Raw genomic sequence first — 275,969 nt, forward strand, 5'->3', positions numbered from 1 at the left:
CCAACTGGGGCTGCAGTTGCTGGCAGTGGTGCTGCTGCCAGCGGTGCATGTGGCGGTGCTAGACGTGGTGCAGGTGCCGGTGCTGGCCGTGGTGCAGGTGGCGGTGCTGTCAGTGGTGATTGTAGCCTCCAGGCCTTCACCTGCAGCCTCGGACGGCTGCCCACTGGGGCTGCTGCTGCCGGCTCTGCATGTGGCAGTGCTGGACACAGTGCAGGTGGCGGTGCAGGCAGTGGTGGTGGTAGCCTCCATGCCTTCACCTGCAGCCTCGATGGCTGAAGTGCCATGGCTTGTGTTGTGTGCCCCTTCCTGCCCTTGGCAGATGGTGGTACCTCCTTTCCTCTGCCAGCTGGTGTCTTTTTCTTGCTGGATGGTGGTGCCTCCTTCCCCATGCTGCCTGGTGTCCCCTTCTTGCCCTTGCTCGGTGGTGGACCCTTCTTGGCCTTGGCAGGTGGTGCTAGCACACTGGCTGGGCTGACCGGTGACTCCTTGGAGCCTCTCACACCTGCAGTTGCTGTAGAAACCACAGTGGCAGTGGACTGGGTGGCTGAGGTGCTGGGCTGGGTTCTGGCCACCCTGTCCAGAGGTGAATTACAGGGGGTGGGGGAGAGGGGTAGGGAATAGCTCTAAGTTGGAGAGGAAAAGCTTCTTAGGGACACTGGGGCGGGAAGAGGGTGAAGGTGTGGGTGTGGAGGAAGAGGGAGTGGTTGTAGGAGGTGTCAGTCTGCTGTGTTTGGGTGCAGGTGCATGGGCTGGATGCTGTTGTGAGGTGGATGGCTGTTGGGTGTCTGAGTACTTGCGTTTGTGTACTTTGGGAGGAGGGGTCACAGACACAGTGGGAGAGGACACAGGGGACGTGTGCATGGATGTGGGGGTGGTGACTGCCAGTGAGGGGCATGTAGTGATAAGCGTGCTGGTGATGGAGGTAGTGGATGAGGACGTAGTGCATGCAGGTGTGAGTGGAGACGCTACTGGGAGGGAGATGGACGAGGAGTAGGAGGGGTACACAGTGGAGGCAGTGGATATTGGTGTGTCTGCATGTGGATGGTGCTTGTGTGAGTGCTTGTGAGATGAAGTGTGGTGCCTGTGTTTGCCTGAGCCACTTCTGCGTGTTGATTTGGGTGATTGCTGGTCTGAAGGTGTGCTTGGGATAGGCTGGGGTTGAGGGGATTGGGACTGGGTAGAGGAAGTTGGAGGCTGGAGACAGGGACAATGGCTGCCATCAGTGCATCGGCCTGAACCTGGAATGCTCTCTGTTGGGCCGCCACGCCAGAGTGAACGCCCTCCAGGTATGCATTTGTTTGTTGCAAATGCCCTGCCAGACCCCTGGATGACATTCAGTATGGCTGACTGTCCAACAGAGAGGGATCTAAGGAGGTCAACAGCCTCCTCACTGAGGGCAGCAGGGCTGACTGGGACAGGGCCTGAGGTACCTTGGGCAAAGGAGATGCCCACCCTCCTGGGTGAGCGGCACAGGAAACACGCTGAGGGGCTGCTGGGAGGGCGATGCTGGTATGGGGGGTGGTGCCTGTACCTGTGGTTGGGGTGGGCACAGAGGTGTCCGCCACCCCCAGGGAGCTTCCATTGGAGGAGGTGTCGCTGTCGGTAGTGTCCCCTCCTGTCTCTGTCGTGGTGCTCCCCTCGCCCTCCGTCCCACTGGTGCCCTCACCGTCGGTGGATTCGGCCTCCGGGCCCATGTGGGATGCAGCTCCCTCTGTCACCGGTGCCTCTGCTCCTCCGCCAGATGATGCTAATGCACAAAAGGACAGGGTGACAAAACAAAAAGGGGGTGGAGAGACAGAGGATACACGTAGTCAATGCCAGCAACACCACTACCGTTGGCGTACACAACTCACAGGGAACAGCTCTATGCACCAGGCCATGCACTACCTGTTACAATGCTAGTCACCAGCCCATGGGGTATAGTGCCTAATGCCATTAGCTGCACACCTGAAACCCACAGGACCCTGCACAGTAGTAGATGCCCACTAACATTATTGAGTTGGGAGTGCATCTGAGCTTGCCCATCATTGAACATACCCTGCACCCACAGCCCACATCCCCCACCCAGGTAACACCTTAATGCACGCAAAGTTATGATTCTGTAGTCACTCCCTTGTTGTGCTGTGATGCCTTCAAGCGCCTATTCAACTCTGGATAGGCCACCGCCAGGATGCGGAACATCAGGGAGGTCAGGGTACGACGGGCACCCCTTCTTCGTTGGGAGGCCAGCACCAGCTGGGCCTCTGCTGTCTTCCTTGCCCAGCGGTTCAGGTCCTCCCACCATTTCTGGCAGTGGGTGCTCCGCCTGTCAAAGACCCCCAGGGTCTGCACCTCCTTGGCGATGGTACCCCAAATGCCCTTTTTCTGATGGGCGCTGACCTGCAGAAAAGGTATTAGTCATGCCGTCCGGATTGCTATACTCATGGCCCAACATATCCCCCCACCCCTTATGCACATACATTGCCCACCGTACATGCAGCACTCTGCCCAGGGCCCCTCAGACCCCCCCTACACGAGGTTTACACACACAGCAATCCATACATTCATGGCCCACACATCATGCTCACAGTGTACTCACCTGTTTGTCTGGAGGACCATAGAGTAAAGTGTACTGGGGTAGGACCACATCCACCAGTCTCTCCAACTCCTCCAAAGTGAAGGCAGGGGCTCTTTCCCCAGACACTCGAGCCATTGTCACTTCCAGACACAGGTCACAGAAGCACTTGCAGTGCAGGTCCTCTCCTGTTGAAGGTCAGGTAGCAAGTGAGTGAACAGATAGAAAATGGCGGGCACGTCCGTGGCGGTGCGTACCGCCACTGCCGGCGTACATCGACATTGGCTCCTGGAACCCATAGGGCCCAATGATAACCAATGCGGTGACCGCAACGGTGCACAACGCCAGCGGAATTACCTCATTTCCACTTGTCCCTCCTCACAGGTCAGTCAGCCGCCATTCCAGGGGGGCACAGGCCATGGCACCTAACTGCGTCACAGCAGACATTGGCACATCAACTGACTTACGACTTCACATACTGTTTCTGTAAAGAAAACATTGCATATTAATGTTGGAATATGTGTGTATATGACCTTCTGCTCACCGTTTTTCACCCTAGAGTTCAACCACTGAGGATGGATAGGAGATGGAGACATCCCCCGTGTACAGACCCCTGGTGGACCTGGCAATAATGGAGGACAGGCACATTATCCTGACCTACAGTCTTGATAGAGTCACAATCCAAGAACTGTGTGCACAATTGGACCCAGACCTGATCTCAGCTATCCGCCACCCCACAGGTATCCCCCTCTATAGCAGGTCCTGTCAGTGCTCCATTTCCTGGCAAGTGGTTCCTTCCAAGCGACAGTGGCCATGGCATCAGGGATGTCACAGCCTATGTTCTTAAACGTGCTGACCAGAGTGTTGTCTGCCCTGCTGAACACATGCGCAGCTACATCATATTCCCCCAGGTGGAGGATTTGGCCACAGTGAAAGCTGACTTCTTTGCACTGGGACATATCCCCAACATCATTGGTGCCATTGATGGTACACATATTGCATTTGTCCCCCCCCCCCGGAGAAATGAACAAGTGTTCAGAAATAGAAAAAGCTTTCAGTCTATAAATGTGCAGATGGTGTGTTTGGGGGACCAGTACATATCCCATGTCAATGCAAAGTATCCTGGCTCTGTGCATGATGCCTTTATCCTGAGGAATAGCAGCATCCCATATGTAATGTCTCAACTCCAGAGGCACCGGATGTGGCTAATAGGTGAGCCCATGGTCCCCACCCAGTTGATGTAGGTATATGGGTGTGGGTTTGGCCCTAAGGGTGAGTGTATGGCAGGTATCCCTCGATATTTGCAGGTGACTCTGGTTACCCCAACCTCTCATGGCTACTGACCCTAGTGAGGAATGCCAGGACAAGGGCAGAGGAACGTTACAATGAGGCACATGGGCGAACAAGGAGGATCATTGAGCGAACCTTTGGCCTCCTGAAGGACAGATTCCGGTGCCTCCATCTGACAGGTGGATCCCTGTACTACTCACCCCTGAAGGTGTGCGAGATCATCTTTGCATGTTGCATGTTGGACAACCTGGCCTTGAGACGCCAGGTGCCTTTTCTGCAGGAGGATGAGCCTGGGGATGGTCGTTTGGCAGCGGTGGAGCCTGTGGACAGTGACGAAGAGGAGGCAGAGGAAGAAGATGTGGACAACAGAACTACACTAATTCAACAGTACTTCCAGTGACACACAGGTAGGACAATGTAACTTCACCTTCCATTGCAGTTTTGTGTTTGACATTGAACAAGGCAGCCTAAATTCCCTATTTCTATGGCCACTTACTGTACCCTTTGGCATCTCTATTTTCAGATATCTGTGCCCCACTCTGGCTCCTGGTGTGTTTACTGCTGCCCACTACAGGTCATACCTATGTAAATATTACAGTGCATTTGAATTGCAATGCTTACAGTTTGTGAAACTAATACATTTTGGTGCTAATAAGTGGAGTGGGTATTGCAATGGGCTGGGTTGTTGATGGAGGAAAGTCCAGGGTAGAGTCCAGTCTATTTGTATCACAGGTGCATTGTCCAAGGGGGTATAGGGAGGGGAGCAATGGCAGTTGAAGGTGGACAGGGTGACAGAGTGGGACAGAAGGGTGACAATCAGGAGGGTCTCATTTCCTGGCAGGGGTCTTGGCAATGTTCTCTGACTTCTGCCTGGATCGCAGGGACCGTTTGCAGGGTGGTTCTCCTTCTGCAGGGGGTAGGGTGTTGGTGGCCTGTTGGTCCTGTTGCGGGGCCTCCTGTCCACTAGCGTCGGCGGAGGTGGAGGCTGTTCTTCGGTGTGGCTAGTGTCAGGGCCCGTTGGTGTGCCACTGCCTCCCTCATGGTGTTGCCCATGTCTGCCAGCACTGCTGCAATGGTGACTAGGGTGGTGTTGATGTCCCTCAGGTCCTCCCTGATCCCCAGGTATTGTCCCTCCTGCAGCCGCTGGGTCTCCTGCAACTTGGTCAGTATCTGGCCCATGGTCTCCTGGGAATGGTGGTATGCTCCCAGGATGTTGGAGAGTGCCTTGTGGAGAGTCGGTTCCCTGGACCTCTCCTCCCCGTTGCACAGTAGTCCTCCCACCTTCCCTGTTGTCCTGTGCCTCTGTCCCCTGAACCGTGTGCCCACTGCCACTGACCCCAGGTCCCTGATCGTCCTGTGTTTGTGGGGTTGCCTGGGGTCCCTGTAGTGGTGGACACACAGCTGATCGACGTGTTCTGGGGTCAGAGGGATGGGCCCGCTGGGAGGGTGCTGTGGTGGTGTTTCTTGAGGGGGAGGCAGTGTGGTGGGTTGGTACTTTGCCTGGGTCACCTACTATCCAGAGGTCCCTGATGGGCCAGGTTGGTTGTCGTGATCCAGGCGTGCGAAGCTGCTGTCATCACTGTGGGCCTCTTCTGGGGGGGACTGGATGTGGCTGGCACCTCCTCTCCGGTGACATTGAGTGGGGTTCCTGTGGGGATGTAAATGCAGTGTAATTGTATCTGCGTGTGTCATCTTGTGCATGGATATGTTTCCCTCTATGGTTGTTATTAGCAAGGCAGCTTTGGCTTGTGTGAGTTGTGATTGATTTGGCTAAGTGATCGTCACTAGTGTGCATGCGGGGATGATGGGTGTCCATGCAGGTCTGTGATGGGGGTCCATGCATTAGTGTAGCATGCAGGGCTTGGTATTGGGATGGGTTGGTTGTGATGGTTGGGTGTATGTGAGGTGATGGAGTGATGGGGTGAAGGTAGGGGTAGGAGTTTGTGATGGCATGCAGATGGGGGGAATAAAGTAGTAAAGATTTGACTTACCAGAGTCCAGTCCTCCTGCTACTCCTGCCAGGCCCTCAGGATGCATGATCACCAAGACTTTCTCCTGCCATGTGGTTAGTTGTGGGGGAGGAGGTGAAGGTCCACCGCCAGTCCTCTGTACGGCTATCTAGTGTCTTGCAACCACAGAACGCACCTTCCCCCGTAGGTCATTCCACCTCTTCCTGATGTCATCCCTTGTTCTGTGGTGCTGTCCCACGGCGTTGACCTTGTCCACGACTCCCCGCCATATCTCCACCTTCCTAGCAATGGATGTCTGCTGCACCTGCGATCCGAATAGCTGTGGCCCTACCGGGATGATTTCCTCCACCATGACCCTTAGCTCCTCCTCTGAGAAACTGGGGTGTCTTTGTGGTGTCATGAGTGTAGTGTGAGTGGTATGTGTGAGGGTGTGTGGGGTGATGTGTTGGGGTGTGCACTGTGAGGTGCGTGGATGGTGTATGGGTGATAGTGTTTTGTGGCTCAGATTCAGTGGGTGCTCCTGGCTTGTCTCTCTCTCACTTGCCAAAATCTTTGGGCCGTAAAGGGTTTTGGGTATTGTGGGTGTGTGTTTTATAGTGTTGTGGGTGTGTGGGTGTGGTGTGTGTATGTGTATCAGGTGTGTGTATTTTGAATTGTCCAATGTGGTGTTGTTTTGTTAGTGCGTGTATATTTTGAGTGCGGCGGTGTGTACCGCCAATGGATTACCGCGGTTGAATGACCACCGCGGTGATTCGTGGGTCATGATGCTGTGGGTGTATTTCAGTTGGCATAACGGAGTGGGTTTTGGTACTGCCAGTTTATCACTGACCTTTGGTCTGGCGGACTTGTGTGTGTGTCAGTATAGTGGCGGATTTCAATGTGTGTGTCATAATACGTGTAGCGGTATACCGCCGCAGTATATTGGCGGCAGTCAGCATGGCAGTAAGCGGCACTTACCGCCAATGTTGTAATGAGGCCCTAAGTGTCCTCCATGCAAGTTGCTATACTGTCAAAAAAAAGTCCAATATTTAGGACATATCACTGAAAAAGGAAAAGATAAAAGTGGCAGGTGAAAGGGTGGAGGCCAGTCTACGGATCGGTCCTCCAGAAATACAAAGAAAAGTCAGTATGGTTTTTTGCGACTGATTGGCTACTGTAGGCATTAGATACCCATCTTTTCCTAGGTGTCAAAGCCTTTACTGAGGCTGACACACAGAGATGTGCCTGATCCATTTTCATGGCCAAAAAATGCATGAAAGTTTTCCTAGAGCTGGAAGAAAGTCTCTGTTGGGCCCTGGGCCCGGCAATGGGAATTCCTGATTATTCTCAGAACTTTACATTATTTTGTAGTGTGAGTAAGGGCTGTGTTTTCTCAGTGCGTACACAGTTGCATGTGATGCCAGAAGACATGTGGCTTGCTTCTTAATTACGTTCGACCCTAATGCCGCCACATTGCATGGTTGTCTTAAATCCATGGCTGCAGTTAGTGCTAGCCTGGAAAGATGTGAAAGCATAGTGATGGGGCATCCTTTAACTGTTATGGTCCTTCATTCTGTCGAGGTTCTAGTTACCAGAACAAAAACAGAGCATATGACAAGCACAACATTAAGTATTAGCAATAGTTTCTTGCTGCAGAGAACATTACCCTACGACTGTCAGATTTTGAATCCAAGGGGCTTATTTACAAGCCCCTTGCGCCGCTGTGGTGTTATTGTTTTTCTACACTACGACAGAGCAGAACAGTCCCCCACCCCATGCCATATTTACTAATTGGTGCAATGGGACCATTGCGCCAGTTTATAAACCCTTGTGCTACATTATACCTGCACCAGGTATAATGCATTCAAGGGAGGCATTCCCCGCTAGAAGGCTAGCAGGAATGGCTCAGTGAAATCTAAATGACTTCACTGCGTCATTCTAGCATAATTGTTTAATGCCTGCTCAAGGGCAGGTGTTAGAGTGATGCTAGGCTGTTTTGAATGGGCCTCCCTGAACTTTGCTGGACTAGCGTAAAAAATGTGACGCTAGTCCAGAAAAGCGCAACAACTCAAACAGAAATTTTGATGCAGCTGTGCTAATGAGTGCCATGGTGCGCTCTATTGTAGATACAGTGCTACCATGGTGTTGTTAGGAGGGCGCAGGGCAGGACGAGCTTCATGGCTTCAAGGGTTTTATTCAGCACAAGCTGCAGAATTGAGTGCTCTGACAGGTTCATCCCCACATGAGATTCCTATGGGGAGAGCAATGAGAGAACCTGTTATATCTGCAAATGTTCTTGTAAACATAACAGATGACATGGTACTTGATTACTTCAAGTGACTGGCTGATGTGGTAGGTTCTGTCTCTCGACAGGTTGAAAGTGTCACTGTAAATCCACATCAAGAGCAATGCCATTACTTCAGTCCAGGAGACTGGATCCTTATAAAGAAGCATGTGAGAAAGTCCTGTCTGGAGCATAGGTTGAAAGCCCCCTATTAAGTCATTTTGATCATGAATACACCTGTCAAATGTGCTGAGTACCAAACTTGAGGCATGCCTCACATACTGAGAGAAAAAGAGATCTGTATGAAGAAATGATGTAATATGAACTGGAACTGAGAATAGTGGTAAATGTATCTCCACCAGTTGTACAAGCCACTTAAGCTTGTGATTCAAGACAGCAACAAGAAGAAAGGGGTGAAGAACCACAGAGAGGTGAAGAAATCCATTTGTCCCACATCTCACAGACTGGTCTTGGAGCTCCTGGTGTTGAAGGAAGAATACAAGCTGAAGTGGCTGTTGAGACACCTTTAGGGCAAAAAGAAGACCAGACAAAGGAACAAGTACTGAATCAAGACCCAAAAGAAGAGCACACAATGTTGAGTGGCTGAAAGCTTGCAGTTGGAAATCAAATGTGTCAGTTGAAACCATCCCACCAACAATTGATGGAAAAATTCAATCATGTAGTTTAAGTGATATAGAAGGAAAGCAGAAAACACACAGAAAACCCAAAAGAATTAGAGTACCTTGTTGAAGATATTCAGGGCCATATTTATACTCTGTTTGCGCCGGAATTACGTCGTTTTTTTTTACGCAATTCCGACGCAAAACTAACTCCATATTTATACTTTGGCGTTAGACGCGTCTAGCGCCAAAGTCCACAGAGTGTGCGTCATTTTTTAGCGTGGACACCTACTTTGCGTTAATGATATGCAAGGTAGGCGTTCCCGTCTAAAAAATTTACTCCGAGGCATGTGCGCCGTATTTACACTCCCGGGCAAAACACACGCCCGGGAGTGGGCGGGTAAAAAAAAATGACGTCCAGCCGCTTTTGCGTCGTTTTTTAGCGCCTGGTCAGGGCAGGCGTTAAGGGACCTGTGGGCTCGGAAGGAGCCCAGAGGTGCCCTCACATGCCCACAGGGATCCCCCCTGTCACCCTTGCCCACCCCAGGAGGACGCCTAAGGATGGAGGGACCCATCCCAGGGAACATAAGGTCAGTTCAGGTAAGTAATATTTTTTTTTTTTTTTTGTGGCATAGGGGGGCCTGATTTGTGCCCCCCTACATGCCACTATGCCCAATGACCATGCCCAGGGGACAGAAGTCCCCTGGGCATGGCCATTGGGCAAGAGGGCATGACTCCTGTCTTTGCTAAGACAGGAGTCATTTCAATGGGGGTTGGGAGTCGGAAAAAATGGCGCAAATCGGGTTGAGGCGTAAAATTTGCCTCAGCCTGACTTGCCCCATTTTTTGGCACCCAAGCTCCATATTCCCCTACGCCGGTGCTGCCTGGTGTACGTCATTTTTTTTCACGCACCCCAGGCAGCGCCGGCGCCTAACGCCGGCTAACGTCATTGAATAAATACGGCGCCCGCATGGCGCTTCAGAATGGCGTTAGCCGGCGCTAATTTTTTTGACGCAAAACTGCGTTAGCGCAGTTTTGCGTCAAAAAGTATAAATATGGCCCTCAGTACCTGAATGACTTATTATGTGAGTGAAGTGTTAAATATTTCAATTTCAGATTTGCACGTCTGGAATAAAGAACTAACTGAACCCCTTTGAGAAGATTGCAAACAACAAATTGAGACAGATATCCACATTTTAAAAATTGAGAAAGATTCTTTACATGAATTGTGCAAATAAATATAGACTGATAAAAATTGTCAGAACATAAAGAAGATAGGAAGAGTACAAATGCCTGAGGCAGTAGAAGAGAACGGATAATATTTTAGTAGAACACTGAGTAGGTTTAAGGAAGACTATATGAAGATTGCTGTAAAGAAAATTGCAAGAAATTAACCTGATTTTTTTAAAGAAGAAGATAATCAAGAATTGTTAGCATATTAAAGTACTTACATTAACCTTGGTGTTACACACATATTGCTTTATAAGATCTGGCTTTAGACAAGCATGTGTGGTTTAAGTAGAAATCTGTGTAAGATTATTTTAGGGATTTTATTAGCTTCAGCGATATTATTAGAGATATATTTTATACCAGAGACAGAGAAATTGGTCACTATACACACTCATACAACATCTATACCAGATTGTGATGAATATGTGTTCAAATATTTGTTTGTAGCTTACTTGAAAGAAGATTACTTGTATATATATATACATATATATATATATATATATATATATATATATATATATATATATATATATATATATAATTCTTTATTCGGTCTCCATGGACCATAAAAGCAACCGCATACATTTCCATTACAATCAATATAAAATCATCTCATAATCACTCATATATAAAAAACACTATTAGGGCCCTTGATAAGTTCCCATTCAATCAATAGCTTATCTAAAATACAATTTATAAATCATAATTCATGGTTAAAAATCCATTTAAAATAGGCTTACTTATAAAACAAGATATTTCATACTACTATAAAAAGAGCTCCTCACCATTTCTAGGCCAAGACACAGTTATTTAACATTTGGTTATGCCTAAGCATAAATTATACATTACTAACATATTAATCAATTACAGAAAAACTAAAAACCTTACATTTCATATTACTGCTCTGTCCATAGACATTCTCTGAAAAATGATGGAGCTTAAAAAGTTAACTAAAATACCACATATTTCAATAGAGGGTAACATCTGGAGATATAAATAGGCGGGACGGCATTGTCGAGTGTGTAAAGATCTTAAAAAAGGAATTAAGAAACTCTTTCTCTGTTTTTTATAAAATTTACAAAAGAGAACCACATATATTGTACTTTGTGCTAACGTTAAGTCACAAGGGCAGACTCCTAATGTTGGACTCCAATCGTTCATAATAGGAAAAGCTACAAGACGATGAAACGTGTCCAGCCTCAACCGAGTAAAAAAAAACGATGTCTAGGTTTTACTACATGCATCAAATAAAGTTGCATTCGGTCCGTGGTCAAAATCAATTGATTGGCCATGACACTACTTTTTTTAAACTCTACTGACCACCTCAAATCTTCTAGATACTTCATGGACAGGGGCCTCAATTCTTTCCTATTTTTAAGGTCTCCAATAATTCTGGCTTATCATAATATTCTTTATGTCCCATATTTAAAAAAAAGAATTCCTGATATAGTTCAGCCATGGGACTCTTAAAGAATATGTCAAAGCCATAGAATCCCGTAAGACTGATCTATTTAGGCCAGCGTGTTCTGAGGTCCAGATTTTCTGCCATAACAATATGGGTTGTATCTTTATTAAATCCACCAAATAAGAAGCCCCTAGATCAGCATGACCAACATATGATGAAGTGCCCTTTGGTACCATCAATAAATATTGCAGAAAATCATTTTCCACAGTATGAATCACATTGCAATTAATAAATCCCCATACATCTGCTCCATACGTGACAGAAGGGATGCATTTAGCTCTATAAACTTTCAACATGATCTGTGATGTAATCGTCCCTAATCGCTTAGAGAAATTCTTCAGGGCCATAGTTGTCTTAATAAACTGTAATTTCTTAGCCTTTACACAAAGAGCCCATGACATATCTTTATCAAACATTATTACCAAATAGGTGAATGTTGAGGTACTGTCAATCTTCCCTCCTTGCATGGTAATATCTCTGAACTTGATGGGTTTCCTGACACATTTCATTGTAAAGGTTTTAGAACGATTAACATTTAGGCCCAATTCTGACATGTAAGTTACAAAAGTTGTTAAGAGTCTTTGTAGAGCTATCGGGGTCCGGGCCATAAGAACCACGTCATCTGCATAAAGTAAAGCTGGGATCGGGCGATGACCTATTTGCGGGAGATCTTTACATTTACTTATTCATTCTGATTCCAGTTTTTTTAATATATAATGAGAATATAAAGGGCGCTAATACGCAACCTCTATGTATACCAAATGGTCTAGTACATTCCCCCCATCCCGTATCTCACCTCGCCCTACTTCCTGAATACAATTCCCGCATAATCTAGATTTTTGCCATTTCTACACCCAGTTCATTCAGGATTTTCCATAATTTATCATGAGCTACACAGTCGAATGCTGAGGACAAATCTATGAAGGCCAAATACAAATTACCTTCTCTAGTCTTTGTGTACTTTCCAATTATAATATTTAGATTTAGTCCCTGTTCGACAGTGCCTATTCCTGAACGAAATCCATACTGTAATTCAGACAGGATGTTATTTTTTTAGGCCCACTCTTGTAGTCTATTTAAAATGATTCTCCCTGCTATTTTAGCTAATGATTCAAGAAGTGAGATGGGTCTATAACAGGCTGGGTTAAGGTGATCGCCTTTTTTAAATATGGGGACAATAATAGAGTCATGCCATGATGATAAAGGACCTAAAGTACAACAGGCCCTCAACACCTGGGTCAATAAGGGGCCCCATAATTGTACATTGGTCTTATATAAGTCTACTGGAACACTATCAGGGCCCGGAGCTTTTCCGGGTTTACTTGCATTGATGGCTTCTACTACTTCCTCTAATCCGAAGTGAGGTGCTACAATCATGGGTAAATTGTTTTGAATAAACTCGCTAGTTAAAGTATCGAATAAATCTAGCTCAGGTGCCGGGCCATATATCTCGGAAAAGTGGCCAATCCAATCCTCTTCTGCTATTGCAATCTCCATTCTGGGATCTTGTCTGACCCCTGGAGTAGGAGAATTAATTATTTTCCAGAAGAGGATATTATCTTTCATAAGACTAGCATTATGAAGGGATTCCCAAGTTTCCTCCTTCAAACTAATTTTCCTTTTCTTAATGGCCTCCTTATATTCATATCTTCGGATCCGTACCTCACTTGGGCATCTTGGTGTGGTACTTAGCGTCTTTTTTTAGTTTTTTATGTGCTTTCGTACATTCTGAATCAAACCATCCCGTTGTCCCACCTTTCCTCTTTTGTTAGTCAAAGCTTTTTTTGCACCTTTCAATATCGAAGAAAAGACAGTAATATATTTAGCTGGGTCTATGTCTTCAGTAAGGCAGTCCACAAAGTCTGACATATGTTCACAAATTAACTGTTTCTAAAGACCCTGTGGCTCTATTTTGAACCATCGCAATGAGTAGCCATTGCGCGAAGCCAATTCAATATCGTTTACCATGGCATCATTGTCCTTCTGGGGCTGTAAGATAGATGTTAATAAAATCTGTAGGCTCTGGGGAAAATGATCACTTATTGCTATATCATGAAGTGAATATTTAGAAAGATAATGTACGAAATGGGTAGACATTAAGACAATCAATCACTGTATCTGCTCCCCTACCTTTAAAGGTTGGCCCAAATTGCGGTTCATCAAAATAAATTTCATTTATAAAAGACAAATTAAATTTATGCACCAATAAATTCATAGCGTCGCCTCGAGAATTATGAGTGAAATGAACCAAGGGACCCATATCTTCTTCAGACAATCCACATATCTTAGTAGAGGGTTCCTTACAAAAATCACCACCCCATAAGATTAAGCTTTCTCTCCTGGATTCTGCACAAGCTTCCTCTAAATCCTCTCCCAATTGTAGCAGGACCTCTCCCATAGGTATGTTATTATAAAAATGGGTGACCACTAATTGGATCATCTGGTCAAGGTCACAGACAATCACTTGATAATATACATTTGAGTTTCACATCTTTAGTTTTTTCAGGGTGAGCTTATTTCAAATGTACGTGCATAGACCCCCTTTAGGGCGTCCGTGTCCTGAAGGTGCTGCTGGGGTTTGATATGTTTTATACCCGTTTATATGTATGGGGTTTAAAAGCCAAGTTTCCTGTAAACATACAAAAGAAAAATCTCCAATGAAGTTTGTCCATTCCTCATTATTAAGCTTATAACTTAGGCCAGCCACATTCTAAAAAAGTAAGGCTATTTCTAATTTCTGTTGAATCTAGGCCCGAAAATTATTTATGGTCACGGAGTTTAGACCACTATGGGCTATACGGGTTAAAACCCTGAATGTATCTTCCTGCCTTGTCTTTCCCCATTCCACGTTTATCTCTAGTAACATCTTATTAGGGATTCCTGTCTCATCCCTGCTAAATTAATCCTGGTCTTCGAGGGTCGACAAGACTTGGAACCTGTTGCTAGTAAAGGTGGGATCTACATTAATTTGATCTGTAAAATAACTTGATTGACCTCTGGTAAGGTTTTGGCCCACAGGGCTTTGATAAAAATAGCCCTGGGGTAATATTGAGATACCCTGGTCAGTGACATACCTTGCCCCAAGTTTGTAAATAACTCTCTCTACTAGATCAGGGGATTTAAATGTAAGTACCACACAATCTCCATCCAGCATTTTCTGACTAGTACCTATCCAATTAATTCTCCTCACCATTTTTATATTATCAAAGAGGGGGCCCACCATGCCAGGATCCAGACGAGTTCCTATCCAATTAACGGCCTTATTTCTCAAACTTGTCCATGTTTCCCGATACTGGTTACCCAGGGTAGGAACATTAGCCAGGATCCCTACGTATGGTGTCACTTCTGGGGGGAGATGTAAAAAATCACATTGTGTGTAAGAAGATTCCGATGTTGTCCCTCGTGTATGCTCTTCCCCATTAAAATTTGCAACAGCCCGAATCGCCCTATCTAAGGACAACTTTCTATGTAATATCTTAGCCTGTGATTGACTGGTGATCACCGATTGTATTGGGGGTTGTGTGTTACACGTAGAGCTTGAAGATTGGTGTGAAACAGTAGAAGCTTTCCTGATGTGAGTTTGAGATTGTAAGTTACTCACAGTATTTTGGAATGGGTGTGATACAGCAGGAACTTTTCTAGATGGTTGTAATTCCCCAGGTTGTATGGATTTCATCAGGACTAAACCTTCTTCAAGATTACTCTCTACTGCTCTTAATGGATCTGAAAAAGAGTCCAGTGAAGTCTGGACCAGTGATTTCAGATCATTATTGCTTCATAAATTTTAAGAAGGGAATTTGAGGTTACTTCAGCTGGTTTATTTGAAGTTTTCCTCCGGGTTACTTTTTTTGACAAATGCCTTCCCGAAGTATTTACTGAATCATGCTTCTTTGAATTGATAACAGAGCAATTATCCGCCCTTCCCATCACAGGTTTCCTTGAACGCTTAGGTGAAGGCGGAGACATTTCTTGAAATGATATTATGTCCGAATTATTTTGGACACAGCTATTTTTAACATTCTTCCTTCCCTGGTTTTCACTCATCTCTGTGGTAATACCCTTTTCGGGATCGCTAAACTCAGCCCGTTTTCCCAATTCCTTGGCGGAGGTGGAATGCAATCACCAGATGTCAACAGTTGCTCTTCAACGCTAGAAATTTGCTGATCAATCATCCCCATTGCTCCTGAAATGTATTTTGATATGGTGGATCTGTCCTCTGTATTAGAGGTAGGATTCATCGTTAAGTGCTTTCTCTTACCCATATTTGCAATAGCTAAGTATACCTTATAAAGGAAAAAGTGGGATCTGTAGATCTATATTCCTTTACTTTAGTACTAATCGGTAGGTTTATACAATGTAATTCTCTATCTCACACGTCCCCCATACAGTGATGATACTGGGCCCTCGCCCAATGTTCTGCCTAATTGCTCCAATTCTAAATAAGCAATTTTCAATAAAAGCCCATTGCTGATTCTCATCTGTGACCATGTGTTTAAAGGATATAAGACGCTGTCACATCAGGATCGCGAGCCTTCCTTCAAAGTCCCATTAACACTGGTAGTTGTTGTTAGAGGGGTGGCCCTGCCCGGACTCCTTCAGGCTACGACGGGCATGGATGGGCCTGCCCTTGGCCCGGGCTTTGCCCGGGCGTGGCCTGCGTGTGTCCTGCGATGCGGGAGACCGGCAGCGCTTTTGAAGCGCTCAGGGCAGTGTCTGGCTCCACCCCCTGGCCTCCTCATTGGTTCCTGGGACTTGGAGTCCCTCCCAGCAACAGCACAAGCGTCCTGCGATGCAGGAGACCAGCAGTGCTTTTGAAGCGCTTAGGGCAGTGTCTGGCTCCACCCCCTGGCCTCCTCGTTGGTTCCTGGGACTTAGAGTCCCCTCCAGCAGCAGCACAAGCGTCCCGCGATGCAGGAGACCGGCATCGCTTTTGAAGCGCTCAGGGCAGTGTCTGGCTCCACCCCCTGGCCTCCTCGTTAGTTCCTGGGACTTGGAGTCCCTCCCAGGAGCAGCACATGCATCCCCAGAAGATTACTTAACAAATGTTTATTCTAGGTTAGTTCAAGAGTATACATGAACTATTGATGCAAAGGATTGCTATGGTTGTGTACTTATGCCTTCTGCACTGATGAATAAGTGGCATGGCATCACATCCCCCTTACCTATGCTATAACAGGGAGCATTTTGCTTAGGTTCGTATATATACAACATCATTATGAATACTATTATTCTAACTTTGACATGGTCCTTTTGAAAGTTCCACCAATGAAAAGCATGAATCAACACCCACAGACAAAAGAAACGGAGAAGGCTTGGCATTAATTTAAACCTTTTCTTCCTGTTAGCTTTGTTAAAGCTCATGAGAATGCTTTAACATTCTTAATGAATCCATTAGAAAAGGTTTTATTTTAATTTTAGAAGAGAGACGCTCACAGTTCGCATGAAATGCACATAAAGAGTGGGATGTCCTGAAGAATGTATGGAGAAGAGAAGATAACGAGTTTAGAAAGAAAATGTATGTTCCAAGAGACACAAGGTGTATGTGTTTAAAAGAAGTATTCAAGGCAAAAAAACTCTTTTAGGAAAAAGTAATTGTAAACATTTTTTTGAGTTGTCAGGGGGAACATGACAAATTTTACTGGGAGATGATCCAGCTATACCTGAAATATATTTTTTTGTGTAAAAAGAAGGCATATTTCAGATTACTGACTGATTGGGAGGGAAATTGTTACTCAGGCTTGCTTTTTCCAAAGATGTATCATGTACAGAGTTTAGATGCTTTAACAATGCCACCTGCACACAGATACATCCAGCCTGATTTAAGAGGCCCTAGTGCCACCTTAGTGCCGCAATAGTGATATATTTACACAGTGGTGTAATGCATGCATTGCGCCACTTTGTAACCCCTTGCGCCATATTATGCCTGTGCCAGGCATAATGTATGCAAGGGGGGCATTCCCCCATTAGGGGGGCTGATAAAAATGGTACAAAGAAATTTAGGAGATTTCCTTGGGCCATTTTATTTGGCACTTTTACCACCTACTCAGAGTAGGCATCAAAAGAGGACATGCCATTGAATACAATGGACCCCAAATGTGCTCTGTAGATGTAGTGCCAGAATTTTGGAGCTACTCCTGCAGAGTACATCAATAGCAACAAGAATTCAGATGCTATTGCCCCCAACTCTGCACCATGGTGCGCCGTATTTCAAATATGGCACATACATTGTGGTGGTAGGGGGGCACTAAGGAACACAAGGAAAGTGGCACTACACTGGGTGCAGTGCCACTTTTCTTAAGTCAGCATCATAATGTGAATGAGGGACTGCAACTAGTAGGAGACATATTCAGAGCGATTATACTAGCAGTAGGGGTGATAATGATTGACGAAGAGATTAGAAAGCTTTAAACAGTAGTAGATAAGATAGCAACCAGTACCTCTGGAACATTATTAGTAGAAAACACTGAACTAGCAGCAATTAGATCAATGATTTTGCAGAATAGGTATGCATTAGACATATTACTCGCAGAAAGGTGCAGAGTCTGCAAGACGCTGAAAAATGACAATTGTTGCACATATATTCATGATTATAGTAAGAAGGTTACAGATTAAACAAAGAGCATTTCTGACTTAAACTTGACTTGGAACCTTTCAAATGAATCCTCAAAACAATACTAGTACTCTTACTAACAGTAGTTGTCTGCTTCCTGTCTACATTAGCAGTTGACAAGGTTATAAAAGCATTATTAAAAAAGACAAAAAACAGAGGAATTAATAAAAGAAGGACGAAAGATTTAGAATTAAGTGAGTGTATAAATAAAGTACACAATACACTGAAAGAAAGCAAAAACTTGAATCGAAAGAGAAAGGAATCAACAGAAGATTAGAACGAACTCTGAATACATCTGTGAATGAAAATGTTATGGTGGTTCCAGACCATCAGACAGGTGAGGTTGCTAGGGTGTTTACAGATTTAAAATATTATATTATTAAACTGCACAAGAATGTTTTGTAGGCCTCAACTAAATACTGCTTTTAAAACGTGGGTTTGCTTTTGAAACCTGTACCGCGACCATGCATTTGTTTGAACTGCTGACAAGCATATTTCATTCTTCTTTTTGTTTTTCCTTCCTCTTCCTTCTTCGCACTGTTAGTTTTGACCAGTGTCATAGTCATAAGCGTATATCTTTTCATGACGTGAATGTCCTCTGATAGCAACCACATGAACAGAGAAATTGTTGAAACTTAGGGCCACATGTAGCAAACTCCGAGATTGCGACTCGGAAATTGCGAGTCTGTCCGACTCACAATTTCCGAGTCGGAATCTTGGATGCAGAGCGGTGTCTCAGACACCGTCTGTGACTCGCTATGGGGTCGCAAAGACCCACCTCATCAATATTAATGAGGTGGGTCGCATTTTGCGACCCCATAGCGAGTCCCTGCACTCACAGGGATGGTGGCCTGCTGAAGTCAGCAGACCTCCATGTCTGTGACTGCTTTTTAAATAAAGCAGGTTTTTTTTTCATTTTGCAGCCCGTTTTCTGTAAAGGAAAACGGGTTGCAAAATGAAAAAAATACCGAAACCATTTGGTTTCGTTTTTTCAGTGTAGGCAGTGTCCATTGGACCACTGCCTGCTCTGAAAAAACATTCTGGGCAACATTCACAAAGGGGAAGGGGTCTCATGGGGACCCCTTCCCTTTTGCGAATGAGTTACCACCAGTGTGACACTGGTGGTAACTGCGAGTTGCTTTGCAACCGCATTCGCAGTCACAAAGCAATTCTGAAATGCGATGCGAGTCGCAAATAGGAAGGGAACACCCCTTTCTATTTGCGAGTCGCATTCACAAATTGCGAGTCGGTACCGACTCGCAATTTGTGAATGTGCATCGCGTTAGTCCGTTTGCATGGCGCAAACTGCGATTTTCGCAGTTTGCACCATGCAAACGGCGTCCTACATCTGGCCCTTAGCTTCCTAACCATTTGATTTATGAATGAATTACTACGTCAGATTATTCGTAAACGTTGCTTCTTTATGAATAGGTTTTCAGTAAGAGCATATGAGAAAAGGAATTATTTCATTTGAAATGTATTGTAATTACCTTCACTTGTGTTAGTTTTACAGTCTTTCTATGATGCGAGGATGTCAGGAGGTTTCAAATTGTTTTGCAGAATAGTTAAATGTATCATGTATTTAGAATTTTCTTTGTTGAAACTTGCAAAGTCAACAGAAACTGTCCTGTTCTCATGAAGACATCAACTCCTGATTAGAAGGAGCTGGAAATTACCTACCCGAGACTTGTAACATGTTGCAGTTTTTGAATGTTATAACAATTGTGTTCCCAGATTAGAGAAGAGAGATTAGAGGGGGAGATGAGACAGATTCTTTCCTTGAGAGAACACTCTGATTCTGACACATTCTGACCTAAAATCTTTGCTGTTACCTCTCAAATTCACTATGATAGCTACTTTATTTCTATTTTGTCCTAGCTAAAGAAATCCTATAGAATTGTACAAACGTCTCTTTATGAGAGGTTTTTATAAAAACTTTATATGCTTTCACATCTGAAGAAAGAGCTCTTTATGAGTTATATTGAGATTTTCTATCTAACTTGAAGTTAACGTAGAATAGGGACTAGATTCTATGGAACATGCTTCATGCTTTGTTCTTTACCTTTATCAAACTATTCTTGACTGATAAAGATTATGATGAAGTCATCAATTAATAAATTCTTGAAAATATAATCTAAACTCTAATTTTTGACTCCCATAAAATGCAGATGATATTTGAGTGTTGATAAATTGTTGATTTGCAGTTCTTGGTTACTTTTTACTGACTTCAAAGATCTCACCTCTTAGGCCCAGTGGGGTGTGGGAACTTTATGATTGTAGTGTCATGAGACTATGGCCCTCTTTACAACCCTGGCGGTTGGTGTTAAAGTGGCGGTAATACTGCCAACAGGCTGGTGGTAACCACTGCCAAATTATGACCATGGCAGAAAGATCTCTGAAAGACAGCCAATGTACCACACCGACCGCCAGGGTGGAACAACAGGCACCACAGCGGTAGCCGCCTACAGCCAGGCAGAAGTCAATGTTCTGCCCATCATATTAAGACACTGCAATCTGCCACCTTTTCCCAGCGGTACCAATGACATCAAAAGCCTGGCGGAAACAGAGCTCAGAAGGGAAAGGACTCACCATTGGAAACACAGGGAACAACCATGCTGCCATGGAGCCCGAACTGCATGTCTTCCCCATGATCTTCTACGTGCTGCTCCACCACAAACACCAACACCGGCGAAGACGACGAAGGTGAGTACAGACGCCTAGCACACAAGGGAGGGGGGAGAAAAAAGAGAGTGACACCCCCACGCACCACCACCCCCACACCATACACACAATTAGCTGCATTACTAAAACATTTTTACCCCGTAGCTCGGATGAATAATGCAAGGACAAAACAATTTTGAAAAAGTGAATGTAATGAGAGCAATACATCAAGAAAAATAAGTTAGGCAAGATAATAGATATATACATCTGTACAGAAAAACCGGCACAGCCCAGTCCACAATGTTCGTAGGCCACATGGCCACAGGTCAAAGTCCAAGGCCACACATGTGTGCTGCTTTACCCTTCAGAATATCAAAACTATGCACTTCAGGATATTTTAAGGCACAATGTAAAGCAATCACTCTCAAACACCTTCGTAAGTAGAATAATCAAGTTTATTTAAGGGGCAAGTTCTCAGCTAGCAAAACTAAACCACACTAATATATATATATATATACATCAGGAGAATAACATGAGAATAATGATAAAGATATAAGCACTCTGTGAATAATTGCAAGAGTAAGTGCATATAATACAAGCACACACAATATACCTCAATGCTCAATAGCATGAAAATGACTGCAAGAATAAGTGCATATTACGCGCGCACACACACAATATACTTCAATGCTCAATAGCATGAAAATGACTGCAAGAATAAGTACACATTACGCGCGCACACACAATACACTTAATAAATTGAAAAGCTTCACCGAAAAGAGCGTCTGCATCCCTCCGCCGTACACAAAGCTGGGGAACCCAAATCAGCTGACACAGGGAGCCTCTGTTCGGGACAATCAGTCCTCCTGGCGTTGCGTCCAACCCAGAAGAGAGTTCCTAACCCAGCCCATCCAGGCCCCCAACTTTTATAGTATTTACTAACGCCCAGGAGTCTTTTCTAGAAAAAGACCCCCTCCTTTACAAATTGTGCAATCGGCGGTACCTTGTTCACCCTTCGAGACGTCTCCTCAGAACGGGCCAAGTTCCCAGGAGAGGACTCCAAGGTGAAGCTTGCATTCCTCCTTGTGTACAGGCGCATCCCCCTGTTGTTCTAACTGATAGCTCGTGGAATGTAAATAGCGCCCTTCGTACCAGGCAGATGGAGCGAAGTTGAGCAGAAAAACACCCCACCCTTCAGCTTGCCGAAGCTTGTGGAAAAACACAGAACAGTGCCTTACGCACCGAACCAGACTCGACAAAATGGAGTCGTGAACCAAAATGGAAGCGAAGGCCAATGAAAGCAGAGGCCAATGGTCCACACTCTGCACCACTGTTTACCTTGCACGTAGTGCTGCCGCATGCACGTAGTGTATGTAGCAATACATTTACGTAGTGTATGTAGCAATACATTTCCACCCTTGGACCATTTGGCCAACTTACAACTAAGTATATCCTATAAGCTGAAATGGCAATGCTCTTGGGCGAAACTGAGATAGAAGGTTAGGCACACACTGAATACAACAACATAATGAAATTAAAATAACGGTTATGATAATGATTACACCAAAGATATAACGCAGTTGGCCTAAATTAGGCAGCCATCCAAAAGCCCAATCCCACCACCCCTTGTCAACATCCTGCCGACTACGCCAATTTGTGCTGCTTTACCCTTCAGAATATCAAAACTATGCACTTCAGGATATTTTAAGGCACAATGTAAAGCAATCACTCTCAAACACCTTCGTAAGTAGAATAATCAAGTTTATTTAAGGGGCAAGTTCTCAGCTAGCAAAACTAAACCACACTAATATATATATATATATACATCAGGAGAATAACATGAGAATAATGATAAAGATATAAGCACTCTGTGAATAATTGCAAGAGTAAGTGCATATAATACAAGCACACACAATATACCTCAATGCTCAATAGCATGAAAATGACTGCAAGAATAAGTGCATATTACGCGCGCACACACACAATATACTTCAATGCTCAATAGCATGAAAATGACTGCAAGAATAAGTACACATTACGCGCGCACACACAATACACTTAATAAATTGAAAAGCTTCACCGAAAAGAGCGTCTGCATCCCTCCGCCGTACACAAAGCTGGGGAACCCAAATCAGCTGACACAGGGAGCCTCTGTTCGGGACAATCAGTCCTCCTGGCGTTGCGTCCAACCCAGAAGAGAGTTCCTAACCCAGCCCATCCAGGCCCCCAACTTTTATAGTATTTACTAACGCCCAGGAGTCTTTTCTAGAAAAAGACCCCCTCCTTTACAAATTGTGCAATCGGCGGTACCTTGTTCACCCTTCAAGACGTCTCCTCAGAACGGGCCAAGTTCCCAGGAGAGGACTCCAAGGTGAAGCTTGCATTCCTCCTTGTGTACAGGCGCATCCCCCTGTTGTTCTAACTGATAGCTCGTGGAATGTAAATAGCGCCCTTCGTACCAGGCAGATGGAGCGAAGTTGAGCAGAAAAACACCCCACCCTTCAGCTTGCCGAAGCTTGTGGAAAAACACAGAACAGTGCCTTACGCACCGAACCAGACTCGACAAAATGGAGTCGTGAACCAAAATGGAAGCGAAGGCCAATGAAAGCAGAGGCCAATGGTCCACACTCTGCACCACTGTTTACCTTGCACGTAGTGCTGCCGCATGCACGTAGTGTATGTAGCAATACATTTACGTAGTGTATGTAGCAATACAACATGTCACCTGCATCAACACGGAGAGAACACTGCAGGGGCATCTGTTGGTAAATAGGCAGGCACCTCAGGGGGATGGTGGACAGGGGGGCAACTCAGTCAGGAGATGGAACAAGACCACTGGTTCTGGAGCGGGCAACATGCCCTGTGCTTGGTCCTGGGGAGTGCAAGGCCACATTCTCTCGAGTGGGTGTCTTCCCCACTTGCTCTGGAGGGGGCAACATGCCCTGTGCTTGGTCCTGGGGAGTGCAAGGCCATGTTCTACCGAGTGGGTGACTTGCCCACTTGCTCTGGAGGGGGCCTTGTGCCCTGTGCTCTTTATCCTGGGGAGTCTTGGCTATGAGGGTGTCTTACCCACTGGTTCTGGAGGGGGCAACATGCCCTGTGCTTGGTCCTGGGGAGTGTTGGCTATGTGGGTGTCTTACCCACTGGTTCTGGAGGGGGCCTCGTGCCCTGTGCTCTTGATCCTGGGGAGTCTTGGCTATGTGGGTGTCTTACCCACTGGTTCTGGAGGGGGCCTCGTGCCCTGTGCTCTTAATCCTGGGGAGTGCAAGGTCACAGTCTCTCAGGTGGGTGTCATACCCACTGGATGTGCAGTGGGCAGGCTGCACAGCAGCCCATGGAGGCAGGATTACATACCATCCGCTGGGGGTGACGGCTGCTCACTGGAGGTGGTGGTGCTGCTGGGGGTGGGGAGGCTCCTGCCCATCCCTTGCAACCTTGAACGGCTGCTCACTGGAAGTGGTGGTGCTGCTGGGGCGGGGGAGGCTCCTGCCCATCCCCTGCAACCTCGGATGGCTGCACAACCATGGTTGGTGGTGGGGGCTCCGTCACAGTTCCTGCCCTAGGCCCCTTGCTCTTCCTAGCAGCTGGGGCATGCTCCTTTCCCTTCTTAGCAGCTGCTGCAGGCTCCTTTGTCTTCCTGACCGCTGGGGCAGGCTCCTTTCCCTTTTTAGCAGCTGCTGCAGGCTCCTTTGTCTACCTGGCAGCTGGGGCAGGCTCCTTTTCGATCTTGCCTGCTGGGGCAGGCTCCTTGCTCTTTCTGTCAGCTGGGGCAGGCTGCTTTCCCTTGAGGCTGCCTGGTGCAGGCTCCTTCACCTTCAGGACATGTGGCCTGGATCCTTTTCCACCACGAGTGGGTGTGGTGACAACTGGGCCCATGTACTGGGTGGCTGAAGTGCTTGGCTCAGTTCTTCCTACCCTGGGCATACGTGCAGGATGGGGGAGTAGGGAAGAGGTCAATGGTGGATAGAAACAGTTTTAAGGGACTTTGGGACGGGAAGACGGAGAAGGTATGGGAATGGAGGAAGAGGGAGTGGTTGTTGGAGGTGTCTGTCTGCTGATTTTGGGTGCAGGTGCATGGGCTGGATGCTGTTGTGAGGTGGATGGCTGTTGGGTGTCTGAGTGCTTGCGTTTGTGTACCTTGGGGGGGCAGACATAGTGGGAGAGGACACAGGGGACGTCCGCATGGCTGTTGTGGAGGTGTCTGCCAGTGAGGTGTGTGTTCTGCTTGGTGTGGTGACGATGCTGGTAGTGGATGATGATGTAGTGCATGCAGGTGTGAGTGTAGATGGAATTGGGAGGGAGGTGGAGGAGGAGGAGGTGGGGGAGACAGTGTAAATAGTGGATGTTGGTGTGTCTGCATCTGGATGGTGTTTGTGTGAGTGCCTGTGGAAAGAAGTGTGGTGCTTTTGTTTGCCTGTACCACTCTTGTGTGTTGTCTTGTGTGAATGCTCGTCTGCCTGTGTGCTTGGGATGGGTTGGGATTGAGGAGAATGGGACTGGGAAGAGGAAGTTGGAGGGGGGAGGCTAGAAACAGGGACAATGGCTGCCATCAGAGAGCAGGGATCAATCTCTGTTGGGCCGCCAAGCCAGTGTGAATGCCCTCCAGGAATGCATTAGTCGGTTGCATCTGGGCTGCCAGCCCCTGGATGGCATTCACAATGGTTTACTGCCCTACAGAGATGGATCTCAGGAGGTCAATAGCCTCCTCACTCAGGGCAGCAGGGCTCACTGGGGCAGGGCCTGAGGTGCCTTGGGCAAAGGAGATGCCCACCCTCCTGGGTCAGCGGGCACGGGCAACTCGATGAGGGGCTGCTGGGAGGGCGGTGCTGGTACGGGAGTGGTGGCTATACCTGTAGCTGGGGTGGTCACAGAGGTGTCCGCCACCACCAGGGAGCTTCCATCGGAGGAGGTATCTGTCTCAGAACTGTCCCCCCCAGTCTCCGCCATGGTTCTCCCCTCGTCCTCTGTCTCACTGGTGCCCTCACGGTCGGTGGACTCTGCCTCCTGGGTCCTGTGGGATGCAGCTTCCTCTGTCGCTGGTGCCTCTGCTCCTCCACCAGATGATGTTAATGCACATAAGGACAGTAAGGGGGGGAAGAGACAAAGGATACACTTGGTCAATGGCTACACCAACACCACCGTTGGCGTACGCAGCACCCTCACACACAGGGAACAGCCCTACGCAAAATGCCGTAGCACTACCAGAGAAACAGTTAGGAGCCAAGGCATGGGGAGGGGCACACATCGCCAAATGCAGCACATCAGGGTCCCACGCAGCCCTGACCAGTAGTGGATGCCTACGAGCTAGGTTGCAAGATTTTCCCTTCTGAACCCTAGCCACCAGGGGACCTACACTGCAAAGCCAGGCCTGGTGTAGGGGCACCCACTGACACACATCCCCCACCCGGACACCACCCTACCATACGTAAGTTGTAATGATGGGCACTGTACTCACCCCCTTGTGGCTGCTGTTCTGCCCTCAAACGCCCATCCAGCTCAGGATAGGACACCGCCAGTATGGGGGTCATCAGGGGGCTCAGGGTTCGACAGGCACCCCTTCCTCATTGGGAGGCCATCCCCTGCTGGGCCTCTGCCATCTTCCGTGCCCAGTGTCTCAGGTCCACCCACCGTTTCGGACAGTGGGTGCTCTGCCTGCCGTAGACCCCCAGGGTCCAGACGTCCTTGGCGATGGCACACCATATACCCTTCTTTAGATGGGCGCTGACCTGCAGAGGCAATACACACAAGAAAATGGAATTAGTCAAACAGTCCTGCCTGTTACACTTATGGCCCACCATACCCCTTCACATCACCATTTACACACAGATGGCCCAGCACACAACAAATACGTCGCCCAGGGGACATTACACGAGGCCTTCACACACACCACTCCATGCATTTATGCCACATGCATCGTGCCCACAGTGAACTCACCTATGGGTCTGGAGGCCCAATAGTCCAGTCCATACAGGGGTAGGACCCCATCCACCAGTCTCTTCAACTCCGCCGAAGTGAAGGCTGGGGCCCTTTCCCCAGTCACACAGGCCATGGTGGGTTCCAGACACAGGTCACAGCAGCACGTGCAGTGTAGGTCCTCTCCTGTTGAAGATCAGGTAGCAAATGAGACATGAGATACAAAATGGCGGTCACATCCACGGCAGTGCACACCCTCACTGCTGGCGTAGATCACCATTGGCCACTGTAACCCATAGGGCCCAATGTTAACTAATGAGGAGTTGCATGGCGGTTCCCGACTGCCTCCCGCAACGACGCACAATGTCAGCGGAATTACCTCACTTCCACCTGTCCCTCCACACAGGACAGGCGGACGCCATTTTAGGGGGGGGGAGCAGGCCCTGGAAATTTTCTGCATCACTGGTGAAATTAGGACATACTAGACAAATCACACTTACCCATTACAAGTTAACAGCATGCAAAGTTGTGTTGTATCTCCATTGTTCAGTTTGTGACCGTCTCCTCACTCTTTTGTCCCATAGATTGCTACTACTGCGGATGAATAGGAGATGGGGACATACCCCTGTGTACAGATCCCTGGTGGACTTGGCAACAATGAAGGACAGGCACATTATCCTCACCTATAGGCTGGACAGGGCCACAATCATAGAGCTGTGTGCCCAATTGGAGACTGACCTCATATCTGCTATCCGTCACCTCACTGGGATCCCTCCTCTTGTGCAAGTTCTATCAGTGCCCCATTTCCTGGAAACTGGTTCTTTCTAAGTGACAGTGGGCCTGGCAGCAGGAATGTCACAGCCAATGTTCTCAGTAGTGCTAACAAGAGTGTTGTCTGCCCTGATTAACACACATGTGCAGCTACATTGTATTTCCCCAGGTTGAAGATTTGGCCACAGTGAAGGCCGAGTTCTATGCAATGGGACATATCACCAACATAATTGGGGCGATTGATGGAACACATATTGCATTTATCCCTCCCGTCAGAATGAACAGGTGTTCAGAAATTGTAAGAGTTTCCACTCTATGAATGTACAGATGGTGCGCTTGGTGGACAAGTACATCTCCCATGTCAATGCTAAGTATTCTGGGTCGGTGCATGATGCCTTTGTCCTAAGGAATAGCAGCATCCCAAATGTGATGGCCCAGCTACAGAGGCACAGAGTGTGGCTAATAGGTGAGCCCTGGTTCCCACTCAGCATATGTTGGTGTATGGGTATGGTGTGGGCCATATGGGATAGTGTGTGGCTAAATGTTGTCCCTCAAAATTTGCAGCTGACTCTGGTTATCCCAACCTATCATGGCTGCTGACCCATGTGAGGAATGCCAGGACAAGGGCAGAAGAACGTTATAATGAGACACATGGGTGAACCAGAAGGATAATAGAAAGGACCGTCGGCCTCCTGAAGGCCAGGTTCCGGTGCCTTCATCTAACAGGTGGATCCCTGTACTACTCACCCAAGAAGGTTTGCCAGATCATTGTGGCATGCTGCATGTTGCACAACCTTGCTCCGAGATGCCATGTGCCTTTTCTGCAGGAGGAGGAGGCTGGAGATGCCCGTGTGGCAGCAGTGGACCCTGTGGACAGTGAGGATGAGGAGGCAGAGGATGAGGATGAGGACAACAGAACATCAGTGATCAGACAATACTTCCAATGACACACAGGTAAGACAGTGTTACTTCACATTTCAACTACATTTGTTTGAATTTCTGTGGCACTGGCATGCTGTTATTTCTTACTTCTATGCCCACTTACTGTACCCTCTGGTAATTCATTTTGCAGATGTTGGTGACCTCACATATGCTCCTGGTGTGATCACTGCAGCCAGCCACAGGTCATTAATCTATGCTCATTGTCTGTACAGTTGAATTGCAATGTTTGTACCTGTTTAAATGAATACATACTTGAAAAATTTGACATACTCCAAACTTCTTTTTTTCCAAGGGTGTTTATTGAAGTGCTAAAATATTGAGGAGGAAGTGCAATGGGATTGGTGATGATGGAGGAAAGTCCAGGGTATTGTTCCAGTCTGTTTGTAGCACAGGTGCTTTGTCCAAGGGGACGTAGGTAGGGGAGCAACGACAGTTCAAAGTGGACAAGGTGACTGAGTGGGACACAAGGGGGACACTCAGGAGAGTCTCATTTATTGGTGGGGGTCTTGGCAAGTGTCTCTGGCTTCTGTCTGGGTAGCAGGGAACGTTTGCGGAGTGGTTCACCTTCTGCCGGGAGAGGGGTGCCGGTGGCCTGTGGGTCCTGTGGCGGGGCCTCCTGCCCACTAGCTGCAGCGGAAGTGGAAGGCTGGTCAATGGACTAGCTAGTGGTAGGGGCCCGCTGGTGTGCTGTTGCCTCCCTCATGATGTTGGCCATGTCTGCCACGAACCCTGCTATGGAGATCAGGGTGGTGTTAATGGCCTGCAAGTCCTCCCTGATCCCCTGATACTGTCCCTCCTGCAGCCGCCTGTTCTCCTGCATGTTGTCAAGGATCTGGCCCATCGTGTCCTGGGAATGTTGGTAGACTCCCAGGATCTCGGAGAGTGACTCCTGGACAGTCGGTTCCCTGCTCTTGTCCTCCCCCTGGCACACAGTAGGCCTCCCAGTGTCCCTGTTGGCCAGTGCCTCTGTCCCCTGAATGGTGTGCCCACTGCCACTGAACCCAGGTCCCTGATTGTCTTGGGTATGAGGTATGGCCTGGGATCCCTGTACAGGTGGGCACATTGCTGATTGACGTGTCCTGGGGACAAAGGTGTGGGTACACTGGGTGGGTGCTGTGGTGTTGGATACGGAAGGGGGAGGCTCTGTGGTGGACTATGAGTGGGCTTGGGTGACCAGCTGTCCAGTGGTCCCTGATGGGCCAGGTAGGTCGTCCAGATCCTGAAGTCCAGAGTTACTGTCATCACTGGGGGCATCTTCTGTTGTGGGACTGGGTAGTCGTGGCACCTCCTCTCCGTCGGACATTGGCTGGGGTACCTGTGGGGATGTAAGTGATATATTATGCTTCATGTTTGTGACATATTGTACATCCCTAGCTTCCACTCTATCGTTGGTGTTGCCCTGCCACCTTTTGCTTGTGTATGGTGATTTACTGTGGGATTGTTAGTTACCCTATGTTGTGCATGCTTTGGTGATGGGTGTCCATGCAGGTCTGGGAGGGCTGTCCATGCATTGGTATAGTAAGCAGGGCTTGGCATTGTGGTTAGCCATATGTGTAGGTGCATTATGTGAGATATAGTGGAGTGATGGGAGTGAGGGTGTGAGATGGAATGCAGGTCTGGGGGGTGATAAGTAGTAAATGTTGACTTACCAGTGTCCAGTCCTACGGCTACTCTAGCAAATCCCTCAGGATGCAGTATTGCCAAGACTTGCTCCTCCCATGCTGTGAGCTGTGGGGGAGAAGTCGGGAGTCCGCCGCCAGTCCTCTGCATGGCGAGCTGGTGCCTTGCTGCTATGGAACGTACCTTTCCCCGTAGTTCGTTCCACCTCTTCCAGATGTCTTCCCTTGTTCTTGTGTGCTGTCTAACAGCGTTCATCCTGTCCACGATTCTTCGGCATAGCTCCATCTTCCTCGCAATGGATATCTGCTGTACCTGTGCTGCAAACAGCTATGGCTCTACCCTGACAATTTCCTCCACCATGACCCTTAACTCCTCAACAGTGAAACTGGGGCGCCTTTATGGAGGACATGGGTGTTGTGTGGTGTGTGTTAGTGAAAGTGTGTTGAGTAATGTGTGTGATGTGGGGTGTGTGAGGGATGTATGGGTGTAGGTGGTGTGTGTCTAGTTGTCGCAGTGGTCTTGGTGTCAGTCTTGTGGCAATGATTTGTATTCGTAAAGGGTTGTGGGTAATGTGGGTGGGTGTTTTATAGTGGTATGGGAGTGTGGCTGGGGTGTGTGTATGAGTGCCAGGTATGTGTTGTTCGTATTGGCCAATGTAGTGTTGTTTTGTATGTGGGTGTCCATTCTGAGCAAGGCGGTATGTACTGCCAATGGTTTATCGCCGTTGAATGTCCGCTGTGGTGATTCGTGGGTCATAAGGTGATGGGCGTTGTTGGCGTAACAGTATGGATGTTGGTACCGCCACTTTAGCACTGACCTTTGGGCTGCCGGATTTGTATATGTGGCAGTATTCTGTTGGATTGGTGTGTGTATGTCATAATATGGTGAACGGATATTCGCCACCGCGGCGGTATGTTGGCAGCCGTCACCGTGACGGTAAGTGGCATTTCCCGCCAATGTCATAATGAGGGCCTTTATGTCCATTCTTACCAAAATGATTCAAGAAGGCAATAGTATCTTGCCAGCATGCTTCCTTTGTCTTCAAAGCAACCAAAAGGTCTTCAGTGTACTGAACTAATGCTGATTGGAAAGGCATTTCCAATGATTCCAGATTATTTTTCAACACCTGATTAAATATGGACAGGGACTCTGAAAAGCCTTGTGGGATCCTACACCAGGAATATACACGATTGCACAATTTAAAACAGAAAAGAAAATGGCTATCCTCATGAAGAGGCACTGAAGGAATGCTTGTGATAGGTCAAACACTGTGAACCATTCTGCATCACATGGGATCTGAAACAAAATCACTGCTGGATTTGGTGCTACTGGACAACATCTGACCAATATATCATTAATTTTCCTCAAATCTTGAACAATTCTAAATTTCCCACTTGGTTTTCACAAACCTATAATAGGAGAATTACATGGGCTTCTCAGTACTTTTAGAACTCCCTGTTTGACAAAATCTGCAATTACAGGAGTTACTCCTTCAATTATATCTGGTGCTATATGATACTGCAGTTTTAGGAAAAACTCAATAAGGTTTAACTGTGATTTTAACTGGTTCAACTCCTTTGATCGTACCAATGTCTTTTCCAGAAAGATGCCAAACCTTTAAGGTAACTGTACCTTGAAATGTTTCATTAACTGAATCATTTTCAGTTAGCATAGATGAATCATCATCATCATCACTATTCGTCTGAATAGCAACTCCATCATTTGTACAGGTAATCAAACATTTTGTTTTGCACAACAGATCTCTTCCCAGTAAGGAAACTGGACTTGAGTCACAGACTACAAATTTGTGCAAACCTTCAAAATTGTGAATTTTAACAGGAACAGGTTTAATAATCGGGTTTGTCAGGAACTGATTTGCAACTCCTACAATCTGCACTGTTTTCCCAGAAAGTGGCACACTAGGGACTTCTGCCGTTTTCACTGTAGAGCGTGTATCTCCTGTATCAACTAAGAATGAAACTTGATGACCCATTACTTTTCCATTTACATAAGGACCCATTTGATCCACTTCTAATGTAGCTGCTAACACACAATCTTCTTCATCTGAACTCTCACTTATAAATTCATAATTTGATTCATCCTCACTATGAAGTGTGAATTGTTGTACTGTCTGATTACTTAGATTTAACTTTTGACCTGTGTTCTGCTGAGGACGCAGACTAGCTGCTGTACCATTGGAGCTTGAGATAACTGCATTTGTGCCTTTGGGATCATTTGCATTTGGGGCTGCATTTGCTGTGAGTGTGGCACCTGAAAATGTGGCACATCTATCTGTTGCATCGGTTGGAGACTATGCATTTGCTGAGGAATCTGAAATTGATTACTATTATTCTGGACATTTAAATTAGGACCCCTTATTCTCAGTCCTCTCAAATTTGGAAAAAGATTGTTTTCATTCATCTGTGTAACAACACTTTCTGGTACCATCATTGGACACTCCTGTTTCCAATGCCCGAGGCCCTCGCAAGTGAGACAAGGTAACATCCTTTTCATTGTCTACATATCACCGGTATTAACAATAGCATTCAAATCGACGCCACGGTTTCCATTTCCAGTTCCACCACAGCCTCTTGCCTGTCCCTGATTTTGAATCACCTGCATATTTACCTACTGAGGAAAAATTCCCTGCATTCCTGATTGTGCTGCTTTAATCTGCATCACTATTGCCTTTTTCTTCAATTTCTTCTGCTTCATTTCAATCTACAGTATTTAGCAAACTGTAATACTTTATCAACCGGTTTTGCTTACCAGCAAATCAAATGACTCTTAAGCATCTAGCTAATTTCAGGTCTCAACATTTCAACAAATCTGAACACAAAATGAATCATGTATTTGGGCTCAATTGTTTTGGTACCACTGCCATGTTTAAATGCTTGCACCAATCTCTCATAATAAGCATGTGTTGTTCCTAGGCTGTCCTATCGATTCTCTGCCAATCAATACTATTAGGAGAAATTCTAATTTTCAAAAATGCAATTACTTTGTAATAGTTGTGAAGAAAAGGGGGGAAAATTATAGGGATAGGCGCTAACAGAATATCACCAAAACATTTCTTTAACAATAGATAGTAAATACGGTGCTCCCGAACGGAGGGTCCTCCCAACACCTCCAGTGTTTCTCCAATAGGAAAAACCAAACTGATTAAAAAGGCCAGGGCACTCGTATAAAATAAGATAAGAGTCTGTGCAGTTAGGTTCTTGGTCTTTGGAGCATCAATATATAATCCAAACAGAGTTAAAGTTCAATGTCTTTATTCTTGTGCGAGGTTTTCATACATGTTCATCACATCAGAAAGATTCCATATGTGGTCATCACAACAACATCCAACAGCCAACACGTGTTTTGTCTCTGAGAAATTAATCTCATTGACGTCCTCAGGGCTGTAAGAAACATAATAATGAGCTTGGTCATAATCTGTAGTTATACATGATTATGGAAAATTAATACCTGGCACTAAAATAGTGTCTTCTCCCACTGTGTGCACCCCCTCCTCCAAAAATACACCAATACACCAAGACACCCACCCATCACACATCCACCACACCTCAGCATACTGTCCAGTCACCTGCACCCACAACACGCACCCCTATACCACTTACGTCCACACCCTCTGCCTCCACTCCCATGCCTTCCTCCAGGCCCAACCCAATTGCTCCCAAAAAACGTTTCCTCTCCTGTGCTGACCTCTTCCAATCCACTGGCCCACCCCGTCTTGTCCCTAAGTGTGCGCACCTCCTTGCCCTTTCCACTCCTCTCACTTCACAGCCCGCCCTTCACATTCTCGTGCCCCTTCCCCAGAGAGGAAGAAGCCCTGTGCAGAGCCAATTCCATCTGGCTCCACCCGCTCGAAGCACACACCCCCACCTTCCAAAGCCAAACCCAAACCCCCTCCACCTTCTGAGCGCAAGTCCAAGCCCCACCCCGTCACAAATCCCCACCACCCCCTGCCCCTGTTCCCTGAGATGCCTGGATGCCCCATTGTTGCCCCATTAGGTGGAGTACCATGCACTTTTGGGAGGTTGGGGCCATTGTAGCCCACACTCGTCTGGCACTATGGACTGGCCATTGGCCTTGTTGTGAATAGTTAGCTCTGTGTGTGGCCTGTCATATTTATGTGTGGCCTGTGTTTTGATGGCACACTCTTGAACCCTGGTCTTTCGTTTCATTGTTTGTGGGTGTGGGGCATTTGTATGTACTATGGTCAGGTTGGATTTGCCTTGTGTCGGGTAAGTACCTCTTGCTGTGGGGTGTATGGCTTGGGCTGCTGTGAATGGTTGTGGGAGTGTTGCAGGGTGGGTGGAGTGGGTGGGTATGTAACTGTGCCCTTTCTTCCCTGGTTTCGTAGGTTGCGGTACTTACCGTCGTCGTCTTCGTCGGCGGTCTGGGTCGTGGAGGTATATGGCAAGGAGCAGGGCTGGCATGATCTGCAGCTCTCTATCCATGCCTGCTTCGTCGCATTGTGTGGGCCTCCGGTGAGTGTTTCCTTATATTAGGTTAATTTCCGCCTGGCTTTGCGTGGCGGTGGTTCCCGCCCCGGGACTGACGGCGGTCTAGTGGTTCATTATTTGATGGGCAGGTTGGGCCTTCCCGTCGGCCTGTGGGTGGACTCTGCCGTCATGGTCGGCACTCCTCTACTGGCGGTGGGTGGTTTTCAGGATGCCTGTGTTTCAGTTGGTTCATTATTTGGTGGTCCGGACCGCTTCTCTGTTGACGGTTTTTACCGCCAGCGGCACGGTTTGGATCGCAGTGTTCATAATGAGGGCCATAGTGGTGTCAACAGTGTTGCTATTTATCCTCATTGCCAACAATGGGAGAATGTGTGACCCAACTGTTACTGACTGTGGAACATGCCTTTAGATGAGTTTTGTCAGCTGTAGGGAAGGACCATTGAGTATGGATGTCTTGGAAATGTAGATCTGACATGGGCATATGGTTTAAGATTCCACCAGCAAAATCACACTATGGATTGTGACATTGTACTGCATGTGTGCTGAGTGGCCAACATTGACTCCTATTGTGTTAGTTGTCCCTGTTTTGGTCTATTTGCAGGGCATTTGTGTGGTGCAACTCTGGTTCCTGCCTTGCCTGGTGGCTCTCTTATGCAGAATATGTCTGCTCTACTATCAACCTTGCTGCATGTTGCCCCCCCCCCCCTTCTGTCTATCTCACAGACTTTTGCAGGACAATGGTATGACTGTAATGACATGTTATACAACAGAAAATCTTATTTTTACTATAAAGACACGTAGGCAGTAGCTGTGCTCAAAGGTGTTTAATGTTAGTCACAAGTGCAATGGTTGATGAGTGGGAAGATGGTGAGTGAAATCATCAGAGTTGTTGTCCTCTACTGTAGGTAGTCCAGGTCCAGTATCCAAGGGGCTACGGGAAAATGAAGACATGATGGTGGACAGTCAACAGGGTGTGTCAGTGGCAGACAAGGGAGAATGTTCAGGAGATGGTCACTTACTGGCAGTGTTCTTGGTCTTGGCATCAGACCCTGCAGGACCTGTAGCATGGGGGTTCCTCAGCTACAGTGGGAGGGGTGCTGGTAATCTGTGGGTCCTCTGGCAGGGCCTCCATTCTACTAGCTGCCGCAGAAGTGGAGGGCTCTGCTGGAATGTGGCTAGTGGTAGGGGCCTGCTGGTGTGTGGGGGACGCATGCAGGATGGTGGTCAGTTCCTTCAGTAACCCTGCAGTGGAGGCCATGGTGGCATTGAGGGTATGGCAGTGCTGCATGGCCTCCAGGTGGTATTCCCTACAGCAGCTTCTGGTTCTCTTGGATGGTTGAGAGGATCTTGCCCATAGTGTCCTGGGACTGGTGGTATGCTCCCAGGACTTGGCCTCCTGGCCTGTCATTTGTTGTGGGTGTCCAATCCTTTGGACCACAGGTGCCCTCCCACTGCCCTGTGCCTGTGCTCTCTCACAGTGTGCCCACTCCCAGTTCCACCAGGATCTTCATCGTCTTGGGTGTGTTGCCTTGACTCTGGGCCCTGTACTGTGGGGCACACTGCTGATCAACCTGTCCTTGGGACACAGGTTTGGGGATGAAGGGTTGGCTGTGCTGTAGAAGCCACATTGGGGGGGACTCTGATGTGTCCAGGGTGGGGATGGTGGTGGAGACTGACCAATTGTCACAGATGGGCCAGGCAAGTCGTCAATATCCAGACATCCACTGGGGCCTTCATCCTCGCGAGGGCTGTCTGTCTCTGGCATTGGCTGCCAGGTGGCAGTGGCAGCGGGACCTGTGGATGGAAAGGGTGGGATTTACATTGTGTTCGTATCATCGTCTGATGCATGGAGTAGCTTGACTTGCTTCCCAGTGATGGCAATGACAGCTGCAGCACTGCAGACGTTGCTTGCGGGTGGCATATTGTGGCATTGTTTCCATTTTCCATTGAGGTTTGTGGATTGTGGATAGCATTGCTGTCATTGCCATGTGTTGGAATGCATGGAAGCATCCAGTTAGTGTGGCATGTGCTATGGTTTTCCGTGAAGGTGTTCCACTGTGAAATGGGACTGTGATCTTTTGATGTGTAGGGATTGATGCATTGTGGGAGTTGTGTGCTTGGGACTGTGATTGGTATCCGTGCATTAGGGAGGGACTGTGTGGGGATAGTGGGAGTGGGGTGGTGTGGCATGCAAGTGGGGGCGTGGGGTGAATGGGAAGGTGCAGAAGTGTGAGATGGGGTGGGATATGGAGTGATGGGTGGTGGTGATGCATGCCGGACAGGAGTGGTTGGTGCCTGGGGAGTGTTTTGACTTACCAGAGTCGAGTCCTCCGATGAGTCCAGTCAGGCCCTCAGGATGCGTGATGTCCAAGACCTTCTTCTCCCACGATGTGAACTCAGGAGGATGAGGTGGGGGCCAACCGCCAGTCTTGTTGATGGCAATCTGGTGTCTGGATGCACGGAACGCACCTTCCCCTGTAGGTCGTTCCACAACTTTCTGATGTCCTCCCTTGTGCGTGCCCACTGAGTTGCCCCTGTCAACGATCCTCTGCTATAACTACATTTTCCTGGCTATTGAGGTTTGCTGGACCTAAGCTCCAAACAGTTGTGGCTCTACCCTGACGATTTCATCTACCATGACCCTCAACTCATCATCTGTGAAACGTGGGTGCTTCTGATGGGACATGGTTGTTGTGTTGTGGGTGTAGGGTGCTTGGTGAGGTGGAGGTGTTTGGTTGTGTGTGCTAGTGGTATCTGGGGTATGTGTGCAGTGGTGATGTGTGTATTGTGTTGGTGGTGCAGTTGTGTGGTTTGTGTTGGTGCTTATGGTATTGACGTGCAGTGTCCTCCGTTGGTGTGCTCTTCAATGTCTCTATTAGTAGTTGTGGTTGCAAAGAATTGTGGGAGTGTATGAGGGTGTGTTATATAGTGCAGTGATCAGGTGTGTGTGGTGTGTGTCGGGTTTTGGGTATTCAGACTGTCCAATGTGGTCATGGATTCTGGTGGAGGTGATTTTTAGATAGCGGCGATTCGCACCGCCAATGGTTTTCTGCCGTGCAATGACTAGCTGTGCTGATTTGTGGGTCGTAATATGGAGGGCGGGTGTTGTCGGTGTGGCGGTGCTGATGGTTGGACCGTCTCTCTTCCACCCTCGGTCAGCCTGGCTGTTTGGTATTTGTGGCTGTATTTGAGCGGTCTTCAGTTTTACACTCATAATATGGCAGTCACTGTACTGCTAACACTGGCGGTCTTTTGGCGGCCGCCAGCACAGCGGTCTTGCCAGAAGACTGCCAAACCCGTAATACAACCCTTCGGGTCAGTGATAAAGCGGCGGTAATACCACCAACAGGCCAGCGGTAACCAAAATGGAATTATGACCACAGCGGAAACCGCTCAGACAGACAGCCACTTTAACACAACGACCACCATGGCGGTATCAGCAAGCACCATGGCGGTAACGCCAACAGCCAGGCGGAAGACAATGGCCCTCATTACAACCCTGGCAGTCAGTGATAAAGCGGCGGTAATACCGCCAAGAGGCCGGCGGTAAAAAAAATAGAATTATGACCATGGCGGAAACCGGCAACACAGACAGCCACTCCAACAAGCACCTCGGCGGTAACCGCCAACAGCCAGGCGGAAGACAATGTACCGCCCACCGTATTACAACAGGCCAATCTGCCAGCTTTTCTGGGGCAGGTCGAAAACACACCGGCACCTCAGGGGGATGGGGAATGGGGGGGCACCTCAGCCGGAAGATGGTACAATGCTACTGCTCCTGGAGAGGGCTACATGCCCACTGCTTGGTCCTGGGGAGTGCAAAGCCACAGTCTCTCTAGTGGGTGGGTTGCCCACTGCTTGGTCCTGGAGAGTGCAAAGCCACAGTCTCTCTAATGGGTGGGTTGCCGACTGATTGGTCCTGGGGAGTGCAAAGCCACAGTCTCTGGAGTGGATGGCTTCTCCACTGGTTCTGGAGGGGGGATTGTGCCCAGTGTGCTTTATCCTGCCAAGGAGGGGGTGAGTGGATGCCTTCTTCCACTGGTTCTGGAGGGGGCTTGGTGCACAGTGTGCTTCATCCCACCAAGGAGGGGGTGAGTGGACACCTTCTTCCACTGGTTCTGGAGGGGGCTTTGTGCCCAGTGTGCTTCATCTTGCCAAGGAGGGGGTGAGTGGATGCCTTCTTCCACTGGTTCTGGAGGGGGCTTTGTGCCCAGTGTGCTTCATCCTGGATGGGGCAAGGTCACAGCCTCTCACCTGGGTGTCACACCTACAGGTGTTGCAGGGGCCAGGACGCACTGCAGCCCATGTAGTCACGACTACACACTGCCCCTTCTTGCCCTTGCTAGGTGGCAGCCCCTTCTTGCCTTTGGCATGTGGTGCAAGCACACTGGCTCTGCTGACGGGTGCCTCCTTGGAGTCTCTCACACCTGCAGTAGCTGCAGAACCCACAGTGGCCGTGGACTGGGTGGCTGAGGTGCTGGGCTGGGTTCTGGCCACCCTGGCCCGAAGTGAAGGACGGGGGGAGGTGGAGGGAATAGGTCAAGGGTGGAGAGGAAAAGCTTCTTAGGAACACTGGGTCAGGAAGAGGGTGAAGGTTTTGAGTGGAGGAAGAGGGAGTGGTTCTAGGAGGTGTCTGTATGCTGTGTTTGGGTGCAGGTGCATGGGCTGGATGCTGTTGTGAGGTGGATGGCTGTTGGGTGTCTGAATGCTTGCGTTTGTGTACCTTGGGAGGAGGGGTCACAGACACAGTGGGAGAGGACAGAGGGGACGTGTGCATGGATGTGGGGGTGGTGACTGCCAGTGAGGGGCGTTTAGTGATAGGTGTGCTGGTGATGGAGGTAGTGGATGAGGATGTAGTGCATGCAGGTGTGAGTGGAGACGCTACTGGGAGGGAGGTGGATGACAAGGAGGAGGGGGACACAGTGGAGGCAGTGGATGTTGGTGTGTCTGCATGTGGATGGTGCTTGTGTGAGTGCCTGTGGGATGAAGTGTGGTGCTTGTGTTTGCCTGAGCCACTTCTGTGTGTTGATGTGGGTGAATGCAGGTCTGAAGGTGTGCTTGGGATTGGGCTGGGGTTGAGGGGATTGGGACTGGGTAGAGCAAGTTGGAGGGGGGAGGCTAGAGACAGGGACAATGGCTGCCATCAGTGAGTTGGCCAGAGCCTGGAATGCTCTCTGTTGGGCAGCCACGCCAGAGTGAATGCCCTTCAGGTATGCATTTGTTTGTTGCAAATGCCCTTCTAGACCCTGGATGGCATTCAGTATGGTTGACTGCCCAACAGAGAGGGATCTCAGGAGGTCAATAACCTCCTCACTGAGGGCAGCAGGGCTGACTGGGACAGGGCCTGAGGTACCTGGGGCGAAGGAGATGCCCACCCTCCTGGGTGAGCCGGCAGGGGAAACACGCTGAGGGGCTGCTGGGAAGGCAGTACTGGTACGGGGGTGGCGGCTGTACCTGTAGTTGGGGTGGCCACAGAGGTGTCCGCCACCGCCAGGGAGCTTCCATCGGAGGAGGAGTTGCTGTTGGTACTGTCCCCTCCTGTCTCCGTCGTGGTGCTCCCCTCACCCTCCATCCCACTGTTGCCCTCACCGTCTGTGGATTCGGCCTCCAGGCCCATGTGGGATGCAGCTCCCTTCGTCGCCGGTGCCTCTGCTCCTCCGCCAGATGATGCTGATGCACACAAGGACAGGGTGGGGGAGGAAGAGACAGAGGATACACTTGGTAAGTGCCAGCAACAACACCACCGTTGGCATACACAGCTCACAGGGAACAGCCCTATGCACTAGGCCATGCACTACCAGTTACAATGCTAGTCACCAGCCCATGGGGTACAATGCCTAACACCATTAGCTGCACACCTAAAACAAACTGCTCACTAGTAGATGCCCCCTAACATTATTGGGGTTGGAGTGCATCAGAGCTTGCCCATCATGGAACCTACCCTGCCATGTTCGCCCTGGACTAGGGGCACCCACAGCCCACATCCCCCACCCAGGTAACACCTGAACGCGCGTAAAGTTATGAATCTGAATGTGTACTCACTCCCTTGTGGCTGCTGTGATGCCTTCAAGCGCCCATCCAACTCCGGATAGGCCACCGCCAGGATGCGGAACATCAGGGGGGTCAGAGTATGACGCGCACCCCTTCCTCGTTGGGAGGCCAGCCCCAGCTGGGCCACTGCCATCTTCCTTGTCCAGCGGCGCAGGTCCTCCCACCGTTTGCGACAGTGGGTGCTCCGTCTGTCAAAGACCCCCAGGGTCCGCACCTCCTTGGTGATGGCACGCCAAATACCCTTTTTCTGATGGGTGCTGACCTGCAGAAAAAAATACAGCAGAAAAGGTATTATTCATACCGTCCGGACTGTCATACTCATGGCCCAACATATCCCGCCCATCCCCTTACGCACATACATTGACCACCATACATGCAGCACTCTGTCCAGGATGCCTCAGCCCCTCCCCCACACGAGGCTTAGACACACAGCACTCCATACATTCATGCCCCATGCATCATGCTCTCAGTTTACTCACCTGTTGGTCTGGAGGATGATAAATTAGACGGTACTGAGGTAGGACCCCATCGACCTGTCTCTCCAACTCCACCAAAGTGAATGCAGGGGCCCTTTCCCCAGACACTCGAGCCATGGTCGCTTCCAGACACAGGTCACAGCAGCCCTTGCAGTGTAGGTCCTCTCCTGTTGAAGATCAGGTAGCAGGTGAGTGAACAGATAAAAAATGGCGGTCATGTCCGCAGAGGTGCGCACCGTCACTGCTGGCGTACATCACCATTGGCTCCTGGAACCCGTAGGCCCCAATGGTAACCAATGCGGTATTGCACGGCGGTCGTCGTCCGCTGCCCGCAACGGAGCACAACGCTAGCGGAATTACCTAATTTCCACTTCTCCCTCCTCACAGGTCAGGCGGCTGCCATTTCAGGGGGGGTACAGGCCATGGCACCTAACTGCGTCACAGCAGACATAGGCACATCAACTGACTTACAAGTTCACATACAGGGCCGTATTTATACTCCGTTTGCGCCGAATTTGCGTCGTTTTTTTCGACGCAAATTCGACGCAGAACTAACGCCAACTAACGCCATATTTATACTCTGGCGTTAGACGCTTCGGGCGCCAAAGTGCCCGGAGTGTACGTCATTTTTTAGCGTGAACCTCTTCCTTGCGTTAATGATATGCAAGGGAGGCGTTCCCGTCTTAAAAAATGACTCCCAGGCCTTTACGTGGTATTTATACTCCCGGGCAAAAATGACGCCCGGGAGTGGGCGTGGCCAAAAACGGCGCTTTTGCGCCGCTTTTTAACGCCTGGGTCAGGGATGGCGTTAAGGGACAAGTGGGCTCAAAATGAGCCCAGAGTGCCCTCCCCTGCCCCCAGGGACCCCCCCTGCCACCCTTGCCCACCCCAGGAGGACACCCAAGGACGGAGGGACCCATCCCATGGACATTAAGGTAAGTTCAGGTAAGTATTTTTTTTTTATTTTTTTGTGGCATAGGGGGGCCTGATTTGTGCCCCCCTACATGCCACTATGGCCAATGACCATGCCCAGGGGACAGAAGTCCCCTGGGCATGGCCATTGGGCAAGGGGGCATGACTCCTATCTTTACAATGATAGGAGTCATGTTGATGGGGGATGGGCGTCGAAAATAAATGGCGCAAGTCGGGTTACGATGATTTTTTCGACGTAACCTGACTTGCCCCATTTTAAGACGCCCATGCGCCATTTTCCCCCTACGCCGGCGCTGCCTGGTGTACGTGGTTTTTCTCGCGCACACCAGGCAGCGCCGGTCTGCTTGCGCCGGCTAACGCCATTCAATAAATACGGCGCCCGCATGGCGCTTCAGAATGGCGTTAGCCGGCGCAAAACTTTTTGACGCTAAACTGCGTTAGCACAGTTTAGCGTCAAAAAGTATAAATATGGGCCACAGTTTCTGTAAAACAAACATAGCATATTAATCTGAGTATATGTTTAAGTCTGACCTTCTGCTCACCGCTTTTCACCCTAGAGTTCAAGCGCTGAGGATGAATAGGAGATGGAGGCATACCCCTGTGTACAGGCCCCTGGTGGGCTTGGCAACAATGGAGGACAGGCATATTATCCTCACCTATAGACTGGACAGGGCCACAATCGCAGAGCTGTGTGCCCAATTGGAACCTGACCTGACCTGATAGCTGCTATCCGTCAGCCCACCGGGATCCCCCCTCTTGTGCAAGTCCTATCAGTGCTCCATTTCCTGGCAACTGGCTCCTTCCAAGTGACAGTGGGCTTGGCAGCAGGAATGTTATCAATAGTGCTGACCAAAATGTTGTCTGCCCTGATTAAACACATGTGCAGCTACATCGTTTTCCCCCAGGTGGAGGATTTGGCCACAGTGAAAGCAGATTTCTATGCAATGGGACATATCCCCAACATTATTGGGGCAATAGATGGTACACATATTGCATTTGTCCCCCTCTCTCCCCCGAGAAATAAACAGGTGTTAAGAAATTGAAAGAGCTTTCACTCCATGAATGTACAGATAGTGTGCCTGGCGGACCAGTACATCTCCCATGTCAATGCAAAGTATCCTGGGTCTGTGCATGATGCCTTTATCCTGAGGAATAGCAGCAGCCCATATGTGATGGCTCAACTCCAGAGGCACAGGGTGTGGCTAATATGTGAGCCCTGGTTCCCACCCAGTAGGTGTTGGTGTATGGGTATGGTGTGGGCCCTAAGGGTTAGTGTGTGTCTAACAGTTGTCCCTCGATATTTGCAGGTGACTCTGGTTACCCCAACCTCTCATGGCTACTGACCCCTGTAAGGAATCCCAGAAGAAGGGCAGAAAAACATTACAATGAGGCACATGGGCGAACAAGAAGAATAATAGAAAGAACATTTGGCCTCCTGAAGGCCAGGTTTTGTTGCCTCCATCTAACAGGTGGATCCCTGTACTACTCACCCAAGAAGGTGTGCCAGATCATCGTGGCATGCTCTATGTTGCACAACCTTGCCTTACGTCGCCAGGTGCCTTTTCTGCAGGAGGATGAGGCTGGAGATGGGTGTGTGGCAGCAGTGGACCCCATGGACAGTGAAGATGAGGAGGCAGAGGATGAGGACAACTGAAGTGCCATAATACATCAATATTTCCAATGACACACAAGTAAGACACTGTAATTTCACTTTACATTGGCAGTTTTGTTTGACATTGTCACTGGCAGGCTGATTTTCCCACTTTTCTGGCCACTTAGTTTACCCTTTCACATCTCTAGTTTCAGATCTTTGTGTCCCACTATCGCTCCTGGTGTGTTGACTGCAGCCAACTACAGGTAATTCCTATGTATACATTACTGTTCAGTTGTATTGCAGTGTTTAAAGCATGTTAAATGAATGCATAGTTCAATCATTTGACAGACTCCATACTTGTATTTATTCAAATGGTGTTTATTTAAGTGCTAATAAGTAGAGGGGTGTGTGCAGTGGGCTGGGGTGATGGTGGAGGAATGTCCAGGTAGGAGTCCAGTCTATTTGTATCACAGGTGCAATGTCCAAGGGGGCATAGGAAGTGGAGCAATGGCAGTTCAAGGTGGACAGGGTGACAGAGTGGGACACAAGGGTGACAATCAGGAGAGTCTTATTTCCTGGCAGGGGTCTTGGCAATAGTCTCTGGCTTCTGACTGGATCGCAGGGACCGTTTTCGGGTGGTTCTCCTTCTGCAGGGAGTGGGGTGCTGGTGGCCTGTTGTTCCTGTGGCGGGCCTCCTGTCGACTAGCGGCAGCGGAGGTGGAAGGCTGTTCATCGGTTTGGCTAGTGTCAGGGGCCTGCTGGTGTGCCACTGCCTCCCTCCTGGTGTTGGCCATGTCTGCCAGCACCCCTGCAATGGTGACCAGGTAGGTGTTGATGTCCTTCAAGTCCTCCTTGATCCCCTGGTACTGTCCCTCCTGCAGCCGCTGGGTCTCCTGCAACTTGTCCAGTATCTGGCCCATCGTCTCCTGGGAATGATGGTATGCTCCCAGGATGTTGGTGAGTGCCTCCTGGAGAGTCAGTTCCCTGGGCCTGTCCTCCCCCTGTCGCACAGCAACAGCAGTCCTCCCAGCTTCCCTGTTGTCCTGTGCCTCTGTCCCCTGAACCTTGTGCCCACTGCCCTTTACTGGTGGACACACTGCTGATTGGCGTGTCCTGGGGACAGAGGTATGGGCCCACTGGGTGGGTACTGTGCTAGTGTTTCCTGAGAGGGGAGGCTCTGTGTTGGTATGGGACTGTGCCTGGGTAATCGACTGTCCGGAGATCCCTGATGGGCCAGGTTGGTCATCCAGATCCAGGCATCCAGAGCTGCTGTCATCACAGTGGGCCTTTTCTGGGAGGGACTGGATGTTGCTGGCTCCTCGTCTTGGGTGATGTTGGGTGGGGGACCTGTGGGGATGTAAATGCAGTGTTATTGTTTCTGTGTGTGTCATCTTGTGCATGGGTGTGTTGCCCTCTATAGTTGTTATTGCACTATCAGCTTTGCCTTGTGTGAGTAGTTATTTTGTGGGCTAGGTGATTCTCTCTATTGTGCATGCTTTAGTGATGGGTGTCCACGCAAGTCTGTGAGGGGGGTCCGTGCATTGGTGTTACATGCAGGGCTTGGTATTGGGAGGGGTGGGTTGTGATTGTGGTGTGTGAAAGAGGTGGTGAAGTGATGGGAGTGAGGGTAAGGGTGAGGGTTTGTGATGGCATGCAGGTAGGGGGGTGATAGTAATAGAGAGTTGACTTACCAGAGTCCAGTCCTCCTCCTAATCCTGCCAGGCCCTCAGGATGCATGATTGCCAAGACTTGCTCCTCCCATGTTGTTAGTTGTGGGGGTGTAGGTGGGGGCCCACCGCCAGTCCTCTGTACAGCTATTTGGTGTCTTGCTGCTGTGGAACACACCTTCCCTTGTAGGTCATTCCACCTCTTCCTGATGTCATCCCTTTTTCTGGGGTGCAGTCCCACGGCGTTGACCCTGTCCACGATTCTCCGCCATAGCTCCATCTTCTTTGCAATGGATGTGTGCTGCACCTGTGATCCGAATAGCTGTGGCTCTAGCTGGATGATTTCCTCCACCATGACCCTTAGCTCCTCCTCTGAGAACCTGGGGTGTCGTTGTGGTGCCATGGGTGTAGTGTGAGTGTTGTGGGTGAGGATGTGTGGGGTGATGTGTTGGGGTGTGTGATGTAGGTGCGTGGATGGTGTATAGGTGATGGTGGTGTGTGGCTGTGGTCTTGTCTGTGGTCTTGCTATCTCTCTTGTGGCAATTGTTTTTAATCATAAAGGGTTGTGAATAATGTGGGTGTGTGTTTTGTAATGGTGTGGGTGTGTGGGGGTGGTATGTGTATGTGTGTCAGGTGTGTGTTATTCAAATTGTCCAATGTGGTGTTGTTTTGTTAGGTTGTGTGTATTTTGAGCGCAGCGGTATGTACCGCCAATGGTTTAGCGCCATTTAATGTTGTGGGTCATAATGCTGTGGGCCTTGTTCTGTTGGCATAAAGGTGTGGGTTTTGCTACCGCCAGTTTATCACTGACCTTCGGGCTGGCGGACATGTGTGTCTGGCTGTATAGTGACGGATTGCATGTGTGGGTCATTATATGGGTAGTGGTAGTCCACTGCGGCGGTGGTATGTTGATGGCAGTCAGCATGGCACTACGCGGTACTTACCACCAATGTCATAATGAGGGCCTAAATGTAGTTCAACGTGAGTCATAGGTGTCTGAGTTACAGTAATAATAGAAAGATTAGTTGCAGCTTGTCCTTGACTCTGGGTTACTACAACTGGTACTGGAGCACTTGGACCAGAGTACTAGTACCTGGACTTGTCTCTTGTGCTGCATACAGTGGAAGACGACTTCGCAGTAACTGCATTATAAATTCATCATCCAATTATCTTTTTTCTATTTTTATAAGTTCTTTTTTGTTTGTTTTTCAAACAAAAACAGGGTTCGCACTGTTGTGTACACAAATGCATAGAAGGTACATACATGAGAATACATCACGTCTTGCATCATGTCATTGAATATACCATCCAAACTGTCATGGAGCTTTTACGACCACCTTACCACTTGAGCAGCAAAACTTCCCTCCCTCCCTCCGATCCCTCCCACTGCACACTCCTGTATGTCGCCATCAATTCCCCCACCCGATGTTTCCCCAGGCTCCCCAGATCTTCCCCCATTACCTGGGGTAATCCCTGCCTTGGCATATAGCCTTCTCAGCTATCTGACACCAGTCCAGATTGTACTGCCAGTCTGTTATTCGAGGAATGACTGTGCCACTCTACGCTCTTGCAATGTTGCGTTTAGCTACCCCAGCTGCAAGCCTCAGCCACATTTTGGTGTATCTGGGCCAGGTGTGTTCTCCTGCTATTCCCAGGATAAGCCAGTTAGGGTCCAACGGAATGTCAAATGCAGTGATCCGGGACATCTCCCTAACTAAACTGGCCCAGTAATCCTGTATTTTGGGGCATTCCCATAGTTTATGTATGAATGTGCCTTCTTCGTTGCAGCCCCTCAGGCAGACTGGGTTCCCGCCCTTCACATTTTTTATAGTAATGTATGAAAATAATACACTCTATGCAGGATTTTTAGTTGAACCAGTCAGAATCTGGCTCTGATGGCTATGTCCCTACTGCTGCTGAGGGCCTACCCCCATTCATCCTCCTCTAGGTGTCCCAGGTCAGTCTCCCATGTCTCCCTCAATTTGCACAACAGGTCAGGGAAATTATTGATTATTTTTTTATAGATAATTGAGATTCCTTTCCTCGGAAGTGGTTCCAGTAGGACCCTATCTTCCAGAGGGGAGGCATCCAACAGTTGATCATCTTCCCTGATATGCCTCCTCAGAACTTGTCCCAGCTGTATGTACCAATAGAATTCAGTGGCTGCCAAGGTGTATTGCTCCCTAAGCGTCTCAAAACTGATGAATGCCGTCTCCTCCACACATCTCTCAGGCACACTATTCCTATCATCTCCCACTTCTGAAATCCCTGTAGACCTCGCACCTCGTCTAGTTTGTTGCTATGCCACAGCGGGGAGAGGTCAGTGAGTTTTCCTGTGCATCCCAAATATTTGGTTGCGTCTTTCCAGGCCCGGATCACTACCCTTGTGTGGTGCGGCAGGGTTTGCTCACATGTAGTAGGACTTCAGGTCCCCCCCTTTCCATCAGGTGTCAATCCAACCTATACGCTGGATCCTGCTAGTCCGCAAACACCCATTCGTTGACCACAAGAAGGTGGAATGCCCAGTAGTATTTCTGGTTGTCTGGAACTGCCAGTCCCCCCTCATATACCCCCTTTGGTGAGAGCAATCCTCTGCGTACCCCGCCCTCACAGCAATCTGCGTACCTCACAGTTTATCCTACTGAAAACCTCTCACGGAATGCTATAAGGTGTGACCTGCATGAAATAGAGGAGACGCGGCAAGCTCATCATTGTATAGAGAGACGCTTTCCCCCTCAGAGTCAGTGGGAGACCGTCCCAGTGAGTGACATCCCCTTTGAGTTTTTCCAGGTGGGGAGGTAAATTATTTTTCAGGATATCCCCAGGGTCCCTAGTCACGTATATTCCCAAGTAACAGAAGGCCTGTATCACTACTGAGGCCCCGCAATCCCAAGGGAGGCAAGGCCTCTCACCCGAGAAGGGAAACACCATTGATTTTGACCAATTTATGGTATATCCAGAGTGGTCTCCAAATATTTTGAATGTTTGCATGAGCCTGACGATAGTCAGGGAGGGCCTTGCCACATAAAGGAGAATGTCATCAGCATATAGTGATATTCGCTCCTCCCATCTGTCCAGAACCTGTATCCCCCTGACCAAAGGATCCATGCCATCAGCAGCTCCAATGCAAGGGCAATGAGCAGGGGGGATAGCGGACAGCCCTGACGGGTGCCCCTCCCTAACTTGAACTCCTGAGACACCACTCCATTGACCCTCACACACACCATAAGAGAGGTGTATAGTAATGTGGCCCATGTGCAGAACTGCAGCCCAAAGTCCAGTCGCAAAAGGACAATGAGATTGGCGTGTATGAACTGAAATCTTATGGGGGTTTACCCTCCTTATAGATCACTGTGATTGTCGCAGCTCTTTGGTCTGCTGGCAGGCGAACCATGTCCTTGGCTTCCTTGAACATCTCTAGCAGGGGACTGACAGTTACATTAGCCATTCCTTTGTACAGTTCAACTGGGATCCAGTTCGGGCCCGCGGCCTTTCCCGTCTGTAGGTCCTGCAAAGCAAGGGTCACCTCCTCCTTCGCCATGTAGCCTTCAGTCACCACGTAACTCCTACCGGTGAATGTCTCTGAGGAAGTCGGTACAGTCCTCAGTGGACATGACTGTCCTGGAAGAGTACAGGCTTTTGTAGTAGTCTGTGAAGGTCTCCACTATAGCGTTGCCCTTTATCTGCAGGACATTCTCTGTGTTTTCTACCTTGATTTCCCATGTGCGCTCCCAATCTCTCCCGTTACAGCCATGCTAGAAATTTGCTGACTTTATTGCCAACCTCATACAGCCAGCAGTGGACGACTACTGCGTAGTTCCTGGCGTGGTTTTCTGCCAGGGACTTCAGTTCCAGCTGTCTCAGTCACAATTTCTCTCGGTCCTCTGGGTTCCCTGAGACGAGGGCTATGTCCTCCAATCCTACTATGTCTCTCTCTATGAATGAGGACTTTAACAGCGACTCTTTCTTTGCCACCCCGCGTAAATCCAGTGCCTGTCACTGCAGCACTGCCTTGAAAGCTTTGCACAGAATTCCCGCTGATGACACCGAGCCCCAGTTTTCCTTAAAGTAGAGAGCTGCCACCTCCTATAGGTTTTCTCTGTTCTCCCTATCCTGCAGGCCCAAGGCATCCAGGCGGCCCAGTAGTGTGAAGTCTTGCAGCAGGCCCGTCATCTTGACTTCCACCGGAGAGTGGTCCAAGATCCCTCTTGTGTGAATGACCGCGTCGCTGAACCGGGAGGTATGAGCACACAATGTGAAGATGTAGTCTAGTTGGGAGAAGCTCTGATGTGTCGCAGAGAAGTATGTGTATTGTCTTGTGTGTGGACTGCCCTCCCTCCATAGGGCAGTCAAGCCCAGTGCCCTTGCAAACTGCAAAAGTATCCCCTGTCTCCACCATCCTCTGAAGCCCCTGATCTGTCTATCCCCGCATCCATAGTCAAGTTTAGATCACCCCCAAGATAAGGATCCCTGGGGGCAGGTCAAGCAGTAGGTCTCCCACCTCTGGGAACGCCGCCTCCTGCAGGCAAGGGGGGAGATATAAGGAGCATATGTTGAGTGTGGTTCCCTCCCAAGTCCCTGATAGCACCACATATCGCCCATTGTGGTTGTGACAAATCCAATGCGTGGTGAGGGGTACTGATTTCTTAATGAGTATGCACCCCCCCCTGGAGTCAGTGGTGTACCCTGCATGTGCTCTGAGCGTGTAGCCAAATCTATAAAGTGCCTGATACTAGTTCCCCTGGAGATGTGTCTCCTGGAGCAGAACAATATCTGGTGCGTGCCGCTTTATATGCTTTATCAGCTACACTGCTTCTGCCGTCATCAAAAATCAAATCCATAAAGTCCGAAATTCTCCTGATCTTACGCAGTTCTCGGTTATCCCTCAGATCTTTGGCAAGGATTGTAGGTCTGCTCTCTTCTTCAATCCAAGCGATCTTCCCTGGTCCACTGCATTACCGTGCTTTGCAAAGACAAAAAATTCGTCACCTCCAAAAAGGACTAGCTTATTTGGATTTTATCGCTCTAGACCAAGATTCGCATGCAGAATTCCAGTGGTGGATAGACCATTTAGTAACCTGGAACGGCAGGACTATCTTCGCATCAGCCCCAGATCTTGTATTAGAGTCAGATGCAAGTCTGTCGGGATGGGGAGCCCGGTGTGGTACAATCTCGACTGGAGGCTCATGGTCTCTAGAGGAGTCAAAACTGCACATATACTGTTTAGAGATGCTTGCTGGCTCCTTTGCAATCAGGAGATTTGCAAGAGACAAAATTTCTTGTTCAGTCCTGCTCAGAATGGACAACATTTCAGCGGTACGCTACATCAATCGGCTGGGCGGCACAAAATCCAAACCTTTAGCGGAATTAGCAAAAGGGTTTTGGGAGTTCTGTCTTCAATACAAAATTTATGTTCAAGCGGAGTATCTTCCAGGCAACCTCAATGTAGTAACGGATTGGTATTCCCGTTATTTCCGGGATTCCAGCGACTGGATGCTCAACTCACAGGTGTTCACAACCTGCTCCACAAGTGGGGTCCCTTCCATATAGATCTTTTTGCAACCTGTCTCAGTGCTCTACTTCCACGATTCTTCAGTTGGAATCCGGATCCCCTAGCTCTGGCCTTCGATGCGTTTTCTCAGTATTGGTCATCTTCCTTCAATTACGCCTTTCCTCCCTTTATTTTGATCCCCAGAGTATTGGCACAAGTCAGACATCAACAAGCTTCCATAGTCTTCATAGTCCCCTTCTGGCACTCCCAGGTGTGGTTTCCGTCCCTCCTGGAACTGTCAATCGAAACCCCGCTTCTGATTCCCTCCGTTCCAGATCTCCTGTCCAACCCCAAGACCTCTGTCACAGTCTCGTCCTTCAAGAGACCCTGATTTTATCGGCTTGGAAAATTTTGGGGAAACCTGATCTAGCGTTTCTATTTTGGCAGAAGCTGCAACCTTCATCGACCGGGCAACAGCTCCTGGAACAAAGAAAGCTTATAGATCAGCCTGGTCTCTCTGGCATAGCTGGTGTATGGGAAGACAGGTTGATCCCTTTACAGCGAATGTGTCTATGATCGTCAACTTTCTGGCGGCGGAAGCCAGTAAGGGTAAGTCCTTCCGTACTATTAATTTATATAGGTCAGCTATTTCTTCTGCTCACTATTACTTTCAAGGAAAGCCAGTTGGAGAACACCCTTTAGTCTGCTGTCTTTTAAAGGGAGTAAAATTTTCCAAGCCTCCGAAACCTAAATACAGTACTTTATGGGATGTTAATGCTGTGCTAAAACTGTTTATTTTTTGGCCTGACAATTCTTTGCTATCATTGAAACAGTTGTCGGCTAAGCTGGCCATGCTTTTATGTTTAGTGTCTTTCAAACGTTTATCTGATGTTAGAGCCCTAGATGTTACCGCTTGCCATTTTACTCCCTTGGGAGTTATGTTTAATGTGTTGAGACGTACAAAAACTAACCTCTCTTCAGTTTTTTATCCCTTTTTTCCCGATCATCCCAAACTTTGTGTGGGTCAATGTTTAAAAGTTTACGAACAACTGACAGCCGGTCTGAGAAAATCCTCCTCTACCCAATTACTAATTTCCTTCAGAAAACCTTAAAATCCTGTGTCCTCTCCTACCTTGGCTCGCTGGGTCCGTTGGATTACGTCTTTGGCTGGTATTGATACCTCTGCCTTCAGGCGCATTCGGCTAGAGGAGCCATGGCGTCCAAAGCTTTTTGAGCCGGTTCTCGTTTGGAGGATATTCTCAGGTCGGCTGACTGGTCTAATGATAATGTTTTTAAAGTTTTTTATTGTAAACCGATTCAACATGCCTCTCTAAATGTAATTGATACGCTTTAAAATAGCATAATAGGAGCCTCCGATCTTGCCACAAAATGTAGATGTTCCTAGTAATTTATGAAGGAAAGTCTTAATTTTATTAAAGACACGGAGGTGAGTATATCCTGCTGCTACAAATCTAACTCTGTGATTTTGTTACTCTTTCTTTTAGCTTCTACATCAACACAGCAGACTTCTTCTTAGAGACCCTTCATGTACGGTATCTTCTACAGCATTCCCTTTCAAGGACTTTCAAGGGATGGATCATCACAACCTACTGGCTTTCCTCCAGAGACTTTTGTTCTACTTACAAGAAATGTTATCGCTCTGTTTGGCATTTTGTATTTGCTGTTCTATTATTCCGTTGTTTACTTCTCATTGAGTTTCGCACAAGAAAAGAGGGCTGTTCTCAGTCAAGATAGGTATTATTACAGGGGATTGTCAGTGATTGGTGCATTTCTGGAAACTACTTTTGCTTTCCTATTAGCTGTTCCTTGTTTGCCTTATGGGATTTGTAGTTATTCTTGACTGGAGCTGCTATTAAAAATAAAGAAAAGACTACTGCATAATACTCGCCTCCGTGTCTTTAATAAAATTAAGACTTTCCTTCATAAATTACTAGGAAAATCTACATTTCTCTTTTTGTCTGACCACTAATTCGCAAATGGCTAAAGCTTCAAATTGTGCTGGTCAAGGAGGAGGTTTTAATTCATACAGCACTCTCCTCAAATTCTCTAAAATGTTCATGTTAAAAGTTCCATAGGCAGGAAACACTAAGCTCCTTTCCTTCTCTGTCATTTTGCATCACTGTTTCAACCAAATACATGCTGCAGTACCTTTCTCTTCAATTACAATATATGCAGGTGTAACTTCTGGCGGGGAAATCTCTCCTACTCTAAATGGAATGAAAGCATCTCCCTTTAGCACACTGTTAACACTTTGAAAATTTAAATTTTTACTTTAATCAGGCTTAAAACTACAATTTAAATTCCTAAAGGAAGTAATTCAATCCCAAATCCTTTTTACTTGCCTCTCTCAACCAATAACGCTTCAGGGTTGCCACCAATCCGTTCGCGGCTGCCTTTCACCAACTGACCTATCCCGGCACGACCTAGTGACATCACACTCACATGCACAGCGGCTGGCAAAGTCTTGCTGACTCGCCTTCCAAAACTTGATTCACATGAAAACTAATGCAAAATATTGTGAGCACCAAAGAAAAATCAACACACCAATTTGTCTGCTTACTACCGGTAGGGAACACAAGCACTTTGGAAGCTTCACAAATTTTTCAATTGCGGCTTTTAGCTTTGACAACTACTCATTAGATCTTTGCTTTCTCTAATTTGCAAGTAAAATTGAACCAACAAATTCTACCCTTGACTAATACTAGATCCTCCTTGTGCACTCAGGAATCACCAATACCTGTCAAACTAGCACTCCCTTTAACACACACTCTCTAGGAATACTATTTGTCAACCACATCCGATTGACCAACTTAGCAGACAAGTTACAACAACAACAACCAAGTGTGTCCTACACTTGTACAATACTCCGAAGTCTTAGACCACGCAGGGTACATATATTAACAACCACGTTGTCAATTTTTTAGCACAAAGTGCCACTCTCAATTGAAGTACAATGAATTCCCTACAAACACAATTTGGAGTGCGCACACTCCCTAACAAACTACATTGGAGTACACAAACTCCCTATTTCTCTCAAACATCACAATTCTCCTGCGATTTGCTAAAGCACTGCAAGTGCAAACCCTACCTAAATCACAAGTCACACCAGATACACTGGGAACTTCTCTAAACAAGCCTTGGAAAAATTAGTTTTCATCCCAACAAGCATTGGAATAACCAAATGTCATAATTTTCAACAAGCACTGATAAAAACCAAATCACCCAATTCTTTCTGAATGACATATAACTATTAAAAACAGGACGATACTGTCCTATTGAGATGTAACCATCCTCTGCTGCTACCAAAACTGTAGGCGTGTCCAGCCTTATTTTTCTTTTGATAATTTTTTTATTTTAAGTGACATGTATAGGGTAACCATCAATTACCCTCAGAGGTCGACATGAATCTTTGGACTCAGATAGGAGTGAGATACCATCCTAACTGTTAACATCAATCAGATCAAATCAATAAATATCAATTTCAATTTTAGAGTCAATAATTTATACATACCATGACCTATGTGGCCATGAATCACCACACCAGTGTAATAAAGCTCAAACATTTATTGCTCTTTAGATTAACAGTTCTTAGATCACATAAATCAAACGCAAGACCAAATTATAAAAATACAAGAATAATATAGGCTGACCAAGTCTTCCAAAGAATCTTAACCTAGGCAGAATATGTATTATTAAACATTCAAGAACCACCATGCAGAATAATAACCATAGCAGATGAATGATAGACACAGGATATATTCAGTTATCGCAGATGAATTGCTTTTTACCAATTTATATGAAACAGTTGAATTTAACATTTGGCTTCTTAACTATTTCTCTAATTCGATAAGCATGTTTGGACTTCATGCAAAAAGAATAGAAGACAAACATTAATTTGGAAAACATCTCACTATGGCGTTAACCAAAAATAGCGGTTGGGTTTTCTAGAGAGAGAAAACATAGACATTTGCAAGAAAAATAAATGCACATTTGGTTATACCTCTCCTAAATGGATCGTTAAGCAGCAATGTCTTCATCAGTGGAGCATATTCTGGTCTTCTTTGTTGGGCAATGTCATAATAGGGAACAGTTCAATAATGTTTGGCCTTAATGCATCTGAACTGTCAACAACAGAAAGCCAAGAACACAGCACTTCACTACACTAGCAGAGTAAAAAACATAACTGAACTGACATCACCTGAATTTTGTTACATTAAGGTCCTAGAAAGACTCTAGCTATGTTTCTATTAGTCAGTCTATGTGGTGGTTTAAGACAGAGCCAATTAAAACTATTCCATGTTTTAGAAGTATCTTTTCTTCACTTTCTGCATTCACGATTGGCTCATCTTCTCTCACTGCAGTCACCAGTTTCTGCAGTAGAATACAATTGTTGCAGGTTATACGTAAGTACTGAAGACTTTTGTTCCTGGGTACACATTATCTCATCCTAGGAAGACAGAAAAATGTTAAAACATAAGAACATAACTTTTCCACAGTGAGCAAGTTACACTGGATGCTTAGAGAAATATGATTTGCAGAATTAACACTTTTAAAACATTGCCTCTGGAAAATCACTAAAACGTGAGGCCTTTTAAAACCAATGCTATAACATTAAGAATAAAACATTTCATAATATTTAAACTATTGATCCTTTTAGTACATTTCAATATTCATCTTTCAGTACATTTAATTATGAATAAACAAAATACATCTTTATTAGACAGTTATTTCCATAATCATACATGTTGTTTATGGTGTCCACTATATCAGTTACACGTTTTTCTTTTTGAATACATGATTTTCAAACAACCTTTTAATTTTATGTTATTAAACACTATATTTTAATGTCACAATTTTATTAACCCCTTCGCTGCCAGGCCTTTTTCCCCTCAGGAGCCATGCCTTTTTTTGGCTATTTGGGTTAGGTCGCGCTTAGGCCCTCATAACCTTTTGTCCACATAAGCTACCCACGCCAAATTTGTGTCCTTTTTTTCCAACATCGTAGGTATTCTAGAGGTACCCAGAGTTTGTGGGTTCCCCTGAAGGAGACCAAGAAATTAGCCAAAATTTTTGTTTTTTTAAATAAAATGGGAAAAAGGGGCTGCAGAAGAAGGCTTGCGATTTTTTTCCCTGATGATGGCATCAACAAAGGATTTGCAGTGCTAACATCACCATCTTCCCAGCTTTCAGAAACAGGCAGACTTGGATCAGAAAAATCACATTTTTCAACACAATTTTGGCATTTTACGAGGACATACCCCATTTTTACTATTTTTGGTGCTTTTAGCCTCCTTCCAGTCAGTGACAGAAATGGGTATGAAACCAATGCAGGAGAGCTAACCATTTCTAAAAAGTAGACAAAATTCTGAATTCAGCAAGGGGTCACTTGTGTAGATCCTACATGGTTTTCCCACAGAACATAACAGCTGAAATGAAGATATATTGAAATTGAGCTGAAAAAAACAGCCATTTTTCTCCACGTTTTACTCTGTAACTTTTTCCTGCGATGACAGATTTGTGAAAGCAATATACCGTTATGTCTGCTGGACTCTTCTGGTTGCAGGAATATGTAGGGCTTGCAGGTTTATCAAGAACCCTAGGTTACCAGAGCAAATAAAGGAGCTGCACCTTGCAATGGAGTTTCCTTGAATACCTGGTATACAGCAATTCATTTGGTGAAATACAAAGAGTGAAAAATAGGTATCAAGGAAACCTTTGTATTTCCAAAATGGGCACAAGATAAGGTGTTGAGAAGCAGTTATTTGCACATCTCTGAATTCCGGGGTCCCCATACTAGCATGTGAATTACAGGGCATTTCTCAAATAGTCGTCTTTTTTACACACTGTCTTACATTTGGAAGGAAAAAATGTAGAGAAAGACAAGGGGCAGTAACACTTGTTCTGTTATTCTGTATTCCCCCAAGTCTCCCGATAAAAATGGTACCTCACTTGCGTGGGTAGGCCTAATGCCTGCGACAGGAAACGCAACATGGACGCATCTCATTTTTACATTGAAAACTGATGTGTTTTTTGGAAAGTGCCTAGCTGTGGATTTTCATCTCTAGATTGGCCGGCACCTAGGAAAACCTACCAAACCTATGCATTTTTTAAAACTAGACACCTATGGGAATCCAGGATGAGGTGACTTGTGGGGCTCTCACCAGGTTCTGTTACCCAGAATCCTTTGCAAACCTCACAATTTGGCTAAAGAAACACTTTTTTCTCACATTTTTGGGACAGAAAGTTCTCGAATCTAAGAGGAGCCACAAATTTCCTTCCACCCATCATTCCCCCAAGTCTCCCGATAAAAATGGTACCTCACTTGTGTGCGTAGACCTAGTGCCCGTGACAGGAATAGCCCCAAAACACAACATAGACACATCACATTTTCCCAAAGAAAACAGAGCTGTTTTTTGCAAAGTACCTACCTGTGGATTTTGACCTCTAGATCAGCCGGCACCTAGGGAAACCTACCAAACATGTGCATTTTTTAAAACTGGAAACCTAGGGGAATCCAGGATGGGGTGACGTGTGGGGCTCTCACTAGGTTCTGTTACCCAGAATCCTTTGCAAACCTAAAAATCTGGCCAAACAAAACACGTTTTCCTCACATTTCGGTGACAGAAAGTTCTGGAATCAGAGAGGAGTCATAACTTTCCTTCCAACGAGCATTCTGCCAAGTCTCCCAATAAAAATCGTACCCCATTTGTGTGGGTAGGCCTAGTGCCCGCGAAAATAAATGCTCCTAACACTATGTGGACACATCAAAATGATCAAATACAAAACTACCTGTTTTTGCGGGAGGAGGGCGGGGGCACCTGCATTTTTGGTCCTGGGCTCAGCAGCCATGTAGAGAAACCTACCAAACCTAACATTTCTGAAAACTAGACACCTGAGGGAATCCAGGAAGGTGTGACTTGAGTGGATCCCCCAGTGTTTTCTTACCCAGAATCCTGAGCAAACCTCAAATTTAGCTAAAAAAATCACATTTTTCCCACATTTCTCTGTGGGATCACTGTACCGGGACAAATTACCACCCAACGTTCCCCTCAGTCTCCCGGTAAAAATGATACCTCACTTGTGTAGATGGGCCAAGTGCCTGTGACAGGGAAGAGCCAAAGACATGTAGAAATTGAAGGGGAACCAAAGCAGGTTGAAAAGGGCAGTTTGAAAAAAAACATTTTTCGGCTGACTAGTGGGGCAGAATGTTTATCGGTATGGATGCAAAAATGCTGGGTGGTAGGAATTTTGTGGATTCCTGCAGATTCTGGAAGGTTCCATCACAAAAATATGGGGAAAATGTATGATTTCCAGCATAGTTGGAGGTTTGCAGGACATTGTGGGTAAGAAAATGGTGTGGGGTGTATGTGAAGCACACCACCCTGGACTCACTCAGATGTTTAGTTTTCAGATGTGTCTAGGTCTTGTGGATTTTTCTACATATCAACGTCCCAAAGTCCAAAAAGTGCAGCCCTCAGCATTCCACCTGGGACGATTTTGAGAGTTACACAAGCTCTCATGGCCCAAATGTAAAACCAAAATCCAAAATAATCAAATGTCCTCTTGCATGCCGTAGGATAAGATGTTTTAGTGTGCCGGGGAGAGCTGAAAGACTGTTACCCCTTCAGCTGGGGTGGGGGCATAACCATGCCCATACTAGTTGGTAGCCAGGCATCTAGTAGGCTTTCTGCCCCCCCCCGCCCCCCCAGGGAGTGGATCAGTGGTATTTGCCCCATCTGCCCACCGGTGGGCAGAACAACTTTGGCCCGATTTATTTGGGGTGGAGGTATGGCAATACCCCCACCCTCTTTTTTTGAAAAAATCTTCCCTGGTCTCTGGTGGGCTTTCTGCCCCCCTGGGGGGCAGATGGGCCTTCCAAAAATAGGCCGATCTGCCCCCGGATATGGCCAATCCGATGTGTCCCCATGGGGAGCGACCCTTGCCCAAAGGGCTGCCCCCCCCAAATAAAACAGACACATACACACACACCAATCCCTGGTGCCTAAGTGGTTCCCCGCCCATCGAGGCAGATCGGCCTAATAGAAATGTGCCGATCTGCCCCCAAGGGGAGGAGAAATGGCCTAAAATAAATTTGTCCCCCAGGAGAACGACCCTTGCCTAAGGGGTCGCTCCTCTTGTGTGAAATTGATGAAAAAATTTAAAATAAAAATCCCTGGTGCCTAGAGGTTTCTGTCCCCCCTTGGGGGCAGATCGGCCTAATTACAATAGGCTGATCTGCTCCCAAGGGGGGCAGAAATGGCCTAAAATAAATTTGCCCCCCAGAGCAACGACACTTGCCTAAGGGGTTGCTCCCCTTGCTGAAATTTACGCAAAAAAATAAAAATCACTGGTGTCTAGGGTTTCTGCCCCCCCTGGGAGCAGATTGGCCTAATAAAACTAGGCTGATCCGCCCCCAAGGGGGTCAGAAATGGCCTAAAACAAATTTGCCCTCCACCCCCCCGGGGACCAACCCTTGCTTAAGGGGCCGCTCCCCACATATAAAAAAAAAAAACACACACAAAAAAAAAGATCCCTGGTGTCTAGGTGTTTCTGACCCCACCCCCCCTCCCGGGGGGGGGGGGGCAGAAATGGGCGTAAAATAATTTGCCCCCCTGGGGAGCAACCCTTGCCCAATATAAAAAACGTTTCCCTGGTGTCTAGTGGGCATTTCTGCTGCCCGATTGCATCGCGATCGGGCAGCAGAAATGCTGAGAGAGACATGAAAGGAGAGGAAAGGCCTATTCTCTCCTTTCATGCCTCTCTCACCCCTCCACATGATCAGAGGAGAAATGCTGAGGTTCCAGCGCGGAGGGGTAGGCTTCTGATGAGGTCAGTGTGCGATCCCGCGCTGATGTCATCAGACGCCACAGGGGCGGGGGTGGAAGAGGAAGTGATTCCCCTTCCATCCCTTCCCAGGGGAGGGGGGTGCGCGGCCCCCGGGGGGAACGCTAGCGCTTCCCCCGAGGGCCTCTACCTGGACGTAACGGTTAGGTCCTGGGCAGCACAGCACCCGAGCGGTGCTGCCCAGGACGTAACCATTACGTCCAGGGTACCTGAGGGTTTAATAATGTTTGCACTCCAGCAGATTCTACAGGGGAATTGCATAACTTGCTGGGAGGTGTGAAGGTGTGGTTATTAACAGTTATGACGTAATGGGAGTGGAGAATGTGACCATATGCTGAGGAATAAAAATGTTTGTTACAGTGCTCCGCGTGTGTTGTGGTCATTTGCATGCTCCCAGACTGGGGAGGATGCTACAATGATGATGATTGAAGTTTCCCAATAGGCCCCTCAGCAAGTGCCTTGATGCGGAAACCAGCTCTAAAATGTGTTGGTCTAACCCCTGATGTGTAGTACCTGGCAGGGCAGGGTGTATGTTATTATATGAGCAGTTAACTGAAGGTAAAAGACCAAAAACATTGTTATGGAATATTTCAGTTTTTTGAGCCAAGCTTTTGATCCCGCCCTCACGCTCACTGACCCCACACCCACTGCACTCAAGTTCACAGTTCCCACACCTTTTTAAGAGGCTTAGACCGCTGCCTGATACCCCTCTGTTCTGGAAACATGTAGGTCGCAAAAGCAGGATCTGCTCAGGTCATGAGCTAGTGCTACTGCCAGCTCTGCCATGTACCACGCATCAGTGGTTAGACTAGTGCATTTTAGTGTGGTGGTCCGCATCACCCCACTAAAATGCATTAGTCACACATTTATAGTGCCTCTTCACACTACCAGTGCTGCGAGGCACAAGAGACCTATGAGAAAAGTTGCAATAACAGCACAAACTGTGCACTGCTGGAAGAGGGCACAGGCCGCCAAGCCTGAGGTTGTGGACTCTGCTTGCACGCATGACTTAGTGTTCACAGCGGCTGTGACACTTGGGTGCACACACACAAACACTCTGCTACTTCCCTATCCCCATCCACATGCAATTACTCACCAAACTACAATGCTATTTTGATTTTCCCTAATTTAAACTTCTGGGCTAGGAAGCATACCACAAAATGCCAACTGCTTGTTAGCGGTAGTAGTGCAAAACTGGCTTTGAGGTTAGGTCTGGAGTTGTGAAGTTTCAATTCATTTTGTGCTCTCAGCATTTTGTTCCTAAGTTCTAAGAGTGCCAGAACCACTCACTGTTACTTTGTGTTTGCTTGGATATAGTGTCCCAAGGATCCCGGCATGCTCTGTGTTTGATAAATCATAGATGGCAGTGAGATTTTGCAGGAGAACCCATTGATGCAATGGAGAAAACTGGAGGTGGTGGGCTGTCGCCGATATGCCTGACAGACAGTAGTGGAGTACCCAACACAGCTGCAGCAGAGGAGGGAGCAGCATCCATCTACAATACAAGCATTGCCATTAGCGTCCAAACTGTTATTACGTTGCCGACTTTTGATGGCAGATGCGTTGCTGCCATCTTCTAGTATTTTTATGTTGTATGTGTTTATAGAGCCACGGTAAAAGGTTCAGTGTTCATCCACAGCATGTTCTTCTATAAAAAATGTCCTGAAAACATGTTGTTCTTATTTACTGTCTTCAACTCTATTGTTAGTCTGTAGGTGAACATTGCTATGGGGCTGACCAGGGTGGCCCCCTGAACCCGTCCTCCACCAGCAGTTACATGGCAGTGATACCACCATGTAACCGCTGGCGGAGAAGGGGGTCATATTCCAAGCAGCGCCGCCCTGGCAGATTAGGACCCCCAGCATAACCAGTCCATCCTATGGAGGAAAATTGGCGGTGCTCGCGGTCTGAGCGTGGCACTACCGCCATGGTCGTAATGTGGCGGTCGGACCAGCGCCAGGTTCATAATGAGGCCCTCAGACTGCTACTTTCTTTTCTTACTCCAAAGTGTGAGGATTTTGTAATGTGAACTATGTGACAATTGCTCATGTGAAAGAAACAGCTGTTGGATGTAATTTTCTTCTAAGACATAACACAATTTAAATACCTATAAATTAACTGTACAAATATTTCGAAATAAAGTTCGAAAAACATAAATGAATCACTTTTTTCTAATTCTAAAGTGTGATGGAGACAAAGATGTAAAAGGATCAAAACAAATCAAGAAAATGACAAAGATTCACTAAAACCCGATTTCTATACTTTATCATGTGTGAACTATATAGGTTTATCAGTAAAACTGTAAGTCTGTGTGAATTCTATGACAGGACCGGAGGCGGGGATTATGCAGTTCTTTCTTCACTTTTTATTACAACAGCAGGTTCAAAGTTCAACATAAAAAACATTAGAACCACAAATCTCATGAGTCCATAGTCATGGTAACCATAGTCCCAATGAACACCGATAACACCGACAGTGTAAATGCCTAATGTAACGTCATCCGCCCTCTTTCTTCACTGCTTACGGTGACAGATAAGTGCCTTTCTGCCTCTGAGCTTTGTTTTTTGACTTGGTAGAGTGTGTATTTGGTGCTTTGGCTTAGCGCGCGTCAAAACTTCACTTCTAGCAGTGTTTCCCTGTTGTAGCAACGCTGTTGCTACGCGCGCGGTAGACTTTTGACAGCCCGAGCGCGTTTATACTGCGGTGACTCGTCGGGCCCTCTAGAGGGCCCACGTCACAGTTTTCATACGTGTTCACAGCGCACTAGCCGTTTTTTCGCTCGGCGCTGTGTTTTTATTAACGCGTAGGGCAATTTGGTGAGTTTTTTGACTTCCCTGTGTTTTTTCTCCCTCACTTGACACCGTTTGGTTGAGTTTACCTGGAGCGGGAAAGTACGCTCATTTTACGCGGTAGTGTGCCTGTTTTCTTTGGCTTTAGGCTTGTGAACTTCTCAAGTCTTGTTTGCGACAGGAGTGTGAGGCGGCTACCCCGGAAGGTTTTGGGGCGTAGTTTTTCCTTTTTTCTCCTGTCATTACCCTCACTAGCAGCATGCAACCTGCCCAGGACCAAGACTCCTTTCCCATCATGTCTTCGGAGGGCCCTTCGCTTCGCATCCTTCCCCCTGGGGTGGATGTCGTCCTGTCACAGGCCATCGCGCAGGCTCTCGCTCCTATCAAGGAGAGTATGGCGCAGCTTGCCGAACAGGTTTCTAAAGGGCCCTGCATGACGGGGTGATGGGGTCGCCCATGGGGCTTCCCCCAAGAAATCACGCAAGCGTGCAGCAGAGCACCTCGAGGAAACTGAGCTTTTTTCTGCGCTTCCCGGTAAGAGTGCGCGCACGCAATTGTGTTTACCCTCCCGGGAGGGCTCTTTGCCCGGGGTTACTGGTGACAAGTGGCACCCCAAATCGGACCTCCTTGTGGGGTCTTCATTGGGCATGGTTGATGACTCTGAGGGGCATTCCTCCTCAGTAGAGGAGGTTGAAACGGGTCGTCCGTGGCACCCGGGAGCTTCTATCCTGGAATCTCAGGATCCGGGGCAGTCGGATTCCGACATGTTTGAGCCGTAGGGGATCTACCACCCTCGCTCATCTGAATGGCGCCCGGATTCGAAAGTGGCAGACTATGTGGCGAGTAAACTTCGCCAACCTTTGGATAAGGATGTACGGGCGCCGCTCAGGGCTGAGTGCCCCCACCCTACCCTCCCTGATAGAGTGGCAGCCACACCAGACATAGACCCTAAAATGTGTACCTTCTTCGGAAAGTACGTTAAGGATCCTAAAAAAGGGATTGATAGGTCTTGGCGAGCGTGCCAGGATACGCTCCTGGACATCCTTGGGCCGCTGACCCAAATTATCCAGTTGGCCGAGCGGGCCAAATTGTCAAATACACCTCTCCAGACGGATGTCGTTGCGGGTTGGCCCAGAGGGCGTTATGTCTTCTCGGCAATGCCAACTGCGCTATATCAGCAGAGAGGCTGCTTATTAAGATTGACCCCAAGTTGGGGGCAACTGTCAACTTCGGAGGCAGGGGCGATTGCACAGGGTAATTTGTTCGGCGATCCCTTTGTCAAGGAGCTTGGGAAATTTGTGGCCACTTTTTCGGCCCTTGATAAAGCCCAAGCTTCGATAAAGAAGATCTTCCCTGGGAAGGTTTTTGGCGGGCCGGATGAGGAAGGGGTCGCTCTTCCGGCCGCCAATTACAACAAGGCCCTGGAGCGGTCCGACAGTTCGGTTGGCGAGACGTTCGCCAGGGGACCTTCTTCCCCAACAGGGGTAAAGGAAGAAGCAAAGCGAGTAGAGGAGCCCGCGGAGCAGCCAACGCCCCAGGAGGAGCCTCGGGTAAGGATTACCCCTTCTTTCCCTCAAGAACTGGGGGGGGGACATTGCTTGTTCAAACACAACTGGGAACTCCTCACCTCAGACGCATGGGTCTTACAAACAGTGTCAGGATTCTACATAGAGTTCTGGGGGACTCCGGTTCAGGAAGTGATTCCCAGGCCTATGTTTTTTTCGGATTCAGACTCCATCCTCATAGATGCAGAAGTACAGGAGTTGTTGCGCAAAGGCGCTATCTGTCCCACGTCGCTCCACCCAAGGGGTTTCATCAGCAATCTTTTCCTAGTCGAAAAGAAGGACAAAGGTTTTCCTGCCGGTGATCAATCTGCGTTCCTTCAACAACTGGGTAGTCTATCGGCACTTCAAAATGGAGGGTATTCACCTCCTTCGGGACATCTTACTTCAAGGGGATTGGATGGTTCGTCTGGACCTCAAGGATGCGTACCTCACGGTCCCCATTTTTCCCCCTCATCGCAGGTTCCTGCAATTTCGGTGGCGACAACAGGTGTTCAAATTCACCTCTCTCCCCTTCGGACTTTCTTCAGCCCCTTGGTGCTTTACCAAGCTCCTCAAACCGGTGGTGGAATTCCTTCGTTCTCGGGGAATCCGCCTCATTATTTACCTGGACGATATCCTTTTGATGGATCAGCCCAAATCTCGTCTCATATCCAATGTGAACATGACTATTGCTTTGTTGCAAGATCTGAGGTTTGTGATGAATTTCCAGAAGTCCGATCTGACCCCCTCGCAGTCAATGACCTTTTTGGGTTTCCTCATAGATTCCCAGACGGCCCCTCTGAGTCTTCCGCTCCAGAAGATTGCAAAAATCAAGAAGGAGTTGAGGATTGTGTTGAGACGGGACAAGATCTTGCTTCGCCAACTTGCCAGAGTAGTGGGCTTACTGTCCTCATCGATCCAGGCCATTTTTCCAGGCCCACTTCATTACAGGGCTCTCCAGCGCCTCAAAGCGCATCATCTTCGCCGGGGGCTGACATACTCAGAACGGATTGCCCTCAATTCGGAGGCCAGGACAGAGTCGCACTGGTGGCTGGACCACATGGAGGCCTGGAACGGCAGGGCCATCTTTGGTTCTTCTCCCGATCTTGTCTTAGAGTCGGATGCCAGTCTGCAAGGCTGGAGAGCCCGATGTGGGGACGTTTCCTTCGGCGATCGATGGACGCCCCAGGAACTCAGCCTGCATATCAATTGTTTGGAACTCCTACCGGGTTCGTTCGCGATCAAGTCCTTGACTCGGGAAAGGGTCTCTTGTGTGGTGCTCCTTCGGATGGACAATATATCGGCGGTTCAATACATCAACCGCCTGGGGGGCACCCGGTCAAGGGCACTGGCGGAATTAGCGAAAAAAAATTGGCATTTTTGTCTGGCGCACCAGATATCAGTCACGGCGGAGTATCTCCCGGGCATCCAGAATGCCACGGCGGACTGGAACTCCAGGTATCTGACGGATTCCAGCGACTGGCAGCTGGATTTGACGATTTTTCAGGCGATCATGTCCTATTGGGGTCCTTGCGCGGTGGACCTCTTTGCATCCCGGTGGAATGCGCATCTTCCTCGCTATTTCAGTTGGCGTCCCGACCCAGGAGCGGAGGCCGTGGATGCCTTTCAACAGACCTGGAGTCCGTTTCTGGGGTATGCTTTTCCCCTGTTTTTGTTGATTCCGAGAGTTCTGTCTCAAGTGCATCGCCAGCAAGCCACGATTATCCTGGTGACTCCTCTGTGGCGCTCTCAGGCTTGGTTTCCAACCCTACTGGAACTATCGTGCGATTTTCCTCTTTGCCTCCCTCAATCCTTTGGGATTCCTTGGGTCAATGCCACCCGATGGTGCTACAGGGTCACCTGCAGCTGGTAGCCTGGAGGATTTCAGGAACCGCTGGCAGGATTGCCGACTTTCACAGGAAGCTCAAGCCTTCATCTCTCAGGCCTGGGCTCCAGGGACTGGTAAGAGATACAAATCAACCTGGTCTCGCTGGTGTTTGGACAGACATACAGATCCCATGGGGGCCCACATTACAGACGTGCTGAATTTTCTGGCTGAACTGGCCGCCTCAGGTCTGTCGTATTGTACTGTGAATTCTTTTAGGTCGGCTATTTCGGCAGGTCACCCTCCTTTAGAGGGCCATCCAGTGGGAGTTCACCCGTGGGTATGCAAACTTCTCAAGGGCATTCGCCTGTCCCGTCCGCCTCAACCCAGATATCCGGAACTTTGGGACGTCAACCTGGTGCTGCGGTTGGTATCCTCTTGGCAGGACAATTCTTTCCTTTCTAGGAAAGAGTTATCGGCTAAATTGGCCATTTTGTTGTGCCTCATATCCTGTAAGAGGGTGTCGGGCGTGCGGGCTCTTGACGTTTCGTCCAGAGTTTTTTCTCCTGAGGGAGTAACCTTCACGATCGCCCGTAGGACAAAATGTAATACCAGATCAGTGTCTTATCCGGCGTTTCCGTTTGCTCCTAAATTGTGCGTTGTTCGCTGCCTAAAGGCGTACGAAGAGATGACGGCTCCCCTTCGTCCTCCGGGGGAGTGATACCTACTGATTTCTCTAAAGAAGCCGTTTAGAGCGATTTCCTCGCCTACCATTGCTAGGTGGATCAGATGGATCCTAGCGGAAGCTGGTGTGGACATTCAGGCTTTTGGAGCCCACTCGACTAGGGGTGCTATGGCTTCTAAGGCGGTGCAGGTAGGCTGTAGGCTTGAGGACATCATGAGCGCAGCGGATTGGTCCTCGGAGTCGGTTTTCAAAAAATTATATTTTAAACCGATCCATGAGGCGGCCTCATTGGTGGTAAGTAAGCTTTGAACTTGCATAATCCTCGCCTCCGGTCCTGTCATAGAATGAGAAATTTCCTAGCTATCGTGAAGGAAAGTTTCAATTCTATTAAGGACACGGAGGCGAGGATCATCCCAACCGTCACATGATCCGTTCCTTCCCACCCGGAGAGGACAGATTGGATCTCGTTCAAAGGTGGTATATCTTGCTATGCTTTCTGAGTATATTCTCGGCTTGTAACAGTCTGTGGCCGATTGCTGTGTATTTCACCCAGATTTTGGGTATGCGTTTATTGTACTAGATTCCATGGTGTGGGGCTTATATTGTATATTACTTTCATGGTTACTTCATGTTCTTTTTGGTTTCAGATGTAAATCTCAGGATTGTTTTGGGTGGTCTGACGTTGTTTACAATCTCTCTTAGGTCTGGAGACAGCGACCACATGAAGTACGGATGTCCCTTCGCAGTGAAGTCGAGGGCGGATGACGTTACTTTAGGCATTTATACTGTCAGTGTTATTGGTGTTCACTGGACTATGGTTACCATGACTCGGACTCATGGGATTTGTGGTTCTAATGTTTTTTATGTTGAACTTTGAACCTGCTGTTGTAATAAAAAGTGAAGAAAGAACTGCATAATCCTCGCCTCCGTGTCCTTAATAGAATTGAAACTTTGCTTCACAATAGCTAGGAAATTTCTCATTTAGTGGTTGTTTCAATAGAAAATGTGCTATTTGTAAAGAACACGGTGCTTCCACATCACGTTTTTGAAATATATTTGTAAAATGTGCTCCTTAAAGCAACATATACCACTTACCACTTTTCTGTTGAATGGGTGTGCCTCATTTGCTATAGTTTTTCGTTGTGAGAAGGTAGGATTTTTCACAATCCCAATGCCTTCAGTTATGTAACATTGAGGGTCCCATTCTGGAAATTATTCCAGCACCTGCGTTAGTCATTCCCTCACTGGAAAGATTTGGCAAGCAATTTTAAGATTTCTTAGGCACTCAGCAGAAGCTTTTGTGTGCCACAAGTGTGAACACTTTACATTGAAAGGCAATATGCAAACAGTGAGCAGCACTACGTCAGTGGAAGTACCTTCGAACAAATAGTAGTTGGCACTTACTTCAAGCACTTCAAAGGGCACCAAGATGGGTGCTTCATTATATTTATCTTTACAGTGATTTTTCTGTTTGGTTTTAATTACAACTAAGTTTCACTCATGCTGTCGCATTTACAGCAAGGAATATCACATATAAGCGCACTTAAACTATGGTAAAGTCACACATAAGCAATCTGAAACTTGGCAACTATGCGTAACTACCCGACTCCAATGTTTAATGCAAGTTCCGCGACGTCACTTAAAATCCCTGGTCAGGAAAGTCATGCCCATTATAAAATACGATGAGTCTACCATGTGCAGTAGGTCAGCTCGGACAGTGTTTACAATTACACCCTGCCGAAGCAAGTCAGCACTCGACAGCCAATGAGAACCTTAGAATTCTGTGCAACCCTCGAGGATTGGTCAAGGAGCCGAAAAGGCTCCAATCCGAAATCACCTTTTCCATCATGACCCCTCCTGCTCCCAGGAAACTACAGTCACGGCATTGGCTGTCAAGCGACCCGGAAATACTCAAATTATGGAGAAACGCGGTCAGTAGAATGAACAGACTGTAGCAGAGCATTGGCGCTGGGCTGAGTTTACTGGCGGTCCTAGTAAGTAGCGGCAGATGGTCTTCGTAATGCCATAGTATGCATGAAACAAGAAAATAAACACTAACTTTGCATAACAACACGTACGTACATGCGATTCCTTTTCTGTACACCTAAAGTCTACTTCTTTAAAAATCGTTTCTGAGCAATAGACCTGCCGAAAGAATTTTATAGAGGAGTAGAATGTTAGTAGTCTAAATTCTCTAAAAATCCTTTTACATATCTTTGAGATTCACTTAATGCGGAAGCACTGGTTGAAGCATGGAGGGTGTAAGGAGTTAAGGAAGAATTGCGTGAGTTGTAGACTGACTTAAGGAAATTGCTAATTACACGCCAAGTGCCACGCATCGTGGGTTAAAATAACGAATTTCAGTGCATGTTTCCGCATTATCGCACTGAAAAGCAATGTCACACAATTATGTCATCGATGCTGTGGCATTGCTCAATGCACTCTCAAAGTGGCAGAATTGCAGCCAAAACGATCGTCAGCCCAGGTGAGTGTGTGTTCAGGCAGTGAAAAAGCTTCACCCCGGGGTCAAGAAGAGGTGAGGCTGCCATAGATACGGCAAGACCTGGGCTTGCTATGATCATGTGGGTACGATGTTATCAGCTCCTCGTCACCAGTTGCTTTGTTTGAGGTGCTGGTTCAGGATGTCGTATGCATTTTCCCAACATCGGACTTAAAGTTTGGCTGTTTCGCAAACTAACTCTCAGGTTTCGAAACGGAACTTCAGGTGGTGGCTGAGAGGCAACGTTTTTGTCTTTCTGGGCCCCTGATCTGTCCAGAGTGGTATTTTATGTCTCTTCAGAGCTTTTCTTTGCGTATTTCATTCACCTAAAAAAAAAAAAACTCTGTGCTCAATTTAGTTGGTGCAGCAAATGAAGACGTGTGTGATTACTTGCCTGATGGACGTTTTGAACCCAAGGCCTGAAGTAGTGAGCTGCTCCTGGATGAAAATTTCGTATAATTTCTCCCTTTTTATCTAATCTACAGGGGCATATTTTGGCATTTCCTGCATGAACCCAAAAGTTGCAATTTAAGTAAAAACACCAGTAAAAGCTAATACGCATATCATAAACTTCCTTGCTTTTTTCATGTTGTGTGATTTAATATTACTTTGTCTGACATGTACTTTTAGAAAGAGCAGTATAATTGTTTTCACAGAGTAGTGATTCCAGCTGTATGCAGAGTGCCCCTGCCTTTTGCAGTTAACTGAGGGCTTCCTCTTTGATCCTATATCCTGCAACTGGTATAGAAAAATTAATGTATGCTGTACAAAGTGACGTTTATGGAAGGTGCCTGGTCTGTCCCCAGCATGGCTTGAAAACATTACTGGTTTTTTGAATGCAATACTCTGTAACTCAGCCTAGCTAGATATCCTATTACGCTCGTAGGCACATGTCTTTTCGCTTGCTACTGGACACGTTTTTTAATATGTTTTAAATGACACTCCACAAAAGATGGGGCTGTGTATTGCGGAACTCATTACAAGTGCACAAGAGTTGTGTGGTCCAAGGTGCTATACACACAGTGCTCACTACATTAGTTAGTTGTTGAGATGCATTCTTCTGAGAACTATTCTGCAATGTATCCTTTGTGTTAGGAGTCAGAGTGATATTTCTAACCACTTGGTTGTGCAACATAATTATTTTTTTTTTCTTTTTTGCCTACCGTTGTTGGGATATAAACATATTTTTTGTATGGCTGGTTGCCAGGTGTACTTTTAACTTTAATCCTTACATTTTAAATCTTTCCAAGCTCAGGATGAGGACGCACATGTACTAAATACAATGCCAAAGCAGTGTTATTCTTTTCTTATTGCTAATGTAATACATTCAGTAACTCTAAGATGTTTGTGTGATAGTGCTTACAGCATTGATTCTCTGAATGTGTAGCTAGGTTACTCTGTAATATGCTGTAACATTCCTCCACCACAGGGAATAGTCATAACTGTCCAAGAACTCCCACTAGTCATGCCTGTATGCTTAAGGGTCTTTGCTTAGTTTTTAGGCCTTTTATTTTGCACAAAGGGATTTTTCGGAAATTGATTGCATTACATCTTTGTAACTGCTGTGTTTTACGTGTTCTACTGTGTCACTCAAAGTGTCACACATAAGCTGTTAAAGTGTCTCACATAACAACATTGACAATATGAAAATGTCACACATAGGCAAACCAAAACCTTGGCAGCTAAACCGATAACCTCCGATGCCTGATGGGGGGGTTCAGAGTCCAAAGGCTGTAGTTTCCTAAATCTAATGACAGCATTCTGTTGTTCATTACTCGTCTTCCCGAGCTGTGCCAGCAATAATTGGCATAGCCAGTGTTCGTTTCTAAATAACTCGAAAACCCCTGATGTCTTGTGTGTGTGTGTGAGGGGGTGGGGGGTGCAGCCCTGAATCTGCTGAATAGCTTCACAGTAGATTTATTCACATAAATAGATATACATATATATATATATATATACATACATACATACACACACAGCTTCAGTGGTCAAAGTGCATTAAAAAATGTATGGAAACTGTGACGCTGTGCTTAAACGGGGTGGGGAGTGAGTGTGGGGGCGGGGTCAAAGGCGTGACTAATGCAAAAAGTATTATAACATTTTTCAGTCTTTCACCCTTAAAATAACTAGATATGAACAAGGCATTGTTTAAATGAAAAATAAATGCTTGTTTAGTTAGTTGGGAAATGTACTATCGTAAATAACGAAACTTCTATTATTTAATGTACTGCAGAGGTTTGTCTGTAACCAGAGAGCCACAGAATAGAATCCTGGTAGGTGCAGTCGACAGTAGTGGCTTTTGTATGTTTAGTGCTACGAGGTTCCACTGTGACTGAATGAACTGTGAATATGTAAGTCATTATTTTAAACTTGCATAGTTCACAATAAATGATAGGCTGCTACAAAATGCACAAAAAGGTTTAAGGTAAAATGCTGCCAAAATATAGATTTAAGTATTTGCCAGACTGTACATACTGCATTTTTTCTTTTGTAACTGTCATTTAAAAGCACACATTTCACAGTTCAATTTGTAACTCCCTTGCAGTACCACTCAAAAATAATAAATCTGTTGTCAGGAAGCATCAAGTGATACCATCAATAAAAGCCACTATAAGCCTCCACGCACCCTTAACATTTGCAGATTAACCAGTTATGAACATTTACATTTCTTTCAGGCACCCTAGCAAGAAGACCTGTTTAGCTGTCTGCCCCTTCCACAGTTTTACAGCACTTGAGATTCCCTGCCTTAAACTTCAGCTGAAGCATTTCAGCAGTCAGAATTAACCGTCCTGGGACAGTTATCTTTTTCACAGGAAGTAAGGGAAACTGTTTTTTTAAAAGTATGGGCACATCGTGCCCCTCAGATCCCACCTACATTGACCACCGACTAGCTTCCACTAAACTCTGCTACAAGGACAAGGAGAAACCTCCACTGCCTTATCTCTTTAGGGGTAGATTTGGAATGCATCCTCCAATCCACTTGCCTTTGCAATTCAGCATAAGAAGATACATAGCACAGCAGTGTATTTGCTAATGGTGCATCATAATATATTGCTCGAGAAATGGTATTTGCTAATGGTGCATCATAATATATTGCTCGAGAAATGGTTCTTAACTGTTTATTCAGCACCTCTTTATATGAGAGAAAGGGCCCCCCTTTTCAACCACAAATTAACTATTCCAAGAGTGAAGCACCTCACACAATGAATGTGCCCAGGGGTAGCTTTGTCCTGAAATATCTATTTTTACAGCTTCATAATTTCAATTTCATAGATACTGTATCAAACACCTCTTATCATATGAACTCAAATGAAAGCATGCTTTAAAATGCACATCTTGCTCGGCTAAGGTTTTTTTTACCAGTCCAAAAAGAAGCCTTGCTTGTGCCTGGCCAGTTGAACGAGACTCACAGAAAACACCCTGTACACCTGACACTGTAACTTATTGAGAGTGAGTCCAATTTTGTTTAAATAAATTATTTGACCATATGTTAAAACTCGGGTTCGTCTTTCCTTCACCACATCCAAAATTGGAGATCCTGAATGATTTAACATCTTGCAGTACGCTTCTAAGACCAAAGCTTAGGGCCGATGTTAAATGCCACAGTGTTGACAAATCAAATTTCGCAGAGCCAGTATCATTGAGCTACACCCCCATGCAATATATAAACACTCATGTTGGACTACATACCTTTTGCCTCTGTTCTGTGCTCCTTCTTGCACCCATTACATTGGTTTTGGAGGCATTAAGCCAAAAACTATTGAACTTGTTATAAATGTCTAAATCCGCTTGGACCACTGAATCCTGCGGTGTACAACCCTGAAGGCAGCACTATATTCCAAGATATAAGCAAAATGTGTTGCACACGCGCTGTAGCTCACTTGTTGAATCAAGATTTTGGCAATGCAAATATTGCCAGTTGTACTACATTTGCAATGAAAACCAGTTTGATAATAGGATAAAAAAGCACTATCTGGCACCCAATTTACAGTTCTATTAAGGTAATATTGGCGGAAGCCTTTGTGTCCACGTAACGAAGATCAACCAACTTGTAGTTACCATGATTGCTTGTCTCACCCTTCCTATAAAGTTGATGCAAAATAGACCTCTACCAACTGTCCAGCACTTTAGGAAGTTGTAAATTAGTGGCACAATTGGGTGACAACCACACTGTGTAAATCAGATTTGTGTCCTCATGTACTTGCACGTCAATTTAAGCTAGCTGTTAAATCAACTATTTTCCTCCCTCCTTCCAGGTTCATACGAGCCGTTGCTGCTACCTACAACCAAGTTTACTCATAGTATAATGGCAACTACTTCTTGGTTAGTAATCTGCAAGATTCAATAGTGATTGATGCCTTATAAAAGTACTGCACCTTCCCCCATTTTTTTAGCTTCGAGCCTTTGCTCTGCAATGCTATCCGCTTTTCCTTTTCATCTGGACGTGCTACTGCACCCACGTTTTCTGATCATTGAGAACATGGGTTAATCATTATTTCTGGGGGCAGCAGCCATTCTGGAATCTAAAGTCAATAATAAAATCTGAATTTGGTTTACAGGCCGGGCTTTAGTGCTGGTGGGCGCCATGTGTGACAGTCTTTTTGTGCGTCCCACCACCCCATCACCACCTCCTCAGATTCACTCTCTACCACACCGGCGAATGTGCCCCTCATCTCTCCATAGCCCCTCTTTCACATATATTTCATTTATTTTAAAGTGCTTGAAAGGCTGGATTTATTATCCATCAGCTATCCACATAAAATATATAATTCTGCTCTTTGCAGCAGGCACATTAACCCTCTGCGCTACTTTATGGCGAGTCAAAGCTGCAAACTCTCACCTCTCTCCCTAGTAGGAACATTAATCCTCAGAGTTATCTTGACATTTTAATTGTTTCCTGAAGGACTGGTGCAAAAGGAACCTTTCAGCAGGTGCTTTTAAGTTGCAAGTTTTATAAGTTATTGCTAAACGCAGCGCCCCCTCCCCCCCCCCCCCCCAATCTAGGTCAGCGCCTGGTGTGGCTGCACCACTCTAAAGCCGGCCTTGTTGGTTTCTATATTGATGCTGTACCAAAGGTAAAATCAAGCACCTCTTGCTTGAGCGATGTGGGTATAAGTGCAAACATTGTTTAAAGCAAGAATCCAATTCATTGTATTCAGTCTACTAGCATGCAGATGATTAAGCACAACACAACCTTTCTTACCCAGAATCTGTGGAGCTAGCTTGCATCGCGGACTCCCCCTCTGTCAATCAATCCTATTCATTCAATTCATTTTCGGGTGATGGATGCAGTAAATTTAAGTTCACAGTACTGGTTAGGATAATGTCTGGACTACGAGTGCAGGAAAACAGATCTAGTTGTGAACAAAAAAACATTTGGAATTTTCTTCTTTTAAAAATAAATAAATAGATAACCATTAACATATTTGCTGGCACACTACTGATTGCCAAAATCTTTTCAACCTAATCCCCTAAAGACTAGGTTTCTCCTCTTTTCCAAAATGCTTCTCTCCAGTTAGAGTGGTGCAGTACCCCACACCTGCTAAATTCTAAACCAACCATTGTTGGGCTGTGTCCTAGACAAAAACCTAAATCTACAGGCCCACATTAGCGCCATATCCAATAACGCACATTACCAAAACTAGACTCTTTAGGGGAGTCAAATTAATCTTTTCGCATGACTTCAAAACTGTGGTCCAAACATTAGTCCTCTCTAAATTGGTCTATGGAATTTCCCTTCTGGCAGGTATTAAAAAAACAAAAACTAATTTCACTGCTTTTAAAAACAACCCTTGATTCCTTGGTCTGCCTTATCACAGGCACAAGCAGATCATACCAAATGACAGTATTTCTGTGGGAACTTAACTGACTTTCTTTAAAGAAGAAGCTTATTCAAACTGGCCAGCTTGGTACACAGATCCAGTCACACCCACTCCATCCACTATCTTTCAAAGAATCTGGTAATTTCAAGAGGGCTTTCAGTCCCTTCGAAGTGCTGAAATTGCCTCCATGAAACAACATCTTTCTAGAAGATAAAGACTTAATAATTTCTTCCGGAAGCGGCCATAGAGTTAGGAACTCCATATGCTCCTCCATCAGACCTAATCCTTGATATAATGCCTTCAAGAAAGATCTCAAAGCACTGCTCTTCCAGTGCTGCTTCTCTCTCTAAAGATCTGCTTCGCATCCTGCTCAGATTTTTTTGCCAACGAAGATTCCCTTACTACTCTCTTCTCAGCTCCCCTATATAACTTTTATGCAGATGTTGCACTCTAACCTGTAATATCCAGTGACCTTGCCCAGCCCCAACTGAATTTTCACCCTCCTCAACAACTGAATGAAATGATACACGAGCGAACCTTGTTGACTCCGAGTCACCCCCTACTTGGAACTTATGCATATTGTTTATGACATATTAAAACTGTGTGTATTTTTGTAATTGTATATGGTTTCCAATTGTGTTTGACATATTGATTATGAATATTAATTGTATGAACATTTCTTAAATAAAAAGTGCTCAAATACTCCTTCGGTCTGGAGCATGCTGTGTAAAGCTACAAATAAGTATACTTGGTGTAACATGATGGTAGTACCTTGGAAGGCTGGCCACACTCGCTTAAGCTTTTTGCTAAAATAGCGAATTCTTGAAAGCCGGGTAAGCCCACAGCTTTAACCACTTTTGCTGGAAACAGCAGAGAGCAAACTCTCTACAGTAGGACGTGCAATCACCATTGTTTTCAAGATGCGTAATCCCTGCAACACTCCAGTTATAACAAATTAATATGCTGGCATTGCTGAGTACATTAGCCACCCAGCTCCAGTCCTGGATCTTATTTTGGAGAACCTCCCGCCCCCAGTACCTTACCTGTAAGGATGGTGTTTTTTGGATGTTAGGTTGGTATACAGGATTTTGATTTGGAATGAGGATGGGTTTTTGAGTGGTTATAAATATCCGATTGTTTCTCCCTAGGAAACAAACCAACAGTAACTTCACACTGAGAAAAGATGTTATAAATGTACCTAAAGTGATTTATAATATATGAACCGTGCTCAGATATTTAGAGTTCTTATGTGATTGTAGGAAGTGCAAAATATTTTCTCTGTTCAGGATATCTATCACCCGTTCCATAAGTGGCATACTCGGGGGTAAATATCACTGTTCTGTAGATTGCAAAAACTGCTGGTATGATTCTACAGTTGTGCATAACGAAGTAGTAATACTCTCAGATTAATTTATCATGTGTCCATAGGGTTCCGCGGTAAGTATTTCAATTTGACTCCCCCTGCCCATCCTGTCTTTTTTCTTTTACATGTAATTGAAAAATGATCAATTTTATGTCTTCTAATGTTCATTCAGTTTGACTATACTGGCCATTATTATACTGTTCACCACAGCAGCTGCAATTAACACGTTTCTCAGCAGATAATTTTGTGCCTTATCACTCATTCCAGCCCTAATAGGGCCCGTGATCACCTTAACCTGTATTAAGAATTACTTTCCCAAGTACAGCCTTCTGAGAGCTACACTTCCCGGGGATCCTCAGGCAAAGCCATTTTCTTGCCAAAGCCTTTTTTTAACCAATCTAATTGGATCAGGTGATGAGCGCTTCTATTGATTAGGCATGAATGATTATTCGGAGCATCAGGCACTTATCAACTACTTTCAAGGGAGTACACTTCTCAGCTTGTACCCCGTTCTAACACTTTTGCATCATCACTATATTATCCTTGAAAACGGTAATTTCATAGTTATAAGCTTTAAATGAAGTTATTCATGAAGCTAGCTTAGTACTTTGATGGAGGCTGACTTCTTACCCTAATGCTGAGGATAGCTTACAAGGTGCATGTCTTTTTAACTTTTATGAGTTTTTCATTTGCCTGGCCATGATTACATTTTTTGTGGTTGAATGCCTTTTCTCCATTCATCAGGGGCGGGGGTTGCTTTAAGCCTCCATATTATTTCATAAGAAAATCAAATATTTCTCCGTAACAAAATTGGTGGTTTCATTTTTCAAATTATTTTGTAACTTTAACTGCCACACTTTAACTTTGACTTCATTTTCATAACATTAGTTAGCAAATGTAGCATATTTGGAAAGGGACACATGTCAACAATTGGTTTTTAGGCACAGGCTGAAGTTTAGTGACTTTCGTGAAAGCCAGTATGAGTTCATATTGGTTGCTCTGACAAAGGTGGCCAAAAAATGAACTGTCCAGTTTTAATGCAGACTTGTCAGATTTCTTATGAAATGTTTTGATGCCTGAGACCAAAGTAGAATGAGTTGATTAAGAGGGCCCGCCAAAGAACCCTCCTTTCATGAAGGCAGCTGATTAACGTAAGTGATTGCACTCGGTACCTGTAGTCTCATTGCAAAATTGATTGCTATTGCTATCAAACCGCCTCATGTCAGAAGCATATCTAAAATTAACTCCAGTGAGTGAGACTGTGAATTGATCTTGCTTATTCTGCTCCCACTTTAGTGCATTAGATTTAGTGAAGATCGCCAAATCATTGTTTTGATTCATAACAGTGTTGGGTTGAGGATGGATTAAAAAAGCAGAACGCATATCAGTCTTGTTTCATTTGTGAACATTCACATTAAAGCTGTCCTTTTTTTGCATTTGACATTATTTTTATTTTTTCCATTCCATAATACAATAATGGTCACCATAAGTCACTGTATTCTGCTCATGTATAATTCCCGTGTGACCTTGTGCATCTTGTCAATAAATAGCACCCACAAAATTACAGAACAAATTGAGAACTTTTCCTTCCTCATGCCGTTATCTACCACGTACCTGTCTTGTTGACATTCAAGAAGCATTAACTTGTACACACACTTTTCTCTCCGTTACCAAGTCCTCCCTCGTTATATAATTCTTAATCATCCTTACTTCTTAAGTCTGTCATTCTTATAGCTCCACTCTGCCCCGTCCCATAACCTAACACATTTCCTGCCGGTTCCTGAAATCCTATTGTGCATCCTGATAATTAGCTTCATCTGTGTGACCTTGTAAAGATAACCGTGATAGGAAATTCGCCTTCACATTCAGCTTTCTCCTTGTGGGTGTAACTTTCTATTGGAAACACTAGCTTTGCTAAACTTGCCCTCAAGTTTTCTCTACCTGCAGCCAGAAATAAAACAATCAGTCATTGTTGGTACACAATGAAAACCTGTTACCCATAAAAAGGTGTGAAAATGTTCTATAGTCGTCATATCCTCATGGATTAGAATATAATGCCCTTCTCAGCCTCAATAAGGTACGCTCAATGCTAACATGGTTGAATTAGCTCAAAACAATATAATTTCAAGTGGATCAGCATAGAATAAGATGCAAAAATTAGGCTTATGGTTGCCATTTTTTTTTTTTTAAACAAAAATATATTTTTTATTATTTTACCTTTTTTGAACATAAACTTGTTATAGCATTGACACTGTAAAACAGATAGCTCAGGCTTGTGAACAAATGTTTATATTATGTGACATTTAAGCTGACACCAACACATCTGCGAGGAGAGAGGGAGAAATTATGTTTCTTTAAGGTTCACTGAATAAAGAGTCAGTATTTTATTAAAGACAGGGAGGCTAGCATCATGCATAAACCTTTTTATTCGCTCCTGAACAGCACCTTTAAAAGGTTCCAGCATAGAACCTTGAAACATCATAATAAATTAATTAATAAATTAGAACTTTCAGTAGCATAAATCAAGAAAAACAGATATCCATGTTTGTTTTTCCTTTGTTCATCACTGTAATTCCAAACAACTACTTCAAGTTATTCAATATAACACATTCCTACTGTCCATTTATTTTCTCTTCCCACCTGAAAATATTCCTCCAAAGTGGGAAGAGTGGATGGGTTAATGTTAGCCTCCTTGTCTTTAATACAATTGTGATTCTTTATTCAGTTAACCTTTTAAGAATCATCATTTTATGTCAAGACCGTAGGCTTACATTATACATGTTTAAAGCTTTTCAAGACCTACCTTGAAACATAGTCTGCAGCTTTAAAATAGAATCTTCGGAAAGCGTTTGCATTAGATCAATCTGCTGTCTTTAACATGTCCTCCACTTGTCCCCCTGACATAAACATCTTACTCGCCATGGCTCCTCTGGCAAAATGAGCTGTAAATTTAGACAAATATACACCCGCTTCATTCATTACAGGTTTTTCCCATCTTGCAATTGTTGCATTTGTAACAGCTTTATTTAAAAGGTTTAACATAGGAAATGCACCATTGCTCTTCCCCTGAGCATCTCCTCTCTGACATTCTACAGTCATACTCCTTTAAACACCTCACCATGCACAATTTGAGGTTGTCTTCAAAACTTGGATAAAAAACTAAACTCTTCCATGTTTCAGAAATTGCCCCATCTGGTTGATAAAATGTACTAGATACTTTCAAAGCCCTAATATTAGATACTCTCCTGAATGCAATCGAACACAACAATGTTGCTAATTTTCCAAGACAATTCCTGTACACCCAATTACGTTTTGCCTGGCCAACTTTCAGAATGTTTGAGCACTACATCTACATCCCAAAAGTCGAATACTTAGCTCTCTGTGGTCTTCTCAGCCTAACCCCTTTCATCACTCTGCATACTAAAGGACTTCTTCCAACAGAAATTCCTTGAACCAAAGCACGTCCTGTCGCTACTGCCGACATATAGCAATTAACAGTCCTGTATGTTAATCCTCTCTCAATTAATTCTGCCAAAAAAATTAGCTACTTCAACTTCACCTCCCTGAACAGGATCCAAATCCCTTTCCATGCGCCAGTGTAGTCAAACTCTCCATGCCCTTCTGTATCTCTTTCTAGTACCATATATCCAAGATTCATCGAGTCGCTCTGTAGCTGTTCCCGAAAGGCCTGAAAATCTTCCTGAGTTCCTGATACTTTCATACTAGAAGGTTGAGTAAACCCGCTAACAATAAAGTATGTTAATCTTGTTCTTCTCCCTTTAAGAGTCCTTCACAGGACTGTATCAAAGGGAACCAAGCTTAAGTTTTCCAAAACAGGGTTAACAAAACTATTTGACGACTCAGTTTTCTCACATGAACTAACAACTTCTGAATTGAAAAAGGAGGGAAAGCATATTCTCTCATTTTCCTCCAGTCTTGTGTGAATGCATCCACCGCTATAGCTCATAGATCAGGTCTCCAACTTATAAAATTCTGTAAATGGGTTGTCAATCTGGATGCAAAACACCCACCCAAAAGGGACCCAAAATCTCCTGATTCCTCTGAAACAAATCCTCCCTCAGTTTCCGATCTCTGTAATCTGATAAATTCCTTGAATTCCAGTCTGCTAGCACATTGTAAACGCCAGGTAAGTATTCTGCTTTCAGGATAATGTTGTGTTCCAAACAAAACACCCTTGTTTCTTGAGTTAAATCTTACAACCTCTTTGACCTGGTTCCACCCAGATTGTTGATATAGGTCACTGCTGATATGTTTCTCATCTAAAAGAACAGAATGACCTTTTAACTGTCTCCTGAAACTCTGCAAGGTTAACAATCCTGCCCTCATTTCTCATCAATTTATGTGACTCTCCCTTTCTAAGGCATTCCATACTCCTCCTGTTTCATGTCCTGAGCATAATGCTCAATGCTCCCTATCCTAAATTGCTCACATAGGTTTCCAGAATGAAATCAGATGTTTCTCCAAATATCGTCTTTCCATTCCATGCCTCCAAATTCTCCTTCCACCATTGCAATTCCACCTTTGTATCTAGATTCATGGCTACCCTGTCTCCATACTACAGGTCTCAGAATAGACCCTGTGTCTTCAACCACTGTAGTGCTCAGTAATGTAATGGCCCTGGAAAAATATAGTGTATCGATGCAGATAATAGACCAATCACTCGAGCCATCTCTCAACTTCACACCCTCCTTCAACAAGGCATGTACCACTAGCCTTGTCTTTCTATTTTTTTTACTCTGGTAATTGTAAATGTCAAACCATTGTGTCTGCTAAAAATCCCAGAAACTCTATCCATTGGGTTGGTGTTAAAACTGATTTTTTTCATGTTCACTATGGAACCGAAATATTCCAATAAATCCTTCACTAGAATCAAATGCCCTTTTAACTCTTTTATATACTGACCCATCAACAGAATATCGTCCCAAGTATTTTATCATCCATATGCCCTTTTTCCTTAGGATACACACTACTGGCTTAGAAACGTATGTAAAGCACCAAGGGACTGCGGATAGCCTGAATGAAAGACACTGAAATTGGTATAGAACTCCCTTCCATCTGAATTGTAAGTATTTCTGGCTTTCCTACTCTATAGGAATTGTAAAGTAGGTTTTATTGACATCCATTTTCACCATCCAGTCTTGCTCTTGAAGCATGCCCGTAACAGATGCACCCCTTCATTTTGAAATGCCTGTAAGTTACAAATTGGTTTAAATATTTAAAATTTATTACCGGGTTCCATCTTTTGTCCCTTTTTTCTACAAAAAAAAGAGCATACTCCTGAAACCTTTTCTCTCCTCTCTTACCTCCACTAGTGTCCCTTTCACTAGCATCTTCTTTTTTCCTCCATTACAATACCTTCTAAATCTTCCTTGAACACCAATTTGTTTGGCTCTCTTATCTGGTGGGGCTGAGTTGTAAACTCTATTTAATATCCTTTCTCAGTTTCCAAAACCCTGTTGTGAGGTTAATTTAGCTATTACACAGGCACGTTATTTTAGCTTAGGCCTGGAGTTTGTGCCCTTTCACTCTGAGGCATGCATTTTTTATTTCTATATTATTTTACTAGAAGCCTTATTTTAGTGGGGATGTTTTTATTCTTTTCTCTGCACAACATTTTCATTCTGTGTCTCATTCAGGGTTGTGCGTGATACGTTACAAATTATTGCAGGCACAAAGCGTTCATCGTGTCCACAACTTTTATACACAGAAATATACATGTTGCCACACCATGGCTGTTTTCTCAGAAAACCAGATGTTTTGTTATAAAACCCCTCACTGCCCCCTACACGATAGAGTGGAATTCCAGCCAGCTGCCATCGTACACTGCATGTCGCCTTTGCAGTTTCGGCTGAGACCTTATGCAGTCTCTCCCTCAATGTGGGACAATTCGCAGTAGACCAACAGACTTCTTTACCTACAATCACAGGTATGGCGCATGGGGTTCTCTCAGTTCGCCTGATGGGCAATTTAGGGCTCACCCAGCCATGCTCTTGTAGAGAACCTTAGTAGTGCAGGTAGGGATTTTAGAACTATTTTTGTGACACTATGGTAGGACTTTTTCTATGTTTCACTTTTCTTGTCACTGCTTTGATTTTATTATGTTTTATCATTCTTATAATCAGAATACATGCCTTTTTATATAGAATGCAGTTGATTCAGTAAAACCTATGGAACCTAGTTCTGCTTCTGTTTTGCCTTTGTTTGTATGAGTCATAATGTGACTGAGAGAAAGAGGTGACATCTGTTTCACCGCGATTTCCCCTGAGAAATCCAGATGACATATGAAGGACTGCCACAAATCACCTTTTACTCTTGGATACTGGTGAGGTGGTGCTAGCTGGCCGGAAGGGTCAGGCTGACAGCTGTCACACTGCACAGGATCAGATCCAGTCCCCGCATTCTGTGGTGCTGCCACCCAAATCCAGCAGTCTTGTTGCTATAACGAGAGTCTTTACGACAACACAAACATCTTTTGGTATCTGTTTCCAGTGATCTTGGAACAACTTTAATCTTCCTCCCCCTTTAATTGGGTAAAGCCAAGTAACTATCCTTATACTCACCTTGTCCTGAACTCCTTTCTTGCCCTGAACCGCTTCTCGATCCATACTTTTCCCCCTTGGGGTTAGAAACCTCCTTAGTTACCTCTGGCACCTCCGTAGTTTTAACTTGTCTGGTAAACAGTGGACTGGGGTCTTATAATTTGTCTGGCTGAAAGGTTGCCCTCTCCTTTCAGCCTGTCTAAAAAACCTGTTTCTGTTGAAAACTTTATTCATATTAAATTGTGCATTATCCAAGCTTGTAAAAGTCTGGATGTATTTCCCTAAGGCTCTCACCATTCCCTCACCAAATAAAAGGCCTTCGGGATCCTCACTCATTTCTCTTTTTGCCAACTCACCCAACTTTGGGTTCATGTGCATTAAAACTTTTTTGCACCTCTCCTCAAGAAGACCTTCATTTGCATTGCTCAAAAAACATGTGGCACAATGGCACCAATTCCTTATAAGATTTATATTCAGATCCTTTCCTTTAAGGTATGCATCCTCCACTAAATCGAATATTCTTGCCAATGGATCCAGAACGTCTAGAATCCTGTCTTGGCATTGTTTGAAATCTCTTTCCAATCCCTTCCTTTGATCTCGCCCAATTTAAATAAGTAAGTGATGAGCTCTGGATCTAGGTTTGGAGCCACCGTCACCTTATCATCGATCACTGGCCGATAGCACTTAGTCCTCATAATATGATGCTTCTCTTTCTCTAGGGGCTTCCTTATCCAATGACGATATATATTCAGACACCTGGTCCAAAGGCCACTGGTCCTTTCCCCAGTGGTGCAGTATATCATGTGGGTCAAAGATTTTTCCCCATAGGATCTGGTAATTTCTTTATCTTTTTAGACTTCTCATCACCACTCTCCCCTAACTTATCATCTGTGTGATCATTGTAAACCAAATCAAGTATATATTCATCCAAATTGGATGTTTCTTCTCTTAACTCCAGGTCATGTGATGGCATATCACTTGCAGAGCTTGACTGCCTTTTGCATGCCACTTCGGATACCTTCACCCTCTGAGCCGCCTAGAACTCCATCTCCCTCTGAGCCACCTAGGACACCCTTATTATTGGATGTAATCTCAATAGGTTTCCTCTTTCTTATACATTTTACTCCTGGCCCTCTTTGTATCTCATCCTCATCTGAGATACAAAAATATTCTTTGTCATCTAAATGAGCTGCCTCTCTTTTCTTTTTTAAATTCTTTTTTAAAGATTCCTGGACAACACTTCTTAACTTAATGGGGTTTCTGGTTGGCTAGGGTATGCACCTAAGCTAGGCAGAACCCACCCACTCTAGTCAGGGCGAGAGACCTACACACCCAAGGTAACCCCTGCCCACCCCCTTGGTAGCTTGGCACAAGCAGTCAGGCCTATCCCAGAGGGAATGTGTAAAGCGTTTGCACAACACACACAACGCACTATCCCCACCACAAAGGAAACACAACACCAATTTATATAAAAATAAACTGTATTGTACACAACAGCATTAGACCAAACACAACTTGTCAATAATATCCTGCTATCCAAGCAGTTGACAGAATATTACACAGTACTATTACTCTGTGAAAGTATCAGTAGTCACATAGAACTCATATGTTACTGATTATTCTGCAACATAAGCAGTAGTCAGTGATAGACTTTTCATCCTTGGTGTGGTCTCCCTTAACTTTTTGCCTCTGTTCCCCAGGTTGTTGATGTGTGCTGGACTCTGATTTTGCTGTTTCTGTCACTCTGGGCACTTTACCAGTGCTAAAGTGCAAGTGCTCCTTTACAAAATGTGTATGTAATTGGCTTATCCATGATTGGCATATTTGGCTTATTAGTAAGTCCCTAGTACAGTGTACTAGAGGTGTCCAGGGCCTGTAAATCAAATGCTACTAGTGGGCCTGCAGCACTGGTTGTGCCACCCACATGAGTAGCTCTGTAATCATGTCTCAGACCTGCCACTGCAGTGTCTGTGTGTGCAGTTTTAACTGTAAGTTCGACTTGGCAAGTGTACCCACTTGCCAGGCCCAAACCTTCCCTTTTCTTACATGTAAGGCACCCCTAAGGTAGGCCCTAGGTAGCCCCCAAGGGCAGGGTCCAGTGTACGGTTAAGGTAGGGCATATAGTAATGTGTTTTAAATGTTCTGTGTCTTATCCAGGTGACTGGTTGACACCTGTTCGGTATAAGTCAATAAGGACGCTCAATGAAGGACCACACTCCAATTATAAATACAATGTAGCTTTACTAGAATTGCAGGTAAATGCAGGCATTTAGCACATTAACAATAGTAGAATAAGAATAGCAATGAAAAGCATCTATTTATATATAAGCACACTACAAAGAGCATCTATGCATATATATATATATAAGCAAAGAGTTCATTGACAGATATAAGTTTTGATTAACTGTATACCAAAATGCATCACACTACGATATTCAGGAAGCAGAATATAAATGAGTTGAATACTTCAGATAACCTCAGATAAGCTTTGATTTACTGCACACCAAAATGCATGTTTCAGTTACTGTAGCAGGTTCATACTACGAGGTTTAGAAAGCAAAATATAAACGAGATGAATACTTCAGGTTATAAACACAGTGCAAGCATAAATAATCAGTCATAATAATAGAGCAGAGAAATAAAGGCCTTTCATCCCTGTGTGGAACTTAACTTAATCCACGAAATGCTGGGAAGCCCTCTACCGCCTGCTTGGACCTCTCTCCCCCTCAAGCATCACGTTCAGCAAACAGGGAGGCAGATCTGGGCCATGGCAGCTTCCACAATTCCATCTGTGAGCTTCTAATCCCTTACCCACACTTCAGTGCTTAAATAACTCGAAGCTTGAATTCTATCTCATTCTGGCATTTTCTAGCTATGTTATCAGTACTTGGCTGCTCTGCTCTTCTCCAGCCTTTGTTTTCATTCCATCTTCTCCCTGTACTCTCGTTCTCAAGGTTGAGACGGAGTCTTCTACACAAATAGGCTTGAAAATAATATCATTAACTTTTCCACGTTGTCTGGGCGGGGGGTTCAACAGGCATCACACCCATCTACACTGCTCAAGCTAATTAACCCTTCGCGTCACTATGTCTTCCGCACTTTTCCCTATACTGATCATCCTGACAGTGAAAAATTGCTAAATTAGTTTTTCACTGTTGCAAGGCCTGTCCCTCTCATAGGTTAACATGGGGGCTACCTTTAAAGCTGATTAAAGTGTAGATTCCCTTTGCGAGCGGATGGACATGTGGAGTTTGGGGTCTCTGAGCTCAAAATTTAAAAATACATCTTTTAGTAAAGTTGGTTTTAAGATTGTTTGTTTGAAAGTGTGGATTCCCTGTCTGGGTCAGTGTGACAGTAGGGCTGGTTGCACCTCACACTAGACAGTGACACAAAGGGAGCTGGGGTGTAGTCTGCATTTCCTGATGAGCCATCTGTGCTAGGAGGAAGGGGAGGAGTGGTCACTCACACCTGAACGGGCTGTGCCTGCTCTCACACAGTGCAGTCTCCAGCCCCCTGGTGAGTGTCTGGGGCCTGGCCTGGGCAATGCAGGATTTCACCTTCAAAAGAGACTTTACTTTGAAGTAGGCCTACTTCAAAGGAGAAATTAAGTATGAGAAGGGCATCCAAAACCACAGACTTTAGAACACTTCTGGAAACCAAGAGGAACCTCTGCCTGGAGAAGAGCTGAAGAGCTGAGGAAGAAGAGCTGCCCTGCCTGTGACTGTGCTTTGTGGAGCTATCCTGCAGTTGCTGCTCCTGCCAGAGTAAGAGGACAAAGACCGGACTTTGTGTTGCCTTCTTTCTTGTGAAGATCTCCAAGGTCTTGATCTAAAGCGTGCCTCCTGTTGTTTGAAGTCTCAGGGACAGCAGAGACTTCTCTCTGCCAGCACCTGGAGTCTCTGGAGAGACTCCTACTCTGCCCTGTGGTGTCCATCCCTTTCCTGGGACCCTGAAAGGAGAAGCTGGTAGCCTAAGAGGAAGAAATCCACGCACAGAACGCCGTGTGGGGAAAAGATTGATGCAACTCTGATCTGCGGCTGAAAAATTGCAGCGCCGCTGGCTTCACGGCTGAAAATCGATGCTCGCATGCAACTCGACCGAAGAATTGACGCACGGAGCTGGAGAAACGAGGCGCAGCATCGCTGACAGAGGCTGGTGAGATTGCAATGTGGGTTTTGGATCATTGTGTGTGGCTGGATTTCCAACGCAAGTACCGCTGGGCGTGTAAAAACAACACAAGGCCTGCCCGGAGTGAGAGTGCTGACCGGCTCGACGCATCACTCTCCTGCGGAGAGAAGAAACGACGCGCCCGACCCGACGAAAAGGAGAAATGACGCAAGGTCTCGCTCGTGAGTGGAATTGGCGCATCGCAAGACCTTTTTGACGCACACTCGTCCGTGCTGGGTTATTTTTGACGCACCTAAGGTACATTTTCACGGTAACAGTGTTATTGGGTGTTTTAAACTACATAAAGTCTCTTTTTGCTTTTTAATTGATAACTAGACTTGTGTATTGTGGCTTTTTGTCGTTTTGGTCTTGTTTTGTTTAGATAAATAATTTCTATTTTCTAAACCTTTGTTGTGTCATTTTGTAGTGTTTTCATTTGAATTACTGTATGTGTTGGTACAAATACTTTACACTAAGCACTCTGAAGTTAAGCCTACTGCTCTGCCAAGCTACCAAGGGGGTAAGCAGGGGTTAGCTGAGGGTGATTCTCTTTTACCCAGACAAGAGTGAGGGTCCTTGCTTGAACGGGGGGGTAACCTGACCGTCAACCAAAGACCCCATTTCTAACAGTCAGGCAAACATTACTAAAGAAATGCACATGTCATAGTAAACATAAATGTCAATAGGCCATATCCACATCACCAAGAATGGCTATATCATGGTAAAGCACACAATACAACAAAATGTCAGCTCATTATCAAAGGGGTCCAGACACTACCCTGAATGCACACATCCAGAGAATACTTTCCCAGAGCATATGTCGGGTCCCAAGGAAAAATGCACATACCACGCTAAGCATATGTCCGTCAAAGCGTGACATATCACTAGGGGTGGTGATGCGTTAACTTGGGACTCGCGTGTTCCAATCTAGGAGCTCCTGCGCTCTGAGCCCTATCTAGGGTTTGCAGGCCAGGGACGTCTGTCAAGGGTCACTACCCCGGCCTCTTTATGTGCCACACAATACAAAACCACCGGGGCCTTGTCTGACCCTCTCTCAGGGGGAGAAAGGGGGGAGTAGAGAGGGGGTGTGTGGAGGGGGTTGGAGAGTCCAGTGGCCCCAAAGCACTACTGGAGCATTCACGCTCCTAGTGTAGTGACGTGGGGAGAGGGACACACCCTCGCCTCCCCGTGTCCTGCTTCTCCGGTGCCCCCCTCCTGGTCTGGGAGCACCGTTCACAACCTCACTGCCGGTGGTGCACTCATCCTGAGGCGTGTAATGAGCCCTTCGCTGGCGACTTTCTCTGCAGCTCGGTCGTGGCTACCACAGGCTCAGGCAATGTGCGCCTGCCTGTGCCACTGGAGCAGAGAGTGATTGCTCTGGACTTCGCCTTTCTGTGCCCCGGGGGCACACAGCATAGCGTGCTTCGGTCGCCCTTCGCAAATGCAAGCTGCCTGGATTGCGGTGGAGAGCCCTCCAGTGGCAACACAGGAACACGCTCTCAACGTGCAATGTCTATAAAAAGAAAGCGCTCTCAAAGTGCTAAGACCATAAAAGGGAAGTGCTCTCAAGGCGCTTGTTCATAAAATAAAGCGCTCTTCCTTGCACTTACAGTAGTCTGTCGTGAAGAAGCAGGTAGATGCAAGAGGCAGGGGCCACACCACCCAGCCCATGGAGACAGAAAGGGGGAGCACAGAGGTGCAAGGACCAACAAGCAGGCAGGTCACAGGTCAGCACAGCAGCAGCAGTCCCAGGCGGTTCATGGTGAGCCCCTCCAGCAGCATTCTGTGTCCAATTCAGTAGTCCATTAATGTCCAAATTTGTGGGGGAAAGGCCCTGCACTTATACTCATTTTGCAAAGCACTCACAAAGGTGGGGGTGGGGAAGAGGTTCCAACCAGTTACAACTGGTTCTAGGAGTGTCCCCTCTCTCCTTCAGCACAGGCTCCAGACATCAGTTGAGGGTAAATAAGCCCTTTGTGTGAGGCCAGGACACAGCCTTTACAAATGCAGGTGTGCCCCACCTCCCTTTCTCTCAGCCTAGGAAGACCATTGAGTATGCAGATGCATCTCTGTGACACCTCCACCCTCCCTGTGTACAGACTGTCTGAAAAGTATGCACAAGGCCCAGCTGTCACTCTGCCCCAGATGTGGATTGTAGTCAAGCTGCAAAACACCAGTCATAAGCACAGAGAAATGCTCACTTTCTAGAAGTGGAATTTCTATAATGGTAATAAAAAATCCACCTACACCAGTAGGCAGCCTTTCTCACTACCATTGTAACCATACCAAACATGACTACGCTAGCCCTCATAAATCAGACAATACCCCCTAGTCATAAGGCAGGGCATTTCCAATACAATCCTATGAGCAAGGCAGCACTCACAGCAGTGAGAAACCAAATAGGCTGTTTGTCACTACCTGGAAAGGCCACACAATCAGGCTCATGTCCTGCCTTCTACATACATAGCAACCTGCCTATAAGGCTAGCTAGAACCTACCTTAGGCGTGACTTACATGTAGTAAAAGGGGAGTTCTGGGCCTGGCAAGTAAAATTAGATGCCAGGTCCCTGTAGCAGAAAACTGTGCACGCCGGCCCTGTGCTAGCAGGCCTGAGACAGGTTTGAAAGGCTACCTCTGTGGGTGGCGCAAGCAGCGCTGCAGTCCCACTATTAACATTTAATTTACAGGCCCTGGGTATAGGGATACTACTGTACAAGGGACTTACAGGTAAATCAAATGTGTCAATTAGGTGTAAACCAATCATACCAACGTTGGAATGGAGAGCACCTGTTGTGAAACAGAGTCTACTCCCTATAGAAACTGATGTCCCGAAAATCCGGTCTATTTCCTCTTGAAACAGGCGCCTAATTCAAAGGCTGTTTACCTAACTATGCCGCTACATGCTTGTACCAGGAGCGAACAAACTCCCTCGTGCTAGGCATATCGGATGTACTATCAACTCTGAAATACCCGAGTGCGAGATACCAACCATCCCTCGCGCTTGCATCGCCAGGTAAGCATCCTGTTTCTTTTTTTAAATACTTATGCATTGTCTTTCCAAAGGTTGAAAATAAGCAAAAAAACTTGCACCTACCTCAAACAAATACAACTATTATCAAAATATTGTGGTCCATAACCAAATAATATGTATTTTGTTTTTAATTTACTCAAACATAAATACAGAAATACTAAACTACTTAGTCTAAATAAACATTCTGACCCGTAAATTGGGTAACTTCAACATGCAACTCAGGATTCCTTATTAATATTATTTAGCTTTGGTTCTAGAGCGCTAAAAACACAAGTATACTTATCTGCTCAGAAGCAGCAAACAAAACAGGAAAAAGATGTAGGCAAGGAGCATTTATGTAACTGAAAGTTCTAATTTATTATGATGTTTCAACCTTCTATGTTGGAAGCTTTTAAAGGCGCTGTTCATGAGTGAATAAAAGGTTCGTGCATAATGCTAGCTTCCTGTCTTGACATAAAATCTCTTGTTCTTAATATTCAAACAAAATTATCTATTTTATATTTCCTTGGGAATCCTCTACTTTTATATTTACTCTTTTCAGCCGAATTGCACCCCTCCATATTGATCTTATTCTCTGAGTGTCAGGACTTCTCCACTACCTCATTGTCTAGCAATATCTTTACAGGCATCCATAGCCCTATATTGCAAAAAGTTTGAGTGTATTTGGCAGGAGTGTGTTCCTGCCATATATCCAGGGCTGATAATTTGGAACGTGTCTCCTTCTAAACCAGTGCAACTTGCATCATGGCCCAGAATATTTTTATTTTTACCCATGCCCATTAGTTGATGTAGGGTTTCTATTTGTCAACAGTCTTTTGGGCAAATATCTGTCCTAGTCTCAGTCTGCTCTAGAGTAGAAGCCTGATACATGGATATTACTGGATAGAAAGGTGATTGACAGATGTGAGGCTATCACAGACAAAGTTCTGCCTGACAAAAAGTCAGATGAGTCCAGAATTATAGTCTAGAAGCATACAAAACTGTAAAAAAGAAGGTATTAAACAGGAAGAGAGGCTAGAATGAGAAAATAGTGGAAGAAACACTTATGTAATTGAAAAGGATCTTCTTTTTAAGTAACAACCCACATGTGAAACACAAATAAGTGTATACAAAACAGAATATAAGACACTAAATAGGGCATGAAACCAGTACATGATGCAATGCGGTAAAATATTCGATCTAGGCAACAAGGCTGGCAAGGTAGTTCCATGGCCCAGCAGAAAGAATGAGGGTGATCGATGGGTGAGTGAGGTATGTATCATAATAATGAAAGGGTCACTGGAAACTTAGACATAGCATAAGTAGTTGCTGTCCATCATGAGCACTTTTGCACAAATAGGCTAAGATATAAAGATCAGAACTTACCATCCTTTTGATTATTTTCTTAGTTTAGAAATAAAATTGGCCCTCTTGATTCTGGGATATCCCTAGACTTCACACCATAACCAAACGCTGTTACAAGAAATTTCACTTAAAAACACAGTATGAATGCAGCTATTGTTAATAAATTGGGTCTGGGCTCTGCAAAGATTTTGACCTTCTTACGTGATCAACTGTGGTCCTAGGAGTCCTCTCACTGCCCCCCTCTTTCCCATAGGTCAGTGATAGCTACAGTGATGCAAATGGTCACTGCATAAAGATTCTCTGTGTAACTTGAATAGTCTAATATATAGATTCCTGAGTGATCTTACCGCCTTTCACAACAACGATCTACAGTCCTCTGGTGATTTGTGTATTTTAGGATGCATTATGTCAGCCCATAAATATTACTATTAGTTTTTATTTTTTTAAATCATTCATTTTTATATCTCTTTTGCTTATGTAAATGACATTGTTTATTTACATCTAGTGAACATCTGATTGCTTCTTAATGTGATTTGGAGCTGTTTGGACCATGCATTACTTTTCAGAACCCCAGAGGCTCAAAACAAAATTTGGATTTAACAGTAAAGTCAGTTGTGGGAAAAACCGGTGTGTCCTTTTCAGTCCTTACCTTGATCTTTTCTGCCCTAAACATTCCAGTCTTCCCTGTTTATGATCTGATGTGATAGCTCAGCTATCGCAAGACAGTTATGTGAGAATCGTCAGGAGAGGGGCTTTGGCTGCTCCCACATTTTGGGAGCCAGGAGTACATGTACTGATTAGGGAGGTGTTGTGTGCTTCTACAAAAAAGTGCTTACCTAACACACAGCTGTTATCATTTTGTTCGTTTATCTAGCTGCCTCACCCTTTTTGGGGCGCACACATGACATCGTAATGTTATTACATTGTCTTAGATGACTAGATAATGCATGACCTTTTAACCTACACAAATGTATCCTATAGTTCTTTGCTTCCACACAAATACTTATCCATCCCATGCTATCTACTTGGAATGCTTCACATTACCATACAGAATTCCTTTAAAGCCAGACCTATTGGCATTGACAATGGCTGTTATAGATTCCATCACTTTTGTTCTGCATCTCATGGTTACAATACATTCTGCATTTAACACACACCTCAATGAGATATCCTGCTGGTGAAAGCCTAGAAAATTGATTGTTGAAGTAATAATGTAAAGCTAGTTGAGGATTAGGATTATTCTCTGGGTCAGGGATGTTTTTAATAGATCTTTATGCATGTTCAAATATAATGAGAAACATAATTCGGAATGTGAGAACACAGGATGCCAATCAATAGTAGAGGCCATCAGGCGCCAGGTAACCAAGCTAAATGTTAAGCAGAACAATTTGATCTTGACAACCCATGCAAATAGCCTAAATGGGACAATATCACTGCAAACAATCCCTATAGGTCATGAACTAGATGACTGAAAGATCCAGGAAAGCCAGTCCCGATTTACAATTCAAAAGGAATACCTACCACTTTCCAGGCACCTGAAAACAATAGCAGAAACCAGGTAGCTGCAGTTTGTAGGGTCTTCAGCATGCTAGAAATTCTAAACCTTCGTTATTAATCAACATCTGTGTAGTCAAGGCAGTTTATCACCGAATTGTGTGCCAAAGTAAAAAAAAAAATGATGTCCCATTTTGAGGTGGCTAAGGTCATGTCCTTCCTCCTACTTTGCAAACATTGTGTTTCATTTTCAGGTGTTGCCCATTCCAGCAGCTCTGATTGCCATACAGTGATGTTGGACATTCAGATGTGTTGCCAGTCTATTTCTTTTTATTTCTTTTTTTTTTATTGACAGGGTAAAACACACACACTTTAATAAAATTCCAATATTAAAATGACCAGCATTGGTCATATGAAGCGTAAAATTGAAAATAAAACAAGCAATACGGTTTCGCTAACATCCATCACTCTTATAGGTGGCCATAGTTGAAGTGCATATCTTAATAAAATCATCCGACATCACTGCCCCCCCCCCCCCCAAAATAAGTAAAGTGCAAATATTTCGATAACTTTCAGCTCCGCATTTTCCACAACATTCCATCAACAATTTAAATAAAGTGCAGAGGTGCATAACAGAGATATTCAAAGCATATCCACTACATGTAATCCATGTACTTCTCCATTGCTCTAAAATATCTGAGTGCATGTGATATTATTCAAGGCATAGCAGAAATATCACCACCCTCAATAAAGTGACTGTGCCTAAAGTACCACTGCATAACAAAAACAAATGGCATCCCTTCGCCTAATGGTTATTAACCCATCACTTGTGGCTCGCATTCCCCCCAAGTCTATTGTTACCATTTCCTTTGGCTATCAGGAATTCCGATCTACAAATTTACAATTAGATGTTACTGTTTTGGGTGCGGACATCATTTCCAAGAGGCATGGCTTAAGATTTATAGAATTGATGCCTACCGGTCAGGGCTAACAGTTGGCCAGCATTGTCTCTCCTGCAAGGTGAGCTGGGAACATTCACACAGTAAGATAAGTCTGCTTCTGGACTTCCGGATGTGGGGTAGGTGTGCAAAATGCTGTGAAGGATTTTGAAGAGTGGTGGGGAGTTGAGTATGTATTATCTATGTAATTTGAATTGACATTTGAACATTGAGCTTGTTGAGATCATGGCTGTGTATTGTAAAACATTCAGCCATGCCTGCTCCAATAATTCTACACAGAGGGCCACATCCAATCTGGTTTTCAACTTGTGTAGGTTGTGCCTGACACTTTCCATGATAGAGCGGTACAGGTTAGTTTCCTAACCACTCCCAGGACACAGTGAATGCAGTACTCTCTGGTGGTAGGTTTAGTTGCTTCTCATCTTCTGGCCAGGGTGTCCGCCCTAATAAATGATTTGTGTGTGAGGACCGCTCCACCTGGATTCCGAACTGATCTCTGGTATTAGAAAAGTCACACAGAAAATCCGAGGAGATACAGGCTGTCTATTTCTGTCACTCCTTCTGCCTTCCAGAATGAGATCTGTTCCAGTCTGACTAGTGCTCTAAACGTAGCAGTGCACTATGAGGGCATTTCAGGAGAGTAATCAATCTCCAGTCCAGGTCTTCTAAAGCACCTTCTACATCAGTGCCTTGCCACATGAAGCAGACAAGGGCAAGAATAGTCATGAACCACATCCCAAATATTGTTCAGCAGCTGTCTGAGCACCTATTGCTCTGCAAATATAATGTGTCTCAGCATTTTCCTCGGAGTGTTATCAAGCCACCAGGCATGTAAAAGGTCTCAAAATCCAGCGCATTAACATCCTCCTCCTCTGTAGACCATTTTGATTGGCTCAGGGCTACTCTGCATCTGCTGGACCCCAATTCAAGTCTACCAGAACAATATTAAGTATCCTAAAAGTGTCTTGTTTACAAATCACACAAATGTTGATAAAAAGTTGGAAGAACCGCAGCAGAAGTGGCATGTTGCATAGGGCTATCCTGTTTAGTATGGACAAGGGGAATTGTCTCCAAATGAATATCCAGCACCTAGCTGATGATATTACTGGCATCATGTCTTCAGGCTGGTGGTAAATGTAAATACCTGAAGGTTCATTCTTCCCACTCCACCTCTAAATCTAGCAGCTTCCATGTCTTGTGCATTTGGAGTACTGATGGGGAAATAAGCATGTTTTACTTCTGTTCCCTGCGATCTCAGACACAGCTTCAATATCATACAGCTGGTCGACACCTAGTTTCAGGCTGGTTCACGCCTCTCTTAAACACAACAAAACAACCTCTGCGCACAGAAGGATAATGTGAGGACAGTAACAATAGAACTTTCATCCATTCCCCCCAGCAGCCTAAGTTTGTCTACTTGTAGCTCTATTGCCAACGCACACAGTAACGGAGTCAAGAAACAACCCTGTTGAGCACCGTTGCCCACTGGCCAGGCTACTGGATAAGAGTACAAGAGCTTAATCTAGACCATAAACCTATTTCCAAAGGTTATTTTTCTCAACTCAACACCTGGAAATGTATTCCCACTGCAATGTATTAAAAGCCTTTTCCATGTTGATTGATGGCATCACTGGTTCAAAGGAGGACTATGCTGTCCATGATGTGGAACAGCCTTCGTATACTGGAAGACATACATCTGCCGGATACAAATCCATTCTTGTGAGGGAGGATCATTCCAGGTAGGTCCTTCAGCAGTTGTGTGGCCAGTACACTCTTAAGTATTTTACAATCTAAATTGAGCATGGTCATGGATCTGTAGGATAAACGGTCAAGTGGGTTGAGGTTAGTATATATAAAACTACTGAGATGGCTTCCCTCCCTGTCCATGGCAGAGTTCTCTTGTCTTTGGCCATTAAATACATATCTAGCAAACGCTGTGTTTTTTTTGTTTTTGAAAGTCCTCATAAAACACTATTAGCAGGCTGTGACTTCCCAGCATTTTCAATGGAAAGTGGACTATCCAAAGTTCCTCTCTGTGCAGGAGTAAACATCTTGACAAAGTCATGGAGCTTTATCTCACCAGTTCAACGTGGGAGCAAATATAGTAGTGCATAGTAATTGGTCAAGGCATTGCTATTTTTGCCCTGGAAATGTGCAGCCTTTTTCCAGAGCAAAATATCGAACGCATATGTTTGTCTGGTTTGGCCTAGCAAGCAAGAAGCTGGTTTTGTCACTTTCATTGTGCTGTCTGGCAACACATTTGCTGTAATCAAATAATCACAGTCTTCCTAATAAGACTGAATGTTGGGACTTGTTTCGGTCCACCATTCTATTCCAAGTGTGTCTACTGACCACTGAAACCTAGCAGCCTTCAGATCATTGTCTAGTACCTCAATTTAGCTGTGAAGTTCCAAACCGCACGTCATGCAAGGTCTTTATGCAAATGCCTCTGATATAAATTTTAAGCACCCCCTCTTCCACAAACGTTTCAAAAACGAATTCAGCCTTGTCCTGAAACTAGTAGCAAACTGACTCGCCAACATTATTTATGTAGGCTGCAAGCCCCTGCTTGGTTTGCATATGTACAGCTTGCCTTAACATAATGACATCAACAGGAGGTTGCGTTTTGAAATAGTTTTTGCATGGTATTCGATAAGTGCAGATGACCCGGATAACTGCAGAGATCAAAACAAAATGCATCTGCTGATGTAAAGATCATGTATGGGTGAAAAAAGCAAAAGCCCCATCCATGGGGTACGTAACCATGTATGCATTGATGGTGATCCGTCCTGCAACCCTTCTCCCAATTATTCAGAACATTTACTTTTGGGGCCCAGAAAGTAGTGGGTAGGACCTATTTAGATGTGTGTTCATCAAGCAGTTGAAGTCACCTATCAACCATGGTACATGCTACAGCCAGGTATTACGATAGGTGGTCAAGGAATGAATGCAAAATTGAAATTTATTGAGGCTATATATGGTTATTATTATGTCGCTATTGAGGATACTGCTAGCTAAAACATATCCCCTTTCTGGATCTAAGGGAAACCTGGTCTGATACATAATAATACGCCTCATGCCTATGCTGAATATGATGTGTAATGCAATATTCCTTGCAATCCATTTCTAATTGCTCACTCTCCAGTTTACTGAAATATGTCTCGTGCAACAGATCAAATTGGACCCAGTGTAGCTGAAGATAGACATGTTTTTTGTGCCTCCTGGATGCACTTTTTATGCTCTGTCATTCTATGTGATGAATGCTGATTTGTGGCACCATCATCATGTAGTATTTATGCATACAAATGGATTGGAGGTAAAAAGATCAAGTTCTCTCTTTTCGTGCAAATGACTAAGTCAATGTTCCATACAATATTACATATTTTATTCTTTTTGGATCGATGTTCAAAGGTTAAACGTTATTTTAACTTCATCACCACATTTCCATGTGTTCTCAACTTCTGCATTAAAATTGTATCGAAAATTCTTCTCGCTTATTTAAGTTGCTGCAAAATAAGTCTCAATTGGTAGCCAAATGCTGTTTCGATATTCAGGGAACATATGATCTTTTTACATTCAACCAATTTGTGTACATAAGCTCGAACAAAAATATTAGTAGGTCAGCTGAAGATCCACATGAATTCCCCATTCCACTCTATGTCTTGCAGGATTTTGAGAACTGACCTTTTCTTTACTCATTAATGAGTAAAGAAATGGTGGTGTTAGACCTTTGAAGGGGAAAGGAACACCTAAGTTTTCAGAAGACACACCAAGAAAGCCCTTAAACATAACTGCTCCCTAGATCGACTGCAGCTTGTCTAAGCCTAAACAAGAGTCATGAAGTTGAACGTTTCCAAGCCTTAGTTGTTGGAATATGAAAGCTCAGTGGTAGTGCCACAGCCCGAGTGCTTTTGCCATTTTCACTAGCCATTGATTATCAGCATCAGTGCGTCTGAAATGTTCCAGTTCAGTCACATCACCTTGCACCACCAGAAGGGCTAGCATCTTCAATTATTATAGTAAACAGGTACATTAGAAGGGGTTTAGACTGAGGCATTAATGTGGATTGCTGTCGCACACCAGAAGCTCAATCACTGGAATCTGAGTCAAGTCCTTGTGCTGGTACATCCGAGTATTCATGACTTGGTACTCTTGGCACCAGAACCGGCTTGGAGGCCACTGTGACCAACACCTCCTGCCTTTCAGCGATCGTGTGGAATCTCGTTGACTTCACTGCTGTCTGGGCCTGCAGTTTTTCTGCCATCTTTGATGCTGCGGTCTGCATTCTCAGTCCATTGGTGCTTCTGTCTCTGCAGCAGTCTGGTCTGCCCACTCCACAGCTGCTCCAGGGTCTGTGAAGAAGGGTGCCCTGTCTAGAACCTTAAGTTTAGCAGGAAGCAGTAACTTTTGTTTCATGTCCATTTTATAGAGTCTGAGCTCCACATCTAAAGACTTTTGCTGCTGTTCTATTGTTGGTGTGTAATCTAGTAACAAAAAGTTCTTTACGTTCTCGATCATGAAAAGGCCAGCCCATCACACCCTCGACAGCAACTGTTCTCTGCCAATATATTTCACTGCCTTAGTTACCAAAGGTTAAGGTGACACTCTCAGTAGAGTAGAGGTTGCCAGGATCTTATAAGCCCACTGCAGGGTGTAACAGAAGACAATCCCTGGTGCCTCAACTATATTGAATCAATTCTCTTGAAAGAGTTACGTGTTCTGCTTTTCTGCCTGTTGAGGTAGGCCCGTCAGTTACATTTTATTTCTACTGGATCGTCCCTCAGCACCTTCAGCGCAGTACTCCTGGAATCTGATTCCTTCCCGGTGATTGGGAGTCTTCATCTGAAGCACTGGATCATTAGGACGCTGCCTCACAAGGTGGCTATCATTAACTCTTGAGCAATTCATTTTGGTAATCTCTTATCTCTAAAGAGCAACAATCCAGCACATTGTTTTTCTCCACTATGGCACTTCACAGACTAGAACCAGCCATATGCAAATCAATCTTAGTCTTGTTCCAGTAGGATCAGTCCACCCTGAACTTCCTGACTAGGTCCCCTCTGATTGGGATCAAAAGGAACCCCAAATCGTTTTCACCCTGTGTGAACTTCGACAGCAGAGTGCAGCTAGCATCCTATAGTACAGTGAGTAGGGGACCTCTAGTTGAGCATTAAGAATGATTGCTACTCTAAGTAATTAAAGTTGTGAGAAAACTATCCATGCACCTAGTTTTCATTTCCACCAATTTAGCATGTCATTAAAATCCTCAAGGATTTGACTTAAATCTTTATTCAAGAACAATGTGTTTTTCGGTTATTATTGATTAATTCCCATGCATCATGGTAAGTCATTTTTGGCAGGGTATGTTCAGGTAAATAATGTTACCCTTAACATCCTGTTTACTTTGCTGGGTAAGGATGAAATTGATATGTGCTGTTTTCAATTGTTACATTGTATTGCCATTTGTACTGCTCAACCGAAGGCCAGATTTTGCGTCCTTTTTGTACACTGTTACAACCATCTCCATATTTTTGTAAATCTTCATTCCCAGAAAACTCAGTGGGCATCAGAACATCAGTTCTTAGGGAGTGATCTGGTGTTTAGGTCTGTCACCCAGTCATATTACAGTCTTGATTTGTGTAGGAAATCTGCATTTTCTGTGTGGTCATCGCCGATTTTTCATCTTTTACCTGGACCATATTTTATTGCTAGTCTTTAGACTTTGCAAACTAGGGAAGTGCTGCATCAGTGGCATGAAAAGTTATTTTTCACATGTCAACTGCAACACTTATTGTGCCAGTAGTGTCACAAAAGAAAACCTGGCTTCAGGCCTGCCATTGTAGCCTGACTGCTGCAGTGTAAAACCTACAGTGCAGCCTATTAAAATAACCCTTTTTTGGCAGCTTAATACCTCCCTTTTAAATATTAATAAGTCACCCCTATTTAGAACTTGTAGCCACAAGATAGGGTGCATAATATTTAGAAGTGGGACATGTACACAATTAATTAAATCACCCCTACAGTGACAAGGCCCAAAGAGCGAGTTTGTAGTGGGAGGCCCAGCTGCACTATATAGAAACACAGAGTACTGATTTTAAAACTAATTCTGTATCTCTGGAAAGGGACCTGCTGGAGAAAAAAAAAACTTCTTTCTACTAGTTATTTAAAATCCAATCCAATGGTGAAGTAAGAGTTGTAATAAATGTTATGGAAAAAATACTTTTAGGAAATTACCTGTACTCAGATGAAAGTTCCTGGAGGCTAATTTTCATTAGGTTTCCCATTTCTCCCAGCCTGTATGTGGCCTGAATAAGGTGTGAGTGGCGTATCAAATGCTTCCCAGGTGCAAATGATAGTCTGATCTGAATGGGCAGAGATGACCCATCTGAACTCCACAGAATATTCAGAGTTTGGGGATGTGGGTATCCTGTTGACACACTTTTACAGGTCTGTTGAGACATAGGTAACTCTTGGGGGATCACTTGAGAGGAGAGAACAGGATGCCAAGACAGTTCTTGTCTACCCCTATCTAGTTGCTTTTATCATACCACACTTCTTTCTCTGGGTTTGTTGTGGGTGCAGTGTCTCCTTCAAACTTGATTTCAGTGTTGGATGTCGGAAGACACTGGTGATTTCTCTATGACACTCCCACACATTCCTTCAGAGCCAAGTTTAGTGTAGCCAATGACTTTTGTCATCTTGTAAATGCCCTGACACTTGGCATTTTGGACTGGTTTGCAGCAAGGCAAACTGAAAGGCAAATGAAAACTACTGGAAAAGTGAGTAGCGTTGGCCCAGGAATCACCTTCACCCACGAGCTGGTGCTAAACATAAATATAACCACTACTAAGCACCTACTTGAGAACATTTTCTGGACCTGCCGAAGTACTGAACAGGACTGAACCTGCTGCTGTGACCAGATAGGAGCTCTGAAGGACTGGAGGTGTTCCTTCGTGCACCCAGGACAAAGAAAAGGACTCCAACGGTCAATTAGCTGACCTCCTGTGTGGCTACAGGGAGACAGCAAGGTGCAAGAGGCCTTTTCGTGGAAGTACCTAGCTGACCAGTGTTGACTGGACCCTGATGTTGGGCTTTGCTTGATGCCTGAAAATCACACCTTAGACCCAGTGTTCTATGAGTATTGACTGTCATTGGTTCTGTGCTTTTTCTTGGCACTATTTGTACTTAAAACTTTAGAAGTTCATATCTCTGGTTCCCCTTAGTGGATTTTTGTCATTTAGGTGTCATTTGGTTTATTACATTTTATTTTACTCTATTGTTTTAATTCAGTTTGGGATTTTTCTTGTGTTGTGTTGTGACTGTGTCATTGTTTTGGTACTACTATATACTTTACAAATTGCCCTAATTTGAAGCTGTCTGCTCTGTGGAGTAGCAACCTATGGTTTGAACTCAGGTTAATTTAGTGACTTTAGGGATCACCTTAACAAGAGTTGTGATTATTCCTTGTGGTATGCTGTCACTCACCCCGCATAATAATCCAATTTCTTACAATGAGCTAACTCCAGCTGGCTAGTTGATGGGATCCCTTTATTTTAAGTGGATGTAAATATCACATTCTTCAGTGTTCATTATTTGTGTTGCACTGGCCTGGGTGATTTTCATGAAATCTAAGATGATTCTAATATGGTCATTGTTCACTATTTTCTCACTCTTCTCTGCTTGCAACATCTAAGGTAAACCATTCTACAGTTGAACGAGCCACAATGGCCCGCCGAACTTAATCTAATCTAAAGTGTCATACTTTAAGTCCTATTATTGGAAATGGCGGGAGGGTTTTTGCTTTGCCTTGTGTAGTAGAAGTAAACATGCGAAATATAAAAATATATTTTGGATTACTGTTGAATTCATCAGTTATCCTTGCACTGATTGGGGTGACTGAAGGAGAGCCCTGGTACCACAGTTTTATAATCTTTAAGGGAAATGAAGTGTTGTCAATCTCTCAACGAAGATAATACATTTGGTGAGTTTTTTTTTTTTTTACTTCTACTTTTCTAGGTTTTATCACCGAGGTTTTTAGATCTTTGCAGCAAGCTTTTTTTCATGTCTCTTAAATTTGAAGTGTGTTAACCTTAACTATTCCTTGTTACTGCTTCAGAAAATAAAATAAAACTTTATTGATAGTTTTAATTGAGCGATGTGCAGTAAGACTGATTTAGCCTAACCATTTTACTTGCTAGCACCTTTTAATTGGTTTAATTGGCTCAAAAAAGCTTAAAAGCAGTGTGCAGCAGCAGAAAGAAGCAATCGATCAGAGCCGACGCAGTGCTGTCATCAGCCCATCCATCAATCCGTTTGCCAATTGGTTTTAATTAATTCATTTGATACGCTAGAGAACCACTCTGCTGTTTCTTTCGGTTCTCTTGGATTCAAAGTTGATTCATACCATGAATATAGTTATCAATTGTTTCAACTTAGATCATCCATTTTCAAAAAGAAATTATTTATTTGATATAGATCTCCTTGCAATATATATATATATATATATATATATATATATATATATATATATATATATATATATATATATATATATATATATATATATCCGTGTCTGAGCCAGGCACGCTGGCATAAACATTTGAATTTAGCGATGCAACTAAATGTGCAAGCATGGTAAAATGTTGCTGTAAACAAATCCCGAACCCTGTTTCCCCAAGTATCAGTAAAGCTGCGGGGATAGGCCACTGTGAAATCACAAGCTCTCTAATGGTGTGATACTGTGCTCAGTGAATCAGGTAGAAACCTCATACTAATACTGTTCCAAAATGCGCTTTTAATACCTAACGTCACGCAGCTAGTAAATCTCTACCCTGCTACGTTTGGCTGCCGCCTTGCTTTTTATACATCAGTTCTTCGGAACAGCCATCCCTTGGTTCTACATGGTAACAAGTAATATGTTGTACTCATTCCGCCGGCTGCACACATTCTTGTTACTCGTAGCATGGGAACATGAGAGATTGCTACATCCATTTTGATGAGATTTAATGTCTTGTGATCCCATTTTTCAAGGCCTTGTGTGTATCTGTACCTTTGAGGGACCAATGCTGTATTGTACACATGACAGCCGGTAGGTGGCAGCATACCACCTTTGCTGCAGAGAACCTAACTGTTTTGTGGTTTGCTAGTCTTCCTTTGCAGGCAGTCAGCATGGAGCAAGCTCCCCCAGCATGCCCTGTCCCTGTTTAATAATAAAGTTTGTTTAATCTTAGGGAGAATTTTCTCAGTTGCTGTTTGTGCAGAAAATGATTGGCTGAAATTGTGCATAATGTGCAAACTTGGTAGCTGTATGGTGCAGAAAAGCCTAAATTGGTTGCCCCAACGTTTATGTACTTCGGTCAGTGTGTTTAACATAACAAATTGTAAAATTAACATAAGAGTAATGAATCACCACGTGCAGTCCTCTACAGTGGAGCGTTAATAATGTCTACATTTAAGATGTGTCTGTACCATTGTCTTTTATTGCATGTTTTCTACTTTTAAATCATTGCTTACAGTATGTCTATTAGGAAGTATTCCCTTCTTGGTGACTACTGTCACCAGCTATTTTTCTAGGACTATAATGTACCAGATTTGCATTCGTGCCATAGGACACCTCTATTGTGCTCTATTTATATGTTTCAAATCTTTGATTTTTGTCGCATTGCTCTATATTTTCTCACATTTGTGAAGTGACCAAAACTGAACTTCAAACTCTAGGTATAATCTTAGCAATACATTAAGAAGTTTAATGGGACTTAATGCAAATACAGAACAATGAGTATTCTAAGGATCACACCACTGGGGGCTTGCGTCCAACGAGCAACAATTCCATCAGTGCAAGTCCACCTTCAGACATTCTTGCTGAAACAAACTGACATGTATAACCCACGAGTTTGAAGTTCGTTTGACTGAGCAACGCAGGCACAACCTTTGTGCAATCACCCTCAAGAAATCGCACCAGATTAACAAGATTCTGATTCCTGGAAACTAAAGTAAAAAGACTTGCAAGTATATGCTGTACAATCTGTGTAAATGCATGTACAATACTCACCAAATAGAAACAAACTACCAAAGTTAATGGAAGCCAATGAGCACGTTGGGGGAGATGTAAAAGCAGGACCGCGTCTGCACACAGGTTTTCAAAACCTTTTTTAGGCAAATAAATTATTTAGGCACCCTTAATTAACGGTACTACTATACAACAGTTTGAGGCTCAGTGGCGTGGGAGTAATGACGATTTACACCACAGGCATAACAATCTTAACTAAAGGTACACAATAAGTTGTAGGTTGCTGACCAGCAGATACTCCTTGAAGGATGTAAGTGTAGAGTATACATCAAACCACTGCTTAATTTGAGCAGGTGGTTTCCAGTGCTCGACACCGGCACTTACTTGTCAACACCAGCGCTTCTGACAATCTGCCACATGGTTACACTGTCTGGCTAATTTTGAGATCAACACAACAAGTAATTATTAATTAAATCTACATTAAAAATGACTATTAACTTCTGGCCACGCTGTTCTTATAGCTTTGGGGGCCTCCAATAGTCCAAACCGTCACACTTGTAAGAGTGTAATGGTTTGTAGTTGTGCTGTTACTATCGTTTGGCAGCATGGCAGGGGCAATGTATAATGCATTCCAATATAGCAGTGGTTCCCAAACATTTTCGACCCACGGCTCCCTTGATCTATTGGCCACTGGCTGCGGCTCCCCATTATGTTACTTTTTGTTGGCGGGTGGGGGATGTAAGCCTGGCCTAGGGAGTACATCCATTTTTCTCCCTGAAAAGAATTGGGATGACGCCAATGAAGGTATTGTAATTCTATATATAACTGTAAAAAATAAAAATGTAACAGTAGTTTAATTACAGCATGCATAGGGTTTTTTAGTAAGGGGAAAATATTGGTTGACGGTAACCCTAGTAAAATGGGCAGGTCTCATTTTTATGTAGTTATAACATAACTGTTTAAATATTGTGAAATGTAGAATCCCTTTAGTTGTGTTTAACCACCAGAGGGCGCTCAAGGACAAAATTACAAAAGAGCTGCTACAACTGAGTAGTTTTATTTTGTACGAACAGGCCCAAGGGCTATAAATAGCTCAGTGGTTCCCAAACTGTGTGCGGCGCCCCTGGCTAGTTTTGATGGCGCACCAGCGAGCCGCGGCGCACAGATTGGGAACCACTGCAATATAGCCTTAGAACCCGCCGTAGTGGGCTCTACCGGCTATTAAAGGCCCGCACCCCGCTTTAAATGCCCGAGCCGAAGGCGAGGGCATTTAACAAGGGAGAGGGACTTTACTAGCCGGTAGAGCCCGCTACGGCGGGTTCTAAGGCTATTAGAACATTCTGCCACACAGGGCAGAATGTTCTATTAAAAAAAAAAATGTTCACGGAGCCCGAGGGGATTAAAATCCCCTCTGGCTCCGTGAGGCTTTGTTCACAGCTGTTGCTGTGAACAAAGCGAACATTGGAATGCATTACACATTGCCCCTGCCATGCTGCCAAACGATAGTAACAGCACAACTACAAACCATTACACTCTTACAAGTGTGACGGTTTGGACTATTGGAGGCCCCCAAAGCTATAAGAACAGCGTGGCCAGCAGTTAATAGTCATTTTTAATGTAGATTTAATTAATAATTACTTGTTGTGTTGATCTCGAAATTAGCCAGACAGTGTAACCATGTGGCAGATTGTCAAAAGCGCTGGTGTTGACAAGTAAGTGCCGGTGTTGAGCACTGGAAACCACCTGCTCAAATTAAGCAGTGGTTTGATGTATACTCTACACTGACATCCTTCCAGGAGTATCTGCTGGTCAGCAACCTACAACTTATTTTGTACCTTTAGTTAAGATTGTTATGCCTGTGGTGTAAATCGTCATTACTCCCACACCACTGAGCCTCAAACTGTTGTATAGTAGTACCGTTAATTAAGGGTGCCTAAATAATTTATTTGCCTAAAAAAGGTTTTGAAAACCTGTGTGCAGACGCGGTCCTGCTTTTACATCTCCCCCAACGTGCTCATTGGCTTCCATTAACTTTGGTAGTTTGTTTCTATTTGGTGAGTATTGTACATGCATTTACACAGATTGTACAGCATATACCTGCAAGTCTTTTTACTTTAGTTTCCAGGAATCAGAATCTTGTTAATCTGGTGCGATTTCTTGAGGGTGATTGCACAAAGGCTGTGCCTGCGTTGCTCAGTCAAACGAACTTCAAACTCGTGGGTTATACAAGTCAGTTTGTTTCAGCAAGAATGTCTGAAGGTGGACTTGCACTGATGGAATTGTTGCTCGTTGGACGCAAGCCCCCAGTGGTGTGATCCTTAGAATACTCATTGTTCTGTATTTGCATTAAGTCCCAATAGGAGAGTGGCAGAGTGGTTTTACAGCTATACCTTGGCTTTCATAAACTCTTCTCTCTGAGTCTTGGGGAAAACAGCGTTTTTGGCCCCTTTATAAGCTGGACAAATGAAACCACGAGAAGGTCATTTGTAGCATTCCTCACAAAAATGCCCAACTCACCATTAGGATCTCTCTTTCAGTTTAATTTGGAGCCATTTAAGTCCAAACCTCAGGAGAGCACTAATGGCCTGGGGACCATTCTTCCCTAACAGCAACTTGTCACTGAATGTCTTGAAGTTTCAAAGCTTTCTGGCACTAGTTGGTTCTAATGTTCCCCTAGAAGGCACATGCAATACATACACACACTACCTCTTAGATGACCTTAATGCAGTAGTTCTTACTCGGTCTGTCAAGTACCTGACTCGAGGCAGAACACGTGCTGAATTCCGTCTTCACAGCTTCATCCTTACCTGTGACCTGGTCAGATCACCACCTTCTAGATTGTGGCATTCCCACTCCTAAGATTATTGTAACTGCCATGACAACCCTCCCCCCACACCCACACGATAATTAGACTATAGAGATTATTCAGTAAGACCAACATAGAAACAGCACTGACCTCCCTCTTAACTTAACAATTCACATTACATCAGCAGTGAAAAACCTTAACTGTCTCACCAAAGCCCTTATCACCATAGCCCCAGATTAAAACTGCTCAGTCTTGTATAGGGCTGCATCAGCAGACAGATAACAGGACAACCTAAAACAGCTTCACCACCACCACTGAGAAGCTCCCATTCTGAGCTAGATCAGGACTTTTACAAGAACGCCCTCAAGAACTATTACAGACACATCTGCCAAGCCAGTCATAACCTTTCTAACACTCACGAAACATCCAACTCTCCTGGGGCGATCTTTGCTATTTTCATAGAGCTCTCCCAACTGTTCATTACTACTCAGTCTATTCTTCCGTCTGCCAATCTGCTCTATGCCCAGGCTGACTTCTTCACAGTCAAAATAAAAAAATCGTATAACATTTGTGATCCTCTGCCTTCCCTACACTCCCTTTCATTTATCAATCAATTAAAGAATCTTTATTTGGCCATGTGAGACCATAAAAGGCACAATTCATTAAAATGCTACCATCAACTAGGAATATAAAATAACATTGATTAAAAACAGCCAAGTTCATCTGCAACATAAATACTTAAAAAATGAATTCGCGTGATAGCCCCTTAAATAATCATGCCGCCCGACAGTGTATTAGAAGACAAATATGATTACAAACAATCAGCAGCGCTCATAAAGTGCTTAGTGCAAAAAATAAAATATAAAAGGTTCCTCAATAAAACAACAATTATTACCATACAGAAACACACATGATTGAAGAAGCACATTGGATCAATATTACATGACCAAGATGATCACCCTTCCATGCTTTTCCTAGCTCGAACTGCAGCCTTAAGATAGGAGCACATCCTAAAACAGATATCTGGCGTATTTAATAATTGCATATAAAACAGGGCCTCTCTAAGCTATGGTGACCCAGTGATTTTAAAACGGGATAGCTAAAATGGGTGCAAAAAACATTAAGTGCAAAAACATTAAGTGCAAAAGTGACCGCGCAAAAACCCTATCACAAGAACAGGACAGAGCTGGTCCCTCAAAAGTTCCAAGTTGACTCCAAGAGCCGGCAAACTGTTACGGCTCTAAAACGATAAATGAAGAAACCTCTCCCATTGTGTGAGTTCTAAAGAGAGATAAAAAGCAGGTTCCCTAGTTGCGAAAAACCTATAATAAACCAGCGCAGTGCTTTTCTCCAACACTGTTTACAGCCTTCTTCCCTCACAAAATTCTTGGAAAAGGCTCTTCACCCAGAGTTTGTTTGCTGCCAAACAATGCTCTCCTTAGCCACTGGTTTGCTGTCAAACAATGCTCATCAAACCATTGTGGATCCCCCTCGCCCCTGTCCTGCTTGATCAGGTTTAAGAAGAGATTGATTAATAACCTGATTTAGGGTGGCGTAGTGGGCGGACATAATGTTATTGGAAGCTGCTGAGAAGCAGTTAAGGAATAGCCCCCTGATGTTGATTCAAAAGTGTACCCAGTACAACTGGAGGATCTTTGAGGCACCAAACAACCCTTAGCCTATCAGAAGAGTGCTGTGTAGGAATGATATTCCTTGTAGACTTACGCCTACTGATGAGCAGGTGCTCTAGAGCCGACAGAGCGTTAGGGACCCCTCATTCTGTCTGCACTAGCTCTCCCTTGATGAATCACTGCATAAGGTTCCTAGCTGAAAAAATATAATCTATGGTTATAGGATGACTGCGACCTCTAAAAGTTGACAGGGAGTGCCCATCCTCACTCAAGGTATCAACTAAGTCAATCAGATCATGCACAGCCAAATATGTAGCCAGCTCAATTCCTCTCGCCTCACTAAAATCTGCCTGAGATTCGCCCCACCAAGGCCCCCTTACAATTTGGCATTAAAGTCCCCACATAGTAAATATAAAGGCTGTGTCTCAGCGCATCCCTTAGGAAGCTGCAGATTAAAAAGAAAATTAAACAGCTGCTCAAAATGCACACATGAGAGGTTAACAAAGTTGTTGTTGTAAAAAAATTAACTAAGTAAAAAGCAAATCGAGAAAGACTTTCCTGGATCAGTAATACTTAAAAGGCTGCAGATCCTGAATCGATATATGTTGCTTTCACACATAAATTTACACAGACCCAAATTGCAAGTTTAGTGAAATATGTGTGTTTTGACCACTGACTTTGTGTTGCACCACTTTGCACCTGGATTAGCTGTCTAGTGTTCACCAGTTGCAGACTACATTTTGTATTCAGTTTAGCTGCCTATTGGCTTTATCGTAGCATTAGACACTGCCATGTTAAATGTGTTTGTACTTTTCCACATTGTAAATTGTGCTTGTTTTCATGCTTTTTCTCACCGAAGAGCTAGGACATATTAACACGTAAGAGCTATAACATAATATGGAGGAGTTAGGCAGTCAGCACGATAAGGATGTACCAGGCTGATATTCATAGTGCAAGCAGGGAATGGTTTGACTTTGGGAGGGGTGCCTTGGGATTCTGGCCAGGTCCCAATGCATTTCTTTCAAAGCTTATCTAAACTAGCCAGCATTTTTTAATATTTATTTTTTATGGGAGGGGTTTTTCTAGAAAGCCCTTCTCCGGTTCTTTAAGATATAAAATATGGCCCTGCTTGGTAGTCCGGGATCCCGAGACCTCTGTCAGGATTTAGACATCAAATGCCTGACACCTGTCCTGTGAGGGTGGAGATCTTTCTCGCAGTTGAACGGGGTCATCTTCTTGCTGGCATGGGAAAGATGGAGCATCTGGCAGGCCCTATGGTGATTAATTTTTACTTCATTATTTGCTTTGCCTGATATAATTATAAATACAAATATTTGCTGTGTACATTGCAGTTGAGAATCATTTTGGTATGTTTTCCTTTCATTGCTGTGACTATTTTTAAACATGTGATTTCAACGTGATAATCTCATTTTTAGGAACCTCGTGGTGAAATAATAATAAATGTCTTCTTTGAACTGAGAAGTGCTTTCCAGGGATTTTTGTCAGCTCGGTCATTAGTGAAAGCAAAACAGCAAGTCATCCCATAGTCCTTCCCTGCAGAGAGGAAATTGCTTGGCTAGTGTTAGAAGTGGGGTCTCTAGTGGGCAGTCAGCTTAAACCCTGTCCAGTAGGGACCCTCACTCTAGTCAGGCTAAGGGAAATACACAGCTCAGATAACCCCGCTCACCCCCTTGGTAGCTTGGCACAAGCAGTCAGGCTTATCTCCGAGGCAATGTGTAAAGTATTTGCACAAACACACACAGTAACACAGTGAAAACACTACACCACAAAAGGACTCCACACCACACCAAAACAACAAAAATCCAACATTCACAAGCAAAGATATTAACTTTTAAAGTAAAAAGAGTCTTAATCTGTAGTAATTAATGGATGCGTTGTTTTAGCACAAAGTACCTGGTGTGCGTGAAAAATAGAGCTGCACGGGCGAGTGTGCATCGGAAAAGAAGGCGATGCGTCGATTCCTTACTCGCAAGTGAGGCCAATCATCAATTTTTCCTCCGCCGGGTAAACAATGTGTGGATTTCTGGACCAGCGGCCCCGGGTCCCTGAGGTGATGTTGAAGATTTTGACGGCCAGGGATAATGCATGGAAAATTCGGATGCACAGCAGCAATGAATCCGCGTTAAGCTGGCAATGCGCCGATTTCACCGGTGCTGCATCGTTTATTTTCAGCTATGGTGCAGGTGCTGCGTCGATTTTTATGCCACTTGGCTCCGGTGTGTGGATTTTCACTCTGGTTCTCCAGCTTCTCCTTCCAGGGGCTCAGGGACTGGTTGTGGCACCACTTGGCAAGTGTTTGAAATGGGGTCTTTGGTTGACAGTCAGGTTACCCCCTGTTCAAGCAAGGACCCTCACTCTAGTCAGGGTAAAAGGATCACCCTCAGCTAACCCCTGCTTACCCCCTTGGTAGCTTGGCAGAGCAGTAGGCTTAACTTCAGAGCCCTAGGTGTAAAGTGTTTGTACCAACACACACAGTAACTCAATGAAAACACCACAAAATGACACAACACCGGTTTAGAAAATAGGGAATATTTATCTAAACAAAACAAGACCAAAACGACAAAAATCCAACATACACAAGTCAAGTTATGAATTTTTAAAGATTAAACTCAAAAATAGCGCTTAGAAACAAAAATGCTAGATGAGATGTTAACACGGCGTCGTGACGGAATCGTTCCCAACAAGCCGACACCAGCGGCGCCGGACACGGAGTCGTGTAGACCCCCAAGTACAGTACCTTTGGTGAAGAGTGAAAACAAGCCGATGCGCGAAGTCGGGGATCGCGGCGTCTGTGCGAAACATTGAATCCGTGCACTTCGAGCGGCGTCGGTCACGACGTGGTGGCGACTGCAACGGGTGCAGGCGGCATCACCGGATTCAGCAGCGGCGTCGGTCCGGAGTCGTCCGAAGTCTATTTCCTTGGATTTCCACCAGCTTTCCTTTCAAGGGCCAGGGACTGGATAGGGCACCACTTGTCAGAGCAGGAGTCTCTCCAGAGACTCCAGGTGCTGGCAGAGAGAATTCTTTGCTGTCCCTGAGACTTCAAACAACAGGAGGCAAGCTCTAGATCAAGCCCTTGGAGATTTCTTCCCAAGATGGAAGGCACACAAAGTCCAGTCTTTGCCCTCTTACTCTGGCAGAAGCAGTGCTGCAGGAAAGCTCCACAAAGCACAGTCACAGGCAGGGCAGCACTTCTTCCTCAGCTATCAGCTCTTCTCCAGGCAGAGGTTCCTCTTGGTTCCAGAAGTGTTTCTAAAGTCTGTAGATTTGGGTGCCCTTCTTATTCCCATTTTAGTCTTTGAAGTCACCTTTCTTCAAAGGGGACTCACACCTACTTGTGAAATCCTGCCTTGCCCAGGCAAGGCCTCAGACACACACCAGGGGGTTGGAGCCGGCATTGTCAGAGGCAGGCACAGTCCTTTCAGATGAGAGTGACCATCCACCCCTCCCTCCTAGCAGAGATGGCTAATCAGGAAATGCAGGTTACACCCCAGCCCCCTTTTGTGTCACTGTGTAGTGCGAGGTGAAAAACAACCCAACTGTCAAACTGACCCAGACAGAGAATCCACAAACAAGGCAGTCACAGAATGGTTTAAGCAAGAAAATGCTCACTTTCTAAAAGTGGCATTTTCAAATGCACAATCTTAAAATCAACTTTACTAAAAGATGTATTTTTTAATTGTGAGTTCAGGGACCCCAAACTCCACATGTCCATCTACTCTCTAGGGGAATCTACACTTTAATCATATTTAAAGGTAGCCCCCATATTATCCTATGAGAGAGACAGGCCTTGCAACAGTGAAAAACGAAATTGGCAGTATTTCACTGTCAGGACATATAAACCACATTACTATATGTCCTACCTTATCCATACACTGCACCCTGCCCTTGGGGCTACCTAGGGCCTACCTTAGGGGTGCCTTACATGTAAGAAAAGGGAAGGTTTAGGCCTGAAAAGTGGGTACACTTGCCAAGTCGAATTTACAGTGTAAAAATACACTTACAGACACTGCAGTGGCAGGTCTGAGACATGATTACAGGGTTACTTGTGTGGGTGGCACAACCAGTGCTGCAGGCCCACTAGTAACATTTGATTTACAGGCCCTGGCACCTCTAGCGCACTTTAGTAGGGACTTAACAGTAAAACAAATATGCCAATCATGTAGAACCAATTACGTACACATTTTAAACAGGAGCACTTGCACTTTAGCACTGGTTAGCAGTGGTAAAGTGCCCAGAGTAACAAAAACAGTAAAATCAGAGTCCAGCACACATCAACAACCTGGGGAACAGAGGCAAAAAGTTAAGGGAGACCACGCTGAGGATGAAAAGTCTAACACGTGTCCCCCCCAGCTAAAAGTGGGGAGCAACTACCCAACCTCATGGGAGTTCTCATCACTAAGGCAGATGAACCTGGACAGACCATCAGCATTGGTGTGCTCTGTACCAGGACGATGTTCCACCTTAAAGTCCATCCCCTGTAGGGAAATGGACCACCTCAACAGTTTTGGATTCTCACCCCTCATCTGCATTAACCATCTGAGGGGCCTGTGGTCGGTCTGAACTCGGAAGTGAGTCCCAAACAAGTAGGGTCTTAGCTTCTTCAGTGCCCAGACCACAGCAAACGCTTCGCGTTCTATGGCACTCCACCTACGTTCCCTGGGTAGTAACCTCCTGCTAATGAAGGTTACGGGTTGATCTAGGCCCTCTTCATTAAGCTGTGAGAGTACTGCTCCAATACCATGCTCTGAGGCGTCTGTTTGCACAACAAACTCCTTGGAGTAGTGACCACTGTGCACATGGCAGCTTTCAGGGCCTCAAAAGCGTTCTAGCAAGCCTCTGTCCAGATCACTTTCTTGGGTTGCTTCTTAGAAGTCAACTCAGTTAAGGGGGTAACAATGGTACCATATCCCTTAACAAACCTCCGGTAATATCCTGTGAGACCTAAAAAGGCTCTCTCTTCAGTCTGGGTCTTAGGAGACTCCCAAGCCAGAATCGTGTCAATCTTAGGCTGTAGGGGTGCCACCTGGCCACTCCCCACCTGGTGTCCTAAGTACACCACAGAACCCTGCCCTATTTGGCACTTGCTCGCCTTAATAGTGAGGCCTGCCTTCTGCAGGGCCTCTCACACTCTCCAGAGGTGTTGCAGGTGTTCCTCCCATGTGGAACTAAACACAGCAATGTCATCCAGGTAGGCGGCACTGAACTCATCCAGTCCTGCCAACACCTGGTTGACCAACCTCTGAAAGGTGGCAGGGACATTCTTCATCCCAAAGGGCATCACATTGAAGTTGAAGTGCCCATCTGGGGTAGAGAATGCTGACCTCTCCTTTGCCCCCTCAGTTAAGGCAATCTGCCAGTACCCAGATGTTAAATCAAACGTACTGAGGTACTTGGCAGCTCCTAACCGATCAATGAGCTCATCAGCTCGGGGGATGGGGTGTGCGTCAGTCTTGCTGACCGCATTGAGACCCCGGTAGTCCACACAGAACCTAAGTTCTGGAGTGGCACCAGGAGCAGCAGCCTTTGGGACCAAGACCACTGAGCTGGCCCAAGGACTGCTGGAGTGCTCAATAACCCCTAGGGTTAACATTTTGGAGACTTCCTCCTTAATGCAAGCCCTGACCCTGTCAGTCACCCTGTAAACCTTATGTTTAACAGGTGTACTGTCCCCAGTGTCCACATCATGTGTGCACAGGTGTGTGACTCCTGGGATCAGGGAAAACAGCGAGGCGAACTGTCCCAACACGTGGCGACAGTTCCTCTGCTGTTCCTCAGTCAGGGAGGGGGAGAGGATCACTCCCTCCACAGACCCATCTTTCTCTCCTGCAGACAGGAGGTCAGGAAGAGGCTCACTCTCTTCCTCCACCCCGTCATCTGTCGCTAGGAGCATGGATAGCTCAGTTCGCTCAAAGTGTGGTTTGAGGCGGTTGACATGTAGGACCCTCAAAGGGTTCCTGGGGGATTGCAAGTCTACCAGATAGGTGACCTTGCTCTTTCTTTCCACTACCTCAAAAGGCCCAGTGCACTTATCTTAGAGAGCCCTAGGCTCCACTGGTGCCATGACCCACACTTTTTGTCCAGGCTGAAACTCAACCAGAGTGGCATTCTGGTCGTACCACCGTTTCATATCCTCCTGGCTTGCTTCCAGGTTCTCCTGAGCGAGACTCCTGAAGCGGGCAGTCTGGTTTCTTAGTGCCAGCATGTAGCTAAATACATCCTGGGGTGGTTTACTAGGAGCTTTCTCCAAAGCCTCCTTCACCAGACTGAGCGGTCCCCTCACAGGGTGGCCATAGATGAGCTCAAAGGGGCTAAAGCCAAGTCCCTTTTGAGGCACCTCCCTGTAAGCGAACAGAAGGCATGGCAAGAGGACGTCCCATTTACGCCTCAAGGGCTCTGACAGGCCCTGAATCATGCCTTTCAAGGTGCGGTTGAATCTCTCAACCAGACCATTACTTTGGGGGTGGTAAGGGGTGGTGAACTTGTAGGTTACCCCACACACCTTCCACAGAGACTTCATATAAGTGGATATGAAGTTTGTACCTCTATCAGATACCACTTCCTTGGGGAACCCCATGCGGGTAAAAACTCCCATCAAGGCACGTCCCACCACGGGGGCAGTGACCGTCCTTAGAGGAATGGCTTCTGGGTACCGGGTGGCATGGTCCACCAAGACCAGGATGAAACTGAAGCCCATGGCCGTCTTGGGATCCAGAGGCCCCACAATGTCAATTCCTACCCTTTCAAAGGGAGTACTGACTACAGGTAAAGGTTGGAGGGGAGCTTTGCACTTCCCCCCCACTCTTGCCACTTGCCTGACAAGTCTGGCAAGACCTACAGTAAGCAGCTGACTGCTTGTGCATCAAGGGCCAGTAAACGTGGGAGACAAGTCTCTTATAGGTCTTGTCCTGCCCTAGATGTCCTGCCAACGGCACATCATGAGCCAAACCCAGTAGGAAGGCCCGGAAGCACTGGGGTACCACCAGCATACGAGCTGACCCAGGCTCAGGAACCTTAGGCTCACCATACAGGAGGCCATCCTCCCAATAAATCAGGTGAGTACCTGGCGCCTCGCCAGCCGCCTGGGCAGCAGCCTGCTGCCGTAGCCCCTCAAGAGTAGGGCACTCCTTCTGTGCTGTGCAGAATGCTTCCCTGGTGGGTCCCCCTTCCTGCTGCCACTGCGACAGCTCAGGGACCTCCCCCAGTTCAGCCACCTGTTCCCCTGTAGGCTCTGGGGCATCACCCTCAGGCTCTGCCTCCTCCCGGACCGTGGGAACTTCTGGGTCCGGTTTCCCGCGCCCCCTGGCCTTCCTCTTCTTGGCGGTCCCCTGGGCCACTGTTTCAGGCTCCAAGGGCTCTTGACTACCCTGATTGGCTGCCATAGACCGGGTGGATACGCATACCCACCCAGGCAGACCCAACATCTCCAAGTGAGACCTGTGTTCCACCTCCTTCCAAGGGGAATCCTCCAGGTCGTTACCTAGCAAACAATCAACAGGCATGGTTGGACTCACAGCTACTTTCCAGGAACCTGAGACCCCCCCCCCCCCCATTCAAAGGGAACCTGCGCCACTCTGCAGAGGCGCTCAGAGTTGTCTACCAAAACTACTTGGTGAAGTACCCAGGGATCAATCTGCTCTTCAGACACCAGGTGACTCCTCACTGTAGTCACACTGGCTCCTGTGTCTCTCAGAGCCTCCACCCTCTGTCCATTGATGGTCACTCATTGCATGTATTTCTTAGTGTTATCAGGCACTAGGTTTCTCTGGACCATCTCACTGTCACCTAGTGAGACAAGGGTCATTTCTGCTGGTTCCCGCCCACCTGAAACCAACTCCTCCCCAAGCGCTACACTGGCCAAACCCTGGGACGGTGCACCAGTGGGTGCTGGTGTACTTTTGGGGCATTTGGGGTCCCCCCTCACATGACCCACCTGGTCCCATGCATAGCACTTACGTGGGGGACCACCTGCCACTGGCTTCCCTTTGGACAACCATGGCTTCTTTTCACTGGGGGGTTGGCAATCCTTACCCTGGGAATCAGTTTGGGGCCCTTTAGAGAACTCCCCCTGTTTGCCCTTACCCCCCCTTTCTTCTGAGAGGGACCCTGCCCACCCTTGGCGTGGTCTCCCTCATACCTCTTTTGGACGGTCAGCTTGCTGTCAATGAGGTGCTGGCGCAGCTCTGGAAAACATAATCTGTACAAGTGCTCCCAAGCAATAAAATTGTAAAGCCCCTCATACGTGTTTACCTTACTGCCCTTCACCCAACCATCCAGTGACCTGCAAAAAGAATCAACACATTCCAACCATGTTTGGGATTCCTTTCTCCTGTAGGATCTAAACTTCTCCTTGTACTGCTCTGGGGTGAGACCATACCTGGTGAGTAAGGCCTCCTTCATGACAGGGTAGGTGAGACTGAGCATCCCCTAAGGCCGTCAGTGTGTCCCTCCCCTCTGCCTCGAAATGCTTCCACAGGGCTGCCCCCCAATGAGCTTCAGGGACCAGGTTCGTGGGGAGAGCTGACTCATAACCCTTGAACCACAAGTAGATATCATCCTCCCTCTTATAATCCCTCACAAGGTCTTTTGGGATGTGTACGCTTCTCTCCGGCTGCACTGTAGGATTGCTGCCACCATCCCTACTGGACTGGCTCCTCTGATCTAACTCCTTTAAGTTAAGCTCATGAGCCAGCTGCATCTTCCTTTCCTCAAGGACTGCTCTTCTCTCATCTCTTTCTTTCTCCAGATTGAGCTTCTGCAGCTCCAATTGGTATGCCCTCTCTGCCTGTCTGTCCTGCAACTCCTCAGGTGTCAGATCCTTGGATGAGACACTGCTACCTGCCCTGGAGACCTTCTCCCTGGACACAACAGGCCCACCCACAATACCATTGTGTACTGAATACTCTTCCTCATCCTCCTCATCTCCCTCATCCTCTGTGTGCCCTTCAGTGCTCTTGGCTGTCACCCAGGCCCTCAGCACCTTTTGCAGCTCCTCCTTCCTGGATGAGCTCTTAATGGGACTTTTACAGAACTGCTTCAACTGAGCTTTGGTATAACTCTCCAATTTCTCAAGGTCCAAGTCACCTCCAACTGATGCATCTCCAAGTAGAGACATGATAAAAGGTAAAAAGAGTGCAAAGTTCCAAATGCAGAAACAAGTTCCCAAATGAAGTTCAAAGTCAATCAAGGACCAGCGAAAAAAACAAAGTGGACGTAGGGAAAAATTCACAAAAAGAGAAAAAGCTAAAATCTCAAGACAAGCAGTATGTGGTCACGTAGTGGTCTGAACTCAAACAGTAGTGTACACTTAATTACTGCATGTCAAGTACAAATACAAGTCCAAATCCCAACTGCTGATCACCAATGTTAGAAATGGGGTCTTTGGTTGACAGTCAGGTTGCCCCCTGTTCAAGCAAGGACCCTCACTCTAGTCACGGTAAAAGAGGATCACCCTCAGCTAACCCCTGCTTACCCCCTTGGTAGCTTGGCAGAGCTGTAGGCTTAACTTCAGAGTGCTAGGTGTAAAGTATTTGTACCAACACACACAGTAACTCAATGAAAACACTACAAAATGACACAACACCGGTTTAGAAAAATAGGGAATATTTATCTAAACAAAACAAGACCAAAACGACAAAAATCCAACATACACAAGTCAAGTTATGAATTTTTAAAGATTAAACTCAAAAATAGCGCTTAGAAACAAAAATGCTTCGATGAGATGTTAACACGGCGTCGTGACGGAGTCGTTCCCAACAAGCCGACACCAGTGGCGCCGGACACGGAGTCGTGTAGACCCCCAAGTACAGTACCTTTGGTGAAGAGTGAAAACAAGCCGATGCGCGAAGTCGGGGATTGCGGCGTCTGTGCGAAACGTTGAATCCGTGCACTTCGAGCAGCGTAGGTCACGACGTGGTGCGGCGACTTCCACGGAGTCGCAGACTTCAGCAGGGCTGCTACGGCGTCGGGCCTGCGAAGAGCGTCGCGTTCCAGCGAAGGTCACGGCGTCAGGTGCAGGCGGCGTCACCGAATTCAGCAGCGGCGTCGGTCGGGAGTCGTCCGAAGTCGATTTCCTTGGATTTCCACCAGCTTTCCTTTTAAGGGCCCAGGGACTGGATAGGGCACCACTTGTCAGAGCAGGAGTCTCTCCAGAGACTCCAGGTGCTGGCAGAGAGAAGTCTTTGCTGTCCCTGAGACTTCAAACAACAGGAGGCAAGCTCTAGATCAAGCCCTTGGAGATTTCTTCCCAAGATGGAAGGCACACAAAGTCCAGTCTTTGCCCTCTTACTCTGGCAGAAGCAGCACTGCAGGAAAGCTCTACAAAGCACAGTCACAGGCAGGGCAGCACTTCTTCCTCCGCTATCAGCTCTTCTCCAGGCAGAGGTTCCTCTTGGTTCCAGAAGGGTTTCTAAAGTCTGTAGATTTGGGTGCCCTTCTTATACCCATTTTAGTCTTTGAAGTCACCTTTCTTCAAAGGGGACTCACACCTACTTGTGAAATCCTGCCTTGCACAGGCAAGGCCTCAGACACCCACCAGGGGGTTGGAGTCTGCATTGTCAGAGGCAGGCACAGTCCTTTCAGATGAGAGTGACCACTCCACCCCTCCCTCCTACAGAGGTGGCTAATCAGGAAATGCAGGTTACACGCCAGCCCCCTTTTGTGTCACTGTCTAGTGCGAGGTGAAAAACAACCCAACTGTTAAACTGACCCAGACAGGGAATCCACAAACAAGGCAGAGTCACAGAATGGTTTAAGCAGGAAAATGCTCACTTTCTAAAAGTGGCATTTTCAAATGCACAATCTTAAAATCAACTTTACTAAAAGATGTATTTTTTAATTGTGAGTTCAGGGACCCCAAACTCCACATGTCCATCTACTCTCTAGGGGAATCTACACTTTAATCATATTTAAAGGTAGCCCCCATTTTATCCTATGAGAGAGACAGGCCTTGCAACAGTGAAAAACGAAATTGGCAGTATTTTCACTGTCAGGACAGATAAACCACGTTACTATATGTCCTACCTTATCCATACACTGCACCCTGCCCTTGGGGCTACCTAGGGCCTACCTTAGGGGTGCCTTACATGTAAGAAAAGGGAAGGTTTAGGCCTGGCAAGTGGGTACACTTGCCAAGTCGATTTTACAGTGTAAAAATACACTTACAGACACTGAAGTGGCAGGTCCGAGACATGATTACAGGGTTACTTGTGTGGGTGGCACAACCAGTGCTGCAGGCCCACTAGTAACATTTGATTTACAGGCCCTGGGCACCTCTAGTGCACTTTACTAGGGACTTAACAGTAAAACAAATATGCCAATCATGGAGAACCAATTACGTACACATTTTAAACAGGAGCACTTGCACTTTAGCACTGGTTAGCAGTGGTAAAGTGCCCAGAGTAACAAAAACAGTAAAATCACACATTAACAACCTGGGGAACAGAGGCAAAAAGTTAAGGGAGACCACGCCAAGGATGAAAAGTCTAACAGCAAGTCAGGGGGTCTCAGCAAGAGAGAGCCCAGGTGCTGGCAGATGAATTATTTGAAGTCCCTGAGACTTCTTAACAGGAGGCAAGCTCAGTCCAAGTCAAGTCAAGTCCAGTCTTTGACCTCTTTAAGGCAGAATTACCAACTGTAGGCCAACCTAGCAAAGCACACACAGCAAAGAGGCAGTACTCACTCTCCAGCTCTTCTCCTTGGCAGAGGTTCCTCTTGATCCAGACGTGTTCTAAAAATCTGGGGTTTTGGGTCTACTACTTATACTCATTTCCGCCTTTGAAGTAGGCAACTTTCAAAGGAAAGTCTTTGTTGTTCACAAGATCCTTCCTTGTCCAGGGCTGGCCCCAGACACTCTCCAGGGGGTTGGACACTGCATTATGGAAGGACAGGCACAGCCCTTTCGGATTCAGGTGTCAACTCCTCCCTCCCACTGTAGCCCAGGAGACTCATCAGGATATTCAGGACACACCTCAGCTCCCTTTGTGTCACTGTCTAGAGGGAATTCACAAACGGCCAACTGTCAGTCTGACCCAGACGTGGATTCCACAGGCAGACAGAGGTACAGAATGATTAAGCAAGAAAATGACAACTTTCTAAAAGTGGCATTTTCAAACAGACAATCTAAAAACCAACTCTGCCAAAAGATGTATTTTTAAATTGTGAGTTTAAAGACTCCAACTCCATATCTCTATCTACTCTAACGGTACCTAAAAGTTATTTAAAGGCAGTCTCCATGTTAACCTGTGGAAGAGTTAGGCCTTGCAAATTTGGCAGTATTTCACTATCAGGACATGTAAAACACACTAGTAATTATCCTATCTTTTAAACACACTGCACCCTGCCCATGGGGCTACCTTGGGCCTACCTTAGGGGTGACTTACATGTAGTAAATGGGAAGGTTTGGGCGTGGCATGTGAGTACACCTGCCAGGTCGAATTGGCAGTGCAAAACTGCACACATTGACACTGCAGTGGCAGGTCTGAGACATTTTTCCAGGGCTACTCATGTGGGTGGCACAATCAGTGCTGCAGGCCCACTAGTAGCATTTTGATTTAGAGGCCCTGGGTTCCTCTAGTGCACTTTACTAGGGACTTACTAGTAAACCAGTTAAGCCATTTGTGGATAAACTAATCACCAATACAATTTACACAGAGAGCATATGCACTTTAGCACTGGTTAGTAGTGGTAAAGTGCCCAGAGTCCTAAAGCCAACAAAAACTGTAAGAAACATATAGGAGGAAGGAAGCAAATAGTTTGTGGATGACCCTGCAAAAAGGGCCAGGTCCAACACAACCCCCCACAAGTCTAAAGCCAGGGGAGACCAATCAGTACCTTGATGGACTTACCTGATTGGGGTGATAGAACATGGACCCAAGCCCACAACAGCAGGGGCATGTTCCAGTTCTACGCCTTCCTGACTCCAGTTGGATCCCTGTGTCCATACTCTCAGGGCCCACTAAGCTAACCCGTGGGGAACCCTTCTCCTCACCTGCAGATACCATCTGTGCAGCACCTAACCTTACTTTGCGCACAGATGTGTCCCAGGTGACAGACAGTACCACCATGGCCAACACAGTGGTGTGGCCCACTCTACCCCCGGGGTGTGACTCCTGTACGCATCTCCCACTCCTTCTCCCCTCCCCCCACTAAGGGGCAGCTCTGACCACTAGGACAGCAAGCCACAGTGGCCACTGACGGCTGTCAGGGATGGGAGCCAGGCCTCTCAAGGATCTCCAGCCACTGTGACTGTGGAGAGTGGGGATAGTAGCCCCAGGTGCCTGCCACCCTTTGACCACTCTCCCTTCCACCAGGTCAGGGATGACAGCCTGACACCGGTCCTCCTCCCAGGAGAGGCACCCCCAGAGTCCAGAATTGTCAGGGTGCTTAAGGAAGTATCCCTGCACAATTCACTCACCAGTGCAAGGATGTTAACCTGCAACTGGTCTTCCAACCGGTGGTCTGTACCCTCAGGTTGGACCAGGGTCAGGGGTTAAGCTTCCCTCTTCCCTACCCCACCTTCTGGGGTCTTGCACCCCCTCCAGTAATGCCCCCCCCCCCCCTAGAATCCAACATGGTAGGGGCGCTGTTAGCAGTTGCCCCGCCTTCCAGGTCAGGGGGGACACCCTGAACCTGGCCTTTCAACCCAGGGTTTGTACCCATGGATTGAACTGTGGTCAGGGGTGAGTCTCTCCTTCCCCTGCCCCTACTCCCAGGGTTCTGCACCCCCCCCCCCCAATGGAGAGTACCCATTGAAGTCACACCGGGGTGGTGACTGGGCAAACTGCTCCCTCCATCAGGTCAGGGTTTACCCCCTGCACCTGACCCTCCAGCCTAGGGTCTGTACCGTCAGGCTGGACCACTGCCTAGCAACCTAGGACTTCCTGGGGAGCACACCTACGCCCCACAAAGGAAACACCTTCCCTTAGGGCTACATGAGAGTCTGCCTGGTGCTCGCCCCCTGGCCTCTGCCTACCTGGCAGAGCCTGGATCACCCCAGCCTAGAAATGGTATCACCAAGGTCATTCCTGGGGGGCTCTGACTTCAGAGCTGACCCCTGACCCTCCAGGTTTTCCACTGGGGCCCCCAACCCCCTCTCAACCCTCTGTCTGGACTTCTGAACTGCCTCAATAGTAGTGGTACTGCCAGACACCAGAACTGGTGAGATGCTGGCCACAGCCACCCCCGAGTTCTCCTGACACTATGGAGTCTCCCTCAGCAGATGGCCCTATGGTACAGGCTAGGCTCCCCTCCTGGCGCTCACTCATGGAACCCTCCAGGTTCTGGGACTGGATCTCGGGCACCTTGGGACTCAGCACACCCCCATTCCCTCTCCTCTGAGACAGGACGTGGGATCCTTCACCCATCCCAATATACTGGGACCTACCTGGGACACTGAACGCCTCTCCCACCTCACCTGGTTGGGAAATGTCTAGACCACTCCCTTCAAGAGCACCCCCAAATGCCTCTTCAGACTCTCTGGCACTCACCCAGAGGTCTGCCTCCAGTGCAAGTTCCCTGGGGTCGGAGAACTCATACTCCACCTGGTGTTGGCATCTGGAAAACAAGGACTGGACATATGCTCCCCAGCAATTTCATCACACAGCCCCTCACATGAGTTAACCAAACTACCCTTCACCCCACCATCCAGTGCTTCAGCCTTGGAAAAAGTACCCAACATCACCCCCCTGAGACTCGTGAGACAGCACCTGACTGTCCCTGACACTCAACCGGCAGTCTTCTGGGGTGTCTCCACACTCCACGACCTCTACCAGGGGGGAGCCCCTCTCCCTTTCACTCTCACCTAGCGCCAGTAGAGTGTCCCTCTCCCCACAAAGAATATGACTCCCCATGCCAGTTTCCCAATCGACCTCAGGGACCCTGCGCACCACTGGAGCTACCTCATACCCCCTAAACCTCCTAGTGTAAGATAAACCCCTCCTTAAAGTTGGATACCAAGTCTCTGGGCATGTGCACTTCTTCATCAGTATTGGATGTAACACTTTTGCTGCCACCATCTGAACTGGAATCGGCCGTCATGGCTTCCAGCTTCAGCTCTTCACAGCTCATGAGCTACAAACATTTCTTTTTCCATGGGTAAGGCTCTCTCAGCCTCAGCCCTTTCAAGCTCTTCATCTAGCTCTCTCAGCCTCTGCTTCTGAGCTAGGAGCCATCGCTCTCTCACTTGTTCCCTTTCAGGGAACCCTAGAAACAGCCTCCTCTCAGTAGCGCAATCTCTGTGCTGATAACACTTAAAGCACGGTCCAACATAGGTCAATGGAGGTACTTGTATAATGGGGTAGCCACTCCACCACCAATAAACTTCCTTTTCCCCATGACGAAGGGAAGCTAAGGGCTGGGTAAGCAAATGTGCAAAACCACAAGCATCAGTCCCAAGCAGCCAATCTAGAGTCAGAGTGATGCAAACTGAAAAAAACTATCGCTTTGAAGGTGACAGCCAAGCGACCTAGCCCAGCCCAGCCCAGCCCAGCCCAGCCCAGCCTCCTCCGGCCTATGACGGGCCCGGGCATGTGCCTTGGTGCACCCCGCACACGTCCTGTGCCTCAGTCCTGCCAAAGTGCTTTTGTAGAGGGTGAAGCCTGCTGGTCAAAGTCTGCTGAGGGGATATAGTATGAACCCAGCAGGGAGCAGAAGACAAATTTCAACAGGGCAAGGCAAAGGCCCAGATTCCCAGTGTGTCCTGTGTTGTGGTCCTGTCAAGGTGCTTTTGCAGCACAAGAAGCCTCCTCCCTCCTCCTTCCTGGTCAAAGCCTGCTGGGGGATGTAGTCCCACCCCAGCAGGGAGCAGCCAACAGATTCCAGCAGAGCAAGGCAGAGCCCCAGAGTCCCAGTGCATCCTGCGCCGTGGTGCTGCCAAGGCACTCTTGTAGCGTGTGAAGCCTCCTCCTCCTCCTCCTCCTTCTTCTTCCTCCTCCTTCATGGTCAAAGCCTGCTGGGTAACGTATTCCCACCCCACCAGGGAGAGGCAGACCCATTCCGGCAGGGCAAGTCAAAGCCCCAGAGTTCCAGTGCGTCCTTTCTTTTATCAGTCCCTCCTGTGCTACAGTTGCTGGTTGTTGTAAATGGCCCTTTTTGCAGGGTCATCCCCAGTCTTTCTGCCTCCTATTTTTTTTTACCTGTTGCTGTTGGCTTTTGAACTCTGAGCACTTTACCACTGCTAATGAGTGCTAAAGTGCATATGCTCTCAGTGTAAATTATATGTAATTGGTTTATCCATGATTGGCATATTTGATTTACTAGTAAGTCCCTAGTAAAGTGCGCTAGAGGTGCCAGGGCCTGTAAATCAAATGCTACTAGTGGGCCTGCAGCATTGGTTGTGCCACCCACATGAGTAGCTCTGTAATCATGTCTCAGACCTGCCACTGCAGTGTCTGTGTGTGCAGTTTTAACTGTAAATTCGACTTGGCAAGTGTACCCATTTGCCAGGCCCAAACCTTCCCATTTCTTACATGTAAGGCATCCCTAAGGTAGGCCCTAGGTAGCCCCAAGGGCAGGGTGCAGTGTATGGTTAAGGTAGGACATATAGTAATGTGTTTTATATGTCCTGACAGTGAAATATTGCTAAATTCGTTTTTCACTGTTGCAAGGCCTGTCCCTCTCATAGGTTAACATGGGGACTAACTTTGAATCTGATTAAAGTGTAGATTCCTTTTGGGAGCGGATGGACATGTGGAGTTTGGGGTCTCTGAGCTCACAATCTAAAAAATACATCTTATAGTACAGTTGATTGTAAGATTGTGTGTTTGAAAATGCCACTTTTAGAAAGTGAGCATTTTCTTGCTTATACCATTTCTGTGACTCTGTCTGTTTGTGGATTCCCTGTCTGTGTCAGTTTGACAGTTGGGCTAGTTGCACCTCACACTAGACAGTGACACAAAAGGAGCTGGGGTGTAGTCTGCATTTCCTGATGAGCCATCTGTGTTAGGAGGGAGGGGAGGAGTGGTTACTTACACCTGAAAGGGCTGTGCCTGTCCTCACACAATGCAGTCTCCGACCTCCTGGTGAGTGTCTGGGGCCTGACCTGGGCAAGGCAGAATTTCACATTCACAAGAGCCTTTGCTTTGAAGTAGGCCTACTTCAAAGGAGAAATTGGGTATAACAAGGGCACCCAAAACCACAGACTTTAGATCACTTCTGGACATCAAGACGAACCTCTGCCTGGAGAAGAGCTGAGGAGAAGTGCTGCCCTGCCTGTGCTTTGTGGAGCTATCCTGCAGTTGCTGCTTCTGCCAGAGTAAGAGGGCAAAGACTGGACTTTGTGTGCCTTCCATCTTGTGAAGAAATCTCCAATGGCTTGATTTAGAGTTTGCCTCCTGTTGTTTGAAGTCTCAGGGACAGCAAAGACTTCTCTCTGCCAGCACCTGGGGTCTCTGGAGAGACTCCTGCTCTGACAAGTGGTGCCCTATCCAGTCCCTGGGCCCTTGAAAGGAAAGGTGGTGGAAATCCAAGGAAATCGACTTCGGACCGACGCTGCTGCTGAATCCGGTGATGCCGCCTGCAACCGACTCCGTGATCTTCGCTGGAACATGACAACCTTCGCAGGCCCGACACCGCTGCAGCCCCGCTGTAGTCCGTGACTCCGTGGAAGTCGCCGCACCACTTCGTGACCAACGCCGCTCTAAGCGCGCGGATTCAACGTTACGCACAGACGGCGCGATCCCCGACTTCACACATTGGCTTGTTTTTACTCTTCACCAAAGGTACTGTACTTGGGGGTCTACGCAACTCCGTGTCCAGCGCTGCTGGTGTCGGCTTGTTGGGAACGACTCCGTCACAACGCAGTGTTAACACCTCATCGAAGCATTTTGTGTTTCTAAGCGCTATTTTTTTGTTTAATCTTAAAAAAATTCCTAACTTGACTTGTGTATGTCAGGTTTTGTCGTTTTGGTCTTGTTTTGTTTAGATAAATATTTCCTATTTTTCTAAACCTGTGTTGTGTCATTTTGTAGTATTTACATTAAGTTACTGTGTGTGTTGGTACAAATACTTTACACCTAGCACTCTGAAGTTAAGCCTACTGCTCTGCCAAGCTACCAAGGGGGTAAGCAGGGGTTAGCTGAGGGTGATTCTCTTTTACCCTGACTAGAGTGAGGGTCCTTGCTTGAACAGGGGGTAACCTGACTGTCAACCAAAGACCCCATTTCTAACACTGGTCATTCCCTCCTCAACTTTGTCCTACTTAGCAAAGATGCAGTCATCAAAACTCTTTTTGAGTCTGGATCGCCAGATTGAAGCCCCCCCCACCCCCGTGCCGCAACCATATCTGCATACGATGCCATGACACAATTGGTCCTGCCATCACCAATCTTTTCAATCTATATTTGTTTCCTATACTTTTTACTCAGATTGTTAACATACTGAAGTTCTGTCTCTCCTGAAAAACATCTCATCATCATATCCTCACATTTTGGCAAAATATAGACCTTTCCAGCCAAGGTTTTGGAAAAATAATCCCCAGGCAGATTTCTGTGTATCTCAAAGCCAACCATCTATTGGATCCATTACATTATTGCTCTCACACTGCTCACACCACAGGCTCCTTCCTTCTAGCATTTATAAATGACATATGGCGCAGTGCCTCTTAAATTGGGGCACATCTGATGCTCTTATCCTGCACGACCTATCACCAGCATTCAACATGGTGTCACACACTACTCTGTTCAAGCACCTACAGCTGGCAAATGTTTGAATGTCCTCAAGTGGCTTTAGTGCTTTCTAATCACTCTCAGTTCATCCTACTCGTGCCTTTAAAATTCCTCATCTTAAATAGCATGTTGGGTCTGATAGGGCTCCTCCTTAAGCTCTACTCTTTTCAGTGCATACCTAGCCTTTCTTATGGACATTATTAGATCATTTGGTATTGATGTTGTATTTAATGTAGACAACACTCAACTAATCATTTCTATATCTGATGACATCCGCAGTACTCAATCAAGCCAGCTTTAATGATGGTCGTCCCCAGCTGGATGAAAACCATTGCCTAAAATTACAATGATGACAAATAGAGGAGGACCTGTTTGGCAATGTCTTATCTATGACTCTTGGCCTAAAGTGCTTGGTCCTGCTCCTCAACTGTTAAGTTAGCCAGCCATTTTGGGGATCATTGTTGATAAATACTTCACAATGGTTGATCAAGTAATGGCTGTGAGGGCTTCCTTCTTCTGAATCCTTAAAATGATCTGTAAAAACATTTTCCTGGTTGCCCATCCACACTCTCAAATCTGTCATTGAAGCCTTAGTCAACAGCAGGCTAGACTATAGTAATGCCTTTTACATAAACTTTCCGGAAGACCTGGTTAAAAGATAGAGATGGTGCAAAATATTGCCACAAGATTGGTCCTGAATCTCTCAGTCTGCTCATCAGGCTCTAGACATATCCGGGATCATCGTTGGCTCCTTGTGCAGAAGAATGCACTTTTTAAACTCCTCTGCCATACTTCCAAACTTCTGAGCAATATTGGCCCTCACTATTTAAACAAAATAATATTTCCTTAGCAGTGGCAGTAGATGACATATGACAATGGTGGGGCACTGTGCGAGCAGAACTTGACCCAAAGGTATTGCAGAGCTTAACATGAGCACTAGTTACATGACTTTATTTAAATAAAAATAAAAAATAAAAACATTTAAATGTTTAACTTACCTGAGCAGTCTGCAGCACACCCCAGCACGTCCTCGATGCTCTCCAGTCCCTGGCTCCGAGCGCGAGGTCCCAAAGCCATCTCCCTTATTCAATCCAGACATTGCTGTCATGCCGTTAATGTTAAGCAGCATGAGTAAAGCACCAGGCTTGGCAGGAGTGGGCTGGCTCATCACTCTGGAGGCCAGTGCCTGCTCTCCTCCCAGCTGTCAGAGACAGCTGGGTTGGAGAGGTTTAAACTGCACATGTTGGGCTGCCTATCACAAGATAGCCGGCCAAACCGAGACACACACTTCAAACAGAAGTGGCCACTCTTCACTGCTGCCAATCCACAGCAGTGGCACAATGGCCCCACCCTGCCCCGCCAACACACTTGATTCAGCTCGCAGTGTAACAAATAAAATGGCAATAAAATTGTATTACCATTTTACTTTTTATGCTTTCTGTGCAGCACTGGGGGTGGGGTGACTCTCCTCCACCATTATAAAGGTACCGCCGTTGTTCCTTAGGCCACCTAAGATGTTCATCTTTGCACCACCTAGACTACACTCTAGACATATTCCTCTCCAGATCTGGTGGGCACTCTTAATTTTATTTGGCCACAAAACTCTGGAATCCACTCTCTCATTCTATGATCTTCCAGCTTGGAATTTGAATAGAAACTCAAAGCCTGATTATCAACTCCAACAGTTCTGTAGCATCTCCTGCCAGTCAAGTAATCTGCCATTGCCAGGATAACCTTTTCATGGTAATGTGTGCACTCAAACTCTCCATAATCCACATTTATACTTGAAACTGTAAAAAGGAACAAATATTCCTGTGATTATTCAGGCTCTGGACTTCATTAAATATGGCCCATCACTGAGTGTGTAAAGAAGCACATTGTTTTTTGAAATGGCAAGAGGAGGTAACTGGTGGCAGTGAAGCAGTTGTGAAACCAGAGGTTATGTGTCCCCTCCACAGACTTAATGAAATCTCTCATTACTCACTACTCTACTTAGGCAATACAGTCATTCTGTCTATTGGTCAAATTACTCCTTTTCTACAGACAAAGGCCAATCACTTGTCTCCTGACAAATGTCTTACAGTTTATATCCGTATGTGCCTGGCATATACCAGTATGCACAACAGATACTTTAGCAAACAAAATTAAAACTTCTGCTGCACTGTGTTCTAACTCTTGCCTGACCTATTGGGATCAGACACCTGCAACATAATCGAGGGACAGTGAATAGGGTTGTCCAATGTTAATAACATACACAGGAACTCAACTCTGACATAATAAGTTATCTGACAGTCACCTCCTTAAGATCTTAAGGAGAATTCTTAATAAGCTGGTATAAAGCACATGCTCTTGCCTCTAAGGACTCAGACCTAGGCTGCTTTTGTTCAGGGGTATCCTTAGTCTGCTCTAGAAACCACGCAAAAAAAACGTAGACATTCGTTGATGTTTGAACTCTGCCTGCTAGCTAGGAGGGATGAGGTTGTAGATTAATTGTATCCTCAGAAAGCCAGATCCCTAGACCCACTTTCTTTCCTTTTCATCTCTCAAAGCACAAATGAAGCAGGGCCCGGGAGATCAAGGACAGACATTGCTGATGTCTGACTTCGAAATGTAGGAAATGCCTGATTTCTAATAACACTTAGCTGGCTTTTAAGTGCTTTTAGCATTTGAAATATATTCTTACACTCCAGTGACTGGAGAGGTAAAAGTTCCCACCAGTACCCCTCTATCAGAAACTGCACCGCACCAATTGAAAATACTCCTGTGCAGAGCCTGCTTGACATTACATCTGACATGTGTTTAAGAGTTTAGTTGGCTCCTAAACTATCTCAGCATTTGGGGGTCCCTTTCACTCTCTAGCTGACTGACTGATATGTCTTCGGAATAAAGCAGACACACTCATGAATAAATAAGACATCCTCCTGCACAACTGAAACCACCTCAACCCTTTGCTGCTAAACCTCCCCCCGTGCTAATCCTGTTTTTTGGCGAATGGCATCACTGAAGGGTTGCAGTTACTAAAACCACTATCTTCCCAGCTTTCAGGATCAGGCAAACTTGAATCAGAAAACCAAACTTTTCAACACAGTTTTGGCATTTTACCTGGATATAGCCCATTTTTCCTATTTTTAGTGCTTTTATCCTCCTTCCAGTTAGTTGTCGAAATTGTTGTGAAACCAATGGTGGATCTCTGAAAGCTATACATTTCTGAAAAGTAGACAAAATTCTCATTTCAGCAAGGGGTCATTTCAAATCCTTCAAGGATTTCCTATAGAAAGAAACAGTTAAAATATAGTAATATTGAAATGGAGTTGTAAAAAACAGCCATTTGTGTCTGTTTTCATCTGTAACTTTTTCTAACAATGTCAGATTTTCAAAAGCAATATACTGTTACATCCCCTGTACCCTTCTGGTTGCAAGGAATCTAGGGCTTGTAGGTTCACCAAGAACTTATAGCTAACAGCTGAATTGCACCTTGCAATGGTTTCTAACTGTGTACCGGGTATACTTCAATTAATTTGGTAAAATATAAAGAATGAAAAATAGGTGTCAAGGAAACCTATATATTTACAAAATGGGCACAACATGTGGAGTTTCGCAGCAGTGGTTGTTTGCACATCTTCGAATTTGAGGGCATTTCTCAAATTGACTACTTTCTTACACACTGTCTTACATTTGGAAGGCACAAATGCAGAGAAAAACAATTGGTAACTACACTTATTCTACTATTCTATGTTCCTCCAGGTCTCCCAATAACAATGGTACTTCACTTGTGTGGTTAGACCAAGTTAACACAACAGGAAACGGCCCACAACACAACATGGACACATCACATGTTCCCACTGAAAACTGACCCTTTTTTGCAGTGTACATACCTGTGGACTTTGGGTCCTAGCTCAGCTGCCACCTAGGGAAACCTAGCAAACTTGTACAGTTTTGAAAACAAGACACCTAGGGGAATCCAGGATGGGGTGACTTGTGTGGCTCTCATCAGGTTCTGTCACCCAGAATCCTTTGAAACCGCAAAATGTGTTTTACAAAACTCATTTTCCTTATATCTCTGTGGTGAAAAGTTCTGGAATCTGAGGGGAGCCTCAAAATTCCATCCACCCAGCATTCCCCCTAGTCTCCCTATAAAAAAATTGTGTATTTCATTGGTATGGGTAGGCCTAGTGGTTGCAACAGGAAAAGGCCTAAAACCCAACGTGGACAAATCACATTTCTCCACTGAAAACTGACCCTTTTTTTTTTTTTGCAATGTGCTTAGCTGTGGATTTTGGGCCATAGCTTAGACACCTATGGACACCTATAAAACCTGTACAATTTTGAAAACTAAAAACCAGAGGGAACCCAGGATGGGGTGACTTGTGTGGCTCCTATTAGTTTCTGTCATCCAGAATCCTTTGTAAACCTCAAAATTTATCTAAAAAACATATTTTCCTCACATTTCTGTGGTGGGAAGTTCAGGAATCTGAGAGGAGCCACAAATTTCCTACCAGTCAGCATTCCTCTCGATCTGATAAAATGATACCTCACTTGTGTGTGTGGGCCAAGTGCCTGTGACAGGGAAGGGCCATACACGGTAGAGTTTGAGGGGGAACCAAAAGCGGGTCTAAAAGGTCAGGATTTTTTTAATACATCTTTTAGGCTGCCTCTGCTTTGGGCACCCACAAAAACTTTTTCTTACCAAACACATGCAACTACGTAACCTGCAGATCTGCCAGTGCTTATACTGCTAGCAGGATTCACAGCAAAGTAAATCAAAAACTTTGCACTAGAATGAAATGGATAAATAAAACATTACAATCGCAAATGCTGACCAGAAATAAAACAGTTATCATGATAAAAAGCTACCCATCACCACCCAAATGCCAATACACACACAGAAATCCAAACGCCAATACACACAGACCTCCCAAAATTCCCTAAAAAAAAAAAAAAACAGGACCGATCTACCCCCATGGGGAGCCGAAACATGGATAAATGATTGCCCACAGAGCAGCGACCCTTGCCTAAGGGGATCACACCCCTAAAATACGAAGAAAAACTCCATTGTGGTCAGGTGGATTGATTCCTGCTCCGTGATCATGGGCCTCACCGTGATTGTGGAGCAGTAATCCATTCAAAACAGCACAGGGAAAGGAAAAACTCCTTCCTTTTCCCCCTATGTCCGTTTTTCTACAAGAACCCTTTTCCCCATCCCCACAACCCAGGAGAAGGATTTACAGTGACCTCACTCTTCTACGTGCTGGAAGCAAAGGGCTTCCAGCAAGTTCGGCTGCATTTGATGACATGGGCTTCACTGTCTACCCTGTGGAGGGGCTGTAATGGGCAGCCCATAGGTTAAGTGCCAGCTCTTCCCCCATGGGTGGATGCAAAAACAGAACGGTTCCATCCTCTGAACACGGCCACACTGGCTGAGGACGGAACACTTCCGTCCTCCGCACACAAGGGATTAAGGCGGTGTTGTTAAGAGGCTGTTGTCAGTGTTTTAAAATGGATTGAATACCCCTACTTAATTCTTTCCTTGACTAAAGTGCAACTTTACCCTAGTTGGACTTGATAATCGACCGGACTCTAATCATATGAAACCAAAGACTACATACTCCTCTTTCTCTTCTTGCACTCTTCTTCCGTTATCTTTTTTTGGATTTTATCCTTATGAACAACAGTTTGTCATGCTTATATACTCACAATAAAATGGAGTGCAGCCTTACAGGAGTAACTTTTAAGGATCCCTGCTTGTGTTTTAAAACTTTCCAGATTGCTTGGCCCCTAAAAACATACACTCACTTTACGGATATTATCTAATCTTTTTGTTTTTTTTACTGATGCTATTTAGTGATGTGTGTATTCTGTTAAGTTTCCAATACAATTATTTGAATTAGAAAATGTGCAACTGACAATATCTTTAAAGTAATTGTTCTCTAAGAGCTATAGTGTTTTTATTCCAGTGTCCCTGATGTAATATCTCATTTAGCCATCTCGTAGCCCTTCACCGCGTTTCGTAGCTCTGTTTTTGACCCGTATCTGGGGTGAACATACTAGTGTGAAAACTACATTTTCTTCTAGTTTTTCTGCTTTTTCTTCTTTCTGCTTGGATTATGAAGATGTTGAGCTCGTTGACCTTTAGTTCAGAAAAATAAGTTGGTTGTTGAAACCCTCTCATGTTGTGTTCTGCGGTGCCACATTCATATAGGTGCTAGCACAGTATTAAATAATAACCCCTTCTGTGCCCAGGACGTAATGGTTACGTCCTGAGGCACAGTGCTGCTGTGCCCAGGACGTAACCATTACATCCTGGGCACACAGCCCAGAGGGAGCGCTCCCTCTGTGGGGTTCCCCCTCACCCCCACATGGCAGGGATGGAAGGGGAAGCACTTCCCCTTCCACCCCCGACACCCCCACCCCCCCGTGACGTCAGCGCGCAATCGCGCGCTGTTTGTCACAGGGCCTCCTCCCATCGCGCTGGAAGCTCAGCATCCAGCACGATCGGAAGAGAAATGCTTTGCATCATTTCTCTTCCGATCACGTGGGGGAGGCCGAGAGAGGCTTCAAAGGGAAGGAAAGTTATTTCCTTCCCTTTGAAGTCTCTCTCTGCGTTTTGGCAGCCGGATTGAAAGCAATCCGGCTGTCAAAACGTCCAAGAAAACTGGCATGAGGGAGCGACCCCTTGGGCAAGGGTCGCTCCCAGGGGGGGCATTTTTTTAAAGGCCTTTTCTGCCCCCAGGGGGGGGCAGAAACCTTTAGGCACCAGGGGTGATTTTTTGTTTTTTGTTTGTTTTTGTTTTGTTTTTTGTTTTAGAGGTAGGGAGCGACCCCATAGGCAAGGGTCGCTGCCATAGGGGGCAAATTATATGCCCCCAAGGGGGACAGAAACCACTAGATACCAGGGAGTTTTTTTTTTTTGTTCATGAATTTCACGTAAGGGGAGCGACCACTTAGGCAAGGGTCGTTCCCCTGGGGGGCAAATTTATTTTAGGCCATTTCTGCCCCCCAGGGGGGCAGATCAGCCTATTTTAATCAGGCCGATCTGCCCCCAAGGGGGACAGAAACCACTAGGCACCGGGGATTTTTTTGTTGTTGTTGTTGTTTCACAGATGGGGAGCGACCCCTTAGGCAAGGGTCGCTCCCCTGGAGGGGCAAATTGTATTTAGGCCATTTCTGCCTGCTTTGTGGGCAGATCGGCTGATTTTAGGTCAATCTGCCCCCAAGGGGGGCAGAAACCACTAGGCACCAAGGATCTTTTTTTTTTTTTTGCACCGTCACGCAAGGGGAGCAACCCCGTAGGCAAGGGTCGCTCCCCAGGGGGGCAAATTTATTTTAGGCCATTTCTGCCCCCCATGGGGGCAGATCGGCCTATTTTTATTAGGCGATCTGCCCCCGGGGGGCAGAAACCTCTAGGCGCCAGGGCTAATTGTTTGGTTGTGTTTTTTTTTTTTTTCTTTTTTTTTTTTTTAGAGATGGGGAGCGACCCCTTAGGCAAGGGTTGCTCCCCTGGAGGGGCAAATTGTATTTAGACCATTTCTGCCCCCCTTGGGGGCAAATCGGCCGATTTTTGGTCAATCTGCTCCCAAGGGGGGCAGAAACCACTAGGCACCGGGGATCTTTTTTTTTGCGCCGTCACGCAAGGGGAGCGACCCCGTAGGCAAGGGTCGCTCCCTAGGGGGTTTGGGGGGGAAAATTTATTTTAGGCCATTTCTGCCCCCCCTGGGGCCGGCTGAGCTAGAGGCCAAAATCCACAGGTAGGCACTTTGCAAAAAACACCTCTGTTTTCTGTGAAAAAATGTGATGTGTCCACGTTGTGCTTTGGGCCTTTCCTTTCGTGGGCGCTACACACAAGTGAGGTACCATTTTTATCGTGAGACTTGGGGGAACGTAGAGTAGCAAAACAAGTGTTATTGCCCCTTGTCTTTCTCTACATTTTTTCCTTCCAAATATAAGAGAGTGTGTCTCTATTTGAGAAATGCCCTGTAATTCACATGCTGATATGGGCACCCCGGAATTCAGAGATGTGCAAATAACCACTGCTCCTCAACACCTTATCTTGTGCCCATTTTGGAAATACAAAGGTTTTCTTTATAGCTATTTTTTACTCTTTATATTTCAGCAAATGAATTACTGTATATCCGGTATAGAATGAAAACCCACTGCAGGGTGCAGGTCATTTATTGGCTCTGGGTACCTAGAGTTCTTGATGAACCTACAAGCCCTATATATCCCCGCAACCAGAAGAGTCCAGCAGACGTAACGGTACATTGCTTTAAAAAATCTGACATTGCAGAAAAAAGTTAGAGTAAAACGTAGAGAAAAATTACAGTTTTTTTCACCTCAATTTTAATATTTTATTTTTTTCAGTTGTTATTTTCTGTAGGAAACCCTTGTAGGATCTACACAAATTACCCCTTGCTGAATTCAAAAGTTTGTCTACTTTTCAGAAATGTTTCGGTTTCTGGGATCCAGCATTGGTTTCACACCCATTTCTGTCACTGACTGGAAGGAGGCTGAAAGCACACAAAAATCGTAAAAATGGGGTAGGTCCCAGTAAAATGCCAAAATTGTGTTGAAAAATTGGGTTTTCTGATTCAAGTCTGCCTGTTCCTGAAAGCTGGGAAGCTGGTGATTTTAGCACTGCAAACCCTTTGTTGTTGCCATTTTCAGGGAAAAAAACACAAGCCTTCTTCTGCAGCCCCTTTTCCCCATTTGTTTAAAAAAAACGAAATTTTCACTGTATTTTGGCTAATTTCTTGGCCTCCTTCTGGGGAACCCACAAAGTCTGGGTACCTCTAGAATCCCTAGGATGTTGGAAAAAAAGGACGCAAATTTGGCGTGGGTAGCTTCTGTGAACAAAAAGTTATGAGGGCCTAAGCGCGAACTGCCCCAAATAGCCAAAAAAAGGCTCGGCACAGGAGGGGGAAAAGGCCTGGCAGCGAAGGGGATAAATGATACATACGAAAACGAACTTGATTTTCATGTGGCTTAGGCTTAATCATGACACTGAATGCTGATAGTAGAACGAATACTTGCTTTCTAAAATGATTTAAATTAACAAAAAGATTTAGATATGTCTATGTCTGAAAATATTTTCCAGTATTCTACAAGAAACGACCCAAAAGTTATGTTTTCAGATCATGTCAGTTTAACTTTAATTCCCAAAGTCCTCAGTGAACTGTATTTACTTAACCCGGAACGTCTTGGAAAAGAACTGTTTTCTTGCAGATGAGTCATCCACAATTCATTGTTTTCCATATCACTTGCATTATATGATTCAAATTTGCTAGCGCGTATTCTCCATCTAAAATCACATATTTTTGTTTTAACTTTGTATAGTGTATATATTTGTGCGAAAATTACATTTGTAGCATTTGTGAATGTAATTTAAAACCTTCTGCCTATTTCTTCTAGGTTCTCATTAATTGTTTGTTTCCATGTCGTCAGAAGAAGTGACTATTACCGTTCGTCTGGTGCGCTCCTTTGAGCACCGCAACTTCAAACCCATAATATATCACAATGTGGACTTGAATCAAACTGTAAAAGAATTCATCACGCACGTGCAGAATGGTATGAAGCTGGTGCTTATTGTATATTTTCTGATTCATGGTGTCTTTTCCAGGTGTTTGTTCCTCAGATCTATTGCTTGATTATTTGAAATGGCAAAGTAGATGTTTAACAAGAATTTATAAAAGACATTTAAATGCGCAACAATTTTTTATAGCTTTTGAAATATATGGTGTCATTTTGTATAACATCTATAGAAAGGGTTTTCTTAGTTACCCAAAGTTAAGCAACGTACTAGTCAGACCGACATATAAAACACTGGTCAATGCTTAACCTGAAAATGCTTAACACTGAACTAGATCAGACAATGTCCACCTTGCCTCATGCCATCCCTGTGCCTTTTTCATTTCCAGTTGTGCTGAAAAGATGTAATACTGAAGTGTTATTATGAGGCATGAATATATTTTGCCACCACGGCACTCCACTCTTTTTTTTTTCCCCCTTGACCTTCATGAACACCCCCCCGCTACAGGTTCAGAACTCGGCAAACTCTTTGGAAAAAATTGCCAGAGGATCCTATGCACTTGTGTCATACCTAGCTCCTCTAACTTCTCCAGATCGGACTCTGTTAGCTCTGGTTACACCAGTGGCTTTTTGTTAATGATACTCTTGTCAAGTTTTGTTGAGTACAGTATACTTTATTAAGATATACACATTTACTGTAATGGGAAGGTGTAGCTTCCTGGTGATTTGTGACTGTGTGCCTTTCTGTTACAGATGTGCCTATGAGACCAGGGCTTCCACCTCCGTTTAAAAAATATACATATGGTAGGTAAAAAATAATGCACAAGCCCTTTGATGTACCCTTTGGTTTTCTTTTTAAGTGACGCCTAGCTAATTCTTTTTATGTGTAGCCTATCTAATGTGCTCTTTACTGCGTGATCCTGAATACCTGTTAACATGGCTTGATTGTCACTACCTGTAGTGCCAATTATATCTACATGGAGTTTTTTTTTTTTTTTTTATATTGCCAGACATCAGGATAAATCTTAGTCCTAAGTCCTCGCCAAGTTCAATAACATTTCTGAGGCATGCCTTGCTACCAGAGTTACCTGCAGTAAGAAATAAGATGCATATGCATGTATTAATGGTTTTATGTTGAGGAGGATCATGGGACACTAGCTTGTTAGAATATTCACTGTAGTTTTAATATTTTCTAGGGGCATGTTTCGTATGGCTTTCTCTGAATTCAGTCCCGAAGTTGGAAAACATTTCATTGTAACAAAAAGCATTTTTGCCGACAACTTTTCCTGTAAGGTTGGTTTTTACATTAAGGTTAGTATCAGTAGAGATGTTAGATTGTTAGAAAATTCAGATAGATGTCTGCCACTGAACTCCAATTTAAAGTCAGACGTGTTCTCCCTGTATCATAGAATGTCTGTCATCATGGAGTTACCATATATACATGTGTAGATACTGAGTGTTTGGATGCCCTGTCCTGCAATTATCATATCAGATAGGACATGGTAAAAGAGGGTACTGAATTTCCAGTCCTGTGAAGTGAAGACTTAATCAAGCAAGCCATGCCTAAGAGCTGAAGAGCTGTTTCTCCTGATGGTAGGTGATTTGTATAGCTACAGCAGCCTTTCACAGTCTTCAGGTGAGGGTTAGTAACTTATGCTTGGCTGCTTGGAGTGCTGAAGAAGGGATCCAGGGAGGGAAAGAGAGCTGTAATTTGGCAATATTAGGAAGTAAAATGGCTTCCAAAGGGAGAGATGAGGTGAGTATGAAGAGATACTCTCAGGAGCTACTGGTCTGACAGTGGTGGAAGAGAAAGTAAAAGCTTTATGCTCCAAACTGATGCTCGCACCACACCCAGCACAACTGTTTATAGTGGATCTGAACCACATCTTCTTAGAGTACTCTTGGCTCTCTATTGGGTAGCTTGGCAAACGTGAAGCATTAAACCCTATAGGGCGCCCTGGGGGTGAATACAAGGCCTAACAGAGAGAACTTAAATATGCTATTCATGTAGAATAATTGGCCAATTACTGAAGACACTCAAGCTTAATTAGACTTCAATGGAATCTTAATGTTGGCCTGTCAGACAAGAACACCTTTGTTATTAGTAGTTTGTCTGCAGAACACCTCCTCTAGGCAAGGGCTGAACGTCATTTATATTAGGTGCTTATAGTCACCTCCTCCAAGTAGTTCCTCCAGGCAAGGGTTGGTGTATCAGGTGCATGAAGAAATGGGATGGTGTTTGCTTGGATTCTTTGTGGAGTTCCACCAGCTTAAGCATATAGACGGAATTGGAGCTCTGGAGTCCTCTAATGTCGTTTGGTAGATGGAGATTACTCTGTAGGGGTGGCAGAGGACAGTACTTATTCCAACCGGAGGAACCGCGGCATGCCAAAATTTGGAGTTGGCCATGTACTCTTAGGGCAACTCGCTACATTAACAGGAATAACCTTTCAGTATAGAAAAACAGGAATTTTGTTTTTGAAAAACAAAAAGCTAATGACCCTGGACCCAGGGAGTTTTCTTGTGTGTTTTTTTTTTTTTCTGGTTCCTTACTACTACGTTTTTCCTTACAGTGAGAGACAGGAAACAAAAGATTTTACACCATCTGCTCTAAATTGGGAGGACGGAGTAAAGTTCTTCCCCTGAAGATCCCTAGCCCTTCAGGCCGTTGGAGGAAGTAATATTTCGACAGAGCCATTGGGGCCCTGTCAAGAGAATACTAAAGTATCTGCCTGACACTAAATGACGAGGGCCGACTAAGGGTTTGGCAGACAAGGTATTCAGTTGTGTTTGTGACAAAGTACCCTCTGCCAAATTCTAAATCAGAGCGTAAGTTTAAAGTTTCTGTTGATTGTCTTTGACTTTCCTAATGGGCATACATTTTTCTCAGAATGTTTTGTATTAAGGAATGCACTCTTGTTCATTTATTTTGGAGCCCTTGGATAGATTTACGTTTCACACTAGGGCACAATTAAGTAGCTGTACCAGCTTCAGGACTTTAGGAACTGTTTAACCGACTTTTGCTGGCCAGACTCTGCAGTCTTATGCCATTCACAAAGCAGAATTACCCTCAAGGAAACTGTCCAAGTTAATAGTGTAGGAGCTTGAAAGAGCTCAAGGAAAGATCTAGCAAAGTCTTGGCCAGGGGCAGTGTTCTTGGCATTATAAAACAGAGCAGATGGTACCCAAGGTAGTTACATAGTTGACAGTAAGTGAATTTACTTAGGGAATGCTTCAAAATGTCTGGTTTAAAGTCAAGCTAGGATTGTTCTGGAATCATCAAGTCTATACAAGGACTATCAAATAACCCTTCATCTATCCTCTTTGTTGTGATTTTGAAGATTGAATGTCTGCAATGTCCCAAGCATCATGTGGCTACTTTATTTAAAACTTTTCACAGTGCCTAAAAATCTATATTTATTTTTTTCCACAAATATTGAGGGTAGAAGAAACTGAAAGAGAAGCCGTACCAGTCAGCTCACTGAGCGAATAGTAATATCTAGGGCATGTACCTCCTTTATTGTAATCTAGTTATGTGGAAGCAGTAGCTCAAAACTATATTTTGTGTTCACTGTTGTCGAATGTTCAGTCTGAATGGACCAGCGATTATTTTTTAGAAATGTGGATTATTTTACCATTGAGACTGATAGGTGAATTGAGAGCACTACAAACCAGATGCTACTTTGCAGTAGCAATGAAGGGCTCGTCTGTAAATAAGCAACCTATCCCTTATATTGTGAGTCGAAAGTTTTGTGTTTCTTTTACTTCATCACCCTTATCCTAATATGATATAGTCTAGTTCAGGAGGGATTTATGATGGGTTTGATGAAAGGTAAGAACGTTCTGTGAGTCCTTGAAACTTTATTCTATCTTCTTGGAGTTCTCATAATATTCTGCAAAAGCTTTGCCAAACTGTCCAGTTGAAGACCAAATTTATTAGTTGGAAACGGCACCCCATAAAAAAATCAACCTTACGTTTCAAGTTCAAAGTAACAATTCGTTTTATTCTCTACAGTAATTTTGTGTACAGACTATTGCCCTCGTATGTACAGACCAGTAAGGGCTTTGCAGGGAGGAAGTATACTGAGGCTACCTACTAAAAGATTTGAAATTCTGACATGTCCCTACCATCCCAGTGTCCTCACATTCTCTTGGCTGAAAAGAAGCTTCAACACAGAACAGACTTTGAGCTGGATGGAAGGGGAGTGGTATTGTAAACTTTCCAGATCTATCCATCATATAAGGTGAGCAGTCTAGATCTGTCCTCTATTATGATACATTCACAATTAATGGGGGTGACGAAATGACAGGGAAAGGGGTTCAGAACTGTATGTTTGCTGGAAGTGGCTGGTCTGTACTATTTACACAGTCCTTCCTGACCCATTCACAGTTCTGCTTACGTCTTCCAGTTTATGAACAATAAACTGACTTAGCAAGAAGGTAGCTAGACAGGACTGTCAAAAGATCCAGAGGAAGGGTCAAGCAAGGACTATCCCACGTCCTTCCGAACAGCTGATAGTCCTAAACCACCACCATTTATCTTTTTTAAAATATTTTATATTCCAAGCATTATATAATCTCTTCTCATGGGTACTTCTGCCTTCAGGTTCCTCACATTTGTATTCTCTCCAAGTGAAATACTGGATCTGAAAAAGTAACAGCTCTTCTGCAACAGTAAGTGGTGCTCACCTCCATCTCGACATCTGGTTCCACCTCAGCCATTAAATCATCAGAGTGTGCTTATTTCCTCACCGTTACAGATCAGAGTGGCTCTCTCTGGAATGTTTTTCTTCATAAAAGTTGGGTTTTGAAGTGTTAGGCAGGATGCCTCTATGAAAACAGTCATGATTCAAACACTGTCAGGCCAATCATGGAGAAATTGTGGACCTTGGGTGCTAAGCACAACTCAAAGTTGTGTGTGTGTATATGCTCTAAAGCCATTAAAGTGCAGGAGGCAAAACTCCTATGGTGCAGGTGTGCAGCGTGCCAGGCCCGCTGTTAGTCCCTCTCTTGGTCAAAGTCCAGGTCATTACCCTCATCGAAGTCTTCTAAGGACAAGAAGAGGAAGCACAAAAAGAAGGGTTGGGATTCTTTGGCATCCAGGCAACAATCTTGCTCCATGGGTAGGTTACGGTGCCATTCTCCTACCTGGCCAAATCCTTCCTAGAACCAGAGTTGATGGGAGCTACCCTGGTGTTGGAGATGGCTTTGGCCTCCAAGCCAACCCTGCTGAACTACCTCTTATAGCAGAAAACAAATCTAATGTCCTTATGGAAATTATTTAGCCAGCTTTGCTTCCATTTAACGTGCCTAAAATAGCCACCATTTTGGCAGCGTGAGGCAAACCTTCTGTAGCAGCGGTTAGTCTCTAGAGTGCCTAGAGTTACCGGCTAGCGCTGGAGGACCCCAGCTTTCTCTCAGCTCACTCTTTTCTTGAAAGTCTTGCCATCCAATCTCATTCCTGACTCTGCACTACAGGCTTCTCAGGAGATATTCAGGCAGATTTGATGGACATGCGTTTTGATGGCCCTTGCCTCTTTCAAAGAAAGGTGAATCAGCCCTTGAACATATTAAGCAGGTGTGACCCATGACTCATTCTCTGGGATTGGCTTCCCAGCTCAGGCTTTTCAGTTACTCTAGTGGTATGCCTCATCATCTGAGGAGCCCCGTGAAGTAGATCAAACAGTAGCCAAACCAATTTTTTGGCAGTAGAGGGAATGTGGCAGATCCAATCCAAGTGATGTTAAAGTCACCACCAACCCTAGTCCTCCTCCTCCCCACTTTATGTACGTCCTCCCTTTCCTGGAGTTGTCAGCCCCAGACCCTTCTCTCATCTCACCCAGTCAGACAGTCCCATATTGTCAAAAGGAAGATCTGGCCCTTCTGAACAAAAATGCCAATGAGCTAATCTCAGAACATTGGGCATGGATGTTACTGATTCGGTTTTCTAGAGTCCAAGAAAGATAGCTGCCTTCATCCCATTCTCATCCTCCGGTCTTGAATACATTTTGCCACAAGGAGAAATTCAAAATGTTTTCCCTCATCCAGGTCCTGTTGGCTCTGGAACTAGAAGACTGGGCGGTATCCTTCGATTTGCAAGATGTGTATTTTCACTTTTTGATCCTGCAGTTGCACATGCATTTTTGCTTCACTCAGTTTCGGATTGACATCAGCACCTTGAGTTTTCACCACAGTGATAGCAGTGGCTGCAGGACAAGGACATCAGTATTCATATATCTCAGTGATTGGCTGCAAAATGCAGACTTGTCACAGCTAGTGTCAGAACATATGAATGCCACAGCCACCCTGCTTTGTAACTTAAGGTTTACCATCAAGTCTCACACTGAGCCCTTGCAGTGCCTTCTTTTAATCACTACGGTGTTGGACACATCAACACACCAGGGCCTTCCCACCTCCCAAAAGGATTTGGGACATTAAGGATAAGATTCTGATGTTTCAAGAGAGATCTCTTTTGATGATCCGGCTCTTCTTTCGCCTGGTAGGCCTTCTGGCTTTTTGCATACTTTTGGTTACTCATGCTCACTGGCTCATGCACACCCTTCAGTGGTGTTTCCACCAACTTCAGTGGTCTCAACAATGGGGTGCACTGCCAACAACATATTCCAATCGCCTTTGAGACAGTGACAGATCTTTATTATAGGTTGATAGAGGAGAATTTCAGCTGTGGAAGACATTTCCACCATCCACAAGCAGTGGCCATGGTGGTGCTGGATGCCTCTCCTCTAGGTTTAGGCGCACATTTGGAGGATTTGGAGATCATGGAACCAGTAAAACAAAGGTGCCATATCAATCTGCTTTGACAATGCTACCGCAATGTGTTATGTCAGCATACATGGCATCATGGTTTGTGCTCTGTGCCAAGAAGCATTGTGGTTGTGAGCTTAAGCTCAGGCTCATTGAATGTGTTTGATACCAACCCCTTGACTTGGTGCTGAATGCAAGGTCCGATAACCTGAGTTTGCGTCAGTTTGCTGCATAAGTGATGCCTCAATCCAGAGGTCGTACATTCCATCTTTTCCTTCTGGAGCATCCCTCTGGTGACCCTGTTTGCACTTACGAAATATGCATTGTCTCTGTTCTTCACCTGCCAATTTCCAGTACAAGGTGTTTGAGGGGACATTATGTCTGAACTGGGACTCCCCTGTATTATGCATTTCCTCCCATTATTCAATGTTCTGAGGAAGTTTGCCAGGATTAGGCAAAAATTATTCTGATTGAACCAGACTAGCCGTAGATGGTTTGATATGTGAACCTGTTACTTTTCTCCTGCTTTCTTTTAGGATGAACCACTTTTTAATGTCAGAGGGGTAGGCTCTGCACCACAGCCTCAAGAGCCTCCTTTATTCCTGAAGATTGAGTTATTTTTTTTTTTACTCCAGAGGGGTGGTCGTCATTCTGTTGCTGCATCTCCAATTTACGAAATCTGTCTAGTCTGGGCTTTGAGCCTGTTACGTATCCTTATGCTCTGGTGAGTACATTGACCTCTCTAAGGGGCATCTTTGTCAGACGTGTTACACTTCACATCTTCTTGTGCATGACAAGGTTTCACAATGGTTGCACAAGCTGTGATGTGGTTTCTCGAAGGGCTCTCTTACATGTTTCCCAATAGTTATGCATTTATGCTTCAGTTGGCCCTTAACTGGGCTTCCAGTGTCGTGTTGGGGTCTCCATTTGCATTGCATTGCATTGCAGCTGCTAACTCCCCCCCTCCTACCCAACTCCCTATACCCCCTCCCTGCACTGTCCATTCAAGGCTTCTTTTCTGGACAAGCTAGTTTTTTTTTTTTTATAAACAATCTTATTGGTTTTTGAAGATACAGGAAAGTACACCACAGTGTAGGAGACCTATGAAGATAATAAGATTCAGTACATGTAGAAAATCGTACACCTTGAGAAGCGATTAAACAAAACAAAATCTGGCCACACCCGCCAATCCCATGTCTCTTGTGTCCTCGAAAGTTCATGGTAGGAGACCCAGCCATTTCCCCCACACCTTTGTATGTTTGCGTGGACATCCTCTCGCCTCATAAACTGGCCTTTCTTGGCTAGCGCACCAGTCAACCCCGTGCTTCCACTTCAGAAGGGACAGAGCAGTGGAGGAGTTCCAGTGCACTGCAATGTCTCATTTTGCCACCATCAGCGAAGTACCCATAAAAAGTCTCTGTCCTCGATTTCCCCCATTCCCTCCATCACACCCAACAAAACCAATGCCGGAGACAGCTGCCGCCCCCATCCCACCACTACATGCAGGCCGAAAAAGCCTCTGCCAATTTAACACAATTTGGGGGCATCCCCATACCATGTGGAAAAAATCTGCCGGTTCCCCCCCCCCCCCCCACCCCCCATACACCAGGGGCAATTGAGGGAGGTTTGTAGCCCAGCTCGATGCAGTCGGGCCGGAGAGAGGTATGCCCTGTACAGAAGTACGGTTGTATCAATCTCAATCTGGGTGATATGGTTATCAACCTGGGTGCCATCAATGCATCCCATCAGTCCTCTTCCTCCAGAGGACCCAACCAACCTTCCCAGCGGGCCCGAAGATGATCCAAGTCCCCCAGAGTATCATTAATTAGCATTCTATAGAGCTGGGAGATAACTTCCCTTCCCTAGAGCTCCCATCAGTACTTTAGCCTCTAGCGGGCTATGTTCTGGTATCATGTAGACGCATGGTAAGTGTATGTGAAGGGCATGTCAAAGCTGGAGGTATTTATAAAACTGTGTGTGGGCAGGCTGATGAGTAGCCTGAAGGTCCTGAAAGGATCTCATGGATCCTCCCTTCCACACCCATACAAATCTGCTGATTCCTTCAGCCAGTTACCATGCCATGGGGGGGGTCTGCTGGGTAAACAGATTCTCCCAATGCGTATGCTGTTAAGCTGCCGGCCAGGCAAGAAAGACCCACCCTGGTCATGAGGGACTGGTGAGCCATAAAGAAGAGCTAATATCCGAGGAAAACTCAAAGGTGTCAGCTCAAGCTGATAAGCCGGGTCCACCCAGACCCCATTAAACCAGTCGTGAATGACCAGCAACTGTGTTGCCAAGTAGTACAGTTGTAGGTTGGCCATGCCCATCCCCCCCTTTGTATGTACCCCTCTGATAATACTGTAGCACAATGTGGTGTCTCGTACCATGCCAAAGAAAGGGGGCTGCCGCTCTATACAGGGCCCAGAACCACGAGCAAGGCTTTGGAAGCGGAAAATTCTGAAGAGTATACAAGAACCATGGCAAAATCATCATTTTATATAAGGCTACGCAGCCCAAAACATTTAATGGCAGGGATTGCTACATCGCCAAGCCTGCTTTCGCCCGAGATGCCAGTGGGGTCTTGCTCAGGGCCCATGTCGGCTCAGGAAGGAGAGTCACCTAGACCCCCAAATATTTAAATCTCAGTCGACGGATAGGGACCTGGTCTTGCCAGTCATAGAAGTCACGTGTAGGGACCAGTGGCACCAGCACCGACTTAGCCAGGTTCCTTCACAAGCCTGATGCCTCCTTAAAGCAATGCAACAAATGAAGGTTCCGCTGGCCAGTTTCACTGGGGTTTACCATGTATAACAGAATGTCATCAGCGTACAATGCCATGCAGTCCTTGTGCGTGTGGTCGCACCTCCACTCGCAGTTTATTGGGTCCATCCTAATCAGGCGAGCTAAGGGCTCAACCGCCAGAGCAAATAGCAGTGGGGATAAAGGACAGCCCTGACGCGTCCTTCGACAAATGGAAAAGGCAAAGGATAACTTATTGTTCACCCTAATCCGGGCTACTGGATAGATGTACAGGGCCTGGACCATCCGGCAAAATCTTGGCTCCATGCCCATCCGGACTAGCACCAAACTCAAGTAGTCCCAGTCCACTGTGTCAAAGGCCTATTCAAAATCATTAAAAAGGAGTGCTAAATCAGAGGGAATGCGGTGACGCTGAGCCAATGAAACATGGTGACGACGTATACAATGACGCGTACTCTAGTAGGTCATAAAGCCGCATTGGTCAGGGTGGATCAGAAGTGACAGGACCCTCTTGAGGTGGGTTGCCAGAATTTTGGCATAGATTTTTATGTCATTATTAATAAATGAGATTGGTCTTTAGTCTGCGCAAGACCTGGTCGGCGGCTGCGTCTTGGGGAGCACCACTATGGTGGCCGTATCCATTCTGTCCGGAAATGAACCAGTCTGGGCCATTTTGTCATAGAGGGCCTGCAAGTGCGGTATCACCCCTTCTTTAAACATTTTGTAGAATTCCAGCGGAAACCCATCGGGTCCAGGAGTTTTCCCCGCCCCCAGTTCCTTAATTGCCTCACTTATTTCCACCCCAGTTACAGATTTGTCAAGGTTGTCTGTCCGTTTGTGACAACACCGGGTGGGGGGCGTTGTTCAAGAATTGTGGGGTGTGTTCTGGGATAATTGTCAAGGACGCTTTGTATGATTTGCTGTAGTAAGAGGCGAAAGTTGCTGCTACTTCTTGCAGCTTTGTGACCACCTTCCCCCATGTTGCTAATCTCGGGGATTATTCTAGATGGTGTGATACCAACCAATAAAGCAGTTTCCCATTTTTGTCTCCCCATCCACATACACGAGCAGTGGAAGCACGCCATAAATGTCTTGCTGCTTCCGAAGAGGGGTCGCGTATCTCCTCCCGTGTGAGCATGAGATGCCTATTCAGTTCCTCAGTGTGCTGTGTGGATTGTTTAGCCTCCAGATAGAGGGCTCTGGCTTCCAAATTAGAAATATGAAGTCTCTGGGCTTGCTCCCGGGTGCAGACCAGTCCACTTGCAGCCCCCCTTAGCACAGCTTCATACACTCCCCATAGGGTACCCACCGATGGGACGGAGTACATGTTTACAGAAAAGTATTCCTCAATAGCTGCCTGTATTTGTTGGGCAAAGAGTTTGTGTTGTAGGTACCATGCATTCAGCCATCACATCAGGTGGTCAACCGCCAAAGCGGACCCTAGCACGAGCATGATCGGAGATACCCCTAGAGAGGATCTCAATGTGCGTAAGTTGGCTGCAGTCTGTAGCCAACAAGAGAATGAAATCTATTCTACATTGCATTCGGTGTGCTGCCGAGGTGTGTGTAAACCGAATTTGTCGCGGGTGCCAGGTTCTCCAAGCATCACATAGCCCCAAGGATGCTGTCCAGTTTACCAGGTTGGAGGCTGCTGCCTGCCTGTGGTGTAGTGGATGTCCCGAAGCGTGGACAAGCTAGTTTTTAAGGGTAAAAGCTTCATTCCTTCCAGTGGTTGTGCTCTGTTCAGTGTGGACCAATCTATTACTCTGCCTATATTTTATTCCCCATTTCATTCTACTAAGAAGTAAGAGAGACTCCATCATTTGGATCCTTGTAGAGCTGTCCGCTATTTACACATATAGGACCCTGTAATTCTGAACTGATGAGCACCTATTGATATGCGGTGCCAGAAAGAACAAGATTGTCCAGAAGAGGACACAGTCCAGATAGTTTGTGCTATACATTAAGATTTGCTATGCCCTTCTCAGGAAGGAACCTCGTGAAGCTATCAGGGCTTATTCCACAGGTCAAAAGCAACTACTTGAGGCTTGTCCAGAAGAGTCCCTATCTCAGCCATATATCGGGTTGCAATGTGGTTCTTGATCCACACCTTTACAAAGCATTATTGCTTAGACTTGGAAGTCTGCAGGATGGCCATTTTGCAAGGTCTGTACTGCTGGATGTCTTGGGGTGACAACCTTCTGTGACCTGCCACCTCAGTGGGGCATTGCTGTGGTAGTGATTCAAAGGTGAGAAATGTGTGGGGAGAAGTATCCATCAGAAAAACAAGTTATTTGCTTTCGGTAGCAATCTTTTTGGTGGATGCTATACGGGGAAATTCCTCCCTGATCCCTTCCACCTCCCCTTTTTGGAGGATCAACGGACCAGGTTTATCAATAAGGTTTGAATTTATTTTTTCGTACACTGCCTAATCATTTTTCCATTGCTTTGGCATTGTCTGTAGAAAGTGCCTACCTGGATCCCTCACCCATTCTTCAGACATCAGGAAACCTCCATCTATATAGTTTACTTTAACTAGCCTCAAAATTGTAGCTGAGCTCCACGAATGGGAATTGCAATTCTCCCTTCTCTCTAGTCAGTTTTAAGGTTTCCAGTTTCTCTGTACTGCGCTTAGCCCTACGGAGAATTTCCAATAGAAGTGTGTCAATTCTATGAATGTCATTATAGTATACTGAACAATGCAGCCTGGAAGATTTTTGATATCTTGGGAGTAGAACCATTTTACAGAACACCACTCTACCCATTAAAGTCATGAGCAGTTGTATCCAGAAGTCTATTGACGCCTATAATCCTGATATTACTCTGTTCACATTCTCCTTCCTCTGAAATCTGGGTATAATCTTTAACTCAGTCCCTTCTTTTTCCTCTCAAATTAAGTAGATTTCATCAGCTTGGTTCTTCAGACTGAAATCCTTAAGGAAGCTGCTGCATCATGTACCTGAGGAAACAGAGAAAGTTGTGGCTCATACAGTGGTAACCTCCCGCCTGGATTATGCTAGCAGTCTTTACTTAGGCCTTCCTGCCTCTCTAATTCAAAGACTCCAGATTATTCAAAATGCAGCAGCTAGATTTATTCAATGCTTTTATCCCCCCCATCTGAAGCAGCTTAATTGGCTGCCAAGCGCATTAAATTCAAAACCCTCATGCAGGCGTTGAGACCATTTGTAGGGGACTGCTCACTCTATCTGAGAGACAGACTTTGCCTGTATAAGCAACACTGATTGCTCAGGGCAGATTATGTATGCCTGATGCAGGTCCTGAAATTTTCTAAAGGCAGGCGGGGCAGCTCCTTTACGATTCTAATTACCGTACTTTGGAATGCTCTGCCTGCCAACCTCCAAAGGGTGCCATTAGTTTCTATCTTCAAAAGAGAATTCAAAACTTTTCTGTATAACAGTGATTAGTCCATAATGATAGATGCCGCCTGATATCAGTCATGAGTCATAAGCTCTGGGACGCTTCTGATGAAGCAGCTGTGCGCTATACAAATGCCTTTTGATTGATTCATTGATTGAATCCTATGTATGCAAAACAATTATGCCCAAACTGCAGAACGCTCTGGTTTCCCAAGGCAAACAATTTATGCTTAGGTCAGTCGTCAATGCTCCTACAGGAAAGAGTAGCAATTTGTTCAAATGTATTCTGAGCCCAATAAATTCACCAGGTTTCCTAGTTTGGTTGAGCAGCTCCACCAGTGTTAAATGAAGGTTTCTCAGATATGAATGGATTGTTTTCTGCCTGGTCAGTTGGTTGCACCTTCCAGGCTGTGTGCATTCTACAGACCAAAGGCTCCTTTGCCAGTGCGAACAGCTGTGGGGAAAAACTAGCTTATCTGTCTCGCTCCCTGTCGCATCCATGGGAGACTATGGGGGTCATTTCGACCTCGGCGGTCTTTTGACAAGACCGCCGAGGGACCGCCGTGCTGAAGACCGCCAGTGGTGGCGGTTTTCCGCTCGGCGTATTATGACTGCTGGCAGCCCTCCGTCCTTTTTCGGACGGAGAGCCGCCAGCAGCCATACTGGCGGGCGGCGGGGAAGTGGAGGTTGCTCTACCTCCACCGCCACATCAACAGAACACCGCCCACCGAATCACGTTCTGTGATTCGGCGTGGCGGTGTTCTGTTGACGGTGTGGTGGCGGCAGAGCAGCCCTCATGGATCCCGTCCCCTCCCGGAGGATCAACGGACCAGGTAAATTGATCGTCCGTTAGGGGAGGGGGGTGGGGGGGTGTTGTGTGCGTGCATGGGGTGTGCGTGTGTGTATGTAGAGGGGGTGTGTGAGTGCGTGTATGCATGCGGGGGTGTTGTGTGTTTGGAAATGAGTGCGTGTCTGTCTGTATGTATGTCTCTATGGATGTGTGTGCGTATGACTGTGTGTGTGGCTGTTGGCATGCATGTTGGTGTGTGTGCAGGTATGTGTGTTGGTGGTGCCTGCGTGCGTGTCAGGTGTGAATGTGTAATGTAATGTTGGGGGTGGGGAGGGGGGTCCTGCCACCTTTGGGGGTGGCAGGGGTTGTGGGGGGTGTAGGGGAAGGACTCTGGGTGGAGGGTGGGGGAGACCCCTATCAGTGCCAGGGAAGGAATTCCCTGGCACTGATAGGGCTCACCGCCATGGATTTCATGGCGGTTCCAAACCCCATGAAATCCATGGCAGTCAGCCAGGTCATAATACCGCCGGCGGTATTGTGACGACCGCCGGGCTGGAGACCCAGGTCTCCAGCCTAGCGGTCGTCTCCGCCCTGGCAGTCGGATCGGAGAAGTGGCGGATGACCATGGCGGTAACCGCCATAGTCATAATTCCAAATTTTTTACCGCCAGCCTGTTGGCGGTAAGACCGCCGCTTCTCCGCCGACCGCTAGGGTTGTAATGAGGGCCTATGTGATTTGTGTGCACTCTGGCCTTGATGGTTGATGTAGCAAAGCTGCAGCTATCTACTATATTTAAGGACTAAGGTGGTCATTACAACCCTGGTGGTCGGTGTTAAAGCGGCGGTAAGACCGTCAACAGGTCAGCGGAAAAAAATGTAATCACGACCGTGGCGGAAACTGCCAACAAAGACAGACACTTTAACACTCCGACTGCCACAACGGTACAAACAAACAGCGCAGCGGTCACCGCTAACAGACAGGCGGGAGACAATGTACCGCCCACAGTATCACAACCTACCAATCCGCCACCTTTTCCAGGGCGGATTCACCACGAACAAAAACACGGCGGAAACTGGACTTCGAAGGGAAAAAGCTCACCTCTACACACCCCACGAGGAATCAGGACGCCATGGAATCAGAGCTTCACATTTTTCCAGCCTTTATCTTCTTGCTCCTCTACCAGGAGCAAGAACGCCGGCGGCAAAGACCACGGTGAGTACTGCACCTACGACACAGGGGAGGGGGGAGGGAAAAAACAGGGACACACACACACCACACGCAACACCCCCACCCTCACCCACGACAACACACACACTAATACAGCATGATACATGACAGTTATACCCCCAACACCTCCAGAAGAATGCAAAGACAAAAGAGAATGAGTGTAACCATTGTAATCTATTAAAATCCAGTACGCAAAAATATATATACACTTTAAACAAATATATACACCAAGAATAGAAGTCCAGGTATTGCACCATTTAAGTCCGTGGAACACTGGGCCCACACTGCATGGGCGAGGCCCACACAAGGTACCCGAACATAACGGAGAGAACACTGCAGGGGCATCAGATAGAAATAAAACAGGCACCTCAGGGGGAAGGGAAAAGGGGGCACCTCAGCCGGTTAAGTGCACAACGCCAAATCCACAAGGGGGCCACATACCCACTGTTCACACACTGTACAATCCTGAGGAGTGCAAAGCCACAGTCTCACAAGTCTCTACAGTGGGTGGTTTGCCCACTGTACAATCCTGGGCAGTGCAAAGCCACAGTCTCTCAAGTGGATAACAGTCTCCACTAGTTCTGGAGGGGGCTATGTGCCCAGAGTGCTTCATCCTGCCAAGGACTGAGGTAGTGGATGCCTTTCTCCACTGGTTCTGGAGGGGGCTTTGTGCCCAGAGTGCTTCATCCTGCCAAGGACTGAGGTAGTGGATGCCTTACTCCACTGGTTCTGGAGGGGGCTTTGTGCCCAGAGTGCTTCATCCTGCCAAGAACTGAGCTAGTGGATGTGATACTCCACTGGTTCTGGAGGGAGCTTTCTGCCCAGAGTGCTTCATCCTGCCAAGGACTGAGGTAGTGGATGTCAATCTCTACTGGTTCTGGAGGGGGCTTTGTGCCCAGAGTGCTTCATCCTGCCAAGGACTGAGGTAGTGGATGTCAATCCCCACTGGTTCTGGAGGGGGCTTTGTGCCCAGAGTGCTTCATCCTGCCAAGGACTGAGGTAGTGGATGTCAATCTCCACTGGTTCTGGAGGGGGCTTTGTGCCCAGAGTGCTTCATCCTGCCAAGGACTGAGGTATTGGATGCCTTACTCCACTGGTTCTGGAGGGGGCTTTGTGCCCAGAGTGCTTCATCCTGCTTGTGGCGGACTCAGAAGCGTCAGTGCTCTTGGCGCTCATGGGCCAGCGGTGCTTGTGGCGGCGGTGTCCTTGGCAGCGGTGCTGGTGGTGGCGGGGTCCTTGGCAGCGGTGCTGGTGGTGGCGGTGTCCTTGGCAGCGGTGCTGGTGGTGTCGGTGTCCTTGGCACCGGTGCTTGTGGCGGCGGTGTCCTGTTCAGCGGTGCTTGTTGCGGCGGTGTCCTGAGCAGCTGTGCTTGTGGCGGCGGTGTCCTTGGCAGCGGTGCTGGTGGCGGCAGTGTCCTTGGCAGTAACTCAGCTGCTGGCGGTCATGTCTGGGCCTGCAGGGCTGGTGCTGGCGGTCGCCTCCTGGCCTGCAGGGCTGGTGCTGGCGGTCGCCTCCTGGCCTGCGGGGCTGGTGCTGGCGGTCGCCTCCTGGCCAGCGTGGCTGGTGCTGGCGGTCCTGTCTGGGCCAGTGGGCTGGTGCAGGCGGTCGCCTCCTGGCCTGCGGGGCTGCTGCTGGTGGTCCTGTCTGGGCCTGCTGCTGGTGGTCCTGTCTGGACCTGCAGGGCTGCTGCTGGCGGTCCTGTCTGGGCCTGCGGGGCTGCTGCTGGCGGTCCTGTCTGGGCCTGCGGGGCTGCTGCTGGCGGTCCTGTCTGGGCCTGCGGGGCTGCTGCTGGCCGGATCCTGGGCAGTGGGGCTGATGGCGGTCTTCTCCCCTGTGCTGCTCTTCCCAGACTTGCCGGGTTTCTTGTGTCCCTTCCCCACCTTGGAAGGTGTTGCAGCTGACTCCACACTCCCACCTGTACCCCTGGGAGTGGCTTTGCTGGCTGTTGTCTTCCCCCTCTCCCGCCGGGCACTGGCCAACTTTTGATGCTTGACAGGTGGGGGACTGTCCGTGCTGTGCACTCCAGAATCCAGTGAACACTGGCACCACTGGTCCCGCCGCTGTTGTGGCTGAGGTGCTAGGTTGGGACCTGGAGAGTCGGGCCCTAGGAGACTGACGGGGTTGGGGAGGTGAGGGGAAAGAGGTCAAGGGTGGCCAGGAAAAGTTTCTTAGGAACACTGGGACGGGTAGCAGGAGGGGGTTTGGGAGTGGAGGAAGAGGTTGTGGTTGTAGGAGGTGTCCGTTTGGTGACTTTGGGTGAAGGTGCATGCGCTGGAGGCTGTCGTGAGGTGGATGGCTGTTGGGTGGGTGTGTGGCTGCGTTTGTGTACCTTGGGAGGTGGCGTCACAGACACACTGGGAGAGGACACGGGATGTGTGAATGGTAGTGGGGGTGGTGAGGGCACGTGAGCGGATGTGGTGGTGGGTGTGCTGGTGATGGAAGTAGTGGCTGTGGATGTAGTGCATGCAGGTGTGAGTGTAGACGTGACTGGGAGGGAGGGAGGAGGGAGACTAGGTGGAGGGGGACACAGTGGAGGCAGTGGATGTTGCTATGTCTGCATGTGTGTGATGCTCGCGTGAGTGCCTGTGGGATGTGTGGTGCTTATGTTTGCCTGAGCTTCCTTTGTGTGTTGATGTGTGTGCACGCTGGTCTGATGGTGTGCTTAGGATGGGCTGAGGTACAGGGGATTGGGTCTGGGTGGAGGAAGATGGAGGGGGGAGGCTAGAGAAAGGGACAATGGCTGCCATCAGTGCTGAGGCCAGAGTCTGAAAAGCTCGATGAAGGGCTGCCTGACTAGAATGAATGCCCTCCAGGAATGCATTGATTTGTTGCAACTTTCTCTCTACACCCTGGATGGCATTTAAAATGGTAGACTGCCCAACAGTGAGGGACCTGAGGAGGTTAATGGCCTCCTCACTGAGGGCAGCAGGGGTGACTGGGGCAGGGCCTGAGGTGCCTGGGGCGAAGGAGATGCCCACCCTCCTGGGTGAGCGGGCACAGGGCAAAGGCTGAGGGGCTGCTGGGAGGGCGGAGCTGGGGGGTGGCGGCTGTACCTGTAGATGCAGGGGGCACAGATGGGGCCGCCACCACAAGGGAGCTCCCATCAGAGGACGAGTCCGTATCACTGGTGTCAGCTCCTGTCCCCGCCGTGGAGCTCCCCTCGCCCTCCCTCCCACTGGTGTCTTCAGACTCCGTTGTCTCGCCCTCCAGGGCCATCTGGGATGCAGCTCCCTCCTGCTCCAGTGCCACTGCTCCTCCGTCTGATGATGCTAATGCACCCATGTACAGGGAGACCACAAAAAGGGGGATGGGGGAGACAGAAGAAAGACCTGTTCAGTGCATGCATTACTGCTACCGCTGGCGGACATGACAGACACACAAGCCCCCTGCTGTACGCCGTGCACTTGGGGTCCACTATACAATCCCTGGGACATGGCCTACAAGGCTATGGCCGATATCTGCACACATGGATGTCAGAGGAGCCTGACTAGGTGTAGTTGGCACTGTACCCAGGTGGGGTGGGGTGCCCAGGGTCTGCCTGAAAAAGGGGACTTAACTAGCACACTCGCCCTGGCCTAGGGAAACACACAGCCTACCTCCCCCACCCAGACATCTCCACTGCGTGCTGAATCAGCAGAATGAGTGTGTACTTACCCCCTTGTTGCTGCTGTGATGCCCTCAAGCGCCCATCCAACTTCGGGTACGCCACCGCCAGGATCCTTAACATCAGGGGGGTCATGGTGCGACGGGCACCCCTCCCACGTTGGGAGGCCATCCCCAGCTGGGCCTCCGCCGTCTTCTTGCTCCAGCGGCGAATGTCCTCCCATCCCTTACGGCAGTGGGTGCTCCGTCTGTGATAGACCCCCAGGGTCCATACGTCCTTGGCGATGGCACGCCAAATATCCTTCTTCTGGTGGGCGCTGACCTACATGAATTGTACAGGGGAAAAAGAGAAGTTATTACTAACTGCACCGTCAGTCATTGGCCTGCATCCCTATCCTTGCCATGTGGCACATGCACTCTCCATCGTTTAATGCATGCATCATTCTCCCCACCCCTATCTTTCATCCGCACCACTCCACACAGGCACTGCCCATACAGCATGCTCCCAGTGTACTTACCTGTTTGTCTGGAGGACCGTAGAGTAGCGTGTACTGGGGGAGGACCCCATCCACGGGTTTCTCCAACTCCTCCATACTGAAGGCAGGGGCCCTTTCCCCAGACGCACAAGCCATTGTCGCTTCCAGACTGAGGTCACAGCAGCACTTGCAGTGTAGGTCCTCTCCTGTCGAAGATCAGGTATCAAGTGATTGAACAGTTAGAAAATGGCGGTCACGTCTGCAGCGGTGCGTACCGTCACCGCCGGCGTACATCGTCATTGGCTCCTGGGACCCATAGGGTCCAATGTTAACCAATGCAGAATTGCACCGCGGTCTTCGACCGCCTACCGCGACAGTGTGCAACGCTAGCGCAGTTACCTCACATCCCATTGTCCCACTTTACAGGTCAGGCAGCCGCCATTTCAGAGGCCCACCTGGCTTTATTTTAACTGCGTCACACATACCTAGGCCTTGCCTCAACACTCATACAGGCAAAATTCAGGTTATGAATGGTTTTCTGAGTACGCTGTTTTTACGTACCTCTGAGTTGGTTGACTCTGTGTTCGCTGTTGTCCTTCATAGGCACCGTCCGCTGGGACATGTGAGGAGATGGCGGCATCTTCCGGTGTACAGACCGCTGGTGGACCTGTCGACAATGGAGGAAAGACATGTGATCATCACCTACAGGCTTGATTGTGCCACAATCCTGGAACTGTGTGCCCAGTTGGAGCCAGACCTGATGTCAGCTGTCCGCCATCCCACAGGAATCCTCCCTCTAGTGCAGGTGCTGTCAGTACTCCATTTCCTTGCAAGTGGGTCTTTTCAAACAACAGTGGCCATAGCATCAGGGATGTCCCAGCCTATGTTTCCCAACGTGTTGCCCAGTGTTTTGTCTGCCCTGCTGAAACACATGTGGGGCTACATCGTTTTCCCTCGGGTGAAGGATTTGCCTACAGTGAAAGGTGACTTCTATGCTCTGGGACATATCCCCAACATCATAGGTGCCATTGATGGGACACATGTTGCCTTGGTCCCCCCCACGCAGGAGTGAACAGGTGTACAGAAACCGGAAGAGTTATCATTCGATGAATGTGCAGATGGTGTACTTGGCAGACCAGTACATCTCCCATGTAAATGCCAAATTCCCTGGCTCAGTGCATGACACTTACATCCTGCGGAATAGCAGCATCCCTTATGTGATGGGTCAACTCCAGGTACTGTGTGTGGCTATTAGGTGAGCACCTGGAACCAAGTCAGTGGGAATAGTTGTATGGGGATATCCCTACAGGTTAGTGTGTGTCTAACAGTTGTCCCTCGCCATTTTCAGGTGACTCTGGTTACCCCAACCTGTCATGGCTACTGACCCCAGTGAGGAATCCCAGGACAAGGGCAGAGGAACACTACAATGAGGCCCATGGGCGAACTAGGCGGATTATAGAGCGGACCTTCGGCCTCCTGAAGGCCAGGTTCAGGTGCCCCCATATGACAGGTGGTTCCCTATTCTACTCACCAAAGAAGGTGTGCCAGATCATCGTGGCCTGCTGTATGCTTCACAACTTAGGTCTGCGACGACAGGTGCCTTTTCTGCAGGAGGATGGTCCAGATGGAGGTGTTGTGGCAGCTGTGGAGCGTGTGGAGCTTGTGGACAGTGAAGATGAGGAAGCAGAAGAAGAGGACATCGACAACAGGAACTCGGTTATCCTGCAATACTTCCAGTGAGACACAGGTAAGAAGACAAACCTGCCTACTATATGTACTTTAACACAACTACCTCTCTACTGTCTGTCCTTTTCACCCAGTGTATGGTCACTGAGTTGTCACTTTTCCTTACGATTTTACAGATGTGGGTCCCACTGTGTGACATCTGCTTTGTTTCCTCATGGACTAGAGCTGTGTGACATAGGTGTGTTGACATTACAATTGAAAGAGCATTTTGTCGCTGTAATTGCTAATACACTATTTCGAAATCTCAGGCAGACTTCAGATTGTTTTGTGGTTTAAGGGTGTTTATTTAAGTGCTCAATATTGGAGGGGGTTGTAAGATGGTGAGGGGTGATGGTGGAGGAATGTCCATGGCAGAATCCAGTCTATTAGTCTCACAGGTGCATTGTCCAAAGGGGCATAGGAAGTGGAGCTGAGGCAGTTGATGGATGGACAGGGTGACAAAGTGGGACAAAAGGATGACAATCAGGGTGGTCTCATTTCTTGGCGGGGGTCTTGGCATTGTTCTCTGTCTTTGTCCTGGATCTCAGGGACCGTTTTCGGGGTGGTTCTCCCTCTGCAGGGGGTGGAGTGCTGTTGTGGTGGCCCTGTGGCGGGGCCCCCTGTCCACTAGCGCTGGTGAAGGTCGTGGGCAGTTCATCGTCCAGGCTAGTGTCAGGGGCCCCTTGTTGTGCCACAGTGTCCCTCCTGGTGTTGAGTACTTCCTTCAGCACCCCTACGATGGTTCCCAGGGTGGAGTTGATGGTTCTGAGTTCCTCCCTGAAGCCCATATACTGTTCCTCCTGCTGGCGCTGGGTCTCCTGAAACTTGGCCAGGACCGTAGCCATCGTCTCCTGGGAGTAGTGGTATGCTCCCATGATGGAGGAGAGGGCCTGGTGGAGAGGGGGTTCCCTGGGCGTGTCCTCCCCCTGTCACACAGCAGCCCTCCCAGTTCCCCTGTTTCCCTGGGCCTCTGTCCCCTGAACGGTGTGCCCACTGCCACTGCCCCCAGGTCCCTGTTGTTGTTGGGGTGGTGGGTTAGCCTGGGTTCCCTGTAGTGGTGGACACACTGCTGATTGACGTGTCCTGGGCACAGAGGTATGGGCCCGCTGGGTGGGTGCTGTGCTGGTGTTTCCAGAGGGGGAAGCTCTGTGGTGGCCTATGACTGTGTGAGGGGAACCGACTGTCCCGTGGTCCCAGATGGGCTGGGCTGGTCGTCTAGATCTAGTTGGACAGAGCTGCTCTCATCACTGTGGGCTTCTTCTGTTGGTGATGTGGACATGTGTGGACCCTCCTGTGCCGTGACATTGGGTAGGGGTCCTGCAGGGGTGTAAAAGCATGATTATTGCATCTGGGTGTACCATGGTGTGAAATGGGTGGGTGACCGTGTACCCCAGTGCTTGCATTCCTGTGTGGGACCTTATGTGATAATGGTTTAGGGGGGTGTATGGGTATGTGCCGTGGCCATGCATTGGTGATGGGTGTCCATGCTTTTGTTTTGCATGCGGGGCGTGGTGTTGGGATGTGTGGTTTGTGATATTTGGACATTTGTGAGGAGTAGGAGTGATGGCGGTGAGGGCGAGGGTGGGGGTATGTGATGGCATGCAGGTAGGGTGGGGGATATAGTAGTTAAGGTTTGACTTACCAGAGTCCATTCCTCCAGCTACTCCTTCGAGGCCCTCAGGATGCAGAATCGCCAAGACTTGCGCCTCCCATGTTGTTAGTTGTGGGGGAGGAGGTCGGGGGTCCGCCGTCAGTCCTCTGAACCGCAAGGTGGTGTCTGGATACCACGGAACGCACCTTCCCCCGTAGGTCGTTCCACCTCTTCCTGATGTCATCCTGATTTCTTGGGTGCTGTCCCACTGTGTTGACCCTGTTCACTATTCTGCGCCATAGCTCTATCTTCCTAGCTATGGAGGTGTGCTGCACCTGTGATCTGAATAGCTGTGGCTCTACCCAGATGATTTCCTCCACCATGACCATGAGCTCCTCCTCAGAGAACCTGGGGTGTCTTTGCCGTGCCATGGGGTGGTGTGGGTGATGTGTGGGGTGGTGTGTGTTGTGATATGTGGGGTGATATTTAGTGGTGTGTTGTGTGGTGTGCATGGATGTTATGTGGGTGATGGTGTTGTGTGCCTGTGGATGCTTGGTTGTAGATTGTAGTGTCTCTCTCTGGCCTTCTTTCGGGATTTTTACCGTAGGGGTTTGTGGGTGGTGTGGGTGTGTGTTTTATACTGTATTGGATGTGTGGGAGTGGTGTGTGTATGTGTATCAGATGTGTGTATTTGGAATTGCCCAATGTGGTAGTGTTTTGTAAGAGTGTGTGTATTTTGAGCGCGGCGGTGTGTACTGCCAATGGAATACCGCGGTTGAAAGACTGCCGCGTGGATTCGTGGGTTGTGATAGTGTGGGCTTATTCCTGTTGGCGTGATGGTGGAGGTTTTGTTTTCACCAGTTTATCACTGACATTTGGTGTGGCGGACTTGTGTGGGTGTCTCAATTTTGGCAGATTTCCGCAGCGGTGTGTTAGCGGTCTTCTGCACGGCGGTAAGCGGCTTTTACCGCCAATGTTGTAATGACCCCCTAAATGGATCTTCTTTGGTACTCGAAATAGATGCCGTCTTCTGATCGTGTTGAATGCTTTTTCTGTGTCAATGTGGTGCCATATTGTCTTCTTCTAAACCTTTTTGCTCCCATCACATGCACAAACCAATGTAGATTTAATGCTTTCAAATCAGGGGCATTAATCCACACATATAATCATGTACCACATTCAGTATAACACTTTGAGACTAATTGAATTTGTCTGCAGACTGCATTATTAGTGAAGCTTTATTAGGCTTCAGAACTACCATTATATTAGACTCCATCATTGAGTTTGGTAAACTCCCTTTGTCAGTTGCCTGAAGTAATACTAGAAGTACTTTTTCTAGCAAGAGGAAACCATATGTTCGATGGCATATGTTGCTGCAGATACACATGTTTGGCACAGTCCGCTGCCTGGTGTTGGGCTCGGAGTATTACAAGTTGTTTTTCTTCGAAGAAGTCTTTTTGGTCACGGGACCGAAGGACTCCTCCCTCTTTGGCTCCATTGCGCATGGGCGTCGACTCCATCTTAGATTGTTTTTTTCCGCTGTCGGGTTCGGACGTATTCCTTTTCGCTCCGTGTTTCGGTTCGGAAAGTTAGTCAGAATCTCGGAAGAAAGCGTCGGTATTGTTCCGTTCGGTATCGGGATAGTTAGGTACATCGACACCGATCATCGGAAGACTTTGGGGCAGTTTCGATCCCCCATCGGGGCCTGGTCGGCCCGACCGCGTGCGACATCGAAGCCGATGGAACGGACCCCGTTTCGTTTCTGCCCAAAATGTCACAGTAAGTATCCTTATACAGATCAGCACTTGGTCTGTAACTTGTGCTTGTCCCCCGAGCACAAGGAGGATACCTGTGAAGCCTGTCGAGCCTTCCGGTCCAGAAAAACACTCCGGGACCGAAGAGCCAGGCGTCACCAAATGGCGTCCACGTCGACAAAACAACGTTTCGACGACGAAGAGGAAACATTCTCGGTTCCGGAATCAGAATCCGGAGACTCCGACGTCGAACAACAGCAACAAACTGTGAGTAAGACGTCGAAAAGTAAATCCATCGACAAACCGAAAGCCCAGGGGACGCCACTGCCAACAGGCCATGGCTCGACCCATAAATCAGGCGACCCGTCGAAGGGGCCGAAAAAGGGCACGCCCATAGCGAAGACACCCGACTCCGGTCGAGGGACCGCCATGGAGCAACCTCGGAGCCGAGAAAGCGGCTCCGAGAGACAAAAACAAGATACCGGCACCGAAAAACATCGGCACCGAGAATCCATGCCGAAAGGAACAAAAATTCTGTCTGTGCCGAAACCGAAAAAAGATTCTCTCTCGGCGCCGAAAAATACCACACCTTCATCCTACTCAGAGGAACAAGGACTAAGTGGCCAAATGCACAAATTTGGACAAGAGCTCCAAAGTGTAGAATCGGACTACACACAAAAGAGACTGTGCATCCAGCAAGATACAGGGAAGATATCAACCCTTCCCCCAATCATGAGGAAAAGAAGGATCGGACTTCCAAAGGATGACACACAACCACAAGCCAAAGTGGTTAAAAAAGTCACGCCTCCGCCCTCTCCTCCACAGGCATCGCCGGCACAAACACCGCCACAAATGCACTCACCAGCGCAAACTACCATAAGTCATGACGATCAGGATCAAGACGCTTGGGACCTGTATGACACCCCAGTGCCGGACAATGATCCCGAGTCATACCCCACAAAGCCGTCACCGCCAGAGGACAGTACCTCATACTCGCAACTGGTGGCTAGGGCTGCAGACTTCCACAATGTCCAACTGCATTCCGATCCTATAGAGGATGATTTCTTATTTAACACCCTCTCGGCTACACATAGCCAATATCAATGTCTCCCAATGCTACCAGGGATGTTACGGCACGCAAAACAAATTTTTGAGGAGCCCGTAAAATCAAGAGCCATCACCCCAAGGGTGGATAAGAAATACAAACCACCACCCACAGACCCAGTGTTTATTACTTCGCAGCTACCACCCGACTCTGTGGTAGTAGGGGCAGCTCGCAAATTCACATACATCTGGCGACGCCCCACCTCCGGACAAAGAAAGCCGAAAATTTGACGCGGCAGGGAAAAGAGTGGCGTCACAGGCAGCCAACCAGTGGCGCATCGCAAATTCACAAGCGCTGCTGGCCAGATATAACCGCGCACACTGGGACGAGATGCAACTTCTCGTAGACCATCTTCCCCAGGAATACCAAAAAAGGGCGCAGCAAATAGTGGAAGAGGGACAAACGATCTCAAACAATCAAATCCGCTCTTCACTAGACGCAGCCGATACTGCAGCAAGAACAGTCAACACTGCTGTCACCATAAGGAGACACGCTTGGCTACGCACTTCAGGCTTCAAACCTGAAATCCAGCAGGCTGTCCTTAATATGCCCTTCAACGAGAAACAACTGTTTGGCTCGGAAGTGGATACAGCCATTGAAAAACTTAAAAAGGACACAGACACGGCCAAAGCCATGGGCGCACTCTACTCCCCGCAGAGCAGAGGCTCTTTCAGAAAAACTCCATTTAGAGGGGGGTTTCGTGGCCAACCCACAGACACCACCAGCCAACAATCAAGAACCACACCATATCAGGGTTCCTTCCAAAGGGGAGGTTTCAGGGGATATCGGGGGGGTCAATTCCCAAGGAGTAGGGGAAGATTCCAGACTCCAAAAACACCTCCACCTAAACAGTGACTTTCAAGTCACGCAACCCCTTCACTCAACACCAGTGGGGGGAAGACTAAGCCAATTCTACCAATCTTGGCAACAGATTACAACAGACAATTGGGTATTAGCAATAATCCAACATGGCTATTGCATAGAATTCCACAACTTCCCACCGAACATCCCCCCCAAAACACGCAAAATGTCACAACATCATTTAGAACTTTTAGGACTAGAAGTTCAAGCACTACTGCAAAAGGATGCAATAGAATTAGTACCAATACAACAAAAAAACACAGGAGTTTACTCCCTGTACTTTCTAATTCCAAAAAGAGACGAAACATTGAGACCAATATTAGATCTCAGGACACTAAATACCTACATCATATCGGACCATTTTCACATGGTCACACTACAAGACATCATTCCACTGCTCAAACAGCAAGATTACATGACCACATTAGACCTAAAGGATGCGTACTTTCATATACCAATACACCCTTCTCACAGAAAGTACCTACGGTTTGTATTCAAAGGAATACATTACCAATTCAAGGTGTTGCCATTCGGAATAACAACTGCACCAAGAGTGTTCACAAAATGTCTAGCAGTAGTAGCAGCACACATCAGGAGACAACAGATACATGTGTTCCCTTACCTAGACGACTGGCTAATCAAAACCAACACAGTAAAAAAATGCGCAAACGACACCACCTTTGTCATACAAACCCTTCACAAACTGGGGTTTTCCATCAACTACACAAAATCACACCTAGAACCGTGTCAAACACAACAATATCTAGGAGCAACCATCAACACATCAAAAGGAATTGCCACTCCAAGTCCACAAAGAGTGCAGGCATTCCACAAGCTAATAAGTGCTATGTTTCCAAACCAAAAGATACAAGCAAAATTTGCGCTAAAACTTCTAGGCATGATGTCATCATGCATAGCCATTGTCCCAAACGCAAGACTACACATGCGACCCTTACAACAGTGTCTAGCATCACAATGGTCACAGGCACAGGGTCAACTTCAAAATCTGGTGTTGGTAGACCGCCAAACATACCTCTCGCTTCTATGGTGGAACAGCAAAAATTTAAACAAAGGGCGGACATTTCAGGACCCAGTGCCTCAATACGTTATAACAACAGATGCTTCCATGACAGGGTGGGGAGCACACCTCAATCACCACAGCATTCAAGGACAATGGGATATACACGAAACAAAATTTCATATCAATTACCTAGAACTGTTGGCAGTATTTCTAGCGTTAAAAGCCTTCCAACCCATAATAACACACAAATACATTCTTGTCAAAACAGACAACATGACAACAATGTATTATCTAAACAAACAAGGAGGAACACACTCAACACAATTGTGCCTCCTAACACAAAAAATTTGGCAGTGGGCGATTCACAACAACATTCGCCTAATAGCACAATTTATTCCAGGAATACAAAACCAACTAGCGGACAACCTTTCGCGAGACCACCAACAAGTCCACGAATGGGAAATTCACCCCCAAGTTCTGAACAAGTACTTTCAAATTTGGGGAACACCCCAGATAGATTTGTTCGCAACAAAAGAAAACTCAAAATGCCAAAACTTCGCATCCAGGTACCCACACCGCGAATCACAAGGCAATGCTCTATGGATGAATTGGTCAGGGATATTTGCGTACGCTTTTCCCCCTCTCCCTCTCCTTCCATATCTAGTAAACAAGTTAAGTCAAAACCAACTCAAACTCATACTGATAGCACCCACATGGGCAAGACAACCTTGGTATACAACTCTACTAGACCTTTCACTAGTACCGCATGTCAAACTACCCAACAGGCCAGATCTGTTAACACAACACAAACAACAGATCAGACATCCAAACCCAGCATCATTGAATCTGGCAATTTGGCTCCTGAAATCCTAGAATTCGGACACTTGGACCTCACACAAGAATGCATGGAGGTCATAAAACAAGCTAGAAATTCTTCCACTAGACACTGCTATGCATCTATGTGGAAAAGATTTGTTTACTACTGCCATGCCAATCAAATACAACCAGTACATGCCTCTACTAAAGACATAGTAGGAAATACAACCAGTACATGCCTCTACTAAAGACATAGTAGGATACTTACTACATTTGCAAAAAGCAAATCTCGCTTTTTCATCTATAAAAATACACCTCGCAGCTATATCTGCTTACCTACAAACTACTCATTCATCGTCTCTATTTAGAATACCAGTTATTAAAGCATTCATGGAAGGGCTAAAAAGAATTATACCACCAAGAACACCACCAGTTCCTTCATGGAATCTTAACATCGTCTTAACAAGACTCATGGGTCCCCCTTTCGAACCCATGCATTCCTGTGAAATGCAATATCTAACCTGGAAGGTCGCATTTCTCATTGCAATCACATCCCTCAGAAGAGTAAGTGAAATACAGGCATTTACCATACAAGAACCATTTATTCAAATACACAACAATAAAATAGTTCTAAGAACAAATCCAAAATTTCTGCCAAAAGTAATCTCACCATTCCATTTAAATCAAACAGTAGAATTGCCAGTGTTCTTCCCACAACCAAATTCTGTGGCTGAAAGGGCACTACATACATTAGACATCAAAAGAGCACTAATGTATTACATTGACAGAACAAAGCTAATCAGGAAAACAAAACAACTGTTCATAGCTTTTCAAAAACCACACATAGGAAATCCAATCTCTAAACAAGGCATTGCTAGATGGATAGTCAGATGCATTCAAACATGCTATCTTAAAGCCAAAAGAGAATTGCCTATTACACCAAAGGCACACTCGACCGGAAAGAAAGGTGCTACAATGGCCTTTCTAGGAAACATTCCTATGAGCGAAATATGTAAGGCTGCAACCTGGTCTACGCCTCATACGTTTACTAAACACTACTGTGTAGACGTACTAAATGCACAACAAGCTACAGTGGGCCAAGCTGTACTAAGAACATTATTCCAAACTACTTCAACTCCTACAGGCTAAACCACCGCTTTTAGGGGAGGTAACTGCTTTATAGTCTATGCCAAACATGTGTATCTGCAGCAACATATGCCATCGAACTGAAAATGTCACTTACCCAGTGTACATCTGTTCGTGGCATTAGTCGCTGCAGATTCACATGTACCCTCCCACCTCCCCGGGAAGCCTGTAGCCGTTTAGAAGTAGATCATAAACCTTAAACATTTGAACATTTGTAAAAAATTATTAGAAACTCTTATCATACATACATATTCACTCCATTGCATGGGCACTATTTATACCAAACAACTCCATCCTCACCCTCTGCGGGGAAAACAATCTAAGATGGAGTCGACGCCCATGCGCAATGGAGCCAAAGAGGGAGGAGTCCTTCGGTCCCGTGACCAAAAAGACTTCTTCGAAGAAAAACAACTTGTAATACTCCGAGCCCAACACCAGGCAGCGGACTGTGCCAAACATGTGAATCTGCAGCGACTAATGCCACGAACAGATGTACACTGGGTAAGTGACATTTTCATTATTGTTAACTTTACTCTGGAGGCTACCCCTCCCCAGCACTTTAACTCTGTTCAGAGCCTTAATTGCTCCTAACCCTTCTCCCTTTGTCAGATCTGCCTTTGAGTCGGTTTTAAAGTTTTGTGGCAATCACATGACACCCCATAGTCATTTATATAGTCTTCTTTACAGTCTATATCAGGGGTAGTTGTTGATGTGTAAAAGCCATGTAACTACATGTTCAAAGATATTTTTTGTGTGTGTATATGTGGAGAGAGAGAAAAAGCATTTGCAATAAATGTCTCTGGCTGCTGTGTCGTGTAGGTAGGGAAATCCCTCTTTAACAGCCACGCTAGTAAGCTTCCCAGCTTGTTATACTTTTGTGTCAGTTTACTATATGTTGTTCTTTAAAACCTTTCTATTGGCTTATGGAGCATGTGTTGCGTTTCTAATTCTTGTGTAAGTTCCCTTACCAGTGGTGATGGGGTATTTATTTTTTCCCCAAGTTTTTATGACTTCCTCACTTTTCGTTATATCAATTTCCATCTGTTTCCTAATTCCCACTGCTCTCCTCGTTGCACATGCATGACCCCCACCTACACTGCATCCCATTCAACAGCACTGCAAGGGTTATTCCCCTTGTTTATTTCCAAATGTTGAGCAGCTACATCCCCTAAATAGCTTTGTAATGCTTATCTAGTAATGCATCTTGTTGCAGGCTTCGTGTTGGAGCCTTTGGATGTACCTTAGATCAAACAGGTGGCCCAAATTACGGGGTCATCTGAGATAGTTTTCCTTTCATAGTCCACCTCGTCAAAAACGTGACATAATTATTGACCAACAGCAGATAATCAGTCCTAGTGTATATCCCATGTATTGTGGTGTAAAATTGTATTCCTGGGATATTTTCCCTGAGCAAATCAAGCAGCCAAAGATTTTGCGATGCCCTCTAATGGGGCTTAGTTTTAGTTGAGGATAGCCTGTTCATCAGTGATGAGTAAGTTATATTTCCCGGCCAGAAGCAAAATGCGGCAGCATATGTGGCAGGTAAATTAGCTAGGGTCAGGTACACGTGTATATGCAGCACCAGGACCTTAAACATTCATCAAAGAAACAGTGACGCTGTCCACCATCCTAGTCAAAAATGTCTATCTGCCATGAGGTTTGCATTAGAGCAAGACACAGTAGATGCCAAGGGCGGTGCTGGTCAGATTCCCACCCTGCTGGAATAGGTTGACTACATTGCATAATACACCACGCCTTTCAAGCTTTTTTAAAACCCTTGTCTCCTTCTGGGTTTGGTGTTTTTTTCTGTAAGAAATTAATTTTGAATGGCATGTCCATGATGAAATGAGCCAGCCCTGCGTCTCTTAGTGTAGTTATTAAAACCCTTGACATGTAGTTTTACTCCGAGGGCCATAGATATGGCTTCCGTGTGAGACTGTCTGCCCTCTGGTCAACTCTTCTTTGCTGGTGCCTGGTTCCCATCCTTGAGCCTAGTATTTTATGCCCAAGTGTGACGTTAAAGAGCACATGCCAATTGGAGTAATGAACCCCTGGTCCTGTGTGCTCTCGGCCCCATTACAGTATTCGGTAAATAATTATCAACCAGCAGCAAAACAATCAAGAAAAAAACATACATTATCCAACCTTGGGACAGAAAACAAAAAAGATTTAAACCCTTTTTATGATGTGATGCCTGTTCCTAATATAAATAGCAGAAACTATTGTAAAATCTATCATCAGGCTTTGCCCACAACCGTAGGACCTCTAATTTGGGCAATGATCAGCTAAAATCTTCGACTAAGTAATCCATTTGGGAGCAGCCTTACACCACACACATTTTGTAGCTCCAGTTCAATACTTCAAACCAGTATGATTTCAGGCCAGGTCCTGCTACTTCCTTGGTCCCTCAAGTTATTGATGTCATTATTTCTGCAGTCTTGGAGTAAGACTAATTATATGGATACTTCAATAAATGTGACCCAAATTACAGTACTAGAACCTCAACCCCACGTTTATCAAATGTCTGTCGACCCCATTTGGCTCTGGGTAAGCTCCGGTCATTCTGCTGCTTTACTCTACCAGACGTAGTGGTATCATGTTCTTTCCTGAATGCAAGTGATGATGAGACCGAGTCTCTCTGTTGAATCATAGAGAGTCTGCCACTGAAAGCAGAATTTCCCAGTTTCTGGCTACTTTTTTATTTTTTATTTTTTACCCGTTACTGCTGGGTCACGTTGAAGAAGATGGATCAACTATTTATTTATCTGGGGTCAAGTCCATGAACATGACATCTAAAGAAAAATGTTGTTTTTGACTCCTCAAAGCCCCGTTTCTGCTGTTGGAACATTCTGGTGTGGTCCAGACACAAGAAGATATCTGCACCTTGACAAATTGGTCCACTCTGTCTTGCAGCTTGTAGACTCACATTCTTGTCCCTTTAATTCAAAATGCAATAAATTATGGCCCTAGGAGGTGTTCTCGGATGGGTGAAAGTGAGCTGGGGAACATGTGTAGTTTTAACCCTCTCCATGGAGAAGAATTTCGACAGATTCTCTGATTTTTAAGATTCTAGTGATCAAGTCCTCTATGAAGATTTCCATGTTCAACACCTATGAATTTCTGAGCAGCTCCAATTCCTGTATGTAGTTTCACTCTGATCTTCATTATCATTGTCTGCACGATGCTCCAGACATGTTGTTTTCAACTAGAGCCCCCACTTCCTTTATAATCGCAACTTATCATTGTGCATCTTGGATACCATGTCCTAAACTTGTTTCAGTCTCTCTGACCCCACAAAGTTATGCTGTACAGGTTATTTGCAAATCTTGTGATGAGCAAGAGTCTTTTATAGTAGTGAGGGTTGCGGTCCGCGGCCTTTCTACAGAGCCTTGTGCTGCTTACGGTTTTTTGGACTTCAGGCATATTTTAGGCCCTGGCGGATAATCCACCGTCCCTCAGAGGGGTAGAGACCAAGGTCGCCACCATCCTGATTGCAAAATACCTTTTTTTTTTTTTTTAGAGATCCCTACTCAACTGGCAGGGAGCTCTGTGCTGTCAAGGGAGCGGCCTCTGCTGCAGCTCTGTTCACATCACTGAAAGTTTGCGAACAGTGCCATGTTAAAAGCACCTGTTAGGCATGCATTTTTGTTTAGAGAAAACAAACTCTCAAATTGGGAGTTTGTTTTCTGTGAACAAAAAGCAAACTGCCCTGATGCAAAGGGAATTTTCTCCTTGCGCCAAAGTGTTGGACGACGGTTACTGTGATGTTGTGGCCCTTGGTGGATGGGCAACTAGGTCAGAGGCTTATGCAGGCAGAGCCAGCAAAGGCTGTGCCAATGTAACCAGTTCTTTCTCTTGACCCTAAGTAGAGCTTGGGAATCATGAACTTATGTCATGAGTACAGCCGATTTCTGATGGTGCTCTCATTCCACCAACTGCTAATTAATGCCCTTTGTTTGGTTTGATGCTTGTTAGAGTATTTGCTCATTTAACTGTCTGGATCACCCTACTCAATTTGTTTCCAACTATTGGGCTGTGCAGTCCACATCCTTCGGCAGGCGCTTGCTAAAATATGAGAGGCAGTCACAAAAAATAGCTCTAGTCTGTTTTTGAAGGCGGGGTAAACATAAAAGAAGCTATATCTTTACTTTCAAGTCAGAGTTTCAGTTTGAGTTTGAATAACTCAGTCAAACGGGCTATTGCTTATTTATCATATACACCCCTCGCAGCCCTTCTCAAGTACCATGTACGTTGTTAGTTTTTAGGATCCACAGATACTGCTGTCTGATTTGTTCCATGCACAGAAGGGCAAGGGCCGCCACCAAACTCAGCAGCTTCTACTCTTGCCGTCATCCCCGTGCTCTCCCATCACACTGCCTCAGTGAACTGACGGGCATCTCTGGCATTCAGTTGTCTTCTGGCAGTCTATTGCTCACCCAGTGCTGCTTCTCAGCCAAGACAAGGCAGCTTTTGTTCCTCTTTCACCTTTTCTGCCAGTCAGGAACTCAAGGTGACGTCGCAGTCTCCCAGTTCCAGCTATCTCCTCTGGCTCAGTACTCCAAGCAGTTACAATCAGGGGGTCTTCACAGGCTTCAGGGCTGCTAGACCCGACATGCAAGTCTATCCTGTGCTTTGCATCTTCCCTTAGCACCGGCCTGTAGTAAAGTCAACAACTACTCACTTAGAAGAGCTCTCTGAAGTTGGACTGCATTGGGCTCCAACTTAATGCTGCAGGGACCAGACATGATGTACTAAAAGAACATCGTTAGGGGTGAGTACAGTCTGTATTTATTGGGGCATGTATTAACCCAGCGCAGGATTATGTTGGGGGTACCGGAGGAGCTGCAGCAAAGCTTGTTTTATTTGCATACAGCTGAGCCACGGACGCCACCACCAATTCTTCCTTGATCATGAACCTTAATTGTGCAAGCTGCAACCGTGACTTTCCGTGGAAATTGAACTGGAGTGCAGTACAGAGGCCACCCCCTGTAGAAGCTTTACATACATTCAGTACAAGGATTCAGTCGAGGCTTTGGTAATCAACATTATAAAATCAATATTATTGCAGTTTCAATTAACAAAAGTAAGCAACCTGAAGCTTTGTCTCGTACATAGTATTGCAAGCCAGTGCTTAATTTGTGCAGGTGTTTGACACCTAAATAACAGCATGTATTTATGAGTGGTGGTGTGGGTAGTTCGTTTTTTCCTTTTTTAGTAAACCACATCAGTTCAACAGTTTAATGTTTTTTAAAACATGATAACATTAGCGCACTATGGCCATCCCTGCAGTTTGAGGTGAAGTGGAATAGTCACGCATGTCGCCCTTGCTTGAATGTGAATGTTAGTAGGTAATGCTAGCAGTGGCAGAAACTGTAGATAGTGCCAGCTGCAATGTGCTCCTGTGAAATACTTTTGGACCAGTCACTATTTGTCTACTAATTAGGCACAATTGCAAGCCAATATCAAAACAGAAATGAGTGACAAGGGAAAAGGAGGGAAATGAGGTACCCTTCAAACAAAACCCCACTTTCCTGACACCATAAAAAAGCCTTCCATGTACACCGGGGCCCTTGTTTATTTTAGAACGAAATGCCCACTTCCCTAGCATGGGGATCCTTGTTAAAAAAAAAAAAAAAAATGGGGTGGAACTACATTCAAAATTTAAAAACAAACGTGTCATTAAACAGTGACAGTCAAAAGAATAAAGAAGGGATGGAAAATTTGGATAAGGATAGGTATAGGTACATAGTTACCACAAGTTTGTCGAAGAGTACTAGTGATTGAATAGTATCTCATCATCTGCACTTTCCTAGAGGTGCTGGAAAAAATGGCCAGTCCTCCAAGATCCACTATTGAGAAGGGACTAGGATGTATTCTAAAAAATAAAAAATAAAAAAAAACGGAAGCATTAGTACACACAAAAAAAGAGGTAAGGTCCTCGAATTGTCCTCTCGGAGCCACAGATGACCAACAACAATGTTAAAATATGTCTGAAGTACCAGAAAATGTTTTGGTATTCAATGGACTTTCGACACCTGATTAAAACACTGACATACTCGGAGCTCAAGGTAACAGACAGCCAACATGTCTCTTTGCCAAATAAAAATTGTGGCAATTTCATGAGGGCAAAAGGACCAGTCAGCCAGCCACCAGCTGCTCCTAGAAAGGGGAACAAAACCGAGAATGTAAAGTGAGTGATAAATGCATTGGCCTAATCCAAACACTGTGTAAAACATAGGCATCAAAGGGAATAATAAAACAGTTCAAAAGTATTGACCACATCTCCATTAGGTGAAGGCATTGCCATGGTCAGAAAACGTTTAAACGGTGAGTGTTTTTCCAGGACATCTAACCCCCCTAAAAAACCAAACTGCCACTTTATGTAAAGCCAATCTGCCTAACACAAAGAGCCTAGATAGGGTTATCCTCTCAAAGAAAAAAAAATAGAACATGTACTGGACGGCATTCCCGCCTCTCGTGTACTTAACGGTCAAAGATATAAATGAGAAGTGCCTAGTCACTTAACAAAACTCTGTTCTACATACAACTAAACCGAATCAACCTGACCAAAAGGCGGGGCAATAAAACTAATGTCATATGAGACAACAACCTGTTTTGAGAAGACCCAGCCTGTAGCGTATACACTGGCACTATCAACCTGCAAATCAGCCAACACGACCTAATAGATGACGACCCTTACTCTATGAAATTGGAGGCCCTGGTAACCAGCTAAGAAATATGCAATAGCTGCCACAACACTCCACGAAGGTGAATCTCACATGTCCTGCCAGACTGAAAGGTTCCACAACCGCCAATTCATGCCACAAAAGAGCGAGAACTAGGCTAAATTCACTACTCATGTGCTTGGCATCGGGAACACTCAACAGAGGAGCTGCTGGGCACCATATTGGGAGTATCTTATTACCAAAATGGTTGCCCACAGTAGTGAAACTCCACTTGGGTGTGGAGATGAACTTTCAGCCACTACCTACATGGCTGCACACTTTTGCTCCAAGGGGAACAGGAAGAAAAAAGAGTTATACTAAACCTATGTGTTGGGTACACTAATACACCAACCAGCTCAGGTGCCATATACGAAGGAAGACTTTGACAAAATGTCCGCCCTGTAAATGCTTTACAATGTAATATGACTGCTCTAGACATGGTATGGAAACTACAACAGCATGCCCGCTGCAAATATCCACTTCCTTTGGGACTGCCATACTAAGTCCCTAATCCCAGGGAAACGTAAAGTGTACTCGTGCATCAAGCCTTTATAGTGGGTCCACTAAAATACCAACCAGCTCAAGATCCGTATTAGGAGAAAGACACTTACAAAATGGCACACCTCCAAATTAGCTGGACTTAATGTAAGATATTTAAGAGCATGTCCACATACACTAACCCATTTATGCACTATTCACAGTCCTACTGAAACACAAGCAGCAGGGGTGGAATTTGAAAAGTGTGAAGGGCATCAGAAATAGTTGCACTCTCTTATAGTACATCATCTGGACCCTTCATGACTGTTAGTTATGTAACCCGTGCCTTTCAACCAGCGCGTTCAGCCCCAACCAGTCAGTCTGTTAAAAAAAAAAAAACACTGGGCCGCCCTTTTTTTAATAAGAGCCTCCTCTGCTCCCTCTGGTCCTAGTGAAGGATTCCATAGGGCCATGATGTGCTTCCTTGTAATGCTGTACCAGCTTAGTCAACAGTCTCCCAGCCTTCAGAGTGCAGATGTGTCCCTGCATCTGGATCTTCACCTTTCTAGTAGTCAGCCTTGTATAGAACGGACCACATGGACATTCCAATCTGTAGGTCACAAAACAGGAATTACTGTTAGTCATACTGTTTTGATGATTTGTTGGGTGACAGTCTGGTCTGCTTGCCCTGATGAAATTAATGCATTTGCTTTTGGCAATGTAACATCTGTTACTTTGTGGTCTGAGCGTGTCTAAGTGTCTTTAGTCATGAGCCGAAAACCCATCTCTTTAGTAGATGATGTTCTGGGTACTTTGGACACATTTTTAACATTGTTATTGGTCATCTGTGACTCGGAGGGCAATGATGGAACTCTTGTTAAACCTGAGGACCTTTCCCCTTTTTTCGATGGAGGCACTAATGCATTTTCTTTTAACATATAAATCCTAGGCGTCCCTCAAAAGTGGATCTTGGAGGATTGGCCTCTTTTTCCTGCATCTTTTGAAAAGTGCAGATGATAGGATATTAGTCAGTTGGAAGCACTCCTAGATAGGCTTGGGGTGACTGTCCACATGTTGTGCAGCCCCTTTTGTAACACTGATAGCTCTGGCGCACATGTAGTGCCACAGCTATCTTGAGAGGATGCTGCATTTGCCTTAAAGGGGATCACCCTCCCCTCTTGAAAATACAGGTGGGTTGCCGGATATTAGTCAGTTGGAAGCACTCCTAGATAGGCTTGGGGTGACTGTCCACATGTTTGTGCAGCCCCTTTTGTAACACTGATAGCTCTGGCGCACATGTAGTGCCACAGCTATCTTGAGAGGATGCTGCATTTGCCTTAAAGGGGATCACCCTCCCCTCTTGAAAATACAGGTGGGTTGCCGCCTGCACAGTGAAACACGGAGCAGCTTGTAAACAGCCACTCTGTAGTTCACTTAAATGCGCTGCCCTCAGGGCAGCACAAGTTTACGGCTGCCCTGAGGACAGCACATTCACCATAGTAGGGCACAATATCCCTGTTAGCGCCTGGCGCACCTATTGAAAGGTGTGCCATACCGTGAACAAGAAAAGTGCATCCTCTGTGTGATACGGCCCCATGTCTATTTCTATACTAGCACTCTCTGGTCTGACCTGCAAGACATTGCATTTACTGTTATTATTCAAAAAGGGTCAAGCCCTCCTGGTCAAGTCTTCTGTATTGTTGATACCCTATTCACAAGTCCTGTCTAAGCCATGGGCTAGGAAGATACCCTGAGTTTCACCCGCTTCCTGTTGCGTTGAATGAAATTCCACACACTACAGAGCACCTTTTGATTAATATACATAATATAGTATTATTATTCCTTTTCCCATTCTCACTCAACGATATTCCTATACTAGGCTTTCCTTACTTTGTTAGTGCCCATTGGCCAGGGAAGTTTTACAGTCCCATCAATTCGGAAGGCTGGCTCCAGGAGCCAGACTGAACTCCCTTCTGTTAAATCTTCCATCTGTTTTAAAGTTCGAACGCCCAATTGGTGCCAGTAAGCTATTCCTTGCCTTTAAGATGAAGCACTAAAGTGGCTGGAAAGCCATCATCAAAAGGTGAAATGTGCTAAAAGCTCCATTTAAAGATATAAGTGAAAGTCACTGGAAATCTGCTAATGAGGATGTTTATTAGTGTCTTTCAAATGATTGCTCGATAAGCATTTTTTTGTGTAAACCCTAACGCAATAAACAAATTCATTGACATGCAAAACATAATTTCCCCTGGCTTATCTTCAGACATTAGTGCTCATTTTTCCCATTCCACAAATTCGTCTGTGACATTATAAATATACACCAGATGGCACAGTTGCCCAAAAGATAAAGTCTCTCTAAGCAGAATTACATTATAGACATCGACTGTGCTTGTGTTTATATGAGTGCCTGTCACCCCTGCAGTGGTGCACTCCGTGAACGTAAGCACTCCTGGACTCTTAGCACTGCTCTGTGCCATTTAAGAGTGCCCACTTAATGTGGAGTAGAGTCCCAGTACCTCGTTTAGCTACTTGTTAAGCTGAGGTTAAATAGAAAGAATCTAAAGCATCATCATTTAACCCAGGAGAGGCAAATGTAGGTTGAGGTAGGATTTGTGGCACATTTTAAGGATAATCAAGGAGTATAGGAAAATTCCATTTAAATTCACTGTGTACACAATCATATGTGGGTAGTGTAGGAAGTTGGCTCTGTATGTGCTATTTCAAAGTAAGGAATAGCATGCACAGAGTCCAAGGGTTCCCCTTAGAGGTAAAATAGTGGTAAAAATAGATAATACTAATGCTCTATTTTGTGGTAGTGTGGTCGAGCAGTAGGCTTATCCAAGGAGTAGTGTTAAGCATTTGTTGTACATACACATAGACAATAAATGAGGTACACACACTCAGAGACAAATCCAGCCAATAGGTTTTTATATAGAAAAATATCTTTTCTTAGTTTATTTTAAGAACCACAGGTTCAAATTTAACATGTAATATCTTGTTCGAAAGGTATTGCAGGTAAGTACTTTAGGAACTTCAAATCATCAAAATTGCATGTATACTTTTCAAGTTGTTGTCAAATAGCTGTTTCAAAAGTGGACACTTAGTGCAATTTTCACAGTTCCTGGGGGAGGTAAGTTTTTGTTAGTTTCACCAGGTAAGTAGGACACTTACAGGGTTCAGTTCTTGGTCCAAGGTAGCCCACCGTTGGGGGTTCAGAGCAACCCCAAAGTCACCACACCAGCAGCTCAGGGCCGGTCAGGTGCAGAGTTCAAAGTGGTGCCCAAAACACATAGGCTAGAATGGAGAGAAGGGGGTGCCCCGGTTCCGATCTGCTTGCAGGTAAGTACCCGCGTCTTCGGAGGGCAGACCAGAGGGGTTGTGTAGGGCACCGGGGGGGACACAAGTTGACACAGAAATTTCACCCTCAGCAGCGCGGGGGCGGCCGGGTGCAGTGTAGAAACAAGCGTCGGGTTTGTAATGGAAGTCAATGGGAGATCTAGGGATCTCTTCAGCGCTGCAGGCAGGCAAGGGGGGGATTCCTCGGGGAAACCTCCACTTGGGCGAGGGAGAGGGACTCCTGGGGGTCACTCCTCCAGTGAAAGTCCGGTCCTTCAGGTCCTGGGGGCTGCGGGTGCAGGGTCTCTCCCAGGCGTCGGGACTTTAGGTTCAAAGAGTCGCGGTCAGGGGAAGCCTCGGGATTCCCTCTGCAGGCGGCGCTGTGGGGGCTCAGGGGGGACAGGTTTTGGTACTCACAGTATCAGAGTAGTCCTGGGGTCCCTCCTGAGGTGTTGGATCGCCACCAGCCGAGTCGGGGTCGCCGGGTGCAGTGTGGCAAGTCTCACGCTTCTTGCGGGGAGCTTGCAGGGTTCTTTAAAGCTGCTGGAAACAAAGTTGCAGCTTTTCTTTGGAGCAGGTCCGCTGTCCTCGGGAGTTTCTTGTCTTTTCGAAGCAGGGGCAGTCCTCAGAGGATGTCGAGGTCGCTGGTCCCTTTGGAAGGCGTCGCTGGAGCAGGATCTTTGGAAGGCAGGAGACAGGCCGGTGAGTTTCTGGAGCCAAGGCAGTTGTCGTCTTCTGGTCTTCCGCTGCAGGGGTTTTCAGCTAGGCAGTCCTTCTTCTTGTAGTTGCAGGAATCTAATTTTCTAGGGTTCAGGGTAGCCCTTAAATACTAAATTTAAGGGCGTGTTTAGGTCTGGGGGGTTAGTAGCCAATGGCTACTAGCCCTGAGGGTGGGTACACCCTCTTTGTGCCTCCTCCCAAGGGGAGGGGGTCACAATCCTAACCCTATTGGGGGAATCCTCCATCTGCAAGATGGAGGATTTCTAAAAGTTAGAGTCACCTCAGCTCAGGACACCTTAGGGGCTGCCCTGACTGGCCAGTGACTCCTCCTTGTTATTCTCATTATTTTCTCCGGCCTTGCCGCCAAAAGTGGGGCCTGGCCGGAGGGGGCGGGCAACTCCACTAGCTGGAGTGTCCTGCTGGGTTGGCACAAAGGAGGTGAGCCTTTGAGGCTCACCGCCAGGTGTGACAATTCCTGCCTGGGAGAGGTGTTAGCATCTCCACCCAGTGCAGGCTTTGTTACTGGCCTCAGAGTGACAAAGGCACTCTCCCCATGGGGCCAGCAACATGTCTCGGTTTGTGGCAGGCTGCTAAAACTAGTCAGCCTACACAGATAGTCGGTTAAGTTTCAGGGGGCACCTCTAAGGTGCCCTCTGTGGTGTATTTTACAATAAAATGTACACTGGCATCAGTGTGCATTTATTGTGCTGAGAAGTTTGATACCAAACTTCCCAGTTTTCAGTGTAGCCATTATGGTGCTGTGGAGTTCGTGTTTGACAGACTCCCAGACCATATACTCTTATGGCTACCCTGCACTTACAATGTCTAAGGTTTTATTTAGACACTGTAGGGGTACCATGCTCATGCACTGGTACCCTCACCTATGGTATAGTGCACCCTGCCTTAGGGCTGTAAGGCCTGCTAGAGGGGTGTCTTACCTATACTGCATAGGCAGTGAGAGGCTGGCATGGCACCCTGAGGGGAGTGCCATGTCGACTTACTCGTTTTGTCCTCACTAGCACACACAAGCTGGCAAGCAGTGTGTCTGTGCAGAGTGAGAGGTCTCCAGGGTGGCATAAGACATGCTGCAGCCCTTAGAGACCTTCCTTGGCATCAGGGCCCTTGGTACTAGAAGTACCAGTTACAAGGGACTTATCTGGATGCCAGGGTCTGCCAATTGTGGATACAAAAGTACAGGTTAGGGAAAGAACACTGGTGCTGGGGCCTGGTTAGCAGGCCTCAGCACACTTTCAATTGTAAACATAGCATCAGCAAAGGCAAAAAGTCAGGGGGCAACCATGCCAAGGAGGCATTTCCTTACACAACCCCCCCCCAAACGAAAGAGGATGAGACTAACCTTTCCCAAGAGAGTCTTCATTTTCTAAGTGGAAGAACCTGGAAAGGCCATCTGCATTGGCATGGGCAGTCCCAGGTCTGTGTTCCACTATAAAGTCCATTCCCTGTAGGGAGACGGACCACCCCAACAGTTTAGGATTTTCACCTTTCATTTGCATCAGCCATTTGAGAGGTCTGTGGTCAGTTTGAACTAGGAAGTGAGTCCCAAAGAGGTATGGTCTCAGCTTCTTCAGGGACCAAACCACAGCAAAGGCCTCCCTCTCAATGGCACTCCAACGCTGCTCCCTGGGGAGTAACCTCCTGCTAATGAAAGCAACAGGTTGGTCAAGGCCATCATCATTGGTTTGGGACAAAACTGCCCCTATCCCATGTTCAGAGGCATCAGTCTGCACAATGAACTGCTTAGAATAATCTGGAGCTTTGAGAACTGGTGCTGAGCACATTGCCTGTTTCAGGGTGTCAAAGGCCTGTTGGCATTCCACAGTCCAGTTTACTTTCTTGGGCATTTTCTTGGAGGTGAGTTCAGTGAGGGCTGTCACAATGGATCCATATCCCTTCACAAACCTCCTGTAATACCCAGTCAAGCCAAGGAATGCCCTGACTTGAGTCTGGGTTTTTGGAGCTACCCAGTCCAGAATAGTCTGGATCTTGGGTTGGAGTGGCTGAACTTGGCCTCCACCTACAAGGTGTCCCAAGTAAACCACAGTTCCCTGCCCTATCTGGCATTTGGATGCCTTGATAGAGAGGCCTGCAGATTGCAGAGCCTTCAAAACCTTCCTCAGGTGGACCAGGTGATCCTGCCAGGTGGAGCTAAAGACAGCAATATCATCAAGATAAGCTGTGCTAAAGGACTCCAAGCCAGCAAGGACTTGATTCACCAACCTTTGGAAGGTGGCAGGGGCATTCTTTAAACCAAAGGGCATAACAGTAAACTGATAATGCCCATCAGGTGTGGAGAATGCTGTCTTTTCTTTTGCTCCAGGTGCCATTTTTATTTGCCAGTACCCTGCTGTCAAGTCAAAGGTACTTAGAAATTTGGCAGCACCTAATTTATCAATGAGCTCATCAGCTCTTGGAATTGGATGAGCATCTGTCTTGGTGACAGAATTGAGCCCTCTGTAGTCCACACAAAACCTCATCTCTTTCTTTCCATCTGTGGTGTGAGGTTTGGGGACTAAGACCACGGGGCTAGCCCAGGGGCTGTCAGAGCGCTCAATGACTCCCAATTCCAGCATCTTGTGGACTTCCACCTTGATGCTTTCCTTAACATGGTCAGACTGTCTAAAGATTTTGTTCTTGACAGGCATGCTGTCTCCTGTGTCCACCTCATGGGTACACAGGTGTGTCTGACCAGGGGTTAAGGAGAAGAGTTCAGGAAACTGTTGTAGGACTCTCCTACAATCAGCTTGCTGTTGGCCAGAGAGGGTGTCTGAGTAGATCACTCCATCTACTGTACCATCTTTTGGGTCTGATGACAGAAGATCAGGGAGAGGTTCACTCTCTGCCTCCTGATCCTCATCTGTTACCATCAACAGATTGACATCAGCCCTGTCGTGGAAGAGCTTAAGGCGGTTTACATGGATCACCCTCTTGGGGCTCCTGCTTGTGCCCAGGTCCACCAAGTAGGTGACCTGACTCTTCCTCTCTAGTACTGGGTAAGGGCCACTCCATTTGTCCTGGAGTGCCCTGGGAGCCACAGGCTCCAGAACCCAGACTTTCTGCCCTGGTTGGAACTCAACCAGTGCAGCCTTTTGGTCATACCAAAACTTCTGGAGCTGTTGGCTGGCCTCAAGGTTTTTGGTTGCCTTTTCCATGTACTCTGCCATTCTAGAGCGAAGGCCAAGTACATAGTCCACTATGTCCTGTTTAGGCTCATGGAGAGGTCTCTCCCAGCCTTCTTTAACAAGGGCAAGTGGTCCCCTTACAGGATGACCGAACAGAAGTTCAAAGGGTGAGAACCCTACTCCCTTCTGTGGTACCTCCCTGTAAGCGAAAAGCAGACATGGCAGGAGGACATCCCATCTCCTTTTGAGTTTTTCTGGGAGCCCCATGATCATGCCTTTTAATGTCTTGTTGAATCTCTCAACCAAGCCATTAGTTTGTGGATGGTATGGTGTAGTGAATTTATAAGTCACTCCACACTCATTCCACATGTGCTTTAGGTATGCTGACATGAAGTTGGTACCTCTGTCAGACACCACCTCCTTAGGGAAACCCACTCTGGTAAAGATACCAATGAGGGCCTTGGCTACTGCAGGGGCAGTAGTCGACCTAAGGGGAATAGCTTCAGGATACCTGGTAGCATGATCCACTACTACTAGGATATACATATTTCCTGAGGCTGTGGGAGGTTCCAGTGGACCAACTATGTCCACACCCACTCTTTCAAAGGGCACCCCCACCACTGGAAGTGGAATGAGGGGGGCCTTTGGATGCCCACCTGTCTTACCACTGGCTTGACAGGTGGGGCAGGAGAGGCAAAACTCCTTAACCATGTTGGACATATTGGGCCAGTAGAAGTGGTTGACTAACCTCTCCCACGTCTTGGTTTGTCCCAAATGTCCAGCAAGGGGAATGTCATGGGCCAATGTTAGGATGAACTCTCTGAACAGCTGAGGCACTACCACTCTCCTAGTGGCACCAGGTTTGGGGTCTCTGGCCTCAGTGTACAGGAGCCCATCTTCCCAATAGACCCTATGTGTTCCATTTTTCTTGCCTTTGGACTCTTCAGCAGCTTGCTGCCTAAGGCCTTCAAGAGAGGGACAGGTTTCTTGTCCCTTACACAGCTCTTCCCTTGAGGGTCCCCCTGGGCCTAAGAGCTCAACCTGGTAAGGTTCAAGCTCCAAAGGCTCAGTTCCCTCAGAGGGCAGAACATCTTCCTGAGAAGAGAGGTTCCCTTTCTTTTGCTGTGTTGCAGTTGGTTTCCCAACTGACTTTCCTTTCCTCTTGGTAGGCTGGGCCATTCTTCCAGACTCCAGCTCTACTTGTTCACCCTGTGCCTTGCATTGTGCTCTTGTTTTCACACACACCAGTTCAGGGATACCCAGCATTGCTGCATGGGTTTTTAGTTCTACCTCAGCCCATGCTGAGGACTCCAGGTCATTTCCAAGCAGACAGTCCACTGGGATATTTGAGGAGACCACCACCTGTTTCAGGCCATTGACCCCTCCCCATTCTAAAGTAACCATTGCCATGGGATGTACTTTTCTCTGATTGTCAGCGTTGGTGACTGTGTAAGTTTTTCCAGTCAGGTATTGGCCAGGGGAAACCAGTTTCTCTGTCACCATGGTGACACTGGCACCTGTATCCCTCAGGCCCTCTATTCTAGTCCCATTAATTAAGAGTTGCTGTCTGTATTTTTGCATGTTAGGCGGCCAGACAGCTAGTGTGGCTAAATCCACCCCACCCTCAGAAACTAGAGTAGCTTCAGTGTGGACCCTGATTTGCTCTGGGCACACTGTTGATCCCACTTGGAGACTAGCCATACCAGTGTTACCTGGATGGGAGTTTGGAGTGGAACCTTTCTTGGGACAGGCCTTGTCTCCAGTTTGGTGTCCATGCTGTTTACAGCTATGACACCAGGCCTTTTTGGGATCAAAGTTTTTACCCTTGTACCCATTGTTTTGTGAAGAGGCTCTGGGCCCACCCTCCTGTGCAGGTTTTTGGGGGCCTGTAGAAGACTCTTTACTATTTTTAGTTTTGGTTGTCTCATCACCCTTCTGCTGGGGAGTCTTTGTGACCCCTTTCTTTTGGTCACCCCCTGTTGAAGTCTTGGACACCCTTGTCTTGACCCAATGGTCCGCCTTCTTTCCCAATTCTTGGGGAGAAATTGGTCCTAGGTCTACCAGATGCTGATGCAGTTTATCATTGAAACAATTACTTAACAGGTGTTCTTTCACAAATAAATTGTACAGCCCATCATAATTACTTACACCACTGCCTTGAATCCAACCATCTAGTGTTTTCACTGAGTAGTCAACAAAGTCAACCCAGGTCTGGCTCGAGGATTTTTGAGCCCCCCTGAACCTAATCCTGTACTCCTCAGTGGAGAATCCAAAGCCCTCAATCAGGGTACCCTTCATGAGGTCATAAGATTCTGCATCTTGTCCAGAGAGTGTGAGGAGTCTATCCCTACACTTTCCTGTGAACATTTCCCAAAGGAGAGCACCCCAGTGAGATCTGTTCACTTTTCTGGTTACACAAGCCCTCTCAAAAGCTGTGAACCATTTGGTGATGTCATCACCATCTTCATATTTAGTTACAATCCCTTTGGGGATTTTCAACATGTCAGGAGAATCTCTGACCCTATTTATGTTGCTGCCACCATTGATGGGTCCTAGGCCCATCTCTTGTCTTTCCCTCTCTATGGCTAGGATCTGTCTTTCCAAAGCCAATCTTTTGGCCATCCTGGCTAACTGGATGTCCTCTTCACTGGGGCTATCCTCAGTGATTTCAGAGGTGTTGGTCTCTCCTGTGAGGGAACCAGCATCTCTGACTATTATTTTAGGAGTCAGGGTTTGAGGGACCCTGTTCTCCCTAGATAGGACTGGTAGGGGGGAATTGTCCTCCAAGTCACTATCCTCTTCCTCTGAGTTGCCACCCTCAGAGGGGTTGGCCTTTTCAAACTCTGCCAAAAGCTCCTGGAGCTGTATTTTGGTAGGTTTGGGGCCCATTGTTATTTTCTTTAGTTTACAGAGTGACCTTAGCTCTCTCATCTGTAGATGGAGGTAAGGTGTGGTGTCGAGTTCCACCACATTCACATATGTGCTAGACATTTTGCTTCTAAAAGTTGGGATACTTTTTAAGAATCTACAACTAGTTCTAGGTTCTAATTCAAACTTTTACAAACTTTTAAACTCTAAAAGAAATGCTAAACAGGATCTAACACAAGGCCCTAGCAGGTCTTTTAAGAATTTAGAAAACTTTTCAAATTGCAAAAATCAATTTCTAATGACAATTTTGGAATTTGTCGTGTGATCAGGTATTGGCTGAGTAGTCCAGCAAATGCAAAGTCTTGTACCCCACCGCTGATCCACCAATGTAGGAAGTTGGCTCTGTATGTGCTATTTCAAAGTAAGGAATAGCATGCACAGAGTCCAAGGGTTCCCCTTAGAGGTAAAATAGTGGTAAAAATAGATAATACTAATGCTCTATTTTGTGGTAGTGTGGTCGAGCAGTAGGCTTATCCAAGGAGTAGTGTTAAGCATTTGTTGTACATACACATAGACAATAAATGAGGTACACACACTCAGAGACAAATCCAGCCAATAGGTTTTTATATAGAAAAATATCTTTTCTTAGTTTATTTTAAGAACCACAGGTTCAAATTTAACATGTAATATCTTGTTCGAAAGGTATTGCAGGTAAGTACTTTAGGAACTTCAAATCATCAAAATTGCATGTATACTTTTCAAGTTGTTGTCAAATAGCTGTTTCAAAAGTGGACACTTAGTGCAATTTTCACAGTTCCTGGGGGAGGTAAGTTTTTGTTAGTTTCACCAGGTAAGTAGGACACTTACAGGGTTCAGTTCTTGGTCCAAGGTAGCCCACCGTTGGGGGTTCAGAGCAACCCCAAAGTCACCACACCAGCAGCTCAGGGCCGGTCAGGTGCAGAGTTCAAAGTGGTGCCCAAAACACATAGGCTAGAATGGAGAGAAGGGGGTGCCCCGGTTCCGATCTGCTTGCAGGTAAGTACCCGCGTCTTCGGAGGGCAGACCAGAGGGGTTGTGTAGGGCACCGGGGGGGACACAAGTTGACACAGAAATTTCACCCTCAGCAGCGCGGGGGCGGCCGGGTGCAGTGTAGAAACAAGCGTCGGGTTTGTAATGGAAGTCAATGGGAGATCTAGGGATCTCTTCAGCGCTGCAGGCAGGCAAGGGGGGGATTCCTCGGGGAAACCTCCACTTGGGCGAGGGAGAGGGACTCCTGGGGGTCACTCCTCCAGTGAAAGTCCGGTCCTTCAGGTCCTGGGGGCTGCGGGTGCAGGGTCTCTCCCAGGCGTCGGGACTTTAGGTTCAAAGAGTCGCGGTCAGGGGAAGCCTCGGGATTCCCTCTGCAGGCGGCGCTGTGGGGGCTCAGGGGGGACAGGTTTTGGTACTCACAGTATCAGAGTAGTCCTGGGGTCCCTCCTGAGGTGTTGGATCGCCACCAGCCGAGTCGGGGTCGCCGGGTGCAGTGTGGCAAGTCTCACGCTTCTTGCGGGGAGCTTGCAGGGTTCTTTAAAGCTGCTGGAAACAAAGTTGCAGCTTTTCTTTGGAGCAGGTCCGCTGTCCTCGGGAGTTTCTTGTCTTTTCGAAGCAGGGGCAGTCCTCAGAGGATGTCGAGGTCGCTGGTCCCTTTGGAAGGCGTCGCTGGAGCAGGATCTTTGGAAGGCAGGAGACAGGCCGGTGAGTTTCTGGAGCCAAGGCAGTTGTCGTCTTCTGGTCTTCCGCTGCAGGGGTTTTCAGCTAGGCAGTCCTTCTTCTTGTAGTTGCAGGAATCTAATTTTCTAGGGTTCAGGGTAGCCCTTAAATACTAAATTTAAGGGCGTGTTTAGGTCTGGGGGGTTAGTAGCCAATGGCTACTAGCCCTGAGGGTGGGTACACCCTCTTTGTGCCTCCTCCCAAGGGGAGGGGGTCACAATCCTAACCCTATTGGGGGAATCCTCCATCTGCAAGATGGAGGATTTCTAAAAGTTAGAGTCACCTCAGCTCAGGACACCTTAGGGGCTGCCCTGACTGGCCAGTGACTCCTCCTTGTTATTCTCATTATTTTCTCCGGCCTTGCCGCCAAAAGTGGGGCCTGGCCGGAGGGGGCGGGCAACTCCACTAGCTGGAGTGTCCTGCTGGGTTGGCACAAAGGAGGTGAGCCTTTGAGGCTCACCGCCAGGTGTGACAATTCCTGCCTGGGAGAGGTGTTAGCATCTCCACCCAGTGCAGGCTTTGTTACTGGCCTCAGAGTGACAAAGGCACTCTCCCCATGGGGCCAGCAACATGTCTCGGTTTGTGGCAGGCTGCTAAAACTAGTCAGCCTACACAGATAGTCGGTTAAGTTTCAGGGGGCACCTCTAAGGTGCCCTCTGTGGTGTATTTTACAATAAAATGTACACTGGCATCAGTGTGCATTTATTGTGCTGAGAAGTTTGATACCAAACTTCCCAGTTTTCAGTGTAGCCATTATGGTGCTGTGGAGTTCGTGTTTGACAGACTCCCAGACCATATACTCTTATGGCTACCCTGCACTTACAATGTCTAAGGTTTTATTTAGACACTGTAGGGGTACCATGCTCATGCACTGGTACCCTCACCTATGGTATAGTGCACCCTGCCTTAGGGCTGTAAGGCCTGCTAGAGGGGTGTCTTACCTATACTGCATAGGCAGTGAGAGGCTGGCATGGCACCCTGAGGGGAGTGCCATGTCGACTTACTCGTTTTGTCCTCACTAGCACACACAAGCTGGCAAGCAGTGTGTCTGTGCAGAGTGAGAGGTCTCCAGGGTGGCATAAGACATGCTGCAGCCCTTAGAGACCTTCCTTGGCATCAGGGCCCTTGGTACTAGAAGTACCAGTTACAAGGGACTTATCTGGATGCCAGGGTCTGCCAATTGTGGATACAAAAGTACAGGTTAGGGAAAGAACACTGGTGCTGGGGCCTGGTTAGCAGGCCTCAGCACACTTTCAATTGTAAACATAGCATCAGCAAAGGCAAAAAGTCAGGGGGCAACCATGCCAAGGAGGCATTTCCTTACAGGTAGCCTGGCGGTGTGGCTTGGATTTGGCCCTCTTGGACTGCGAAGGACATCACTGCCCATTTTGAATCTGCTATATCGAGCATAAATGTAAACAGATGGGAGCGGAGCTACCCCCAGAGATGGCCGTGGTGTGAAAGTAAAGCTCCAGACTGGCTGGTAAACAATACTGTAAATAACGGTGCCGCAAGCCAGTACTATGACCAGTTGAAGGTGCCCGAGGATGGGTGGGGCACGAACCGACCAGGGAAGGCGGCTGCGGCAATCGCTCTCCTGGAAGAGCAGCATGACTGAGACGGCTGCAGAAGACCACAGAGGCGCCGCACAAAGCATTGAATACTGCACGAGCCCAGAGGAGGTGAGGAGTACGGCTGCAGTGACCACACCCCTCCGACTGGGACCGTAGACCACAGAAGGAGCGGTTGGGAGTCTGGACCTCTGGGGGCTCAGGAGAGGAGGCAAGATTGGATGGTGGCTGTGCCTGGGCAGGCCCTGTGACCTCAGTGGATGCCCCCCAGGCATGCCTGAGGAAGAATCAGGCCACGCCGGAGTACCGGGCTCGTGGTACACGACTGCGGGGTCTAAGGAGAGAGACTCAGAGGCTGAATACCTGAGGAGATGCATGGTTCCCCCAGCCAGGTGTGGAAAAAGGCCTCTGAGTGGGTAGGGGGAGCTGCGCCCTCGTGTGGTGCCTGAACCTGGGCTGCGGTGCTGCAGTACCCACACGGGGAGGATACTGGACACGAGACTCCCTTCTGAAAAGGAGCTTGCACGCAGGGGAGCCCCAGCTAGCTGTAGGGATTGTCAGCAGAGGGGACCGGGCTGACTGAGGTGAGACAGCGCCAGGCTGTGTGCGTGGCAGATGCTGGTGCATGTGGGGGGTGTCCCTTTGGGGAGGGTCACTGGGACTTTGAGCAAGGGATGCCACCTACTGGGAATGGATCTCGCCCCACCACCCAGGCGTGAGATATAGGAAGCGACAGGGGCCTGATAATGATAACTTGGACACTTGCAGAAGCATGCTGACAGAGGCTTGTGAACTCCAGGACTACGTGCCACTGCCGGACTGCATTGGCTGCTGGGACGCCCAGAGTCCCTAATTACTGGGGCGACCAACATTGGTGGCACGAGTTTCCCCCAGCACGAGCCTCCATAAATGGGACTATACAGCCTGGGAGCAACAGGGCCCTGAATATTGACTCTAATGGAGAAGCAACGCAGTAAGTCCCAGGGGCTGCTGGCGGTTAGCCCCAAAACTGGGCAATGTGCTGGAGTAATGATGTCGCAACTGGCAGTTCAACCACCTCAAATGCACAACCCTCTAAAACAGATACCGGAGGCAAATGAGGACTCGGTCTGGCAGGAGATCGGGAAGGTGTGGGCCGTGCTGGGCCTCCTGCGGACCAATCACTGAAAGCTGTCCGATAGGGTGAAAACACAGAGGATGAACTCACCGACCTGGGATCCTCACATCAAGCACACCAGACCCAACTAACCCATCTCACAGATGAGTACAGTGGCTAGAGCATCGGGCAGAAGACGCTGAGGGTCGAAGTCGGCGCAACAACGTAGGCATCATTGGGCTCCCGGAGGGGGCCGAAGGCGAGGACATGGTGGCTTTCTTGGAAGCTTGGATCAAATTTTCATGCACAAGCAACAATTCACACAGTTCTTTGCAGTGGCAGGGCGCATAGAGTCCCGGTCTGACCTGCCACACCGGGAAGACCACCCAGGCTGGTTGTGGCCAAGTTACTGCATTACAGAGACTGGGACTTACTATTGCAGAGAGCGCAAGAGGCAGGCCCCTTTGAGGCAGAGAATAGTAGATTCAATATGTTCTCTGATTATAAGCAGCGGTACAGGCTTAAACGGGCGTCCTACAGAACATTACGAGCTGAAGGGATCGGAGATGCCTTGTAATTCCCCTCAAAATTGAAGATAATGTGGGATGGCCGCACCCATTTCTGTCCCGAATAGGCCTGGGCCTGGCTTGAAACCTATAAAAATGGGACTCTGAATGCATCTAGGTGCCAAAGGAAGAAACCCCGCTCCAAGGACCAACCTCGCACCAAGCACGTGACGAGGTCCACACAACTGCAGGCAAGCCAGAAGTGAGTAGTGATCCATGCTACGGCGTCCCTGACAGTCACCCACCTCTGATAAGGAACAAAATGATTTTACCAATGTCCATGAGACGGAGGACACCTCTGACCTTGACTCGGTAGCTAGCATGCTTGAATAAACCCCCTATGTGACACTCCAAACAGCAGAAGACATTGTTTAGTAAGGGGCACCTCTCAATTCTGTGAATGACTTTTAACCGAATGCAGCAGTTTAAAATGGGCTGATCTGGATAAAAATAGATGGTCTACTACAGACCTATGACTATTTCATCCCCCACTCACCTTCAGACTAGTCTGGAAGGGTGACGATGATGGAATGCCAAAGATTGACTTCACTGGTTTGGGCAGAGGTCACCTCGTCCAAGGCACACGGGAACTTGGGGGAGCGCTAGCGCACCCCTCCTGTGCACCCCCTTCCCCCCCAAGGCGGGGCTGGAAGGGGAAGACCTTCCCCTTCCACCCCAGCCCCCCCACCCCCATGTGACGTCAGCGTGCGCTGATTTGTCACAGGGACCTCCCCCAAGAGAAATGCAAAGTATTTCTCTTTCAATCACGTGGGGGAGGCCCGGAGGGGCTTCAAAGGGAAGGAAATGTATTTCCTTCCCTTTGAAGTCTCTCCCAGGGTTTCAAAAGCCGGATTGCTTGCAATCCGGCTTTTGAAACCCCACTAGACACCAGGGATTTTTTTTTTTTCTTCAGAAATTGACATAAGGGAGCGACCCCTTGGGCAAGGGTCGCTCCCGGGGGGCACTTTTCGGGAAGGCCTTTTCTGCCCCCCCCCCCCCCCCCCCCTGGTGGGAAGCAAGAAACCTCTAGGCACCAGGGATATTTTTTTTTTTTTAAGGTGAGGAGCGACCCCTTAGCCAAGGGCCGCTCCCCTAGGGGGCAAATTATATTTAGGCAGATTGGCCTATTTTGATGAGGCCAATCTGCCCCCAAGTGGGGCAGAAACCACTAGACACCAGGGAGTTTTTTCTTTGCGTGAATTTCACGCAAGGGGAGCGACCCCTTAGGCAAGGGTCGCTCCCTGGGGGTAGATGGGGGGGGGGAATAATTTTAGGCCATTTCAGCCCCCCCCCCCCCCGGGGCAGATCGGCCTATTATTAGGCCGATCTGCCCCCAGGGGGGCAGAAACCTCTAGGCGCCAGGGCACATTTTTTTTTGTGTGTGTTTTTTTAGAGATGGGGAGCGACCCATCAGGCAAGGGTCGTTGCCCTTGGGGGCAAATTGTATTTATACCATTTCTGCCCCCCATGGGGGCAGATTGGCCGATTTTAGGTCAATCTGCCCCCACTGGGGCAGAAACCACTAGGCACCGGGGATTTGTTTTTTGGCGCCAATGTCACGCAGGGGGAGCGACCCTGTAGGCAAGGGTCGCTCCGAGGCAGAGGGGGTTTGGTGGGGGTGGGGGCTTCAAATGTATTTTAGGGCATTTCTGCCCCTCCCCTCCCCCCCGGGCCGACTGAGCTAGAGGCCAAAATCCACAGGTAGGCACTTTGCAAAAAACACCTCTGTTTTCTGTGAAAAAATATGTTGTGTCCACGTTGTGTTTTGGGCCATTTCCTTTCGTGGGCGCTAGGCCTACCCACAGAAGTGAGGTACCATTTTTATCGAGAGACTTAGGGGAACGCTGGGTGGAAGGAAATTTGTGGCTCCTCTCAGATTCCAGAACTTTCTGTCACCAAAATGTGAGGAAAATGTGTTTTGTTAGCCAAATTTTGAGGTTTGCAAAGGATTCTGGGTAACAGAACCTGGTCAGAGCCCCACAAGTCACCCCATCTTGGATTCCCCTAGGTGTCTAGTTTTCAGAAATGCACAGGTTTGGTAGGTGTCCCTAGGTGCCGGCTGAGCTAGAGGCCAAAATCTACAGGTAGGCACTTTGCAAAAAACACCTCTGTTTTCTTTCAAAAAATTGGATGTGTCCACGTTGCGCTTTGGGGCATTTCCTGTCGCAGGCGCTAGGCCTACCCACACAAGTGAGGTATCATTTTTATCGGGAGACTTGGGGGAACGCTGGGTGGAAGGAAATTTGTGCCTCCTCTCAGATTCCAGAACTTTCTGCCACAGAAATGTGAGGAACATGTGTATTTTTAGCCAAATTTTGAGGTTTGCAAAGGATTCTGGGTAACAGAACCTGGTCAGAGCCCCACAAGTCACCCCATCTTGGATTCCCCTAAGTCTCTAGTTTTCACAAATGCACAGGTTTGGTAGGTTTCCCTAGGTGCCGGCTGAGCTAGAGGCCAAAATCTACAGGTAGGCACTTTGCAAAAAACACCTCTGTTTTCTTTCAAAAAATTGGATGTGTCCACGTTGCGCTTTGGGGCATTTCCTGTCGCGGGCGCTAGGCCTACCCACACAAGTGAGGTATCATTTTTATCGGGAGACTTGGGGGAATGCTGGGTGGAAGGAAATTTGTGCCTCCTCTCAGATTCCAGAACTTTCTGCCACAGAAATGTGAGGAACATGTGTTTTTTTAGCCAAATTTTGAGGTTTGGCAAAGGATTCTGGGTAACAGAACCTGGTCAGAGCCCCACAAGTCACGCCATCTTGGATTCCCCTAAGTCTCTAGTTTCAGAAATGCACAGGTTTGGCAGGCTTCCCTAGGTGCCGGCTGAGCTAGAGGCCAAAATCTATAGGTAGGCACTTTGCAAAAAACACCTCTGTTTTCTGTCAAAAAATGGGATGTGTCCACGTTGTGCTTTGGGGCATTTCCTGTCGCGGGCGCTAGGCCTACCCATACAAGTGAGGTATCATTTTTATCGGGAGACCTTGGGGGAACGCTGGGTGGAAGGAATTTTGTGCCTCCTCTCAGATTCCAGAACTTTCTGCCACAGAAAGTTCCAGAACTTTCTGCCACAGAAATGTGAGGAACATGTGTTTTTTTTTAGCCAAATTTTGAGGTTTGCAAAGAATTCTGGGTAACAGAACCTGGTCAGAGCCCCACAAGTCACCCCATCTTGGATTCCCCTAGGTCTCTAGTTTTCAGAAATGCACAGGTTTGGTAGGTTTCCATAAGTTAACCTGAGCTAGAGGCCAAAATCTACAGGTAGGCACTTTGCAAAATACAGCTCTGTTTTCTGTCAAAAAATTGGATGTGTCCACATTGTGCTTTGGGGCATTTCCTGTCGCGGGCGCTAGGCCTACCCACACAAGTGAGGTATCATTTGTATCGGGAGACTTGGGGGAACGCTGGGTGGAAGGAAATTTGTGCCTCCTCTCAGATTCCAGAACTTTCTGCCACAGAAATGTGAGGAACATGTGTTTTTTTTAGCCAAATTATGAGGTTTGCAAAGGATTCTGGGTAACAGAACCTGGTCAGAGCCCCACAAGTCACCCCATCTTGGATTCCCCTACGTGTCTAGTTTTCAGAAATGCACAGGTTTGGTAGGTTTCCCTAGGTGCTGGCTGAGCTAGAGGCCAAAATCTACAGGTAGGCACTTTGCAAAATACAGCTCTGTTTTCTGTCAAAAAATGGGATGTGTCCACGTTGTGCTTTGAGGCATTTCCTGTCACGGGCGCTAGGCCTACCCACACAAGTGAGGTATCATTTTTATCGGGAGACTTGGGGAACGCTGGGTGGAAGGAAATTTGTGCCTCCTCTCGGATTCCAGAACTTTCTGCCACAGAAATGTGAGGAACATGTGTGTTTTTAGCCAAATTTTGAGGTTTGCAAAGGATTCTGGGTAACAGAACCTGGTCATAGCCCCACAAGTCACCCCATCTTAGATTCCCCTAGGTCTCTAGTTTTCAGAAATGCACAGGTTTGGTACGTTTCCCTAGGTGCCGGCTGAGCTAGAGGCCAAAATCTACAGGTAGGCACTTTGCAAAAAACACCTCTGTTTTCTTTATAAAAAAAATGGGATGTGTCCACGTTGTGATTTGGGGCGTTTCCTGTCGTGGGCACTAGGCCTACCCACACAAGTGAGGTATCATTTTTATCGGGAGACTTGGGGGAACATAGATTAGCAAAACAAGTGTTATTGCCCCTTGTCTTTCTCTACATTTTTTCCTTCACAATATAGGAAAGTGTGTAAAAAAGACGTCTATTTGAGAAATGCCCTGTAATTCACATGCGAGTATGGTCACCCCGGAATTCAGAGATGTGCAAATTACCACTGCTCCTCAACACCTTATCTTGTGCCCTTTTTGGAAATACAAAGGTTTTCTTGATAGCTATTTTTTACTTTTTATATTTCAGCAAATGAATTGCTGTATACCCGGTATAGAATGAAAACGCACTGCAGGGTGCAGCTCATTTATTGGCTCTGGGTACCTAGGGTTCTTGATGAACCTACAAGCCCTATATATCCCCGCAACCAGAGGAGTCCAGCAGACGTAACGGTATATTGCTTTCGATAATCTGACATTGCAGGGAAAAGTTACGGAGTAAAATGTAGAGAAAAAGTGCTGTTTTTTTCACCTCAATTTCAATATTTTTCTTTTTCAGTTGTTATTTTCTGTAGGAAACCCTTGTAGGATCTACAGAAATGACCCCTTGCTGAATTCAGAATTTTGTCTACTTTTCAGAAATGTTTAGGTTTCTGGGATCCAGCATTGGTTTCATGCCCATTTCTGTCACTGACTGGAAGGAGGCTGAAAGCACAAAAAATTGCATAAATGGGGTATGTCCCAGTAAAATGCCAAAATTGTGTTGGAAAATTGGGTTTTCTGATTCAAGTCTGCCTGTTACTGAAAGCTGGGAAGCTGCTGAGTTTAGCACAGCAAACCCTTTGTTGATGCCATTTTCAGGGGAAAAACCACAAGCCGCCTTCTGCAGCCACTTTTTCCATTTTTTTTTTAAAGAAACTACATTTTCACTGTATTTTGGCTAATTTCTTGGCCTCCTTCAGGGGAACCCACAAAGTCTGGGTACCTCTAGAATCCCTAGGATGTTGGACAAAAAAGGACGCAAATTTGGCTTGGTTAGCTTATGTGGACAAAACGTTATGAGGGCCTAAGCGCAAACTGCCCCAAATAGGCAAAAAAAGGCCTGGCACAGGAGGGGGAAAAGGCCTGGCAGTGAAGGGGTTAAGTGAGATTCACCTAGTGGAAACTGCCTCCCCGGCTCAGTTATGCCACTATAAATCTGCAGTTTCTATGACCTGTGCTTTGTGGACTACCACACTTGAATACAGAATTGTAACAAGGGCCACATTGGGTTTATTGTATCACAATGTATGAACTAGTCACACAAATGGAGTACCGGATGGAATGTGGTATGTCCACGTAATACATTAACGCACCAGGAATAATAATATGTATCATTTGAGATGCCAATAAATATGTGTTAAAAAGATAAATGTAAACAGATGAGTGTAAAACTCGTTAACGCCACATATTGATTAAAGAATGGATCTTGTTTCACTTATTCGTGTTTTTATCCCATTTAGATACCATGAAGATTATTCATCAGGCGCACGGCTCAAAGGTATGCATATCTGTGTATAGTATAGCGCAAGCAGTGCTTATAAGCAATGGTGGGCCTTACATAATGGGGTGCTTACAGTGTATGCACCAGAAATAGGGGTCCTGGGATACAGCGTGAAGGGGGGGGGAGTTATCATTGGAGAGGGGAAGGGTGCTGAGGCGAGTCTCGCAGGAAGGGTCCGAATAAACAGTGGAGTGGCTGCGTTGCAGGTTGATGAGGTGGGATGTTTACATGTATTATTGATAGTATTATTTTAAATCTTAATTACAGAAAGGAAACCATATGTCCTTGCCTATTTCTTTCTAAAACAGAATACTTTTTTTGCAAAGATTAATGCTAATGGTGTGACAGATGGTCAGCTCGATAGCAGTGCAAATTTACAGAAGGGGGTTTTGAGAAATGTTTTGACATTTCATTAAACTTAAATAGCTGCAGATGTGCGTGTGTTTTTACTGCAGACCGTGTGTTAAAATAAGTGTGCTATTAATGCCTGCTCAAAGCAATACATACCTGAGAGCCATTCGAGGATAACTGTCCATTTAATTTATCAGACGAACGTGGCATTATACCTCTTGAAATTATATTTTTCACTGAACACAATATGAATACAAATTGTTATGTTGGGCAACAAAGTCATCAACATGGAAATGTAAAAAGAACACATCCTTAAACAGAAGGCCCTAACGTGCACTGTCATGATGGCAGTGTGTTGGGCAGAAACTTCCCCAAAAATAATTGTACTTTTCAGGCTTGGTGCTTTTTCTTTTTTCTACTCCTCTGTAGACGAACGAGCTTGTGGTGAGTTTGGAAGACGATGAGAGACTCATACTGAAGGAAGAGAGCAGACTAAAGGATGCCGGAGTTGGTAAGTTACCACAGTGCGGTGCTTCGTTTGAGCGCAGGGGTTGCAGATGGGGCCCAGCACTTATTTTTTCCCAAACGTTGACCCAGATAGAAAAAACACAAAATATAAAGGAGGGAGAGCGGGTAAGGAGTGAGAGAAAGAGGGAAAGACAGTGACAAAGGGAGAAGGTGTGGATAAAAAAGAACCTGCAAGGGTGAGCTAAAGGGTCAGTGTGTGCCTGGTGGTGGACGAAAGAGGCATGAGGTGGAATCAAGACAATGCAGCCTTTGGTATTTGGCAGCCCTTTCTGCGATTGCATCTGAGAAAAGCTTTGGGCCCTGGCGCTATTTCTTTTACATATTAATCACTGAACCCCAGCGTGCAGCTAGTATGCCCTAGCCCGTTTTGTGCTCCCTGTACAGCATCCACATGGTCGCCCTGAGTCAGTAGAAACCCACGAGTGCAGTGAGCCCTGGCAGCCATGCCAAGCGCCCAATTTGGCACAGCTGAAGCAAATGCATGATCTTGAGAGGTGCGTGTCATCTCTCTTGTCGTTATGCTAATCACCAGTTGATTATGTTTGGATATGTAAATGCAGTGTCTCGCGCTCTTTTCGTGACCCGATAATTAATCAGGAAGGACAGGGACGAATGATTGGGCGACATTAAGTACATTCAAATTAGAGGAAGGAGTGCAGCAGGAAAACACTCCTTACAGTCAGAATACAAACATAAGTATTTAGTAGATCTGACTCGAATCCTGCCAGAGATAATGTGCAATGACTGACAGGAAGGTTATTAGTGTCAAGTGTGCTCAGCTATATCAGTTTCATTAAAACTGATGTTTTGTGGACTAATTTGAAGTTAGACTCGATGCTTGGAATTCGTTTGCATTGTGGTTAAATGTAGATTTAAATACCTAAGTCTCCAAGGAGTGCAGAGCTGGCATGTTTTGGAATGAAAAGTTGCTTGACACACATTTCTTTGTTTAGGGTGTGTGTATGAGAATTATTCGTCTTGCTTCTTCGAAGGAGAAAGTACTGTCACCTCACAAAAGATTTGACATCGGCCTTCTATGCTGAATTTGGGCAAGTGTGTGGTGTTCCGATTGTTCGCAAGTGAGTGACTTTCTCTTACGGCTGGTGAGCAGGAATGAAGGGTACCGGGTGGTGCAGGAGGGGAATGCAGGCTGTAGCTGACTTCCAGTTCTTTACGCCTCAGATGCCAGACCAGTTAGACATATTGGCCCTCATTACAACCCTGTCGGTAAATGGCACCAACCGCCTTGCTGACGGCCGCCAAGATACCGTGACCGCGGTGGTATACCTATACGGGTATTATGACCCACCTAGAGAAATCCGCCACTATACAGACACCCACACAAGTCCGCCAGCCCAAAGGTCAGTGATAAATTGGCGGTACCAAAACCCACACCGTTATGCCAACAGAAATACGTCCACAGCATCAGGACCCACGTATCACCGCAGCGGTCTTTCAACCGCGGTAAACCACTGGCGGTACATACCGCCACGCTCAAAATACACACACACACTAACAAAACTACACCACATAGGACAATTCAAACTATACACATGACACAAGTACACACACCACACCCAATCCAATATAAAACACACAACCACAATACCCTCAATCCCTTACAACGAGAATAAATATTGCCAACTGAGAGAGACAAACCAGGAGAACCCACTCAATCTGAGCCACATAACACCATGACCCATACACCATCCACGCAACTCACAGCACACACCCCAACACATCACCCCACACACCCTCACACATACCACACACACTACACCCATGGCACTACAAAGACACCCCAGGTTTTCAGAGGAGGAGCTAAGGGTCATGGTGGAGGAAATCATCCGAGCAGAGCCACAGCTATTCGGATCACAGGTGCAACAGACGTCCATTGCAAGGAAGATGGATGTATCGCAGAGAGTCGTGGACAGGGTCAACGCCGTAAGAAAGCACCCTAGAACAAAGGATGAAATGAGGAAGAGGTGGAAAGACCTTCGGGGGAAAATGCATTCCGTAGTTTGCAAGACACCAGGTAGCTGTACAGAGGACTGGCGGTCGACCCCCACCTCCTCCCCCACAACTAACAACATGGGAGGAGCAAGTCTTGGCGATCATGCATCCTGAGGGCCTTGCAGGAGTAGCAGGAGGACTGGACTCTGGTAAGTCAAATCTTTACTACTTTCTCTCCTCCACACCCTATCTGCATGCCATCACAAAGTCCTGCATGGACACCCATCACCACAGCATGCACACTAGTGACCATCACTCAGCCAACCGAATCACAACTCACAAGCCAAAGCTGCCTTGCCAATAACAACCATAGAGGGAAACATACCCATGCACAAGATGGCACACGCAGATACAATAACAATGCATTTCATCCCCACAGGACCCCCACTTAACGTCAAAGGAGAGGAGGTGCCACCAACATCCAGCTCCCCCCCCCCCCCCCCCCCCCCCCCAGAGAAGAGACCCACAGCGATAACATCAGCTCTGAACGCCTGGATCACGATGACCAACCTGGCCCATCAGGGACCTCTGGAGAGTCGGTTACCCTGCCACAGTCCCAAACCTCCACAGAGCCTCCCCACTCAGGAAACACCAGCACAGCACCCACCCAGCAGGCTCATCCCTCTGTCCCCAGGACACGTCAATTAGCAGTGTGCCCACCACTACAGGGACCACAGGCAACCCCACAAACCCAAGACAATCCGAGACCTGGGGTCAGTGGCAGTGGGCACACGGTTCAAGGGACAGAGGCACAGGGCAACAGGCAAGCTGGGAGGACTGCTGTGCGACACGGGGAGGCCAGGCCTAGGGAACCCACTCTATATGAGGCACTTGCAGGGTTCCTGGGAGCATACCACCATTCCCAGGAGACCATGGGCCAGATACTATACAAGTTGCAGGAGACCCAGCGGCTGCAGTAGGGATAGTACCTGGGGATCAAGGAGGACCTCAAACACATTCACACCACCCTGGTCACCATTGCAGGGGTGCGGGCAGACATGGCCAACACCATGAGGGAGGCTATGGCACACCAACGGGCCCCTGACACTAGCCATAGAGAAGAACAGCCCTTCACCTCCGCTGGCGCTGGTGGACAGGAGGCCCCACCACAGGAACAACAGGCCACCAGCATCCCTCCCCCTGCAGATGGAGAACCACCATGCAAAAGGTCCCTGCGATCCAGGCAGAAGCCGGAGAACATTGTCAAGACCCCTGCCAGAAAATGAGACTCTCCTGATTGTCACCCTTGTGTCCCACTCTGTTACCCTGTCCACCTTGAACTGCTATTGCTCCCCTTCCTATGCCCCATTGGACAATGCACCTGTGATACCAATAGACTGGACTCTACCCTGGACTTTCCCCATCATCAACCCACCCCATTGCAATACCCCCTCTACTTATTAGCACAAAAATAAACACCCCTGGAACTAATACAAGTATGGAGTCTGTCAATTGATTCAAATATGTATTCGTTTAACAAGCTGTAAACATTATAATTCAACTGTACAGTCATGTATTCATAGGTATGACCTGTAGTGGGCAGCAGGGAACACACTAGGAGCCAGAGTGGAGCACAGAGATCTGAAAATAGAGATGCCAAAGGGTACAGTAAGTGGCCATACAATATGGAAAATCAAGATGCCATGTACAATGTCCAACACAAAACTGCAATGGAAAGTGAAGTTGCAGTGTCTTACCTGTGTGTCACTGGAAGTACTGTTGTATGAGTGATCTTGTGTTGTCCACATCTTCTTCCTCTGCCTCCTCTTCCTCACTGTCCACCGGCTCCACCGCTGCCACAACACCATTTCCAGGCTCATCTTCCTGCAGAAAAGGCACCTGGCGTCTCAAGGCCAGGTCGTGCAACATGCAACGATGATCTGGCACACCTTCTTGGGTGAGTAGTACAGGGATCCACCTGTCAGATGTAGGTACTGGAACCTCGCCTTTAGGAGGCCAAAGGTTCTTTCAATTATCCTTCTTGTTCGACTATGTGCTTCATTGTAACGTTCCTCTGCCCTTGTCCTGGCATTCCTCACTGGGGTCAGTAGCCATGAGAGGTTGGGGTAACCAGAGTCACCTGCAAATATTCGAGGGATACCTGTTAGACACTCACCCTTAGGGAAAACCCCACACTCATATACCTACATCAACTAGGTGGGGACCATGGGCTCACCTATTAGCCACACCCGGTGCTTCTGGAGTTGAGACATCACATATGGAATGCTGCTATTGCTCAAGCTGAAAGCATCATGCACAGAGCCAGGATACTTGGCATTCACATGGGAGATTTACTGGTCTGCCAAACACACCATCTGCACATTCAGTGAGTGATAGCTTTTTCTATTCCTGAACACTTGTTCATTCCTCCGGGAGGGGGAACAAATGATACATGTGTACCATCGGTGATGTTGGGGATATATCCCAGGGCATAGAGGGAGGGGCATATCTGTGGGTTGGCGGAGAGCTGAAATCATGTCTGGCTTCAATTGGGCACACAGTTCTTGGATTGTGGCCATATCAAGTCTGTTGGTTAGGATAATGTGTCTGTCCTCCATTGTCGCCAGGTCCACCAGGTGTCTGTACACGGGAGGATGTCTCCATCTCATATTCTTCCTCAGCGGTTGAAGTCTAGGGAGAAAAACGGTGAGCAGAGGTTCATATTCACACATCTGCTGAATTAATGATGCACTTCTTTCTTTACAGAAACAGTATGTGAATTCGAGAGTCAGTTGATGTGCCAATATATGCTGTGACATAGTTAGGTGCCATGGTCTGTGCCCCCCTGAAATGGTGGCTGCCTGACCTCTGAGGAGAGACAAGTGGAAATGAGGTAATTCCTCTGGCGTTATGTGCCATAGCTGTCGGCGGTCGATGACCGCCGCACAACTTCGCATTGGTTAACATTAGGCCCTATGGATTCCAGGAGCCAATGGCTATGTACGCCGGCAGTGACAGTACGCACCGTTGTGGACGTGACTGCCATTTTCTATCTGTTCACTCACTTGCTACCTGACCTTCAACAGGAGAGGACCTGCACTGCAAGTGCTGCTGTGACCTGTGTCTGGAAGCGACAATGGCTCAAGTGTCTGGCGAAAGGTCCCTTGCCTTCAATCCGGAGGAGTTGGAGAGACTTCTGGGTGGGGTCCTACCCCAGTACACTTTACTCTATGGTCCGCCAGCCAAACAGGTGAGTACACTGTGAGCATGATGCGTGGGCCATGAATGTATGGAGTGCTGTGTGTGTGTAAGCCTCATGTAGGGGGGGCTGAGGGGTCCTGGGCAGAGAGCTGCATGTATGGTGGTCAATGTATGTGCATAAGGGGATGGGAGGGATAAGGTGGGCCATGAGTATGACAGTCCGAACGGTATGACTAATCCCTTTTTCTGCTGTCTTTTTCCTGTAGGTCAGCACCCATCAGAAAAAGGGTATTTGGCATGCCATCGCCAAGGAGGTGCGGACCCTGGGGGTCTTTCACAGGCGGAGCACCCACTGCCGCAAACGGTGGGAGGACCTGCGCCAGCTGGGGCTGGCCTCCCAACGAGGAAGGGGTGCCCGTCATACCCTGACCCCCCCCTGATGTTCCGCATCCTGGCGGTGGCCTATCCGGAGTTGGATGGGCGCTTGAAGGCATCACAGCAGCCACAAGGGTGTAAGTACAGATTCAGAATCATGACTTTGCGCGCATTAAGTTTTTACCTGGCTGGGTGATGTGGGCTGTGGATGCCCCTAGGCCAGGAAGAACATGGCAGGGTAGGTCCCTTGTTGGGCAGGCTCTGAAGCACTCCAAGCCCCATAGTGTTAGTGACCATCTACTACTGGGCAGGGTCCTGTTTGTTTCAGGTGTGCAGCTAATGGCGCTATGCTATGTTCTCCATGGGCTGGTGACTAGCTTTGTAATTGGTAGTGCATAGGGTTGCTCCCTATGTGGTGTGTATGCCAATGGTAGTGTTGTTGCTGGCATTGACCAAGTTTATCCTCTGTCTCTTCCTCCCCTTCCTGTTTTGTCACCCTGTCCTTCTGTGCATTAGCATCATCTGGCGGAGGATCAGAGGCACCGGACGACGGAGGGAGCTGCATCCCACATGGGCCTAGAGGTCGAATCCACTGACGGTGAGGGCACCAGTGGGACAGAGGGCGAGGGGAGCACCACGACGGAGACAGGAGCCGACACTACAGATAGCGGCGACTCCTCCGTTGCAAGGTCCCTGGCGGTGGCGGACACTTCTGTTCCCACCCCAACAACAGGTACAGCTGCCACCCCGTACCAGCACCGCCCTGCCAGCAGCCCCTCAGCATGTTTCCCGTGCCCACTCACCTAGGAGGGTGGGCATCTCCTTCTCCCCAGGCACCTCAGGCCCTGCCCCAGTCAGCCCTGCTGCCCTCAGTGAGGAGGCTATTGACCTCCTGAGATCCCTCACTATTGGGCAGTCAACCATACTAAATGTTATCCAGGGTGTCGAACGGCATTTGCAACAAACAAATGCATACCTGGAGGGCATTCACTGTGGCGTGGTGGCCCAACAGAGAGCATTTCAGGCTGTGACCTCTCCACTGATGGCAGCCATTGTCCCTGTATCCAGCCTCCCCCCTCCAACTTCCTCTACCCAGTTCTAATCCCTTCAACCCCAACCTATCCCAAGCACACCCTTAGACCAGCAATAACCCAAATCAACACAGAAGTGGCTCAGGCAAACACAAGTACCACACTTCATCTCACAGGCACTCACACAAGCACCATCCCTATGCAGACACACCAACATCCACTGCCTCCACTGTGTGTCCCTCCTCCTCGTTGTCCACCTCCCTCGCAGTAGTGTCTCCACTCACACCTGCATGCACTACATCCTCATCCACTACCTCCATCACCAGCACGCCTATCACCACTCGTCTCTTTACATGTTATCGCCTCTTTAACAGTGACTGCCAGGGTTGTAATGAGGGCCAGTGTCTTTCTCAGTCTGCACTGCAGTATTAAAGTCACAGAAATTGTCACTGATAATCAACGAAACAGAACACTCCATACCATTATATCACTCAGTTCTGGTACCAACCCATCCCTTCCTGAAGTAGAAACACAAGACACCTTCCTACTTTCTTTAGATCCAAATGTATGCCCAAGTACCCACCAGAAACATCCAAAGGCTTCCAGGAATAACCACTCAGACACACAGGGTGGGAGGAGCTTAAAGGATAGCACACATGCACATTGCTCCACCCTTTACAAACTCTCATACAACACTCAAACAGCACTCATTCAATAGGACGGAATGAATTTTATCGATCTTTGACCCAGGCAACAGCCTAGAACGATGCATCCAGACAGGTGCAGAATGAAAAGCCAAGAAGAACAAAACTTCAGCAGTCACATATTAACAAAATAATTCACTGTCACCTGTAAGGACATTGCAGTACTCCCATGTTCCAAAATGTCCCTAAAGCATGATAACCAAGATCATCATAGTAGCTCAAAGTCCAACTAGACCCAGTAGCAGTACTCCTATGAGTGCATATGTATCCCCTTCTATTCTTCTTTCAGTTATCATCCATCTCCCCCTCCATAACAACATTTGTTGGGAATAAATATAAAGGGAATTAGCCAACTAGTGTACCAGAGTACAATTTTTAACTTACACTGTGGATTCATGTAAAGGTAAAAATGATTAAGAGAAAAAAACGGGAGGTCCTGGCACATTTTGGGGTCAAGAGACAACCCCAAACGTTATAGCACTCCCAGAGGTTTCGAATTAAGCCCACTAGACCCACATTAACGTTAGCCAATGCTTATCTCAAGAAATGTTCTTTCAGGGGTTACCGCACACAGGCTTACTGAAGTAGTGTCATATTCACAGCAGTTCACTAGCAGACCACAGGAAGTCTTCTGAGACCATGCAGATCACTTATAACACCAAAACCAAGTGTCCTGGCCTCCCCGACGTTGAGGGGAAATTTCCACAGCAGAGTGTCTCCGATTTGCCAGCCTTCCTATCTTGGTAGCTTTACAACCATTGTTGATGTTGTAGAGTTTGTGCATTCAAATGCCTCAAATCGACCAACAGACCTGCCATCTAAAAGACAATTCGATCATTTTCCTTTGTGTTGAAAAGGCTATGGGATTTGGGTGAACAGCAATCTTACGTCTAAAGTTTATATGAAATCTATAACCATATTCTGGATAGGGGGCATGGCAAATTGCATAACCACCTAAACTCATTGTGGAAGTGGGTATGGTACATTGGTATGAAACAGCACAGTAGCATAGAACTGGACCGCAGATTGAGAGCTAGCACAACTTTGTAATTGTCTCTTGGGGAATTCAGTCAGTCACTAATGAACACCCTTAAAACTGTGTTGTGGAGTTGCTAAATTAACTTTTTTTGTATACTAGAGTTGAGTTGAGCAGTTATTTGTCCTTTGGACATATCATATAAGATATATTTTGCAGATCCTTTAGAAGTGAAATCTCTATGATAAAACCAGAGGTGTTTGTTGACTGTGTACCATACTAATTCTACTACCATTAGGCGAGTCAACAGTTTTTATAAGGTCATAGTTTTATCATACAGATAGGTCACATGTCACTTCTGAGCGAATTTTTTTTTTGTTTTTTTTTTTTAAAGGGCCAGTAATTACACGACTTTAGTATGTGATAGTCCGCTGTGTTAATGGGCAACATAGTTTTTTTTTTATTTTGTGTGTAATATGCTTAAAATAAAAAAATAACCATCAAACTAACTTGCCAGATTTAATTATACGTATAACTTGACCATGTCAGGGGCATTGTGAAGACAGCAAGTAGGATGTCAGTAAGTGGTTGATCCGGTTATGTCTCACTGGATTTAAGCAAGTACCAACATTTTTAGTGTATAATAATTCTATAATTTTCCAATTTCAGTGACATTTGCTTTGTGGCCATGTGTAGTAGCCATGTGTAATTCCTGTGCCAATTCCTGTTTAAGATTGCCTCTCGATGGTAAAACCCTACCCTGCACAGGGATCTTGTTTAGCGCAGGGGAATTTTCCCCCACTCCCCTGGCATGGCCATGGTCCAGCCGAGTGATAAGGCCCAGGAGTTTCTGTGCTTCCCTGGGGAGGGCAGATCAGGCTGTTGGCTCTCCAGGAAAGCAAAGACGCCCGCCAACTGCTAGAGAACTCATATACAGACTCAAAAACGGTCATTAGATTGAGTCAAGGCCCACCTTCCAAGTACAGTAAGTCTAAACATAGAGGAACAGATTGAGTGGGTGTTGGGGGCAAGGGAGTTAACAGATCGGTCTGCAGAAAGCAACACCAGACACCAGGCATTTTTTATATGTATAAAAACAAATTTGGTGTATGGCCCATCTTTACAAGCATCAGCTCACGACCCCCATCCCAGTGCATAGAAAAGTTCCTCATCCTGAGAGGCAGATTGTCGAATTTATCTCCAGTTTACTCATCCCAAAGGAACAGAAGGCACTACTGCACACCGTTTAAAAAAAAAAAAAATGGGTGGGGGTTGGCCTTTAATGGCACAAACTCCCCCCAACCCATCTCACCAAAATCCAGGAAATAGAAATTATTTCTGCCCCTGTGGAAGGCCTGGAAGTTTACTCCCATTACGATCATGCCAGAGGCATTAAATATTTTTTTGTAATAAAATGAATTGGGGGTGGATGTATTGGTCCTTTTTGGAGTACTCATTAGAGAGGAGGGCTTGTATCCAGTCGGCCTGCCACTGGGCTGTGCCGAAAGAACATCTAGACCCCAGTGTTTCTTTAATAATATTAGCTGGCCTTTTTGAAGGTAGTGGAGTTTACATCCAATCTTCCCACCCCATGGGGGCATGAAGTAGACACCGTGAATGGCTGAGCTGGTCTCTATTGGCAGAAGTCTAACTCTATCCAGTTTCCTTGGCAATCTGCCCCAAAGGAGAGAAAGACAATTGAGATGAAGGGTACAGGCCGAGCAAGGCACCCCTTGTGCCTGGAAGTCGGGCTTCCCACTCTGTAGCTTTTATTGCTGACAATACATTTTCCTGTTTTTCAGCAGTTATTTCAGGGTCCTAAGCAAGGGCAACTCCAGGGCTAACTATCCAGATCTGTTCCTGACGGAAGATGAAATGCAGACAGAGTCCACAGTGAGTCACACAGGTGACAGGAAGTCTAGCTCCCCACTTCGTATCTTTTTCTACCGCTTGACCAGAAATTGTATCCATTGTGTGTTGGGGGCATTCGTAGACCCACTCCCTTGAGGAGCTGAAATGCAGATGATGGGTAGAAGTCAGTACATGACATGCCTGGCTCCACAGTCCATATTTTTGTAAAGACCAAAAATTAACCCTTGTTCCCAAGGGCATTTCAGCTCCCCTGTGGTTGAAAGATATAGGATGAAGTGGTGGTAGTTAGTATGCTCCATATCCTGTCACTTTTCAGCACTACTCCTACTTAAAGGATTTCTGCTCCGAGACTGCGGGATGACCACAGTCTTTGAGCAGGTCTAGTTTCAGGAAACCAGCAAGGCCATCCCTTCCAGAAAAGATTTCTGTCTAGGGGTCATAGTTTAGACAAACCCAGAACTCAATTTCTTTTGACAGGGCATGTGGGTTCTTCTTGGGCCAGCAATTTTACACAAACAGCAATGAGAGAGGGCCTTTGTCTTTCTGCTCCCCGGCCCCACCCCCCATCCTCCAACCAGGGAGCAGAATTCAGCTCTACCTTCGAGAAAGTAGAGAATTTACAGGACCTGTGCATTGTGTCTTGGTGTGTTGCCTGTTTGTGCCGTCCTCCCAACTATCTCACACTTCACTGTCAAAGCCATGGTTTTCATATATATTTCTGATGCATACTACCAGTAGGTTAAAATGACAAAAAGAGGATCTATTGACTCCCACTAAAAAAAGATAATTGCAAATTCTGTGGTGGAATGTATTTTGTCAACTCTGCCTGTGTCTGAAAAGTGTGAAGAATGCAATCTTAGCACACCAAACCTTTTCCCTATTAAAACATATTACGTTATTTTCTCAGGCAATTACAGGAGACATCGTAAACTCTGGGTACATTAACTTCACCGACTGATTATTTTTAGTGGAAAAAGTTACGAAAGCTTAACCACAAGTTTCCCCAAATGTAAGCAAGCATTGGCAAAGCCAATAGGTTTTCACCTATGCAAGAGCTATTGGCTGTGCAGTATGGTTACAAGTTAGGGAAAAAGAGCTAGGACACAGACTAAACACAGGGGGTTAATGCTGGAGTTTCATTGGGTTCATGTATATTAGCTGTGTTCCTAGATCACCCAGACTTGCACAAGCTGATTATCTCTGGATATTAAGGAGCTTTGGGTAAGGAAGATTAGTAGAGGTGGCTAGTCAAGCAAGTGCCAAACACCAATATGATGAAGGCAGTGCTTAATTTGTAGAAGAATGGGACCAGACAGGGATGTCCCCGTCGCTACTTCTATTTGCGTTGGCAATTGAGCCCTTTGCCCTGCTGTTGCGCCGAGAGATAGACTGCTGGGGGATCCTGGTGGGAGCCTCAACACACATCATCTCCTTATATACAGATGATGTGTTGGTGTATCTTAGATCTCAGGGGAATCTGTTCCCTTTTTGATGCAACTATTAACATTATTTGGAGATTTCTCTGGTCTTAAAGTTAATACCCGGAAACATCTCCTATTTCCCTTGGGCGAGGGTGTTGGCTGGGAAGCCGTTGGTTGAGCTACTGGATGTAGGGCTCCGTTGGGAACTAGAGGGTTTTTGATATTTGAGCATTTGGGTTTTACATTCGGAGGTGGCCCATCAACGCCTAAATGTGGATTGGATGGAACACTTGGTTGCATTCTAGAACGGACTTCCTCTTTCAGTGATGGTTAGAGTGGCGGTTGCAAAAATGGTTTTTCTCCCACGTTGTCTTATCTGATAAGGGGTTTCATAAAACTTGATGTGAGACCCTTGGACCGTCTGAAGAACCCATGCATCGCAGGTAAGAACTTGCCAGTTGTGTGTAAACATTCTGACCCTGCCTGTCAAACCAAAGTCGCACTCTATTAGAGCCCAATCTACTAGAAATAGCCCATCGGCTACAGGGAACTGCGGAAGGCTCGTCCTCGGGCCGACAAGGGAAGGCACAGAGCGAACATCCTGTGAGGATCGACACACCAGAGGGGTAAGTGAAGTACCTGAAAGGGGGAAAAATACACACAGAACGTGACGCAATGCAATGCCCCACCAGAACTCCACCGAGCTTGGTTGACTCTGCCTCCCGGCTGAGGAGGCAGCCGGCCGGTGAGAGTTAGAGGAAGATAAAACAAAAGCTCTCTGCCGACCGCGAGCCAATCGGTCACCGTAATGACCGCAGCGGGGACAGTGAAAGACAGGAACTAGGCTGAAAACAGAAATATCAATGTCATAGCTATTAAACCTCCCATCACGAGCGATAACAAGGAACGTGAAATACACTTAACTTGCCTCATCCGAGCAGCACAGAAAGAGAAAGGTATGCGAGCGTAGCGGACTTTTAAGGGATAACCCTCATGCGGTTGGTGGATGCACACAAGGCATGGTGGGATACATGCTCTATGGTTTTATGTTAAAGTATGTTGTTATTAATAAGTTGATTGGCTGCTGCTGAAGAGTAGTAAAGAAAGAGTGAAGCATAGTCCTCGCCTCTGTGTCCTTAATAGATTTGAAATTTCTTGGCGCCAATGCTAGAACATTTTTCATTCTTGTACTCCTTCCAGCCTGCATCTATATTGAATGAGTCTGGTACTCTTGCATTGTATGATTGTATATGTCTCTTATGTATTTTTTTTGCAATTGTTTCACATGTGAAAAATAAAACAAAGTCAGTTATAAAAAAATACATTGTAGAAGAATGAGTGCTGTTCCCAAAAGCTCTGCTCAGGAATCAGGTGCTTTTAAATATTGCTGCACCTAGTACGAAGGTTGCATAGTCTTGACTTGACCTCATGGCTCTTACATCCACTATCCGACTTTCCCTGCTCATTCATCTCAGTTGCGTAGGTTCCTGAACTCTTCCTTTGCGACATTTTCTCTTTCTTTGCCTTCCTACTTCTTTCTTCTTCGTGTGCTTCCCATTCTTGCTTGTGGTCAATGTCTGAGGAAAAATAAGAGCTGGTCCCCAAAAATGAGGGTCGGTGGGCTCCTCAGGCAATCTCTGACTCAAACAAAGCACTGGGTGAAGGCTGCAGATAGGAAGAAATTGATGTTTTTAAGGGGTTGTCCTAAGAGAGAGTGCATCACTGGGCTGATCAAACAATTTGGTAATGTGATCAAGTGTAGAGGAGTAAATGCAACACAGTGACCAAAATAGTCTAATTAGGGATTCCTGTTTCTCACAGACGAGTCCCAGCAGAGCTAATGACAGCTTTGACATAATCTAGCGAAACTGCAATGGTGAGCAGGCCGCGCTTTAGCTGGGTGAGAGACCAGTTTTGAATTCCGTGCATTCAGTAGCATGACTTTCCCGGTTGCCTCTCCAGTCATGCCAGATGGCATCAGTGAGGATGCACGTCCTTACAAGAAAAGTATCTGGGTTTACACAGTGTTGAGGAAGTGAAGTCCATGAATGAATTTAAGGAGCTGTTTTGGCATCTTGACAGGCCTAAAGACAATTTAGCAATGTATGGTGGTGTATGCGAGGGGATGTAGAACCTGTGGAGTGTAGCAAAAATTGGGGTATATTGAAGGTGGGTAGATACATTGCTCCTATCTCAGTATGTTCGGAAACATTTGATATGGGCAAAAATAGTTAAAACGAGGTGTGTGAAGTTGTATAGTCTGGTTGTAAAGCGGCAGTAGATGTAACTAACTAGATAAGGGATTTTTACATTGTATGTTGCTTAGAAACATGATGCAGGGAAATTGCTGGATGGAAATTGGGATAAATCTGATTGCTAAATGGAGTTTTTCTGTGAAGAATGTTTAGATCTTTCGCTTCTCACACCACCTCCTCTGAATTACTTTTGCAAGGACTCCATAAAACAGAAAATTTAGAAAACAAATCCCCAGTGTGAGAGTTCTTAAAGATCATTTTGGCAAATAACTTTAAGTGGTAAATGAGAAGCATGTATTCTTTTAGGCAAAAATAGAGCATCTGGGTATTTACCTACAAAAAAGAAAACTGTTGCACTTCATAATCTAATTCGAGAGTAAACATCGTTTGATACAGATGAGGGTTGTAAATAGTAAAAAATTGCCGCAATCTGCTTTTCAAGCTCATTCTATCCTGAAACGTGTAGCACAGTTAGTGAATTAGCAAATTATGTGCACCAATTTTATGTGCAAGCATTGTTTCTGTGAAAAACAAATCAACACTAAACGCAGACCTGAGGGTCTCTAGCATGTGTGCATTGACCTTCAGTTTACTCATTACATTTTTATTGTACCAGGAACTTCTTGATATTTTTCAGGCGTTGTGTAGTCGAATAATCATTGTTTTGGATCTAAACTGAATATTCTTGGATTTAGAAGGAGGGTTGGTTGTGATTGGGGATTTAAAACACAGGTATGAACACGATTAGTATTGCATCTAATCAGCACAGGGATCCACTTTGCATTCCTGGAGGAAGGGCTGTTACGTGTGATTACCAGAGCCTTAATCATTTAGAGCAGTAGTACTGACCCAGTAATTCCTAGTACGATAAGAGCATTTTGCCCTCATAGACCTGATTGTGCAAATGTCAAACGTCCATAAAACTGAGCCCTTTAATTTGATGCTCCTGAGAAGAATTAAAGATTTTGCCAGCTCACTTTGAGAGGGGATTCATGTCCTCCAAAGGGCCAATCAAAAGGGTCAGTTACAATGGTGGGCACGGCTTAGGGTACCTCGGACCATCTCTGTGAAACAAGAAGGGGATTGTGTACATCAGGGATGGGTGATTGGGTTTTTAAATCCTGCACTCTGGCACAGTACTGCATTCTTTAGAAAGAAGACTTGGGAACGATGGTGGTGATTGTTGTTTTTTTTATTTATTTTTATGAGTTTGGCATTTTAAATTGGCTTAAAAATATAGAGCAACGTTTTATTTCGGATCTGATGAAAGTAGGCAGGTAACATTTAAGTTACTGGTGTTATTTTTTTAGTATAGGTATTTTAGAGCTGAAACCTGCTTTCACGCTCATTGCAATTAACATCAATATGTTAGGTTTGAGTAATTTTTTCCTTGCTGCATAACCCCACTGCATGACTCATGCTCTCACTACTGAAAAAGTGAAAGTAGAAATTATTTGGTTGTCCATTTTTAAGAATTCCATATTTAATAAATGAGGAACGTTTCCATCTGCCTCTCCTCGGCTCTAAATTAATTATTCTTTCGACTTATTGCCTTGGTTAAGGGAGTCCTTGACCGGCTAGGTATAAAAAAAAGGTGACTGCTCTGAACCTGTGCTGGTCCTGTAGAACTGCCATCTCCCCTGTGGATAATTAGAAGCCTTTGAATGTATGCTGTTGAAGCTAATTTGTGTCTTTCACTTTGCATATTCTCGAAACTTCATACATTAATCATGAGGGGACTAAAAAAAAATCTGCGTCTTCAGACACGTATTTTCATGGGCCGCCAGGGAGTATGTAAAACGATTGGTTGAATTATTCCATTTATCTTCTAAGTACTAAGGTATTATAGCTAACGGCTTGTGTCAGGATTTTTTCAATGAGTAAATGATTGAATTATCATAGCTTTTTTTTTTTTAAATAAATATATGCTCGAATTTTGTGGCATTTTTAAGAAAACCCTTTAGATACTTTGATGCCATTTTGTGCTAACTAGTACCTAACGATGTAATGTAACTTCTAAAACATGTTAGTACCATACATTTAAAATGTCTACATTTTTTTTTTCTTTTCTCAGCCAATGAAACAGAAGTGGCTTTTTTCTCTAAAGAAGAATACACGTCGTACAAAGCAAACCCTGTTTTGGCCTGGTGATTGTCATTGTTGTAAACCGGTTACAAAATCTTTGCCCTAAATAATGCCATGGTCGTCTTCGATATTTTTTAATTATAAAAATGGAATAAAGCTCAATTTCTCAAAGTGAGACAATTGAATAAACGTTTGTATGTCATCAATATTTGAAACAAAATTATAAGCACTTGCACTCCTTTGTGGTTCCTCACATCTTGTGTTGAAAATTATGTAAATTAACAGTTTTTGTTTCATTATAAGCCTTAATTCCTAATATGAGGTAGTAATTATTGTGTTTGAAAGATGTGCTTAACGATACATTTATTATCAGCTGAAATTTCTTCGAAGCACAACAATTACTGGTTATTTGAGCGTGGCATCTGAACTAGGAAATGCTGTTAAAGAATATTTCTTTAGCTTATCATCATGAAATAGGTCTACATCATAATATTATTTTGAAACCTGGCTTGGTCTTACCCTTGCCACTCGCCTTGCCTGCGTCACTGCAAAGAGAGATTTTTAGACTGGCCTGCCCCTCGCTTGCACAACCGTTCTAACACATTTTATTGTGTGTTTTTGAGGGCGTCTAGGGTAAAACTTACCTTAAAAAATGTCTTGTACTCTGCACGAAAGCAGAAAATCTGACCATGCCAATAATATAATAAAACCAACCGCGGTTTGGGTTGGTCTCCTTTCTCCGGATTGTGCCATACGAGGAACATTTCACACAGCAGTAATTTCTACCCAAGTTCGTTCTGTCTTTACTATAAAATGCCCCCGCATGGGGCATGAAGCTCTGTCAACATTATCTTGACAGAGGTTTCTCCTTAATCAAGTGGTTATGCTTTTCGTGGCAACATCAGAATCAATTTGACACCCCGGAAAACCACCAGCTGTGCTGCATCTTTAAGAAAGCAGTGGCTGACTCAGTTGTTAATGTCTCAATTCTCGACTCCTCGAATGTGAGGAGAGATGAACGTGGTGAACTGCGTGTAATGTTAAATAGGAGTAAAATCACAACAATATTCTTGTGTTCTTTCGTTCGAATTAGTGAATGTCACAAGTACATTTTCATTGACCGTTTATAACATCAAGACTAAACTCAACATTGCTCAGTAAGTACAGTAATTCATTGTGAAGTCAAACATAAGTGGAAGTGCTCCTTTTCTTAAGGGCAATAATATATTGCTGCCAGGACAGCTCAAAAAGACCCGGGGACCCCAAAGTACTGTGCAAACCCTGTGGCCAGTGTTGTCTGAATCTTTCAACGCTAGGGCATGAGGACTACTGTGCGGTGCGCTAACTTTCCAAGAACTTCCTTTTCGGGCTTTACCTATCCTGGGGTAGCAAGGCCGAGGAGACAAGGCTTACTTATGGAGATGGGTTTAGGTTCAGAACTCACATACTGTTAACACTTGGATTACTGAGATAAAAAAGATGATGCCTTCAAAAAGTCTCAGCTGCTGGTAGTCTCTAGGTCCACGTTTCAGTATATCTTTTTTCACTCATTGTACCGCGCCTAGAGAGAGACCATGTATATGTAAAACAGCCTTAGTCCTGCTCCTGTAGGAAGAGCCCTTCCTGAACTCTTCTGAACGAGGATACAAGCAACCCTCCACAATATGTTAAGGCTAGTCGGTGCTTGTTCAGAAGAATAAGCCTTTATTTACCTATGTTCAATTATGAGATAAAATGCAACACCTCATGGAGAAGGTGATCTCCCCTAACTCTGGTTTATCAATGCTCGTTAGATGTCAGTTGTATTAATAAAGCATTCTCCATAAATAGGTTTTACAACTGTGACATTTCTTTAGTATCCCTTACTACAATGGCAATAACTCAAAAGAATTTAAAGGGAGAGTCAGTGTCGCAAATGTGTGTTCACTTAGTAAATAAACATTTTAAGTTTTCTCCCTTCAAAGTTTTGCTGACCACTTGGCCTGCAAAACAAAAACCTGAAAACGTTATATTTTTATGCCTTATAGTTAGGCCATTGAATCAGGAACAGCAGCACACCACTAGAGAATTAAAAACGGATCAAGTTTTTTTTTTCTCCAGTTGAATTAACTTTTAAAAACTGATCAGCTTTCACCCGCGCAAACAAGTTCACCTTGTCTTTGTTAGAGCATTTTGCCTGGATACCAGATGCAGGATTGCCCCAGTAGATCAAGTATTTCCTTCCATATAATCCTTCCTCGCTTCTTCTTTAGCAGAGTGTTCAAGTTCGGGTCATGGATTATAAGGAGTTCATACTCCTACAAACTTAATTTTCTTTTTTTTAAGGCAGCTGCTCACAACAGGCTCTTGTTGTTCATCTAGCCGCATTGCCAGAATTGTCCCCTCTTCTTCTGGACTTCTCTTCTTCCCATTAAACGGCAACCTGGAGGGTGAGAGTATTGTTTACGAGTTCCTCTGTTGTCCTCAGTTCATTTGAAAAGCCTTTATTATGTGCTTTATATCTTCAAGAGCGGAGATCCCCAGAAGTCTCAAATTCTCATCTTTGAGCTTATCCAAAAATTTAGCTTTATTTGTGAGTTTGAATCTAATTCATATGGAACGGTGCTGGAACCCACTATGTGCTAAGCCCTTACGTATTGCATTCATATTGTCCAGCTTATTGTGGTTTTCTCACCCTTTGTAAGCTCTGACATTTACATATTTAATAAAATGATAATCTAAGTTCAGGTGGATATAGCCAGTATTCCCTTCACATGCCACAGCTGTCCATTGAGGCACATCTGTAATCAGTTAGGGAATTCATATATTGAGTAAATAATGTTGAAGGGGGGTGGGTCATTGTATCCATTAGTATAAATACAACCCCTATGTACTCATGTCACAATTGAATAAGTTGTAGATAAACTGGGGCATGCATCCTTTTTTAAATACTTCCTTTAATTGACTAGTTATCATAAAAGTAGTTTTTAGCTTAATCCTTGGATAGTTCTAGCTCCTGGAAGTCGGTTCAAACGTGGTGGATTGGTATCACCAAGCAGTTGGTTGAAGTAATTAAGATATACAGTCTCAAGTATGTATGGTGAGGCATGCATCTGCCCAAAGCACATAACAGTCTCAGAACTCAGTGGTTTAAAACTTCAAACACCTGAAGGCTTACAGGTCAGAAATCTTGCTAGATATTTATTTTGTACAATTAACTAGTCTGCACCAACATCAAATGTTAAACTTTAAATGCTGAACTAAGAGGGCCATTTTAAACTAAATCTAGACCTCAGCAGACCTGCCTTGTAAGGGCCTGTTTTACATCTGTGTTAAGGGAATCTTGCATTTCATGTAGCTCACAAGGGTTTAAGGAACGTAAAGTGAAAAAGAGGCTCTGTTGAGTCAGCTGCAGGAGGTCCCGACGATCCAGGAGAAAGATGTAATTTTGGGAAGGGGAAGACAGGTATATATATATATCTGGTAAGATGAAGAGTGGGCCACTATGATTTTCTTGAATATAAAAAACGGAGCTGGCCATTCTGAAGTGCAGTTGGGTAAGGAGGTTCTATGGGCTGTATTAAAATACTTTGTAGCGCCCCCTCAGTTCATCAGATCATTAGGCAATATTTGTAAAGGTTTGGAGGCAACTGTCCTGCTTAATGGAATCCTTAATAGGGATATTGCCATAAGCAGAGGGATGAGGCAGAGGTATCTGTTATCCCTACAACTGTTTCCCCTGTTCATAGAGACGTTAGTGACTATTGCAAGCAATAAGACCCCTAGGAGTTGTAATCTAGAGGGGGAATAATCCAGCTTCACAAGGTGTCCTTGTTGTATATATGACTGCAAATATTTGGAATAGACAGATGGCATAGGGTAAAACAGACACATGTTCTGGGTATTTGAGGTAAAAATATGAATTAAAGCCAAGGCCTTGCTGTGTAGAGTGGGACCTGGGGTTCTCCAGAAAGTGGTGAACAGCTCCCGTAAAAGCAACATGAGAATATTAAATATGCACCACTGCTGAATAAACTCTAGAAGCAATTAAAGGCCTCAAACTGACTTGCTCTCTTCTTGACAGGGACTGTGAATTTGTTAACATAGTGCTTTTACCAGAATATCTATTTTTGTTTGACACTATGCCCTAATGCTGGCATTACTTGTTTTATATGGGCAGGTAATAGGTGATGGATTAGATATAAAAATGGAAAGAGCAAGAGTGTGTCTCTCAGTCTCGGGGGGGCGGGGGGAGGTTGCGGCACTACCAGATTTGGAAATATCTTATCTAGCTTTTGGTGTAGGATTTAAATCTGATTAAGGGAATGATTATCCATTTTGTCTGTCATGTTAAACTTGCATGCCTTGCAAGAGCCAATTTTATATGTGACTCCATGATAGCTTTTGTTATAAAGGCAAAACATAGGTTTAAAGTGATAAACACATTTTTATTTCAGTTAGTTGGAAACTTAAACTTTCCCAGTTCCTTGAAGATATCCTTACTGAAAGTTTTAGAACTGGTTAAGGAATGGGAAAAGCACGGATGGCACAGCTACAGCAGTTGATGGTACAAGGTTTATTCAAGAGCTCCTCCACTTTCAGGTAGAGTTCATCTGGCCATCAAAGGCATTTTTTAAAGAATATTCAATGATAAGCAGGCAGAGGTATACAAAGCAGTAGAGAGACCTTCAGGCACATACTTGAGGGTTATCTCTAATGAGGCAGTACTGCCCTGCAAGTCAGAGGAAGACCCTATGAAATGTGGGAGAATGCATCCCCTTTTGCGCGGCTTTAATCTAAGACCGCTATTTCCACTTACGCTGTGTCTGACCACAGGTAAAAAAAATAAAAAAAACAACATTGAAATGTGATGGAGTTGTGTGGAACCATACCATGGCTCAGTGTCCTAGTCTAATTCCAGGTAGTATTTGGCTGAAGTAATGGGCTATGATCTACAGCTAAGCAGAAAAAAAAAATTGTTTGTACGTTTGACCACTCAACATAATGCTATGTGGTTATATGCAGATTGTGTGATATTTCAGGTCAAGAGACTGGTTGCCAAGAGATGGAAATATCAACAACACCCAGTTTACTATAAACCTAAACTAATGCAGCTGCATTTTGGGCACACTCCAACCTTGTTTTTTTTTTCTTTACACCTCCCTGGAGTCCAAAACCCTAGCGACCTGAATGCAGACTCTGAACATTTTTAAACCGAGTCACTGATGCGTATAGGCGGCAAGCTTGCCCGGCGCTACACGGTGAACGTAGACATTGGTGATAGACTTGCGTTTTTTTTCATTTGCATAACATATGCACTTTTTGCCCCTCGCAGGCATCTTCTGTCTCAATGGTGAGCACCCCCTGTACGTGACCAAGTTCATAAAATACATGTCTGCTGCAGAACGGCTTTTAACTAAGGCAAATGCAGACATTACTCCTTTCGACAGGCGTGCACGACGTTTAATATAAAAAGTTCACTTTTCTGATCTTTCTCGTTTAAATTTAGCTTTAACCTGTTTTTTTTATTTTATTTTTTAATAAAGAGTTATGGGCTGCTTTGACACTCGGAGTCATTTTCGTGCAGTATACAGGCATTTTAAAACATTGGCAAAGCAGGCAATTGCATAGGGCCCTCACTTTTAAAAACCCCTACCCCCACGCCCACAACCTGGGAAAGTGACCTTTTTCTCTATCTCGTTCCAGACGATTTCTCTAGCTCAACCTCTCTACCTCTAGTTCTGTGACTGTCTACACAGAACCCTCCGACAAGACATTGTGACTGCTTTTGTATGGGCCCTTTTCTGAAAGATTAACATATAATTCAGTATTTGTTGGTATTATGCAGGCTTGAATTACCAGAAAATGGGCAACCAAATTGAAAGTTTTTCTAAACTGGGGTGACTAAATAGGTCTCGCCCAGGGGCCCTAAAAGGCCCCAAAAAGTAGCTCTTTCTGGAAGTCATGCCCACCTTTATCGGTGCTGTTAAACACATGCTACTTTGTTTTTTGTTTGGTTAATGACTTTTAATGACAATTCACACGCTTTTAGATTGAATTACTATGTGAACTCCAGCTATAGACTGAACTCTTCGACTGTTAGTGGTCTCTATCCTGTTTATTTTATGTGTTTTTTTTGCCTCGCAAAATTCATGTTTGAGTTGCAATTTTCTCTTGCTAATCAAAGCATGGTTTTAATTAACTGAACTAAATTTAATTAATTCATCAATTTGGCATCCTCCCCCCTGTTACGGCGAATGTCACAGGGAAATAAGAGATACTGCTTCATTTGAGATATGCTTTCATAGAAGGAATGGGAACCTAACTATAATAAAGACAATCTGGGGGTATTATTTCTAGACTAGAGCAGAAAATATAGCAGGATTAGTGTATAAGACTGGGTGTTTCCCACTTACCTGCAAGTTCTGGGGCTATTAATAAACACTTTGTAAGCTGATCTATTCAATTCTGTGATATTGGAGAAGAATTTAGATGTTTTTAGATCTTTATTTTTATTTTGGCATGTATCCCAAGTAGAATAAAGGAATACATTGGGTCTCAAGCAAAAAAGTGACAGTTGTCCAGCCCCAGAACTGACATCTCTTCCGTTATCTGGAATTCGGGGCCCTCCCAGGAAATGGCATCACTTGCATGGGGATCATGTGACCGTGTTGGGTCACTTGTGTTGTGACATCACCCTAGTAATGTGTCACATGGCCCTAACAATGTGTCTAGGGTGTTGTCTCAGGTAAAATTGCAGCACTTACTCTGTGTACAGCCTGGAGGTCTCTAAAAAAAATAAAAAAAAAACAAGCCAGGGCCTGTTCAGGCAGCCACATGTGTGTGAGAATAGGCCCAGGCATGCTTTTTTGTTAGAGACTCCCCATTTATTATGCAGCTTTTTGTGGGGGGAGGGGTCTGTCAAATAAGGACAAAATTGCCGTATTGTATTATGTAGTGTAAATGGTGGTCCCAAGGTTTGGGGAGAAATAGAGCAGGGAGTGGTGGGGGAGTGAGGTGTATAGAGAGTGTAAGAAAGGGGTGGGACATGAAATTGAGAGAGAGATTAACATAAAAAAAGTTTGTCTAGCGTGTAGCCTGGTATGAAGAGAAGACGGTGCTGTAGCCTGGAGGGGCCTGCTTCTATATGCCAAAGCCCCTCTCTGAATTCCGTACCTAAGGATTCATGGCACGTAGCTTAGAAGAGCAAGAATCCTTGGTGAGACGGAGATAACCCCACAGTTCCTGTCTCCCAAAAGTAGCCATTGTCTTATAATGAAGTCATATTTTTTCTGACTTATGTCTTTTGTGCAAGACATCAAGACATATTCCTAAAAGTAATCCAAGCCAATATGATCTGGCTTTTTGGGACAGTGTGTAACACTTTGGGTATTTTCACCAAGCTGGCACATATTGGTGAACATCTTGTAAAAAATAAAATACAACATTGTTTTACATGTAGGAACTCTGGGACCGTCGTTTATGCTACATAATACAATACAGCAATTTTGTCCTTATTTGACAAACTCCCAGCCCCCACAAAAAGCTGCATAATAAATGGGGAGTCTCTAACAAAATAAACATGCCCGGGCCTGTTCCTACACAAGCTGCCTTGCGCCTGCCTGAACAGGCCCGGGCTTGTTTTGTCAGAGACTTTCAGGTTGTACACACAGTGAATTCTGCAATATTACCCGGGACAACACCCTAGACACGTGGTTAGGGTCATGAGCACATGACTAGGGTAATATCACAACACACATGACCCAACACGGTCACGTGATCCCCACAGAAGTGATGTCAGTCCTGGGAAAGGCCACTGAGGACTTAGAAGTCCTGCTAATGGAAGTTTCATCAGTTCCAGGGCGGGACAGCTGACACTCTTTGCTTGGATCTAAGGTATCCCTTTTGCTTGAGATCTAAAGTATCCATTTATTCTACTATCTATTAAAAAAAAAAAAAATCAGCAAAGCCAATAGCTCTCGTCCTTGGGACCTATTGCCCTTCCAGTGCCATTTAGCCATGTTGTAAAGCATCAGCAAGATGCTGTGCAACATAGCGAAAAGGTAAACAAAAATAAAAGGCAGTTATGTGGCTCTATGGCTGTGCAGCTTGTAGGGGCAGCAATGCATGCTCTGTACGCACACACCCATACAAATATCAAGGGTACCGTTATTATTTTTTTTTTTTTTAACTGAACAGAGTAGATCAATAAATTGAAAAGAAACCCAATAAGCAGAAGTAATGCAAAAGCCCTTTTAGAACAAAAAATGACTGCGGTGGGGAGGTGTCAGCAACAGAAAGTAGGAGGGTGAAGTAGCACTCCAGGGAGAACAGCAGATGGGTGGAAGGAGAAGTAGATGAGTGAGAGGGCAATGTGGAAGAGAGAGGTACACTAGGGCGAGTGTAACACAGAGGGAGAGGGAGGACAATCACGGGGGAGAGAAAGCAAAATAGAGCACTGCAGTGTTGGAAAGAGAAGCACATTAGGGAGACAGCTGGAAAACACATGCACTCTCATGAAGTGTTTAACCAAAAAGAAAAAAAGTAGTGCCTGAAAAGTAAGCAGTGGAAGGACACAAGTAATGAGAAAATGAAATCAACATCTTGTATGTCCCCAGACTGCTTTGTAAGAGGTGTGGGATATTGGTGGAGGGATAATGGGGCATCCTTGGACTGGCCAGAGGTGCCTGGCCTTCAAATTGTCCACCACAATTAACGCCCCTGCAGAAGAGAGAGACAGCTGAAAAGACCCTGGAGCTGGGAGTGACAACAGAAAAAGCATACTCTAATGAAAGAAGTCACCTGATGCCTTGTAAGGATGGATTAAGGATCTTGACTCCAGCTCACCTGAGAACTAGGATGAATCTCTCCAGGGCCAGTGATGCTGGCCCCATTAAGTCCACAGCGGACAGGTTGAGGGAAAGGACCTGGGCAACACTGCTACTCATATGCCATTGAAGTTGCCAGAAGGCCCAGGGGAGTGTGTCAAGGAGGGTGTTCTGTTGACTGGTTGTGGACGGGCTACACAAGATGCACTAATCAGCAGGAGATGAGCACCAGGAGCCAGACAGATAACAGCATGAAAATCTCCTTCCAAAAGGTGCCATTTTAGAGGCCAGGAGGCCTGTTGAAAATGTTCTTGGTCTAAGTCTGGCCCCCAGGAACAAAACGAGCCAGAAGATTAATCCTTATAGGGCTTAAGGTAAGGGGCTACATGTATGAAGTTTAGAAATAATGACTTCCTAATTATGATTTCCTGCGAATTGGGATTAGTATTATTAATATATGAAACTATTTTGAGTTCCATTAGTGATTTGTGGTGGGTTGCAGATAGACATACCTCATGAATATGAATGAGAGAGGCCACAATTTGCTACCCATTAGTAGTCGCAACCATGTCTGCGATTGCTCTTAAGTAAAGCATTTTTTTTTTTAAGTCAGCTCGTTTCCTTTAAAGGAAAGCAGGATATGCTTAACAAAACAAAAAATTATCGATGGATTTATGGGTGCTGGAAGATGAGAAATGGGAAGAGGTATTGAGGGAACCCAGGAAAATTGCAATAAGGGCGTGCTTTCAACAGATTCAATTTCGAATACTCCATAGATCTTACTAAGCTTTGACCCTACTTCATAAAATAGGGAGAGCAGAGTCACCATTATGCTTGAGGGGTTGTGCTGAAGAGGGCACATTTTTCACACTATATGGGGATGCCCCTTGATACCAGGGTACTGGTCCAAATTAAGTCAGATGATGTCCCGGGTCGTGGACTTAGTGATTCCCTTAGAAGATAAGACATTACTGTTGGGGATAGAGGGGAATTTCCTGTGGCTAAGGTACCGAGGAATTTGTTTGAGACTATCCTTGGGAATTGCAAAGCAAAATATCGCTAAGGCCTGGGGCAAACAGGAGGTTTCAAGACTGTCAGAATGGGAAGGAGATTTAGACTGGTGCCAGAGGGCAGAATGGACGATATACAAAGGTAGGGGCTGTACTAGAAAGTGGGAAAACATCTTGGGGGCATGGAAGGCCTATAGAGGCATGGACTTGGAGGACATATCATGAGGGTAAGAGGGGGGGCGGGGAGGAAAGACAGGCTTTTAGGGACAATATTATAGAGTGTTGGCCTTACAAGAGTCACTGCGACTGATGGGATTGAAGGGTTGTTACTAGCCTAAGAGACCAGGCCGAGGAATGTACTGTATGCAATGAATGGTTACGCCATGGTGTTGTACCTTTGTTGTTTAATAAAATAAAACAAATAAAAAAAATTAAAAAAATGAAACTTGGACGTTTCATTTTGTAAGAGGAGGCAGTGGTCCCTAGGACCACTGCCTCCTCTTAAAAACTATTTGACCAATTATCCTCAAAGGAGAAGGGGTCTTGTGGGGACCACTTCCCATTTGTGAATTTGTTCCCACCAACTTTCAATTGGTGATAAATTTCAAATGGTTTGAGACCGCATTACAGTCACAAAACATTTAAACATGCCATTTCAATTCGGAATTAGGAAGGGACACCCTCAACACACACCTTCGAGGTACCAAATTACAAAACCTAAATTATGATTCAGTAAGTGTTACCAAATCACAATTTGGCCTTTGTACATCCAAAAAAAAACCAAAAACAAATTTTTGCGGTTGCAAACGGGCATCATCCCTTAAGTGGTTTTGTTGCCATGTGTGACCCCACTTCCTGGATCACCATTACCCCAGGTGCCCTTATCTCACCGGGGGAGATGCACACAAAGACTGACGCGCACCCCATCCCCCGAGCTGATGAGCTCATTGATGGGTTAGGGGCTACAAAATATCTCAGTATGTTTGACTTAATGTCTGGATATTGGCAGATTGCCCACCTGGGGTCGTTCATGTTGCCAGCCCCGTGTCTTGGGGACATGTTATACTGGATTTGCAATTCCTGCCTGCTCCCACCAGAGGCAAGGTACATTGTGTAGCTTTGGCCCACTGGTGGGAGTTATGATGAGATAAATTATGAGATAAATGGCAGCTCGCATGCAGCACAGAAGCTGCATTTGAGGAGCCAGTGGATTGTAGGGGGTCCCTGTGCAGCCTGCAAGGAGTCCTAAGCCTGAGTGCCCAGTGTAGGACCGCAACACCCAGAAAAAGGAGGTAGTAAAAGAAAATGTTGGGAGGTCCAAGGCTGCTAGAGAAATTAACAGACAAGCCGCTCATCTAAAATCCACTGCCTCCAAAGTACTTGACAATGCCCCAGGAGGGGCTGAAATTTGAATATCTGTCCTTCTTGGTGCCCCTAGGAGGGGCATGCGCACCATCGACTGTCTACCCATGTTTGTGTTTGGGGGGGGGGGGGAATGGTAATGCAGAAGCCTCTCGGGAAAGGTTTTAAACTACCCCTAACTCTGTGAATGTTGAATGGTGACCCCAGGAGATTTCACTCGTTTCAAGCCCTCACAGAATTGAAACGTTTATTCTTAGGCTCAGGAGTATGGTAACCCCATGTGTTTAGTTCTGCGGCTGTGCTGAGTGGCCTGTAGATTGTAAAGAAAGACTTAGAGGCACATGTTGATTTAGATTCAAATGCTTTGTTAACAGTATTGATATTGAACAGCAAACGCTATTGATTATTAATAATCTGCTTACTCATTTTAATGGTGTTATAAGATTGAAAAAAGACAAGTGGTTGATTTCATGGAAGTGGTAATAACTTGGCAGAGCCCTTACTCCTGCCTTACATATATATTGATACCCCTTATAATGTGTTACATTGACAAAGTATAACCTGCTTTTATTGTTTTTAATGTGGTGAACTCCTGACAAAGCCAGTAGGAATGCTTTATGTCTAATGACACCGCCTTATCTTGTGATTTGGCATCTGGTGTAGCTGGGGGTATTGTGACTATGGGTTTCAGGACCCACCAGGAGTACAATGTGATTTGAAGGTGTCACTAAAGGTATTTGAATATACCTGATGTATATATTTGTAATTTAATAAATAGTATTTAGTTGTGTGTGTGTGTGTGTAATAAAAGTTATTTTCCCTTTAAAAAAAATTAAACAAGCACTGACTGGACCATAATTTATTGAGTGTTGTGTGCCAGCAAATTGGGATTGCTAGCCCACACTATCTCTCAAGAGTAGGCCTTAGATTGCTCTGCTACGTCACCCTGAGAGCCAAGTGCTACAACTGGATACTTATTTCCACATAAGGAGACAATTGTGGACCTACTACTTGTGAAGGTCTCTCACCTTGGCAGCTAATAACCCAGTTTCTTGCATTCATCCTCTTCTGGTTTTCTTGTCTCTTCCGTCCAGTGTTGTTTAAAACACCACCATCAGATTCCCTTTGTGTAGTAACTAACTGCCTCTTGAGAGACACAGGAGGTGTACTACCCTGACCCCAAGTTTCTCTGTCCCACTTGACTGTTCTTTTATTTTTTTTCTATATTGTACCCAAGTTGTCTGGCGCTACTACAGTCACCACCATCCAACTCCTAAAGCACTGTGGGCTGTTTCTGTACCACCAGTTACATTTGGACTCTTTGTCTTTAACAGAGGGCCGTCCTGTTGAAGCCCTCCATCTTTTTATCCCCTTTACACTTTTGCATTCCAGTGATCTTCAGTGATGGTTGCACAGCTGCTGTTTTTTGAGACAGGCTCTGTCCTAGTGTCCTTCAAGTCAAGAAATTGACAAAGTATTCAACATTTAGTAATCATACCTGTCGCATTGTTGCATGTGTATGTTAGACTCTGGGAACTCAACCCTAGCTAAATATGTCACGCAAAGGCTGCAGTGTCTCTAACTATGATGCTGTGAGTCTCTGATTTCGACCCCCTGACCAGGTCTACCACTACTTGTGTCTCTGCAGACAAAGCCAGTTGCTGCACCTCTGTCCCTCTATTGGGTGGTAGTCTTCATTTTACCACTCTTTAGCACTTTTTGCTTGTGTTGCAGTTACAACATGTAAACGCTCCAGAAGCTGTCCAAGGGTGGTCAAACAGGTTCACTGGATGATGCCAGTTTGCTTGTAACTCGTCAATAGGCTATGTGACTGGCTGTGGTCATGCTTACTGTGCTGGAGTTGTCAGCAAGAACCCCATGTTTTTTATATTTAAATATGGGGCCAGCGTCCATGGCACTTTACTTACATGTTGTGAATAATGAGAGGCACAGGTTTTTGTTGACCAGATTCTGCCTCAGAACATTGTACTTTCTGTTGGCTTTCCCTAATAGAGGGAGGACATGGTTTTCATCTCTTCCACCATGCCATTGCGAAGCCCCGGCAGGTCAATAGACAATGCATCTGACTTTATTTTGTACATTCTATGCGAAGGAGAAAGTGCTTTCTGCGAGGTGTTGGCTTCAGGGATCATAAAGCACCTTTTGCTTATTTGCAAGTCCTCGGCAAGGATGAAGTGATTGTGGCCATGCTGAATTTCATTTTAAGTGTAGATTTGATGTATCTTTTATGGCCGATTGCAGCCAAATAAAGTATTTTGATTTATATACTTAAGCATGTATCATAACATACCATACCAATACCAAGTTCAAAAGGCATGTTGTGGAGCTAGCATCACATTTTATCAGGTCCAAATTTAAAGGTCAGAGCCGAAGGTGTGTCTTTGCAGAAATAAACATACATACACTTCCTTATTTATCTCCCGTGGACCTTTCGATTTGTCCATAGCCTTTTTCTCCTGCCAACCATCAATGGGCCATGTCTTCTACATTTTTCCACAGGCCCCAGAAAGAATCCCAGTTTTAGAGGTGTGCAGACTAGAATGGAGGGCTGACACCACACCAGATTGTAATACAACATACCAACAAAACAAGAGTAATCCCCACTCTCTGTACCTTGTCACGGAAGACACTGGTGGGTCACAGTCATTCCTTCAGCATGGTTGGCAGAGATAACTTGGATTCACATCTGTGTTACAACCTTGTGCTCCAAGGCATCTCAGGAAATTCTCGGTGAGGGTGACACTGGTGTTTTGGTGGGGGCAGGCATCCTCACATAGAAGCAGGGCCAGGGGCGAAGTGGCAGAACATCTGAGATATCCAGCAGTATAAATTCTCTTACAAACACCTCTACACTACATTTGTGCCTCCACCAGGATAAGGGTACAAAGAGATCTCAAGTAAACGCAGAGAGAAACTACAGAGATGTGTCTATGGGCAGTGTAGCTCTGATAGGTGGTCTTTGTCAGCAGCAGTGTTCCTTGCTTCTTACAAGCAGCAGCTCTGCATTTTAAAGTTAAGCAGCTAGGCAGTATCATTGTGATTGTGAGTTTGGGACAGTTCTTTACCTCAATGGCAATCTGATTTATTCTCCACACATCTCAATAGCTACAGGCGTGTTTGTCTGCCATAGAGCCCAGACCCAGTTCCAGAGAAGGGCTCTGTGATAATCTGTCCTCCCTAGTCAAATCCTTACTGTGTTATAGTTGACATTTTGGAAAGAGCCATCCAAATTCAAGCACATCCTACATTGTGGATAGAGCAGTTCCATGGTGATGAAGCATCCCAAAGTATTTGTTGTATCTCAATTCATGGAATTGCAGATACCCCATAGTACTCTCTTGGGATGTTGATGATATTCTCTGACTTTGAAGCCAATCCTTCCTCTAGAACAAAGGATATTGGGCATGGGCACAGGCTCCATCGTTTTGTTTAAGGTGATAACAAAAGTCAGGATCTTGGTCTTTCTCTGCACAAATGCCATTTATTTTACAAGCTAGAGGCTACCTTCCTTGGAGAAATGCAGAGGTGTCATCTCTGATCCATTGTAGCATGTGACATTCAGCCAGACACACTGCACCCTGTTATGAAGCCCTGTACAAGAGGTAGAGAGGCAATGGCAGCAGGGATAGTATACAGTTAGTGAAAGTGTAGACATGGAAGACTAGAATAAAAATATCCCATCCTCATAATTAACATTGGCTGCCATCAACCACTAGTTGTGCCATGGAAAGAGAATTGTATTCCGCCTTGATTTGTTCACCTCGCATGGAACTGCCATTTTTAATGGAGTCTATCGCTTTGCTTGAGACCATCATTGTAAATCATTATGGAGCGAACTTGTGATCTCTCGTACGTTTCCTGAACATAAAAAATGGCAGGTTGGTGAGAATTTATAGAATGAGCTGCAGGGTGTCTCGGCCATATAACCTTCAACACCATAACATAGCAATGAAAAAAGGTAAAGGTGTTAACAGTGAAAAGGTGTAACCCTGGTCAGATCCCTTGCAACCAGTATACTACTTCACCAGCGATTAAATCACACCTGTGTCCTGATTTACAAACACTTTGCTTTAGGTTTGTGTTACACTTTTAGTGCAAACCCGATGTACAGTTTTGTGGTGGGATTTGTAATCCCATGCAAATTGTGTTTTGTGTTGCATTGTAACCCAGTGTAAAGCAAAACTATGCAGTGTGATGCCTTGCATTATTTCTCTCAATTCCATGGGTAGTGCACAGGGGTTCCCATGCCACCACCCATGAGTTTTGACTCAAATCCCTATCTACAACCAATCGTCGATAGGTATGCACCCCAAAATCATGCACCTCGTCAAGGCAGGCATAACAAATAGAAATGTTTTTTATTACTCCTTGTTTATACCTCTCGTGCTGCATTGTACAATGCACACACAAAATGCAAAGCATCTTGAAGCATAATTTTTGTATTGGAAGTGACCCCTTCCTGCATAAAACCTATACATTCCATATACAGACACCCTTGCACTATGGCACAAGGGTGTCTGCATTGGCGCATGGCAGACAAAAGTGCACCAACACAGGAAGAGAGAACAGAACAGTGCCACAATCTAGTAGATATGGCACTGTTCTTCTCTCTCCCTAAATCTGGGTCCTAGATGTTTAAATACAACGTGACTTCAGTCCACCTCAATCAAATGCCACTTTATTCATAAAGTTAAATGAACAGATCTGGGGTTTTCAAACCAGGAACAGAGACTGTAACCCATGCAGTTTAAGCAAAAACCATTTGGTGGAGAAACTGCCCTCTTTATTGATGGCATTTTATTTGTTTCACAGGGTCTGATACCAGATACTGGTACCTCCTTTGCCATTTTAGCTATAGCCAACAGATGTATTGGCAGTTCTCTTCATCCTTGGCCATTGTTTCTAACCATTTGTCTGAGTGTCTTAGGAAAACAGGCAACTGAGTCACTCCTGCACTAGTTGGCAGCTGTCGTCCCAACCTTCCCGGCTGTCTAGAAGCACCTCACCCAAACGGTAACAGTGATTTGTGGCAGTCTAGCGCATGGAACTCTGGAAACCCCTTAGGGTATATCGTGGTGAACAAGTCTTACCCTTTTCTCTCCACATACAAGTCTCTTACACACATATAGGCAAGAAAAGAGATGCAGAATGGTTTTCATTACATTTATTGAAAAGACTGAAATCTACTATAAAATGCATGAGCTGCAATAATTAGGATAATGAGGAATACCAAAATCAGGATTGTGAAAATCAGAGATGTAAATATAAACAACCTCAACATACTGCAATGACATTAATATATGATTCTTCCCTAAAACCAAATATCTAGCCCCTTAGCAAGAGCATGGCGATGTAAGCCAAATCTGTCTGTGCGGGGTCCATGAAAAGCACACCTCACCCCGTTTCCTTGGTACAAGGTCAGGCCTCCAGACTCCACATCAGTCTCCGCAGAGACACAAAGGCTGAGGTTGGCTGCAAACCGGCATGCAGTATGGATGGAAAATCCTGGTTGGAACCCCCTCTAGTGCCTTTTGTGCCACAAGATGTTTATATAGGGGACATGTTTTGTTCTTGCACAGAAGCCTAATGCGGGTATGTACCTAAGTGCTGGACTGTTTATGCAGTCTTGTTGCAGCAATAGAAAATATTATCCTGCGTGCCTTGCATTCTGTTCCTGCCAACCCAGGGTAAAGGAACATGCTGAAAAGTATGTCAGCCACAACACTAATAGTGACGCTTTCACAGAATAGCAACCGACTATGAAAATAAAAACATTGCTGCTAAAACAAGCTGCACTAAAATGAACAAAACCAAATACATGAAAACAGAGGATATTATCTGGGTAAAAGGGTGTCGCAAGCCGAAGCTAAGCCAAGTGCTGTGCCCAGTCAAGATGCTAAAATGGACTCAAGATAGGTGGATGCATGAGAACACCCACAATCCACTCAAGGAGTGCTTTCCCAGGGCAGAGTAACGCAATGCAGCAACCTGCGCAGCTTTGCATTACTCCATATTTTCTATGCCTTGCAGAGGCACTTACAGAGTGGCTCTGCATGGTGTACTAAATCTTGCTTGTGTTTCTCTTGTGTCACTATGCGTGACAAAGGGCAACGCAACCCCTTGATAAATCTGGCCCACAGTTGCTGGGATTGGACTTAATTCTTTATTGGCCTCTCGCAATATGCCTATTTCACAATGGCTTCGTTCAGGGCAACAGCCCAAGGCAGTTCCCATACCTATAGGAGACTCGGCCAGTGGCACCATAGATGGGACAAGACAGCACTAAGCTACATAGTTCGTAGTGCTCTACTGGTGTTGTTCAGTGCTACCAGCTCAACACCTTCTTTTTTGCAGGAAGATGAATTGTGGGTCACTTTTCAAGGCAGCTCCTTGAAGCAGTTACCTCCATTATCTGTATATTCTCAATAATAGCTCCTTCCCTCACGCCTTCTCACAAGCACTTCTGAACCATTCAAAGTCCAACATTTTCTTTATTGTTGATGAGGTTGCAGTGTAAATAATACATCTGATCCCTCTGAAGTTCAACACTTTACCTACTGTTTCTTAGGTTGGAATAGGAAACATTAATCTGACCCTCTCCAAAGTCCAGCACTTCCTATACTGTTGCTATTTTGGAGGAGTCAGATATACTATTCTTACTGAAAGGTCTAATACTTTCCCTACTGTTGCTTACATTGCAGTGGGAATAGTAAATCTGACCACTCCAAAGTCTAACACTTTTCTTTCTATTGCCCAGGTTGGAGTGGGAATAGCAAATTTCACACCTTCAAAGTTGAATGTGTTTTCTAAAGTTCTTTAGGTTATAGTAGTAATGTTATTTTTTATTTTTGTTTGACTAGAGTAATCATTTTCTTTTTATAAGTATGTTTATGACTTTGGAGTTGAAATTACAAAATTGATTAACGTTGCATTTATTTATTAGCAATGCCTGTAGTATATTATTTGTGTAATACATTTTTATATGAATTTGGTGCCAGATTTATCAAGTGATTGTTCTGACCTTGCATCACTGAAACAAAAAACAAAAAAATAACAAAGAAAACAGCCTGCCATAGACCAGTCCCTGACATTTTTACAAGTCATAAGATGTGTGCAGTATAAATTGACCACCTGCAGCGGGTTGGGTGCAGGGCCAACTGACTGCTCTGCATGGATGAAGGCTGTGCATAGCATGGGTATTGGGCAACTGCGGGGTTAGGAGAACGTCCTGGCCAAAGGCCATCCTCTATGGCACACAGCCAAAAACAATGCTGCAGTATGGGGTTGGGCACCTGTGGAAAGGTGGGTGCAGAGGACAGGTCATGTGCAGTGGGGGACACTGTGCAGGTTCTAGCCAGAGGCTGGGTATCAGTGGGGAGATGGGTGCAGGGCTGGCTGGAGGCATGACTCTATAGTCAATCCCAGATTTGAAGTGCCAGCACTGGGTAACCTGGTACCAAAAACAAAAAATGTAAAGCGTCTGGCCATAGACCAGATCCCACGGCTCACCACCATTGTGCAGGATGTGTGCAGTGGGGGTTGATTGTATGCCGGGATTAGGCAAAAAGTGCTGGAGTAGCTGGCCATATGCCCAACTTTAAATCTGTTTTTTTCCATTTTTTAAACATTAGCTCTTATCTCACTTTAAAACCTAACTATAATATCACTAATTTCTGTGTTTGTTTTAGCTTAAGCTTCTCTATACCATTCCAAAATAGAATGTCACTTTATATTTGATTTTGTCAGACCATATAAATGGAGATTATTAAATTTGACTGCCAGTTTGGTGGTTTTCTGGTGAACGGGGAGTCTATCAGAGAAATTCTAGCACAACTGCTTTTTGTGAACCAGACCTGTAGGGTCACTGAAAGAATGACCAAATATAGAAATTATGTAGCAGATTTCTAGTAATGGAACTAGCTTTGAATGATAATAGGTGGATGTTGGGTCTAAGGCCTCTTATTTATCTGTGCTAGGTTATGGTGTAAGCCTTTGGATGATGTGTGTGTATATATATATATATATATATATATCATCCAGAACACTTCTTAGAGAAGAAGGCAATGTCGCAGCCACTTACTTGCTTCAGTCCAGTATTCTTTATTCAGGCAGATATATACCATGAGAGGCAACACAAAACAAAATACTACAACGTGTTTCGGGAGACTCTGCTCCCTTGATCACAGAGATATTCTGAAAACCTTTTTCTCTTTTCCCTTATATCTAACACAGTAGGCATAGAAAGTGGACTACAGTTACTAACTGAAACCACGGGCAGCCATCTTAACACTAGGTCTTTAAATGATCAATATGGCTAAAATTAAACTTAAAGATAAAGTTGAAATTATTGATTGGTAATTAGTAAACATTATTAACAATTACTGCATATTGCACTTTTTTATACTCCACATTGATGCAATCGACCTAAATAAGAAATATATGAAATATATATAAATATACACATAATTATATTACACTTTGATCATTTCACAGTATTGTAAACCAATCATGCTTTCTTCAATAGAGATACACATCTTATTATTAGCCATATATTTATGGGTAATACAACAGTACCCTGAAGATATAATAGCTCTTTTGCTTCTTATAAATTTACATCATATGAAAAGAAAAAAAGAGAAAAATAAAATTAAAAATTGAAAATTAATGATTGATGAATTCAGAAATGACAGAACTACGATATATAATTACAACCTATTGAATTCTAAATACACTTGTATTTTATTTAATCAGTCAATGTAAATGTACCGATAATTCTTCATCCTTGTTCAAACCAATGGGTTCCATTGTGTTACAACTTATAATTAACCTTGATTCTAGTTTTCTCAAGTCCAGCGTTCTATTACCACCTCTTGTTTTTAATGCAACCCTATCAAGGACCATAAATTGTAACATCTTTTCATTTTTGTTATGAAATTCTTTAAAATGTCTCGCCACCGGATAAGATTTGTCCTCATTTTTAATTGCTCTTAAATTTTCTAAAATACGCTTTTTTGCTAAATGTATGGTAAATGTATGGTACTCTCAATATAAAATTTATTGCAAGGACATTTAAGGGCATAAACACTGTAATCTGATGTGCACGAAACATGCTTTCTTAGTTTAAAATAGGAAATATTTGTTTTTAACAAGGATGAAGAATTATCGGTACATTTTCTATGCCTACTGTGTTAGATATAAGGGAAAGAGAAAAAGGTTTTCAGAATATCTCTGTGATCAAGGGAGCAGAGTCTCCTGAAACGCGTTGGAGTATTTTGTTTTGTGTTGTCTCTCATGGTATATATCTGCCTGAATAAAGAATACTGGACTGAAGCAAGTAAGTGGCTGCGACATTGCCTTCTTCTCGAAGAAGTGTTCTGGATGATTTATAGGGGTTCGTGACCCTGTCGCAGCCTGCCGTGCTGGATGCTAACCCACACGAAAATCTTAACGATATAGATATATATATATATATATATATATACACACACACACACACACACACACACATATATATAACTGTGATTAAGACCAGTAGGTCGAAACGCTTCGGTGGTGATGGATGGTGACTTTTTTGACTGCAATAAAGAAAAGAGAGAAAATTCTTCCTCCTGGAGTGCAGTGGTGCAGTTGTTATCAACTGTATATATATATATATGTATATATACACACTACTGGCAGTTGCCAGTAGGTAGTTAGAGTTAAGATCTGGTTTCCATAGGAAAAGCATTTTTTTTGTGTGCTAATAACTTTACTGCCATTTGTGAAATCTTCACAAAATGTTCAAAACCAGTTTGCCACTGACTTCAACTTCTCTTAGGAAATGTTTAGGGGTGATTTGTCAAGCAGGGGCAGAGGAAAAATAGGGTCCCAAAACACGTGTTCCCCTTGCAATTTCCCATAGGTTTTTTAGACATGACTACAGTCTAAAACACTGAATGGAATTACACCAAATTTGGCAGACAGCTAGATCTTGGTCCAGAAAGAGTGATTTTTTTAAATTTGGTGTAAATCTGTTCAGAAGTTTTGGAGTTATTAAAGAAAGATTTATGTATATCTAGAGACACAGATCTACGCGCCAACAGTAATGCCGTGATTGGCTGGCTGCAACCTAACTGGAAAGTAGTGGCGGCCATTTTGTCAATTGAGATACGGTTCCCGGCTGGAAAAATAAAAGTGAAAACTGATAGAGTAGAGGTACCCTGATCCCATGGGACGGATGCAGGAATCTGTGAGGAGCCCTTCGGGCCAGAAACTGCCCAAAAATTTTTTTTTTTTTTTTTTTTTTTTTTTTTTTTTTTACATATGTGAGGAGCACGGCCCCCTGTGTGAGTGCAATGGATCAGTGGACCCAGACTCCAATACAAAATAAAAGAAAACACTCACACACCCATTTAGACACACAACCTCACAAAATCCCTACAATACCCAGTCGCAGATGCACTCACAGGTCCACTCACAACCACTCATACCGCCACTCACACACCTCACAGGCCCACAAAGCCACTCGCACACCGACTCTCAGATCCACAGCTTGGGGTTGGCTGAAAGCCAGGCCCAGCGGCCAAGTCCCTGTTGTGCAAGGCCAAAGGCTGTGCACAGCAGCAGTTGAATTAACACCTGGTAATTAAATATTACTTTACATTAAAAAAGACCTAAGGAAATAACTGAAAAAAACAAAGGGTACAGGGACATAATAGTTTGGTTCAGATTTTACACAAACAAAACCATTGAAATACAGATTAAAAAAGAACCTTAGAAATTCACTGAAAAACCAAAGGCTTACAGGGATATTAAAGTTTGGTTCATACAAAACCATAGAAATTCTGCAGTTATAGTTATACTTATCTCAAGAAACTATAGTTTGTGCCCTAAGGTAACCATAACTCGCATCTAAACCACGCACTGATACTTATCCCACATATTACTTTTGTCATGACGTCTTTTATGACATCATTGATAATATTACAGCAACATTCGCAATAAAATTATTGAAGAGAAAACTATGCATGGTGAGGGTGCGAGTTATGCTTACTTTAGGGCATGAGTGGATTTTTATTGATGCGCAAGAAAATGATTGTGCTGGTTTTGGCATTTGTTTTATAAAAGGATAACCACTGTTGAAGTTTTGGGCTTTAACTATAGACTATGCCCCTTATTACGAGTCTGGCGTTCAGTTGACCAGCAGACGTGCCGTGGCAGTCGGACCACCGCCAATGCGGCAGTCCGAGCACAACATTATGACCACGGCAGTCTTGCCGTGGTTGGACCGCCAGGATTAGTTGTCCCGGCGGTCCTAATCCGCCAGGGCAGCACTGTAAGCAGCGTTGCTCTGGGGCTTACGACTTTGTTCTCTGCCAGCAATTTTATGGCAGTAACATGACCATGAAGCGGATGGTGGAGAACGAGTACAGGGGGCTCCAGGGCGGCCTGGCATGGGCAGTGCAGGGGCCCCCTTGGCCAGCACCGTCACAATGTTCACTGTCTGCTTGTTAAAATAAACAAAAAAACATAGGCATTCATTTAAAAAACCAAAGGTTAGATGAATGGTGTAGTTAGATTCTGAATTTACTTGCACAAAACCAAAGAAATTCAGCAGTTATAGATATAGTTAGCTCACATAACTATACCACGTGCCCTAAGGTAGCTATGGTAAAAAATGAGCAGACTCCAAGCCAACCTGATTCCACTGCTTGCTTTTCAAGCATGACTTTTTTTTTCTTTTGTGAGAAACACTACCTTAGAGTATGTGCATTTCTGAGCCATCTCCCTGGTGTACATCTGTCCACTGGCACCCCATATTGCTTTCTGTTACCTGACTGCTATTTCCTGCTCTCCTCCCTCTTGTGCTCACTTGTGTGCTTTTTGCCACCCTTGGCCTATGTGTGGCTTTATGAGAACTCTTGTTTTGAGCCACAGATACTGTGCATCTTAGATAAAAACCATTGGTAAAGCCAAAAAGGCACAAAGGAGTGATGTACCACATTTGTCAATGCTCTTTCTCCACAGCATTACAGTGGAACGGTGAGGGCTTTCTAACTTAGCGCTCTATACAGCAATATCCAACCAAATATAATGATTTAATTCCAGACAGGCAGAAGCATTAGTACATGTTGATTTCTGCACTAACAGGGTTTTGAAAGTAAGGCCTTAGCAAGGTCATTATGTAGGAAAAGTTCTACCTTGCTGCTGGAACGGTTAAGCAACAAAGATATAGAAAACCTATCTTAATCTTGACGAGGAGAGATCAAAGGGCATCTGGCAATTTCACACACACAAAAAATGCTTACTTTGCAGGAACAAAGCAACAAAATCATGTTCATTTTAAGGCCTTGTTCTGAATAGCAGGGGTGTGAAAGTTAATAAAATATCTAATTGTCCATGGGAAAGGTTGCTTCTTAAATCTACTTGTCTGGTAAAAAAAAAAAGTCTATTTGCCCCTTTGGTGTCCTGTAGTGCGGTGACAAATTACAGCAGCAATCTCTTTGTGTAAGAGCTCTGATAATAGCCTTTCTGATTATGCCAGGGCCACTACTATAGTAGGGCTTGAATATTTGCACGTTCAATCCCTACTGTAGCAATTTCCTTATTTTGCCACCTTTCCGTAGATCTACATACTGGGCCTGGAGGAAGCAGTAAGCAATAGTTCTAGGGCTGGAATGCCTTTGGGTCTGCAAACCCACTAACTTGCATGTTTTAAGGATTTTGACCACCTCTTATTTAATCTTTTCCCATAATGAGAAAGTTGGAAATGTACTTCTGACAAGGGCAGAAGTAGAAGTTCTTCTAGGGTAGGGGAAAAAAGTGGTGGGAGGGAAAATTAACTTGTAAACGCTCAATAGATTTTAGTTTTCACAAGCAAATTAACACTTGGATATTGCTTGTGCTAAAATACAGTTTGCAAATATTTTCTAGGAGTACGATTTCCTGATCTATTTCTATAAGTTCTTGTGAATTCATGAAAGCCTCTAATTCAAAGACATATACTGTGGGTGCACTTTTGTGCCTTGCCTTAAGACTAGGGTCCCTAATGAGGTATAGCGTGAACAAAGACATTTTGTTTTTATTAAACTTTAATTTCTCTCCCTATCAGGTGGTTTTCTGTGAGTGATCGCATTCTGCTCTCCCACAAGGAGCATATTGGCACACAAAGTAGGTTTGTTCGGTGCCAGGAACCACTGTGACAATCAGTGGCGTAACAAAACTGGATGGGGGCCCCCTGCAAAGAACATGGAGGGCCCCCCTCAGGTGATGTGCTGAGGGAGCTCTCTGGAGAGGGGCTGCAGGGCCTTTGTTACGCCAATGGTGTGTGGTTTTTGAGACCAAAACTTTGTTTTTCATTGTTCCCAGTGTTTTTTACAATGGTGAGAGCCTGGCAGCTCCCACAAAAATAAAGTGTTACAAAAGCCATGTCAAAACAAGACCGGCATTGGTGAAATCAAAAGACTCACAAAATAAATGTTGGATCAGTTGGCTTTGCCAGTGTTTGTTTATTTTCATGTTTCCCATTATCTTGTTGAAAATGGTTACACTGATTTTCCATCAGGAATATTTTTGGGAAATAATAGCATGCATCAGCAGATTTTACTAAATGACGTTTCAAAGAAATAGCACCTAAAATGATAGTAGCAAAATTTTTTATTTTCCTACTTGCATTTTTTTCTGAGCATTTTATTTTGAAAGCAAAGAATAGTCACCCTTGCTTACAAGCTACTGCAAACATTTGCATCTAATCAGAAAGCATTCTGGAAGCATTATACCTAGCCTCATATTGCTAAACTTTTCAAACGTGTGTACACTTTTTTTTTTCTTCTTTACTGGAAGCTCTGTCAATAGTGCAGTGTGACCTTAAAATATTTATTTATACCACTCATCCTAATAATGAAGGCTTTTAAATAATGAACTATAAAACTAATGGACGCAAATATTACCTCAACTGCAGACAGTTCCCTTCTCGGTAAACTGGCTGCCAAAAGGTTTGTGCTGCAGGGGGTTGGACCTTCTTGACCCGAGGACAAAATAAACCTGAAAGGTTGTTGCCCTTGACCCCAAAGAATATGTCCTGGGCAAGGAGCCATAGGAATTCCACATCCCTGGAGTAGTATTTACAAGTGAAAACAATACACAAAGATTGTGTTAACATTTATTAACGCTTATGATATGTATTAACTCAATCAAAACACGTATGTAGACTGCTACATCTAACAGGCAAGTGAAAGCCACATCAGTGGAGGCATGTTAGGGAGGGAGCATAGTATAGAGAAAAACATCCCCATAACAGCTGCTGTCAGCAACGTGCTGCTTAAAGCCCCATCACCAAAGCTGTAAAGAAAGCCAAATGGCACAATGTAACCAGAATATGAATGGGTCAGTGGAAAAAAAAAACAATGTTTACACACAGCATTTCCTTCAAGACCGACATTATACATGTTGCCTAAGATACACAAGGATTTACTTAACCCACCATTTTGAACAGATTGTTTCACTTAGCGGTTCCAAACACGAACCGTTGGGCCAAAACATGGATGATTTCTTGCAACATATTCTAGAAGGGATGAGCCGATACATCAAAGATATCACTGATTTTCTCAATAAACTTGAAAATACAAAAATCAATGAGCAAGAGGAAATTTGTCTTAGCACCATTAACGAGAACTCTTTATGCACCTTGATCCCCCACTCTGAGGGAATAAAAGCAGTGGAATGGGCTTTGCTATAGAGTGCTGAAATTGCAGCTAACAAAATGCTTCTGCTAGAATTATTGCACCTAATTTCTCATCATAATTATTTCCCATGAAGTAATGGATTTTTCTAACAACAGAGTGGAATATCGATGGGATTTACAGGAATCCATTCAGCTAACATATTCATGGTTAACTTTAGTAAGATTGTATTACAAACAACAAGGAATGGCAAAAAGCCTTGTATATGCGTCTCCGAAAATAGATTAAATTTTTATTTTGTGGAATGGATCCTTAAAATGTTTACAAGATAACATTGCTGACATAACAAAAAAACCTAATGTACAATTCATACTCCAGATTGAGAAGTCTGAAAAGGCAACTTTAGATGTGATGGTCACAATGCAGTACACAGTATTTTCAACTAATTTGTACAGTAAAACAACTGTCAAAACAATGATTTTCCCTTTAGTCGTTTTCATCCAGTGTCTTTAAAAATTAATCTACCCTCCTGGCAATTTATGAGGTTAATAAGAATGTCCTCGAACAGGGGGCACCATGGTGTCATATTGGAAGAACAAAAAGATTTTGTTCCCCCGGATATACTGAAGCTACTTAACCAATGCAGTAGAGCAATTAAGTGGCATTACAAGAAAAGAACTTTGGAAAAAAGTCTGAAACAAATGTCAAGCTTAAATTGATCTTTGTATCCATTTTCTTTATTGTCAATACTTCCATCAAGAAAATAATCAATACGCATTGGGAGATAACACAATCTGAAAAGGATTTTGGAAATTTATTTGCAGAGAAACTACTGTTTGCTTATCAGCACTCTATAAATAAAATAGAGGTGCAATTTTTCCCAGTACCAAAGAAAAACAACAGAAACCAGGCCAAGTTACTGCGAGATGTAATAACTGTATTCACTGTTACAACATAATATCTGGCAACGTGGTGTCACATCCCACAAAAGATCACAAGATTACCTTGAAATATTAAACAACTCGAGACATTAAGAACTGCATATACACACTGAAATGTCCATGTAGATTACTCTACATTGGCACAACAGAAAGAAAAATAAAAACAGATATCTGAGCATAAAAAAGTAAAATAAAAAAAAAATCACAATATGAAATCTAGCATGGCCATACATTGTATGACTACACATAAAACATCAGTCAATTAGAATTTCTGATTTTAGTAACAGTAGTAATATCTCAAGAGATTGATAAAAAAAAAAGATGGTTATAAAAAGAGATGTGGATTTAAAGTTTGGATACGCTTCAATCAATGGGGTTATATGAGAGGACTGAAATGTCATACTTTCTTTAAATATCAGTATACATTCTTGGATCCTTAAAAGTATTTTGACTGTTTACCTTCTTTGCATTCACAATTTAACTTTTTTGTGTCTATTTCCCTGCATACCAATTGTTTTCAATGAGAATATTGATGAAGTTATTGTGACTCCAACGTCACTAAGTTTCTTGTCATGATTATTCTCATTGAGCAACCACTGTAGTAAATTATTACATAGCATGTGCTGCTTCGTTATCAGAGCTGCCTAGTCGGCAGCTAAATCACACTGTATTGACATTGTTTTCTACATGACAGTCGTGTTTGTACTAACCTCACTTCATCACACCTTATAAATGATGCTTGTATTATAACATGGTGCTTGGGTTTCTCAATAACTTCATCCTGCCCAAAATGTAACAACCATTTATTTTTGGACGACTAAAATGACTAACTTATATTTCTTGGTTAAACAACAAAATACTCAGTATTATAATGGCGATGACTTACATTTTGCAGCATTTGTAACATCTGATTATTCTAGTGAACCAGCAACACATTTACAATAATGATCTTCATGCAATATATTTTTTCTTGATGCACTTATTAGTCACGCTCACATTAGTAGTGTTCAACTGACTCATAACACTCTTCAAATACATATGCGTGATGTTTGGTTCTATGGTAGTGTAAGTCGTTGCATGTGGGTTCAGACAGGATTGTTTATACTTTACCCAACAGTAAGGATGATGTCCGTGACCACTTTCCTAGTGTTTTTCCATTGTGTGATAGATGTGTTTCAGGCTTTAATAACCATTTACTCTGACATCAGTCAATGCATACTTTCAGGTGTTAACGTAATCATTCTTTGAGTTGAGTTTTGATGCTCTTTGATTTTCTTGGTTAACATCAAGCTTTCTAGTCTCAAATACGTTTAGTGCTTGGTTTGTTGAGCAGTATTACTTATTGTTTTCACTTTTTGAGTACATGTTCACCTGGCATCACTTAAAATCAAGGAAGAACTGTTTTTGGCTGGTTTAGTATCAGTAACCCTATGTATACAAGTTGTTAAGTTTTAAATGTACTTTTATTGACTTTATTTCTCTGTTCTAGCTTCATGTTTCTTTAACATGTGGAAATAGAAGTTTACTTGTATAACAGTCCCCGTGATGACCATTCAGGTCCGAAATGCTTTGGAATTACTTACATTTGTGGACCCTGCAATAGTCTTTTCACTTACTTATGCTTACTACCATCCTGGGGTATAGGCCATCAACCAGGAATCTCCAACCATCTATGTCCTGGGCTTTTCTTCCAATCAGATTCCAGGTTAACCCACCTCTTTGCATTCAGCCTTGAGGCCTCAGCGGCAAGTGTTTCTTTGAAATTCCTCTTTTCCTTTTTCCCTTGAAGGTTCCAGGCCAAGGGTTCCCTTGTGGTGTTTAATGCAGGCTGGCGGAGGGTGTGACCTATCCAGCCTCTGCGTCTTTTCATGATTTCTTCATGAACAGTGAGTTGGAAAGTCTGTACCTGTAGGTTGTTGCTGTTCTTTTTGAAATAATGTAATTACAGAGAAAGGGAGCCTACATGTTATGTGTTTAGAGAAACAAATAAAGATGTGTTTTTTACTACGGAAATGGAGAAACATATATAACTGAATACATTCTAAAAATTTGTAATAAAAATCATAAATCACTTTCTGCCTAATCATTTTTTACAGAGTTTTTACGCTCCAAAGAAGGCAAAAAATAAAAGGATAGTGCTCCATGAGCTGCTTTTCAACAATGTAAGCACCCACCAAATTCTGTGAATAGGTAACATAAAAAAAACGGATTCTAATAGATAAAGGAAGGGGGTCAAAAGAAGTAAATGAGATATATTATACTCAATAAGGAAAAAAATGGCTACAGGGACTTAATAGTTAGGCTCACATTTTAAACGTACAAAACCATAGAAATTCACCTGTTATAGTTAGAGTTATCTTAACTGCTTGTGTGCCTTGGACGAGGTGATCTTGTCCATGGCACCGGTTCCCCAGTGCCTTGGACGAGATCACCTCGTCCTGCACCCGGCCCCCCCACCCACATCCCCCGGTCGTGGATGGAAGGGGAATCCCTTCCCCTTCCACCCCCGAGCCTCCCCGGCAATCTGATGATGTCATCAAATATTGCTGAGGACGCGCTGGAAGCCATTTGCTTCCAGCGCGCCGAGGGAGAGGACTCTAAACAGGTGAGTCCTTCCCTTTTTGGGGGTTTTGGGTGGGAAAACAGACACGGGGGAATGGAAAAGGTTTTTCCCTTTCCCCCTGTGCCTGTTTTCAGTGGATTCCTGCTCCAGGATCGCGGGCGGGGCCCGCGATCGTGGAGCAGGAAACCCCACTAGGCACCAGGGATTCTTTCTGAATGGGATTTAGGGGAGCGACCCCTTGGGCAAGGGTCGCTCACATTGGGGGGGCTATTTTTTCTATTTCGGCCCCTGGGAGCAGGTCGGCCAATTTTTCAGCCGATCTGCCCCCAGGGGGGGCTGAAAATCAATAGACACCATGGAATTTGTTTTGGTTATGTTTTTTGGGAGTGACCTCTTGGACAGCGGTCGCTCCCATAGGGGGCTATTTTTAAATCCTTTTTCGGCCCCCCCAAGGGCAGATCGGCCGATTTTCTGCCGATCTACCCCCATGGGGGGCCGAAAACCAGTAGACACCAGGGAATTTATATTTGTTATGTTTTTTGGGAGTGACCCCTTGGGCAAGGGTCGCTCCCATTGGGGGCTATTTTTTTTAATCCTATTTCGGCCCCCCTGGAGGCAGATCGACCGATTTTTCGGCGGGGGCCGAAAACCACTAGACGCCAGGGAATTTATTTTATTTATGTTTTTGGGCAGCGACCCCTTAGGCAAGGGTCTCTGCCCCGGGGGCAATAACTTTTTATATGTTTTTGCCCCCCCCGGGCTAGATCGGCCATGTTTTTGGCCGATCTGGCCCCCAGGGGGGTCAAAACCCACTAGGCGCCAGGGATTGTGTGTGTGTTTGGGGGCACCCCTTGGGCAAGGGTCACCCCCCCCAAAGGGGGGAAATTTCGTAATGGCCATCTCTGCCCCCAAGGAGAGCAGAAACCACCAATACGGCAGGGATTTTTTTTTTGTTCCCCTTTTTTTGTTTAGTGCTGGGGGTGCCCCCTTTGGCAAGGGTCGCCCCCCCCTAAAGGGGGATATTCTTCTGATGAGGAAGCTACTCTCAGTGCAGATGAAGGGTCTGATTTAGAGGAGGACATTGATGTGCCAAGAGTGCAGCAGCCTGGGGCTGAAGGGTTTCCCATTAGAAGACCTAACACCTGGATTGCCCCAAACATGGAGCAGCCACAGTTACCTGCATTTACTGGTCTCCCAGGGTGTAGAGTCAATACGGAAAACTTTTTGCCTGTCCATTTCTTTCACTTGTTAATGGACAATGTATTTTTGGAAGAGATTGTGGAGCAGACTAATTTGTATGCAGAGCAATACTTGAGGTACAACGCTGCCAGACTTAGGCCTCAGTCTAGAGCTACTCAGTGGGTTCCCACATATCTGGAAGAGATGAAAAAGTTTTTAGGGTTGACTTTTTTGATGGGGTTGATCAGGAAGCCGTCACTGGCTTCTTATTGGTCTACTAGTCACTTGATGGCAACGGCTATATTTCCTGCAACTATGACACGTAATCGCTATTTGTTCTTCTTCGTATGCTGCATTTCGTAGACAATGCTTTAGCCTTGCCACGAGATCACCCTGATTGTGACCGTCTTTTTAAGATTAGGCCTGTCCTTGATCATTTTGTAGATCAGTTTTCAGAGTTCTATATTCCAGGCAAAGAGATAAGTGTGGACGAGTCTTTGGTCCTTTTCGAGGGGCGTTTAGTTTATAAGCAGTACATTCCTATTAAGAGGGCACGGTATGGGATTAAATTGTATATGCTGTCAGAAAGCAGTACAGGATATGTGTATAATTTCCGGGTCTACACTGGTAGGAATTCCAGTATTGACCCTCCTGGTTGTGCGGCCACTTCTGGAGTTAGTGAAAAAATTGTGTGGGAACTTGGGAGACGACTGTATAACAAAGGTCACCATTTGTACGTAGATAATTTTTACACTGGAGTGCAGTTGTTTAAGGAGTTGTTTAGAGTGGACACTGTTGCTTGTGGCACAATCCTTTCTAACCGGAAAGGCTATCCAAGGGAGCTTGTCTGTAAAAAAACTTGAGAGGGGACAGTGCAGTGCCTTGCGGAATAATGAGCTGCTAGCTCTGACATTTTCAGACAGGAGGGATGTGTACATGCTATCTACCATCCATGATGAGAGTACTTCCCCTGTGACTGTTTGGGGTCAGGTTGCGGAAGTGCGCAAACCTGCGTGCATTTTGGACTACAATAGGCACATGGGTGGTGTTGATAGAGTAGATCAGAGGTTGGAACCTCACACTGCTCTTTGTAAGTCTTACGTGTGGTATAAAAAGTTGGCCCTACATTTATTTCATTTGGCAACTTTGAATGCTTTTATTCGTGTTCGAGGATTGCTCACCTGAGTCAAGGTTGACATTTGTTAAATTTCAGGAGTCAGCGATAGAGAGCCTTATTGTGGTGGAACAGGCAAGAGTTCCTAGAGTAGAAGTGGTGGAGGATGTGGCTAGATTGAAGGATCAGCACTTTCCAGATCACATTCCTCCCACTCCCAAAAAAGACTTGTCCACAAAGAAATGTAGAGTATGTGCCTGGAGAGCAATCCGGAGGGAGAGCCGGATGTACTGCCCCGATTGCCCTTCAAATCCTGGGCTGTGTGTGCCCGGCTGTTTTAGAAGTTACCACACCAGGAAAAACGTTTGGGAAATACCGTGAGCGTAAACTGCCTATTTTATATTTTCATATGTTCAGTTTCACGGTTGGCATTACTGTCATCTATTTAGTTAGAGCTTTTGTGTTTGTAGTTTTGTACTTATTTTATAATTAGTGGTTTCTTTGTTGTTTATAAACAAAAAAAAAAGTGATGGAGGTGTGCGTGGGGTGGTACTTGGCTGGCAGTGTGCGTGGGGTGGTGCTTGGATGGCGGTGTGCGTGGGGTGGCGCTTGGCTGGCGGTATGGGTGGGGTTGTGCTTGGCCAGCAGAGCCAGCCAAACGCCAGTCCACGCACTCATCAGCTGGTGTGATTGCTGTATCAGGCATGTGGACATATGACAGTGATGGGCCCTTGACTGGCGCTGTCTGTCGATGCAAGTGTTGTAATGTGCTTGGCCCGTGGCTGGCGGCGTGAATGGTCTTGTGCATGTCATGTATGAAAGGTCTGTGAATGGACTGTAAAGCGGTTGGTGCCTTGCCGTTGCTTTACAACTCACGAGCTGCGAGTCATTGGTTCAGTTTCTTGGCCTTTCAGTTATTAACAGTGCATTTCACTTTTGTGAAACCTCTTGTTAATAAAATTTGATCTACTGAACCATCACTCACCCTTGTGCCAAATCCAACCAGTATCTGTGGTAAAAATTTAAAAACCTGTTCTGCTGTAATCAGGCGTCGCAGCACACTTGTGACACACTAGGTGTCTCAGGTGGGACCCCGATGATGAAGCATGCCACCAACTTGGTTGGTGGGTGAGGGGTCTTTTTCACATAACCTAAGTGCGTTTCTTTTCACAATTTTAGTGTTTGGCACATCACAGACATATGTGGACACATCAAAATGATATATTACAAAACTACCTGTGTTTGGGGAGGAGGGGGCACCTATGTTTTTGGTCCTGGGTACGCCTTCATCTAGGGAAACCTACCAAACCCAGACATTTTTTAAAACTAGACACCCCAAGGAGTCCAGGGAGGTGTGGCTTGCGTGGATCCCCCAATATTTTCTTACCCAGACTCCTCTGCAAACCACAATTCCTTTTTTTAAAAAAAGCATATTTTCCTGACTTTTCTTTGTACGATCACTGCTCCAGCACAAAATTCCGACTCCCTAGCCTTCCCCTCAGTCTCCCAAGTAAAATGACACCTCACTTGTGTGGGTCCCCTAAGCAGAGTCAGCCTAAAGATGTATAAAATAAGAATATGCGCTTATCAACTCGCTGTGCTATCCCCACAATCTCTACAAGTTTGGGGCATTTTCTGTCGCAGGCGCTCGGCCTACCCACACAAGTGAGGTATCATTTTTATCGGGAGACTTTGGGGAACGCTGGGTGGATGGAAATTTGTGGCTCCTCTCAGAATCCAGAACTTTCTGTCACCGAAATGTGAGGAAAAAGTATTTTGTTTAGCCACATTTTGAGGTTTGCTAAGGATTCTGGGTAACAGAACCTGGTGAGAGCCCCACAAGTCACCCCATCTTGGATTCCCCTAGGTCTCTACTTTTAAAAAATGCACAGGTTTGGCAGGTTTCCCTAGGTACCGGCTGAGCTAGAGTTCAAAATCTACAGGTAGGCACTTTGCAAAAAACACCTCTGTTTTCTGTAGAAAAATTTGATTTGTCCACGTTGTGTTTTGGGGCAATTCCTGTCGCAGGTGCGAGGCCTACCCACACAAGTGAGGTACCATTTTTATCGGGAAACTTGGGGGAACATAGAATAGCAAAACAAGTGTTATTGCCCCTTGTCTTTCTCTACATTTTTTCTTTCCAAATATAAGAGAGTGTGTAAAAAAAGACGTCTATTTGAGAAATGCCTGGTAATTCACATGCTAGTATGCGCACCCCGGAATTCAGAGATGTGCAAATAACCACTGCTCCTCAACACCTTATCTTGTGCCCATTTTAGAAATAAGAAGGTTTTCTTGATAGCTATTTTTCACTCTTTATATTTCATCATATAAATTGCTGTATACCCGGTATAGAATGAAAACCCACTGCAGGGTGCAGCTCATTTATTGGCTCTGGGTACCTAAGGTTCTTGAGGAACCTACCAGCCCTGTATATCTCCGCAACCAGAGGAGTCCAGCAGATGTAACGGTGTATTGCTTTCAAAATCTGACATTGCAGGAAAAAGTTAGAGTAAAACGTAGAGAAAAATTGCTGTTTTTTTCACCTCAATTTCAATATTTTTTTATTTCAGTTGTTATTTTCTGTAGGAAACCCTTGTAGGATCTACACAAATTACCCCTTGCTCAATTCAGAATTTTGTCTACTTTACAGAAATGTTTAGGTTTCTGGGATCCAGCATTGGTTTCACGCCCATTTCTGTCAGTGACTGGAAGGAGGCTGAAAGCACAAAAAATCATAAAAATTAGGTATGTCCCAGTAAAATGCCAAAATTGTGTTGAAAAATTGGGTTTTCTGATTCCAGTCTGCCTGGTTTTTTAAACGTATAGTAATTTTAATTACTATTCATTAATTCAACCAGCACTGCTCACAGCCTTCAGCCGTGCATGGCAGCGGGTGGCCTCAGGGCCTGGCCTGCATCCAGGCCCTGCGGCCAACCCCGTAAAATCAGCCAATGCGTAACGTGGGTTGGTTCTCAGTAGAAGTTGTCAAGAAAGAACCCACTCATCAGAGTCACTACATGAGATATTGCGCTCGAAAAAGGCAAGGATGCAAACACCTATATCCATAACTAAAGAATTTTTTTTCAAGGTTTGAATAGCACTTTACAGAAGTGGAGCTTAAACATGGGCATCTGCTGTGTTTTACAGGTTAACAGCCACTGAGGTTTAATTTCTGTAATATGACCGTCATACCAGAATGAATTCTGCAATATGTATTCATCCATGATGAGGCCACTGGTTTGTGCAAAATGTCTACCCAACTGGAACTTTCTACTTGATTATTGGTGAGTGCTACCACCTTAGGTAAATGTATAGTGCATGCTCTAAATTACAGCTGCGTAAAGGAAAGTGAGGAAATGGCTTTGAGGACTGTGTGGGTGGGGTAGGGGAGCCTCAAAGCCCCCGTGGTCCCAGCCGGCTCCCAACTCCTGCGGGAGCCGGCATAGTTCCTGTAAGCAGGGAGCTGTTTTAAATAGCAGCTCCCTGCCTGCAGGAGCAATGTTTCAAATATTTCGCTGCACGCACATTTGTCTGCAGAGAAACAAATGAAAACTTTGCTTTCAGCAAGCAGGAGCTGTTTGACAGCTTCTGCTTGCAGAAAGCAGTTATGTTTGTTTTAGCTTGGTGGAAGCTGTGAACTCCCACTAAGCAAAAGCAAAAAGATACGTCCCAAGGGTGAGCACCTCTGGACATAGCAGGAGCTGGCCCTGTGGGTGGTGGACCCCACAACCATCTATGGCACCACAAAGCCCCCCTCCAGCCTTGTATTTAGCTCTGGGAAGGTGATTTTCCCCACGTGCCTGTTACCGACTCCCTATCTTACTTTATTGCAGCCCCAGGGAGGTGGCACTCCCCGGGGGGAGAAGGGCCACATGCCTATTTAGCATACTAATTCCCCCTGGAAGTGGCGGTCCCTGGGGCTGTGGAGGGAACTGCACCGGATCCTGCATTAATTTAAGATATTTTTCCCCAGGGAGGTGTGGGTATCTGGGGCTGTGGGTGGGCCCAGCAGGCCTACAGCCAACTTTTTAGTGCCCCAGAGAGGTAGCGGTCCCCGGGGCTGCAGGGGAGGCCCTCCTGCATTAATTTAAGAACTTTGCCCCGGGGAGGTGGTCGTCCCTGGGGCACACTGCATGGGGCCTCTCACATACCTAAAAAGCAAAGACCCAGGAAGGTTGCGGTCCCTGGGGCTTCAGTGTTCCCTAGGAGGTGAGCCCCGTGCACCCCTCCTTTTATCAACCTCTAAAACCCCTGGGACCTGGCCCACCCTGGGGAAGAAACAAAAGAAGAGCACGGGAAACCTTTCTCTTTTTTATTTCGGAAAAATCCATGCGTCAAAGGATTTTTTTCAATATTTGTTTTAAAAATATACTTTTTAGCCCTGGCAGCCAAACACGTATCAGCACGGGGACAGTTGGATCTGTGGATCATCCGCATCCCTAGATAACTATATATTTCTAACCTCTAGTATCTCAGAAACAACTGAATGGATTTTCAGCAAATCACAAAAAACACACTTTCTGGACCACGAACTAGCTTTCTGCCAAATTTGGTGTAATTTCATCCAGCGGTTCGGGCTGTAGTTGTGTTCAAAATCCCTATGGGAAAACATGTTTTGGGACCCACCCTTTTTTCCTCAGGCCCTCTTGATGGCTCGCCCCGTAACTTTCAAGACAGCAGCTGAACTGACTGAAGTATAAGTTTTGAAAATTTTGTGAAGCTTAGTAAAGCAGGGCCAAAGTTATTACCAAAACAAAAACACTCTTCCAATGGAAACTAGGTCCTAACTATAATCACCTACTGGTGACCGTCAGTAGGATATATATACATATATGTATGAGTGTGTGTGTGTGTATGTGTGTATATATATATATATATATATATATTTTTTTTTTTTTTTTTTACTGAAAATTCCAAAGGTTACAGGGATGTTATAGTTAGGAAACAGAATTAAAAAAATAAAATAAAAAGTTACAGGGACATTATAGTTAGGCTCACACTTTACATTTACCAAATCATAGAAATTCATCAGTTATAGTTAGGGTTATCTCAAGTAACTATAACTCATGCCCTAAGGTAACCATAACATCCGCCCCCAAAAAAACAAAAATTCCTTTGTTGCTCTGGAGGAGGGAGGGGGGTTCCCTCTAGGACCCTAGAACCAGATCTAAAGGGCCAGGGTGACTCTACTCTGGCTCCTTTTCTTTTTTTACTGAGACTTGGCAGAAGCAGAGTCCCAACATGGTTGCCAACACTTCCTTATTGAAGTGTTGGCAGCCAGTCAGATGTCAGCATGAGATCTGGAGGGTTCGCCGAGCTTTCGCTTCTATATATATATATATATATATATATATATATATATTTGTTTTTTTCTTTAATCATTAAAAAACTACTTAATGGATTTAAGCAAAATAGCAAACATGTTGCTTTCTGGACCAAGAGCTACCTTTCTGCCAAATTTGGTGAAATTCCATCCAGTGGTTTGGTGCTTTGGTGCTACCTCGGTTTAAAATCCCTATGGAAAAATGAAAGGGGGAAAAAGTATTTTGGGAGCCCTCCCCTTTTTGATGGATCGCCCCAAAACCTTCCAGACAGAAGCTAATGTGAGCAGCAAATTGTTTGGGAAAATTTCATGAAGATTTGTCAAACGGCACCAAATATATAGGCAAGTAAAAAAATGCTTTTCTCTATAGAAACTAGGTCCTAACTACACGTAGTGGCGACCACCACTTGGTGTTTTATATATATATATATATATATCTCCCAAAAACGAAAAGCCCAGGCACCAGTCCATGTTAAAATCCAAGCATTTAATAGCAATTCTGAGCAGCAAGACACAAAATCCTGACGCGTTTCGGCAACAGCATGCCTTGTTCACAGGTAAGTAAGAGCAGGTGTGAGTGAGCCAGTGCTTTTTAAATACACAGTCATGTGACTTCAATAGCCAAACTCCAACTCCCATAATGCACAGTTCCATAAAATAACTTCCTGAACTGGAGCACTTAATTTCCATATAGCTGCAATAGCGTCACAGGCACTTCAGTTCACCATACAAATGTTCTTGTGTGCATTAGGTATCCATTACTTGATAGTCCACTTGCTTTTACAGTTGCTACCCAGCATGATAACATCTATACAAGGAATACATGAAAAGTAAGAGGAGAGGCACACTGTCTCCCTCCTATCCCTTGCTCACCTCCATCGCAATATATTTCTCGGACAAATGCCTTGTTTGCATGAAGGTGAGCGGGTCGGGCCCCTTCCATAAAACTATCATTGTCACCTCCTGCTCCGTAGGGGGCCACAGACCCTGCAGGGCGGCCTGGGATACTGGGGACCCGCTCACCTTCATGCAAACAAGGCATTTGTCCGAGAAATATATTGCGATGGAGGTGAGCAAGGGATAGGAGGGAGACAGTGTGCCTCTCCTCTTACTTTTCATGTATTCCTTGTATAGATGTTATCATGCTGGGCAGCAACTGTAAAAGCAAGTGGACTATCAAGTAATGGATACCTAATGCACACAAGAACATTTGTATGGTGAACTGAAGTGCCTGTGACGCTATTGCAGCTATATGGAAATTAAGCGCTCCAGTTCAGTAAGTTATTTTATGGAACTGTGCATTATGGGAGTTGGAGTTTGGCTATTGAAGTCACATGACTGTGTATTTAAAAAGCACTGGCTCACTCACACCTGCTCTTACTTACCTGTGAACAAGGCATGCTGTTGCCGAAACGCGTCAGGATTTTGTGTCTTGCTGCTCAGAATTGCTATTAAATGCTTGGATTTTAACATGGACTGGTGCCTGGGCTTTTCGTTTTTGGGAGATATTTTCTGTGGGATGCTTCGCCCCAGTATCCCAGGCTGCCCTGCAGGGTCTGTGGCCCCCTACGGAGCAGGAGGTGACAATGATAGTTTTATGGAAGGGGCCCGACCCGCTCACCTTCATGCAAACAAGGCATTTGTCCGAGAAATATATTGCGATGGAGGTGAGCAAGGGATAGGAGGGAGACAGTGTGCCTCTCCTCTTACTTTTCATGTATTCCTTGTATACAGGGAGTGCAGAATTATTAGGCAAGTTGTATTTTTGAGGATTAATTTTATTATTGAACAACAACCATGTTCTCAATGAACCCAAAAAACTCATTAATATCAAAGCTGAATATTTTTGGAAGTAGTTTTTAGTTTGTTTTTAGTTTTAGCTATGTTAGGGGGATATCTGTGTGTGCAGGTGACTATTACTGTGCATAATTATTAGGCAACTTAACAAAAAAAAATATATACCCATTTCAATTATTTATTATTACCAGTGAAACCAATATAACATCTCAACATTCACAAATATACATTTCTGACATTCAAAAACAAAACAAAAACAAATCAGTGACCAATATAGCCACCTTTCTTTGCAAGGACACTCAAAAGCCTGCCATCCATGGATTCTGTCAGTGTTTTGATCTGTTCACCATCAACATTGCGTGCAGCAGCAACCACAGCCTCCCAGACACTGTTCAGAGAGGTGTACTGTTTTCCCTCCTTGTAAATCTCACATTTGATGATGGACCACAGGTTCTCAATGGGGTTCAGATCAGGTGAACAAGGAGGCCATGTCATTAGATTTCCTTCTTTTATACCCTTTCTTGCCAGCCACGCTGTGGAGTACTTGGACGCGTGTGATGGAGCATTGTCCTGCATGAAAATCATGTTTTTCTTGAAGGATGCAGACTTCTTCCTGTACCACTGCTTGAAGAAGGTGTCTTCCAGGAACTGGCAGTAGGACTGGGAGTTGAGCTTGACTCCATCCTCAACCCGAAAAGGCCCCACAAGCTCATCTTTGATGATACCAGCCGAAACCAGTACTCCACCTCAACCTTGCTGACATCTGAGTCGGACTGGAGCTCTCTGCCCTTTACCAATCCAGCCACGGGCCCATCCATCTGGCCCATCAAGACTCACTCTCATTTCATCAGTCCATAAAACCTTAGAAAAATCAGTCTTGAGATATTTCTTGGCCCAGTCTTGACGTTTCAGCTTGTGTGTCTTGTTCAGTGGTGGTCGTCTTTCAGCCTTTCTTACCTTGGCCATGTCTCTGAGTATTGCACACCTTGTGCTTTTGGGCACTCCAGTGATGTTGCAACTCTGAAATATGGCCAAACTGGTGGCAAGTGGCATCGTGGCAGCTGCACGCTTGACTTTTCTCAGTTCATGGGCAGTTATTTTGCGCCTTGGTTTTTTCCACACGCTTCTTGCGACCCTGTTGACTATTTTGAATGAAACGCTTGATTGTTCGATGATCACGCTTCAGAAGCTTTGCAATTTTAAGAGTGCTGCATCCCTCTGCAAGATCTCTCACTATTTTTGACTTTTCTGAGCCTGTCAAGTCCTTCTTTTGACCCATTTTGCCAAAGGAAAGGAAGTTGCCTAATAATTATGCACACCTGATATAGGGTGTTGATGTCATTAGACCACACCCCTTCTCATTACAGAGATGCACATCACCTAATATGCTTAATTGGTAGTAGGCTTTCGAGCCTATACAGCTTGGAGTAAGACAACATGCATAAAGAGGATGATGTGGTCAAAATACTAATTTGCCTAATAATTCTGCACTCCCTGTAGATGTTATCATGCTGGGCAGCAACTGTAAAAGCAAGTGGACTATCAAGTAATGGATACCTAATGCACACAAGAACATTTGTATGGTGAACTGAAGTGCCTGTGACGCTATTGCAGCTATATGGAAATTAACCGCTCCGTTTCAGGAAGTTATTTTATGGAACTGTGCATTATGGGAGTTGGAGTTTGGCTATTGAAGTCACATGACTGTGTATTTAAAAAGCATTGGCTCACTCACACCTGCTCTTACTTACCTGTGAACAAGGCATGCTGTTGCCGAAACGCGTCAGGATTTTGTGTCTTGCTGCTCAGAATTGCTATTAAATGCTTGGATTTTAACATGGACTGGTGCCTGGGCTTTTCGTTTTTGGGAGATATTTTCTGTGGGATGCTTCGCCCCAGTATCCCAGGCCGCCCTGCAGGGTCTGTGGCCCCCTACGGAGCAGGAGGTGACAATGATAGTTTTATGGAAGGGGCCCGACCCGCTCACCTTCATGCAAACAAGGCATTTGTCCGAGAAATATATTGCGATGGAGGTGAGCAAGGGATAGGAGGGAGACAGTGTGCCTCTCCTCTTACTTTTCATGTATTCCTTGTATAGATGTTATCATGCTGGGCAGCAACTGTAAAAGCAAGTGGACTATCAAGTAATGGATACCTAATGCACACAAGAACATTTGTATGGTGAACTGAAGTGCCTGTGACGCTATTGCAGCTATATGGAAATTAAGCGCTCCAGTTCAGGAAGTTATTTTATGGAACTGTGCATTATGGGAGTTGGAGTTTGGCTATTGAAGTCACATGACTGTGTATTTAAAAAGCACTGGCTCACTCACACCTGCTCTTACTTACCTGTGAACAAGGCATGCTGTTGCCGAAACGCGTCAGGATTTTGTGTCTTGCTGCTCAGAATTGCTATTAAATGCTTGGATTTTAACATGGACTGGTGCCTGGGCTTTTCGTTTTTGGGAGATATTTTCTGTGGGATGCTTCGCCCCAGTATCCCAGGCCGCCCTGCAGGGTCTGTGGCCCCCTACGGAGCAGGAGGTGACAATGATAGTTTTATGGAAGGGGCCCGACCCGCTCACCTTCATGCAAACAAGGCATTTGTCAGAGAAATATATTGCGATGGAGGTGAGCAAGGGATAGGAGGGAGACAGTGTGCCTCTCCTCTTACTTTTCATGTATTCCTTGTATAGATGTTATCATGCTGGGCAGCAACTGTAAAAGCAAGTGGACTATCAAGTAATGGATACCTAATGCACACAAGAACATTTGTATGGTGAACTGAAGTGCGTGTGACGCTATTGCAGCTATATGGAAATTAAGCGCTCCAATTCAGGAAGTTATTTTATGGAACTGTGCATTATGGGAGTTGGAGTTTGGCTATTGAAGTCACATGACTGTGTATTTAAAAAGCACTGGCTCACTCACACCTGCTCTTACTTACCTGTGAACAAGGCATGCTGTTGCCGAAACGCGTCAGGATTTTGTGTCTTGCTGCTCAGAATTGCTATTAAATGCTTGGATTTTAACATGGACTGGTGCCTGGGCTTTTCGTTTTTGGGAGATATTTTCTGTGGGATGCTTCGCCCCAGTATCCCAGGCCGCCCTGCAGGGTCTGTGGCCCCCTACGGAGCAGGAGGTGACAATGATATATATATATATATATATATATATATATATATTCCCACAATTGTCTCCATTCCCTTAGGTTTGTAGCACGTGTATGGGTGAGACCCGTATATAAACTCACACCAACATCCACACAGGAACCAGTCATACTCCGGGTTGCAATGATCGACTGTGCTTTATTGCAGCAAACCAAAAAAGCACCCAACATATTTCAATAAGCACTGTTGTCTTGGTCACAGGTGAAGTGTTCCGTCCGACAAAAATGTTTAAAAGCATAATGTGCACACTCAAAACATAGAGGAAGGTCTACGGAGATATAGTGAATAACCTTAAAAAAGTAAACACCATATTTAAAAGGTGTCATGGCCAACGTAAATGCACCCACAAGTAATTAGCATTCCATACTCAGGCCTAATTAAATACCGTAAATAGTAAATCAGCACAATCAAGTTCATCACCTCATAATGTGGCCAAAGCAGATCGAAAGGCAAGTGTGTCACATAGATGTCAAAACTTAATGAAGATTGATATAGCCCCAATGGGCGCCATCTTGGTGCAGTATGTTCATCTAGCCAGATGCTAAATGTTGAAGGGGACATGGCACACACACATGCAATACTTATGTGTTCTCAAACCGTTCCACCATACCTAGACCCCAAGAGAGAACTCGCTAATAGGGTTAGTATAATTTCACAAGGTGATGACAAATAGTAATGAGGCATGGGATAAATGATAGTGGGGTGTCTCAGCTCTGTTCATCTCAAAATAGAACTGGTAACTTGATTTTTATTATCAGTTCTAGTTTGAGACATTGATGTATGTATTACACCAAATGCATTTTCCTGTATGGTTCGTCTACTTGGCTTTTTGACCCCTTCTCTTCAGAGCATAGAAGCATAGGGTTAGCACAGTGACATCCACATCGATCTGAAAAAATTCAAAAGCCTTTTTACCACTCCTGACACAGTATTACAGCTTTCTGTTTGAAAAATGTAATCAAAGTCAACCTGCAATGAATAAAAGCAACCTGACATGTGTTTCACTCTAGTTTAGCTGGAGAGCAGCTCCATTATATGTAGAACTCTACAACATCACTGACACTCTGAATCTGCTATATTTGAAAAATGTATATCATGAGGTCTCACACCTGACAACTAGAAGTATATTTCATCAGACCTAAAGAAAGTACAATAGATTAGCAGCTGTTGAGATGTAAACACACTCATTATGAGATTAAGGACATAAAGGTTTTAAACGACCTGAAAGATCTCACTAGATTTTTTTAAAAGTCCAAGTTGATCCTTCAATTCAGTATATTTCTTTGGGTCGTTCCCATATCAGCAAATTCTTTGAGACAGGTTTCAATTCAGTGGTTTCTGTCAATTCAACCCATAAAACAAGCATTGGCATAGCCTATACAAGAGCTATTGGTTTTGGCAATGCATTTTGCCATGTTATACACCAGTGTGGCTGCTGTTCGGCATGGCTAAAAGTTAGTGGTGTGGATTGTGATAGTGGGGTGGGGGAGTACAGTGTCATACAGTGGAGTTGGTGTAATGTTGTAGAGTAAAGTGGGAGGAGTAGAGTGTCAGATTTGAGTAAAGGGGAGCAGAGTTCAGTAGTAGAGTGGAGTAGGGTAGAATAGGGTTTAGTTGGAGTGGATTGAGGGTATTGTGGTGAATTGGATTGGAGAAGAGTGGGGTAGTTTGGATTGGGGTGGGTTGAATTGAGATGAGGTGGAGTAGATTGGATTGGTGTGTGTGGTTTGGATTGGAGTTATAAGGCTGGTGTGGGGTGGATTGGATTGGGATGGATTAAATTGGACTGGAGTTGGGTGGATTAGATGGGACTGGAGTGGGGTGGATGGATTGGAGTGGGGCAGGATAGATGATTGGAGTAAGTTGGACTGAACTGGGGTGGATTGGATTGGGCTAGAATGTGGTGGATTGGAGTGCGGTGGATTGAAATGTGGTGGGGATGGACTGGATTGTAGGTGGGTGGGGTGTATTGGATTGGAGCTGCGTAGATTGGAGTGAGGTGGGGTGGCTTGGATTGGAGGGGGTAGCTTGGATTGGTATGAGGTGGATTGATTGTAGAGAGGTGTATTGGATTGAAGTGGGGTAGATTAAGGTAGTTTGGAGTGGGGTGGCTTGGACTGTAGTAGGGTGGATTAATGTGGGGGCAGACTGGAGTGGGACAGATTGTATTACAGTTGTTTGGAGTGTATTGGAGTGGGGTGCATTGGGGTGTAGTGGACTGGATTGGGGGTGTATTGTTTTGGATTGGAATGGGGTGGCGTGCAGCAGAGTGGGATAGAGTGTTTTGGATTGGGATAGATTGTTTTTGATTGGTTTAGGGCAGACTAGAATGGGGCAGATTAGAGTGCAGCAGATTGATTTGGATTGTAGTGGTGGAGACTGGAGTAGGGCGGATTGGAGTGGGACAGATTGTTTTGGAATGAAGTGGGGCAGATTGTTTTAGATTGGAGTGGGGCAAATTGTTTTGCATTGGAGTGCAGCAGACTGCAGTGGGGCAGATTGTTTTCGATTGCAGCAGATTGTGTTGGATTGGAGGAGGGCAGTCTGAAGTGGGGCAGATTGTTTTGGATTAGAGTGGGGCGAATTGGAATGGGGCAAATTAGACTGGGGTGGGTTGTGAAGATTAGAGTGGGGTGGTGGGAGTGAATTGTGCTGGGGTGAGTGGATTGTTGTGGGGCAAAGTGGATTGGATCGGGGTGGATTGTAGTGGGGGAAGACTGGAGTACAGTGGATTGGGGTGTAGTGATTATGTGTTTAAGCCTCATTTCTGAACGTATGTACAGTAAAGAAACAATGTCACTTTGCAATAGTTTGAACAAGTTAATTGTCATCTTTCGAGACAAGCACCACGAGAAAAAACAAAAGATAACATGAGTGGAACGTGAGAAAAGGAGACTTGGTAAAATAAAAGAAAGTTAGCATTGGAAAAATAAAAGTTTACAATTTTGTTTGTCCTGCTGGGCACGTTTTTTCCAGGCACATGCGTTCTGTTTGTAGGGCATTAGAAGTTAAAAAGAACAAAATAGTACCTCTATCACGTCGGGAGCAACGGACTGGCACTAATTAAGGTGAATCAATCAGTGCTTGGTCCCTGCTCCACAGAGAGGAACGGAAATTATGCCAGGCCTGCCTTGACAGATTACGAGGCTGTAAAGAAGAGTTCCACGTAAACCAACAGTGAGCAACAGGCGGGATCCAAGTTTGCGCTGCTTTTGCGTCAAAAAATGACGCAAATGCAGCGCTAAAAAAGTATAAATAAGGGCCTTTATATTTGAATCAGTTGATTCTTCACCAAGCTAGCTCATGTCTTTAGCATGCACTGCTGTTGGGAAGAAGTCAAGTGATAAACTTAAAGGCAATAACGTAATGTATTACTTATCTGCAGGAACAGTTATGTTAAGCTCAATATGGCCTAATGACTGGAGATACATTTGGGTCAGGATGATACTTCAGACTAGACACCAAGAAAGGATCTGGAGGTGCTTCTAAAAACACATCTGACCAGTAGTGTACAATGTCATGCTCGGCCTGTTAAGGACAACATGTATGTATGTGTATGGTATTTATATAGCGCAACTTAGCTGAATGGTAGCAGAGCACTGTACGTGCTCAAATGAAAGATGGCAAATAGTAAGAGGGGAAGCAGAGTTGTGGACAGTTAATGCAGTGTATTCCTCTTAGCTTTTTTGACTACCTGACTGAAAGCTTTGAATTCTTTAATGTGTCCAGTTAGCAGGATCTTGCCTGAGGTACCACTTTAAAGTCAACTTTCAGAGTAATAGGTGGTTGTCTGTAAGGGAAGCAGAGGGAGATCAGTATGTAGAGGACTTGAATGATGGGAGAGGTGAGGCAGCAGAATCAAGAGCAGTGAACATCCAAGTGGTTCTATGCAGGACGTCCATGTCACCACCAGCTATGTGGGTTCACGTTTGTTAAAAGGATTGTGTCGTCATATGGGATGAACTTGGTCTGATCCTTGTGGCTATGGAAAAAAAATAAGTAGAGGTTACTGGAGGTCATGAGATTTATCTTCTGCGTGCCCATATGTAGAGTGGGTGTTGAAGAGCTCGAGTGGTATCACTGTTGGTGTAGCTGTTTGTGTAGTAGAGTTCTGGTGGTGTTAATTTCTTACTCACAGTTTCAAAACTCAAACCTTTATGAATGACATTACTTCCCCTTGTGTGAAGCCACACCTTTACTAACCTACTATATGCACAATATTCTAACAGTCTTTGTTTTGCATGTTTTTCATTTTTGTCCCAGTCACTAAGGTTAGAGTTCCATTGAAGTTGGCAGGTTTCTTGCCTGATTCTACCTTTATGGATCTCGACTGCATACAGTCTGTCTCCACTAAGAGCTGAAATAGAGTTTTTAAAAGCTCTGCCAATACAATAAGGGAACACCTCAATATTCTGAGGTCATAACGGAGTTAATTGCCTTTTCCAGTTTTAGTTTGTGAATTACAAACTAGTTCTTCCTTTTATAAATGGATTTTTTTACTGCCAATTTTTTTTTTAATGTTTTAGTTGGGCTCAAAATGCAAGCCAGGCATTTTGGCTTTGCAAATGCATGCATATGTTGTCATCTTCCCAGCCGTGTATTTTTTGCAGTTCTAGAAATCACCCTCTATTTACTAATTGCCTACCTTCCATGCACCATTCTAGTTTTTCAAATGAACTTAATTTCACACCCTGGTGAGATACTAGTTTAAATGTCAATATTTTTGTTCTTTTATCTCATAACACCCGATCTTTCGAGTGTCCTATTCGATTTTTATGTATATCTAGTAAAACATGATAAATGTTCAAATAAAGCATATCATTTTCACGGTGTTGGGAGCGATTATTACTTGTCATCCAGGTGTACTTCTTCCATTGAGGCCTCTTAGATAAATATCCATAGATTTGTAAAACTGGCTTCCATCAAAGTCCAGGACCCCTGAATTTGTGTTGGCAGTGTCTACCTGTGCTTGAAGATTAAGCTGTATAAGCTTATTAATTGAAATTGAACAGAAATCTCATCAAATGTACCCATCCTAAAATGCCTTACACCATTGTGTCTACTGACTTGGTCACAAATCTCTTCGTATTCACAAATAAAATAGACATGGACTATAAACTGGTTGGTAGGTTCAAATCAGGGTACATTTACACCTAGAGATTGGATTGAATTGGACTGACAGTTCTATAAGGCTAGTAGGTGTCTTGGTATTCAAACAGTTTGTAGGTTGTCTCCCCTCCTACAAAAGCAAGCAAACTATAAAAAGTCGAAGTAATCACTTTTGCACTATGATATAGGAATATATACTTATTAGGCTGTAGAATGGGGGAACCACGATTCTCCATGCAATAAAAATACCTTGGAAGAATAGACATTGCAATGTATATTTCCCCCAAGGAGAGACCGGGGCACTGTCCACCAGCCGAACTATCATCTAAAATATATATGGTGGACAGGAAACTAAGCCTGAAAATCTATGAATTGCATAGATTTTATCCATATTTCTAACTGCTTTAGTGAATCATATAGGTTCACAAAATCTAACTGCTAACAGTCCTCTCCCTAAATAAACTGAAAAGCAGTCCTAGATGGCATCAATAGTAATCCGTTGACTACAGCCAAAATGGGCTAATCTTTAGCTTAAAAATAATAGATGATCTTTAATGGATAGTGGAGTCATAGAAAAATCTGTTATTATGCATTCCCTACATATACAAAGACACCAAGTTCATCTTGTTCAATCTCTGCCTCAAAAACTACACGACTCCTTTTACCTTGCTCTTTTATCATCTCAGCAACCATGCTGTAAAAGTATGGGTTACAATATCACACTATGCAGGATAAAAGAGAATTTACATTTTTCCCCCTCAAGCATACCTGTAATGTTTGCAAGGTTTAGCAGTCTGTGCTAATAACTGGTCACAACTAAGCTCTTGATAGTATGCCAATTTGTGGGTTTGATCTTGTTTGAGATTGATGTTTGTGACCAATTAAACATTACCAGCTAACTTTTTGCTTAGCGGTCCCTGTTCGTGACAGAAAAGAGCAGAGCTAAGATTGAAAATGTGTGGTGTTGTTGAGGCTGATCTAAGAGAAGCAAGTCTTCCTGCTCCCCACTGTTTCATTTGTCCTCAAATGACATTCCCTACTAATGCTGAAAGTGGAAATGATCTTGCTTGGTAATAGTTAGAAGAGCACAAGAATGCCTCTTCACATAAACTAGAAAAAGAAAGGATTTCTGGTGTTTAATTTAACGGAATGTATTGGTCTTGCACACATGGCTGAGGACAGCAGGGTAACATGGAGTGGGCCAATTTAGTCAAATTCTATCAGGGCTGTAACACTCCATGCACTTTGTGTGTCACACTTGCATATGCATAGCGCCAGTCTGGCTTGAGCTGGCTCACCTAAGCCGGTGCATGTCTACCTTTGGGAGCTTTCAGAAGCATAAGAGGAGATTGGGAACAATCCTCTGTACAGTTCAGTTCATCGTTATTCAGTTAAAATATTATAACCATAATTGAGACATATGAAAAAAAAAAGTATAAAACCAGATAATAAAAATGCATGCGTAACCTAATAATCTTCTCAGTCTTACAGCTCAGGAAAGAAAACAAGCAACATAACAAATGGTTACCTCTGATAAACGTTGAAGATATGAAAGTGCAGGTCCAACCTGTTTATAATTCAATTTGTCTGACCAAAGGTTTGGTCGTAGGATATATATCTCATTATTTGCCAAGATAAAAATATTTTATTGTCCATTTAATATCCTCCTTGGTAATAGAGCTAGGGCAGTTAAAAAGGTATGGACGACCTAAAAGCTCTGCTCTACGTATCACATCCAAAGTACAGACATAATGTGATCAAGGCCAAAGCAATCCTCCAAAATGAACCAATTCCAGTTGACCCCTGGTTTACGCCACATTGAGCCATAAGAAAAATTGAAGAATAAATACAAATAAAAAAACAATTAAAATCGATGGACGAAGCTGTAGCACATCAGAAATACAAGATATTCCCAGTTCTTTCTGCACCATAATAGAGGCAACACTTTGAGGTATGGCTAACATATTTTGAGGTAAGGCTAACAATCTTCTCATGATCTATTTTCCACTGCCTGTAATAGTTGTGCAGGGATGTAAACCCATACAACACATCCATAAGAAGCTAGTGAAACACATGTTGCATTGTAAATTCTAATGATAACACTAATTTATATTGGTTCCTTTAGGACCTAAACAAAATGTAGCCGCCTTCATCTTAGGAGGAATAGGTGATGTCTGTGATGTTAAAAGGTTAAGATGTTTCTGAGATTGCAAACTTGCAATACCCTTCAATTTCTTACCTTGCTTATTATGCACAATGGAACAGCAGTATATCCCATCAATTTTACTATCACATTATACTTTTGCCCCCATTTCAAGATGGAACCAACGCTGTATATAGACACTGGTTGCCTGATAGTACTTCCAAGGAGATGAGTCTCTTTTTGTTTCTGGCTGAACACTGCAAGGTGTATACAACCTTATCGGTTAACAGTGCCCACTGAGGCAGAGTCTCTGTTTCCCATCTTGGTGTACTCCATATAACATACTCCCTAGTGAACTCCACCTATCGATATACACAATACGATGATCTCAACTTGAGGATGCTGACCACTTCTAACATGTATGTGCAGCTATGTATATTTTCACAATCTCTGAAACACCTCATTCCAATGCGCAGACATGTTTGTTTTCCCATGTTTGAAGCACACCCTTTACCTTATCCCAACATCTCTGTAGTCCAAACTCCATCCTAGCAATTGTTGGAGCATAAATTTTAGTAATGCTTTAACTGCTCCAGAAGTCAGCTTTTGAAATAATGATTAAAAGCTTAACAGAGCTAAGCTGCACTGACACATATTTTGAAATTGTACACGTTTATATTTGATGGCAGACATTGTGCCTACCAGAACTGACAAAGTGCTTAAATGATTAAACAATGTTAAAATATACTATAATCATTACATTTCATTATTAGAAATGAAAATGATGTATAATAACTTATGATTGGTTTAAAGCTACATGTGTGCAGAAAACGAAATGCTCATCTGCCGTAGTTAATGTGATGCATTAACAAAGACTGCCATTATTAATAAATTGCTTTATATATTCTGAGATATTATTAATGCTGAATTAAAAAGTTTGCATATTGTGTGTGTTAGACCTGGCAGCTTTTTAGCATGTCTCCCGTCTTTTTGCCTTCTGACCTCCTGTTTTTATGGTCTACTGGACTGTTTTTGCTGGTTTATTGTCTCCGCACTTTACAACTGCTATTCAGTGGTGAAGTGCAAGTGCTCCCTATATAAATTGTACTGTTGATAGGTTTATCCAGGATTGCCATATTTGATTTACTGTTAGGTCCCTAGTAAAGTGCACTGGAGGTGCCTAGGGCCTGAAAGTCAAATGCTACTAGTGTAGCACTGATTGTGCCACCCACATAAGTAGCCCTGTAAACAGGTCTCAGACCTGCCACTGCAGTGTCTGTGTGTGTGTAGTTTTAAACTGCCATTTCGCCCTGGCAAGTGCACCCACTTGCCAGGCCAAAACATTCCTTTTTACTACATGCAAGGCACCCCTAAGGTAGGCCCTAGGTAGCCCCATGGGCAGGGTAAAATGTATGTTAAAGGTGGGACATGTACTGATGTGTGTTACATGCCCTAACAGTGAAATACTGATAAATTCTTCACTGTTGCAAGACACACCCCTCTCACAGTTTACCATGGGTGCTGCCTTTAAATAACTTTAAAGTGTGGATCCCCTTTCCTTTCAGGGCAGATAGAAATGTGCAGTTTGGGGTCTCTGAACTCACAATTTAATAATACATATTTTAGTGAAGTTGGTTTTTAGATTGTTAGTTTGAAAATGCCACTTTTAGAAAGGAGGAATTTTCTTGCTTAAACCATTCTGTGACCCTGCCTGTTTGTGGATTCCCTGTCTAGGTCAGTTTGACAGTTGGGCTGTTTACACCTCTGCTTTAGACAGTGACACATAGGGAGCTGGGGTGTAGCCTGCATATCCTGATGAGCCATCTGAGCTAGAGTGGAGGGAGGAGTGGTTACTTACACCTGAAAGGACTGTGCCTGCCCTCACACAATGCTGTCTCCAACCCCCTGGTGTGTGTCTGGGGCCTGGGCAATACAGGATCTTACAAAACAAAAGAAATGTCCCTTTGAAGTTTGCCAACTTCAAAGGCAGAAAGGGGTATAAGTAATGGACCCAAACCCCCAGACTTTAAGAATCAAGATGAACCTCTGCCAAGGAGAAGAGCTGAATAGCTGGAGTACTGTCCCTTTGCTGGATTGGCCTGCAGTTGCTGCTTCTACCTTAAAAGAGAGCAAAGGTTGAACTTTGTTGTGTATCCTGCTTGAGAACGTTTTCCAAGGGCTTGGAGTAGAGCTTGCCTCCTGTTTGAAGTCACTGGTACATCAGACTTCAGTTTCATCTTCCGACAACAATGGGAACTGTGTGTTTCTGATGGATACAACTACCTGTGGATTCCTCACCTAATGAATACTCCCATGGCGCCAGCATTCGACGGAAATCTTCTTACTAGTCTCTGCACGTCGACGAGGACGTCGCTCTAGCCCACGCGACGCCGTCTGACGTCATACAGGCCATAAGAGGTCCTCGACGACGTGCGGACGTCAGTTCCCTTTTTTCCGTGCATTCGAAACGGTTATCTTCGAGGGAGCAACTGTTACTTTTGTGGTTACAGTGTATTTTTGCTGCGTAGCCTTTCGCTGTGGTAATAATGTCGCAGAGAAAGTCTGGATTTAAGCCTTGTCGTGAGTGTGGAGGCAAGATGTCGGTGACGGATCCTCATTCCGATTGCCTTTGGTGTTTGAGCTCCGACCACGACGTCTCGACTTGTGGTTCATGCCAGCACATGAATCCAAAGGCCCTCAAGGAACGTGAGGCGAAGCTGTTTATGGCAAAATCGAAGGAGAAACATCACAAGAAGTCTTCTTCTCCAAGACATCGGCGTCATCGAGACTCCCGGCGCCGTTGAGAATCTCGGCGTCATTCGAAGGAGACTCGTTCCAGGTCTTCGGATCGGCGCCGAAGGACATGGGAGATCAGTCCCACGGTTACGCCGCATCCTTCGACGCCGTTGCCCTCTCCGGCGTCTCCAACTTCACCTGGACAGGCGTCGGTGATTGAGGTATTGGAGCCTCAAGTGTTTTCTCCGGCGCAGACGCCGAGGCCGGCGTCGGGGTCGCCTCCGAGACAGGCACCTCAGTATCCGGCTTTTCCCACCCCTGGAGCCGATAGTTCCGCATTCTTGAATGCGATGTATGCCATCTTCCAACAGATGGCTCCAGGGGGTGCTCCGGCTGGGCCTTTGGCCTTTTCTTTGGGTGATCCTGCGCCTCTTCGGCCGGCACCCTTTATGCCCTTTCTCCCTTTTGGGAATGTGGGCTCGGCGCCAGTGTCGGCGCCGGTGGCCGCTCCGGTGGCTTCAGAAGGATTGGCCCCGGGGATTTCCATCCCGTCGACGTCGGGATTTCGGCCTGTGACTCCGGTGGGTCCATCTTCTTCAGCTGCTCTTTCGTCGGCGCCGAAGTTACCTGTGGCGCCGGACGTGGCGTCGGTGGCTTCGGAAGATCGGCGCCGATCTTCGACTTCGGCGGAGGCATTGTCGACTCCGCGTATTGAACAACGACTTCATTCGAGGAGACGTGCTCTCCGTGTATTAGAAGAGCAGGAGTACCAACGAGCCCTGGAGGAAGGAGAGCTAGAGGACTCGGGTGATGGGCTGTGTGGACTGGAGTCGGCTGGACACTTCCCCTGAGTGGGATCTTTCGTCCCCGGGGGAATATACTGAGGAGGCTGCTTCCTTTCATGCAGTAGTACGGAAGGCAGCTAGTTTTTTGGAACTGCCTTTGCCGGTGGTGGAGGCTAAACAAAACATTTTAACAGAGGTGCTACATCCGGCCTCAGCCGCGGCGGAGCCTCTGTTGCCATTTAATGACGCTCTGCTGGATCCGGTGTTAGAGGTGTGGAAGAGGCCGGCATCTTCCCCAGCAGTTCACAGAGCCGTAGCCAGGAGGTATCGGGCGGCTCCGACTGACCCTGGTTTTCTATCTAGGCACCCTACACCGGAGAGCTTGGTGGTGCAGGCCTCCTGTTTATCCAAGTCAGCGCCTGGTTCTTTCCCGACGGTGCCTGGGGACAGAGATTCAAAGAAGCTAGAGGCGCAGTCTAAGAATATTTTTTCGTCCTGCAGTCTGGCTTTAAAAGCCACCAATGCAACCTGTATCCTGGGGAGGTATATTCATGCTCTGATGGATGACATTTCCTCATCGTTTACAGAGCTTCCCCAGGGTCTTTTGGATCTTGTCTCAAATGCCCAGGCTGCTGCGACCCAGATTATCCAGACGGGACTGGATACCACCGACTCGGTAGCCAGAGCAATGGGCACAACTGTGGTGGCAAGGAGACAGGCCTGGCTCCGTAACTCGGGCTTTTCTGCGGATGAACAGTCCACATTGTTGGATCTCCCGTTTGATGGGGACAAACTGTTTGGGGCCAAGGCTGATTCGGCCTTGGAACGTTTTAAGGAAAGCAGGGCCACGGCTAAGTCGTTAGGGCTCCAAGCTCCTTCTTCCACGGCCTCTTCCAGATTTTTCAGGAGGTTTCGTGGATTTGGGCGTGGCTCTTCCTCCTCTTCCTTTCGGGGAAGATATCAGCAACCTGCCTCTTCCCATCCCTATAGATCTTTTAGGGGGAGAGGTAGGGTCCGCACCAGAGGAGCCTCTCAGCAGCACTCTGCCTCTTCCTCATCCTCTGGCGGGGTGCAGCAGGGGAAGCAGCCTTAGGCTTCCACCATTTCCTACTCACTCCTCTCCGGTAGGGGGAAGATTACAGCATTTTCTCACCAAATGGAAGACTGTTACAACGGACACTTGGGTTCTCAGTATTGTGGGAAAAGGCTACACCCTTCCCTTTCGGGAGTTCCCGCCCCTCATCCCGCCCCGCCCTTCTTATTGTTCAGAAGAACACCTCCTGTTGCTAGAACAGGAGGTACAAGTCCTCCTTTCAAAGGGCGCGGTGGAGTTGGTCCCAGACCAGGAAAGGGGTCGAGGATGTTACTCAAGGTATTTCCTGATTCCCAAGAAGGATGGTCGTTTGAGGCCAATTCTGGACCTGAGGATCTTGAATTGGTTCCTCAAGCAGGAAAAGTTCAAGATGCTGACCCTAGCACAGGTGCTTTTGGCGTTGAACAAGGGAGACTGGATGGTGTCTGTCGACTTGCAGGATGCTTACTTTCATATCCCGATACTCAAGTCACACAGGAAGTATCTCCGGTTTGTGGTGGGATCGCAGCACTATCAGTTTGCGGTCCTTCCATTTGGTCTTACTTCAGCACCTCGAGTCTTCACAAAGGTGATGTCGGTGGTTGCGGCAGAACTCAGAAGGAAGGGGATAGCAGTATTCCCTTACTTGGACGACTGGTTGATCAAAGCCAAGTCCCCGGAGCTTGTGTTGCATCATCTGCAGTCAACAACCCAGTTGTTGTTCGACCTGGGTTTTTCGGTGAACGAGCCCAAATCTCACCTAGAGCCCTCTCAGCGCCTCCTGTTCATAGGGGCAGTACTGGATACAACATTGGGTCGGGCCTTTCCTCGGCCTCAGCGGATTCAAGATATTCAGGATTTGGTTCCGATGTTTCGAAATGGAGCGGTAGTTCCAGTCCTCAAGGTCCTTCGTCTGCTCGGTCTGTTTGCCTCCTGCATTCTGTTGGTCACGCATGCTCGCTGGCACATGAGGGCTCTTCAGTGGTGCCTCCGAAGGCAGTGGTCTCAACACAAAGGGGATCTAGAGGGTACTGTCAAGATCTCCAGAGATGCTGCTGTGGATTTGAAGTGGTGGATTACAAGCAACAATCTTTCACAAGGAAAGCCGTTCCAGCAGTCGCCACCAGTGGCCACAGTCATAACGGATGCTTCCACTCTAGGGTGGGGAGCTCATATGGGGGATCTGGAGACCAAAGGTCTTTGGTCTCCAGAGGAACAGATGTTTCACATCAATCTGTTAGAGTTACGGGCTGTACGTCTGGCTCTCAAGGCCTTCCTCCCTTCCCTTCGTGGTCAGTCGGTACAGGTCCTAACGGACAATACTACCACGATGTGGTACATAAACAAGCAGGGAGGAGTGGGGTCGTACCTTCTCTGCAGAGAAGCTCTTCGACTATGGTCCTGGGCAAAGGACCATCAGATTTGCTTGATAGCAAACCATCTGGCCGGAGTCTTGAACATGCGTGCGGACAGTCTCAGTCGCCATTTCTCGGCAGACCACGAGTGGCGTCTCCATCCAGATCAAGTCCGTTTAATCTTCCAGAGGTGGGGGTTTCCTCGGGTAGATCTGTTTGCCACTCGAGAGAACGCGCATTGTCCGTTATTCTGCAGCCTCCAGTATCCGATGCAGGGAGCGTTGGGGGACGCGTTTCAAATAACCTGGTGCGGCCAGTTGCTTTACGCGTTTCCTCCCATACCCTTGATTCCTCGAGTATTGAGGAAGATTCGCCAGGACCGGGCTCTAGTCATCCTAATAGCTCCGGATTGGCCAAGGAGGGTATGGTACTCCGACCTTCTCCAACTCTCAATGTGCCCTCCGCTCCGTCTCCCTTTCACTCCTCTCGCAGTCGCAGGGGCAGGTTCTACACCCCAACCTCCAGAGTCTGCACCTACATGCCTGGAGATTGAACGGGGCAACCTGAGTTCCTTCTCTCTCCCACCTGAGGTAGTGGATGTTATATTAGCGGCCAGGCGACACTCCACTAAATCTATCTACGCTAATAGATGGTCTAAATTTGTTGCGTGGTGTGGAGAGAGGCAGATTGATCCTTTGCATGCTCATCTATCGGACGTTTTGTCTTTTGCTCTGTCTCTAGCGCAGAAAGGTTGTGCAGTGGCTACCATTAAGGGTTATTTATCGGCCTTGTCAGCCTTCATATGTCTTCCAGACCAACCATCTTTATTTAAATCCCCTATTGTTATCAGATTCTTGAAAGGTCTTCTAAATAAATATCCTCCAAAGCCATTCGTTATGCCGCAATGGGATTTGTCCTTGGTCCTGACTTTCCTTATGGGGTCCCCTTTTGAACCTATGCATTCTTGCCCCTTAAGGTATTTGGTTTTAAAAACAGTCTTCCTGATAGCTATAACATCAGCAAGGAGAGTGAGTGAGTTGCAGGCCTTATCAGTAAAGCCCCCTTATACAACTTTTTATGGGGATAAGGTGGTGTTGAGGACCAAGGCTGCTTTCCTCCCGAAGGTTGTTTCACCCTTCCATTTGGCTCAGGCAATTACTTTGTCCACGTTCTATCCTCCGCCTCATCCTTCCAAAGAGGAAGAAAGACTGCACCGTCTGGACCCAAAGAGAGCGTTGAGCTTCTTTATTGATAGAACAAAGGACTTCAGGCTGGAGGATCAGCTGTTTATTGGATACGTGGGCAAGAGGAGAGGAAAGGCAGTCCATAAGAGAACACTATCCAGGTGGGTTGTTCTTTGCATTAAAATCTGTTACTCTTTGGCAAAGAAGGATCCTCCTGAGGGCATTAGAGCTCATTCCACCAGAGCTAAGTCGGCCACTTCGGCCTTGGCCAGAGGTGTTCCTGTGGTCGACATCTGCAAGGCCGCAACTTGGTCGTCCCTTCACACTTTTGCAAAACATTACTGTTTGGATTCTGAGGTTAGAAGGGACGGCCATTTTGCACGGTCAGTGCTGCAGGATTTCTTGGTTTGACTATTTAGGCACCCACCGCTGGGCGTGGTACTGCTTTGGGACTCTATTCATTAGGTGAGGAATCCACAGGTAGTTGTATCCATCAGAAGAACGAGTTACTTACCTTCGGTAACGACTTTTCTGGTGGATACATTAGCTACCTGTGGATTCCTCACGGTCCCACCCGCCTCCCCGTTGCCTTTCTGGTCTTACCAAGTAATCCTTGAGTACGCTCCTCTTGGTCTTTGAGGGTGCAATAGATGTTGTATATATTATATTTATATATATGTATATATGTACATATCGTTGTGTATATACTTGATGTGTATATATATTTTTTTTAAAAGAGAGAGTTATATATATATATACAGGGAGTGCAGAATTATTAGGCAAGTTGTATTTTTGAGGATTAATTTTATTATTGAACAACAACCATGTTCTCAATGAACCCAAAAAACTCATTAATATCAAAGCTGAATATTTTTGGAAGTAGTTTTTAGTTTGTTTTTAGTTTTAGCTATGTTAGGGGGATATCTGTGTGTGCAGGTGACTATTACTGTGCATAATTATTAGGCAACTTAACAAAAAAAAAAAAATACCCATTTCAATTATTTATTATTACCAGTGAAACCAATATAACATCTCAACATTCACAAATATACATTTCTGACATTCAAAAACAAAACAAAAACAAATCAGTGACCAATATAGCCACCTTTCTTTGCAAGGACACTCAAAAGCCTGCCATCCATGGATTCTGTCAGTGTTTTGATCTGTTCACCATCAACATTGCGTGCAGCAGCAACCACAGCCTCCCAGACACTGTTCAGAGAGGTGTACTGTTTTCCCTCCTTGTAAATCTCACATTTGATGATGGACCACAGGTTCTCAATGGGGTTCAGATCAGGTGAACAAGGAGGCCATGTCATTAGATTTCCTTCTTTTATACCCTTTCTTGCCAGCCACGCTGTGGAGTACTTGGACGCGTGTGATGGAGCATTGTCCTGCATGAAAATCATGTTTTTCTTGAAGGATGCAGACTTCTTCCTGTACCACTGCTTGAAGAAGGTGTCTTCCAGGAACTGGCAGTAGGACTGGGAGTTGAGCTGGACTCCATCCTCAACCCGAAAAGGCCCCACAAGCTCATCTTTGATGATACCAGCCCAAACCAGTACTCCACCTCCACCTTGCTGGCGTCTGAGTCGGACTGGAGCTCTCTGCCCTTTACCAATCCAGCCACGGGCCCATCCATCTGGCCCATCAAGACTCACTCTCATTTCATCAGTCCATAAAACCTTAGAAAAATCAGTCTTGAGATATTTATTGGCCCAGTCTTGACGTTTCAGCTTGTGTGTCTTGTTCAGTGGTGGTCGTCTTTCAGCCTTTCTTACCTTGGCCATGTCTCTGAGTATTGCACACCTTGTGCTTTAGGGCACTCCAGTGATGTTGCAGCTCTGAAATATGGCCAAACTGGTGGCAAGTGGCATCGTGGCAGCTGCACGCTTGACTTTTCTCAGTTCATGGGCAGTTATTTTGCGCCTTGGTTTTTGCCACACGCTTCTTGCGACCCTGTTGACTATTTTGAATGAAACGCTTGATTGTTCGATGATCACGCTTCAGAAGCTTTGCAATTTTAAGAGTGCTGCATCCCTCTGCAAGATATCTCACTATTTTTGACTTTTCGGAGCCTGTCAAGTCCTTCTTTTGACCCATTTTGCCAAAGGAAAGGAAGTTGCCTAATAATTATGCACACCTGATATAGGGTGTTGATGTCATTAGACCACACCCCTTCTCATTACAGAGATGCACATCACCTAATATGCTTAATTGGTAGTAGGCTTTCGAGCCTATACAGCTTGGAGTAAGACAACATGCATAAAGAGGATGATGTGGTCAAAATACTCATTTGCCTAATAATTCTGCACTCCCTGTATATATATATATATAAAAGATTTACAGTTATTCATGCAATGTTGTGTATTTTTACAATGTAAGGGGATGTTGCCTTGCTCTTTCATTGCATTGCCTGGTTGTTCTCATGCACGTAAAAAATGATTGGTACTGACGTCCGCACGTCGTCGAGGACCTCTTATGGCCTGTATGACGTCAGACGGCGTCGCGTGGGCTAGAGTGACGTCCTCGTCGACGTGCAGAGACTAGTAAGAAGATTTCCGTCGAATGCTGGCGCCATGGGAGTATTCATTAGGTGAGGAATCCACAGGTAGCTAATGTATCCACCAGAAAAGTCGTTACCGAAGGTAAGTAACTCGTTCTTTGTGCTGTTCAAGGAGAAAATCCACTGCGATGTGGTCAACGACACCGCTGCCCTGCACTGTGGCCTGCTGACACCGCACGGAGCCGCACTGCCCCACGATCCTGGTCTCACAGTCATCCGACAACTTCACTGAGCTGCTGCTTGCATTGTGACCTGTGGGCCCTGCAATCCGGCATCACCTTGCTCACACCGCAGCCTGGACAACCCCCAATGATGATCCTCCTGCTGATACCGGCACTGTGGCCTGTGGACTCCGCTTGTGAGGAGCACGATGCACCGTCCTGCAGCCCCCTGTCCACCAATTCCAGTGTCTTCAACAGACAACCCATGAATGCAACACAGAGCCCGTCCCGCACGGCTGTCTTGGACCTACCAACAACCGCGTTTCAGCAACAACGCCACTGTCTGCACCATGACCTGGTGACACTGTACGTCACACCGCAGCCCTGGTCTCACAGACACGGCTGGATGCAGTCACAGACCCGCAGCTTGCACTCCTGACTTCATCAGCCCCGAGTTCGATCTACAGTGCGTGTGAATCCAAGGGCCCGACGACCCCTGCACTGACCTCCGGAACTGACACTGGCAACGCCTCTCTCCGGATCTCACCGCCAGGATCATGACACCCTGCAATTCCAAGGTACTGTTCACTGGTCTTCGCCCACGCCACTGCAGCCAGCCTGAACTGTTGGTTTTGTTGATCACTACGTCGTGATAGCCCCACGTAGAGCTATCGGCTTCAAGGAACTGTATTTTTAATTAATTCATCTCTTTATTACTGTGCTTTGGATTTTTTCTCATTTTGGTCTTGTTTTATATACAATAAATAGTGGTTATTTTTATAAACCTGGTGTGGTGTCCTTTTGTAGTGTTTTCACTGTGTTACTGGGTGTTATGTGCAAATGCCTTACACATGGCTTCTGAGATAAGCCGAACTGCTCATGCCAAGCTACCAAGGGGGTGAGCAGGGGTTATCTGAGCGGGTATCAGCCTTATCCTGACTAGAGTGAGGGTCCCAACTTGGACAGGAGGCAAGCGGACTGCCAACTAGAGACCCCTTTTCTAACTTTGGTTAGGACTTGCATTTGCACTTGATCACCAGCGATTGGTGTACACTATCATATCGTAGACCACTACATGCCACATACAGATTTTGGATTTGGATTTTCTTTTCGACCTATTTTTGATCTTGGAGGACCATGCCACCCGGTACCTATCCCTCGGAGGACAGTGACGGCACCCGTTGTGGCCTGAGTACTGATTGGGATTTTAACCCGAGTGGGTTTCCCCAAGGAAGTGGTATCTGAGAGGGGTACCAACTTTATGTCCATGTTCATAGAGGCCATGTGGAAGGAATGTGGACTGAACTACAAATTCACCACTCCTTACTACCCCCAAAGTAACTGGTTGGTTGGGAGATTCAACCGAACTCTGAAAGGCATGATTGGGGGTCTGTCAGACTCCATGAGGCATAAGTGGGATGTCCTCTTACCATGCCTTCTTTTTGCTTACCGGGAAGTACCACAGAAGAGGGTTAGCTTTAGCCCCTTTGAACTGTTGTATGGGCACTCGGTCAGAGGACCTAAGAGTCTGGTGAAAGAGGGCTGGGAGCAAGCTCCTAGGAAACCACCCCAGGATGTATTTAGTTACATGCTGGCCTTCAGAAACCATGCTGGCGCTTCAGGAAGCTCACACAAGATAACCTAGAGGCAAGCCAGGAGGACATGAACCGTTGGTACAACCAGAATACCACTCTGGTTGAGTTTCAGCCTGGCCAGAAAGTGTGGGTCATGGCCCCTGTAGAGCCTTGTGCTCTGCAGGACAGGTGGTCGGGCCATTTGAGGTGAAGGAGCGCAAAATCGATGTCAACTACTTGGACTTGCAGACTCTAAGGAACCCCTGGAGGGTTCTACATGTGAGGTGCCTCAAACCCCACTTTGAGAGGTCTGAGTTGATCATGCATCTGACAACAGATGATGGGGCAGTAGAGAAGAGTAAACCTCTCTCTGACCTCCTGTCTGCCAAGGAGCAGGATGGGTCAGTAAAAGGAATGGTCGTCTCCCCTTCTCTGATTCTAGAACAGCAGAGTGAGTGCCGCCAGTTACTGGGACACATTGCAACTCTGTTTTCACTTACTCCAGGTGTCACCTATCTATGCATGCATGCATGATTTAGACACTGCCTGCCTGTGAAAAACAAGGTTTACAGGTTGGCTAACAGAGTGAAGGCCAGCATCAAGCAGGTCTCCAAGATGTTGGTTTTTGGGATCTATGAGCGTTCCAGCAGCCCTCGGTCCAGCCCAGTGGTTTTGGTACTCAAGGCTACTGCATCTGGTGCCACACCAGAACTTCAGTTCTGTGAGGACTACTGGGGGCTCAATGCAGTCACGAAAACTGATGCCCACGCCATCCCCAGAGCTGATGAGCTCATTGATCAGTTGGGGGCAGGCAATTTCCTCAGCATGTTTGCTTTAACATCTGGGTACTGGCAGATTGCCTTAACTGATGGGGCCATGGAGAGATCAGCGTTCTCAACACCAGAGGGGCACTTCCAGTTCCGGGTCATGCCCTTTGGGTTGAAGAACACCCCTGCCACCTTCCAGAGGTTGGTCAATCAGGTCCTGGCTGGGCTTGAAAACTTCAGTGCTGCCTGCCTTGACGACATTGCTGTGTTCAGCTCCAGTTGGGAGGACCACTGGCACCACCTCTAGGAAGCGCTTAACGTGTTGCAATCCGCAGGCCTCACTTTCAAGGCTATTAAATGCCAAATATGGCAGGGGTCAGAGGTGTACTTGGGCACCAGGTAGGAAGCAGCCGGGTGGCACCCCACAACCCAAGATTGTTGCTACCCCCAAGACCCAGCAGAGGTCAGAGCCTTCCTAGGCCTCACCGGGTACTACAGATTTGTCAAGGGGAATATCACCATTGTTGCCCCCTTGACAGATCGGACTTCTAAGAAGCAGCCTAGACAGGTAATCTGGACTGAGGCATGCCAGACTGTGTTTGACACCCTGCAGGAGCTCATGCTGCTGGCCCCTGACATCTCCAAGAAGTCTGTGGTACAGACAGATGCTTCAGAGCATGATGTGGGAGCAGTACTTTCACAGCTGAACGAAGAGGGCCTAGACCAGCCTGTAGTCTTTCTGAACAAGAGACTACTCCTCAGGGAACAGAGGAGGAGTGCAATTGAAAGAGAAGCATTTGCTGTGGTCTGGGCGCTAAAGAAGCTACAACCCTACTTGGTTGGACTCACTTCCGGGTTCAGAGCAACCACAGACCCCGCAGATGGTTAATGCAGATGGGGGGGTTGAGAACCCAAAACTGTTGAGGCGGTCCATTTCCTTACAGGGAATGGATTTTACTGTGGAACACCATCCTGGCACAGAACACGCCAACGATGATGGTCTGTCCAGGTTCTTCCACCTTAGTGAGGTCGATTCCCCAGGGGTTGGGTAGTCCCCATCCCCCGTCCCCCCCTGCTCTCACCAGGAGGAGACGGGTTAGACCTGGCAGCTTTTTGGCGTGTCTACCCTGTCTTTTTGCCTTCTGACCTCCCATTTTCATGGTGTACTGGTTTATTGTCTCTGCGCACTTTACCACTGCTAATCAGTGCTAATGCGCAAGTACTCCCTATATAAATTGTACTGTTGATTGGTTTATCCATGATTGGCATATTTAATTTCCTGTTAAGTCCCTAGTAAAGTGTACTTCAGGTGCCCAGGGCCTGTAAGTCAAATGGTACTAGTGGGCCTGCAGTACTGATTGTGCCACCCACATAAGTAGCCCTGTAAACTGGTATCAGGCCTGCCACTGCAGTGTCTGTGTGTGCAGTTTTTAAACTGCCATTTCTAAACCTTCCCTTCTACTACATGTAAAGCACCCCTAAGGTAGGCCCTAGGTAGCCCCATGGGTGGGGTGCAGTGCACATTAAAGGTGAGGCATGTACTGATGTGTGTTACATGCCCAAACCGTGAAATACTGCTAAATTCAGTCTTCACTGTTGCAAGGCTGATCACTGTCATAGGTGAACATGGGTGCCGCCTTTAAATAACTTTAAAGTGCAGATGGAAATATGGAGTTTGGGTGTCTCTGGACTACAATTTAAAAATGTTTCTTTTAGTGAAGTTGGTTTTTAGATTGTTAGTTTGAAAATGCCACATGTAGAAAGTAGCCATGTTTTGCTTAAACCATTCTGTGACTGCCTGTTTTGGATTCCCTGTCTGGGTCAGTTTGAGTTGGGCTGTTTACACCTCTCCTCTAGACAGTGAGCTGGGGTGTAGCATGCATAACCTGATGAGCCATCTGAGCTAGAGTGGAGGGAGGAGTGGTCACTTACACCTGAAAGGACTGTGCCTTCCCTCACACAATGCTATCTCCAACCCCCTGGTGTGTGTCTGGGTCCTGGCCTGGGCAAGGCAAGATATTGCAAACAAAAGAGACTTCCCTTTGAGGTTTGCCAACTTCAAAGGCAGAAAAGGGTATAATTAGTGGACCCAAAACCCCAGACTTTCAGAATCTTTCTGGAATCAAGAGGAACCTCTGCCAAGGAGAAGAGCTGGAGGAGGAGTACTGTCCCTTTACTGTGTTGCTTTGCTGGATTGGCCTGTAATTGCTGCTTCTGCCTTAAAAGAGAGCAAAGGGTGATATTTGCTGTGTATCCTGCTTGAGAAAGTTCTCGGAGTAGAGCTTGCCTTCTGTTGGAAGTCTCAGGGTAAAATACTTTAGTTTCATCTTCCCACAGCACTGAGAACTGTGTGTTTTGTGTTGTTCAAGGAGAAAAACCACCACGATGCAGTCAACGACATCGCTGGCCCTCACCGTGACGCTGCCGCATTGAGCCGCAGTCCCCTTCTTCGCACCGCAACCCTGGTCTCACCGATGCAGTCAACGGACAACTTCACCAAGCCGCTGCTCGCACAGTGACCTGTGGACCCTGCACTCCAGCATTTCTTGCTCACACTGCAGCCTGGGCATCCCCTACACCAACACTCCTGCTAACACCGGCGCCACTGCCTGTAACGTGGCCTGTGGAGATGGTTTGTGAGGAACACAAAGCACCGTTCTATCCCACACCGCAGCCCCGTTCCACTGACACCAGCACCATCGACTCCAGTGTCATCAACTGACGTCCCTGTCTGCACCATGACCCATTGGCGCTGCTCGGACCCCGTCCTGCCCCACACCGCTGAGTTGGGCCTACCGACAGTGCTTGCGGAATGACGCCGCTGCCTGCACCGTGACCTGATGACACTGCATGTTGCACCGCCTGCTTCACGCCGCAGCCCTGGTCTCAGACGCTGCGTGATGCCTGCACCATGACACATGGGCACCGCACGTCGCACCGGCACTCTTCGCACTGCAGCCCTGACACTATCCACACCAGTGTTCCTGACTTCATCAGCCCGGCGTTTGATCTACAGCGTGTGTGGCTTCAAGGGCTCGACAACACCTCCTCCTCCTCTCCCCCCCCCCCCCTCCCTCCCTCCCTCACCCCCCCCCCCCCCCCAAAACCTCCAGGATCACCACGCTCTGAAATTCCAATGTACTGTTTACGTGTCTTCCAGACACCATAGCAGGCCCGCGCGACCAGCCTGTCCTGTTAGTTTTGTTGATCACTACGTCGTGATAGCCCCAGGTAGAGCTATTGACTTCAAGGAACTGTATTTTTTAAGTAATTCTTGCAAAATTCATATCTTTACTACGGCATGTTGGATTTTTCTCATTTTGGTCTTGTTTTATATAGATATAGTGGCTATTTTTATAAAACTGGTGTGGTGTCCTTTGGTAGTGTTTTCACTGTGTTACTGTGTGTTATGTGCAAATGCTTTGCACATTGCTTCTGAGATAAGCATAACTGGTCATGCCAAGCAACCAATGGGGTAAGCAGGGGTTATCTGAGCGGGTATCTCCCTTATCCTGACTAGAGTGAGGGTCCCTACTTGGCCAGGGTGCAAACCAACTGCCAACTAGAGACCCCATTTCGAACAGTGTGTGCTATTAATAACAATATGAATGCATTGTATTTCTTGTGTTAGCGTAACTAGGCCTGACGTCTTTGTAGCAGCATAAACTGTAGAGTCATTTCTTTCTCTCTAACATGAATTTTTCCTACTAGATTGTTTCACACAATTAGTAAAGATAAAGAGTTCTATTGTATTATGTGCCAGTTTCATTTCACAGAGTCCTTGATATTGTTACATTAGAACCCGAGGACTAAAAAGTAAAGCAGTATCATTATTCAATTGTCTGTTCCCATCATGGGAAGGAACGTGGATTGCAACAAGTGATGTACAAATTGTTAAGCTGCTGGAGTGTCTCAGAAACAGGAAATGACACCAGATCGAACGTGTGAAACTGCTGTGATGTTGCAAACTTGATTTTTGCCAAAAGGCTGATTGGATATTACCCCTTTTGCGTAATGTGGACTCATCAAACTGACCAATCAAACTATTTTAAGTATTTTTAATCAGGGATGGACTTGTAAGTTTCAGTGGCAGTCCCCTCTTGAATCTTGTTATGTTACCTTGTCATCCCCTTGGACATTTCCTGATTTTCATGTGCAGCCCATGCCTGCACTTTTTCCCCTGATGGTGCTTCTAGCGGACTTTGTTGATGATCTACATGCTTTGCAGACAAAACTGAATTGAATGCTTAACCTAGGAAAGGTATAGGGGGTCATTTTGACCCCGGCGGGCGGCGGTCGCCGCCCGCCTGGAGGGAACCGCCATATGGCCACTCCGAGGCCATTCTGGCTTTCCCGCTGGGCTGGCAGGCGACCGCCAGAAGGCCGCCCGCCAGCCCAGCGGGAAACCCCTCCCCACGAGGAAGCCGGCTCCGAATGGAGCCGGCTGAGTGGGCATGTGCGACGGGTGCAGTTTGCACCCGTCGTGTATTTCAGTGTCTGCTAGGCAGACACTGAAATACACAGTGGGGCCCTCTTACGGGGGCCCCTGCCGTGCCCATGCCATTGGCATGGGCACGGCAGGGGCCCCGCGGCACCCCCTACCGCCATCCTGTTCCTGGCGGGCGAACCGGCAGGAACAGGATGGCGGTAGGGGGTGTCAGAATCCCCCATGGCGGCGCAGCAAGCTGCGCCGCCATGGGGGATTCCAAGGGCAGC

The 275,969-nt window shown here is 45.7% G+C and overlaps 1 protein-coding gene across 3 annotated transcripts; it reads left to right on the plus strand.

Moving 5' to 3' along the window:
• The first annotated feature begins 68,162 nt into the window (after nucleotides 1–68,162).
• C3_1H2orf76 (chromosome 3_1 C2orf76 homolog) lies at nucleotides 68,163–210,040 on the plus strand. 3 transcript variants are annotated; one of them, XM_069224331.1, is made up of 7 exons: nucleotides 68,183–68,292; nucleotides 80,963–81,066; nucleotides 136,073–136,228; nucleotides 136,943–136,993; nucleotides 193,059–193,096; nucleotides 193,880–193,961; nucleotides 209,841–210,040. In XM_069224331.1, the coding sequence occupies exons 3-7, from the start codon at nucleotides 136,096–136,098 to the stop codon at nucleotides 209,915–209,917; spliced, it is 381 nt and encodes a 126-aa protein (XP_069080432.1). In that variant the 5' UTR covers nucleotides 68,183–68,292; nucleotides 80,963–81,066; nucleotides 136,073–136,095; the 3' UTR covers nucleotides 209,918–210,040. The 3 variants fall into 3 exon arrangements, with proteins under 3 accessions (XP_069080431.1, XP_069080432.1, XP_069080433.1); XM_069224330.1 differs by lacking the exon at nucleotides 80,963–81,066 and having other exon boundaries at nucleotides 68,163–68,292; XM_069224332.1 differs by lacking the exons at nucleotides 68,183–68,292; nucleotides 80,963–81,066 and adding an exon at nucleotides 68,679–68,783.
• The last annotated feature ends 65,929 nt before the right edge of the window (nucleotides 210,041–275,969 follow it).

This window comes from Pleurodeles waltl, chromosome 3_1 (assembly GCF_031143425.1).
Source record: "Pleurodeles waltl isolate 20211129_DDA chromosome 3_1, aPleWal1.hap1.20221129, whole genome shotgun sequence".
In the NCBI taxonomy this organism is placed as follows: domain Eukaryota; kingdom Metazoa; phylum Chordata; class Amphibia; order Caudata; family Salamandridae; genus Pleurodeles; species Pleurodeles waltl.

Coding starts and splice junctions, on each gene's coding strand:
- C3_1H2orf76 (XM_069224330.1), top strand. CDS start 136,096: ATGTCGTCAGAAGAAGTGACTATTACCGTTCGTCTGGTGCGCTCCTTT. Junction 136,994..193,058: donor GTTTAAAAAATATACATATG/GTAGGTAAAAAA, acceptor TATCCCATTTAG/ATACCATGAAGATTATTCAT. Junction 193,962..209,840: donor ACTAAAGGATGCCGGAGTTG/GTAAGTTACCAC, acceptor TTCTTTTCTCAG/CCAATGAAACAGAAGTGGCT.